This window comes from Suncus etruscus, chromosome 2 (assembly GCF_024139225.1).
Source record: "Suncus etruscus isolate mSunEtr1 chromosome 2, mSunEtr1.pri.cur, whole genome shotgun sequence".
In the NCBI taxonomy this organism is placed as follows: Eukaryota; Metazoa; Chordata; class Mammalia; order Eulipotyphla; family Soricidae; genus Suncus; species Suncus etruscus.
In genome coordinates, this window is record NC_064849.1 from 31,678,635 (window position 1) to 31,957,203 (window position 278,569).

Sequence of the window (278,569 nt, forward strand, 5' to 3'; positions counted from 1 at the left end):
TGGCACAAGCGGTAAGGCGTCTGCTTAGCCCATGCTAGCCTAGGACGGGCCGTGGTTCAATCCCCCAGCATCCCATATGGTCCCCCAAGCCAGGAGCGATTCCTAATCACATAGCCAGGAGTAACCCCTGAGTGTCACCGGGTATGGCCCCAAAAAACAAAAACAAAAACCCAAAACATTGTATTCACTTCCCCCAGTCCAGTCCAGCTCTCCCTTTTCTCCCCTCATCCCACACCCCAGAGCACAGTCTGTACCCAACCACCACAGGAGGGAAAGAAACGCAGCAGAGCATGCCTTGCCATACCCACCTTATCAGACATGAGGGTGGCGATGGAGCGGCCCAGCTCATGGTAGTCGGTGCTGGTGTGGCTAGGCCCGAGCATGACAAAGAGGAAGCGCACGGGCACCGGGACCTCGAGCACGGACTCCAGGAGCACTGCCTCGCTTAGGCGCACGAAGGCAGCTGCAGGCTGCTCCAGGAAAGGCACGCAGCCTGTGGGTAGAGGAGCACAGGTGCTGGGCTGCCAGCAGCAAGAGGGCAGGACAGGTACATTTGAGCAGATTGTGCACCGCAATCAAGGAGCCCCCGCTAGGGCAAGAGAAAATGCTCGGAAGGGCTATGCGCAGGCTCTGCATGCAAGAAGCAGGGTTTGAGCACTGCCAGGGACGACTCCCAAGCACAGAGCTAAAGTTACCAAGTACTGCCTATGAGGGGAGAGAAGGAAGAGAGAAGAGTAAGAGAGGGCAGGGGCAGGGAGGAAAGGCAGGGGAAGAGAGGGACGGGCAGGGGAAGGGCAGGGAGAAGAGAGGATAGGAGAGACAATCCCCAATCTAAAGGAGCACTATTTGGAGCAGAGAGATAGTACAGTGGGCAGGGCATGCTGACCTGGGTTCAATTCCTAGCTCCTATGAGCAGTGCCAAGAGTGATCCCTGAGTGCAGAGCCAGGAGTAACCCCTGAGCATTGATGGGTGTAGGAAAAATAAAATTAGGGTGGGGCCACACCTGGCAGTGCTCAGGGAGCTGGTCTGTTCTCAGGAATCACTCCTGGTATGCTTGGGATTCAAACCCATGTCAGCTGTATGCAAGGCAAGCACTTTACCTGCTGTACTATCTCTCTTGCCCTCAAACAAAACCTTTTTTTTTTTAAAGGAACACTCTGCTTCTTTTTTCCTGTTTGTAACAATCTTCCATGAAGGTCTGATGGAAAGTGTGTTTTTTTCCTAATTCTACAGTCCAAGACAGCAGAAAGCTGGGGGTGCGCAGGCTGAGTAATAGGGGAAAAGAGCTGGAGGCAAAACAGGTTATGAGCACAAGCAGGGATAGAGCCCCGAGCACTAAAGTGGACCCTAGCCCCCATGTACACCCCACCCCCGTACCCACAAGCACGACGGTCGCTTCAGCATCTTCCGGGATCTTCTCCAACAGCTTCAGGCTTTTCCCCCGGTGAGCGTCTCCCCCGGGCATGTGCAGGGGCCTCTGAGGACGCAGAACTGGAATAGGGCTGGGACCCAGGCCAGAGGACAGGGCAAGCCGCCTACCCCACCCAGCCCTGGACTCTGTGTTCTGCCCCAGGGGAAGGACCTGACCAAAAGGCCCCCTCCTAACCACCAGAGTCTTTCTTGTTAAGCGGCTCGCAGAGGACTATTTCTCCAGACCATAGGCCAGTGGTAGCAAACATGTGGCTCTCAAGCCACATGTAGCTCCCGGCCAAAATGAATGCGGCTTTTTGCCTCTTATGTGTTTAATATATTATTGTTAAAATTATATGTTTTTGTGTGAGTGTTTGTCTGTTTTGGCAGGTCACTGTGTGGTGTGGCTCTCTGACCCTCACAGTTTAAAATTTTGGTTCTTTGTGTCGAACTTGTTCGCCACCCCTGCCATAGACCCTTTGAAATGTCTCCTAAAAACCCACAGGCAGCAATAGGGAGAGAGCTCTAAGACTGGAATACCTTCTGGCATGTATATGACCCCAAGTTTGATACCCAAGGCCAGGGATCTGCTCAAACTGTGGCGATCTGAGGACATTTATCCAGTTCTCCAGGTGTTTTTGCCATTTCTGCCTGTCCTGCTTATTAGTTTACTCATCCTAGGGGTCCATGGTGCATACATGCTAATGTGCGCCAACTATCCAACTCCCCTTTTTCTCTCTGTCTCTCGATTCCTCCTCTTAGTCTCGGGCAGGGGTCCACAAACTAGACCCACCAAAAATAGGCCCATAGTTCCCATTGAAATACTGGTAAGTTTGTTGATTTAACTTTCCTTGTTCTTAATTTTAAATATTGTATGTGTTCCCATTTTGTTTTTTATTATTTCATAATAAGACATGTACATGTACATGAACATAGGAATTTGTTCATTTTTTTCACTATAATCTGGCCCTCCAATGGTCTGAGGGACAGTGAATTGGCCACCTGTTGAAAAAGTTTGAGACCCCTATCCCAAAACAATGAGCACTCCTCCACAGCACTGCTACAGTGGTCCTGGGGGCCCCTAGCACCTCAGCAATAGTAAGACCAAGCACTGAACTATTAGCCCTGCTCACTGACTGGATGACTAAGAATGACCACCCCAGGTGCCCTAAGCACTGCTGGAGAACCCCCAAAATAAACAGTTAAAAACAGTGAAAAGAGAAACAAAGCAACAGTAACAGTGTGTGAGGTGTTTGCCTTGCATGCGGCAAACCCCAGTTCAATCCCCAGTACCCTGAGTCTTGCCAGAAGTGATTCCTGAGAACAGAGCCTGGAGTAACCCCAGAGCATCATGGGTGTGGCCCCAAAAAATCAAGAAAGAGGGGCCAGTGATAGCACAACGGTAGCCAACCCGGGACAGACCCGAATTCTATTCCTGGCATCCCATATGGTCCCTCGAGCCTGCCAGGAGCGATTTCTGAGTGCTTTGCCAGGAGTAACTCCTGAGCACCATTAGGTATGGCCCAAAAAACGAAGAAGAAGAAGAAGAAGAAGAAGAAGAAGAAGAAGAAGAAGAAGAAGAAGAAGAAGAAGAAGAAGAAGAAGAGGAGGAGGAGGAGGATGAGGAAGAGGGGGGGAGGAGGAGGATGAGGAAGAGGGGGGAGGAGGAGGAAGGGGGGAGGAGGAGGAGGAGGAGGAGGAGAAGGAGAAGAAGAAGTAGAAGAAGAAGAAGAAGACGAAGAAGAAGAAGACGAAGAAGAAGACGAAGAAGACGAAGAAGAAGAAGAAAAAGGAAGAAAAAGAAGAAGAAGAAGAAGAAGAAGAAAAAGGAAGAAGAAGAAGAAGAAGAATAAGAAGAAGAAGAAGAAGAAAAAGGAAGAAGAAGAAGAAGAAGAAGAAGAAGAAGAAGAAGAAGAAGAAGAAGAAGAAGAAGAAGAAGAAGAAGAAGAAGAAGAAGAAGAAATAAACAAATAAAAATAGTGACAAAACCCCACAGGCCAATATGGTACTAGGTCCCCACCTTCCTCAGCCTCTCTAGGACACTTTCTGGCACCTCCCCTGAAACCAGAGGCCATCTGAGACCCCTCAACCCTAGCCCAACCCTGGTCATGGGGGGTGGTCACTGACCTCCTTGGAGTCAGGGTCATGTGGCCAGAGCGGGGCAGGCTCCCCCACATCGTCAACCATGGTGGGCACCACACCATCAGGACCATGGCTGGGGGTTGGGTGATGGTTCCCCAGGACCGAGTTTACACTGGAGCTGGACGGGTTGCGGGGAAAGAAGCCGATGTCCTTGTCATCATTGGGGTGACTGCAGGAAACAGGGAGAGACACCCTCGTGAGAAAGATAGGCATGGAGTGGTGAGTTCCGGGAGGAATGAGAAGGGAGGGTCTACATCATGTGGGGCAATGAAGTGGAGGCAGATGTTTTCGGTCTGGAGCTGCCCCCAGAAACCTCCTGGCACCCCAGTCTGACCTGTGTTTGAGCAGCAGCGTTCGCAGGACACTGGCTCTGTCCTCAGGCCGGATCTGATCAGACACAATCATGGTCTCCACCACGAGATGTGCAATGCCAGGCAACGTAGTCTGCTCCAGGTCTAGGAGGGCAGCTCCTGCGGGTGCAGCCAAAGGAGAGGACACAAGCCCGTCAGGTGGATTAAAATTATCCCTTCCAAGTCACCTAGTGCCAGGTCAGAGATGATACAGTAGTTAGGGTGCTTGCCTAGTACATGACTGAGCCAGGTTCAATCCCCAGCATCCTATATGGTCCCCAAACCTGCCAGGAGTAATTCCTGACAGCAGAGCCATGATTAACCCCTGAGCACTGCAGAGTGTGGCCCCAAACCAACAAACCATCACCTGATTCCCCCAGGGCAGGCACAGAACTGGCCAGCTTGTGTTCAACACACACAGGCAGACAGTGTACCCAATACCCAGCCCATAGGGGCTCCCCAAACCCAGAAGACAAAGTTGTTGGCCAATGGACTCCTCTGGCCTGAGTACAGAGCCAAGCCCCAGTGGCACTGACTGGGCACAGAATTATGACTGATGTGACAATGGGACAGCAGGACACTGCTGGGGCTCAGGACTCCTGCAGGAGCCCCATGGGTGTGAACAGGCCAGTGAAGATGGGAGCCCCAGGTCCACCCGCTGGCCCTACCGTGGGCGATGGTCCTGCGGAGCTCCAGCAGGCTACGGAAAGACAGCGAGGCCACATGCGGCTTCCCCCAGCGCTCCGTCTCCTCCTCCACGTCCTCCTCGAACTTGATCCAGCGCGCCGTCTCCCGCCAGTGCGGCTCCTGGCTGCGGTCCAGCATCAGCTCGTTCAGCTCCACGAAACACCTGGGTGGGTGCCCTGGTGAAGCAGGGGAGCCGCCGGGCCGAAGATCTCCCTCCCAGGGAATCTGAGTGGCCGGACATCAGGGCATGGGCACAAGGAAGGAAGGGTACAAGGGCCAAGGAAGCCACAGGCTCAGTGCCTGCCAGTGCGGTACCTCATGAGGCCTCCGGTCCCAACTTCTTCTTCTTCTTCTTCCTGCGCAGGATGGGGGCTAGGCCGGGGCTGCCTCTACCCGCCCTGTGTCCTTGATGGTTTCTTCACGAGGATGCCGGCGCCACACCAGGGTTGTCTTCTAGCGGTGGACCTGCCAAGAAGGTGGGCTTGGTGGTCAGAGAAGACAGATTGGGGAGGGGAGGGGAGGGCAGGGGGAGCTGGTCAGTCCCTCCTGTCCTCCCCGCTCTGCCCAGATGTGTTACTAGTAAGAGGAGAGGATAGCACCGACTCTAACCAGCCCAACTCATAGGTGAAAAGGCTGAGTCCAGGTTGGAGAGATCGTATGGGGTTAAGGCCTGGCATGCAGTCAACCCTGGTTCAATCCCTGACACCACACAGAGTCCCCCAATCCCCACCAGGAGTGATCCATGAGCATGGCTGTGTCCCACACTCTGCAAATCAATGACTGAGATCTACCGAGTAGCAGAGTCATTGCCAAAGTCACAGCTGTGAGGCCGACCTCTCACACTCGGTCACAGCTCTTGCCATGGCCACTGGCCTTCACTCAGTGTGAATGACTCTGACACTGAAGGGCTAGGCCTCAAGGCTCCAGAGCTTTCCCTGTGTCCCCTCCAGCCCCAGACACATCCAGCACAGCCCCTCCCCAGCCGCCCCTTCCAAGCCAGTATCTGGCTCACTCACCAACTGGTTCCCCCACCATGGAGCTCAGTTGAGCCCTGTTGGTCTCCCACAGATCACAGTCCTCCGGGCCTAGCACCAACATGCCCAAGTCCTCTGAGACCAGAGAACCACTGGAGCTAGAGGCGGGGGTGCCCTCTGAGCCTGGCAACTTGGGGGCCTGGGGCTCCATTGGTACTCATATATTCCCCCTATAGCCAGGACACCCCTTCACGCCCCAGACAGACCCCAAGTGACAGAAGTAGTCTTGGTCCACACAGAGCTGGCAATGGGCTCCCACTAGGCTTGCTCCCTGCTGCTATTCCCCCCCCCATCTCACCCCCATCGGTAAACACACCCTCCCTCTGTTCCTACCCCCATGCCCCATCCTGCTGCCATCGGATTGTTCTTGTCCCTGTCCCTCAGGCCCTGGCCACTTTCCATGACGTCCTGAGCACCAAGCCCGCCCACACACTGGTTCCAAAGGGAGGAGGGCGGGGTCCGTGATGCCCCTGGCCTGGGCATAGAGCCCCTGTGGGTGATGACAGGTGGCACAGAGACCAGGGCACTGATAAGCCGGAAAGAATGTGCCCGGATCACAGCCGGGTGCGTTGGGTGTAGGAGGGAAGGAGACTGGCCCAGCGCCTCACACCGGGCAGCCGTGAGGACAAGGGAAGAGGACCAGTCTCTGACACCCAGTTGGAGCTGCTCTGTTCCGGGGGTGACTCAGGGTGGAATCAGGGCAGAGGTGTCACAAGGGATATTTCAGGGTTTGCACTGCAAGGGTCAGATGTGAGTCCCAGCGGCCACAGAGGGTCCCAGCTCAGGGAGTACTTGCTGGAGGGTCCCACTCACTCTTCATGTCGTCCAAGTCTGCTGACCCCAACATCTGAGCTTCCGCCTCATCTGTTGGCACCTGCTGCTCGGGGCCTCCGAGGCTGCCCAGGGCACTCCCCGGGCACAGCCGCTCCCGCAAGTCATAGCTGGCAGATGGGCTCCAGGCCCGGCTCCTGTCTCCAGTCAGCCGGGAGGTCCGGGCCCGGGGGCTGGGGGAGCTGCAGAGACAACGGGTGGGGAGGCCTTTGCCCTGACTTGGGACCCCAGCGGAGATGGACCAGGTCTGCAGGTGGGTCCTTGCTCCTGCATGGCCCCAGCATCTTCCCTCTCCTGTTCCTCAGCATCCCAACTGTCCCCTCCCCCATGTCTCCCAGACTCACAGTCCATCCTCCCCTTGAAGGTCTCCACTTGTCTCTCACAGCCCACCCCCATCTTCCCTCTGCTGCACCAAGGGCAATACCTGGCTGGGAGTTGGGGGCTGCCATTGGCCCGGGGAACCCTAGGGACTGGGGGCCGAGGAGGGGCGGCCATCCCGGAGACCCCGGGACTGTCATCCTCATCACTGCCAATGGAGAACTGTGGGCAGAAGAGAACAGACATGGGACCCTGCCCACACTATGCCCACCACCCCTCCACTACCCTTTTCTCAGCCCAGAGCAGACCCCCACCTTGGCTTTGGGTGGTGAGCCTGGGGCGGGGGGCTCTGTGGGCTCAGCTTCCTCAGATTCCCCTTCCTCTTCCTCCTCCTCTTCCTCTTCCTCCCCTCCTGCTCCCCCCTCTTCCTGGATGGGGGGTGTCCCTTCAGAAGGGGGCGCAGATGTTTTTCTCCTTCTTCCTCTTCTCTCTTGATTTGTCGGGCGGAGGTGGGGGGCAGCCGCCGAAACTTGTGCGGTGGAGGCAGGCGCGCAGAGAGTGGGTGGTGGGTGTGGTGAGATGTGTGCCGGTGAACTGGGGGTGCAGGAGATGTGGTTGGGGGGGTCCCCCAGGCCCCGTCCCACTAGGGGCACACACCTATTCTAGCTCAAGCTCAAAGAGGGCACTGGTCTTTCCTCTAGGGCAAGGAGCCCCCACCCCCATACCAGGCTCCCCTATTCCTGACATCCTGGAAGGGCAGGAGATGGGGACACCTGGAGGGCAGAGGCTGGGGTGCCAGAGCAGGAATAGAGAGAGAGGGGGGCGGCCCAGGCCTGCAGAGTCCTGAAGGGGGGTAAATTGGGGACCTTCTCCCTACATCTCTTCACATGTGGGGCCCAGTTTCCACCCCCCATTCCACTCCCACCACCCGGCAGGAGCACAGACAGGCGATGGGGGGGGGGGGTGAGTGAGGCAAGATGACTTAACACAGCACGGTGGCCCCGCACAGCAGCGTCCCCACACACACACACAGAGTCCCGCACAAGATGACACTGTGACCGAGGCCGAGGCGGTGGCGAGCACGGAGATGATGTGGCAATGAAGGTGAGGGTGGTGGGGCCGCCACGCCGGGTCCCGGGACTACCCACACTCAAAGTCCCGCTCGCTGTAGCTGCGGCTGGGCTTCTCGGGGTCCCAGGCCGGGGGCTTGCTGATGAGGTCCCCGAACCTGCTCACAGCCAAGGTCTTGCCCAAGTCGTCGTCGTCGTCGTCCGCGTCGGGACTCAGGGGGGGCTCCTCCAAGGGCACCCGGACCTGCGGGCGCGCATGACGCGCGCTCAGGGTCGACCCCGAGCGCACCCCGCAACACCCCAACTGCAAGCCCTCATAAGGGTGGGGTGCTGCTGAGTAAGGGACCCGCAGACTTCAGCTGGCATAGTCTTTTCCACCGCCTCGGCTAGGGGTGGGAGAGCACCCCACACTCGGGGGTGGAAAGAAGAGATGGGGATGCCGCTGAACCCCCAAAACAGCAACGACCCTCTCCTCCTACACACACGCGCGCGCGCGCGCGCGCGCACACACACACGCACACACACACACACACACACACACACACACAGCTCCATCGGGAGGCTCCCAGGGTGGGCCAGAGCCAGCCCCTCTCCTCCTAAGGGGACCCTCCATGTCCTGTCCCCGCACCCCCACGCGCGCAATCACCTGGGGTAGGGGGGAGGCGCCCCCGGGCGGCGGGATCACGCCGTTGGCCATGGCTGGAGAGGCGGCGGGGGGCGGCTCTCAGCGCGTCCCGGAGGAGGAAAACGGGGCGCCTTGTCGGGGGCCGTCCTGGGGGAGGCGCGCGGGGCTCAGGACCTGGCCCGTGGCTCCTTTCCCTTCCCCTGCGGAGCACCCCCCCCCCCGCGAGACCCCGATTCCCCGCAGCACCGCGCCCCGCCCCACCCTGCGGTACCTCGGGGCTCGGGAGCCTGCAGGGCCCCATGTCCGGCCCGCGCGCTCGGCTCCCGGGGCCTGCGGCCACGCAGAGCGCTCGGCCGGTGGGGACGCAGGCGCCGCTGGATCCTGCAGCCCGCGCGGCTCCTCCTCCCCGCGCTCCTCCGCCGCCACCGCCGCGCGGCCCGCACAAAGGCAGCGAGCGGGTGTGACTCACCCCGCCCCGGCCCCCCACGCGCCGGCCGGCCCCCGCACGACCCCAGCGGCCCGCCTGCCCGCCACCCTGGTGCTCCGCGCATTGCGGGGGGGGTGGGGGGGTGCGCGGCCCTACCTTCGCACAATCGCCCCCACTCGAACCCCCACCTTGCCTTCAGCTTCCAGAGCCCTCATTGAGACCTTTCCAGAGCCACAAAGCTGCCCTTCCAATCTGGGGAAGTGAACTCACAGATCTTTGGGGAACCCGTCCCCCCCACCCACTGCAGCGTCCATAGAGCACCAGATGCCTGCCCACCCCTGGCCCGCTGAGCGTTTTGACCTGGCACATCACCTCCTTCCTCCACCCCCACCCCACCCTCTTTCCTCTGCTGTAGCCTTAGGCACCCTCTGCAGTGTTCAGCCACAGTTTGGGGCCTGCGGTGTGACTCTGTTTCCACCTGTGCTCTCCCTCTCCCCATCCTTGGTCACAGATGCTTTTCTAAGAATACGGATCTTGGAAAGGAAGGGCAGCCCTCCCCCCCCCAATGTCTGGCTGAAATGGGGCACCTAGCAGAGGGGTTGTCCAGGCAGCATCCCAATAAAAAAATCCCTCAATTGGAGCCTGTGACCCTGATTTCTTGAAAGAGGGGGTGAGGCAGGGAGGGAATCTGGGTGGAGAGATGGGAGGAACAGGGGGTTGGGGGAGTTGAAAGATGCTCAGTGGGAAAAGGACAACATCTGTGACCTTGGGGGCATCACTCAATCCTCACTCTGGTCCCAGCTCAACCCAAAGGCTGGGGGGATTGACAGGATTGTCTAATTGGCATGATTGACCCAGAAACCCAGGGCTTGTTGAAGCCCTGTGCTGGCCTCCAGGAAATAGGCTTACTGAGGTATACTCTGGGCAGAGAGAAGCAGCCTGAAGCCCCAGCCTTCTGCTGCAGCCTCCCCTACACACATATACTTACAGACATGTGCTCATAAGATGCATGCATTTATACCTATGTGCATACAGAGACATAAGTGTGCATATACACCAAACATGTGTGTGCAGACATATACTCATGCACAGATAAGTGCACAGAGACATGCCTGTATGTGTAAGCACGCATGCAGCCTGAGAGGGCCCAGTGAATTCCAGCTATGTCAGTGGACTCGGTGAACTCTGTCTGCCATCCAGTTTTGGAAGTGAGGGTCATCTGGTACAGTAGATGATTTGTGTGCTTCACGCACCCCAACCTCCCTCCAAAATGCACAGGTCAGAGTCCTTGACCCCCTCCTCCCAGCCCTCAACTGTGGCCGTATTTGGACACAGAAGAGCTACAGACACGCAGATGCACTAACTCAGATGCACTAACTCAGCCAAACTGCCTCTCCTGAACAACTAAATCCTTTCTGCCAAGGCACACAGATGTGCCCTTGTGAGGAGACCAGAGCACATCGGTCTCATGCCAAGAACCAACCGGAAGCTGAGGCCTGGAGTAGAACCTTCTGGAGTCTGGGAAAAAAAAAACTCCCGGGTGCAACCTGGCTCCCAAACTCGCCGTGTCTGCATCCACAAGGCAGGTTGGGTAGGAAAAGCCTTGTGCCCATGGTCCTGTAAGACACACTTATGTCCCTCACTCCTGTACCTAAGAGTGCTCCTGTACTCCTGATCTTTAGTATTTCTGAGTGTAAGACCTCATCTGCCTTTCACTTCTGCAGACCCCTTAGGAGTCTTACTTCCTCTCCAAAGGGAACTACCATAGAAAGATGTTGGGCCTCCCCTCCCCATCTAGACACCCCCTAACCTCGAGAGTAAAGCCAACAACTACAAATTGTCTTTACTTTTTGGACTACATCAAGTAGTGCTCAGGGCTTCCTCCTGACTGCTCAGGAGACCATATGGGATACCAAGAATGGAACCTGGGTTGATCACTTGCAAGGCAAGTACCTCACCTGCTTTCTGTCTCTCCAGCCCCCTTGTTTTAGTTTTTGCCTGTTCATCTGCTTTAGTAATTCATCTTTCACAAACAAGTGAAACCATCCACTGAACATATTTCCTGTCCTGACTTAATGTATTTAGTATCGTCCCTTCACCTTCTGTACCTAAAGGCCCCATTTCATTATTTTTTATGGCCACATGGCACTCCATGGAGCTATAGAATAGTCTGCTGTCAGTGGCCTTTACGTGAACCCTGTATCCTGGTCCCTGTGAAAGGTGCTGCCTGGTACAGAGGTGTGCATGCAGCCTTTTGAATTAGTGTCTGCACATTCTTCAAGGAGCCTGAGTCTTCCACATTCTTTCCATACAAATGTTGATGGTGCCATTCATCCTGACCCTGAGCACATACATATATGTTCTTTGATGAGCCGGGTCCCCAGCTCACAGGAAGGTACCCCTTGGAGAGTTTCTGGGGGCCTTGTTCCTGTGTGTATTTATGTATATAGGGAATATGTGTGTGCCTGTAGGAGAATGTATGTGTTCTTGCACAAAAAATGCATGTGTGCATGTGTATGGAAATGTGTGTGTGTGTGTGTGTGTGTGTGTGTGTGTGTGTGTGTGTGTGTAAGAGTATGTATGTGCTATTTGCTGCCAGCTCAATGGCTGTTTGTACTCTGAGGCTGCAGAAAAGATGCTCCTCTACAGCAAGCCCATGTGCTGAGGTCCTTAAGAATCTGGCACAGTTGAGGGGCCGGGTAGGTGGCGCTGGAGGTAAGGTGTCTGCCTTGCAAGCGCTAGCCAAGGAAGGACCTCGGTTCGATCCCCCGGCGTCCCATATGGTCCACCCAAGCCAGGGGCGATTTCTGAGCACATAGCCAGGAGTAACCCCTGAGCGTCAAACGGGTGTGGCCCAAAAAAACCAAAAAAAAAAAAAAAAAAGAATCTGGCACAGTTGAGGGGCAATTTCTGAGTGCTTAACCAGGAGTAACCCCTGAGCATCAAATGGGCGTGGCCCGAAAAAACCAAAAAAAAATTAAAGAAAAGAAAAGTCTTTTCAAAGTAATTGTACATGGGCTCTGTTTTATTTTTCTTAATGTTCTTTGGCTGCAAGTTCAAAGTTAAGATGTCAGCAATGGGACTACTGAGAATTCTGTTTATGGGTGATTGTCCTTCCACTGTAACTTTACCTTGTCCTCTTTCTTTGCATCTTTGTTCTCATAATTAAAAATAAAAATTAATTAAAAAAAAGAATCTGGCACAGTTGATCATTGAAACGGAGGCTCTGGGCTCATGTCAAGTGTTCATACCCAGACTCTGGTGGCTTTCAGCACACTCCCAGGCTGGTTAGCAAGAGCAAAACACCAGGAGATTCCCTGGCCTGCTTGCACACTGATCTGGAGTAAACAGATCCAAATGCTCTCAGCCCAGAGACCAGTCTTAGTCCAAAAAGGGTTGTCTGGAAGGGGAGGAAGTGAGCTCAACTGGTCACTGGATTCTCCTTTGCCAATGGAATTGGCTCTGCATAGTGTTGTGTTAAATAAATAACGATGGGGCTGGATGGTGGATGATGCCATCCAGCCCACATGGCTCTGCAACCTCCATGCAGCCGGCGAGTTCCAGGCCCAGGTGAAATCACTCACACGCAGGCTTCAGGAAGAATCATCTTTATTTATGCCCTAACCACCACAGGTGTGTGGCCTATGTCAACCTTTTAAGCATTCAGCTATATTATGCTAGCCCTGCATCTTATCTCCTGTTAGCCATCTTCCCTTTGGGCTCCATGCGGCCCAAAGATCCAAAAACCAGGAAGCCAAGCCGGGCCAAGAGAGAAACGGCAAAAGACAAAAGGGGCCGAATCCCTTTCGTCCCAGGCTTATCTAACTTTTTCCCGACCCCTCCCAGGAATGGGAGGTCTTGCAGGTAGGGTCACACCTATTATCCGGTTAAGACCCCTCCCAGAAATGGGTGGGTCTTAGGGTACACCACAGCATAGCACCTTGTTGGGAGCTCTTTGCTCTTGGCAAGCCTGCAACTGGGTCTGACCTGACTTGGGTATACATAGGCCACAGCCCTAGCAGAGACAAGTTGCATCCTAGTCTCTATAACCTCCAATCAGAGCCCATCCCCAAAGAGAGTCTCAGTAGCTGTCCAGCTTTACAAGCGCACCTGCTAGAAGTTTGTGCCAACACAATCTTGGTCACCTGGATTGGCTGAGAAGCACGTCCAACCTCAAGCCTAGTGACCACCCCTAGAGGCATCCCTACCTGTGAAGTACCCCCCATTCACTGTCAAAGGCCCTAATATGCCAGTGACTAAGATGGCACTGGGACCCTAAATCACTCCTGTACCCCAAGATTGAGTGGAGGTTGATGAGTCCTATGGGTTCTCTAGAAGGAGGCTAAAAAAACAAGCTTGTTAGGTTTCTTTCCTGGTTGGTTTTGGAGCCACACCCAGTTGTGCTCAAGGTTGACCCCTGGCTCTGCACTCAGGAATCACTCCTGGTGAAACTTGGGGGACCCAAGAATGAACCTGGGTCTATCACAGGCAACATAAGCACCCTACCAGCTGTACTATCTCTCCGGCCCCTTTTCATTTGATTGGTTTTTAGTTTGGTTCTTTTTTTTTTTTTTTTTTTTTTTGGTTTTTGGGCCACACCCATTTGACGTTCAGGGGTTACTCCTGGCTATGCACTCAGAAATCGCCCCTGGCTTGGGGGGACCATATGGGACACCGGGGGATCGAACCGCCGTCCGTCCTATGCTAGCGCTTGCAAGGCAGACACCTTACCTCTAGCGCCACCTTCCCGGCCCCTTTAGTTTGGTTCTTAAGACCAGCTTGTTTGGAAAATATTTCAGTTTTTTTGTTTGGGATTTTTGGGCCACACCTGGTGACTATCAGAAATCACTCCTGGCATGGAGGACCATATGGGACGCCAGATTATCAAACCATGGTCTGTCCTAACTGTGGTTTTTCCTAGGTTAGCACATGCAAGGCAGACATCCTACTGCTTGTGCCACCACTCCCCTGTTTGAAAAAGATTTTAAAGGTTTATTTCAGGCAAATCCAAGTAAGACACATACACATTCTCCACTCTGCCAGAGGTAGCCAGAGCGCTGTCCCTACCCTTGGGAACAGCAACCCAGACCCTCAATTTGCCAGCATGAGCTTGGCCCAGCTAGCATTCAGGTGGCCTTGCAAAGGGGGGACCCCACTGGCTCTGCTCCCTGTCAGGAGGAGATGATAAAGCACAGAGCTGAGGGAGACAATAGAATCAGTCATGCAGCAAAGCATGGCTGGGGCGTAGGGGAGGAGAGAGCTCAGAAAAGCCTGAAGCAGGAAGGAAGGCAAATCTAATGATATTCAGGTGATGCGGATGGAGATAGTATCTTTTCTTCCCTTTTAGGGGGCTTCCCAAGTAGTACTCAGAAGATCTGGGGACTCCACCAGTGATTCTTAGCCAATCCAAAGGGTGGTTAAATACAAGAACCTAGGTAAACAGTACTTCTTGGGTCCACAGAGGTGTTTGGGGGCCTCCAAGACTGCACCAGTGATGCTCAGGGGGACCAAGGGAATTGAGCCTGGGTCAGGCATATGCAAAGCACATACCCTAGCCGTTGTATTAGCTTCCAACCCCAAGGTGGTATTATTCTAGAAGGATCTGGTATGTCTGAAAGCTGCTGTCCAAGAGAACAGATATATAAGATATAGTATTGGCCAGAGAAATTGAACAATAGATAGGGTACTTGCCTTGCATACAGCCAACCCCACATGGTCCCCAAGCCCACCAGGAGTGGTTCCTAAACACAGAGCCAGGAGAAAGCCCCTAGTGTGGGCCCAGAAATAAAAATAAATAAGTTGTTTAGAGCAGAGGTTCTCAAACTCATTTGGCTTGCCACCTCCTCCTTTTACCACCCCAGGAAAAAAGAATCATTCACCACCCACACCAAAATCTATCAACTTAAAGCAAACAAAGTTCCCCCAATTTCACCTACCACTAGCTCCTGCACAGGAAACACTGGTCTAAGGGGCAAACCCCAGGGACCAAAGTAATAGCACAGTGGGTAGAGTGCTTGACTTGCACACCACCAACTCAGATCGTGGGTTTGGCATCCCATATGGTTCTCTGAGCCCACCAGGAGTGATTTCTGAGCCCAGAACTAGGGGTAACTCCTGAGCATTTCAGGATATGAGAAAAGGAAGGAAGGAAGGAAGGAAGGAAGGAAGGAAGGAAGGAAGGAAGGAAGGAAGGAAGGAAGGAAGGAAGGAAGGAAGGAAGGAAGGAAGGAAGGAAGGGGGGAGGGGGAGGGAGGGGGAGGGAGGGGGAGGGAGAGAAAGAAAGAAAGAAAGAAAGAAAGAAAGAAAGAAAGAAAGAAAGAAAGAAAGAAAGAAAGAAAGAAAGAAAGAAAGAAAGAAAGAAAGAGAGAGAGAGAGAGAAAGAAAGAAAGAAAGAAAGAAAGAAAGAAAGAAAGAAAGAAAGAAAGAAAGAAAAGAAAGAAAGAAAGAAAGAAAGAAAGAAAGAAAGAAAGAAAGAAAAAGAAAGAAAGAAAGAAAGAAAGAAAGAAAGAAAGAAAGAAAGAAAGAAAGAAAGAAAGAAAGAAAGAAAGAAAGAAAGAAAGAAAGAAAGAAAGAAAGAAAGAAAGAAAGAAAGAAAGAAAGAAAGAAAGAAAGAAAGAAAGGAGAAGAAATAGCAAGTCCTAGGGGAAAAGATAGAGCAGTCTGAAGTCTAGCAGCCCCTTGGGGAGAAACACCTGCTAACCTGAGCTCAGCTTCCTCACCTCAGCTCACACTTTCCCTTCTGAGTTGTCCCAAGATGGTATCGATGAAATGCTCACTGCAGAGAGCAGCCCAGAGCAGGTGTTCCCAAAGGGCCCTTTGAGGGTGCATGCCCATCTGGCCTGCCTGCTCTGCAGGAGCTAAACCCCCACCCTACCCCCCACAAATTCCACCCATGCCAGGGCCCAGGGCCTCCTCCTCCCTCTTTCCAGCAGCCTGGAAAGCAGGGGCGGGTCTGAGTACCCCTTCTTCCATTTCCATCCTCACATTTACACTCAGAGGCTGGCACATGCTCAGTGTCCATTAGGCATCTATGAACAAGTAATTAGAATAACTAGTAAGCCAAAGAAAGTTTGTGCGAAGGCAAAGGTTTGTGTGGCCCAGGATGCTGAGGGCCGAGCACAGAAAAGCCAAGATAACACAAGTCATGACTTGCTATCTGCATGCCAGGCATTCCCTCGTTCCTCTGAGGCACACTGGACAAAAGGCCTCCCTGAACACAGAAGGAGGGGAGAAGGGCTGTTTTCCAGATTGCTTACAGAGGGCATGCCTGGGCAACATGGCAGGTTGTAGAAAGGAAGAGCAGTTATGGGGGAGGGGGGGGCACATGACACAGTGCTCAGGGATCTCCAGGTGGTGCTTAGGGGACTGATTGTGGTGCTGGGGATCAAACCAAGGCAAATACCTAACCACTGTACTATCTCTCCGACCCAAATCTCTGTTCTTGAATGCTTCTGCATTTGTATGTGTGAGTACACTAAACAGCATATGAGGGGCCAGAGCAATAGCATAGTGGGTAGGGTGCTTGCCCTGCATGAGGCCAATACAAATTCTATCCCCAACACCCCATCTGATCCTCAGAGCCCCACCAGACATAACCCCTGAGCACAGCAGGATGTGGCCCCAAAACAAAAACAAAACAAATAAGTATTGTGTGACCTCAGTGCCTGGTAAATAATCAGTTAGCCTCATGCCCTTGCTGTGGATGAAGGCAGTACATGTGGATATGATGTAGTCCTGGTTAGTTAGTTGGCAAATTTCACACATAGTCCCACACTGCTGTCCTCAACCCACAGCAACCATCCCTCTGTGGCAGCCAGCAGGCATCGACTCTGGTGCACATGGGTTACAAACTACTTCCCAAATCCACACACAGCTAGAGCTGCTTGTTCAGACACAGTTGCATAGCTCAGAAGTGACCTTAGCAAAGGAGGACGCAGGATGGAACCTCTTACCATCTATATATTGACTCATCAGCAAACACGGACTTTCTCCCTTTGAGAAGGGAAAATGAGTCCATGGAACTGACCATCTCCTCATCTTCCAACATCTTAGAAATCAGTCAAGGAGGTGGTTCAAAGGGTGGTGATGCATTTTTCTGCAGGCAGAAGCCCAGGCATGGCAGAGTGCCCCAGCACCACTGAGAGTGGTTTCCAAGCTGGGAACAGTGACCGTCCCACCAAGCACTGCCAGGTATGGATCTCCCCAAAAGTCTTAGGGATCAGTGTTTATATCACTCAGATTGGCCACTGACCTCCTTAGGTCATCCTCCAGGACTTTACATGTGACTTAACATATTTAGTATTTTTTTAAATTGTAATACATTCAAAAGAGTTAAAATCACTTCAGCCCAGAGAAACAGCTCAAGAGGCAGAGCACATGACCAAAAAACCCTCACTTTCTAGACCTGAGCACTGAACCCCAAGTTCAGTCAAGTGTATGTCCAACTGAGCCCCCACCCAGCACAGTGTTGCCTCTATTAAAAAGCTCTTTTAGGGGGCTAGAGCGACAGCACATCAATAGGGCATTTGTCTTACATGTGGCTGACCTGGGAATGACTTGGGTTCAATCCCCAGCATCCTATAAGGTCTCCTGAGACTGCCAGGAGCGATTTCTGAGCGCAGTCAGGAGTAACCCCTGAGCGCCAAGAAAGAGATAGTACAGCATCTAAGGTGCTTGCCCTACATTACACACAGCTGACCTCAGGTTATTTCTAGGGCACCCCATATGGTCCCCGAAGACCACTAGGAGTGATTTGAGTGCAGAACCAGAAGAAAGCCCTGAACACCACAGAATATAGTAAAACAAACAAACAAAAATAAACAAAAAAAATCTTCTAAAGGGGTTGGGATGTACCTCAGAGGAAGAATTATGTGAGTTCAATATTTCCCTTACATATGTATATGTCTGTATATGTATGTGTTCTCAGATTTAAAAAAAAAAACTCAATAATGCTATTCCCTTCTGCTCAGTTCCTATCTTTGTCCCTTACCACCAATTTCTGATTAGTCATATGAACCCTGACTCTCCTCCCTCCTGCCTACTCTCTACACAGAAAGGGTATCTTTGAAGTGCTGTTCTGTGGTTCAAGACAGCAAATCTTTTCTCTGTACCTACACGGGTCTCCTGAGAAAACAAAAAAATTTTTATTTTTTTTTTTGGTTTTTGGGCCACACCGGACGGTGCTCAGGGGTTACTCTTGGCTGTCTGCTCAGAAATAGCTCCTGGCAGGCACGGGGGACCATATGGGACACCGGGATTTGAACCAACCACCTTTGGTCCTGGATCGGCTGCTTGCAAGGCAAACGCTGCTGTGCTATCCATCCGGGCCCTGAGAAAACAAATCTGAGGCCAGACAGATGCAGGTGATCAATTGATCACACCTGATTGTCGGGGAAAGGCCAGCCAGAAGAAACTGATTAGTGCCTGAGGACAGCTGAGGGTTAGAGTGAAGTTGAGAACTGTGCACATGTGCAGATGCCAAGGAATCCTGCCTGCTCTGAGCAATGCACAGGGTCAGGGAGGAGTAAAGCTGAAAGGCACCTTTGTCTGCTGTTTGTTGTTTACCAAAATAAAAGTAACCACAGAACACAGGGCGTGGAGGATCTTGGGGATCTTCAGATATTTTCCTGGAGCATTTCAGTTTCAAGAAACGGCCCAGAGGGGCTGGAACAATAGCACAGTGGGTAGGGTATTTGCTTTTAACATGGCTGACCCAAGTACAACCCCAGGCATTCCATATGGTCCCCTGAGCCTGCATGGAGTAATTTACTGGGCGCAGAGCCAGGAGTAACTCCTGATCGCCACCAGGTGTGACCCAAAAAGAAAAATAAAAAGAAATGGCCCGGAGGGGAGAGATAATACAACAGGTGTGTGCTTGCCTTGTTCGTGGCTGACCCACGTTTGATTCCTGGCACCCCATATGGTCCCTCAAGTCTGCCAGAAGTGATCAGAGTACAGAACCAGGAGTAAACTATGAGCACCACCAGTGTGGCACCAAAAAAATAAATGGCCTGTGTGTGAGGAAAGACAAGAGATAAGGTGCTTAATTTGTATACAGCCGACCTGGGTTTGATCCCAGTATTCCATAGGGTCTCTCTAGCCCTGGCAGGAGTGATCTCTGACCACTGAGGCTGCAGCAGCCCCTAAGCAAAGCAACAATAACCAAAACTGTGGAACGGCACAGCCCATTTCCCCTGCCTGGGCTCACAGGATTTTATAAATCACTGAAACTGAAGTGTCCCCAACCCCTCTGGACCCTCAATGGCTGATTTCTAGGGTAACCAGACCCCCCCCCCCTACGTGACTGGCAAACCCCAAGCCAGACTGCCTCATTTGTGCAGTTGTTTCAAAGTGCTGATGGGGGTGGATGGTGCACACAGTCAGAAAGTGGACTAATATTTTGGGGACATTTTAATTTGCTTTCAATTAAAAATTCAGGCCAGCTCAGAGAAAAACAGAAGTAGGTGAACTTATTTTTCCGATCCCCTGCACAGTCCTTTCTGGGTCCCTGCACCCCTTCTAACAGCCTGTGAGCAAGGACCCCACCCCAGCAAGCATACCCAGATGTAAGACTTAGCTCGCCCCTCCCTCTTCCCCCACTGGTCCGCAGCTCATGGGGAGAGAGATAGAAGAAACTCCATCTTTGCACTGCTGTGAGAACCCCAGAAGGTCTCTGTACCCCCCCCCCCATGGGCACACAATCTTTACTTTCCTAACTGTGTCCTAGGTAAATCCTGGAGCCAAGACTGGCGCCTTGGTTGCCACCTGCAGTCCACTGCCTAGGGGCAGTGGTAGCTCTTGTGGGGAGGTTTATGAGCTGTTAGGGAACCACTTCTTTCTCCAACACAAGACTCTAATGGGCTCTGTGGTTGTACTTAAGACCCATTCATCCCCTGTTCACGTCAAGAGAAGGAATCAATGAATAGGTAATGAGCACATTTTAGGTCTGGAGCCAAGCTCAGAGCTGGAAAGCTTTATCCCATATCCAAGTGTTTCCTCTTCCTTCCTATCTCTCTCCTCTCTCCCAGCAAAATCTCTCTCCCCTCTCTTCCTAACCTCTCTCCCTCTTTTCAATCTCTCCCATTATCTCTCCCTCCCTCCCCCTGCATTTCTCTCTTCTCTCTCCTTTCAAACATCTCTCCTCTGTCCCCAGCATCTCTCTCTCCCTCTGCATCTCTGCTCTTATCTTTCCCTGCATCTCTCCCTCACCTGCATATTTCCTCTCTCCAGCAAATACCTCCTCCCTCCACTCTCACTCTCACTCTTTTTCTGTCTTCCAGCAGCAGAAGGCTGCAAACAGGTCAACTGGCCCTAGTGAACTTGTACCTTCTCCAGTTCTGCTTCCCTCCCTACCCTAGACCTGCTCCCACACTGGCCCCATGTTTTACTGTGAGCCCTGTCCAAGTTTCTCGAACACACACCTCCCCCAGGAGCCCCCAGTAGAAGGCATCCTAGTTGAGAGAAGGAATGGAACCCCTTTTCCCCGCCAAAAAGAACCCAGCCTCACTCTCTAGAACTGTCCCTTCTTTGTGGGCCTCTTCAATGGCAACAGATGGGAAACACAGAAACCTGACAGCCCCCAAGATTCAGAAAGGTAATGCCCTTCTTTACCCCTTTCTCCTCATCATGACCCCTATTTCTAAGCAATGGGATTGTGAATCTGGTAACTGTTGAGTAAACTCAGCCCAGAGCATGATTTAAGTAAACCCAGACAATTTCAGCTGGATGCCTTCAAAGGGGTACAGGCCTCTTCCCTATGGCTGGTCCCCTCACAGAGACTCATACCCACTCCCGTACAACTACAAGTGCAGAAGGGGGTCATCTCTTTTCCTGATTTTGTCATCAGCCACCTGGGTGACTGCCACTGGCCCACCTTGCCAGTTTCTGTCAAACAGCTGTCCCTAGGGTCCTGCTGGCATGGGCACAGATGATCAGTTACAAGAAGAGGCTCAGGTGAGGCTCAGGCTTACTCACTCCCAAAGCACCAAAGCAAGGACATTCACACACACGCGCGCACACACACACACACACACACACACACACACACACACACACACAAAGTTTCTGATGCTCTTTAACAACCTCTACCCTCTACCCACCACTCAGTGGCTATGCATGGCAGTGCTCAGGGATCACGTAGTGGCAAAATCAAACCAGAGTTGACTGCATTGCAAGACCAGAACCTTCACCTGCTCTCCTACCTTCCAGTCTCCTCTTGCAATTCAGACCTTTAGCTGAAAACTTCAAGACCCAGTAGCTCTGTGTTCTGCAGTTCCTGCTGCTAGGGGGCAAGTATCTTCCATGATAGCAACAAGTGCAGTAGGGACCCGTCCCACAAAATAAAATCCCAAACCTGGCAGAGGCCTGTCCACCACAGGGACCCCGGAGCTGGCGTTGGGCCTGGCTTCAAAAACTAACACGTGGACCCAGAGAGATAGCACAGCGGCGTTTGCCTTGCAAGCAGCCGATCCAGGACCAAAGGTGTCCCATATGGTCCCCGGTGCCTGCCAGGAGCTATTTCTGAGCAGACAGCCAGGAGTAAGCCCTCAGCACTGCCGGGTGTGGCCAAAAAAACCAAAAACAAAAAAAAATAAATAAAAATAAAAATAAAATAAAAAATAAAATAAAATAAATAAAACAAAAAAAACTAACACACCTGGACTACCAGGAGGAAACCCTGAGTGCAGAGCCAGAAGCAAATTCTGAGTACTGCCAGATGTGAGCCCCAAACCAAAATAAAATAAACAGAAAAAAAGGGTAATTTACTAGCACATTAACTGATTCAAGTTAGCCTAACTGCAGCCCTAGAAGAGACCTTGAAAGGGATCTCTTTCAACCCACATTATCTCACATCCCTTCAGGAGCACCTGCTTCCAGCCCAGCTGGAATCCAGGATCCCATGAGCACCCCACCACCTGGGCCTGAAGAGTCAGAAAGTCACTTCCATTGAGCCAGAAGAGTCAGGAAAGTTCCCCCAGAGGCCAGGGGTTTTAAGTATATTCTCAGCAATCCTAGTGGGGAAACTGGCCTCCTTTTGTTTTTGGGCCACATTGGCAGAGCTCAGGTTCTATAGTTCGCCTAGTACTGCACCCGAAAATCACCCCTGACAGTGCTTGGAGGACTATTTGGGTTGCCAAGAATCGGACCCAGATTGGCCACATGGAAGGCAAGCACCCTACCCACTGTACTTTGCTCCAGCCCTGGAACTATCTTTTTTTTTCAGGTGACTGAGAAAAAACCCAAACAGGGCACTGGTGAGGCTGTAGCAGGCTTGAGAGTACCCAATCATCACTCTGCAGCCCTGCTTCAGTCTCCATTACCAAGAAAAACCTAAGCCCCCTTGTGAACCCCACCCACCACCTGACGTCTCCACCATGTGATTTCTAGAACTGACACTTCTATCTACTAGTACCAGAGCTCCTGTGCCTTACAGGACGTTGTTGCTCACCTATCCAGGGAACTGCACCCCCGCACATTTTCACCAAACATAACAGTCCCTTAAATATTCCTTCTAGAACTGTGGCTGTGACCAAAGTTTTCACTTTGCCGAGTTAACTCCCGGGGCCCAAGAGATAGCATGGAGGTAGGGTGTTTGCCTTGCATGCAAAAGTACTGTGGTTCGAATGTCAGCATCCCATGTGGTCCCCTGTGCCTGCCAAGAGTGATTTCTGAGCACAGAGCCAGGAGTAACCCCTGAGCGCTGCCAGGTGTGACCCCAAAACCAAAAAAAAAAAAGTTAACTCCCAGCCAGGAGCCAGTTGGCTGCTTCCTGAAAGAAATTCTCTACCTAAAAAGGGGGCTCCAGGGGCTGGAGAGATAGCATGGAGGTAAGGCATTTGCCTTGCATGCAGAAGGACGGTGGTTCAAATCCCGGCATCCCATATGGTCCCCCAAGCCTGCCAGGGGCAATTTCTGAGTGTAGAGCCAGGAGTAACCCCTGAGCGCTGCCAGGTGTGACCCAAAAACCAAAAAATAAATAAAAATAAAAATAAAAAGGGGACTCCAGGTTCCTTCAGCTTCAGGGAGTCACTGGTGTATCTGGGGACCACCCAGCTTCCTCCCAGTTTTGTTCCTCCAACAAAGGATATGAGGCCAGTCTTGGACAACCACAGCTGAGGTTCCCTCCTCTCAGCAACAGTGGCTCTTGGTGTCCACATTCTCAGGTGCCTGACTTCAATCGGACGGTGGTCTGGGCAGGCAGCTGCCCAGGACCCCATCACCAGCATTCAGTCCTGCCCTAGTACTGAGAACTCAGGCAGAGAGAAAGCAAGAAGAAGCCCTGTATATGGCTGTGTGGCCTTGTTTACCATGGGTCTGACATTCACTGCCTGGAGGTCACCGACACACACACACACACACACACACACACACACACACACACACCTCCCCAGTTTCCTGACCACCCACCCGCTACACACCCTGCTGCCCTCTGGGAATGGGACCCTCCCTGCCAGATGAAGACTCCAGGCTCCACCCTACGTTCAAGGGTCTAGAGGTCAGAACACAGTTGCAAATGGGTCTCAACAAAGCTGCCTGTGCTGCCCATTGGGGAATAAGGGGTGGGAGGGACCTCAGGGAAGTGGCTCAATCCTACAGCACATATCTTGCATGTATGTCAACCCAGATTCCACATGGCCTTAATATTATACCCCATCTCCTACACTGGGGATATGATCCCTGAAAAAAAAAAAAAAAAAAAAACAATAAGGAGGTATGACAGTTCCCATGTGATCCATGAAACACCAGGACACCAGAATGAAAAGAGCTTTATTGATCCCTGAGAAAACCATGCAGAAAAAGTGTCCCCAGTGCCCATCTGTCCAGCCATATAGCCCCATGGCCAGTAGGACTGGACCATTTCTCCTGCCCTCCCTGAGCCATGGGTCACTTGGAGCCTCACTAGCCAGTGCCCAGAGTCCGGAATCATGATCCTGAGGCAGTGTGTGCATCTCACCGATCAAGGTCTAGCGCCTCCTGGGTGGCCGTGCGGAGACCAATGGAAAACAGCTCCTCCCAGGGCTCTCGGACCCAGGCTAGAAGAGCAGTCAGCTGCTCTGGGCACACCACACGCAGGGCCCAGAAACTCTCCCGCCGAGATACCTGGGGAATGAGCAAAGACTCAGGGGAGGGGTGGCGTGCACCTCCTGGATACCCCCAGATTCAAGGGAATGCTTCTCCTGGGCCCTGGGTCTTCCCCTTCCACACAAGATCAGAGTTGGGGGTCTCACAGGTTCACCCCAGTCAGCACCTACTGCAGATGCCCAAAACGTATCCCTATTTACTAGTATTTTTGATCCCCTATTCCCAGGAAGGCCCCTCTGAAACAGGCTCTAAGACGGGCTCAAGGCTCAACTCCTGGATCTCTACCTAGAACCAGTGAAGACTGGCAAAGGCTCCCAGGCCTCAGTTTCCTCTGTTTCAGAACAAGTAGGAGGACCCACTCAAAGGGAGCTGTCCCATGCTGATGCCTGGTCCCAGCCTGGGACTCACCAAGTAATATGTTTTACTAGAGCTCATTGTCTACCTCCACCTTCCCAGAGCTACCCACTGCCTACAGCTGCCACTCTCTGTCTGCTGCCGTCTGACACTGGGAGTCTCCCAGCTTCAGACCCCGAGTCTCTGACCCTCCCACAGATGGCCCAATATATACACCCATTACACACAGGTGAACAACTCCATGTACATGCACACTCAGATGCACATCAGACACCCATACATGAACACACTCACATTACTGATATAGCCACATACTCATAACCCCCACAAGTACAGTCACAAACATTCATATACACTCGCACACACACTCTGATACACACATGTACTCATTCAAAAGTACATTCATATATGTACACACATATGCATACCTGCACAGTCACATGGATGCACACAGTATATATCCTCATGCACTCACAGATGCAATCACATACTGTGACACTTTCACACACACACACACACACACACACACTGTCTCACACCTCCTCATAAAAGATGAGCCGCAGGTCCTGGGGTGCCGTGCGGTACAGCAGCACGGAGCTCAGGCTGCTAAGAGGCTGCTGCTCAAGGATCTGCACGGATGACTCAGGGACCACAGGCGAGGCCTTTTCGCAGGCTTCAGCTGGGAGAGGGGGCCCCGCCTCAGTCCCTGTGAGGTCTTCTTCTAGCAGGTACAGGATGGACAGTGTGAGCAGCAGGGACACAGGTCGAGTGGTAGGGCCTGGGAGGAGAGAGAGGCAGTGTGAGGCTCAGGACAGGATTTGGTGGACGAGCCAGACTAGGGATAGCAGTCTGCCCTCCTGCTCAGGTCTCGGAGACACAGAGCAACTTGGGACCCTGCAGCCAACAACACAAGACTCTGAGAGAGGAGGCCTATCCATCAGCCATCCTACTCCAAAACTCTCTATCAGCCTTCTCCCTTGGGACATGCAGGGCAGGTTCAGGATTGAGAAACAAGAGCAAAGCCTTACAGCCTTACAGCACAAAGACCCAGAGCACTGCCCTGCCCAACCAGCAACCAGCTGATAGCCTGTGCCCTTGACAACCTGAGAATCCCCTATAAGACTACAAGAGGTTCAGGACAAGATGGGGTTCACAGGCCTCACCTTCCACTAGGAAGACCCGAAGGTAGAAGAATGGGGGTGGCTCTGAAGAAGAGTCTCTCTCTAGCAGAGGCCTGTGGGGAAGGCATAGCCCCCAGTGGGGGGTGGGGGGAGTCAGAGAAGTCAGGGAAAGGTGAAGATCTCAAGAGGTAGTGGTAGGGAGCAGTCTGCATTGACAGGTGGGCATGAGGACAGGGATTGGCCCTCAGTGCTCAGGGCCTGGCCAGTTTTTGTTTTTGTTTTTGTTTTTGTTTTTGGAGGGGGTTGGTCTTCAAAGTGGTGCTTAGTGATACCAGGGGACCAGGGGCTGATGGTTGGATGCAAGGACCTGAAGAAGAGTTATTCTCAGACCCCACAATGCTGCAGAATCACTTGGTGCTGCAGGGGATGTGGATGAAACTGGGGTGAGCCACACTCAGGTGACCCTCTGCCCCTCGGTGCCCATCTCCAGGCGTGGCCTGCACTCCAACAGCAACAGCTCTCAGCTCCTGGCACTCACCACAGCCGATGTTCAGGAGTCACCTCTTCCTCCGAGGCACTGATACCACTTCTCCGTGGTGGGGGTAGAGCCTGCAGGACATCTGCAGGGACAGAGACCCCAAGACCATCCTTCTCTGGCCCAGCCTCTCCCCTCACATGCCACATTTCTAAACTTGAGACACTCAGAGGAGGCCCCACCCAAGCAGGCCCCGCCTCACCCCCTCACCCATGAGCACCCCCAGGAAGGCTCGGCAGCTTTTGGCATCCCGAGGCAGCAGCATGCAGCTGCCCGTGCCCGCCATCCACACCAGCCGCAGGCTCTGTCCTGCCAGGCCCAGTTCAATGGCACTCAGGTCCTGTAGGGGGATGGCCAGGGTGGGTTGCAGCCAGCTTGCTGGGGGCCCACTGTGGGGAGGAAAAGAGTGAGACAGACTAGAGGGTGACAGAGTGGGTGCCCCTACCCTGGCCCCATCCCCCACACCCACAACTTACCAGATCTCTCCAGTCACCTTCAACACATACAGACTGTGATCAGACACAGCCACAACACACAGACACTCCCCGGGCTGTCCAGCCAGCACCACAGGCACCTGAGGGGAAGAAGGGAGAGTAGATGTTTGACCCAGCACAGCACCCCAAAGAGATTCCCTACACTGTGGCTCAGCTGCTCTTAGCACCCCTCACATTCCAACTAACAAGGTCCCCTCTTTTCGTGGCCTGTCGGCCTCCCTAACCACTGCCCTCCCTTACTCACAGACTACCATATTCCACTACCCCAATCCTCAGCAAACACCCATGCAAACACCCACATGATACTGGTCCCAAACCCACTCTGCCGGCTGCCTTACACTCATCCTAGATATTTCTATTCCCCAATATACCCAACATTCCAGCTACCCAATTAGGCTTAGTGCTCCCCACAAAACCCTCACCTCACACATGTACTAAGGGTTCCATGACTTAGCCTCAGTATAGAAGAGTACTCCCTGGCCTCTGATGCCTGCCTGAGAGTGATCGGCCTGACCGTGCAGTTCCTCAGCAGGAAGCAGATGCCTGTCTCAGCCTGAGAGTGAGTGACACATCCCACTCCCCACCTCCTGAGTATTCCAATGAGGGGATATGGGCACTGAGTGCATTAGGATACCAGATTATGGTTCAGGGATGCTGGTGGCCAGAGACCGCAAGCCATGTTCTCTGTTACCAGCAAGGCAGCAGGAGCATATTTGGGGGGCTGTGGGGTGCTGCAAACCTTGATGCAGCACTGGAACTCCTCCTGGGCGCCAGTGAACACCTCCACATCCAGGAAGAGCCGGAGACGGTGGTCCACAGAGCAGAGACCAGAGCGCTCGGGAGCTGGGGGCCCACAAGGCATGGTCAGAGGAGGCCTCAACGGCCCCTGATCTCACCACCAAGCCCCCACACACACACTCACTCTCCTGGCCCCAACACCACTTTTTTTTTCGTTTTTCAGGCCACATCCGTTTAATGCTCAGGGGTTACTCCTGGCTAAGGGCTCAGAAATTGCCCCTGGCTTGGGGGGACCATATGGGATGGTGGGGGGTCGAACCACGGTCCTTCCTTGGCTAGCGCTTGCAAGGCAGACATATTACCTCTAGCACCACCTCGCCAGCCCCCCCAACACCACTTCTATCCCAGTTCAGATGCACTCACGGGGGCTGAGACTCCAACTGTGGGGTTCCTGGGGGACCAGCGCTGGAGACGGGGCACTGCTGGCCGTGTGGGTGAGGTCACCGTGGTCAGGTGCATCCTGGATGGAGCTTGGGGACTGTGAGGGAGCAGCCAGTTCTGGGAAGTCTCCGAGAGGAGGGCCCGCAGGCCTTGTCAGGAGTACCACATGGTCACTGCCACAGTTGGGACACACTACAGGGAGGTCTGAGGGGAAGATGAACCCCGTGAATGCTGCACCTCATAGCACAAGCCTGTGTTCTCAGGAGGCTTCCCCCATCTCTCAAATTCATCCCAGCCCAGCCTCTTATCCACCCTCACCATCCTCACCATCACCCTCCCAAGATACTCCAAGGGACCAACTTCCCCACAGCTCAGAGGGGAGAGACGGGAGCCAGGCCACAGTCTCCTGTCCCCTGCCCCCAAACCCATCTATGTTCAGGTGCTCTGAGGGGAACCCCTCCCTCAGTCAAAGACTGGGTACTTGCTCCACCCAACTGTTGCCCCAAGCCACAAATTAGAAATAGGGAAGAGGCCAGGGCTAGAGGCTCCCCTTTCTAGCTGTCCTCTAGGGCAGGGACCTGAGTCACCTCTTGCTGTGCCTGATTCCCTGGGTGAACTGAGGGTGATGAGACTATCCCCTTGTGGCCTGACCAGGGGCCAGAGGCAGGTAAGGAGCTGATCAAGGGTGCCTCTCCCTGTACATAGGGACATCAAGGATCATCACTGAAAGCCCAATGCCACCCAGGGGACCCTTACACAAGCCCCTCTACCTGCCTGGGGCCGGGTTCTGGGCTCTGGACTTGAGGTTCTATGTTCTGGGCTCTGGGTTCTGAGCTCTATGTTCTATGCTTTAGCATTATGCTCTCTGCTCTGGGCAGTATGATCTGGCCTGAGCTCTAGGATTTGTGTTCTGTGCTCTAAATTCAGTGTTCTGTGCTTTCAGATTTGTTCTGAGTTCTGGGCTCAATGCTCTGGATTCTGGGCTCTAAGTTCTGTGTTCTCTGCTCTAAGATCTGGGCGCTGGGCTCTGGATTCTATGTTCTGTGCTCCAAGTTCTGAACTCTGACTCTGGGTTTTCCAGACACTGAATTCTCCTAATTTCAACAGGCAGATGACCCATTTCCTATTCAAATACAAAAACCAAGGACCAAATGAAAAGAGAACATAAAGCACCATAGGAATGGTCAACACCTGAGCGGCTGGATGGACCAAAAGGAAGGAGGTAGCAGAACTCAATTTCTACCTCTGCCCTGGGTTCTGCCACAGAGGAAAAGGACCCCATAAACACACATTTTTCCAAAAGTGGCTCAGTCTCACATTCTCCAGTTTTCTGGCTGACCCACAAGAACATCCCCATCTCACCAGCACAATTGCTGGCAGGAGCAATGGGGTGAGCTGCCCAGAAGAAGAACCGCAAGACAATCAGACTCAAAGGCAATCAGACAATAAGACTGATTGGATGGAGATCCCCAGCCAGACTGTCCTTTGGCACACTGAGATTGGGTCACTTCTAAAACAGGAGTCCCAGTGATGAAGGTAGTCCAGAGGTTAAAGTGTTTGCTTTGCACACAGAAGACCCTCAGTGTAATCCCCGTCACTGCCAAGGCCTCAGTAATACCTCCAGGAGTGATCCCTGAGCAAGAGCCAGGTATAGTCTCAGTACTGCTAAGGGGGGGAGCCAAAAAAATTCCTCAAAAAACATTTTAGGAGCCAGAGAAATAGTAAAACAGGTAGGGTGTTTGCCTTGTTCAAACCTGACCTGGGTTCAATCTTGGGTTCAATCTGACCTGGGTTCAATTCCTAGCATGTGACATGATCCCCCGAGTCCAAGAGTACCTTCCTAAGCACAAGGACAGAAGGAAGCCCTGAGCACTGCTGGGTGTGGCCCCCATACTAAAAACATAAACAGGGACCGGAACAATAACACAGCAGTAAGGTGTTTGCCTTGCAAGTGGCCAACACAGGATGAACCCCAGTTCGAATCCCAGCATACTATATGATCCCCTGAGCCTGCCAGAAGCGACTTCTGAGCAGAGCCAGAAGTAACTCTTGAGCGCCACCAGATATAATCCAAAACCCAAAATAAAAATAATAAACAAATTTTAATGTCATGAATATGATTTATTTATTTTTGGGTTTTGAGATTGAAGCCATACCCAGCAGTGCTCAAGGGTTACTCCTAGTTCTGTGCTTAGAAATAACTCCTGGCAGGCTCATGGGATAATATGGTATACCGCAGATTGAACCCAGGTTCATCCTGGGTCAGCCATATGCAAGACAAATGCCCTACCACTGTGCTATTGCTCTGACCTCAGAGGTTCTATTTCATGGTTTTTTTATTTCCTGGCTTTCTGAGGGAGAAAAATATATCTGATTTCTTCTTAGTTTCTTGGTCAGCATGTCAAGAAAATGGCTTTAGGTTTCCTCCAGGCAGAAAAATGGCATCCCCAGTGCTCTCCAACCTGGGCTCTTAGCCCCCATACGTTCCTTCCCTCCCAACTACATCCCTGAAGGGGAGAGGAAGGACAAGAGCAAGGCTGGAATTTACCTGCCTTCTGGAACGAGCCCGGCTCCTCAGCTTTGAAATCGTGACCACACCGCAGACACTGTAGATGGCCCCGGGGGGACCCATTTTTCTCTCCTAGGTGACACCTTGTTGAAGTGACCACTGGGGTCAGCACGGCGAGCAGCTCCTAAAGTAGAAGGACACTGTAAGCAGGACATCAAGCCTGGGTCTCAGCATCTCCACTGCACTCCGCACCTGGTACCTCACCTGGATGGCTGCATGGGCATCGGGCTCCAGAATCACATAGCGTCGGAAGTGCCGGGCGGGGCAGATGTAGGAAAAGCGCAGAGTGAGAATGGGGGGTCTTGGGGGCTGCTCAGAGGCCTAATGGCAAAGAGGGGACAGGGTCAGGAGGAGGTTTGGACTGAGGGACGAGGGGAAAACAGCCAGCACAAAAGGTACCCCAGTCTAGCCTTTCTGTCCAGCCTCCTGGTCCTCAGTGCCATATGCCAGGCCCAGCACTCACAGCAGAGCTTGATGTTGGCCCAAGATCCTGCTACCACCCACCTGGGCCACAGGTTCTGGTTCCAGTTCTGCTTCCATCCCAGCCTCCTCCAGGCTCCCCAACTCCAGCCGCTCCAAGACCCGAGCTGCCTGAAGCTCCACCTCCAGCAGGTAGCCCGAGGTGAGCCGAAGGAAACACTCTCGGCCCCGCACACCCTGGGGCCCCTCCAGGGGGCACACTAAGATAGGACGACACAGCTCTGCTGAGGAGAGACAAAGGGAGGGTGTAAGCAAGGACAGGCAGGCAACCCAGACTCTGCCCATACACCCCAGCACCCACCTCCCACACCTCTATGCTCACCTTCCCCTTCACTCAACTCTAGCTCCTCTTCCTCTTCCTTCTCTTCCTCCACGTGCTCTTCCAGCTTCTCTTCCTCCTGGGGTTCTAGCTGAACCCCAGGTTCTTCATCCATGTCCTGCAGGGCCTCCTTAGGAAGCACAGAGCCTGGAGGTGCCTCAGGGTCCAGGCCATCCATGGACAGTGGGCCGGGGGCGGGGGGTAGAGAGTCCACCAGGACAGGGGTGCCTGGGGTCCCCAGATGACTCCGGTACTGCAGCCAATCCTGGCCAAACCGTTCACGGAAGCTGTTCATGAGTTCTAGCTCCCGGTGCTGCTGGGCAAACCAGCCTGGACAGAAGATGTGGGGGGGGGGGGGCTCATGCTCAGTTTAGTCTCCAACCTGATGCCCCCACAACATGGTCGCCCCAGAAAACACCCCCCAACAATTTCATCTCCTGTCCTTTCCCAAAGGGCAAAAGGGCAACAATGAGGCCCCTGCATGCTCCCAACCTGTAAATCTAAGCTCTCCATCCAACCGAGCTTCCCAAGAGGACACGAGAAAAGGGTGCACTCACTAGCCGGGGAGGGATCTAGAGTACGAGGTTCGGGGTCTGTATCGCTGAGCTCTGAGATACTGGCCCTCCTCACACGCACACGGTTCTGGGGTGAGAGGAGGGCCAGGGAGGGGAGGCAAGTCAGGGGCTCCCAGTCTGCCTGCTGTCTGGACAGACCCTGGCTGTTGGGCAACCCAGAGCCCCCAGGGTCACCTTGGCCTTGCGGAGTGGGGGTGCAGCCCCTGATGAGGGACTGTCACTCAGGTCGGCACCGGCAGAGGTCTCAGTGGCGCTCCCCACCAGCCAGGACCCAACGGGGGTGGCAGGACCCAGCTCAGAGGAGGTAGAGGCCTGGAAAGGTGAGCAGCCAGAAGCACTCCGCCCAATGTCTCAGCTAAGAAGACCCCACCATTTCCCCCCACATTAGGCCCAGTAGTTGGCCCTCTCCCAACACCCACACTCACCTGGAGGTCACTGAGGGATAAGCATTCGCCATCTAGAAGAAACTGCCAGGACAACAGGGAGGACCCGTGTTGGGGGGTGGTGCCCAGGGGCTACAGAGACTGGGGGAACCCTTGGGTAAAGAGAGGCCAGCGAGAAGATAACTCACCCCAGATGCCTTGTCTCTGGCTCGGGGAGACAAGTAGCTGGCGGTGGCTGCCCGGTGCAAAGGGTGAAACCACAGGGGGTTGCCCTCGAGGTAGAGCTGGGGGATGGCAGGAAGAGGAGATTAGAGAGGTGTTCCTAGGGATTCTCAGGGAACAGCAGTGGTGGGGCGCACCTTGCGTAGCTCAGTCAGCAGGTGCAGTGGGCCCAGCTCCACATGGGCCTCCAGCAGGTTGTAGGCCAGGTCCAGATGCCGCAGCTGCTGCAACTGCTCCAGGCCTAGAGGGAGAGAAGGGACATGTGGGTGATGAGGGAGGGGGAATGTAGGCAAGGGGGGATGAGCCAGGACAAGGATAGATCCATATGGCACATGCAGTCCTGCCCCATCTGAGTTACTGGGCCCACCCACCATGTCCCCTCACCATGGAGGCTCTGGAGCTCATTGCCCCGCAGGATCAGTGTCCCCAGTGCAGCCCTGGAAGGGCCCATTCTCGGCACGAAAAGCAGGTGGTTATAGGAAATATCCAGGTGGCAGAGTTCTGACAGGTCCTAAAGGCGCAAGGGCAGGGGATTTATTTATTTATTTATTTATTTATTTTGGTTTTTGGGTCACAACCAGCAGCACTCAGGGGTTACTCCTGGTTCTACACTCAGAAATCGCTCTTGGCAGGCTCAGGGGACCATATGGGATGCCGGGATTCGAACCACCGTCCTTCTGCATGCAAGGCAAATGCCTTACTTCCAGGCTATCTCTCTGGCCCCGGGCAAGGGATTTTTATGACCAAAATCCAGAAGAATCCTCAGAACCCTTTCTTGACTGCCTCACCCCCACCCCAGCCAAAGAAGCCTGTAAACTCTCTACCACCATAGTCCGCACCTGCCCTGTTCAGAACAGAACAAGACAGCAGCAACATTCCTGGGAGCTCAAGGCTACTTACAATGTAATCCAGTCATAGGCTCTTCTACTCAGCAACAAGGCCCCAAGCTGCCAGGATCCACCCGCATCCCTTCCCCTGAGCCATCCCCTCCCACCCATAGGACAATCCACATCAGCCTCCCACTGAGGGTAAGAGCTGGCTCTGGGCATGCTCAGTGACCAAACTCAGCAGATTTCCCAGGCACCCATGTCCCCTTTCTGTTCTTTGTACATCTTTGCTTCTACCACCCTATTGTACTCTAGATCAGACCATCAATCCACTCTTCCTGTCATCCCCTGGAAAGCCCACAGGCCACTGGACATGGAGAGCTAACGGAGTTCAGTATTCAGTGAAGCTCAGGGCACTATTTGTCAAATACTACAACTACAACAGCTTATTGCAGTGGTTCATGGACTTACTACCTCAGTGCTGAGCTGTGTGGATGGTTGGGTAATGGGGAGACCCAGGAGAAGGGTCCCTCATTCTCATCACAAAAGCTGTCCTTTCCTGAGCCAGGACCTGAGGAACATCAGACACTCCTCACTCCTCAGACACACCTGAGGAACAGCTGAGGAACATCAGACACTCCTCACAATTGCTCAGGGTCAGAGTCTTAGCACAGCAGGGAGCTTGCCCTGAACATGGCCCACCCAGATTCAATTCATGCCATAGGGTCCCATGAGCCCCACCAGGAATGATCCCTGAGCAGAGCCAGGAGTCAATTTTGAGCACTACTGGGTGTGGCCCCTAAAATAAAAATTTAAACAAAACAGTCCCTTTCATCAGTTAGAGAAGGTGCCCCCTTTCCAAGAGATTGATAGATATCCTGTGAACTCTGTAATATATCAGAGCCTGACCTCATCTTCCCCCCCAAAGTCCTGCTACCCAGCAAGTGAATCCTGGGGGGGGGGGGGGGGCCACAAAAGCTAGTGGGAATTAACCCAGGTCCTCAAGCATGGCCCAGTCAGACTACGTACCCTCAAGAAGTCCTCACAGTCCTGGACTCGGTTGTGGCTCAGGTTCAAGAAGCGCACGGCTGACAGGAGACTCTATAGGAAGGGTTGGGGAGAGGAGGTAGAGCCACAAACAACCCAGCCCTACCCGGGAAACCTCCAACCTTGACTTCAAGGTCCTCACCAGAGAGCTGTCTAAGGCTGTGAGTGTGTTGTAGCTGAAGTCTGCAGACTGCAGAGCCAGCCAGGGCAGGGCTGAGCAGAAGTCACCTCCACAAGAGGAGAGGAGGTCCTGGGGGACAGAAGGGTGTTCTGGGACCAATTCTCCTCCACTCCACAGCAAGGCCATGCCACTTAGAACTGCCCAGACAGACACGGGTTCAGGGAGTTTCAATCTGGCCACCACCAATACCAAGGAAGCCCAGGTAGTTCTGGAGTGTGAGCACCAGAATAATAAGCAGGCCCAGTGGACATGAGCCTAAGTATATGGCCAGAAGTGTAGCCAGGAGGGTCCAAAAAAAATCAGTCAGCACCAAGAGCAAATAACCTCCTCCCAGTTGCATGGAGGACATGACCCTCTCTGGATAGTTCCAGCGCCCCCCAGCAGGGGGCGGACAGTTGAGGAGGGCTCTCAGCCACCTAGACCCAGGCCTCCAGGCTCCCTCGCTTGCTCACCTCTAGGGCCTGGAGGCTCTTGTGGCAGATCAGAGTCTCCAGCTGGGAATAGATGCTGCGGAGGCCATGGAGGCGGCTGAGAGGGATGCCTCGGAGCTGGGGAGCAGAAAAAGGAAGGAGGAGGAGAGAGCTACATCCGGCTCCCAATATAGTCCTCTGCATCTCCTGAGGTGGGAGACCCACCACTGTCCCTGAGTCTGTCTCTTTCTCTGTCTCTCTTTCTGTCTCTCTCTCCCTCTTCCCCCAAGCCCCACCACTGTCCTCCTGAATATCTCTCTCTCTCTCTCTCTCTCTCCCTCTTCCCCCAAGCCCCACCACTGTCCTCCTGAATATCTCTCTCTCTCTCTCTCTCTCTCTCTCTTTCTCTCTTTCTCCTTCCCTCCCTCTCTCCTCTTTCTCTCTAATTCCCTTCCTCTCTCCCTCCTCCTAAACAAGTGGCAGCTGCAAACTGGGGCCAGTGCACCCCACAAGGCCCCATACCTCCAGTGTGCGCAGGGACTTGAAAGGGAAAATCTTGATGGGTGCAGGGAGGCCAGGCCCAGGGACATGAACCAACTATAAGACAAATATCCACATCACTGGGGTCCTACCATCCCCATACAGCTCCCTCTCCTCTGTACCTCTAAACTTCCCCAGCTAGCCTCTGGATCTATCCTACCCATGTTTCCCCATCCTCATACCCCTCCCCTTGGGCTCCATCTATATCCTGCCCCAGTCCCTAGTTATCCCCCAGGACCTTGAGGGAAAGAGTTTTCTGCAGCACATCGAAGAGGAACTGCAGCTGGAGGATGATGGGGGAGTCAGCAGGGTGGGAAGGCAGAGCCACGAAGCCCTTCTGGCCAGGGCCCCATGGCCCCAGGTACAGCTCAAATACATGGTTCAGCTGCTGTAGGGTGCGAGTCAGCAGGCTCAAGGTGCTGCAGCCCGCCAGGACCACGTCCCCTGCAGAGAGAGGGGTGGGTGAGGAAGGAGGCTCACTCTGCTTCCCGGTCTGCTTGGCCAGCACACATCATGGTTCAACTCAGATATATTGGACCATTCACATAATAAGAGTGGGTTTGTGTTTCATTTTTTGGTTTCTTTATTTGGGGGGTGAATTAAGGTCACATCCAGCCATGCTCAGGAGTTACTCCTGGCTCTGTACTCGGGCATCACTCCTGGAAGCATCATGGAACCATATGGGATGCCAAAGATCGAATCTAGGTAGCTACATGTAAACACTCTACCCTTTGTAGTATCACTCCAGTCCCTCCCAGAGAAACGCTGGTTTAGGGTTTTCTTTTGTGAGGTTGGTTTTTTGTTTGTTTGTTTGTTTGTTTGTTTTTTGGTTTCGGGACCACACCCGGGCAATCATCAGGGGTGACTCCTGGCTCTGTAATCAGAAAGCACTCCTGGAAAGCTCGGGGGACCATATGGAATGCCGGGGATTGAACCTGGTCCATCCCAGGTTGGCAGCATGCAAGTCTGTGCTATCACTCTGGCCAGAGAAACATTTAAACAAAAATAGTGAAGTGATGGGGTAAAGGGGTCCACAGCTTCTCTCTTTTTTTTTGGGGGGGGGGCCACACCCGGCAGTGCTCAGGGGTTACTCCTGGCTATCTGCTCAGAAATAGCTCCTGGCAGGCATGGGGGACCATATGGGACACCAGGATTTGAACCAACCACCTTTGGTCCTGGATCGGCTGCTTGCAAGGCAAACGCCGCTGTGCTATCTCTCTGGGCCCAGCTTCTCTTAACTCTGTGCTAAGGAATCACTCCTGGCAGTTCTTGGGGGACCATGTGTGGTGCTAGAGAGCAACTGCCATCCTTGAGGGAAGTTCCTTGAGGGAAGTTTTTGGTCATTTGATTATTCATCATTGCATCTAAAATAGTGTGGGAATGAGAGGCATGAGAAAATATTCTAAGAGTTGTTTGTTTTTTAAATAAAAATTGCAGGCCAAAAAGATAGTAAGCCAAGTATGGCACTTGCCACGTTCTTTCCTGGCTCCACATATTAGTCCTCAGCACTACCAGAAGTGATCCTGGAGGGGCCGGAGAGATAGCATGGAGGTTAGGCGTTTGCCTTTCATGCAGGAGGTCATCGGTTCGAATCCCGGCATCCCATAGGTCCCCCATGCCTGCCAAGAGCAATTTCTGAGCATGGAGCCAGGAATAACCCCTGAGCACTGCCGGGTGTGACCCCCCCCCAAAAAAAAAAAAAACTACAAAAAAAAAAAAAGAAAAAAAAAGAAGTGATCCTGGAGCATGGATAGAAGAGATAACTAGGTTATGTAGGACCTTCATCCAGTTTCCCCTAGCACCTACATTTGGTAAAAACATAGACAGCAGCACATCAGGACTAACACTAGTATATGCTTGTTAAGGTTATATCACAGTTGTCCTATACGTAGATTCTTATAAGCACCACCGCAATCAAAACGCACGTTTCTTCCATTTTACAGTCATACCACACCACAGCATCATCTCTAATCGCAACGCCAAATTGTACTTTTTGGAAGGGTGCTGGGGATCAAACTCAGAACCTCACACATAAAAGCTATGAGCCTGACCTACAACCCCATCCCTAGTTATCATGTTTTGCCAAATAAATGAATAACCTAGCACTCTCACATGTAGTTGGCATTAGAGAGAGAAACTGGCAATATTCAAGGACTCTTCCCTTCCCACCCTTAAAAGCAGGGGTCTTCAAACTACGACCTGCTACATATGGCCTGTCGAGTGTTTTTGTCACTGCTGCCCATCCTACTTAGCAGCCAATCCAGGACATATGTATGGGATGTGCAACACACTCGACTCCCCTCCTTCTCTCTGTCTCTCGACTCCTCCTCTCAGTCTCAAACTGGGGTCCTCAAAATATGGCCTGCCAAAAGCAGGCCCATAGTTCCCATTGAAATACAGGTAAGTTTGTTGATTTAACTTTACTTGCTCTTCATTTTAAATATTGTATTTATTCCCATGTTGTTTCTTTCTTCAAAATAAGATGTGTGCAGTATACATAGGAATCTGTTCATAGTTTTGTTTTGTTTTTAAACTATAGCCCGGCCCTCCTACGGTCTGAGGGACAGTGAACTGGTCTCTGTTTAAAATGTTTGAGAACCCCTACTTTAAAGGGCCTTCCGGGATAGAGGAGGTGATAAAACAAACACATAGTTCTAACACAAGCCAGAAAGGCAAAGTGCTATAATGAGCAATTCCACAGATACCATCCCTGGGAGTGCAGAGTGTTGTAAGACAGTTAACATTAATTGGGTGATATGTGCCAGGCAAGCGTTATCTCATATCAGCCTTATCTGTATCAACTCATAAAAAAGCACTATTAACTAAAGATATGGAAATGGGGAATCAAGGAAAAACCTTGATTGAGAGCATAGAGGGGGAAGAAGTTGTTACTTCCTATGTGATCACAAAGCCACGGAGGCTTGTTCTAAGCACAATTAATAACAACTACAAATAGAACAACAATCAGGGCTCTGATATGGCCAGGTACTGGAGGGAATTATAGTAACAGCTACTAACCTGAGGACTTACTTTGTAGGTAAACACTGCACTAAATGCTTTTTTTTTTGGTTTTTCGGCCACACCTGGTGACGCTTTATGGTTACTACTCCTGGCTATGCTCTCAGAAATCGCTCCTGGCTTGGGGGACCATATGGGACGCTGGGGGATCGAACACCAGCCCAGTCCGTCCTAGGCTAGCGCACAGATGCCTTACCACTTGCGTCACCGTTCCATCCCCTGCACTAAATGCTTTATATGACTTAAAATTAGTCTCTACAACACATTCAGCGTTAAGTTTGGTCCTTGTGCAATTGTTCTACTGATAAGGAAAACAAAGTCTCAGAAAACTTAAACAACTTGGTCAGATTTGGAAAGAAATCCTAAGATTTCAAACCAGGTGTGTCAGACTCCAAACTAACTTAGTGGGGGTGGGGGATTGGTGTTTGTTGTTGCTATTGTGTGTGGGTTTTGTGTATGTGTGTGTGTGCCACAGTAGGGCTTACTCTTGGCTATGTGCTCAGGGATCACTTGCAGTGTCAGGGATCAAACCCCCATTGGCCACATGCAAGGTAGACATGGGCATTACCCATATCAGGCCCACCAAGTCTCATGTTTTGTTTTGTTTGTACTAAGTGCCATACCACACAAGGATCATAAACAGTTCCTGGTTTCCAGAGCCTTAATCACATTCCTCTGAAAGTAGCAGAGAAAAAAATGTTGGATGAGGTGTTGACTTTTGGCCTCCAAAGATAGCTAAGGTTTTGATTAACAAAGAAGGAACACAGGTCGGAGAGCAGCTGAGAGCTTGTTTAGAATTCGGGAGACCCAAGTTTCATCCCACACTCTCACACACATCACAGATTCCCAGGCACTGCAGGGAGCAAAGCCCAGGAGACATCCAAAAGTGTAGCCCCCCAAAAAAACTTTGAGAATATAATCCCACACAACTAACCAAACATGCACTCAAAAAAGAAAGGGCTAAAAAAAGGGCGCCGCAGATCCTTGCAAACAAAACCCTAGACATCCAGCAATGCCATCTTTGACACCTAAACCCTCTCTCCAGGGGGCGTGTCTCGGGAAGACACGCCCACTCCACCCTAGCCGGAAGTTCCACTCACCCGACTCCCGCAGCAGCCCCGCGAGCTTCCACACTAGGGAGTCCCGCGAGCCGGTCGTCATGGCTACGGAGACGCCGCGGGGGGCGGGACCTGGAGGAAAAGCGGAAGCGGAAGAGCCTCAGGTAGGAGGTAAAGCCCAAAGCGCAAGACTTCCGCACACAACGACGCTTCGCGAGAAAGGGGTAAAGAGAGAAACGAAGGAGAGCGTTCTCCGATGCTCTTCCGAGGGAGTAGAGATCATTGAGACTGGCCTTCCGTGCGTCCTCCTACCAGCTCTGCCGCAAAACGCCTGTCATGAACGCACCGGAAGTCCCGCCCCGGAAGGAAGTGGACGCGGAAGAACGACCGGAAATGCGCCTGCGCGGCGAAGGCCACGCCCCCTGGTGGTGCTAATGTGTCGGACCAAGGCGGTCCTCGCGATTAGGATCATCCCGGGCTAAAGCTGCGCGCCCCGAGCTAGGCCCCATCACCGCTGCTACCCAGCTTTGGGCCCTTCGTTTGTCCACCAATGAGGGAAGCCTGGCGCGTTGTTTGCCTTTTGGGGCGAAGAAGCAAAGCTTCTTTTGGGCAAAAGTAATTTTTTATCCGAGAAAGATTCTTTTTCCAGTGGAAAAAAATAAGACCCCGCCTTAGGAAGAAAGTTTTGAAAATGTATTAAAGGGCTGGGAGATTGGAAGTCAGGTTTCTTCTGATGCCTCTTTATTTATTTATTTTGGTTTTTATTGGGGGAAGGGATTTTGGGAATTACACCCAGCAATACTCAAGGGTTACTCCTGGCTCTACACTCAGGAATTAACTCCTAGCGGTGCTTTGGGAATCATATGGGATGACGGAATCGAACCCTAGTTGGCTGCATGCAAAGCAAGCGCTCTTTCCAAATGCTTTTATTCTTCATCTCCATGAAGACTCGCTCTTTTTCCTGTCAGCAAGTGTTGGTCTCACTTTCTCATGTGCCCTTCAACATTCGTCTCACCACAGATTCTAAGTTATTATCCCAGGACTGGAAAAGAAAACATTTTCTGAAGCTGGTGACTTGGAAGGCTGTTCAATGAGTAACCTAGGGTGCCTCCCTTATGTTAGGGAAAGTTTAAGGAATCAAGATTGCAACTCAGGGTGGGTAGATGAGAAAGGAGTTTTGCATGCACACAAGTTCAGGCAGTCCTGTCAATTCCGCTAAAACAAAGGGATCACTATGTTTTTATGTCTTCAAACGCAGAAGACCAGCAAGCAAGCAGGCTTACACAGTTAAATTGGAGTTAAAGTTGATAAGGCTGGGGCTGGCGTGATAGCACAGCAGTATGAAGTCTTGCACAAGGATGGACCTTGGTTAAATCCCTGTTTAAATCCCCGTTGTTACATATAGTCCCCCAAGCCAGGAGTGATTTCTGAGCGCATAGCCAGGAGTAACACCCCTGAGTGTCACCAGGTGTGACACAAAAACAAAAAACAAAACAAAGTTGATATGGCTTTGAAAAAACAGGATTTTGCACAGAACTGTTTTTGCTTCAGCTGCTCGCTCTGGCCATTCTGGCTCTACCTCCTTTATGCCTTTAAATCTCTGCCAGTTCCCTATATTCCCAATTTCCACCACTTTACTTCATAGTTCCAAGTTGCCTCCTCAGAGAACCATCCACAATCCACCTCCATTAGTGATCCTGCTCCAATGTGCTTTTCTGAAAGTGGGTTTGGTTTGGGGTTTTTTGTTTTGTTTTTATCAAGTAGCCCATTTATAAATGTGTTCTAGTGGTGGGAGAGAATACAGCAGGTTGGATGCTGCTTTGCATGTGACTAACATGGGTTCCATTCCCCAAACTCACCAGGAGTGGTCCCTAAGAACAAAGCCCTGAGCAAAAGATGTGACCCCAAAACAAAAATTAAAACATGTATCCTAAGCCATTTGAATGGAATGATGTCATCCATATTCCAAACTTGCAAAATTTGTAAGGCTCATTTCTAAGCACAAAATATTTGAAATGGGCCCTTGATGCACCTAAACCACAGAAATGTAGGTTTGCAGCAGAAGCAAGTGAGATTTGAGTTTAATATGTAAAGGCTGTTAAATCTTTGGAAGCAGGTGCAGAAGAGGGAAGGAAGCATTTGACATAGGAGTACAGTTCCAGGGGACTTGGGGGGACTAAAGGATCCAGGATTAGTCCCCTAACTGCAGTGGTATTCAGTCCCCCTTTAATGTCCTATAATGAGGCTCACAGGGATATTACTTCCCTCACAGAATTATTACTTCCTTCATGTAACTACCAGCTGCAAGCCTTGGTTGGGCAAGAAAACATGGTCTTGTAAAGTCTGTCATTGCAGCACTTTAAATTCTAACTTCAAGGTGCCTCTCCAACCCACAGAGTTTTTCTGGGAATATTTCTATTCATGCTGGTAGCACTAGTCACCTGGGTTCTACATGGCTTTGTGTGTCAGAAGTGGGAAAATGGCACAAAGCAGCAAAGAGCTGAACTACTGAGAGAGAAAGAAAAAAGATTTGAGAAGCACAGCTGGAAAGCCAGGTTCCTTTTGACTCTCCTTACAGATCCACTCCCCTCTTTGTCCTTGGTCTGCAGGAGGCCTTGGTCACCTGCCAAAAATTCTATACTCCCTGCCCCCACACATATACTTTTTTCCCTTGTCTATGTTGGACTGTATTTTTTGTTAAATTGCTATAAGAAGCTCAAGTGAGACCAAACCTTTCTACAAAGTCTATAAAGAAAAATAAAAGTACACCATTCACCAGAATAGAAAAAAATATACACCTAGAACATTTTGAAAAATGTGCTCCATCTGTGTGAAGAAAACCAAAGAACTTGAAAGGAAATAAAAAAGATCCAAGTAAATGAAGAAAGTATGCTCCTGATGAGAAGTCAGTGTTATAAACAATGTCAATTTAATGCTATTTCCTTCAAAACCCCAATGAGAAAATTTTGCAGCTTGAAAACTTGCTTCTAAAATTCCTCTGGAAGACTAAACACATGAAAAGAGACAAAACTACTAAGGATAATCATCAAAAGGGACCTTTGGCCTTGTAAAGAACAAAATGTCCTATAAGCCCACAGAATCCAAAGCAAATGATACAAATAAAGACACTTTTGTTTTGTTTTTGAGCCATATATGGAGATGTTCAGGGGTTACTCCTGGCTCTATGCTCAGGAACCACTCCTGGCAGTCCTTGGGGGACCTATGTGGTACTGGGGATCATGCCACATGCAAGGCAAGCATCCTACCTACCATACTTTCTCTTGGGCCCCAAGAAACATCTTTATGAATTAATGAAACTACACAGAAGTAGCCATGAACTTATGGATTTGTTTAACTCTATAAAAAAAATGACTTTAAATGGTATAAATAAAGGTTACTTAATGATTTAGGGAAGTTCACCTAGAAAAAACTCCTTAATTCACACTATATACTTTACATTCTAGAAATATTAAAGAGATACATTTTTTTTTTTTTTTGGTTTTTGGGTCACACCCAGCAGCACTCAGGGGTTACTCCTGGCTCTATGCTTAGAAATTGCTCCTGGCAGGCTCAGGGGACCATATGGGATGCCGGGATTCGAATCACCGTCCTTCTACATGCAAGGCAAACACTCTGCCTCCAAGCTATCTCTCCGGCCCCTGAGATACATATTTTTAAAGATAAAATAATATTTTTTAGGCCAAAGTAAAAAATTCACTTCTTAGGAGTTTTTTTTACTTTTTTGTCCGTTTGCTTTTTACTTTTGGGACCACACTCAGCAGTACTTAGAGGTTACTCCCAGCCCTGTGCTGGAGGGTCACTCATGGCAGTATTTTGGTGACCATGCAGTGCCAGGGATCAAGCCCTGACCCTCAGTCCAGTGAACTCTGGCTCTGTTAATTTTCAAAAAGCATGTAATGCCATTCCAGAGATAACTAATAATTATCTTTAGAAAACAATAGAAGATATATGACCTACTGTTACATAATTTTTTGAAGGTTGGGCTTTTGTTTTTAAGGGATATTATTTTGGTTTAGAGGCCACACTCAGCTATGCTCAGGATTACTTTGGCTCTGTTCTCAGGCCCATCACTCCTGACAGAGCTTCAAGGACCATATGGGATTCAGAGGATCAAACCTGAGTTAGCCATTTGCAAGGCAAGCTCCTATCTACCATCTCTAATCCCTCTAGATTCTTTCTTGCAGAAAATTAAATTGTGTGTCTTGAAAATGTTCTGACATCACGCTCTGATCTTATGAGCATGTCTCTGAATTTTAGTTCCCAAGAGTAACATTCCATCCACAATCAGAAATTTGCCACTGGAGCTTTTAAGTCCAGAATTGAAGTGGCCCAGCAGAGCAAACCATGGTACCTGCTTCAGACAAGAGCCCAGATTTCATCTGCCTCAGGCTCCACTCTCTTGACAATTGTTTGAAGAAAGAAATAGCTTGCCATTTCCCTGCTTCCCCTTCATTCTCCAGAGTAATGAAGATTCCATTTTCATGGAGAAATCCTGGATCAGTGTGTTCCAGCTTAGAAATGCCTCACACTCCCCTCCCACAGTCACTCATGCCCAGACCTAAGCTTACTCTCTCTTCTCCCGTCTACACCCTACCTGTGATTACTTACTTTCAACCAATTCACCAGATTCCCAAGGTTACCATCTATCTCATCACCCCTTCCAAAGCTTGGGAGGTGCCTAAGAGATAAATGGCTCCTGAAGGGTCAAAGAAATGGTACAATGAGTAAGATGCTTGTCTTGTCAACCCTGATTTGATCCTTGACACCACATATGTACTTTACCATCGAGAAGTGATCCCTGAACATAGAGCCAGAAGTAAGCTCTAAGCTGTGCTAGGTGTGACACATACCCCCAAATAAAAGGCTTATCATACCTATACTAGTTAGATCCTTCTCTGAGACTCCATTGTGTCCTTCTGACCAGTGTACTGTCTAATAAACTATGGCTTTGCTCTTATCTCAACAACTATTTTGTACATTCTTTAACCAGCCCCCACATTCTTATGCCTCAGGATGCTGAGTCTGAGAATTTGAGTCTTCAGTGACTCGCTAAGAAGCTGACATGAAAAGAAGAAAAAAGAGTTTAAGTATGGGAAAAGCAAGGCAACAGAGACACGGGCATCAGAGTCCTAGCCAAAAGCCTACTTGTTTGTATCTGGTATCTCGTTCAGAGCAAGCAAGCCACTTCCGTCCCCTATTGCCCATGGAGGAAAACTGTGACAATGTATTACGGGACAAGAGTCATTGTCCAGGATCAAGACCTTAAGGCTCTGGGGTAAAGCCTCTTGCAGAAAGATAAACTGGACCTTCAAAATGAAAGTAAACCCGTGAAATTGGGTTTGGGGAGGAATAATGACCTACTTGTTTATTGACTCATGTCTGCATGGAGGAAAATGAGTGATCAGTGGATGAATCTGTAAAGATATGATTATAACCTCCGAAAATAGGATTTGGTTATTCAGAGATACAACATGCATATACAATCTCAGGGCCTCAGTGAATGTGTGCAACCTCAGAGCCAGCACATGTGTCACACAGTTCATCTCAGCAACAACCTCCCACTACAAAAGGAGTTACTAAAGCAAAGGTACTTTTATGTTATAATGTCTTGTAACAAGCACTTTAAACTATTTGTGCCTGCTAAATGGGGCAAGCTTGGGGGGTAGAGGTGGAAAACTGAAAACACTGGTAACGGAAAGGTCACATGGGTGATGGTTTGGTGTTGGAATATTGAATACTCGAAATTATTATACTGGAAACAACTTTGTAAATCACAGTGTTTAAATAAAGTTTTTTAAATCTTGGTTAAATAAAAAGAGTATATAACCCAAAGAAGGAATGAATCTGGCACTCCATGGTCCCAGGATTAAGTGAGCTGAGGCAATTCTTGTGACTTAAATAACCATATGCTGTGTCTCTTGGTTCTGTTGCCAGACCCAGACACAAGAGACTGGCCCAGGCATTGACTCAGTATCCAGAACCAAACACATGGGACAAATCAGCAGTGTCTAGAGATGGTCTAATATGAGAACGTTATATTAGACCCTGAATGCACAATCCCTTTGGAGCCTGGTTCCAAGACAGACTGAACACCAGTCATAGGGAAGGAGATGCGCAAAAGCCCAGCTGGGTATGATGTGAAATCAGAGAACAAGGCCAGTGCAGAACTAGCACACTGTGGCTCCACAGCAGTTGGCCCTGTCTGATCACACTACATAGCTCTGCACAGAATAAGCTGAGGGATTTCCTAAGCTCTTACAGAAAATCTAAACTCACCTGACAGTGCCTTTATTTCTTTTCACTGCCTACACAAAACACAGGGCATCTATGAAGAGGCTTAAGCGGGATCTTTAGAGGGCTGGAGCAAGTAGGCTTTTACTTTGCATGCAGCAGACCTGGGTTTGATTCTCAGCATCCCATGTGGTCCCCTGAGCACTGCTAGGAGGAGTGATTGTGAGTAACCCCTGAACATTACTGGGTGTGGTCTATATTTTAGGGAAGCCAGAGTACAATGGATAGGAAATTTCTTTGCATGCTTATCCTGATAATGCCAGTTTGATCCCCAGCGCCCTATATGGTCTCATGAGCCCCAGGAATGATCACTGAGCACAGAGTCAGGGATTAAGTCCTGAGCACTGTTGGATGTGGCCCCAAAACTAAAAAAAGGCTAGAGCATATACCTTGTATTTCACGGGGCACTGACTTTGAACAGAGCATCCCTAGCACCACTCAGAATTGATGTGGTGGCCCCCAAAAGTCTCGCAGGACTTCCTGGATATAGTCTGCAACCCACAAGCATCACTTCAGGTGCTTGCATGGAGAAAAAAAAGTGCTGTAAGAAAACTGGGGCCGGGCGGTGGCGCTAAAGGTAAGGTGCCTGCCTTGCCTGCGCTAGCCTAGGACGGACCGCGGTTCCATCCCCTGGCGTCCCATATGGTCCCCCAAGCCAGGAGCGACTTCTGAGCGCATAGCCAGGAGTAACCCCTGAGCGTCACCGGGTGTGGCCCAAAAACCAAAAACAAAAAAAAAAAAAAAAAAAAAAAAAGAAAAATAAGGGATTGAGACTTGGTTCAGAAGGCAGAAAAAAAAAAAAATGGTCCTCTTTGCTCAAGAGTATGAGAAAAGAGCCTGCACTGATGGGGAATTAGAGGAGCTACAGGGCAGAGAAAAACTAAGATCCTTGTGGGAAGGAAGAAGCCAGTTTGGGACAGGGAGAGCTCTCAAAGGATTGCTGTGCATTATTGTATGCAAGGGACCCATGTTTGATTCCAAGCACTATCAGAACCCCTGAGCACCAAACCAATAGCAGCTCCTGTATACTGCTGGTTGTGGAGAAAGACAGAGAGAGTGAGAGAGAGAGACAGAGACAGAGACAGAGACAGAGAGACAGAGAGAGACAGAGAGACAGAGACAGAGAGAGACAGAGAGAGAGACAGAGACAGACAGAGACAGACAGAGACAGAGAGACAGAGAGACAGAGACAGAGATACAGAGACAGAGACAGAGAGACAGAGACAGACAGAGAGACAGACAGAGACAGAGACAAAGAGACAGAGATAGAGAGAGACACAGACAGAGAGAGACAGAGACACAGATGCAGAGACAAAGAGAGAAAAAAAGATCTTTTTTAGTCTAACTTGCAGGAGGTCATGGACAAAGTCAGATCCTATGTACTGGGGGTTAGGGGGGCTGCAGAGTGAGATCCTAAGCACAAAGAAACTAGATGGAGATGGGGGAGTGAAGGGCCACAGTCAGGGAAAAAGGAGAAGTCTGGATAGTGGAGAAGCCAGAGAAAGGGGAGATTTACAGGCTCTGGGTCTCCTGGGCTGAGGGCATGTTGGAGGGGGTGAGTGTGTCAAGGTGGAGGGCTAGAAATCAAAATCAAAGCATTCTTTACAGGCTGGAGAGATAGCACAGCAGTAGGGTGTTTGCCTTGCATGCAGCTGATCCAGATGAATTCCCGGCACCCATGTGGTCCCCTAGCCTGCCAGGGGCGATTTCTAAGTGCAGAACCAGGAGTGACCCCTGAGAATCACTGGGTGTGACCCAACAACCAATCAATCAATAAATAAAGATGTTGTTTGTTTGTGTTTTTTAAAAAACACTCTTTCCTTCTTTCATCCTTCAGGAAATAAATATTTGCTGAGCCCTGAATCAGCAATCCTGTGCTAGATTCCTGTAAAAGAAAAGAGACCACAGAATGACTCTTCTCACCAAGCTGCCAGGACAGACCCCAGCAATAACATTTCATCCATTCAGTTGCTTCCCATCGCCACTTTCAGCAATGGAGCCCAGCTCTGTCGCTTAAAAGGACACAATACAATGATTATCCTGTAAGTTCTGAAGGGATCTCAGGGGGTGACTGTTAATGAGTCAGGGAGGTCGTGTTCTGTCTGGTGGCTCCCTGCGAAAATGTATCCACTTGGCTTTTCACCTTGGAGAGGCTGCTCCATCGGAAAGAAGTTTCCCTCCCTTTTGCCTTGTCAGTTGTCAGGAGAACATCCATCCTAAGCCCCCTCAAATACTCCATCACTCTTTTGACTTCAAATCCAATGCACTCTGCAAATTACTGCTCAGATGCTGATAATGCTTACAGTTCTTCTCAGGTCAAGGCAGGGAAAGAGTCAGCAATCTTTCTCAGCCAGACAACATAAACAATCATTGAGGAAAAAAGAAAGTCTTTAGTGTTGCTGAACCTCTAACAGCAGAGTCTCCAGTTTCTTTTTTCTTATCTTCTTTTAAATAAATTATTTAATTGAAGAGCCAGAATGAAATCACAGCAGGTAGCGCATTTGTGCATTTGCCCAGCATACAGCTGACCCCTTGCATGCCTCATTCCATCCCCGCAGGCATCTCAAATGGTCCCTGGAGCCTGTCAGGCATAATTACTGACCACAGAGCCAGGAGTAACCCTTGAACTCCACCAGGTGTGGCCCATAAACAAACAAACAAAATTTTTTAATTGAATCACCATAAAATACACAGATACGAAATTGTTCATGATTGAGTTTCATTGATACAGGGCACATTTCCTGCCCCCAATGTATCCACCCATCCCACTGCCTGCCTCTGTGGCAGACATTTTTATTCTCTCCCTCTGTCTCTCTCTGTCTCCTTCTCTTTCTATACCTGTCTCTCTGTCTCTCTCTTTGTCTCTCTCTTCTTCACTGCCTTTAATTCTTTTAGACACTGTAATTTGCCATATTGTTTCTGAAGAACACGCAGTGCTGACAGGATTCTAGGAGGAAGGGACCCTCATTCACTGCTTGTAGGAATGTTGACTGGGCCAATCTTTATGGAAAACATTATGGATATTCCTCAAAAAACTAGAAATTGAGCTTCCATTTCATCCAACAAAACCACTCCAGGGAATATGCCTCCAGGGCCCCAGAAATACAGTGCAGAAAAGCCCTCTGCACTCCTTTGTTCATTGCAGCACTATTCACAATAGCCAGAATCTAGAAACAATCCAAGTGCCTGAGAATAAGTTAGTGGATAAAGAAATTGTGGTATATCGACACTACACAGCTGTTAGGAAATAATGATATTTGTTTAGACATGATTAGATATGGATAAATGAGTCAGAGGGAGAGGGACATTGAGCAAAATGAGTCAGAGGGAGAGGGATAAACACAGAATGACCACACTCATTTGTGGGATTAAAAATAAAAACAAAAAAACGATAGGACTGGAGCGATAGCACAGCAGTAGGATGTTTGCCTTGCACATGGCTGACCTGGAACAAATCTGGGTTCAATCCCCGGCATTTCATATGGTACCCTGAGCCTGCCAGGAGTAATTTCTGAGCTCAGAGCCAGAGTAAACCCTGAGTGTTGCCGGGTATGACCCCAAAACAAACAAACAAACAAAAAATAACAATAAAAAGATAGTATGGTAATAATATCCTAGTTTCTAAAGGGGTTAAGTCACATAAAATATTCCCAGAGCCGATTTAGAGGTCAGTGTACTTTTCAAATCTTTGCTAGCAATGACCCAAACTTAGCAGTCATATAAGAAGAAAACTGAGAACATCATGAGTCATAGATAAAGAAGTCATCCAAGATAAGATACAATAGACCCTATAGAATCTATGGAAACTCTCAACAACAGACATTCTACTTCTGACACCCAGATGAAATCCAATCTCACCTGTCCTTGTTCTGTTTTGTCTTTGCTTAGGAGCCACACACTCAGGAATTATTCCTGGAGGTCCTCAGAAGACCATATGGGATACGAGGGATCAAACCCTATCTAGTTAGCCACATGCAAGGCAAGAACCCTACCTGCTATACTATCTTTCTGGTCCTCACCCCAGCCTTATCTGCAACCCTTCCTGGACTTGCTGCCCACTTTCAGTCTCCAGCCAGCAGTGACCCATGAAGATCTAATCCCTTCCTACCATCTCTTTTTCTCTCACTTACATTTGTAAGGACACTGTGATTTCCTTAGGCCTACCTCAAAACCCCAAGAAATCCCCATATTTTCAAGTCAGCTGAGGAGTCATCTTCCCTCTCTACTGAAATAGATACCAACCATAGCAGGGTGAAGAGAGCACTATTGGAAATGACTCCAGGATAGACTGGACATGAAATCCAGATTGCACTCTCACTCTCTGCCTCATGTACAAAATGGTTACAAATAACAGAAAATAACTAAAAATAAAGGTTCAAAGCAATAGGTTGAACAGCAAGTGATGATCAGAGAGAAAAAAAAATGGCATAACAATGACTGCCATGATGTGTCAAGCAGCCCCAAAGCATTCTACACCCAAAGAAGGCAGATGTGGCAAAGTCACGGGAGCCTAGTAACCATCACTCTATATACAGCCCTCTCTTTTTTTTTCTTGGTGAACCCCCTCCAAAAAAAAAAAGATGAGACCAGAGAGACAGTACAGAGCTATAGGGCACTAAACTTGTATGCAACTAACTCTTTTTTGTTGGTTTATTTGTTTGTTTTGGTTTTTGGGTCACACCCGGCAGCACTCAGGGGTTACTCCTGGTTCTACGATCAGAAATTGATCCTGGCAGACTCGGGGGATCATATGGGATGCCAGGATTCAAATCACAGTCCTTCTGCATGCAAGGCAAATGCCTTACCTCCATGCTATCTCTCCAGCCCCTATGCAACTAACTCTTTTTTTTTTTTTTTTTTTTTTTTTTGGTTTTTGGGCCACACCCTGTGACGCTCAGGGGTTACTCCTGGCTATGCGCTCAGAAGTTGCTCCTGGCTTCTTGGGGGACCATATGGGACGCCGGGGGATCGAACCGCGGTCCGTCCTAGGCTAGCGCAGGCAAGGCAGGCACCTTACCTCCAGCGCCACCGCCCGGCCCCTGCAACTAACTCTTGATTCAATTCCTAACACCACATCTGGGTTCCCTGAGCACTGCCAGGGGATTGTGGCAGTTCCAGAACTCTGTGACACTGCCATAGTGTGGCACTGCCAGCACTCCTGTGCACAGAACCAGGAATAGCTCTTGAGCCACTAAAGTACCTCTGGGTGTGGCTCAAAACCAACCCCTCCACTGCCCCAAAATAACTTGATACATAAAATATGGTGAAGTAGAAAACAAAAGACTCGGGCCGGGAGAGATAGCACAGCGGTGTTTGCCTTGCAAGCAGCCGATCCAGGACCAAAAGTGGTTGGTTCGAATCCCGGTGTCCCATATGGTCCCCCGTGCCTGCCAGGAGCTATTTCTGAGCGGACATCCAGGAGTAGCCCCTGAGCACCGCCGGGTGTGACCCAAAAACCAAAAAAAAAAAAAAAAAAAAAGAAAACAAAAGACTCAGAGGAAGTTGTATTCAAATAAATACAAGTGCTCATTTGGGCAATATGTAAACCAAAACTGGAACAATGCCCAGATTAGCCTGACCCCTGAGGCAACCATATTTTAACATAAACAAGTGAAAACAATGTCAGAAATTGGAGAAAACCTGGAATGTTTCAGCTGAAAGGGCCGGCAGGAAGCCAATGAGAGTTTCTTTTGACAGCTGTGTCATGTGGTAATTTTGAAGCAGCAGGGAGAGAGAATTCCAAAAGCATTCGAAGTAGAGCAAAAAAGTAGATGAATTCTCAGGTGTAAGAATCCTGTGCTAATCCTAATCACAGACCAAAGCCATTAATTGTGTGTAACAACCCCAAACTGTTTCAAAAGACATAAAAAGGACACGTATTTCTTTAGAATATTTTGTGTTTTTTTCTCTGACAGCTAAAAGTCTTACTAAATATTCTCTTATACAGTGACGATTCTAACCACTTTTTATCTTCTCTTTATGAGCTGTTCAAAAGGAATTTTGGTGAAAGAGTCCCCCAGGTTAATGCTTATGATTGAACCATGTCATGGGGATTGTTGGACTTATTCTGACAGCCCCTATATGCGCCAATAACGCCACGTGGCATTGCTCCTTTTTTGCATAGGCACATTAAAATGGGTTAATACTATACATACAAATAAGATCCTATCTAATAGAGATTGAAATACACAAATCTTGTAGTGCAAAGGGACCTTACACCCTGAACATTGACATAGCGACCTGGCACAGACCTCAGAAGAAAGGGCATTTTCCATTCACCCCTGAACCAGGGAAGCCATCCACAAAACATCCAGGTTTGTCTATAACATCACCTGGAAGCAATCCTCTACCACGGAAGACCCTACCACTGCTCAGACATCAACCTGCTCAAAAGAGACTTCCCTTAACATTGAGAAGACTTAACAACAACAATGACCTGCTTACAGGACAGGGCACCCTGCATTGCCCTTTAATGGTGAGGTGAAACGAGAGGATGCTCCACATCCTGACTTCAATGTAGGATATGCAGATTCCAGGATCTTTAATACAGAAACATGATACCAACAACAGAGACTGTGTGAAAAGTTTGTTGGCACTACAGACAATGTCTTCGATTGGACAAACTAGTTTGCCTGGAGCCTAGAGTTGGTCTTATGCCAGGAAACTTCAGGGGTCGGGTCTCTTTGTATTTAGGCAAGGCTATTTCTTTCCATGCCCCTCATATTTTGGTGAGCCTATGCAAACAACAATTGCCACTCTAACACCGTTTTACTGTGCTCCTTTGACTCTAATCCTTAAAAAAAAAAAAAAAACCACTTAAAATTTGAGGTTAACTTAAGCTAATATGCATATACATGGAAATGTAAAAATTACTATGCCTCTAATGTTTAAGGAGTAACGTAAGTTTCATGGCTTTAGATTGCCTTGTGTGCTGTTAAGAAATATTATAATGTGTTACAATCTGGGGACTTGAGGGACAAAGTAATTGTACATGGATTTTGTTTTATTTATCTTAATGTTCTTTGGCTGAAAGTTCAAAGTTAAGATATCAGCACGGGGACTTCTGAGAATTATGTTATGGGTGATTGTCCTTCCACTGTAACTTTACCTTGTCCTCTTTCTTTGCATCTTTGTTCTCATAATTAAAAAAAAAAAAAAAAAAGAATCCTGTGCTGGGCCCGGAGAGATAGCACAGCGGTGTTTGCCTTGCAAGCAGTCGATCCAGGACCAAAGGTGGTTGGTTCGAATCCCGGTGTCCCATATGGTCCCCCGTGCCTGCCAGGAGCTATTTCTGAGCAGACAGCCAGGAAGTAACCCTTGAGCACCAAAAACCAAACAAAAAAAAAAAAAAGGAAAGAGAGAAAAGAAAGAAAGAAAGAAAGAAAGAAAGAAAGAAAGAAAGGAAGGAAGGAAGGAAGGAAGGAAGGAAGGAAGGAAGGAAGGAAGGAAGGAAGGAAGGAAGGAAGGAAGGAAGGAAGGAAGGAAGGAAGGAAGGAAGGAAGGAAGGAAGGAAGGAAGGAAGGAAGGAAGGAAGGAAAGAAAGAGAAGAGGAAAGGAAAGAAGAAGACTAGAGTGGGGAAAAGCAAACAAAGATACATATTCAAGGGAGAACATAGGACTAAAAAGCAAGCTCAGAATGATTTTGGGGGTGGGGATTATACAATTCCAATGTAAAAATAAAAGGTCTTTTTTCATTGTAGAGGAAGGGGAGCACAGAAAGCTGGTCATCTTCAGACTTTCTCTAAAACAAATAAAAACACTTTAGAACAATACTGAAAGCAATAAATGCATGGGGAAGAAGGGAAAGGTCAAAAGCTATAATGTGGGGCCAACACAATAGTACGGTGTAAGGCACTTGTTTTTCATGTGGCCAATTTAGGTTCAATCCCTAGCACTGCATACAATCCCCTGAGCTGAGCCCCATCAGGAGTGTTGGCTGAGCACCACCAGGCGTGGTCCAGAAACAATATAAAAAGAAAACAAGATGTTGCCAAAAAGAAACCAGAGCAAAAGAAAAATAAAAAGCAACCTTTGGGAAATGTGAGACTAGTAATTATTTTGGTAAAGTTTTTTTAAACATTTATTTATTTATTTATTTATTTATTTATTTATTTAGGTTTTTGGGCCACACCGGTGGTGCGCAGGGATTACTCCTGGCTCTGTGCTCAAAAATCGCTCGGCTGATTTGTGGGACCATGTGGGATACTGGAAATCGAACTGGAGTCCATCCAGGGTTATTGCTCTGGCCCGTATTTTAGTAAAAAAAATTTTTTTCAATACTGTTAGTGATAGGATTTTTTATGCATACAATCTTCCAACACCACAACCCCTACCAGAGCGTTCCATCTCTACTCTGCCTCCCGCTTCACCTCATCCCTGTTTAAGGAAGGAGAAAAGGAAGAAGAAAGAAGAAGAAGAAGAAGAAGAAGAAGAAGAAGAAGAAGAAGAAGAAGAAGAAGAAGAAGAAGAAGAAGAAGAAGAAGAAGAAGAAGATGAAGATGAAGAAGAATAAGAAAGAGGAGGAAGAAGTGAAAGGAGGAAGAGAAGGAAAGAAGGAAAAAAGGAGGAGAAGAAGAAGAAGAAGAAGGAGAAGAAGAAGAAGAAGAAGAAGAAGAAGAAGAAGAAGAAGAAGAAGAAGAAGAAGAAGAAGAAGAAGAAGAAAAAGAAGAAGAAGAAAAAGAAGAAGAAAAGACAAAACTAGCAGACAAAAAGCAGGGGAGAAGGAAAAGAATCATGAAGAGTATAGCAACTGAGCACTGGGAAAAAGATAAATGGTGGCATCACAATGGCAGAAGATAAAAGATTGTCTATATTCATGAGGTCACAAGAACTCTGGGAGATAAGTTAGTTACAGTGAAAGTTACAGATTAGATGCTTCTGTAAGCAGTCAAAACCCATCAATGAGGAAAATCTTTTGCAAAAATGTTGAGGTTTTCTTAAACAGGGGCAAGAGGGGCTTGGTAGCAAAGTGCCAGCCTTGCCAAAGGTGAGGTTGAGGGGGTGGCAATGCTGTGTGGCACCAGGTTGTCACAGGCTCCAGCACACAACAGAAAATACAGTATGGTATACATATTGAAGAGTATGGTACTGAAATTTTTTAAATATGCAAGTGTTAATGCAAATGTGGATTTTCCTGAACTGGTCGGTTATTGAGTATTGTATAAAAGATTTGTCAATAAAATTCGGAAGATTAAAAGTTTGACTTTATTATAGAGTGATAGCACATTGAATAGGGTGTCTGCCTTGCACACAGCTGACCCAGGTTTGATTCCAAACATCCTATATGGTCTAAGCCTGCCAAGAATAATTCCTGAGTGCAGAGCCAGGAGTAACCCCTAAACACTGCTGTGTGTAGCCCCCCAAAAAAGTAAATAAATGAATGAATAACAAAAGTTTAGCTTTAGGGCTGGAGCAGTAGCACAGCAGTAGGGTGTTTGCCTTGCACATGGCTAGCCCAGGACAGACCTGGGTTCGATCCTCAGTATCCCATATGGTCCTCGAAGCCTGAAGTAATTTCTGAGCACATAGCCAGAAGTAGCCAGGAGTAGCCTCTGAGCGTCACCGGATGTGGCCCCAAAACAAAACTAAACAAAACAAAAAAAAAAAAGTTATGCTTTATTGTAGAGTTTAAGTGGATGGTTCTGAGTCCCTCTGCAAACTCTAGGCCTCACCTTTCACCTGTATACAAAGCCACTTGTCCTGTCCCACGATGCTCAGTCTGGCATATGCTGTCTTAACCCCTGTCCATCAACATCTGCTCACTTCCAACATACAAGTGGTCATATACCATTCTCTATCTAATGAAAAGTCTTATGTCATTCTCTATCCAGATTTTCTGCTCTGAAATCTCATGCTGAGTTTCTGTCAGACTGTTTCCCACTGTTCTTCGATGTCTCTTTTTTTTCTTTAGTTTCCAGCCACAGCACATGGATGAGACTTCTATGCTCAGTACCTTATCACTTTCTGAACTAAGATCCCTGTTTGATTTTTCCTCTTATTTAGGCATTCCGGTGGGCAGTATGAAGACCAGAGGTGTGCTGGTAAATGACAGGCTTCCTTTCCTGGGACTCAGCAGAGTGCAAGATCATTTACCTGAGCTGAGAATGACTGCTCTCTCTCTCTCTCTCTCTCTCTCTCTCTCTCTCTCTCTCTCTCTCTCTCTCTCTCTCTCTCTCTCTCTCTCCCCCTCTCTCTCCCCCCCTCTCTCTGTTTCTCTGTCTCTCTCTCTCTCTCTCTCTCCCTCTCTCTCCCCCCCCCCTCTCTCTGTTTCTCTGTCTCTATGTCTCTCTCTCTCTGTTTCTCTCTCCCCACAATGCAAAAAAGTTTATTGGTGTGGGTCACTGAATTTTTAAATACAGTTCCATATAAATAATGGCAATTAATCCAAGCAAGCCTACCCAAGACTAACTTAACATTGCTAAAAATTATCAAATATATAAACAAAGCTGTATTAATGTGTAAAATGACTTTGTTTTGTTTTGCTTTGTTTTGGGGCTACACTCAGAGGCACTCAGGGGTTACTCCTGGCTCTGTGCTCACTCCAGGCAAGCTGACAGAGGAGTGGGTAGAGGGAGACCATTTGGGACACCTGGAATCCTCTCTGGCTGGTCCGCATGCAAGACAGGCAAACGCCCTACCTGCTGTGCTATAGCTTTGGTCTCTTGAACTGACTTTTCTCAGTCTTCCTTAATTCCATCTATTTCAGTATGATCTGTTATTGAAACTGACAGAACAAAAGAAGAGCTAATCAGGCTGCCACTGAGAAACATTTTCTCTTTCATCAAATGCAGAAGGTGCCGAAATTCACCCCCAAAAGAGAAACAATTGTTTTCTTCTAGAAAACAATCTGTGCTTTTCTGAAGGGTTTAGAAAAGGCAGTTCGGAAAGACTCCCCACTCTAAACTCCATTTTTACAAGAGAAGAACCTTTCTCCTATAATTTTTTTTGTTTGTTTTGGTTTTTGGGTCACACCCGGCAGCGCTCAGGAGTTACTCCTGGCTCTATGCTCAGAAATCGCTCCTGGCAGGCTCAGGGGACCATGTGGGAAGCCAGGATTCAAACCACCAACCTTCTGCATGCAAGGCAAACGCCTTACCTCCATGCTATCTCTCCTGGCCCTCTCCTATAATTTTTATTGAAAGAAAAGGCTAGGAGCCAGAGCGATAGCACAGGTAGGTAGGGTGTTTGCCTTGCATGTAGCCGAGCCAGGACAGACCCAGGTTCTATCCCTGTCATCCATATGGTCCCCCAAGGCTGCCAGGAGTGATTTCTGAGAGCAGACCCAGGAGTAACCCATGAGCACCACCAGGTATGGCCAATCCTTCCCTCACCCCCCCAAAAAAAGCAAAGAATAGGGGCCAGAGAGATAGCACAGCAGTAGGGCATTTGCTTTGCACTCAGCCAACCCAGGATAGATGGTAGTTTGAATCCCAGCATCCCATATGGTCCCCATGCCTACCAAGAGTGATTTCTGAGTACAGAGCCAGGAGTAATGCCTGAGCACTGCAAGGTGTGACCCAAAAACTAAAAAAAAAAAAAAAAAAAAAAAAAAAAAAAGAAAAAGAATAATTCAAAAAATTATTTGAAGTGAATTATTTGAAGTGGTCATTTTTTCTGTTTGATATTAGCAAAGATAAACAAAAGTGACTAAATCCTATAGAATGATTCATCAAAGGAAAGCAGGTCTTTTCTGAATTAGCAAACCTAAAGTCTGTGATGCTGGAAGGAATACCCCAGACCAATGACTCTTAGACTTTGGGAAAGATTTGGGGAATCTCACATATTTCGAGGGAGAGGGGCCGGAGAGATAGCATGGAGGTAGGGCATTTGCCTTGCATGCAAAAGGATGGTGGATCGAATCCCGGCATCCCATATGGTCCCTCAAACCTGCCAGGAGAGATTTCTGAGTGTAGAGCCAGGAGTAACCTCTGAGCGCTGCCGGGTATGACCCAAAAACAAAAAACAAAAAACATTTTGGGGAAAAAAATTCAGGAATAAACATAGGTTCTAAGGTATAAGTGACAAACCTCTATTTTATTTTTTATTTATTTATTTATTTATTTATTTTTTTGGTTTTTGGTCCACACCCAGCGGTGCTCAGGGGTTACTCCTGGCTGTCTGCTCAGAAATAGCTCCTGGCAGGCACGGGGGACCATATGGGACACCGGGATTCGAACCAACCACCTTTGGTCCTGGATCGACTGCTTGCAAGGCAAACACCGCTGTGCTATCTCTCCAAGCCCTATTTTTTATTTCTTTTGGTTTAGTTTTGGGGTCATACCCAGAGGTGCTCAGAGCTCACTCCTAGTTCTGCACTGAGGGATCAACTCCTGGTGGGCTTGGGAGACCATATGGGATGCAGGGGATCAAACCATATCAGCCATGTACAAGGCAAACTCCCAACCTGCTATACTACCCCCCTGGTCCCTAAGTCAATCCTTCAAAATGACCACACATATACAGATAGAAAGAACTATTGGATTAGGGGTTGGAGCTATAGCACAGCAGGTAGAGCATGTGCCTTCCATGTGGCCAACATATGTTCAATCCTTCGCATCCTGTCTGGCTTACTGTGCACCAACAGGAATAATTCCTGAGTGCAGAGCCAGGACTTAATCCCTGATTATTGCTGGATTAGCCACACACACATACACACACACACACACACACACACACACACACACACACACACACAAAAGCAAAAGAAAATAAAAGAAACATCTATAGAATTAAAGGCAGTTTGAGACCAGAGAGATAGTACAGAGACAAAAAGTAAAGAAAGATATATAGAATTAAAGGCAGTTTGGGACCAGAGAGATAGTACAGAAACTTTTATTGACTTGGTTGACTGACCTGGTTTTGATTTCTAGAGCCCCATATGGTCCCTTGAGCCCTGGGTGGAATGATCCTTGACTTAGAGCCAAATACTGAGCACAGCAGACTGTGGGGGGAAATGGAGAACTGAACCAATAATTCAGTAGGTAGGGTGCTTGCATTGCAAGGGACCAACCTAGGTTTGATATCAGCATCCCATATAGTTCCTAAGTCCTGTCAGGAGTGATTTCTGAGTACAGAACTAGGAATAAACCCTGAGCATTGTAGGTGTGGCCCAAAAATCCAAAAATAAGAAATAAAAAAATTTTAATTAAAAAAAATTTTAAACATGGGGCCAGAGAGATAGCATAGAGGTAAGGTGTTTGTCTCACATGCAGAAGGTTGATTGTTCGAATCCCGGCATCCCATATGGTCTCCCGAGCCTGCCAGGAGCAATTGCTGAGTGTAGAGCCAGGAGAAACCCCTGAGCTCTGCTGGGTGTGACCCAAAAAGAAAAAAAAATTTAAACAAAAATATTTAGCTAAAAATAAAGATTCTTTCTCCCTCCTTTACTTCATCCATCTACTTATCTCCTTTCTTTTTCCTTCATTCTTTTCTTCCTTCCTTCCCTCCCTATTTTTTTCCTTCAGGATCACAGCTAGAATCCATGGCCTCACAAGTTGTAAGACAAATACTCTACCATTGAGCCACACCACCAACTCTAGGATGACTCTTTAGGATGGAATGTTTTAGCTCTGTAAGATTCAACACATTGAGGCTGGAGAAATAATACACTAGCTAAGCACTTGCCTTGTGCACTGACAATCAGAATTTGATCCACAGCACCACACACATGGTCCCTTGAACAATGCCAAGAGTACAGAGCCAAAAGTAAATCTAGTCACCACTAACTATGTCCCAAAAGTCAAAATCAAATAAAGAAAAAAACTCACCAGGTTGTACTTTTCCCCCTTTGGCTCCCTGTTAGGGAGCCTTGCTATCCCCATCTGCTAAATGGTAGAGTGGGAAGACCCTGTGTTCCCTTAAGATGTGGACCCTGCTCAGACCTCAGAACTAGAATAGGAAAAAGCTGCCCATCATGGGGTCGGTCCTCACAGCCCCAGCAGAAGGGGAATCAATGCTCTAAGCAGGGAGATTGGAGCTTGCCAGGAAAGGCTTCACTCAATGAGGAGCAGAGTCTGGCCATGAAGCCAGAAGAAAAGTGTGGAGTTTAGACAGGCCTGAGGAAAGCTCCCCATTCCCAGCACTGGCCCAGACCAGTAGGGCTCCCAGAATGAACTACTGGGGTTCCCCAGAAGGAACCTCAGTTTTTTTTTTTTAAACGCCCAGTGGGCTGAACTCATTCTATGCATGTGGAAGACTGGGGTTTATTTTTATTTTTATTTTTTTTGTAGCTTTTGGGTCACACCCGGCATGCTCGGGGGTTACTCCTGGCTCCATGCTCAGAAATTGCTCCTGGCAGGCACAGGGGACCATATGGGACACCGGGATTTGAACTGATGACCTTCTGCATGAAAGGCAAACGCCTTACCTCCATGCTATCTCTCCGGCCCCGGAACCTCAGTTTTAAGCATGCAGGAATGACAATGCTGCCTTTAGATAAAGGTGTTGTGCAAAATTGGGGACAGAGATGGACAAGATCTCCTTGGAGCTCAAGCAGGAATATAGTTTGGGGGTGCTTTCCAGGGTTCACAAGCAAGAAAAGGCATTGACCCCCTCCATCTCCAAATCCCTTCCTGCTCCACTGGGAGGAGGAAGAAGTCTGAAACTAGTTGCTGTGTGAGTATCAACACACTTCTGCACTGTCTTTCTGAACACGGCCCCTGCATCCCACTTCAAGGGAGTTAGGACAGTGAGCTAAGACAGAAGAGTGGGAGACAAGAGGAAGGGGCAGACCCCAGTCAGGAAGCACTGCATTTCTGGATCAAAACTCTGTGCCCAAAAATCTCAGAGGACAGCATGCCCCGTACCCAGAGACAGGGTGTGCTCTGTACCCTGACAGAGCAGGGGCGCAGTGTGACAGAGGGGAGGAAGAGGCTTCCAGAATCCCACTCCAGGTCAGGCTGCAGTTCTCAGAGGCCTCAAGATCTGGAGGGCTGTCACTCTCCGTTCCACCTTTCTGCCCTTATCCTGTACAGTTGCTATGTGGTTTTTTTTGGGTTGTTTGTGGGGGACGGGGAACACCTGATGGTGCTCAGGGGTTACTCCTGGCTCTGAACTCAGAAATTGCTCCTAGTGGAGCTGGGTTCAATTCACAATGTCCCATATGGTCCTTCAAGCCAGGAGCAATTTCTGAGCACAGTCAGGAGTAACCCCTGAGCATCACCAGGTGTGGCCCAAAAACAAACAAAACAAAACAAAACAAAACAAAAACAAACAAAAAGAAATCATTCCTGGCAGGCTCAGGGGACCATATGGGATGCCAGGGATCAAATCCAGGTCTGTCCCAGGTTGTCTGCATGCAAGGCAAATACCCTACCACTTTGCTATTACTCTGCTGTGTATTTTTGTATGTATAAATTTTTAATCAAATCACATGAGATACACAGTTACAAAGTTGCGGAGTTTCAGTCATACAATGTTCCAACATCCATTTCTTCACCAGTGCACATTTCCCACCCACCACCAGTGTCCTGGTCTCTCCCACCCCCATTCCCCTGGACTACCTCCATGGCAGACATTTTCTTCTCTGTCTCTTTTTCTTTTTCCTTTGTAAGCACTGTAGTTTGCAATTCTGTTACTGAAGGGCTGTGATGTATATTACTTTATCTCCTAATACCCAGTTCTGTTCCAGAGTGATCATTTCAACTTTCATTGTCATAGTGATCCCTTTTTACCCTAACCACACTCCCCCACTCTTTGTGACAAGCTTCCTACTGTAGACCAGTCCTCCTAGTCCTCATCTCTACTGTCTTAGGGTATTATTACCAGATTGTCTTTTTATTTAATATTCCACAAATGAATTACAATCATTCTTTTTTTTTTTTTTTTGGTTTTTGGGTCACACCTGACAGCACTCAGGGGTTACTCCTTGCTCTGCACCCAGAAACAGCTTCTGGCAGGCTTGGGAGACCATATGAGATGCCAGGATTCAAACCACCATTCCTCCTGGAAGGGCCGTGTGCAAAGCAAACACCCCACCGCTGTGCCATCTCTCTGGCCCCAAGAATTACAAATATCTATGTCCATCCCTCACCCTCTGACTCATTTCAGTTCAGCTGTTGCATCTTTTTTTTTTTTTTTTTGCCCCACACCCACAGACTTGAAAGATCCAAACTTGACTGACCAGAAGGCATAGTTTCTGGCTGGTCTCTGAATCACCCCAACAGTGAGCCAGGTAGCCCTCTGCTCAGACAGAGCAGGTAGGGAGCCTAGAAACTGAGGGGAAACTGAGGGGGCAGATTCTGGCTTTTTACATGCAACCAGGCAGGCAAGCCCACTGCCAGGTCAGCCTGCCCTGCTCAAGGACCCATCCTGCCTCCCAAAATATTGTCAAGAGCTTGGAGCACTTTATAGCAGCCCCAAACATGGCAATTCCTTCAGTACCCATCCTGTTTCTGCTGCCCTCAAACCCCAAAGCTCCAAGGACAAGTAGCTATTATCTCATAATCTGCTTAGAAGCCCACAGCCCCTATCCCCATCAAGTCAGAAACCTGAGAGGCACCAAGTCAAAAGAACTTATCTATTGTCACACATTACAGGGATGGGGGGAGACCTGTTTATTGTCATGTTAGAAGGGTGGAAGAGGGGAGCCTTGTTATTGTCACATATAACAGGGTTGGGCTAGCAGTGCCCTCTTTCCCACCACCCCACCTTTCCTCTGGGCATTGCGGCCAGTAGTGGGTCGCTCAGATGCATGCACAGTGCTGTGTGAGGAGGTTGGGCACCGTCTCGTACTTGAACGAGTAACCTCCATCTGAGGTGGTGCGTACACGGAGGGGCCTCATGGTGCCCGGGAGAGCAGCACAACAGACCTGAGTCCGGGGCACCAAGGAGAGAGGCTGAGTGGGGGGTGTTGGGGGAGCCCCGGGGCCCAGCTGGGACTGGTCGGCAGCGGTGGGCAGCCCACAACCTCCGTGGCAGTAATGGAAGATGAAGCTTGGGGGGTGCACGATCCAGCGCTCCCAGCCCAGCTCCTGGAAGGAGATGTTGAGAGCCGCTCGGTGGCAGTTGGCATGTGCTGCCAGCTCCTCGGTTGGTCTCTGCAGCAGGCGCAGGGCTGACGGCGACCAAGGCCAGGACAGTGGTGGCGTGGAGCGGCGGACACGCTCACCCCCACTGGGTGGCCGGGCCTGGGTGCGGGCCACCAGGAAAGGTGTGGCTTCGGGTCTGGCAGAGCAGGGGCAGAGAGGGCAGCGCACCAGCAGCACCAGAACTGGCTGTACGAGCAATGGCAAAGCAGAGGCAGCAAGGTTCAGCACGGCCCAGCGAGAGGGGGCCAGGCCCAGGGACATGGGCACAGCCTGAGGACCCCCAGATGCTAATACCAACAGTTCGAGCACAGGGGCAGAGCTATTGGTGGCAGCGGCTGTGGCCTGCCTGTCCAGGCCTGTGTGGAACCACAGCTGGGCCGAGGTCACCCGGCGGCTTCGAATGTGCTGGGATGGCCGGAACACGTAGGTGAAGAGGCCCTCCTCGGAGTCCTGGGTCAGCGGCCCAGCCACTGGCTCATCCTCGCAGCCCAAACCTACAGGAGACAGAGAAAGAAGGTTGTTGGCACCCCCAGAGAACCTCCCCCTCAGCAGGAGGGGAAATCTCTAAACAGGCAGCCAGGCCTGGGGATTGTCTCTAATCTGTGACAAAAGTACCCACAGTCACTTCCTCATTAAAGGATTGCAAAAACTTAAACCATTGTCATATCTCTATTGTGATTTTTGCCACTTCATATACCCCCTGGCTGAATGACCCAGCCCATGCCTTCACCAGTCCGCAGACAATCTATCTAGCCCTAGGAAGTAGTGCCTTAAAGGAGGGGGTAAACATAAGTATTTGGGCATTAGCAATATTACTCCCTGTAGCTTTATACACAGCGACAACATTGCATGATTCATTTTTTACAGTAACTCTGATTTTGTTTTGGGAGCACACCCAGCAATGTTCAAGTGCTCTTTCTAGAAAGATCTGTCTGTTCTGTATTTTGAGCTAACGGCCCTCAACATCTCCTTCCAAGAGCTGGGCAGAGAGCGCTGGATCGTGCACCCCTCATGGAGGCTGTGAGCTGCCCACCGCTGCTGACCTGTCCCTGCTGGGCCCTGGGGCTCCTGGCTTTTCAGTAAGGAATTACTCCTGGAAGGCACAGGAGTAATTGGGATACTAGGGATTGAACCTGGGTGGCCTTGTTTAAGACAAACACCATGTCCCCTAAACTAATGCTCCAGCCCCATAAGCCTGATGTTAAAAGGCAAGTTAACACCAACAAGAAAGAGAAGGGAAGATTGAAGGAGACAGCTCAAAATACAGGACAGACAGATCTTTCTAGAAAGAGCACTTGGCTTGTTCTCCTCAGCCAGAACCTATTGAAGGACTGGTTGTTGGGGTTCCAAGGTAACAAATTCTCAAAAAAAAATTGATGAGCCTCACACTAATTGTGCCAATAAAAAAATTGTGTCAGGGCTAGTGCAATAATAGTACAGCAGATAGGGCATTTGCCTTTCATATGGTTGACAGGGTTTCATCCCCCACAACCCTATATAGTCCCCTGAGTCCTTCAAGAGTGATCCCTGAGCACCAAGAGTTAGCCCTGAGCACCACTGGGTGTGACCCCAAAACACAACCAAAATATTTATCAGAAAAGTAAAAAAATTCTGGGCAAGAACTGGGTGTTGAAAAGTTATGTTATATGCATGATACTCTTTCGGAAATGTTTAAAGGAATAAAAGGAAGGGAGAGAGAGAGAGGGAGAGATAGAAAGAGAGAGAGAAGGGCCTGGAGAGATAGCACAGCGGCATTTGCCTTGCAAGCAGCCGATCCAGGACCAAAGGTGGTTGGTTCAAATCCCGGTGTCCCATATGGTCCCCCGTGCCTGCCAGGAGCTATTTCTGAGCAGACAGCCAGGAGTAACCCCTGAGCACCGCCGGGTGTGGCCCCCCCCCAAAAAAAAAAAGAGAGAGAGAGAGAGAAAATAGCTGCCATAGAGGTTTGAGGAGGGGGTGGCAGAAAGGAAATTGGGGACAGTGATGGCAGAAAATGTGCACTGCAAAAGGGATGGCTATTAGAACGTTGTGTGACAAACTCAATCAGGAACAACTTTGTAACTATCTTAATATGATTCCATTAAAAAATATTTAAGTGAGGCGATTTTTAACAACGGGGTTAACCCAAAAACCACACTTAGAGTCACTGTGCCCTATGGGGACTAAAGCACAGAGAAGTAGGATTCTCTAAGAGAGGTTCCAGGACCAGAGAGTCTACCCAAAGGAGACAATCAAGGAGCAAGAGAGAAAGGGGGAACACTGAGAAGAGAAGTGGAAGGAAGAAGAAAACCTCCCAACCACTGTGCCACCTACAGTCCTCACAACTTCACAGATCTCAGATACTTGGGGCCACTCACAAGCATGGTGTGGTGCAGGGAGAAGCAAGGAGGTGGCATCCAGGGGGCTGGCTAAAAGCCATATTTAGTTGTGTTTCTGCAAACTCGCAATCCTCTGTCTACAGTTCCCCAATGCCTCCAGCATGCCACGCACCTAGCCCCCACATCTTCCTCATTCCTAAGAGGGGTCCATGCTGGGGTGAGGAACTGGACCACATGTTCTAACCGGTCTGGAATTCAAATCCAACTCTGCCTGGCTCCCTAGCCCAGGCAATGTGTACCTGGATGGCGCCATTTCTCCAAGTGCCCACCTGCGCCTCCTCCAGCCCCATCTTACCTGTGGCAGGGAACAGAATGGCCTGAGAGACATCTTCCTCCTCAGGTTCAAGGACCCTACGCCCCATTGCGTGTCTTCGGGGCAGACGCCGAATTCCAGGATCCCCACCTTCCCGGGGCACTGCTGGGGATCCCAAGGCATCCAGGAATAGGACCCTGACCTTGGCCAGGACGAGCTCCCTGTCCAATTCTGGCTCCTGGCAGCCGTGGGGACCAGGTGGTGCCAGCAACAAAAGCAGCAAGAGTAGCAGTGGTGGCAGCTGGGAGTTCATGGTTCACCTGGGCCAGCCACAGTGAACCCACACTCTGCCTGTGCCCCCTCTTTCAGGGTTTTCTGGGGACCTCCCCACTCTCCCCTCCCCATCCCAAACCCTGCCCTCTCGTCTTCTCCCCCACCCCCTGGCCTTCCCACGCCCCATGGGCACAGTGGCCCCTGCCCGTGGCATTGAGGTCTCCTATCTCTGACGCACAAGTCTGTGGTCCTCGGTCTTATCTCCCACTCCCGCCAGGAATGTGGGGAGGGGTTGGGGAGGGACTCACCCCAATTGACCTGCCCCCGCACAACAACCCCTTCCCCCATGAGACCAGCAGATGGGTTACACTCCCCCCATACACACACACACACACACACACACACACACACACACACACACACACACACACTGTTGAGGGAATTACATCTCAGCCCCCAGTAGCGCTAACATTGGGGGGTAGGAAGATTGGGGAGCTGGGGGGTTGTGAGTTATTCAAAGTGCTATTTGTCAGAGACTCAGGACTCAGGTCTTCTGGGGCCCCATTCCAAGAGGCAGTTGCTAGGGCCAGTCAAAGGAAAGGGGTGTGGGGGTTGGGACTAGAAAGGGGGTGTCCAGTGAGGGGTAGGGGGGCATCCTGGCTTGCTCTATACTTAGCCTGTAGGAGCCACAGTCTGGGCTCTCTCCTCCAGCTGTGTCATCAGAGAATATTTTTGGGATTGACAGTGACAGGCGCCCCTGCCACTCAGGCCCCAGCCTGGCAGAGCTGTTGGGGACCTGGCGTCAGGAGAAGGAAAGGAGGAGGGGAGAGAGGCCCCCTACTGTGTGGAAGGGGGCTGGGATCAGGCCCTCCTGAGCAGGAAGCTGGGCTGCCCTGGCCCCTGGCTGCACAGGCAGACAGGAAGGACTGCCCCCAGAGTCCTGGGCTCCAGGCCGGGAATTTCTGCTGCCCAGAGAGAGCTCAGCTCCAGGCCCAGGGTAAGGAGGCTAGTGGAAAGTGCGCGCAGCACAGAGGTTCCCCCCCCCGGCCCCCGCCCCCTGTGCCCAGGCACGCCCACCCCAGGGGCTTGGGGTGGGGGGGGCGGAACACCTTTTCCCCAGCTATCCACTTCGAACTCAGCTGCAGGCCGCTCGCCCACCCCGCGCCCTGTCTGCAGCAGCCCCCAAGATGAAGGCGAGCTGCGGGAATCAGGGAAGCGCTCCCCCGTGCTTTCTGCGCTTTCCGCGGCCCGTGCGGGTGGTAAGTGGCGCCGAGGCCGAGCTCAAGTGCGTGGTGCTGGGGGAGCCGCCTCCCACGGTGGTGTGGGAGAAGGGCGGGCAAGCCCTGGAGGCTTCGGAGCGTCTGAGCTTCCCGGAGGACGGAGCGGAGCACGGTTTGCTGCTGCGCCGCGCGCGGCCCACCGATGCGGGGGTCTATGTGTGCCGCGCGCGCAACGAGGCCGGGGAGGCCTACGCGGCGGCCGCGATCACGGTGCTGGAGCCCCCGGAGCCCGAATCCGAGCCTGAGCCCGAGCCCCCTGCCTCCGAGAGCCCACGGCCGCCGCCGGGCACTGGAGAGGGGGCCCCGGTGGTCCTGAGTGGGCCCCAGTCCCAGTGGGTGCTGCGGGGAGCGGAGGTGGTGCTCGAGTGCCAAGTGCGGGGCGTGCCGGCGCCTACCCTGCACTGGGAGAAAGACGGGATGGCGCTAGACGAAGTGTGGGACCGCACCCACTTCGCGCTGGAGCCGGGCAGTGCCCAGGGCAGCGGGGCCTCGAGCCTGGTGCTGCGCATCCTGGCAGCGAGGCTCCCCGACTCCGGTGTCTACGTGTGCCACGCCCGCAACGCGCACGGCCGCGTGCAAGCCGGGGCGCTGATCCAGGTGCAGCAGCCCCCCGAGAGTCCTCCCCCAGACCCCGAGGAGCAGTCCCCCAGGCCCGCGGTGGAGCCAAGCAAGTGCGCGCCCAAGACCTTCTGGGTCAACGAGGGCAAGCACGCCAAGTTCCGCTGCTACGTGATGGGCAAGCCCGAGCCCGAGATCGAATGGCACTGGGAGGGCCGGCCCCTTCTCCCCGACCGCCGGCGCCTCATGTACCGGGACCGCGACGGTGGCTTCGTGCTCAAGGTGCTGTACTGCCAGGCCAAGGACCGCGGGCTCTATGTGTGTGCCGCGCGCAACTCTGCGGGACAGACTCTCAGTGCCGTGCATCTGCACGTGAAAGGTACCACGAGACCCTCGGAAGGCCAGAGAAGGGCTTTCCGGGCCCCTCCAACTCGGGCTCCCCTGTTCACTTCAAATGATGACCTAAGAAAAAAAAGAATAGGGGGCCGGAGCAGTGGCACAAGCGGTAGGATGTTTGCCTTGCACGCGCTGACCTAGGACAGACCGTGGTTCAATCCTCCCGGGGTCCCATTTGGTCCCTCCAAATCAGGAGCGATTTCTGAGCACATAGCCAGGAGTAATCCCTGAGCGTCACCAGGTGTGGCCCTAAAACAAAAACAAAAACAAAAGAAAGAAAAAGAATACACACACACACACACATATTTGCTGAGCCAGTAGTACAACCCATGCCTCCTATATGTGAGGTTTTGAGTTGGATCCCCAATACCAAAGAACAACAATAACAGAATTCCAAAGTTGGAATTCTCAAGGGGCTTCCTCAGCCAGGTCTCCCCTCTAGGACTAACAAAACAGACCTGGGAATGAACCTTGCCTTCCCTTAAAATGTGTTTTTCGGGGGCCGGGCGGTGGCGCTACAGGTAAGGTGCCTGCCTTGCCTGCGCTAGCCTAGGAAGGACCGCGGTTCGATCCCCCGGCGTCCCATATGGTCCCCAAAGCCAGGAGCGACTTCTGAGCGCATAGCCAGGAGTAACCCCTGAGCGTCAAATGGGTGTGGCCCAAAAATAAAAAAAAATGTGTTTTTCGGAGCCAGAGAGATAGTACAGTGGGTAGGGAGCTTGCCTTGCACATGCCGACCAGGGTTTGGATCCCATAGGGTTCCTGAGCCTGCCAAAACTTATTACAAGAATGATTCCTGAGCTCAGTTAGGTGTGAACTAAACACAAAAACAAAAACATTCAAATCCATTGGCTATTAACCTCCAATCTCCCAGGGACTGGGTTTTAGTAGGGGTCTCCTAAAATTTATTTTCTTTTTTCCCCACCACTTGGAATTTCTTAAACTCCCCCAAGTAATTTAGAACTGCATAGTGATAAACTATTTTTTGACAAACAGCATTGAGAAACTCTTAATATGCACAGGCCTAAGGTTGTTATTTTACACCCCTCTTTCAGTGGAGAGAGCTAAGAGGAACATTTGAAGGTTGTCTTAATCCAGATTTCTTTTTTTTTTTTTTTTTTGGTTTTGGATCACACCCAGCAGTGCTCAGGGGTTACTCCTGGCTCTATGCTCAGAAATCCCTCCTGGCAGGCTCGGGGGACCATATGGGATGCCGGGTTTCAAACCACCGTCCTTCTGCATGATAGGCAAACACCTTACCTCCATGCTATCTCTCCGGCCCCCTAAATCCAGATTTCTAATATGCAGTCAATACTGATTCAGAGATCAATGAAAAGGGATTGTTTAATTCAATACACAATTTTAGCTCTTTTGGTTTTTGGATTGGGGAATACACCCAACTGTAATTAGGGCTTATTCCCAGCTCTCTGCTTAGAGATCACTTCTGGTGGTACTTAAGGAACCCTAAGTGTTACCAGAAGTGGAACCAGGGTCAGGCTTACAAAAGCCAAGCACTTTAACCCCTGTATTATCTCTCTGCCCCTGAATACACATTTTAGTGAAGGCAAGATTCACTCTCAGGCCTGTTCTGTTAGTCCCAGAGGAGAGGCCTGGCTGCAAAAGCCTTTTCAGACATTTTGATAGAGGAGAGAAGAAAATAAAAAGTAACTGGCAAGTTTCCGCTCTTTTCCCACTGAATTACTATGCTGCTATGTAAGAAGAGGAAAGGCAAAGGAGAGGGCTTTATTTATTTCTTTATTTTGGTTTTGGGGGCCAAACATCGCTTTGAGTAGATTTTTCTCTGATTCCACATTTATGACCCTGGAGAAGAACAGAGGGCAGGAGCTCCTATGGGGTTGGGCTAGGCTGGGTCCTGATGTGATCCTCAAAGGTACCTCTGGCATCTCCCTTCTCCACAGAACCCCGTCTCCGCTTCTCCCGGCCACTACAGGATGTGGAGGGCCGGGAGCAAGGGATCGTGGTGCTGGAGTGTAAGGTCCCCAACTCCCGCATTCCCACTGCCTGGTTCCGTGAGGACCAGCGGCTGTTGCCCTGCCGAAAGTACGAGCAGATCGAAGAAGGCCCTGTCCGCCGCCTCATCATTCACAGGCTGAAGGCAGACGATGACGGTGTCTACCTGTGCGAGATGCGGGGCCGTGTTCGCACGGTGGCCAACGTGACTGTCAAAGGTGGGGAGCCCGTGGGAACTGACTGGACCACGGGTACACGGGGCCCAGAGCCCGCTCTGACAACCGATCCATCCGCCTCCCAGGGCCCATCCTGAAGCGCCTGCCCCGGAAGCTCGATGTGCTGGAGGGAGAGAATGCGGTGCTGCTGGTGGAGACGCAGGAGTCGGGGGTTCAGGGCCACTGGAGCCGAAATGGGGAGGACCTACCTGCCACCTGCCAGAGCAGCTGCGGCCACATGCATGCCCTGGTCCTTCCGGGGGTCACCCGTGAAGATGCAGGCGAGGTCACCTTCCGCCTGGGCAACTCTCGCACCTCTACTCTGCTCCGAGTTAAACGTGAGGCCCCCACAGTAGATTCCTAAAAGGCAATAGAGAGGGCAGGGACAGGAGAGTGATCAGGCTGGGTTGGCAGAGTGAGCTTAAGGTGGGGCACAGGGCTGGAAAGATAGCACAGCACTAGGGCATTTGCCTTGCACGTGGCCGACCCTGATGGACCCAGGTTCGATTCCTGACATCCCACATGGTCTCCTGAGCCTGCCAGGAGCAATTTCTGAGCACAGAGCCAGGAGTAACCCCTGAGCACCAGGTGTGGCCCAAAAACCTAAATAAATAAATGTTTAAAAAAATAAAAGGTGGGGCACAGAGTGGGGGGGGGGGAATGGGAGGATAGTTAGGGTTGCAGAGGTGCGCTGCTAACCTTGCTTTTGGCAGGAATCAAGCACAACCCTCCGGGGCCCCCAGTGTTGGTAGAAATGTTTAAGGGCCACAAGAACACAGTTCTGTTGACCTGGAAGGCCCCCGAGCCTGCTCCCGAGACCCCCTTCATCTACCGCCTGGAGCGACAGGAGGTGGGCTCGGAAGACTGGGTCCAGTGCTTCAGCATTGAGAAGGCAGGTGCCGTGGAGGTGCCCGGAGACTCTGTGCCTGCTGAGGGCGACTACCGCTTTCGCATCTGCACAGTCAGCGAGCACGGCCGCAGCCCACATGTGCAGTTCCAGGGCTCGGCTCACCTGGGTGAGTGGCCCTGCCCTCTCCTGTGCCTGCAGCCCATCGGCCCCCATGCTGGGGCTCATGTCTCCCCTCTGACCCTCTTCCCCCCATTCTCAGTTCCCACAGTGCGCCTCGTGACGGGGCTGGAGGATGTGCAGGTGTATGACGGGGAAGATGCGGTCTTCTCGCTGCATCTCTCCACCATCATCCAGGGAACCTGGTTCCTCAACGGGGCAGAACTCCGGAGCTGCGAACCTGAGGGCCAGGTGGAGCCTGGCACCCTGAATTACCGTGTGGAGCAAAATGGACCACAGCACCGGCTCATCCTTCAGAAAGTCAAGCACCGTGACAGCGGCGCCCTGGTGGGCTTCAGCTGCCCAGGAGTGCAGGACTCGGCCGCTCTCACCATCCAAGGTTGGTATGCTGAGGACTGGGGTGGGCTGGGACAGATGCAGCAGCTACCAATAGGGTTGTGGGGGCCAGAGCGTTAGAATAGCAGTAGGACATTTGCCTTGCACGCGGCTGACCTAGCACGAACCTAGTTCGATCTTTGTCGTCCCATACGGTTGTCCAAGCCAGGAGTGATTTCTGAGCACAGAGTAACCCCTGAGCATCACCGGTGTGGCCCAAAAACAAACAAACAAAAAATAGGGTTGAGATGGCAGGGTCTGAGGTCCACAGATTCCATCCTGCAAGCCATGAGCAGAACCCTCCTGACTCTACCACAGCATCACAGCCCAGTTCTTTGGGCTTTCTGAATTCTGCCACCCCAGGTCAGCCAAGAGGCACAGGTCCTAGACCCCTTGTCACTGTTTGGATCCCAGCTTTCTCTGAAAATCACTAATGTTCTCAGAGCAACTTATTGTGAGCTGGGCACAGTAAGTATATTATATCTCATATATATATATATATATATATATATATATATATATATATATATATATACACATATCATGTATATATCTCATGTATATTCATTGAACCTGATCCTCAGCACTCAGCAGCCTTGGGCAAGAGAGAGACAGATGGTCCAGTGGGTAGGGCACTTCTCTTGCAAATGGCCCAACTGGGTTCAATCCTCAGCTCTCTGAGTACAGTCAGGAGTGATTCCTGAGTGTATCCAGATGTGGCCACAAAAACAATCCTCAATAGCCTGGTATATTGTCCTATTTGACAGGTGCAGCATAAAGTGACTAAAGAGGGGGCTGTAGTAATGGTTCAGCAGGTACATGCAGCTCACCCAGGTTTGATTCCCAGCATCCAAAAGTAACCCTTGAGTATTCCTGGGTGTGGTGAAAGAAAAGGGAGGGAAGAAGGGAAGAAGTGAGGGCAAAATTATCCTTGGTGTTTGACCGCCTGGAGGCCCAATTCACAATGCACATTCCCTGGCCCTTGGGTAGGGACCATGGTGAGCTAAGTCTCGACATTTGTAACAGACTTTCTAGAATTCTTTCATTTTAATTAATTTATTAAGTAACATTTTGTTTGTTTGGGAACCACACCTGGACCACACTGTATGCAAGTGTAGTGCTCAATGCTTACTCTGGGCTTTGAGTTCAGAGATCACTCCTGACATGGGTTTGAGGGACCCCATATAGTGTTTGGGAACAATCCCAGGTCAGATGCATGGAAAGCAAGAACCCTAACCACTGTACTGTCTCTTTGGCCCTTTATTTTAAATTAGGTTTTCCCTTTCCTTCCTGTTATTGTCTGGAAGGCTGCGGTACTCACACATCTGCTGTGAGTCTAGAACATATTCCCCTTTGTGGTGCAAAAGGCCCCAAATGGCCAAATTAGTGCAACCTTGTTTGGCCCATGTAAGCAACACTGGGGACAGAACTCACAGCCTCATGCTTGCCACCAAGCTGTCCCAGGGGCCCCTGTCTCCTAGGAAATCTTATCACACCCAAACCACTGCTCTCAAAAGCTGGTGTGTCAGCCCCCAAGCTATTTATAAAACCTCCAACAAATCAGCAGACAGCAGTTGGGGGCCCCAGCTAGGCTGTGCATGCACCCGACAGAGCGGGGTGCCCCCTAGGGTCACTGTGTGTGACTGCACTCCTCCCCACAGAGAGCCTGGTGCACATCCTCAGCCCTCAGGACAAAGTGTCCCTGACCTTCACCACCTCGGAACGGGTGGTGTTGACCTGCGAGCTCTCACGGCTGGACTTCCCAGCAAAGTGGTACAAGGACGGGCAGCTGGTGGAGGAGAGTGAGGCACTTTTGGTGAAGGTAGAAGGACGCAAACATCGGCTGGTGCTCCCAGAGGCCCGAGTTCAGGACAGTGGCGAGTTTGAGTGCAGAAGCGAAGGGCTCTCGGCCTTCTTCAGTGTCACCATCACAGGTCAGGAACCACATAACCTTACATGGCATCGTGTGTGTGTGTGTGTGTGTGTGTGTGTGTGTGTGTGTGTGTGTGTGTGTGTGTGTGTGTGTGTGCAAGCTTGGTGGTTTCTCCCTCTGCACCTGCTACTTAACCACACCACATTCTTCTCCCAAAGACTAGGCAGTGGTCCTCAAACTTTTTAAGCAGGGAGCCAGTTCACTGTCCCTCAGACCAGGTTGCTGGACTATAGTAAAAACAAAAACTATGAACAAATTCCTATGCACACTGCATATATCTTATTTTGAAGTGAAGAAACAAAATGGGAACAAATAGAATATGTGGTCCCATGGGCCGTAGTTTGAGGACCACTGGACTAGGGTGAGGATCCACACTTCAGGGAAGGAAAAGAGGGATCTGGCTCTTCTCTGATGCTCCCCTAGTCGAACACTTTGACACTTTCAATACAATTTTTTTGCTTCATCTCCACAACACTTTCAGTACAATTTTTTCACTTCATCTCCACAATATAGCCAACAGTCATGTCACAGTGGAAGAAACAAGGTCCAGAGAGGTTCTGAGACTCTTGAGTCATAGTCCTACCTCAGACTCTTGAGCTGGTCCTCCACTCCACCCCAATCCCCTGCACTGCCTGGCCCATCCTGAAAGCCTCAAAGCCCTTTGGTTACTTATACAGGACCAGAGAGATAATCTAGGGATGAGGCACTAGTGTAGCACACACCAACCCAAATTTGATTCCCAGAAATTTATACAGTCCTCAAGCACTGCCAGATGTGAGCCCTGAGTACAGAGCCAGGAGTAAGCCCTGAACACCATTGAGTGTGCACACAAACACACACCCCAGGAAAAAAAATTTATAAATGCACTTTTCAGATTACCCTCCCAAAATTGTTTTTTGGGTTTTGGGCCACACCTGATGACGCTCAGGGGTTACTCCTGGCTATGTGCTCAGAAATCACTCCTGGCTTGGGGGAACCATATGAGGTGTCAGTGGATGGAACCACAGTCCATCCTAGGTCAGTTTATGCAAAGCAAACTTTCTACCACTTGTGCCACCGCTCCGGCCCCAGACCCCCAGAATTTAAATACTTGGGATCAATCTTGAGATCCACACTAGAAGAATAGTTGGAGAGTCCCCCAGTTAGGGGGACTTATTGTTTGTTTTTGTTTTGGGGCCATACCCAGTAACACTCAGGGGTTACTTCTGGCTCTGCACTCAGGAGTTATTCCTGGTGGTGCTTAGGGGACCAAGTAGAATGCCAGGGATTGAGCCCGGATCAGCTGCATGCAAGGCAAGCACCTTATCCACTGTATTATCACTCCAACCCCTTTTTGTTTTGTTTTTGGGTCACAGCTGACAGTGCTCAGGGCACCGTGCAGTGCCAGGGATTCTGTCTACCAAGCATGCACTCAGCCCCTGTCTCTCCTTGCAAACCCCCCTCCAGGACTTTCTATGAAAGCCACGCAGGCATGAGCCCAGGCAGTCTGTGCAGGTGACAACCCTGCCTTGGTGAAGGCTTTCCACTCCCAGGACCTCCTGCCCTCTACAGCTGACCCAATGCCTCTGAGCCTGAGGGGACACTTCACCCCTACCCCATTGGGCTCTGCATCTGTCTTGTGCCTCCTGCACAGTCTGACATACCCCTCCCAGAGTCCTCCCAGGACTTGAGGCCCAGTGCAGAGCCAGACCACTATCATGGCCTCCCATCTCCCATGTGTGCCCCCCAGATCCCCCGGTGCATATCGTGGAGCCCCAGGAGCACGTGTTTGTGCATGCCATCACCTCTGAGTGCGTCCTACTGACATGCAAAGTCGACCGTGAGGAAGCGCTGGTGTGCTGGTACAAGGATGGGCAGGAGGTGGTGGAGAGCGAGTTCGTGGTGCTGGAGCACGAGGGGCTCCAGCACCGCCTTATGCTGCCCGCTGCCCAGCCCTCCGATGGCGGCGAGTTCCAGTGTGTGGCCGGTGATGAACGTGCCTACTTCACTGTCACCATTACAGGTGGGAGACCCCAATGAGGACAGTCCAAGGTGCCTCCCAACCCACCCAGGACCCCTCTTCCAGCCCCGCTTCCCGCCCTGCAATGGATCAAATTTACCACCAAGATCCTCTGTCCCAGGGTTGTATCCTGGGGTCTATTTCATGAGTCATGATTGCTTCAGAGAACCCCACCTCCAGCTCTTAAAGGCCCTGCCCAGGAGCCTAGAGATAGTTGCAAGAGACAGGAGAGACCCCAACCTCATGCACCCCCATGTCCTGCAGGAGAGAGGCCTCCTCTTCCGCAGCAGGCTGGCTCCAGCTCTGATGAGCTCTTGGGTCTGCAGCTGTGTCTCCTGCTGCTGTAAGAGACTATTTGAGCTACCAGGGCTCCACCCACCCACTGCCCAGTCCCACCTACCCCACCTCACTTCCACAGACGTGTCCTCATGGATCGTGTACCCCAGTGGCAAAGTGCATGTGGCTGCTGTGCGCCTGGAGCGTGTGGTGCTGACATGCGAGTTGTGCCGGCCCTGGGCCGAAGTGCGCTGGACCAAGGACGGGAAGGAGATAGTGGACAGTCCGGGACGGCTGGTGCAGAAGGAAGACACAGTGCGCCGCCTAGTGCTGCCCGAGGTCCAGCTCGAGGACTCTGGCGAATACTTGTGTGAGATTGACAATGAGGCTGCCTCCTTCACTATCACAGTCACAGGTGCGGCTTGGCTCCCCCTTGGTCCTACAGGGGTAGCTGGGGTGTGTGTGCATGGGACAGCAAGGAGCAGGGCCCCTATCTGGAAAAACCCAGGTCTCACAGCTCCATAGGCCAGGGAGAACTGGGCTGCACACATTCATTTGTGGGTGCAAGAGACACTGCCGCCAGTCCATTTCCAGAAATCTGCCTGAGGAGCCAGGGGAAGGCACTGTTCAGCAGAGGTCACAAACAGGCACCAGGCAGCCCCCCAGATGTGTTCTGTTTGACCCCTGCAGAATCTTACCAAAGTCAGGACAGTGCCAATAGCAACCCGGAGTTATGCGTCCTCTTGAAAAAGCCGAAGATCTGGCGCCTCTGGTCCCGCTTCCCCCGCTGGCGACGGACGGCGGGAGCCGAGTAGCAAGTGCCCCACATACTGGGGGCCCCTACATTCCATTTGTCCCTGCCTTTTTTTTTTTTTTTTTTTTGTGTGCAACCCACATCCAGACCGCTCCAGACTTGTCTTTCCCGGCAGCTGTGCACATCTCAGTTTGCAAATCCCCTTCTCACTGTGTGAAATCAATAAACACGAGATTCACATGTGGCGATACCTCGTGATAAGAACTGGGCAGGATGAGGTCAATGGGATAGGGAGAGCAGAGCAAGAGAGATGAGGGGCATCTTTGAGAAAACCTCCTCACCCCCAGAGCTGGTCTAGGCTGGGCCCTCTAGTCCTGGCCAGAATGTGGACAGCCAACCAGGGAACCTGGACAACCAGTCTGTGGTTGGAAGTTGGAGCATAGGTGGTACAGGGACACTATGGGGTGCAGTATATGCTCCAGACTTGTAGAGGTGCCCAGTAGGCACGCAGAAAGTACCTTCACCCCCTCTCTCAAAACCAGAACTTGAATGAGTTCATTCAAGGAATTTAGGCTGAAGTTGGGGTGGAGGATGGATGTTCAAATCTGATCAAAAGAGCCAACTATGATGGCGTGTGACAGTGTCCATCCCAAGGGGGTAGCATCAGGGTCCTCAGTTGTTGGGGGTCTTAGATCTGGAGAGTGGAGTAGTACAGGAGAATTTAGTGTCTATACCAAGCCACCTTCCTGCCACTGGCACGGACTTGCCACCCATTCCTACTGTCCCTCAATTCCCTGTGCCCAAGGTTATGCAGGCAAACACACATGAACCCCAAGAACTTAAGAGACCTCTGTCCATGTCTGCCTTCTACTGTGTTGGATTGGCCTCCCAGCCCTGATCAGACATGCTGGCCAAGCTGCGCATGCCTCAGCTTATGCTCCACCTCCCCAACCCCAAACTTCAAGCCTCCAGGGCTTTTTCACCCCCACACCACTGCTGCAACTATAGGCCAGGAAGGGGCAAGGTGCCAAGCTCTGGTCTGGCTGTGAGAACAGCCCTCCCCCACCCCTATTCTCACTCCATTTGCTTCCAGCACCTCTCCAGTCCCTCCAGAGAGCCACAATGCAATGTGCCTGCCTTGTGGGTTCCCCAGAACCAGCCTACATCCTCTGGACTCTTGGAAGCAGCCCACACAGGGCAGTGCAAGGCCAGACCCACTGCTGCAAAAACCCAGACCCGGAAACACATAGTTCTCTGGCCTTCCACACAGGAGCCCATTGTTTGTGGAGCAGCAGAGTATCTGGAGTTCTGGGGCTTGTCAGACTGTTTCAGGGGTTTAGTGGGAGTATGGGGGACCCACCCTGGGCACAGCGGCCGCCTCCTTTCTTCCGCTTCAAGCAGCTGCAAGAAAATTGGCACAATCAGCAGAGTGTCCCTGGGGAGCACTCAAGCCTTGGCTGACTGCTCAAGGCAGAGGTGCCAAGCTCACCAGAGCATTCCTGCCAACCTTGCCCCAGACTCCTCAAACAGGTGCTAGTTCTCCCTCTAGCCCAGAGCAGAAATGGTCGATGAGGACTTTCCATCACTCTGTGCCTCGGTTTTCTCATCTGATAAATGGAGCAGAGCATTCCCCCATCTCTCCAGATCGCTGTGAGAATTTAGTTATAATGGAAATACCTAGCTTCAGGAAAGGTATATGGAAATATTTACTACCTCAGACCCTTCACTTACCATTTCAGAACCCCAGAAAAGCCAAAGGCTTTCTGTGACTTGTCCACATTTAGTTCTCTAAAATTAGCTAATTGCTGTGGCACTTTTCTCTCTCTTTCTCCCTCTTTCCTTTGCTCTCTTTCTCTCAAAATAGTTTGTTTTTGAGCCACATCCAGTGATGCTTAGAGGTTACTCCTGGCTCTGCAGTCAAGAATCATTCCTGCTGATGCACAGAGTACATATGGGATACCAGGGATCAAACCTAAGTAGCCATGTACAAACAAATGCCCTATTCACTGTATTGTCACTCTGGCCCCATAGTTTTATTGACTTATAAATATGTGAGGGGAGAAAAAAAGAGAAAATCTGTATTTAAGAGAGAAAATTAGTGGAAGGTTAGATCAATAATACAGCAGGTAGGGCTTTGCAAGCTTCCGACCTGGTTTTGATCCTCAGCCCCTTCAACACCCACCAAAAATTATTCATGAGTGCAAGCTTCATTAGGTATGGCAGAGAAAGAGGGAGGGAGGAAGGGGAGAGAGAAAGAGAGAGGGCAGGAGAGGGGGAGGGAAAGAGAGAAGGGGAAAGAGAGAAAGAGAGAGAGAGAGAGAGAGAACTCTATGCCCCTCCAGGAGTGATCCTTGCCTGATTACAGAGCAAATAGCAAGCCTTGAGCAATACTGAGAATGGCCCAATATTCAAAAATAAATAAATAAACCCCCTTAGGGAGAATACAAGGTACACTGCAGAAATGTAATGTGATTTAGTAAAAGAATGCTCTTAAACAAAGTGGGTAGGTGATCTTAGATTGGAATATTGAGCATTCTGCATTCAGTAATACCTCTGGCCACAGAGATCCCAGAGACTAAATTGTAGATCCTCTAATACTTTGTGGCTGTTGACCTTGTATTACTCCTACTCCTGTGGGAAAGTCTTCTTTGTGCTCCTGAATGGCCCCAGGGACCTCCGAGACCACTAGTGATTATTTTTTATTTATTTGTTTTGGGGCCACACCCGGTGATGTTTAGGGGTTACTCCTGGCTATACACTCAGAAATTGCACCTGGTTCATGGGACCATATGGGATGCCAGGGATAGAACCCAAGTCTGTCCTGGGCCAGCCACATGCAAGGCAAACAAAGGCCCTACTGTTGTGCTATCGCTCTAGCCCTACTAGTGACTATTAATCTCATGATTATTCCCAGCATCACTCCTTTTTACTGTGGGGGACAGGGCTTGATGACACCCCGTGGCTCCAGCAAGGACAGGGAGTATGGTAACAAGCTGGGAGGCTTCCATTCTGCAGAGCCCCCAGTCCGCATCATCTACCCGAGGGACGAGGTGAGCCTGGCCGCCGTGAGCCTGGAGTGTGTGTCACTGCTGTGTGAGTTGTCCCGGGAGGACACATCTGTGCGCTGGTACAAGGACGGTCTGGAGGTGGAGGAGAGTGACACTCTGGTGCTGGAGACGGATGGACCCCGCCGCCGCCTTGTGCTGCCCGCTGCCCAGCCCGAGGACAGTGGCGAGTTCGTATGTGATGCAGGAGACGACTCAGCCTTCTTCATCGTCACTGTCACAGGTGTGCACTCCGGGGACCCTCTGGAAGCCAAACAACAGACACCTAGGCTCCCACTTTCCTCATCTCAGGGTCCCTCCCATGTACAACACGAGCCTTCCACAGCTCCAGCCTCCACATTTTCAGCTGTCTCAGAGCTCTGGCTGGCTCCTGTCAGTTGTGGATGTTCCCCTGCCATGAGTGAGAGCTCAGTTAGCAGACACATACATTCATCCAGACATCCATTGATCAGCAAATGTTCATGAAGCAATGGCTAGTAGGTCGGTGCTGTTCTATATGCTGAAGAAAGCAGTGAAGAATGAGGAACATTGGAGACTTGAGACAGGTTGATACGGATCTGAGTAGGGGGCCCGGGGCTATTCTTTTCTGTTTCTTGACCCTCAAGCAAGTCAATTACTTCTAAAGTAGTATCAGGGCATCCAGAAATGGATTTTAGTTGTGTTTTTTTTTGTTTTTGTGTTTGTTTGTTTGTTTGTGGGCCACATCTAGCTATCCCTGTCAAGGATCACTCCTGACAGAACTCAGAGAACCCTATATGGTGGCAAGGATCAAGCCCAAGGTGCCTTGCAAGGCCAGTTTCCAAGATAGTTTAAAAGTCAGAAAGCTAATACAGAGAGAAGGTACATAGCTTGCAATGCAGCCAACCTGGGTTTGATCCTGGCACCCTGTAGGATTCTTGGCCCTACACGGGATCACTCCTGACAGAACTCAGGAAACCCTATATGGTGGCAAGGATCAAACCAGGGTACCTTGCAAGGCCAATTTCCAAAATGATTTTAAAAAGTCAGAAAGATAGTACAGGACCCGGGAGAGATAGCACAACGGCGTTTGCCTTGCAAGCAGCCAATCCAGAACCAAAGGTGGTTGGTTCGAATCCCGGTGTCCCATATGGTCCCCCGTGCCTGCCAGGAGCTATTTCTGAGCAGACAGCCAGGAGTAACCCCTGAGCACCGCCGGGTGTGACCCAAAAACCAAAAAAAAAAAAAAAAAAAGGAAAAGAAAGAAAGATAGTACAGCGGGGAAGGTGCATGGCTTGCAACACAACCAACCTGGGTTTGATCCTGGCACCCTGTAAGATTCTTGAGCCCTATAGAAGTAATCCCTGAGCACTGCCAGATGTGATTACTAACTTAGAGGGGGAAAATGGTTAAAAAATTTTGAATGTGCATGCTTTGCATATGGAGTGCCGGGTTCAATGTTTTGCAATGCATGGTCCTATGAGCATTTGAGGGAATGCTCTCCTGCAAAAAACAAAAACAGAGGCCTCAAGTCTTTGTCTACCAAGTGCAATGATCAGAGCCCCATCTCTGGGCAGTACAGGGGGGATGGGGGAAATCAGCCCAAGGCTCAGCACCTGATGTGCTGTGAGTGCCCCTAATCTGTTTGCTGCTGGTCCAAGCAAATGTGCTGCACAGGGAGGAAAAGAGCACCAAGCCTGGGAGGCGAGGGATGCCTGCCTGAGTACCCTCATCCCTGTCCACTCCCCAGCACCCCCCGAGAGGATTGTACACCCAGTAGCCCGCTCCTTGGACCTACAGTTTCGGGTCTCGGAGCACGCAGAGCTGCGCTGTGAAGTGTCCCCCGCCGGGTCGCGGGTTCGCTGGTTCAAAGATGGTCTAGAGGTGGAGGTGTCGAATGGCCTGAGGTTGGGGGCCAAGGGACCTGTGCGCACCCTGACCCTGCCCCACATCCAGCACCAGGACACGGGGGAGTACATGTGTGAGACCCGGGATGAGGCTGTCACCTTCAATGTCAGTGTGGCGGGTGAGTGTGGGGGCCCACGGGACCAGGTCAGGGTGGCAGCAGGGCCCAAGCTAATGTCTCCTGTCTTTGTCCAGAACCGCCCGTGCACTTCCTCGCCCCTGAGGCAGCCCCTGGCCCTCTCTGTGTGATTCCCGGAGAATCTGTGGTGCTGAGCTGTGAGCTGTCCCGGACTGACGCCCTGGTCTCTTGGAGCCACAACGGGGTTCCTTTGCAGCTTGGGCAGGGCCTGGAGCTTCATGCTGAAGGGCCCCGCCACATGCTCAGCATCCGGGATGTAGCTGCCTCCCACGCAGGCCTCTACACCTGCCAGTGTGGGGCAGGCCCTGAGGCTCCCAGCCGCACCTTCACCTTGCGTGTGGAGGGTGAGTAGAACCCAGAGAATCTGAGTGCAGTGCCCCAAGACCCCTGAGTGTCCCCGCTTCTCTCATGCCCCTCACCGGTCTCATTTGACATCTCCCCTATTTCACTTCCCCCCTGCCCCACCTCCATGTCCTCGAGTCTCTCCAAACAGTGACCTCCAGTTCTGACCCTGCAGAGCCTCTTGCACGGGTGGTGACCCCCGAGGCCGCCCAGACGACGGTCCGTAGCACTCCAGGCAAAGACCTGGAACTGGAGGTGCAGCTCTCCGGGCCAGGAGGCCCCGTACGCTGGTACAAGGATGGGGAGCGACTAGACAGCCAGGGCCGGGTGCAGCTGGAACAGGCGGGGACCAAGCAGATATTGCGAGTTCAAGGGGCCCAGATCGGGGACAGTGGGGAGTACCTGTGCGACGTGCCCCAGGACAGCCGCATCTTCCTTGTCAGTGTGGAAGGTAACAGCACTCTCCTTCCATCTTTTTGGCCCTGGCACTCCCAACAAACATACACCACTTTACTGTTCTGGGCCCCCCTCACCTCCCAAATTGCTCCACCCCTCTGGCTCCAACCCCTATTACCGGAAGGAGGGCTCAGGGAATCCTTTTCTAAGGACTCTCAAATAAGAGAAAGTGAGTCCAGTTACTTAAACATGGATTCTAGAGCTGGGCATGATGATACAGTAAATATAGTGTTTGCCTTGCACACTGCCAACCCAGTTCAATCCTGACACCCCATCTGATCTCTCATGCTCACCAAAAGTGATCCCGGAAATAAATGTAGAGCCTAGCAAAAGCCCCAAGCACAGCCAGTGTGGTTAAAAAAAAAAAAAAGTTTCGGGGCTGGAGCGATAGCGCAGCAGTAGGACATTTGCCTTGCACGCAGCTGACCCAGGCTGGAACTCGGTTTTATCCCCGGGGTCCCATATGGTCCCCAGAGCCAGGAGTAATTTCTGAACATAGCCAGGAGTAATCCCTGAGCATCACAGGATGTGGCCCAAAAAATAAAATAGTTTCTAGCTTAACACCCTTGGGTTCCAACCTGGACTCTGCTTCTGAGTCCTGTGCTACTGGTGAATTGCTCCATCTCTCTGAACCCCAGCTCTGAAGTGGGGGGTTGATGTTTTTCTGTCCTGGCTAAACAAGATTCCTAGTGGCCTGTCATTGTTAGGGACTCAGAAAGTGGGGCACCAAGCCAGGACTGAGAGGCAGGGTTGACACCTCCTAAACTGCCATTTTGTAGGTCCTCAGGAAATAATAAAGTAGGGGTGCAGACCCTGAGGGATAATGAGGTCGAGGAAGTCCTCCCACCTTCACTGCCTGACCCCATCCCCTAGAACCTCTGCCAGTGAAGCTGGTCTCAGAGCTGACACCCCTGACGGTTCACGAGGGCGACGATGCTGTGTTCAGGTGTGAAGTGTGCCCCCCAGATGCCGAAGTCACCTGGCTGCGCAATGGGGCCATGGTCACTCCAGGGCCCAGGCTAGAAGTGGCCCAGAACGGCTCCAGCCACACACTGACCGTGCGGGACTGCCAGCTGGATGATGCCGGGATAATGACCGCCCAGGCAGGGTCTGCCACCACCAGCGCCCGCCTCCACGTCCGAGGTTTGGTCCTGATATGTACAAAGTAGCCCTCCCAGCCCCAGCCCTTGACCCCCTGGCCCTGAAAGGGATCAGAAGAATGAATGGGAGGGGGGCAAAGTTGGACCCCCATGAACTCCCCCCAGGCTGATAGAGCCCCTCTTGGGTACCTCTCCAGAAATGGAACTGCTATTTCTGCGACGGCTTCAGGACGTTAGGGCCGAGGAAGGCCAGGACGTATGCCTGGAGGTGGAGACAGGCCGCATAGACAAGGCTGGGGCCGTGCGCTGGGTGCGCGGTGGGGAGCCCTTGCAAGCTGATTCCCGCCTGTCCATGGTCCAGGAAGGCCACATCCACCGCCTCGTCATCCTCAGCGTGATGCTGAACGACCAGGGCATCTATGGCTGTGAGAGCCACCATGATCGCACCCTGGCCCGACTCAGCGTGAGGCGTGAGTACCCCGTCCCCTCCTGGTGTACTTGCCGTCGCATACACAGCACTGCCAGGGGTGCCTGGACCCCTCAGATCCTCCTCCCCTGCCACCATAGTGTCCCCCACCCCAGAGGCAGTTCTGCCTTGGCTGGCTTATAGAAGCATGTGTGACCTGTTGCATCTTTTTTTTTTTTTTTTTTTTTTTTTTGGTTTTTGGATCACACCGGGCTGCGCTCAGGGGTTACTCCCAGCCCTGCACTCAGAAATTGCTCCTGGCTGGCATGGGGGACTATATAGAATGCTGGGACTCGAACCATAGTCCACCCTGAGTAGGCTGCATGCAAGGCAAATGCCCTACCGCTGTGCTATTTCTCTGGCCCCCCTCTATTTTTTTTTAACCAGTCTTGAAAGTCCAGGTGCTTTTCTATTCCACTTCATATGTCCAAGTTGGTGTTGCTATAAACATGTCACCTGCAGAAAGATGCACCATATACTCCTGTTAGAGTTAGAGAAGACAAAGGTGGCAGAGATACAGGAGAAAAAGTAGAAGCAGTCCGCCAAATCCAGACTGCTCCAATGAAAACAGATTAGGAGGTACAGAGAGCCAGAGAAGAAGGTGAGGCAGGAAAGTGGGTTGCCCATCGCCCCAAAACCCAGAAAGACAGAGACTGCCAATTGGTAGTGCCATGACAAACGGGATTTTTTTTATTATTTGGGTGGCCAGGGATGCAACAGTCTCCTGATGACATAGACTGGGCTTCACACCCTGAACTGAGGAAGCACAAGGTTTATAAAAGGTTCCACAGGATTAGCAACACAAGTATCTCATTGGTGCACACAGATGCATTAGTTCAAAAGTAACAAAGGTATGCAACCTTGTGACAATCAAGGTTTGTTGTCACAATTCATTCCTCCTATGTCCCGGGTCTTATCTAGATATCCTTTTATGGCTAAGAGATGTTCTGAGAGGAGACCTTTGAAAGGGCCTCTATCTTACATTCCTCAGTGGGGGTACATTCTTATATTCCCATTTAAGCATTCCAAAGATACAATTCCCGAAGGAGGATGCTTATCTAGCAGCAGAGTCTCTCAAGTTCTACCTGTCATGGCATGTGTTGTGTTAGGATGCAACTCTGGGATACACTGATCTCTAACAATCCCAACACAGAGACCTGGAGAGAAGCTGGGATGGCTGACCAACAGCCTCCCCCATGTCCAAGATGGAGCCCCCTTTCACTGTATGACTGAATGCAAATTATTCACCAATTAAGCTACACATTTTTAAGAGGCTGAGTGGTGGCGCTAGAGGTAAGGCGTCTGCCTTGCAAGCACTGGCCTAGGACTGACCTCGGTTCAATCCCCCAGCATCCCCATATGGTCCCACCAAGCCAGGAGTGATTTCTGAACACATAGCCAGGAGTAACCCCTGAGAGTCACCAGGTGTGGCCCAAAAGAAGAAAACGTGGGGTTGAGGTCTGCAACTATAGTACAGTGGATAGGACACTTGTCTTCCATGTGGTTGACCCTGGTTCAATCCCCAGCATCCCATATGATCTCCCAAGCCTGCCAGGAGTGATCCTGAATGAAAAGTCAGGAGTAAGCCATAGGATTGATTTTGGGATCAAGTGGTAATACAGAGGATAGGGTTTTTACTTTGCATGCAACCAACCAAGGTTCAATCCCAAGCATCCCATGTGGTTCCCCAAACACCACCAGTGTAAAATAAAAATATATCCACGATTGGTGAGTCTGCCCCACATGTTGTATTTTTTTTTTTTTTTTGGTTTTTGGGTCACACCTGGCAGTGCTCAGGATACTACTTCTGGCTCTACACTCAGAAATTACCCCCGGCAGGCAGGCTTGGGGGACCATATGGGGTTCCTGGATTTGAACCACCATCCTTCAGCATGCAAGGTAAACACCTTAACCTCCATGCTAGCTCTCCGGTGCCATATGTTGTATTTCTAACCCTTTAGGTGGGCTGGTATGATGAAGCACAGTTGTGGTGGAGAAATAATACCAAGTCAGTATAAAGATGAATTGGAGTTAGTCTGCTTTTTCCTCATGGTCTCTCTATGCCATGTGCTTTTTCTCCTGAGTTCAAAGCCAGGCTCCTTTCTTTATTCAAAAATCCCAGGTGGGGGGAGGTCAAGTCAGATACAAAAGCAACTATCCAGTGTGTTTTTACATACCAAAAAAAAGAGGTTAGGAAAAAGGAAGTTGAGGGAACACTTTAGTTTGGGGTTAACAGCTGGGTATTTATTACCTTACACACCAGGACTAATTAGTCCTGAACACAGGACTAAATAGTTCTGAGCACAGTGGCCCCAAAAGAAAAACAAATGAGATTGATTTCTATGTCAGGGGTCTTTAGGTTCATTCACTAAGATAACATGGAAAGTGTATGGCTATAGAAATAGTTCACTGGGCTCTGTGCAGGAAGCCTACTAGGTTCAACCCCCAGCACTGCATGGTTCTCCAAACACTTAAGAACAAACCCCTTGGGCCGGAGAGATAGCATGGAGGTAAGAGGCTTGCTTTGCATGCAGAAGGACAGCGGTTCGAATCCCAGCATCCCATACGGTCTCCCAAGCCTGCGAAGAGCAATTTCTGAGCATAGAGCCAGGAGTAAACCCTGAGTGCTGCAGGGTGTGACCCCAAAACAAAATAAAGAGCAATCCCCAAACACAGAGAGAAGAAGCCCCCAAGAACTACCAGGTATGACCCCTTTAAAAAATATAAAGATAAGTTTACACATGGGACTTGGCACTTGGTTAGGGTAGGTGATGCACACAGGTTTCTTTTTTCATTCATCCCATACAATAAGCCCTTGTCTCAATGCTATTAACCTGGTACCATGGGAACAGATAAGGCAGATAGGAGAGTAATTGCCCAAAGTCACACAACATACAACCCTGGCAGAGCTGGTTGTATCCCAGGTATCTGACTCCAAATTCTGTGTTCCTTCTAGTGTCAGAGCCCTGACTCAAACGCCTCACTTTTTCCAACTTTTCCACTTTTTCTAACTCCAGTATGCCCCCTGCCTTCCCTCAGTATGGCTAATCATGCTTTCTCCCTCTGCCCCACTGACTGTTTTTACATTGTTCCTACTGACTTGGAGACTTAGTTGGTGTCAAGGGCCGGAGCAAGATTTGAGGGAATCCCCTGAAGCTCCAGCACTCTGCTGTCATGCTCAGCAAACCCCTCTTCATCTCCCCAACCCAGCCCGGCAGCTGAAGGTGCTGCAGCCTCTAGAAGATGTGAGTATCACCGAGGGTGGCAGTGCCACCTTCCAACTGGAACTGTCCCAGGAGGCTGTGGCCGGAGAGTGGGCCCGAGGTGGAGTCCGGCTGCAGCCAGGGCCACGGTGCCACATTCACACCGAGGGCCGTACTCATCGCCTGGTGCTCAGGGACCTGGGCCTGGCCGACTCGGGCTGCGTGTCCTTCACCGTAGATACACTTCGCTCTGCTGCCAGACTCACCGTAAGAGGTGTGGCCAGCCTGCCTGCCTGCCTGCTGGCTACCCATAGGGTGGCCTGTGTGACCCTACTTACAAGGCTTGCCTGCCCCTGTGTGCCTCCCCAGTGACTCCCTCCACTCTGGTCCCAAGTGGTTCTGCCCCATGAGTGGTGTCCTGGGAGGTTGCCTGCAATATGAGGACTTTATTGCCTGCCCGAGTCTCACAGGCCATGTGGGGTGTGATCTCTCTGGCCAGCTGCTGTCTGACTTCTCAGGGCCCCACAACCCACTAACTGTTGCTCCCCCTTGGTGTGTTCCCACTGACTACACATGCGAGGTCCCCCATTGCTCTCTAACCCCACTGGATCTCCCACTGCCCAGTGTGCCCTGGCTGTTTTCTTCAACCCCACTGGGTTCCTCACTGATTGCTTTAAAGTGTTGTTATTCCCCAGCTCACTACAACTTTCCTCTGTCTCCATGGTGTCCCTCACTGACCAGAATACCCCATGGACATTTGACCCACATGGCACCACTCACTAATGGCCTCCACCTTGACTAAACCAGTGGAAAGCCATTGGTTCCTTGTCCCCCAGTGTGTCCTTGCTTCTGTCCCTGCCCTTGCTCACTGAGCATTGTCCTCCCATGCCACTCCCAGAGGCCCCAGTGACCATTGTGCGGGGGCCACAGGACCTGGAGGTGACTGAGGGTGACACAGCGACGTTCGAGTGCGAGCTTTCCCAGGCCTTGGCTGATGTCACTTGGGAGAAGGTCAGAGCCCAGCCCCCTGCTGGGGGACCATCTTGGCCTAACTAATGTCCCCCAAAATGGGGAAAACTAGCACTGAGTCGCATGAGTGTACTGTGCTACTTAACACTTAACCCTTTAACACTCTTCACCCACCCTGCCGATCTCAATAGGGGTGGGGATGGGGGTTACTTACAGCCACACCTCATTCAGGTTTACTCACTGAAATCTGGTACCACCCACCCTCTCCTTGGGCTAAGTCCCCCACAGGTCTGGCTTGGTGGCACCTTTCTCAGCCCTTGCTCTCCCAGCTTCCCCTTAGGGCTCGTGTTGCTGGATGGATGGGGAAGAGTCACTGGCAAGTGGAAAGGGCCTTAGGCCCGCCAGGCATCAGCAGAGCCCTGTAACTTAAAAAATAAAACAAAAAAACAAAAAGCTATTTATTTGGGCTGGAGAAATAGCATGGAGGTGGGGTGTTTGGCTTGCATGCAGGACAAGGACGGTGGTTCAAATCCCACATGGTCCCCTGAGCCTGCCAGGAACGATTTCTGATTACAGAGCCAGGAGTAACCCCTGAGCGGTGCTGGGTATGGCCCCAAAGCAAATAGAAAAAACTAATTATTTATTTATTTATTTATTTACTGGTTTTTGGGCCACACCCAATGATGCTCAGAAGTCACTTCTGGCTCTGTGCTCAGAAATCGGGACAAGCTCGGGGACCATATGGGATGCCAGAAACCGAACCGGGTCAGTCCCACGTCGCATGCAAGGCAAATGCCTTACCATTGGGCTATCTTTCTGGCCCCAGTTCTGCAACTTTTTTGGGGGGGGGCCACACCCGGCATTGCTCAGGGGTTACTCCTGGCTGTCTGCTCAGAAATAGCTCCTGGCAGGCACGGAAGACCATATGGGACACCGGGATTCGAACCAACCACCTTTGGTCCTGGATTGGCTGCTTGGTGTGCTATCTCTCCGGGCCCAGTTCTGCAACTTTTAAGTTCACCTGCCAACTCTCCCTCTTAGGACGGCCACCCGCTGAGTCCCAGCCCTCGGCTCCGGCTCCAGGCCCTGGGCGAGCGCCGCCTTCTCCAGATCCGGGGATGCGGCCCCTCGGACGCCGGGACCTACAGCTGCACGGTGGGGCTGGTCCGCGCTGGGCCGGTGCGCCTGGTCGTGAGCGGTGGGTACGGGGGGTGGGACTGGGACGGGGCACGGACGTGGGCGCGGGGACCCTAGAGCATGGCGATTCTCTCCGGGATGAAGTCGGGGTGCATCTCCCAGGGGCAGGGCGCGGGCGGGGTTGATGGGGCCCAGCCACGCCCCGCTTCACGCATCCGGGGGGGGGGGGCTCCTCCGCAGAGCGCAAAGTGTCAGTGCTGTCGGAGCTGGAGTCAGTGCGCGCCCGTGAAGGCGACAGCGCCACGTTCGAGTGCACCGTGTCGGAAGCCGACACCGCCCGGAGCTGGGCGCTCGGAGGACGCCCCTTGAGACCGGGAGGCCGGGTCCGCTTCCGTCAGGAAGGTCTGCGAGGCTTGACTCCGCCCCTGCTCTATAGGCCCCGCCCCTGCCTGATAGAACCCGCCTACACTAGTAGGTTCCCCACCCAATAGGCCCGCTTACCCAGTAAGCCCGCCCCCTAATAAGCCCCGCCTCCTGCTTAGTGATCCCTGTCCAATAGAGTCCGCCTATCCTCGTAGACTCCTCCCACCCAATAAGCCCACTCATCCAATAAACCCGCCTCCTATAATAAGCCCCGCCTTCTTTTCAATAGACCACGCCCCTTTCTAATAGAGCCCGCCTATCCTAGTCGACCCTTTCCACCCAATAGGCCCGCTCATCCAGTAAACCCGCCCCCTAGAATAAGTCCCGCCTCCTGGTCAATTGACCCCGCCCCCTGTCCAATAAAGCCCGCCTATTGTAGTAGACTCCTCCCATCCAATAGGCCTGCTGATCCAGTAAACCGCCCTCTAATAAGCCCCGCCTCCTGCTTAGACCCCGCCCACCCAATAGTCCTGTTCATCCAGTAAACCCGCCTCCTAGAATAAGCCCCGCATCCTGTTCAATGGTCCCGCCTCTGCTCACTAGACCATACCCCTGTCCAATAGAGCCCGCCTAGCTGGTTCAGTAAACCCGCCCACTAGAATAAGCCACACCTCTGCTCAATAGACCCCGCCCCTGTCCAGTAGAGCCCGCCTATCCTAGTAGACCTTTCTCACCCAATAGGCCCGCTCACCCAGTAAGCCCGCCCCCTAGAATAAGCCACGCCTCCTGCTCAATGGCCCCGTCCCCGAGGTCCTAGGAACCTAGTCCCCGTCTTACCCAGCCCCCGGAGCTGAACCCTCCTCGGTTCTGGGTGGCTCCTCCCTCTACCCCCAGTCGAACCCCGATTCTGTTCATCCCAGAGCACGTTGAGCACGTCCGAGGAGACCCGGGGTGGACCCCACCTCCCACTCCTAGCCCTCTTGGGGAGCAGTTCGGACCTCACCAGCGCCCCCCTTCTCCACCAGGGAAGAAGCATCTTCTGGTGCTGAGCGACCTGCGCCCGGAGGACTCCGGAGAGGTCCGATTCCAAGCGGGACCCGCCCAGTCCGTGGCTCGGCTGGAGGTGGAGGGTAAGCGAGCCCGGGGAGCAGCGGCCAGGGCCTGGGTGGGTGGGTGGGCATCAGCGTGTTCTTGGGGCCCTCGAGCGCCTTCTCCCGCTCCCCTCCTCGAGGGGCTCCCCAGGAACGGGTCACAGAGGGCGGTGCGTTTCCTTAGGAAGGAAGGGACTTCGAAGTGGGGTTCAGAGGAATTTGGGGGGTGCTTATAAGTGAGGAGTCGCAGGACGAATAGAGATCGTGCCCTCCCCAGGGCTGCGGGGGTTGCCCTGCGTGCCCCGGTTAACTTAAGCCTCCGCCCCCCAGCTCTGCCTCTCCAGATGTGCCGCCGCCCCCCTCGGGAGAAGACCGTCCTGGCAGGCCGCCGGGCAGTGCTGGAGGTGACCGTGTCCCGCTCTGGGGGTCATGTGTGCTGGCTGCGGGAGGGGCTGGAGCTGTGCCCCGGAGACAAGTACGACCTGCGCAGCCACGGCCCCACCCACAGCCTGGTCATCCGTGACGTGCGACCTGAGGACCAGGGCACCTACTGCTGCCAGGCCGGCCAGGACAGCGCCCAAACGCGCCTGCTGGTAGAAGGTGAGTAAAGGGGGACCACTGGGTTGGGGGGGGGTCCCATGCTGGCCAGGTAGGAGGGGTCCCCTGGATGCTAGAGACCCACCTGCTATATGTTTTCCAGGGTTTGGGACCACAAGTTGGTTCCAGGACGCTTTGGGGGTGGGGAAAGGAAAGGAGGGACCTCTCCTAGGTCAGGTCAAAAGGCCACACCCCTTCCTGTCTCAATTGCAAGTCTCTCTCTTCCCAGCACCATATCAGCCTCCTAGCTTAGTCCTACTACCTGCCCCCGCTCCCCTCCACCCCTGCTTTCTGCCCTACTGAACCAGGGGGTCTCACAGGGTCCAGGGCATTCTGGGTACAGGGTGCCCCTAAGTGAGTGCTCTTCTCTTCCACCTGGGAGATGCCCCCATCCCTGAATGGGTGTTGCTCCAGCTGTCATTCATTCCCTTAGCTGGTGCCCTCTGCCTGCCCTCCCAGACAGCCCCTCCAGAGGTACAAAGGGGGCTGGCAGCTCTGGGTGGAGGCTCAGCTCTGGCAGGGAGAGAAAGGTGGTGCCCACCTCTGCCCAACCCCACACAGAGTCATTGCTCTGCAGGCTAGGAGAAGCGAGTTGGGCCAGGCGGAGCCCTCGGACACCTTGGAAGACACTTATCCTCACCCCAGTCTCAGGGAGGGGGACCGCAGGGGCCAGGTGACCTGGGGAGACTGGGAGACAATAAAAGTGGTGCCACCTCTCCCTTGGTTCTCTGTGTGACTGATGAGGCAGGTGCACCCCTGCCCAGACCTCCACCCTTGCCAGCTAGTAAGGGACCCAAGGGATCAAGGTCATCAGAACACCCATATGGCCCATGAAAGTGCCAGTCCCCAAAGACCACCACTCTGGGTCACAGTTTGGCACATTTATAAAAGATGTAAAACAGAGTTGGGAGGTGAGGAGGGAGGAAGACAGAAGCATGAGGTGTCCAGGCTGGCCGGACTGACACCAGACATGCAACGTGCACTTGAGCCCCCTCCCTCCCGCCAGGCCCATCCCCTCCCACACCAACCCAGCCCAGAAATGTAGTCCCCTCCCTCAGCCCCTACCACTACCCACATGTGGGTGGCTTTGCAGAGATCAGGGGATCAGGGTGAGGGCTGCTGCCACTGGCCTGGGAACACAATGAGTGTGGTGGAGAGACCCATTGGTGGAGGAGGAAGGCAGAGCCTTTCCATGCAGGAAAGGGGCCCTAGTGAGGGAGCAGGAGGGAGCAGTGTGACAGTATGGAAGCCAGCCTTGGAGAAGACCTACCCACCAGCAGCCTAAGACCCCTCCAAGACCCCCTCCTCACACACACACACACACAGGTGGCACATTCATAACCCTGAGCACACCTGAAACAGAGCTCGCCCTCCAGTATATCCCCCAGGAGTCCCGCAGACACTGGGGAAGGGGCTTGCCCCAAGGTCAAGCCATGCCAGAGGCACGTCTTCCCTGCTGGTGTCCTGGCTGCCCCTACCAGAGCAAAGAAAGGGATAGCCAGAGGCTGCAGAACCCAGCAGTCTTCCCTAGCTGACAGCGCTGGTGACCAGAATTTGGGTCGGCAGGAACAGCAGGCTGCTATACCCTCACAGGTGGCCCTGAGCAGGCGGTCAGCGGCCCCTGGGACCCGTACTCATAGTCTGCCTCTGTGGGCGAGGACATGAAGGAGCTCAGGGAGCTGCCCGTCTGCCGATCCCGAAAGCTCTGGATGTAGCTCTGTGGGAGAGAAATAGGTGAGAGAGAGAGTCACTTCAAGGCCACACCTGCTGAGACTCACTCCACTCTACTGCAGCTCAGCCCCTCACCATTCTCCCCATACCTGGGGTCCACAACTCTGAGCACTGTCCCCCACACACTTAGAAATCCTACTGCTGGTCTGCAAATATAGCACAGCAGGGAGGGCACCTGCCTTGCATGTAACTCACATGGGTTTAATCTCCAGCATCCTTTATGATCCCCTGAGCCCTGCCAGGAATAACTCCTGAGTGCAGAACCAGAAGTAAGTCCCAAGTACTGCTAGGTGTGGTAAAAACAAATAAACAAAATTCTGCTCAGGGGGCTCGACAGACAGTATAGTGGATAGGGCACTTGCCTTTACACACCCAACCTAGATTTGATCCCCAGCACCCCATATTGTTCCCCAAGTCACACAAAGAATGATCCCTAAATGCAGAGCCAAGAGTAAACCTTGACCATGGCTGGGTGTGGCCCAGAAACAAAAGAAAAATAATCTGCTTGGGTACCAGGGGAGAGCACAGCAGTAGAGGCACAGTTCTCACATCCTGGCACCACAAAAGTCCCCTGGGCATCCCCAATGTAGCAACCTTTAGGAGTCGCCTCTAAGAGTCACAGAAGTGGTTTGTAAGGTTTGAGCACTGATGGGGTGAGCCTGTTGGGCCCTCGCATTCAATCCACTGAACTAAGCTGCCCAAGAATTACCATGAGTGGCACCAGCACCCCAAAAGATTGGGAGGCCCCAAAAGATTCTACTTGGAACCCTTCCTTGTACCCAATCCCAGTTCAAGGGCTGCCAGGTGAGGGGGTACAGTAGGCCAACGAGAAGGGTGCATGCTGTTGGATCATTCTGGCACTCTCTGTCCACCATTTGTGCTGCAGGACTTGGGATGCTCACCGGGGAGAGGACATCTCCATTGAAACGTTTGATGGGCACTGGCCTACGCCGATATGCAGGGTCAGGGGGCCTGGGCCTTGGAGGAGCCCTATTTCCCCTGGAGGGGGCTCTGGGGGGTCTCTTTCTCCGCCGCTTTTCCTTGCGTTCCTCCTGCTGTCGAATCCGCATCAGCTGCACCCGTCGCCGCTGCCGGCTGATGACCACTGAGAAGGGAGGGCCAGAGCAGCGCCTCAGCGGATCTCAGGCCTCCCCAAGCTCCCTCCCTGGGCTCCAGACCCTCCTGTCTGTAGCTTCCCCACATACACCCTGCCTGCTCTCTAGCCTCTCAGAATTGCCCCACACATCTTCAGAAGATGCCCACATATCTGGCCCTGCTGTCCAGTGCCAGGCTCTCTCCCCATTCTGGGCTCTGCCAGGTGAGCCAACAAGAGCAGCAACAAAGTCAGGAATGCAAGCTTGACCCAAAATTGGTCCAGCTCTCATGCCAGGTGCATGGTTCCTCTAGCAACACCAGGACTGCCTTCAAACACTGAACCAGAAGTAACCTCTGAACATCAGCAGGCATGTCCCTCTCTCCCAATAACCACTACCCATCTCTAACCCATCTCTAACATTGGGACTCCCCAGCGTTTTCGTCCTTCTGCCCTTCCTCCTCAATCTCAGCTCTCTGCTTGACTGACTCTCCCTCTGGTCTTCACTGGCAACGTTCATTCCCTTGATCCTTCACCTCTGCCCATATGTCATCTCTTCCCTTTGACTGCCCTGTGATTCACCTGGCCCTGTGCACCTCTTGCACCAAGCTCTGTGCTGTGAAAACCATCTCATCTGTTTGCATGCCTAGCACCTGCCCCACTCCAACTCTCCCCCACCAAAATGAGAGGCCCTTTCTGCCTGTCCCTGCCATATTCCCAGAGCTGGGGTGGACTGATTGGTGGTCCTGAGTCCCTGTCTCCCCCCAGTTCCCCACACCAGTCATCTAACTCTCCAGCTTCTACCTACCCTTCATATGCCCCCACCCATTTCACCCCTGCAAGCCAGTGGGGCCTATGCTCTCACCTTCTGTGTGGGAATCCCTCTCGGCAGTCACCCGCCACTGCACCAGCACGCCCATCAGGCTGAGCAGAGGCCAGAGGGCCAGCACGGCCCAGCTACGCCAGCAGAGCTGGGGTACGGGGGCTGCCCGTAGCCGCTCCACAGCATAGCGCCCCAGCAGCAGCAGCTCGGCAAAGTAGTCAGCAGCGGTGGCAATGAGCGCTGCCCCCGTGACAGCGGTGGCCAAAGTAGTCAGCGGGCGGGGCCAGCGCAGTGTGAGCAGGGCACACAGCAGGCCGCCCCCCAGGAGCAGCCCCAGGGGGCCCCACACAGAACCTGGCTGGTAGTAGGGTGACGAGCCCAGCAAGGCCGCGGAGGCCAGCAGCAGCCCCAGGAGCAGGCCCACCAGGAAGAGGCCCACGCTACGCACCAGCATGGCTACCAGCCCACATAGCAGCCCGATGCCCAGGGCGATGCCTGCGCTCGCCTTGGCGCTCAGCTGCGTCTCCAGCACCCGCTCTCGGTAGCACAGCAGGAAGATGATCACGGAGCCGAAGAGCAGGCCCGTGAGGAAGAGCACCGCCTTGAAGCAGCGGTAACCTGGAGCGGAAGGTCCAAAAAGAGAACAACTCAGGCCAGAGATTAAAGTACAGGGGTTCAGGCACTGCACACAGCCAACCCGGACTCAATTCCCACTACCAAATAGGTGACCCTTGGGCCCGAGCGATAGTATAGTAGGTGGGACATTTGTCTTGCATGAGGCCAACCCAGGTTCGATCCCCGGCATCCCATATAGTCCCCTAGCCTGCCAGGAGTGACTTCTGAACACAGAACCAGGAGTAACTCTAAATGCCACTGGGTGTGGTCAAAAAACCAAACAAACAAAAGCTAAATAGATGATCCTTGAAACACAGAGCCAGGAGCAAGGCCTGAAAGCAGCTGGATATGGCCTACAAACTAAAATTCGGGGAGCACAGCTGTAGGGTATTTGCCTTTCATATGGCCGACCTAGGTTCAATCTCTGCGACCATATGGGTCTTTGAACACAGCCACAAGTGATTTTTGAGGTTAGATCCAAGAGTAAACAATGAGCAATGTCACTGTGGCCCCAAAGTAAAAACAAAAGGTGGTGACTATAAGAGGCTACAGTTTCAGAGGTCAGGGACAGACTGGTAGAGGTGGGCATAACTGTATTAGAGCACTGGAAAGTCACCAGGATCCCAAGTCCTCAGTGATGGGGCCATTGGGGGAACAATTGTGGAGGGGAGCATTGGTGTTTGAAGGCCAGGGGAATTGGGGATTTGTGGAGTCAAGAGAGATCACTGATTGGGTTATTGGTCTTTGAGGTCATAGAAGCCAAAGAGGTAGTGTGATACTACTAGGGTGATAAAGACATTGGCCTAGAGTCTCTGGGGTCTGAGGAGGGATTGTTCAGAAATAGGAGGTGTTTGACTATCAGAAAAAAACATGAGGAGCCAGAGCAATAGCACAGCAGGTAGGGTGCTTGCCTTGCTCATAGCCAACCGGAATTCAGTCCTTGGCATCGCATATGGTCTCCCAAGCAGGAGTGATGAATCACATCACCAGGAGTGATTCCTGAATGCAGAGCCAGGAGTAACCCCTGAGCCTCCAGGTGAGGCCCAAAAACGAAAACATAAAAAAAATTTAAGAGATGAGTTACACACAGATTCAGAAAGCTGAGATATTTGAAGGGACCAGGGCTTCCAAGACAGCATAGTAGAAGCCAGAGTGATAGTACATAGGATAGGGCATTTGCCTTACATGTGGCCAGCCCAAGTTTCATCCCCAGCACTCATTATGGTCCCCTGAACTCTGCCATGAGTGATCCGTGAGCACAGAGCGAGGAATCAACCTTGAGCACCACAGGGTATGGCCAAAAAAGACAGGGCCATATTATAAGGGTGCCAACAGACAGAAGAGGGATGTCAGGCAGTGTTGCAGGGTAAGGTCAAAGACATTGAAAGAAGCAGAATTGCTGAGAGTCAGTGTTATAGTGCTTCTGAGAAAGGGTAGCATTGAGGTCATAAAAACAGGACCACTGAAATCAGGGGTTGGGGGGAGACCAATGGGACAATGAGGGCATAAGAACTGGAGTTAGACCAAAAAGGGATCAAAGATAGAAGTAATGGGGCCAGAGAGATAGCATGGAGGTAGGGCATTTGCCTTGCATGCAGAAGGATGGTGGTTCGAATCCCAGAATCCCATATGGTCTTTTAAGTCTGCCAGGAGCAATTTCTGAGCATAGAGCCAAGAATAACCCCTGAGCATTGCTGGGTGTGACCCAAAAAACAAAACAAAACAAAAATAGGAGTAATGGGGCCAGGAAGATAGGACTGTCTTACAGGTGGTCGACCCCAGTTCAGTCTCTGAACTTAACTTCTGCCAGCACAGCCAGGAATAACTCCTGAGCACAGATCCAGGAGCAAACCCTAAGCATCTGCTAAATATGGATCAAACACTGACCCCAACCCTCAAATAAAAAAGAGATGCAACTCCAGGAATGAGTGGAAAACTGATGTCTTAAAGCTTCTGGGGTTAGAAAGAGGAGTAGGGTCTGCCCAAGAAGTTGGTGTCTGAGAGCCTGGGAATAGGGTGGTCACAAAAGAGAATACTGGGCTGCATGGCACAACTGGGAGCAGGTGGCTATGGAGCCCAGAGAAGTGGGGGGGACACATGCTTCTTAGAGTGTGTGCTGAACTCTCCCAGGGGCACCTCCGCCTGACTGCCCACTCTTCTGTTATTCAGTCCAGAGTTTGAGGGTGGGTGGGGAGGCGCTATCTGGCTTCCATCCCAGCCACCAAGGGGGAGGAGTGGAGACTTCAGAGTTCCAAGGCTCCTGCCAGCTTCTGGCCAGCCTAGCCAGCCTCCTTCAACTCTTCTTAGGGATCTTCTTAGGGGATCCTCGCTCCCTTCTCTGACATTCTGCAGTTCTTGCTGACACTGAGCATTTCCTTCACTAATCCATCAGGCACTTCTGTGGATCAGGGACTGGATTTCAACACACACACCCCATTCCTTGCCTATTCAGATGTGCGTTCTAGCCACCCCTTCCAGCCACTCACAGCAGTCCTCAACGGAGACTGCCTTGGAAGCAATCTCTATGTGTAGGACTCCATTCTAGCCCACTAATATGTCTCACATGCCCCATATGCAGAAGTCACTCCTACTTGAGACAATATGTCCTATGGAATGGAGGACACGATGAGGCTTATTCCACCCCCCTAGATGTTTTCAGCTCCACCCTAGCACTGTGACTCAAATGCGTCTTCCCCACAATGTGTGACATGGTTGGAAAGTCCCTGAATTCTCACCAACAACCTACGTGAGACAGATATCATTGTCCCCGCTGTTCAGATGAGAAAATCAAGGCTCAGACCAGTAGTGTCCCCGGGGGTGTCACCACTAGTAAGGAGCTGAGCCAGGTTCAAAGTTGAGCCAACCTTAGAGGAACACCTGTGTTTCCTCCATTCTAGAGTTTGGGTCATCTCTGAACACGTGTGAGATGACAAAAGAGAGAAAACAAAGTTAGCCAAAGCAATGGCAGTGATGGTCCTGGAGAGCTTCAAGATATCTCTAAGAAATAATCTGGGGGAAAGAGCGGGGTTCCCAGATGAGGGAAGGAAGAATTCTCACCGAAGAAGCAGTAGACGACTCCGAACAGACAGCACATGATGCAGATGAAGGCGGGCAGTGCCTGGTACCTACGCTCCAGGGGCTGTTCACAGGGTGCACCCCAGAAGGCATCATCTGGCTCGGGGGGCAGCAGCTGGAACCGCAGTGTTGCCAAAGTGCCGGACATAGCGCTGGGGACAGAAGAGGATCACCCTGCCGAGTCTGTCTGATAGAGACGAAGTCGAAGTCAAAGTCAAGGAAAAAAAGAAGTCTCAGTCTCTTTCGAGAGAGGAGGAGAGAGGGGATGTGGGGAGAATGGACACTGTGGACAAAGGAGTGGATCTACATGCAGCTCGGCAAGCATCCTTGAAGTGGGGGTGGAAAGCAGGCAGGAGACAAAGGGAAACAACAGTCCCTAGCCAGAACCAGAACTGGGCCGGGGGAGGTGGGGTGAAGAAGTTAAAGAGGGGGCAACAGGGTTGGGAAGAGGTGCAAGCCAGTCAGCTAGCTGCCAGGGGTGGTGGGGAGGAGGCAAGCTAGGAGATCAAGCCGGGGTTGTCCAACATTCTACCTGGGCTGGAGGCGACCTGAGCTCCGGAGCGAAGAGGCCGGAGAAGCCCGGGGGTGGCTGGGTGCCAGAGGTCCCAGCTGACCGAGTTCTGGTCCGGGCCAAAGTCCCCTGGTGCAGGGGAAAGGGGGCTGCTGGACCGCCGGAGGGATCCGTCTCCGCTCGGCCACGGGCGCCGCTCCGCTTGGAACAACACTGCCTGGCGCTCCAGTCCCGCGGCGTCCGGGAACTCGGGTAGAGAGAGCCTGGAGAAGGGAGAGGAGCAGGAGCAGGAGCAGGGGCTCAGGCCGCCCCAGAGCCGCGGCCCCATGCCCTGAGCCCGCCCGCGCGGCCTTTGGTGCTGATGGACAGCTCCGGGCCTAGGCTCGTGACGTCACTCCGCGCGCACCGTCCCCGGCAGGGGCGGGGCGTCTCTGACAGACGTCACCCGAGATGAACCAATCACGTCGCGGGAAGGCCGGGGGCCCCGCCCAACTCGGGGAAGGGGCACTTCCGGGGGCGCTTCCCTTGCCCCGAGCTGGGAGCCGAGACTCCGCCCACCGGGGGCGTGGCCCGGCAGTGACACGTCGGACCGCTGCGGCCCCCACCGAGGCTTCCAGTTGCGCCCAGTTGCACGAACCCGGAGCCTGGCGCCGGCTCCTCCGGGCGAGCGGCTCGGCCCTGCTCGGCGGGGAGGGGGAGCCGGCCCGCCCGCTTGCCTGCTCGCCTGCCTGCCTGTCTGCCTGCCTTCCTTCCTGCCGGCCCCAGGCCCTGCGGATCCGCCCCCTGGCCGGCCCGGCCCCCTTGGAGACCACTCCTCGTGGGGCGCTGGGGCCGGCCGATCGCGGGCTCCGGGCCGGGCCCCGCGGTCCCGGCGCCATGCGGGCGTCGCTGCTGCTGTCGGTGCTGCGGCCCGCCGGGCCCGTGGCTGTGGGCATCTCCCTGGGCTTCACCCTGAGCCTGCTCAGCGTCACCTGGGTGGAGGAGCCCTGCGGCCCCGGGCCACCCCAGTCCGGGGATCCCGAGCTGCCCCCTCGCAGCAACAGCAATGCGGCGCGTCGGCCCAATTCGGTGCAACCCGGAGCAGAGCGCGAAAGGCCCGAGGCCGGCACCGGGGAGAATTGGGAGCCGCGGGTCTTGCCCTACCACCCCGCACAGCCCGGCCAGACCGCCAAGAAGGCCATCAGGTAGGAATCCGTGCCCCACCCCCTTGGGCACCCAGCCCGGGATGGGTGCGGGGAGGAGGCCGCTGGGGGGCTCGGACAGGCTCCGGAAGGAAACGGGCCAGGAAGTCTTCTGGCCACGATAACTTCCGATGGCCTTGCTACCCGCAGGGCACGGGGTACATCCCTGGCCCTCTCTTCTGGGCACGGTCCAGGCCTGGGCTGAATTTGCTCCGCTGCAGTTCTAAATCGGCTCCCCCCCTCTGTCCAGACACACACCCCACGGTTTCTCCCCATCCTCTTTGACCCTCCAAATCCTCTTAGCTTTCCCGGCTCATAAAAATGACTAAGGTCTGCACAGAGTGGGTGGGTGGAGAGAGGAAAATTAAAAAAAAATAAAGGCCGCTGGGATTTAACTTGATCTCTTGTTCCTGGGAGGGGCACTTGGGGATGAGAGTGGGGTGTGGTGTGGTGATGTACCCGGTTCTTTGATGCCTCTGCCAAGGAGTTAAAATAATTTCACCCCAGGTAACACCGACTTCAAAACCCAGTTCAGCAGGTTCACTGCTGCCCAATAGAAGGCGAGCACTGGAATCCTCAAGCAAGCAAGTAAATGCACTCCAGGTCTCCCTAGGCGATATTTTCCTTTACCCTGACTTAATGTCATATTAAATCCCTTGCCATAATATTTGCATGAAAGTAAATACAGGTTGTATGTGGAGAACCCGTGTGGCTGAGTGTTTTCAATAGAGAGCCTCCCTTCTCTACCCACCCCCCCCCCGCCGTGTTTAATGTGGTTCAGAGGCTCAAGCTAAGGACCCATCTCGACATGCCAACATGCCCTGGGACATACTAATGAGCGAAACAGGAAATAAATGCAGTTGATCTACCTTATGGCATGGAAATAACCATGGCCCCAGAGCATTGTGTTGTAAGACCAGTCAGTGCTCATGTGAAGGCCCCAGCGGGACATGACCTGTCTTGTTGGGTGATCTATGTCCTCTCCTTCCCTCCCCAGGGCATAGTGTCTTTTGCTAACCTTGTGCCAAATTCTTCCCCAGAACCCGCTACATCAGCACGGAGCTGGGCATCAGGCAGAAGTTGCTGGTGGCCGTGCTGACCTCCCAGGCCACGTTATCCACGCTAGGCGTGGCCGTGAACCGCACATTGGGACACCGGCTAGAACGTGTGGTCTTCCTGACGGATTCCAGAGGCCGCCGGGCACCTCCAGGCATGACCGTGGTGACCCTGGGTGAGGAGAGGCCTGTTGGACACTTGCACCTGGCATTGCGCCACCTGCTGGAGCAGCACGGAGATGATTTTGACTGGTTCTTCCTGGTCCCCGATGCCACCTACACGGAGGCACATGGACTGGCACGCCTAGTGGGCCACCTCAGCCTGGCTACTGCGGCCCATCTCTATCTGGGCCGCCCTCAGGACTTTATCAGCGGGGAGCCCTCCCCTGGCCGCTACTGTCACGGGGGCTTCGGGGTGCTGCTGTCCCGTGCTCTGCTGCAGCAGCTGCGCCCCCACCTGGAAAGCTGCCGCAATGAAATCATCAGTGCCCGCCCTGACGAGTGGCTAGGCCGCTGTATCCTGGACGCCACCGGCGTGGGTTGTACCGGACATCACGAGGTAGGAAGAGAAGGCATCCTGCTAGTGAGTTGTCTGAGCATGCCTACTTCCTCCAACAAGTTGGTGGTTGGAGATAAAGGTCAAGGCCTTCTGGGCCAGTGCTGTCATATTCTCTCCTCATGACTGCCAGTAAAAAACTGAATCTTGGGGCCGGAGCGGTAGGGTATTTGCTTTGCAAGTGGCCAGCCCCAGGACAGATGGTGATTCGAATCCCAACATCCCATACAGTTCCCTGAGCCTGCCAGGAGCGATTTCTGAGCACAGAGCCAGGAATAACTCCTTAGCGCCTCCGGGTGTGACCTAAAAACAACAACAACAACAACAAAAACGGAATATCCCCAGCTTCACCACAGCCATGGAGCTAACTGAAAGGACTTGAAAAAAATGGGTGTCCAGAGAGACAGCATGGAGGTAGGGTGTTTGCCTTGCATGCAGGACGGTGGTTCGAATTCCAGCATCCCATATGGTCCCTTGAGCCTGCCAGGAGCGATTTCTGAGCATAGAGCCAGGAGTAACCCCTGAGTGCTGCCGGGTGTGACCAAAAACCAAAACCAAAAAAAAACAAAAAACAAAAAACAAAAAAGAAAGAAAGAAAGAAAATGAGGGCATACCTTGCACACTTCTTTTTTTTTTTTTTTTTTTTGGTTTTTGGGCCACACCCAGCAATGCGCAGGGGTTACTCCTGACTGTCTGCTCAGAAATAGCTCCTGGCAGGCACGAGGGACCATATGGGACACCGGGATTCGAACCAACCACCTTTGGTCCTGGATCGGCTGCTTGCAAGGCAAACGCCACAGTGCTATCTCTCCGGGCCCACCTTGCACACTCTTTAAGTGTTTGGTGTTGGCTGTTTTATTCAGATGTAAGCCCATTTCACAGAAGGGCTCACAGAGGTTTGCCCAAAGCCACATGTTCCCACTTGGTCAAGTGAAAATTAAACCCACAGGATTAGAAGTGGGAGATGAGACATGCTGGGGGTTGGTGGGAGAGGTACTGTACCTCAGCCTTCACGCCACCAGATTCCCTTCCCTTCTTTCCTCAGGGGGTGCAATACAGCTATCTGGAGCTGGGCCCTGGGGAGTCTGTGCAGGAGCGAGACCCTCGTTTCCGAAGTGCCCTGACTGCCTACCCTGTGCGGGATCCTGTGCACATGTACCAGCTGCACAAGGCTTTTGCTCGGGCAGAACTAGAACGCACGTACCAGGAGATCCAGGAGCTGCAGGTATGATATAAGCTCAGGGAGGGAGGGACAGGTTGAGGGAGGTCTCAGAGACCTCAGGAGGGGCTGGAGAGAGAGCAGAATAGGGCACTGGACTTGCACACAGCAAACCTGAATTCACTCCCAGTTTTCTGTATGGTCCCCCAAGTCCTGACAGGAGTGATCCCTAAGTACAGAATCAGGAGTCAGCCCTGTGCCAGAGAGAAAAAGACTGATGAGGCACTTACTTGCCTTGCATGAGGCTAACCTGAATTGGATCCCCAGGCATCCGTATGGTCCCCTGAGCATGTCAAAAGTGATTCCTGAGCGCAAAACCAGGAGTAACCCCTGAGCACTGCCAGTTGTGCCACTACCCCACCCCACCTCCTGCCAAAAAATAAGAGGTTCCAGGAAAGAAAGCATGAATGCCAGAATCACAAAACAAAGCTGCTTGCCATCCGCATCTGTTTCCACCTTTTCTGGAGAGCCCCTTTCTTTAATTTTCAAGCTCTTGCCTTCTGAGAAAGTAAAGGTGGAAACCCTGGGTGGGCAGGGGAGTGCGGGGACCCTGCTCCTGTGATCTGTCTTTGCCTTGCTATTGACTGTTTCCTCCAATGCAGTGGGAGATCCAGAACACTAGCCGCCTGGCTGCTGATGGAGAACGGGCAGCCGCCTGGCCCGTGGGTATCCCGGCTCCCTCGCGCCCGGCTTCCCGCTTTGAGGTGCTGCGCTGGGACTATTTCACAGAGCAGCACACCTTCTCCTGCGCCGATGGCTCGCCTCGCTGCCCACTTCGAGGGGCAGACCGCGCCGATGTGGCCGAAGTTCTGGGGACCGCCCTGGAAGAACTCAACCGCCGCTACCACCCAGCCCTGCGGCTCCGTAAACAGCAGCTGGTGAATGGCTACCGCCGCTTTGACCCGGCTCGGGGCATGGAATATACGTTGGACTTACAGCTGGAGGCGCTGACCCCTCAAGGTGGTCGGCGGGCCCTGACCCGTCGTGTGCAGCTGCTGCGGCCACTAAGCCGCGTGGAAATCCTGCCCGTGCCCTATGTCACCGAAGCATCCCGTCTCACCGTGTTGCTGCCTCTGGCAGCCGACGAGCGTGACCTGGCACCCGGCTTCCTGGAGGCCTTCGCCTCGGCTGTGTTGAAGCCAGGGGACCCCGCAGCCGCGCTCACCCTCATGTTGCTTTATGAGCCCCGGCAGGCCCAGCGTGCTGCCGCACACGCTGACATCTTTGCCCCCGTCAAGGCCCACGTGGCAGAGCTGGAACGACGATTCCCTGGCACCCGGGTGCCCTGGCTCAGTGTTCAGACCTCTGCGCCCTCCCCGTTGCGCCTCATGGATCTGCTTTCCAAGAAGCACCCATTGGACACACTCTTTCTGCTGGCCGGGCCAGACACGGTCCTCACCCCTGACTTCCTCAACCGCTGCCGCATGCATGCCATCGCAGGCTGGCAGGCCTTTTTCCCCATGCACTTCCAAATCTTCCACCCAGCCGTGGCCCCACCGCAGGGCCCGGGGCCCCCGGAGCTGGGCCGAGACACGGGTCGCTTTGACCGCCAGGCTTCCAGCGAGGCCTGTTTCTACAACTCCGACTACGTGGCAGCCCGTGGGCGGCTGGCCGCCGCTTTGGAGCAGGAGGAGGACCTGCTGGAGGGCCTAGATGTCTATGAACTGTTCGTGCGCTTCTCCTCGGGCCTGCATGTCCTGCGCGCTGTGGAGCCCACGTTGCTGCAGCGCTATCGGGCACCCGCGTGCAGCGCCCGGCTCAGCGAGGACTTGTTCCACCGCTGCCGTCAGAGCGCACTCGAAGGCCTGGGCACTCGCACCCAGCTCGCCATGCAGCTCTTTGAGCAGGAACCGGGCAACAGCACCTGACCCTGCCGCAACACCTAGGCCCCCACCTGCTAGACTTCGGCTTGCCACCGGGTTTCCCTCTCCCTGGCTTCTGTGGGCCCTCAGGACAAGTCCCCACCAAGCACCAAGGATGGTACCCGCCGAGCCAGCACCTCAATCCGGCTCCCTTAACCTCCCCCCCTTCCACCTCCCTGACACTGCTGATTCAGGCTGTGGCCCAGTATTTATGCAGTTTGGCTGCCTGACGCCAGCCGCCTCCCAGGGTCAGACCCTGGGGTCGGACTGTAGATGAGTTGCTGAGGCTGGGGGTGCTGAGAGAGGAGGGGGTGCCTCCCAAGAGCTCCCTCCTCAGCCTTCTGACGAAGCGCCCCCTCCCTCCCCAGTAAATAAACCATCTCAGTGTGGACTAGTGATCCGAATGGTGTCCTGCAGGCTTTTGCTGCTGCTGCTGCTGCTGGGGGACCAAAAGGGGGGCTGGGCTCCATTTCCCCCCAGGGCCAAGTCAGGCCTGGGACTGCCCCACCTCCCTGCACAAGCTCACTGCACTCACACAGAGAATTCTTTATGCCTCTTTATTCCCCACTCTGGCAGAACTTTATAAAACCCTATGAGAGGGAGGGAGGGAGGCCCCGAGGCTGAGGCCACCACCAGCTCCTCTGCCCCCAGGTTCAACTGAGGACTGTGTCCTGGGAGGGGGCGTGGGGGAGGGGGTAGGACTACCATGGGCTTTGGGAGCTGAGCCAGGCCTGCCCCCCTATTTCCCCTGTCCAGAGGGGAACTGGGCTGGAGAGGGCAGGAAGTAGTACCCACTCAGTATGTAGTAGTACACCCCTCCCATGCCCTTGGTTGGGGTCACGGCTTCCCCTGAACCCCCATAGTCCCATCCACCTTTTAGGTCTGTACCCCCACCCCCACCCCGTGCTTCTGAATATATACAGATGTACAGATGCCCCACCTGGTTGGGCAGGCCTCCCCTCCCTCTTCACCCACCCCTGGGGTTCGGGAACTGTGGGCAGAGACCCATGCAGAGGCCCCTGAGAGCAGGAACAGGGTCTTGCCCACGCAGAGAGCACCACCTCTTCTCCCTCAGCCTTGGGATCTCTGTCCTGGGAACCCGGGAGAGGCAGGGATACAGGGAGGCCTCAGATGTAGCACCATCCTAGCAGGCGAAGTCTTCAAAGAGACCCCCCGGGGGGCCGTGCGGGTGGTGGTGGTTGGGAAGCAGGCTGTTGGCACCCCCACCTTCAGCTCGGCTCCGGCTGGGGCAGGGACTCTGTGAGAAAGGAGAGAACATTTAAGTAGCTCCCACCACTCTGCCCCATGGGTGCCCCTCAGCCCTTCCTGCCCCCAGCATGGATCTCTGGGGAAACCAGGAATCCTAACCAGGGACCAGTATAGAAAAGAAGAGGGCTGAAGGGACACTGTGCCTAAGGCATTTGCTTTACATGCAACTAACCTGGCTTTGATCCCCCAGCATTTCATATAATACCTCCCCAACATCACCAGGAATGATCCCTGAGCACAAAGCCAGGAGTAACCCCTGAACACTACTGGATGTGACCCCCTCCAAAACAAAGAAGTCTAGGCCATACCTGATCCTTTAGCTCCTGCAGCCCCAGAGTGGAGATACCCCCAGTGGATGTCCTCAAGGGAGTCTTGGGGCGCCGCCATACCCGCTTCAGTCGATCCCAGGACACCTTAAGATCGGGAAATATGGATGAGAAGAGTGGGCCTGACTGAGCACCCTTTTCCATCCCCTCCCTGTGCTCCTCAGGCCTTGCGTATTTTCGAGTTCTCCCACAGCCTCCCCTCCAGTTCGCCCCTTGCCTCATAGATATAATCCAGGATCTCCAGCAGGGTGAGGAGGCTGGCCCCGATGAACAGGCCCATCTGACCCCCGAGGTCTCCTGGGGAGCATAGGAGCAGGTCAGAGGGAGGACTGGGTCAGCACTTGCACACCAGGGCTGGGCCAGGCCCAGGTCTCACCCAGTAAGGCCGAGAGGCCATAGGCTGCTCGCTGCTCCGTGGACTCTGAGGTCAGAGCTTCAAAAAAGATGTCCAGGACCAGGAAGTTCTCCCTGCAGAGACAGGAAATTGTACAAGCTGTATAGGGCTGCCTGTCTGAGGAGAAGAGGCTGGTAGGGGGACATCCCAGACCCCATTCATCCTGCATTGGGGTACAGGCAATCTTGCTCACACTCCCACAGGCTTCCCATCTGAGGATGAGCGAAGACTCAGTAGCTAAGTGCCCAGTCAACAGGTTTCCTTCCTCCTCCATAGCAGCCATAATGCTTGCAATGCCCTGCCCCAGACCTTTCCAGAACCTTCTGGGACTGTCTATTCCCCATAGCCCACACCCAGTTCCTCTTACAGACTTGAGAATCTGCCCAGGAACCTCTGCATGCATCCTTTCTCAGGGACTGTGCTTGTCATTGCTGCCCCTCTCCACTGCTCTCATCTCACCACTCCAACAAAGTCCTCTGAGGCCCAGTACGTACCTCACCCTTTCCCCCATTTCCCATTACAGTTCTTCCTGGGACTGAAGAGTTTGCAGGCTTGTGCACACTTTGGGATGTGGGGTTCACATCCTCTCAGGACACCAAGCTGGGTCTGGTATTGACCGTCCAATAGGAGGCCAGGACCCAGCCGCCAAGCTTTATGCTGCCCCTCTGCCCACGCTGCAGTTCTCCTTCCACTCATCCTTTGCTTTCCTTTGCACCAGCCTGGCCAGAGGTGGCAGGCAGATGGCAGAGTTAAAAGTAAACAGCTTCAACAACCACAACTGTTCCTGACTGAAGAATCGTCTGAACCTCGATGAAGAGCATGTGCCCAGTTTCCACCAGGCTGTCATCTTATGTCTCACACACCACAGACGCCATCACCAATTGTCAAATACCATTCACACACCCCACATAACTACACACGACATAGGCTTTATATACACCACATATATGTACTACATACACCATATCTTACCTATACACACATATAAGTGGTACATATATATGTACCACAACATGCATACATGTGCGATGTGAGTAATGTATACTACATATATGTACCACCTATATCACACTCTACATATACCAGTGAATATTATACTACATGTAACATTATATGCACATATACATGTGTGTGCTAAATATACTACCACACACCATAAATTGCAGTAGATATACAGACCACATGTAACAATATGTATCTAACCATGTATACCACACACCATCTTTATCACACATTGCCTATACCACATCACATATGTCACACATATCACGCAAACTATCTATACCACATACATCACAGGTGCTGCATACATGTAGCCTACATCACATGTGTCACCTCACACACATACCTTATGTAGGTCTCGTTGCGGTTGTATTTCCTCGCCAGGTAGCGTGCAGAGCCCCTGTTAGGGATCCTGACCATGGAGATTTCTTTCCCGTAGCGGGTCAGGTTGCAAGGGGTGGGGCAGAAACACGGGCCCTGGGAGCCTCCGCCCAAGGAGTCTGCAACCCAGAGGTTCAGTTGCTGTGGGGACACACTCAGAGCTCCCCACTGCGGGAGGATATACGGGGTCCTCCTGAGGCAGCTCCTCGTACCCGGGGCCTTCCCTGACTGCCTGGAGCTGTCTGCAGGACACCAACTGGCGCCCCCTACAGGCTTATCACTCTCATTCCCAACCCCTGAGGCAGGTGATTCTCCTGGTTAAGGTGCAGACTCCACACTAGAATTAACAGACTTCACTAGGCCTCGGCCATATATGGGGATTTGGAAAGGCTGGCAAAAATAGGCGAGTCATGGGTGGATGGATGGACTGATGGACAACCAGAGAGCAAATGGACAGATAGGATTCTCTACTCTCTCTCTCTCTCTCTCTCTCTCTCTCTCTCTCTCTCTCTCTCTCTCTCTCTCTCTCTCTCTCTCTCTCACACACACACACACACACACACACACACACATACATACATGTACACACAAACACATGCATGCACCTTGCCCTCTGGCTTTGGCCTTTGACTCTGATCAGTAGGTAGAGTCACAGATGCCTCTCTGGGCTCTAGCTACCCTCTTCTTTCTCCTCTCCAGGACCCAGGGAAGAAAATACTTCAGTGCTCCTATGTAGGGGTCTCCCCACCCATGTGGCTCATCAAATCCTACACATACACCTGTTACTTTACCATTTGCTCCTTTTTGGAGAGTGGGTTTGGGTCACACTCAGTGGTGCTCAGGGCTTACTCCTAGACCTCTGCTTAGGGGACTCTGCAGTGCTGGGAATGGAACTAGGGTTGATGGTATGCAAGGCAAGAGCTTTACCCACCCTGTTTCTTCTCTAAATACCCTCCCCTCACCCCTTCAGCACCCCTGGGATTGAACTGAGATGCTCTGCCCTACAGCCCCAGAAGTTAGTGCTCTCCCTACCTCCATGCCCATGCCCATTGCCCAGCATGCAGATCAGAAGATACTCCTGACCTTGCTTCTTGCCTTACCTGCTACCACCCCCATACCCCAACTCATCACTCCCCCTTCAGGCCTGGATGCAGCTGTTCCTGGCTTTGCAGGGACACTGCTCTCTCCAGCCACCTGCCCTGTAGCATGGATACAAACACTTCCTCTGGCCATATGGGAGAACATGACTTCTCTGCCCTTCTCTCCTGGAGTCTGTACCTCCTTCGAGTCTCAGATAGAATGGTACTTCATTTCCAAACCTGCTGCACTTTCTCAGGTGGGGCTGCAGCCTTGCTATGCCTTAACCATGTCGAGATGTGCCTTCCACAGCATTGCCTAGCATCTCCTTTACAGGGATGGGGGATCCCACTGTCCACCAGCAACAACACACAGAATGTAACACCCACAGAGTGAATGAATGGATTAGCAATTGAGAAAATGACTGTGTGAGTGAATGAGTGAACTACTGAATGAATTAATGCATGAATTCATGAATGAATGAGTAGAAGAATGAGGCAATGCAGATGGGGCAAGACCCATGGGGCTTGGGGTTTGCTTTGCTCCACTGACAGCCAGAATTGTCGATTCCCTTTTCTCTGAGGAAATCCCCTGGTTCCTCAGAAGATAAGGCACCTGCTAAACCAAGAAGCCCCATGCTTCCCTTCTTCATTCTCAGTTCTCTACAACACTCTCTTACTGCCTCCACTTACCCAAGTGTCCCCACCTATAGAGGTCCTCAGATCCTTCCTCAGAGATAGGGGATAAGGGGGGTAAGGCTTAATAGTCCCTGGAATACCCCAGGAAGAGACAGATGAAAGGGGGCCCCTGGGGAACAGAGGGATGAAGAGGCAGGTGGGCAATGCGAGGTGGGGAAGAACAGTGGCACCGACCCAGTGCGTGGTCCGCACACTCGATGTAAATGTTGGGTGGGCAGATGGTCTCATTGCCTGAAAGCAGAGAAAATTTATTCAGCACTTCATGGCTCCCTCCTCCACCTTCTCAAAGTCCATGCCCACCTGCCTATAGACATGAAGGAAAGCATGCATATATGTAGACACACAGAGATACACACAGCCACGTGCCCGTGTCTGAGCCCTTGTACGGAGCTCCCACACATGCACCAATGAGCATGAATGCACTTGGGCAGAGATTGAACTGCACACACCAGCGCTCAGGGGCAAAGAGATATGACATATGGTTAGCAGGGATGTATCTACCTAAACCAAGGAGCAGCACTCTGGCCCAGCACCTCCCGCACCCTGGCAGGTGACCCCAAGGGCTGGGGGGTGCCCACCTGGCATGTGCACCATCCGGCAGTGGCAGCGCCGCAGCACGGCCTCCTTCTCGCAGCGCAGCCGGCAGGCAGACACACTGTAAGCCGAGTAGCCCTGAAGCTCAGGCTCCTGGAGCCCATTCTCTGCCCGGCAGTTGCCCCAGGGTTGGGGCAGGTAGGTCAGCTGCAGAGGTGATGGACGATATCATGCCCAGGAACCCTCCCCTCACCCCTCACTTGTCCCCTGTGCCCAACCCTGGGATCTGACCCGCTGCTCCTGGCAGGACACAAAGGTCTGGAAGCCTGGGGACACGCCGAAGCCCAACTGGTGGATGTAGGGGGGCTCGTCCTGGCTATGGATCTGCACCCGGATACCAGCCTCAAACGATGTTTCATCTGCAAAGCGGAGATGTGATCCGTGGATACCTGTATCAGGTCCTCCAGGGGCCCTGTCCCCACCCCCCCCCCTGCGTACTTGTTTCTCTCCAGATGGGTAGGTACTCCTCCTGCTGGATGTCCAGCATGATCTCCAGGCCGCTGCCCATGCCCCCCGCACGGCTGGGCAGTGAGTTTTGTGGGTCCGCATTGAAGGTATAACACTTCCCATAGCGAGTGTAGACCTGGCAGGGAAAGGGAGGGTGGAAGGAGGGGCTAAGACAACTCCCTGGACTTTTGTTCCCTGTCTCTCCCCTGACAAGAGCCACCAGACCTACCTGGACATTCACAACCCCCTGTTTTATTCCGAAATGCCAGCTTTTCTACTGATTAAAAAGTACCGGGAGCGACAGCACAGCAGTTAAGGCATTTGCCTTGCACACAGAGAACCGGGGTTCAATTCCCAGCACCAAATATGGTCCCCCAACCACCACCAGGAGTGAGTGACCCTTGAGCAGAGTCAGGAGTAAAGTCTGAACATACCCAGATATGACTCCAATCCCTTCCCCAACACACACACAAACGCACACACCAGGCATTTCCAGGAACAGAAATTTGTCTCAAAGGATTGAGTGCAGGCTTTGCATCCTGATTTCATTCCCTGCACTACATTTGCACTGCCATGAGAGACCCCCTGAGCAGTGAGCGTGAAGTAGCCCTTAAGCATTGCCAAGTATAGCCTCCAAACAAAACAAAACAAAACAAACAAACAAACAAACAAAAAAGTTCCCTTCAGTTTACCATAGCAATTACCAAACTCTTGAAGCCTTCCCACCTCAGTCCCCTTTGACTAAAAAAAAACCCCAAACCCCAGGCCCGGAGAGATAGCACAGCGGTGTTTGCCTTGCAAGCAGCCGATCCAGGACCAAAGGTGGTTGGTTCGAAATCCGGTGTCCCATATGGTCCCCCGTGCCTGCCAGGAGCTATTTCTGAGCAGACAGCCAGGAGTAACCCCTGAGCACCACCGGGTGTGGCCCAAAAACAAAAACAAAAACCCCAACTTCTCCCATCTAAATTCCCAAATTTTCCTTCTGCCTCACGCATCCATTCAATCCAGCCAGTAGCTGTTCCAGATATTTCTATTACATTCCTGAATGTATTTCTTTTCTTTTCCTTTTTTAGTTTTTTGTTTTTTTGTTTTTGGATCACACCCAGTGACACTCCGGGGTTACTCCTGGCTACGTGCTCAGAAATTGCTCATGGCTCAGGGAACCATATGGGACACTGTGGATCAAACCAAGGTTTGTCCTGTGTCAGTCACATTCAAGGCAAACACCCTACCACTGTGCTATTGCTCTGGCCCCTCTTTTCCTTTTCTTTTAAAAAAATGTTGTTGATTTTCTTTTTTTTTGTTTTGTTTTGTTTTGTTTTTGGATCACACCTGGCAGCGCTCAGGGTTTACTCCTGGCTCCATGCTCACAAATCACTCCTGGCAGGCTCGGGGGATCATATGAAATGCCAGGATTCGAACCACCGTCTTTCTGCATGCAAGGCAAATGCCCTACCTCCATGCTCTCTCTCCTGCCCCATGTTGTTGATTTTCAAGCCACACCTGAACATTTCTGGCAGGGTTTAGGAGGGAGGATCCATATGGTAAACCAGAGATTGAACCTGAATCAGCTGTGTACAGGGCAAACACCCAGCCTGCTATTCTAGCACACTTGTCCTCTAAATTTATATAGAATGCACTTCCACCCTCCCTTGAATCTGAGGCCTTCCTCTTCCACCTGGCAAGTTCACTTGGCCTTGGCAGTCAGTTACTTGCTGGTCTTGCCTCTTTTCCCACTTCTCCCTCCTGGCCATGCCCACAGCTCCAGTGTGTGGATTAAGCAAGTTTCTCACCAGTTTATTTCCCAGAAACTCAAGCCAAATGCCCCCACACACAGTCTGAAGGCTCCTCACTTCCCTCTATCACTGTTCCATCTCCCCATTCCTTTTTGTCCATTTACTGGGGTGTGAGATGGACCATGTCTGGCAATATGCAGGGGTTACTCCTGGCTCTGCACTTAAGAATCAATCCATATGGAATACTGAGCATTATACCTGGGTGGGCAATAGGCAAACTCTGAACCCCCCGGTTTCTATGGACAAATACAAACTTAGGGACCAGCCTTCCTACCAAGTTTTGTTCATGAGGTTCCTTCCCTTGGAACGCACTCCTACCCCGATTAACTTTTTTTTTTTTTTTTTTTTTTTTGTGCAGGGTCAGAGGCACAGAGTGTTGGCCATACCGGGCTGTGCTCAGATTCTTTTATTTTGGGGGTGCGGGGGGGTCACACCCGGCAGCGCTCAGGGGTTCCTTTTGGCTCTACACTCAAAAATTGCTCTGGCAGGCTCGGGAAACCATATGAGAGGCCAGAATTCGAACCACCCTCCTTCTGAGGGCAAATGCACTACCTCCATGCTATCTCTCTGGCCCCTGTGCTCAGATTCTGGCTGTGCTCAGGAGTGGCCCCTGGTGGTGCTTGGTAGAACAACCAGGGTTTCCCCAAGCAAGGGTTTCCTCCAGCGCAGTCCAATCTCTTTGGCAGCTAAAAACATTTTACACATCTCAGCTTCCGTGCTCCTCCTTCCAGTGTAACTCATCAAAACATACATCCACACTATTCCCTCTTGGGGGGCGGGAATTGCCTAGCGTTGGCTGCAAAACTCTCCATAGCAAGCTCTGAGATGTTCTTAATCATCTCTCTCCTTGATAGACGTCCATCGCTCCCACCCCATCTCGCCTGTGCGCTGCATAGAAGCAATGCGCTTATTTCTTGTTCCCAGCCTCTGGTCAGGAAGGAGACCAGCACCTGCAAACCGTGCACCAGCCCGTTCCATTTTTCTCTGAGGCGAGTTCTCCAGGATGGACAGCAGATGGCGCTGGAGCCCGAGAAATAAGGCGGGCTCCCGCAGGCTGTAGCAAGTTGGGGGGCGAAGGATGGAAAAGCGGACGCAAGTTCACTCCACAGAGACCAGCCCCTGGGTCAAATCCATCACAGGCAGCACCTTCCCTAGGGGTAGGGGGTCGCGCACTCAATCACTCTCCCTAGCTCCCCCCGCCCCTCTCTCTGAGAACATTTCCACACTGGTTACTGCCGCCAGGAAAGACTGGAAGGAGGCATATTAGAGGAAAAAGGGACCATATAAGTAAGCCCAGCTTCTGAGGGAATGAGCGGAAGGGAGAGGGACAGTGGGAGCTCAGAGTTGTAGAAATTGGGGACAGTGTTGTGGGCACGTTCTATCCCCCAGAAGGTCATGGACCTTTGTATTCCCCAACACTAGATTCTTCCACCACCTGCCTTGGACTCCAAAAACACATACATAACAAGTATCATTTTGGGTGTTGAGAGTCAGAGAGATGCACAGTGGGTAGGGTGCTTGCTTGGCATGCAGTCGACCCGAGTTCAATCTTTGACATTCCAATATGGTGCCTCGGGGCCATAGTGATAGCATTTGCCTTGCATGTTGCTGACCCAAGCAGACCTGGGTTCGATCCCCAGCATTCCATATGGTCTCCTGAGCCTGCTAGGAGCAATTTCTGAGCGCAGAGCCAGGAGTAACCCCTGAGCACTGCAGTGTATGGCCTTCCCCCCTCCCCCAAAAAATATGGTGCCCTGAGCCTGTCAGGACTAATTTCTGAGTACAAAGCCAGGAGTAATCAATTCCTGAGCACCATCAGATGTGGCTCAAAAACAAACAAAAAACAAGCACCTTGAAGGATCAGAGCAATAGCACAGTGGGTAGGGTATTTGCCTTGCATGCAGATGTCACCATCAAACTACCTGGGTTTGTGATTTCTTAATCCCCCAAGGTCCCTACCCTGCTCCTCTGGACTCTCTTCAGCTAGGAGAGGTTCTAGCTGCTATGAGCCAGTCCACACTCAGTCAGATGTGTTCAGGGCTTATTCTGTCTCCACACTCAGAAATCACGGGGTCTAGGATCAGGGACCATATGGAACCCAGGGACCAAATCCAGGTTGTCTGTGTGCAAGGCAAATGCCCTACCTGCTTGCTGTACTGTTTCTCTAACCCTGGGGCCCAGCCCTGAATCTTGTCCCTCACATACTTGCCTCCCTCAGTGGGCAGGGATGGGCCCTTTTGGCCCCTTTAGACCCTTCATTTGGCCACCCACGCGCAGTGCCAAGCACTTTGCCTACTCTTGGCAACACCTTCCACACCCACAACCCTTCTGTAGATGAGGTGAGAGGCACAGGGAGGTGGACAATTGCCCAGGAACCCCATGATGGTGGCTCTCAGACTTGACTGCACATGAAGCACATAAAATTTGTTCATCCATAGACTGAGGTTCAGAAGATACTACATGTCTAATAACCTCCTGGGCCTTTGCTCAGATGATGTGTTCTTGGAAAGGGAACCTAAATAGACATGACTCCAGGATACCCAGTTGGGATGGGGAAGGAAGTTGAGGGGAATATATATGTCTTCCCCCCAAATCTCAAAGCATCCACCCTCTTCCTATTTTAAGCTGAGAAGATGCTGGAATCAGTTTTTGCTGATGCAGTCTGTTGTGCTTACGCTCCAGTTGAGAGACTAAACAAGGCCTTGGCTGCAAGAAGGACTGGGGATGGGTGGGGAGGGGTGAACTGCTCATTCATGACACCCCTCGCGCCCCTCATTGAGATACAGCACTTCATTATTGGCCTGATCTCAGGCAATGTCAGTTCCCCATAGCTCAGCCTCACCCATGGATGGACCTATGACTCCTAGGAGCTGGGAGTCCCTTTCCATGGTCTTGGCACCTCAGAACCCACAGAATGGGAAAGGGTGAGTAGAGAAGGAAGATGAAATGAAAGCGGTCTATCAGGCCCCAGAGCAATATTGCAGTGGGTAGGATGTTTGTCTTGCATACAGCCAACCCGGGTTCAATCTACCTCATATTGTATGGTTCCCCAGAGCCTGCCAGGAGTAACCCCTAAGCACTGAAAAGTATGGCCTAACACACACACACATACACACACACACACACACACACACACACACACACACACAGACACGGCCAGAGAGATATCACATCAGATAGGGTATTTGTCTTGCATGCATGTGGCTGACCCAGGTTCAATCCCCAGCATCTCATGTGGTCCCCAGAGTCATCCAGGAGTGATTCCTAAACCAGGAATAAAGCCTGAGCGCTGTTGGGTGTGACCTAAACCATCCCCAGGTCCCCCAAAACACACACAACAATTATCCCTGTTGTAGGTTCTTCTGGGCTCGTGATTTAACTGTCTTCTCTCCTTTACATCTGTATATGGAAAGTATCATTGCCCAATATATGACTGAAGCTTGGAAGCTTGGAGAGGAAAAGTGACTTGGGTGAGGACAAACAGCAAACCAAGTATAGCCTCATGCCCAAGCAAAGACTTAGAAAGCACAGTCTGGGAGTATAATCAAGTCTCCAGCTCTGCCCTCCCCGAGGCCCAGAGACAGCCACCCAGCAAGACCCCAAGCCCAGCCTTGAGTAGGGCAGAACCAGCCAGGCAGGCTGGGCCTCGCTCGAAGGGCTCTGGCAGTGGAGGCCCCCTGGGTGGAAGGTCTGGAATGATGAATCTGCTCTGCAGGGAATGGACAGGTTGGCCTGCAGGGCTGAGTCGCCTGCACAGTTGGGTCAGGCCCCACGACTGGGCAATGCTGAGCGTTGCCCCGGAGACGGTCCCCGGGCCAGGCAGGCAGTGATGGGTAGAGCCGCCAGTTCCTAAGTGGCAGAACTCTGGTGGCAGCACAGCCTGCTGCATCTTCCATGGCGACGGCACGACCGGGAGCCATCAGGTCCCCTAGCTGTCCACTGTGCCCTCCCTGAGGACTGGCCCAGAATAGGCCGGATGCACAAGAGTAGAGGAGCCACGGCCAAACCAGGGCCAGGGCAGGCCAGGCCTGGCCACCGGAAAGTTTCCACATCACCCACCTCCCAGCCCACAGATTCCACTTCAGCCTCCTGCCACTCCCTGCTTAGCCTAATTGCACCATGTCTCTCTGTCACCACTTTCCTGGCCCTGGGCTCATCACAAGAACTTTCTTTGGTGGGGGTAGAGGTGCTCAGGGGTTACTCCTGGCTCTTCACTCAGTAATCAATCCTGGTGGTGCTCAGGACATCCATATGGAATGCCTGGAATTGAACCTAGGTGGGCCATTTGCAAGGCATGTGCCCTACCTGCTGTGATATCTCTCCGGCCCCTAAGCATTTGAGCAAGGTACACCCCACCTTCTCTCTGCAGGCCACACTCCCTTTCAGACCCTGCCAGCCCATACTGTGGCCTGGATCCTGCCTGTGACTTTCTCCCTAGCCTGTCCCCCAGACCCTCAACCTCAGTCAATTTTCTGGTCCCTGTCTAGTTTCTGGACTGTCCTCAGAATGTCTGTCTCTTTCTACCCCACACCCCTGCCCCAGTTCCTAAGGCCTCTATCCTTTGCCTATAGGTCTCTTCCCTCACTCCCTTAGCCTCCATCTCTGGTCTCCCTCTAGATTTTTTTCCTGAGCCTGGGGACTTCCCATCCCTTCCCCAAGATTCCTCCTCTTTGGTCTCTCTGTTCCTCCCCCAGATCTGAGCTCAGACAGTGATGGAAGCTGTGGTCTTGCTTCTCTGAGGGGGGCTGCGGGGCTTCCCCCATTCCCCAGTTCCATCTGTCCAGAGCTTCCAGCTCCAGGCAAGCTTCCATTCTCTCCCCACCTCCAATCCTCCCTGCAGAGGGGGAGCCCTCAGGGTTAACAGGCAATTAGCAAGGCCTGGAAGAGCGGCCTGGTGGGGAGGAGGGCCCAGGGCCAGCAGGAGATAAGAAGCACCAAGAGCAGCAGAGGCCAGGCTAATCCCACCGCTAATCTGAGCCTGCTCTTTATCTCCTCTGCCTTCTGGGAGCCCTGGCTCTGCCAAAGCCTTTGCATCACCTCCTTTCTGTGGCAGCCTCATCCCCATAAATTCCATCAGCCCCCCTCCCACTTCACTTTTCTAGCCTTTCACTAAGGCCCTTAGAATGAACCCTGGGCCCCACAGAGTGGGGAGTCCAGAGTGGACCAGAAGAAAGAGGTTCTTCTTCAGTACCCCAGACTGTGCCTAGCCCCCCAGAGATGAACAGCTTCAGCCTCAGCTTTGCTCAGTGTGTGCCCAAGTGTCTATTCTCAAAGATTCATTCTCTCCTGGGGCTGGAGAGATAGTACAGTGGGTAGGGCACTTGCCTTGCACAATCTCTGATATTCCATATGCAAATGTCACCCTCCCACCCCTGCACAATGCACTGTCCAGAGTGATTCGTGATTCAGGAATGCAGAGCCAAGAGTAACCCCTGAGTACCTACTACTAAGTGTAGCCCAAGAAAAAGGAAAAAATAAAAGCTTCCTTCTCTCTCCTCCCCTGGACATAGGAAAGAAGCACTGTGGACCCTAGCTGCACCTCTCCACTCCCCCTCCACCCCTCACTCCACTACCTACCCAGAGACTGGAGGTTTCACAAAGCCTAAAAGTAGTTCGGGGCACAGTGGAAAAAGGCAAAGTCAACAAAACCAGGGCCAGAGTGACAGTACAAAAGGTAGGGCACTTGCCTTGTACAAAGCTGACCTGGGTTCAGTTCCTGGCCACCTATATGGTCCCCTGAGCACTATCAAGAGTGATCCCTGGGGCCGGGTGGTGGCGCTGGAGGTAAGGTGCCTGCCTTGCCTGCGCTAGCCTAGGACGGACCTCGGTTCGATCCCCCAGCGTCCCATATGGTCCCCCAAGAAGCCAGGAGCAATTTCTGAGCGCATAGCCAGGAGTAACCCCTGAGCGTCACAGGGTGTGGCCCAAAAACCAAAAAAAAAAAGAGTGATCCCTGAATGCAGAACTAGGAGTCAGCCCTGAGCACCATAAGGTATGGTGACAAAAAAAAATGTGGCAAAATCAAAACAAGAACAAAGCTCCCTTCCGCTATCAATCTTGGTGGCCACCTACACACACACACACACACACACACACACACACACACACACACACACACACACCTACTTTTGCCACTGGAGACATGAAGACATGAGACCCCGGCCCCAGCACCCCCTCTGACAGCTGGGCAATCGCGATTAGTGGTGATTTATTGGCTTCTCCGGCCCTGTCTCCACATCTGTCAGAGGGCAGAGTCCCGCCTGGCTTATGCTGCAGGTGGCTGTCAGTCTCAGGGGACACGGGCCACCAGCTTGGTAAGTGGGTAGAGACTCCTTGTTGGGGGGGGGGCATCAGGACAAGTTGGGCTACAAGAGGCTGCGGAATGTGAAGCAAGAAATGAAATATCTGTGCTTTGTCACATAAAGGGGCACAAATTATTTTGTTTTGTTTTAAATCCACACCTGATAATTCTCAAGCGTCAATCCCCAAGGAGTGCTCTGGGAATCATGCAATGCTGGGGATCAATCCCTCCTGCACACAAAGCCTGCACCCAAAACAGTGAGGATCTCTCCAGCCCTAGATGCATATATTTTACTTATTATTTATGGAGTAGTGCAGGGTGGTCACACCTGGCAGAATTTACCCGAGTCTAGCTACGTGAAAGGCAAGCATCAAAAAAAAAAAAAAAAAAAAAAAAGGCAAGCATCTTTTTTGGTTTGTTTTGGGCCATTCCTGGCAGTGTGCTTACTTCTGACTCTGCATTCTGGGATCACTCCTGGCAGAGTACAATGAGCTAACAGAACACAGAGGACAGAACTTGGATCGGCTGCATTCAAAGCAAGCTTCTTAACCACAGTACGATTGTTCCAGTTCCAGGGGCACATATTTTAAGCCCAGGAGGACAGAGCTCAAATCCTGTGTCTGGAGCTAGAACGATATTACAGCTTGTGGATTGCTTACCTTGCACACAGATGACCCAGGTTTGATCCCGGAATCCCATACAGTTCCCAGAGCCCCCACCAGGAAAGATCCCTGAATGCAGAACCATGAATAAAGCCCTGAGCACAGTTGGGTGCAACACTCTAAAAGATCCTGCATCTGTGACCCCAATCACCTTGGATAGATGCATTAACCCCCTGAACTTTGGGGTGTTTCTGCATAGAGGCTGACTGAGTTTCTCTTCTTGAGGATTAGCGAGAAAATTCACAGTAAATGCGTGGCTGACCCTCCGGAAGGAAGTGGGGGCGAGGGATGTGTCTAGAAATAGAGATTTCTGACAAAATGTGCTGCAGAAAGGCTGGGTCACCACTGAGCCCCGTGCTCCCCCAGCCTTAAGCTCACAGAGCAGCCTGCCCCTCCCTCCTCTGCAGTTTGGAAGAGATGCTATATCTCTAAGGGCTGAGCTCTGTGGCTGCGAAACCCCAGCCTCAGAGACGTGGCCCCCCACCAGACATAGCCAGGCCCACACTGGGTGTGGGATTCAGACAAAGTCATTTAACCTCTCTGACCCTCCATTTTCAACTATTAAATGGGAATAATAGCAGGCACCCCTTGGAGGTGTTATGAGGAAAAGATCATGTACATTGTCCTGCCATGGTGAACATTTATTTAGTGTTTACTCTTGCCAAGCGGCGTGCTAAGCACTTGATATAAATTAACTCCTTTGTCCTGGAGGCCTCTTATCATCACTGTTTCCAGACAGGATCCTGGAGGCCCAGAGTGGGTGAGGAGACTTCAGGATCACAGTGTGGGTTGGGCACGAGGGGAGGGGGTTGTCAAAACACCTACTCCAATTGGTGCTCAGGCAACACTGGCCTGGATCCTCACACCACCCCCAGCCTGCCTGAAAGAACAAGTTCTAGTGCTTGGTGCTGGAATGAGCAGACCAGCTGGAGGGGGTTGGTCTTGCTGCTGAGGCATTCATTCATTCATTCATTCATTCACCCAGAAAGTGTTCATTGCACACTGGGTAATGCAACGGCCTTGCACATGGCTGACCCAGGTTTGAATCTTGGCACCACATAGGGTCCCCAAACATCTCCAGGAGTGATGCCTGTACACCAAGGCAGGAGTAAGCCTGAACACTGCTGGGTGTGTCCCCAAAACAATCGCCAAAAAAGGTGCTCATTGTGGGCAGCACAGATGGCTCAAAGGGCTGAAGCAAAGACTCTGTCCTCCAAGTAAGGGGCAATGCTGAGTATGAGCCCTGAGAACTGAGCAAAAAGCCACTCTGGTACATTGCTGACTGCTGTGCCTGACGTCAAAACAATCAAGCCAAATGTGCTCATTGAGGGGCCAGAGGAGGATAGTACAGAGGGTTGGGCTCTTGCCTTGTAGGAGGCTGACCAAGGCTAACCAGCATCCCATGTAGTCTCCTGAGCATCACCAGGAGTAATTTCTGAGCTCCTTAAATAAGCAGGTGGGGTGAGATGAGGAACAGCACACCAAACTCAATTCCATAGGCACAGCACTAGGGTGCTTGCCTTGCTCATGGTCACACCTGTACAATACATCTCCAGAATTCCTGTGAGACTTGGTGGAAATGATCCCTGAGTGCTGCTGGGTATGGCAAAAAACAAAACAAACAAAAAACCAAAACAGGGGCCGGAGAGATAGCATGGGGGTAAGGTGTTTGCCTTGCATGCAGAAGGACGGTGGTTCGAATCCCAGCATCCCATATGGTCCCCCGAGCCTGCCAGGAGCGATTTCTGAGTGTAGAGCCAGGAGTAACCCCTGAGCGCTGCCAGGTGTGACCCAAAAAACAAACAAAAACAAAACAAAACAAACAAAAAAACCCAGCCAAACAAACCATAAACTCATAAAAATCCCAAGGGCAAGCAGCTGGTGACTAAGATGTGATCCTTAGTGCCAGTGTGTGGAACTATGCAAAGTCTTCTGGCAATTGTGTTAGAGGGCCTGCCAGGCACACTGACTACATGGTGAGTTCACTCAGCCATGGTGTGAGATCCTAGAGGGCCAAATATGGGGTGTACTCATTGAACAGGTCCACTCCCACTCCCCAGCCCCAAACCCAGAGCCGCCCTAGTTCTTTTTCCCAAGATCTTCCCAAGAAGTGCTGAGGGCCACTAAGAGGTGCTGACAGTCCAGCAGGATATGGACATGGAGGAAAGTTTGATCTAAAAATGTGGAGGTGTGGGGGCCAGAGAGATAGCAGTGATAGGGTATTTGCCTTGCAAGCACTGACCCAGGACCAATGGTGATTCGAATCCCAGCATCCCATATGGTCCCCAGTGCTTGCCAGGAGTGATTTCTGAATAGAGAGGGAGGAGTAAACCCTGGGCACCCCCGGGTGTGGCCCAAACCCAAAAAAAAAAAAAAAAAAAATATAAATATATATATATATATATATATATTCCCTACCTGGAACAGACCCAGATTTGATCTCCAGCATCCCATTTGGTCCCCACAGACTTCCAGGAGAGATTTCTGAGCGCAGAGCCAGGAGTAACACCTGAGCACTACCAGGTGTGGCCCAAAAATAAAAATAATTAATTAAAATGTGGAGTCATAGGGTAGTGAAATACCCCAAGCAGGGAGCTGCAAGGAGCTGCTTCCCGAGAGAGGGGACTTCAGGTAAATTTAAAAAGAAAGAAAAAAAGAAAAAGAAAAAACTTGTAAGATTAGGGGACCACTTCGCTTCTACCTTAAAGCCTGGGAAATTCCTTTTACTGTTCGGAATGCTGTTCTCTCTCCCCAGTATATGTTTGGGCTACAGCACTGGTGCTCCGGGCTCACTCCGGGCTCTGTGGTCACTCCTGGAGGGACTCAGTGTGCCAGCATCGAACCCGTGAGGACTGGCAGCTGGTAAAGGCAAGCACCTTGCCCTCTGTCCCATCATTCCTGCCCCAGGCGGGCACTTCTGAATTGGGCCCTGACATTTGCGGTCCCACTGGAGGCAAAGCGGCGCGCCCTGAGTTGTAAGGACTCGCCAAGAGTCTTGTGTGTGCTTGGGCAGGTGGCGGGGTGCGGTTGTGCAAATGCACCCCCGAGGACCGCGCCCAACCAGCTCCCTGCGCCACGCCACGCGCCTGCTCACCCCCCTCGGGGCAAGCATCCATCACCGCGCGCGGGCCCCGCTCCCCGCCGTCTCCCCGGGCTCCGCATCTCTGCTCCCTGGGTTTGCCTCATTTGCATTCCCTGGGCTCTCGGCTCCTCGGCAAAGTGACCTCCGCACACAGTGGCGCCAGAGGCTTCCTCGGTGGAGGAGGACCCCGCCGTATGCATCGCCGGGGCCGTTTGCGCCCTAGTGCGAGAACCCCGACGGCGCGGCGGGGGCGCTTGGAGAAGGCCGCTGGTGCCACCGGCCTGGTCGGGGGCATTCGGGGTGGTCCAAGGCCAGCCCCAGGAGCCGCAAGAACTTGGGGTGGGATTCGAACCCTTGACCTCAGAGCCTCGGAGTGGGAGGGGAGGAAATGGGGTGTGCAAGTGGGGTGTGCAGAGGCTCACATCAGGCGGGCCAAGGTACTTCCAAGACAGAACCGGATTTTTTGGAACCTGAGGCTATCCAAACCTGCTGGAGGGGGGGTCCCTCCTAGAGGGCAGTAGCCCCAGGGGCCCTCAGACTTTTCCGGGGGTCCCTCATGGCCCAGCGCCCCAGCCCGCCGAGCTGCAGCCCCTCCTCCCGTTTGGTATTTACACCTTTCACACATTTGTAAGCTATTATCCTGTCCACGCTTAGTCACCGCCGAGCCAAGCGCCACGGATTTAGCTCCTTTAATCTTTCCACCTAAATCAATCCTCCATTTCCCCTTAATCATCCCGTGGCTCCGCTCTGAACTCTCGCTGCGGCAGCCCGGCCCGGCCCTACTCTGGCACCGAGCCCCCTCCGGCCCCACGGACTGTCCCAAGGGCATGGGGAACCTTTGGGGGAGATCAGAAAGGGGCTCAGGGGACAAATGCAGACAGCCCCCCCACTTTGCTGGGAAATGCACCCCACTCGGGACGGCTTGTCTCTCCTTCATCTGGCTCCGTCTTTCCCACTCCCCTCCATCTGGGAGGGTGCCAAGCCTTGAGCCCCGCACCAAGCTGAGCCCAAAACTGGCGCGGAACCCCAGGCTTCCAGACCGTCTTTCTCTGCTGCTCCTCCAAGGAGGAGGGAGAGCTTGGAAGAGCTGGGGGAATCCCGATAAATCACAGTCCTGAGCATCCCATCCATTCTGGGGGGGTGCCTGCCGATCTTTCCCGGACCTCTACCTCCACCCCGGTGTCACTCACCCGCCTTTTACCCTCTGCCACTTGAGTAGCTCTGAGCTTCTCATGCTCCCACCCACCCCACCCCACCCCACGCTCCCTGCCCCTCCATTTCCTGAGTCCCTTCCGTGCCCCCCCCCCCAATCCAGAATCTACTACCAGCAGAGGGCGCGTACTTCTCCCTGGAGCAGAGGGCAGTGGTGGGGGGTCCAGGAAAGAGCACACTGCAGGGCAGAAGGGGGCGGACTGGAGGGGGCGTGGGGCCATTTCTTCCCATGCTAATCAGCATCTTCCGGCAGTGCCCTGAGAAGCTGAGTGATAATGAGCCCAGCTCGGGGCTGATTCCTGATTAATGAAGAGGCCGCAGGGCTGCTGAGCGGGCTGCCCCTCCCAGCCGCCCTCCTCACTGCCCTGCCCTTGGCTGCCCGGCCACCACGACACCACTTAGATCCCCTCCCCCAGTCCACACGAGGCAGCGAGCAGCAGGCCTTTGGGGTGGGGGCATTTGGGAGAGACCCGTGCTTTTGTTAAATCAGGAAATTTTTTCATTAAAAGAACCCCCAGGCCCAGCCCTGCCCTGGGCAGCCTGTGGTAGAGGACATTTAGGGCTGAGAAGCAGCAGCTGAGGCCCAGAGAGTTTAGTATAATGGGCAGGGCACTTGCCTTGGCTTTGGTTCAATCCTAGCACCCCATAGAATCCCCTGAGCCTGTCAGGAATGCTCCTTGAGTGCAGACCCTGAAGCACTGCCGGGTAGGGCCCCAAAACAAATAAAAGAAGCACCTGCTTCCATAAAAGAGGGCAGAACCCATCCTGTCCCCATAGATCTCAACCCTCCCCAGGAGTGTCCTTACCCAGAAGACTGTGGACCAACGGTGAAGAGAAGGCTCCTACCTCCTTGAGAGTAGATTGGCCCAGGGCAGAGCCCACAGATGCTCTGTGTACCCTGAGAGATAAGTCTCCAGGGTCACCCTCAGTGGGGACCCCACCCTTCTACATTCAAAGAGTGGCCTGTACGTTCCTGAGTAAGAGAGGTTTGGAGTTGTGGAGTCTCTAGCAAGATCCACGGAGGAGCAGGTGGGGGCTGGGGGGCAGGAGCCCTGAGTGGTGGGGGCCAGGGAGCCAGGCAGGGCAGAGGGGCCTGTTCTGTTTCCTTCAGCTTGGAGCTGTCCTGGCAGGCGGCTGGGGCGAGGCTGGGCAAGGAGGGAGGAGGACAGAGTGGGGGACTGCCCAGCTGGAAGAGGCCTCGTCTAATTGTGCCTGATTAGTAGAGAGGAAGAGAACAGGGCGAGTGATTAATAGGCGCGGCAGTCACCAGCGGCGGGGCAGCCGCTCGCGGAGGGGGCCGCAAGGGAAGGGGGTGAAAATGCTACTGTGCCCAAAGGTCCCTGACCACCTGTCCCTGCAGCGGCTTCTCGGACCCCGAGGACCCCACCATGAGAGGCTGTGTTCTGCTTCCTCAGGGGTCCCCCTCCTCCCCCTGCCCCTGCCACCATTTTCCAGTTCAGGGGACAATGGAAGAGGAAGGACCAAGCTTTTTTGAAAAACCAGGCAGGGTCCTGCCTGCAGAGTAGCAGAGGTGTGTCTGCTCAGGAGCTGTCCTGGTCACCCCAGGTCCCCTCCCTCATCTGGGATCTGTCCTCAAGTCAACTTAGGCCCCTCAGGCTGGAACTAGATAGAAGCTGAATCCTAGCCCATAGCTGCCCAGTGGATCCTTGAGTCGGGTTAGCTGCATTTTTTTTTTTTTTTTTTGCTTTGCCCTGTTCTGCCCAAATCATCCCAACCTGTCCCCAGGGCCACCTAGAGCCATGCTGTCCAGCATGGCAGCCAGCACACACCACTGTTCCTGGAAATCTCTTCCTCTGGTCACAGTCTTAACGTCCAGGTGCTCCAAAGTAAGATACAATAATGATGAGCATGGGGGTTCCATGGATCCAGATTTGGAGGGATTGAAGAAATGGTTGTGGCGTCTTTTGGTGCATAGGCTAGTATTTGGGCATTGGTAAGCAAAGCGGTAGTACTGGGACTGGAAGTCCCAGACATGGGCCTGGGAGTGAAGAGCAGGAAGGCATGGGGGGCAGGAAGGAGCAGGTGTGGATGGAGACTAGATGCCTTACTGAGAACCAGTTGGAGGTGACCATGATGTGGCAGTGCTCAGGGCTGGAGAGAGTGTACAGCAGGTAGGGCACTTGCTTGGCACACTCCAGATCCGAGTTCTATCCTTGTGGATAGACCACCCCATGTGGTCCTCCCCAAGCACTGCCAGGAGAGCACAGAGCCAGAGTAAGTGCCCAGGTGTTGCCCCCAAACAAACAAGACAGAGATGCCAGGGGCACCACTCCATGCCAGGCAGTCACACGCTAAGCTCCAGATTCATCCCTTCCCGTTCTTATAACTCCAGAATTCTCTAGGTCATGAAATTCCACGCAGCAGAAAAACTAAAAGCAGGAATTCATACCCAGAACCCACACCTTTCCTATTCCCTGCTCAAAGGCTGCCCTGAGGAGTGGGGGGAAGAAGACTCCAGGCTCTTACAGAAAAGGTCTGGGAGCACTGGCATGTAGAGTAGATGGTTTAGGGAACTAGGGAGGAAAGGAAGGAGAGAGGTGGAGGGAAGCTTCCTTACTTTCTGCCCAGCTCTCCCTCTCCTGTCTCCTTTCTTCCCTCTTCTCTGCAAATCTTGCCTAGCTGGCCTCATCCCGTAAACCCTCACAGCCCTCTCGAGTCCGAAGTGCCTCTCTCCTGAACTCCCAGGTCCTTACCATGCAGGCAATAATCCTGCCACTTCTCCACTGCTTGGCTGGGCTGCTTAACTCTTGAACCTTGGGTTGAGCACATCTCTAGCCCTGCACTTCACTGCGTTGAACTTGGGCATGTCCCCAGCCTCTCATCTCCAGATACTGAAATGCTGCATAAGGATAGGGACACTGGGGGTGCCAAGGGTCTGCCTCCCCTGCTTACCCCCTCAGCACTGGGCATCCCAGGATGCGGATGGAGGGATCTGGAGAGTGTGTGGGGGGGAAATCTTTGGGAGCGTGGGGGGTGAGAGTGATGGTGTTGGTAAGAAAAGTGAGAGCAGGGACTGGGGGAGGGTGCATTACCCAGAGTAAAAATAGGCTGGAAAATGTGACATTTATTAACTCGGATTCCGGAGGAAAGGTCACAGCAGAATGGGGAGTGGGGAGGAGGAGACTGGGAAAGCCATGGAAAACACCAAGAACCCCAGAACTGGCGCCACCACTGACCCCCTCCCCAGGGTCCCTGGCCACTGCTTCTACTGCCCATTCCCACCCCCATGTTGCCAGAGTGTTGCCTAGCTTGTGCCCTCATCTGAGATCCCCCCCTCCTGCAGTGTCCTCTGTCTCCCCATTTCCCTCTTGCTCGTGCACCCCCAGACTCCCCACCACCCAGGATCTTGGATCCTCATTGTGATAACCATAACTGCACTGCGCGTCCAGCATGGCAGTCCCAGAGTCCCAGCCAGGATCCAAGACAGTGAGGCAGAAGGGAGGGGGTCTAGGGTGGTCAAGGTTGCAGGGAGCAGGACACTTAGAGGAATCCCTGAGCCTTGATGTGAAGCCTGGATGCTTGATTTGCTTTTCAACACCCCCCCCCCACCCCGGTTCTGCTCAGGTACAGCACCTGAGCTGAGACCCAGGAACTTCTGTCCTCTCTCTACAGCTCCAGGAAAGAAAGGGACAGTGGGAAATTCTGCCCTTACCCCTGCCCCGCCAGGCCCAGAGGGACTGGCTAGCCTTGATCTAGGGCTCCCTGCTCCATCACTTTGGGCAGCTCTTCTCACAAAGTGTAGATAGGGAACCCTGCATCCCTCCCCTCTTTCTCTTCCTTCTCCACCTCTTCATCCCAGGGAGCTTTCCTCATGCTTCCACTTTCAAAGGGCCAGAGGCAGGGGTGCAGTGGGGGCCTTGGCACAGCCCTTCAAGCTATTTGGCTCTGTATCTTGGCTCAGCTGCATACAGAGCTACCCTTTGACTTCCATCCCAATGATCCCACTGGGTCTCCGAGGATCAGAAAGACCACATTCACCCTCAACAGCCCATCTCCTCCCTGAAAGATACTGGCTTAGAAAGCGGTGATTTTATTTTATTTTATTCTATTTTTGTTTGGGGGCCACACCAGGCTATGTAAGAGCTTACTCCAGACTCATGCTTAGGGATCTAAGGTGGAGCTCTGAGGACCATAAGGGATGCCAGAGACAGAACCTAGGTTGACCGCATACAAGGCAAACACCCTACCTGTTGTGCTATCACTGCAGCCCTAAGAGAGCAGTGATTTTTCCTACAAGAGTAGGTGTGTCTGGATGGAAGGCCGGTGCCCCTCTCTGAGCATACATCTCTTCCTCATGCCTCTTTCTGCATTTGCACCCACTCCGTGTCAGGAGGCATGTGTAAGTGTGTCTGGGAGCACTAGCTGGAGCATGCTCTTCTGGTGAGACCAAGGCAGTAAGTGAATGAAAATGAGAAGAAACTGGAATACTAGTGTGAAAGCCCCGTATCTCTGTGGTGGGCGCTTGAAGGTAGGGCCGAGTTGTCCAAGTTGATGCCTTGTGTTTACACCCACAGGGCAGTGGTGAGGAGATGGAGAATGCACGCATGCGTGCATAGCACCAGTGTCCACTGTCAGAAAAGGGCCCAGAGAGCTAGAAAAGAGCTTCCTTGAGATTGGGGGACCAATAAAATACTGACTGAGTATACTAGACATCCTCTGATTCACACCTGTGGGGAAAATGTGCCCATGAAGGTTGCTTTAGCTGACACTGTTCTCCTGGGGATGTACCTAGGAGGCATGGGGACCCAGGAGTGAACACAATTGCTGGGTCTCCACAGGGGTGCAAGCAAGCCCAGCGTGACCCCTGCTCTGGGCAGCTTCAAGCCAGGATGTGGGTTCAGTACTGAGGGACTGGGGCGTGCACATGAGTGTTCTGGTAGGAGTGGGGTACAGGAGCAGCCTGCGGGTATGGGCATGTGCATGTGTGTATGTGTTTGTGTGTGTACCTGTGTGCGCTGACTGCAAGGAAGGGCAGACAGGCACAAGGAAAGGCATGAGGGATTCTCAGTGGAAGAGCCAGAGCCGGCCTGAGGGGAGAGGGAGGGGTCTCATGAAAGGGAGATGTGTGAGGGGCTCTGAAAGGGTGTGTGTGTGTGAGAGAGACACAGTGGCACTCAGTGTCCACTGAGACCGGCTCTAGCCAGCCAGCCGTTTGGGCCAGCTCACCAAGGAGGCAGCTTGGAGCCCACCCCCCACTCTGGGCCCCACTCTCTTCACCCTTGCTCCAGAGGGAAAAGACTTCAGTAGCCAGAGAAGAAAAAGGGAGCAAGAGAAAAAGTAGGGGCTCAATTGGTCCAGCCTGGGCCTGATGCAAGCGTTCCCAGCAAGCTGAGCCAGCCTCTGGAGCCCCAGGATCACAGCAGGACCCCAGCCCCAGACCTGGCCACTGCAGCAGAGACAAGAGGGACTTGTCACCTCCACAGCGCCAGGGTAAGAGCCTGCCTGTGAGCATCCCCTCCCTGCTCAGTGGCTAGGAAACCAGTGGGAAACACGGGGCTCCGGGGAGACCTGAGGCCTGCCTCTGGTGGTGGAAAGAGGGGAAACCCTGCTGAGGGTGCCCCGTATACCCTTCCTGCCCCCACCCACCCCTGCCAGCCTCCGGCCACCACTGGCCAGGGCGGGCCAGCTGGCAGGACTCACCACGGAGAAGTTGCTGGCAGAGCAGCGGTGGCCACTGAAGTTGCAGCTCTTGAGCATGTCAGCAAGCTGGTGGCCAGTGCGGTTGAGGATGTCCACCATGTCGGGCTCCGGGTAGCGCAGGCCGGCAGCTCGGTGCCCGTCCCGGTCCTTGGGGGGCAGCCCTGTGAGATTGGCCAGGTGGAAGATATCAGCATCGCTGAGGGCTGAGTGGCGGAAGCGGTTGATATTGCAGAGGGTGACCGCCGGGAAGCCGGCCACAGGGGCTGGGACAGCGGGGTCCACGGCTACCAGGTGAGGCCGGGTCAGGTAGCCCCGGGCCAGGCCAGCTGCCTGGTACAGGAAAGCAGCCAGGGAGGTGAGGAGGGCCAGTGCCCATAGGGTCCGGCGCAGTCCACGGGGTCCTGGGCCACAAGCCCGGCCCAACCCGTGCAGGGTGCTGGTGCCGGCGAAGGTGGCCAGGTCTCGGGGGGCTGCTGCCCCCCGTGCTGCCCCCAGCAGGCTCTGCTCATCCCCTGCTTCCTTCTCCTTGGGTTTCACATCCTCCTCTGCAAATTTGATTTTGCACACGATCTCGATCGGCATCTGTCCCCCCGGCTGCTGGGACTGGCCGAAGCCGCCCTGTCCTGTCCCCTCCCTGGCCAACAGCCCCCGCCCCCCCACACCGGTGCCCTCCGGAGCAGTGGTGGTGGCGGCAGCGGCAGCTGCTCGCTCTTCTAAACTCGGGGCAAAGCGAGAGGAGGACAGGGCTGGGGTGGGGGCCCGGGTGGGGGGCGTCACTCCCACTCGCAGCCGCTCCCGCCGCCGCTGCCGCCCGCTGCTGCCGCCGCCGCTTGTCTCTCTCCTCGATCGTCTCCTTGTGGCTTCCCTTATCAGCACCAGCACAGCTGTCAGCCCCTGCGTGTGTCCCTGCGAGCGAGCGAGTGAGCGAGGGAGAGAGTGCCGCTCCGCCACGCCGCTCAGCATGTGCTCCCGGAGCCCACCCCGCGCTTAATAATTCAAGACGTGTCAACAGCGGTTCACCCGGTGGGGCCAGGCAGAGCGGGCACCGGACCCACCCAGGAGGGGCACCCCACCCCACCCCTGCCCAAGACCTTGCTCGGGGGTTGCCCCCTAAAACTCTTTGATGCCCTGGACACTTCTGGGGTTCTCCTCACCTGGCCCCACTCCCAGGCCACTCAGGGAGGACTGTGACCCCCCTAAAGTCCTCGACTCTGACACTCTTGGGGGCCACCACGTCTCAGAAGGGGGTGTCAACTCAACTCAACCCCCAATTTCTGGTCTCCCCGAGTCCCTCCAGCACCCAGCCAGCCACTGACCCCACCACCCTGCTCAGCCCAGCAGCTGCTGTGAACTCTTTCTTCCTCCTTCTCCTCTTCTAGCCACTTGTTTGAATGAGGTGAGGGCAGAGGGTAGACAGCGCCCCAGCGACCCCCTTACCCACCCGCCCCCACCGTGGGTTTCTCCAGTTTGGCTCCTGACCTCGCACGCCCCACCTCTGCCATAAGGGGGGGCTGCCCTTGCCCCCCATTTTTCCTCCACCCCGGAGCTCAATCACTAGTGCCTGGGACAGAGGAAAGGCTGGCTGCCTCCCCAAGATGTCCACATCCATGAATTCTGCGAGCTGGGGTTAGGGGTGAGGGCCTGTGAGCCGTCCAGGGAAATGGGAGGTGTAAAATGGGGGGTCTTATACAGGGTGGGAGGGCGTGTGGGGTGGGCATGAGGAATAGACCAGAGCAAGTGTCGGGAGGGAACATGCAGGGCTTGACTGAACATGGGGTGGAAACACAAGCACACGCACGCACACACACGGGTCCTGACTGGGTCCTTGCTAGAAGCTGGCCTGGAGGTGGAGATGGCCGGGGCCCCTGTGGGCAGACCAGGGACTGCCTCGGTGCCCCCCGGGGTCAGGGGATAGTGGCCCTGGGGGCTGTCTGAGAGCGAGCATGTGCCCTGACAGGGAAGAAAGCATGTGTCCCCCAGAGAAAAGGGGGGGGGCTGATTAATCGGGGCGCTAATGAGCAGCAGGGAGAGGAAGCTCAGAGGGGCGGGGGAGGCGGCTCCATCGATCCGAGCCACGGAACCAGCAGCTGAAAAAAAAGTGAGAAGGGGAATCGATCCGAGGGAAACGGCAGCTGCTGGGGATTAGAGCCCGGGCCGCCCGCGCCCAGCGGCCCCCACGCCCACCCCCAGGGGCTCCCTGGGCCCACCGACCCACCCCACACCCGAGGGAGTCACATTTGCAGCCCGCCGGGTAGGGCCAGCAGTCATCGGCCATCCGGGCTAGGATGGCACCCCCTCCTGGCCACACTCCGTCCCGCTTGGGTTGTCCCCAGCGGCTCATCCCAGTGGCTTCCTCTGGCAGGGTATCCCCAGCAAGCCCCTGCCCTTAGCCTCGGGGTCAGATAAGACCCTTGGGGTCAGCGGCCGCATCTGTACCCCCTGGAAGGGGAAGTTGGGGGTGGCTCAGGCAGCCACTGCCGAGTTAGCCCTAGGAGCGTCGCACAGTCCCTTCTGTCCTTTGCCTTGAGCCTCCTCTCCTGTGCTCGCACCCCCAGGCACCCCACATCTACAGAGCCCATTCCCCAGCCTCCCTCTCTTCCCCTTTTCTCCTAGTATTGATTTTTCTTTACTGGTTTTTTTTAAGGTGATTTAATTGCTTTTTTAAGGTTACTTCAGTCTGGGACTCTGCCAAGACACGGGTAACTGCACCCAGCTCTCTCTAGTATCCACCACTGCCCTGGACTTTTGTGTCTGTTCCTAAATTCTCCGTGGCCCCTGAGATCCCCCAGGCTGTTTTGCCTGCTGGCCGCCCACCGTGAGCCAGGTCATTTCCTGTGTACTGGGGACCGCTGCCCAGGAACCAAGGGACAGGCTGGCGGTGGGCAGTGAGGCGAACTCCAGGCTGCTGGAAAGGGGAACAGTGGTGAGGGGAACGAAGTGGCTGTTTGCCCCACAGCCAGCTGTCTAACTGTCCCCATGTCCCTCTCAGCCTGTCTCCAAGACCCCCAGGGATTTGCTTCTTTTTGATTATGGGAGTCGCCCCCTCCCCACCATCCTTTCTGATGGCCCTTCATCCTCCCCTGCTGCTGGGCCCCAACTTCTCCAATCTCTGCTGCCCCGACCCCCCCTTCCCCTCTGGCCCCCTGCTCTTTCTCCCCCCTCTCCCCGCTTCCCTGCCTGCCTCCCTCTCTGCCCGGCTGCAGTTGGGTGATAATCTCCCTCATTTAGCCTCCCGGCTGCTTCCCCGGCTCATTGCCCAGCTGGTCCCTGGGGCCCGGCCCAGCTTTTTCCCCACCCCCAGCCTGGTGCCCAAGCTCCCCTAGCCCCTCCTCGTGCCCCCACCCCCACCCTAGGGACCAGCTGCCCCCTGCCAGGAGCCTCTGGGCCAAATGGGGCCACCGGCTGCGGGACCTCAATAGAGGGTTCAGGGGGCACGGAGGGGGGTCCCTGGGAGGCTCCGGCCAGGCCTCTTCTGCCCTCCAGTTGTCCCCACTTTCCACATTTGTCCCCAGTCGCCTTCTCTGCCAGCCCCTCCCCACCCCCAGGGGGCTGGACTGGGCTTGGTGACAGCAGGAAGAGGCGGAGATGATGGCACTGTAGCCGCAGAATGCGGCAGGGCCAGGGCATGGGGACAGGGCAGAGGGCTGGAGCCACCAGGCCCACCTCACTAGGGCCAAAGACCCCAAAGACTGCTCTCTCAGGACCCAGCTTGGCTGGCTCTGAGGCCCCTCCTGCTCCTAGGGGCTCCGGAGTTTGGCTTCTACTCCTACCCCAGGGTCCCCTGAGCTGAGCACAAGTCCAATTCATAACACCACTTTGCACCCAGAAGGGCCCAGGCAATGCCCTCCTGAAACCCCTTGCCCCAGCACCCACCCATTTCCCTGAGGACACACCAGGACCCACTCCCCAGCCCAATAACCCCTCCCCATCCGGGTCTAGCTTCTGTGTGGATCAAGCGATGGGTCAATGTGGGCCAGCATGTTTCGTGGCGGGAAGGGCTGAGATGGGGGTTGGGGGCCGGGGCTGGGCCAGGCCTGGCTGGCGAGCAAGCCACGGTGACAAACGGGCTGTGCGGGGGCCGAGGGGCGGGGGGCGGACGGCTGCTGATTTATCTGGGTTATTTATGCCGCGGACGAGGCAGGAGAAGCGGTTAATGAGAGTCCCAGGGAAGGGGGGTGATGGTGGGGAGGCCCAGACGTGATCAGAGGCTGCTGAAGAGGGTTAGTGTCCCACCGCTAGCCCTGCCTGCCCCCCCACAGCCCTCCAGCCAAGGGGAACCCTCCCATCACACCCCTGCTGGAGCATAAGCTGGCTTGGCTTTGAGTTCTCCTTTGCAGGGCTTGTCTGTCCAGTTGCTTCAACCCCCGTCATGCCCTTTGGGACATCCTAGAATGAAAGAGACCAGAGCCAAGATCTTAGGGGCAGATAGTAGTAGTGGCCACAGGGCCAGGGAGACATGCAAGCTGGGCTATGGGTGTCTACCCAGTCTGATGGGAGAGGCCATTGGGAGTAGAGGGGTGGCTGATAAAAAAAAAGAAAAAGAAAAAGAAAAAAAAAAAAAAGAATGGTGAGGCTGGAGAGAGCGCAGAGGGCGCTCAGGGGTGCAGGTCTTGTGTCAGGGCCCAGCTGTCTTGGGGGACCAGGGGTGGACCTGGAGGTGCCGGACAGAGAAGAGCTAACCGGGGGGAAGGAGGGGGAGAGGATCTGGGAAAGGAGGGGGAGAGGGTTTTGCAGCAGTGAAAGCTGCTGGGAGCAGATAAGGAGCAAGGCAGCGGGAGGGATTAAAGCTCCGAGGGGCCCGGGCGATGTGGGACTGGAAGGGGGGTGTGCTGGGGGAGGGGGACGGAGGGCAAGACACTGGCCAAGGAGAGAAAGGAAGAAAGCAAGGATTCCAGGTGTGGGGAGGCTGGGTTTAATCAGGGGCCAAGCATGGCCATCGTCGCCTGGCTAAAATGCTCTTTCTGGGGAAGGGGACATTTCTCCTGTGGAAGCAAGTCAGGGGTAGCAGAGCAAAGGAGGGGGTGCAGTGCCCGGTGCGAACCTGGCATTGGGTGTGAGTATGGTGGATGAGTAGGGGGGATAGCGGCAGGGGCCAGCCCTGGGAGGTCAGGAGCTTCAGGCTGCAAATTGAGACAGGCAGTGCCTCTTGGAGGCAGCTGATGGGATAACGTCCTGGAGAGCAAGTCTGTGGGGGCAGCCTGCCAGCAGGGTGGAGACCCCTACTTTGGGCCCAGTGCAGTGAGGCTCACATCTCAAAGGAAGGGCCTTTGTGGGGTGCACGCAGCTCTCCCTCCCCAGGCTCAAGGCCTCTACCCTGCTGCCAGCTCCAGCCCATGGGAGCTCAGGGGTGGCCCTGGGCGGCGGAGGGGGAGCCTTCGGGCCGGGGGCGGGAGGCGGAGTGATTGCCTGTTTGTCAGTTCTCCAGTCTGCACACAGGAGCGCCTTAAGTGTGCGGGTGGGTGTAGCTGAGCCTCGCCTCAAGAGTTTGTGTCTGTTGGCAGAGGTGTCGGGGAGTCTGTCTGGGGAGGGCTGGAGGGGGTCCTGAACCCACTTTGGCCCCCAGCTCCCCACCTCGTGTTTTGGGGAGCTGGGCTCTGGGCACACCCAGCTGTGCTCCGTGCTGATGCGGCAGATGTGGCAGGGCCCCAGCTGTGCCTGCATCCCCGGAGGAGGAGGGGCTGCAATCTGCTCCCCGGTAATGGCAGCCGCGTGCCAGGGGAGGGGTTGTGGCGGGGAGGGGATGTGGGGGCCCCTGCTGCCCCCCCCGCCCCCCCCCCAGCCGCGTTCTTGGCTGGGCCACTTCCCCCTCGCTGGCTCCTGAAGCCCATCCAACTCCTCTCTCCACACTCAGTCCCTGTCCCTAGCTCTCTTCTCCCTTGTCTCCCATCCAGCTTGGTGCCAGAGACCCGCCCCCCCCAACTTACCCGGCCCCCAGCTCGCTCCCCCTCGCTGATTTTACAGAAAAATCTTTTTATGGAAACTGAAGGGGAAAAAAAAATACCGCTAATGGTAGAAGCGCACCCCTCCCCCGCATCCCTCCCCCCCCAACATCATCCCCCACTTCCCAGCCCAGTTCCCTGGCTTCTCCCTTCTCTACCCCAGAGGTCTTGGAGGTGGTTGGGGGCTACCCCAGTCTGATCTCCCTCCAAAAGCAGGCACTCGTACCCACATCCAGGACTGTCAAAGTGGGGAGGACATTGCCACAGGACCCCCCCCCCCCCAGCACACACACAACAGAGGCAGAGGTCCCAAGAGCCTGGGACGCTGCTTCTTCCAAAGCTTTGGCCTCCCCAGCCCCCTCCTGGCCTCAGACACTGACCCTTTCCCCTCCCGGCACCTCCCCAACATGTCCCCACCCCCACTGAGCCCCAAGGGGGGTCCCGGGGGCCAGGGCCTGACACAGACTTATTGGATTTCACGGTGTTTTGCTGAGAAAATAATTAAATTATCATATTTATGATGGAGCTGCCATGCCCCTGCCAACCACTCGGAACAGACAGGTCAGGGCTGCAGGAGGCAAGGGGAGCATCCAGGGGGCCTGGCCCCTCCCATGGGCTGTGACTCCAAGCCCAGAGGAGGCACTGATGTCCCCAAGCAGCCCTGTGGAGGTGACCTGTTCTCCGAGGGGCAGGAAGGTGGGTGATGGGTCAGGAGAGCTAACATGATCCCTTTGCCCCTGACTGGGCTGGGGCTGAGTCCAGGCCTCCAGGTAGGTGACCTGAGGCTCAAGCCCTGCATCCTTCACTCTCCAGAAAGCAGAGATCGCACCTTCCCCGAGACTCCAGGCCTGCTGCTGCAGCCGCTCTCAAGGCAGCTCCTAGCCAAGCCCTGGGCTCTGTCCCAGCCTCTGGTGCTGATCAAACGGCCCACAGCCCCCACAGCCTGCCACCCCTGCCTGCTGCCAGGACCCCCTCCTCCCTCCCACCCACACCCAGGGCCCCCCCATTCTCTTCGGGTAATTAGATTCCTCTCAATTAGCAGATTACGATCATTACCAGCTCATCTGGCAACTAAGCTCCGCACCCACAGCTGGGGAAGGGGGGGTATCAGGAGGGGCATGGGAGGGTCATGGGCAGGCAAGAGAGGTGGTGAGGGTCTGGGGGGGGCAGAAAGTGAAGGAGGAAGAACCCTCCTTCCCTGAGAGCCTTGCCAGGGTGCTGAGAAGTGCCACCCCTGCCCCCTACTGTTGGCATAGAGCACACCAGAGTCTTTTTAGAGAGGCAGGCACTGGTTCAGGGCCACCCCCCAACCCCACCAGGGGAGTAGCAGTCACCAGAGAGATCCCCCCCCATCCCCGAGCCACCCAGAGCCAGGCAGCAGCAGATGGAGCTGGCAAAGCAGAAAACATGCCGGGCTGGGACTCAGCAGGCGACATGGAGCAGGGCTGTGTGTGTGGGGTGAGCCAGGCTTGCCCCTGGCTTCTAGGGCCCAGGCCTGTTGCCTGCACCCCACAGTCCAGCAGAAGTCCTCCATCCTTCCCTCTGGAATCATAACACTGAGGGGACTGAGCAGGCTCAATGAAGAGGAACAGGGAGAGGGGTAAGCTGGGGTGCAGGCAGAGGCCTGGGGGTGGGGGGCAGGAGACTGCAGGGCCTTTCCTTCCTCAGAACTGGGGAGAGGCTGAGGCCTGAAGGGGGGGTTACTAGGCCTCCAGATTCATTATTCATGAGCCCGCAGCAACGACTCCAATTTAAATGCTAATGTGGGGGGGCCTGACTCAGCGGCCCCCCTCCCGCCTCCACCCCCAGCCCAGGCACAAGCGGAGTCCGTGCTGGCTCCAAGTTCATTGGGGTTTATTGGGGAGCGGAGAGGGAAGGCTGGTGACCCCTGGCCACCCACATTGCTCCCAGCGGGTAAAGATCCTGCCTGGCTACCCACAGGCCTTTCTGGACCGAGGCCGCAGGCAGGCAGAGCCTCACAGAGAGGAGTTGGGGGGGGGCCCTGAGGCAGGCAGCCCCCTTTAGAGGATGATCTGGTTGGTGAAGCTGCGGCTCAGCTCCTTGTGTGGCAGAACAATGGAGTTCAGGATGAGCACCTCGGCAGGGATCCGGACGCGGCAGCCTGCAGTGTGGACGAGGGTAGCAGGAGGAGGCCATGGATGGGGAAGGTAGGCTGGGCGGGCACAGAGGTGGGGCCATTGCCCTCTGAGGAATCCGCAGCCTGCCCATCTGTGTCCTGGCTGCAGGCCCCTGTGATTCACACGGGCTGGCACCCAGCAGGAACTGGGCAAATGTTTGCTGAAGGAACGCACGTGCATGAGTACACACACACATGCAAACTCGAGCACACGGCCTTGTGAGCACACACACAAGCACACACAGTGTGTTTACAAACACACACAAGTGTACACATGTACACACAAACACAATCATGCACACGCACACTGGCATGGGTGTGCACACGCAGGCCCTCGCAAGATACAGGACATGGCCGTCCCCTGCTCCAGTCCTGAGTGGTCCTACCCAGAATGGTGATGGCTGGTAGAAGTTTCCCATCCTTGAAGAGGCTCTCACTGTCCATGTGGGCTCGAGGGTCATTGGGGTTGGGATCGTTGGGGGTACCTTCCACGCGGGCCCAGCGCCCCACTGTGCTCCCCCAGCCCACAATGCTGTGCAGGACACATGTGTGCTCCTGACAAACAAGGTGGTGTGAGGTGAGGGGGCCACGGCCAACGCAGCACCCCATACAGACATCCTTCCCCCCCTCCACCTTTTCTTACCTGCAACATGGCCCCATGGAGGACGATGGTCTCTCGGAGCCGCACCCCCTCACCCACAACCACGCCTTCCCCAATGGAGACATTGGGGCCCAGCTGTGGAGAGAATGGCAGTTCATAAGTCCTGGAGATGCACAGCACACCCCAAATTCAACCCCCTTGGGGAAAGAGGTGGCTGTCAAGCCTTGAATTCAGGAGGTAGCCACAACTGCCACATCTCCCAATCCCAGTGCTATCCCTCCTCTGGCTGGCTCTGACCCCACTTACCACAGCTGAAGGATCCACCTTAGCCGTTGGGTGGATATAAACATTCCCTAGAAAGCAGAGGAGAGGTCATAGGGGCAACACACTCACAGCAGACCCCTTCTCAGGGGGCGGAGAGCAGCGAGCAGAGGAAGGTGAAGTTTAAGGACTAGGATGAGTGGGTACCTCGAATCCATGGGCCCTCCGGGCTGTGCTTGGCAAGGCGTTCTGGATGGGTCAACTGGTACTGGCTCAGATAGAGGCGGGAGGCATAAAGGGCTGAGCTGGGGGGGTGTCACAAAGTGGAATTTGGGGTTCATAAAGTGAAGTGACAGCTGGAGGAACACTAAGGACCTGGTCCCCTGGTCCCCCAACCCCTTCCTACCCAGCAGACTTGATCTGGCTCCAGACCCCATCTGTGAGGTGCACATAGATCTGGCCCTGTCCAGCCAGTGCTGAGAACACGTCCTGCTCCAGGCGGATGGTGCCTGCTCCCGGCCACAGGCCTGATGTTCCCTCCCTGGCAAGAGACAGAGTAAGAAAGGAAAGGGGAGAGAAGCCCCCTACTCCCAACCACTGTGGCTGGATCCTCTCCCAAGGGTGTCCCATCCCCAGGAGCTTTCCCACAGGCCCCAAGCATATCAGCCTTCACAACCCCAGCTGGGGTACCTGGGGAACTAGAATCCCACATATCAACCAACAGACCCTCCCTCTTGCTAGACAGGCAGAAGTAGACATAGACTCACCCCGGAGAAAGGCAGCTGGTGAGGGCAGAAAGAGAGGAAGAGAGAGATGGTAGAAGTGCTGGCTCATGAAGGACAGAAAGAGCGGGAGAAAGGAGGGGCAGAGACAGGGGTGCAGGGGAGGGGCCCAGGGTCCAGGACTATAGCTGTTAGACAGCAAGACTCAGTGTGCTATGCTCCCAGGGCCACCAGAGCGTGTGTGTGAGTGCTGCCCTCTGTTCTGAAAAAAATCTCAGGGACACAGGGACATTGGGGAGCTGGAAAGAAGACACTGGAGGGGGCGTGGCAAGCAGCGGGGACAGAGAAGCCAGTGGGATGGATAAGGAAGAGGGACAGAATGAGGTTAGAAGAGGCGGGCCAGGACGCTGGGCTGAGAAGGAGAAGGAAGGTGAGGCACGCATGAGCTCAGGGAGGGAATCTGCAGAGACCAGGGTGGGAGTTATGACTGGGACCAGGGGTGCTGCCTCACAGGTGCCCATCTTGCTGATTACGCTGGAAGACTTCCCGGAGGGGTTTCAGAGCTTCGGGGGAGAACAGGTAGATGCCGCAGTTGATGATGTCACTCACGAAAGTGCTAGGCTTCTCCACATAGTGCAGGACCTGAAGGTGTGGTGCTAAGGATGCTGCTGGGGTCCTGCCTGCACCCCACCCCTCACACCAGGGAGCTGGCCCACAAAGCAGAAGCAAAGCATTATGCCACTGAGCACAGGGTAGTGCACCAGCTTGGCCCTCCCTGACAGGCAGCTCCTCAGCTAGTACCTGGCACTGTGTCTCCCCCTGGAGGTCTTCACACAGATCACATGGTCCCTCCCTCTCCCTGAAAGGCCTTCAGATCAGGCATCTCCTCCTCCAGGAAGCCCTCCTGTGCCCCTACAGCTCCCTTATATGCCCCTAACCTGCTCTACAGTGGCACACTCTGGGTTGGAGGTGCACTGAGCCCCTGGCTCTGGCCTGATCTCTGGGAGAAACCAGGGTGATGGATGGTACACACAGGCTCCCACAACCCCTAGTGTGATCCCAGTCTTTAGAAAACAGGATAGGCAGGGATGACGAAGAGGCCTGATGCCCAAAGCAGACACTCCAGCCAGCCCCCTCTTTCCTTACCTCATGTGTCTGGGGGTTCTCCACTATGCAGCCATAGTTGAGGGACTGCATCCTATTTGCCTGGGAGACAGACGGCCGAGACAGTGACCTGCCTGCCCTGGGTGGCCGCTTTGCCCGCTTCCCCTGCTGGGCCTGGCCCACAGCACCTAGCACGCAGCTTGTTGACAGGCCTGTCACCCCAGCCGGGTGACAGCTGACAGCTGCCCTCCCTCTCTGCCTCCCAGTAGCTAAGGGGCCTCCCCCCTTCCCAGATCCCACACTCACCGTGGTGCCCAGCAGCAGGAAAGGGTGAGGCTGGCGTCTGTGGGCGGCCAGCATGGCATTCAGGGGGAAGTCGGAGCACACATCTGCATTGAGCACGAAGAAGGCCTCGGGGCTGCCGGCCAGGATCTGGTCCCGGAAGTGGTAGAGCCCCCCACCAGTGCCCAGGGGGGCAAATTCCTGCAGGTACCTGTCCCCAAGGGATCCCAGAGCCAGCTCAATAAGAGGAGAGACCCTGATCAGGACCTCTCCTGTTTCTAAAGCCCGCTACCCTGCAAGCCCATAGAGAAAAGAATGTTGTTCTGCAGTGGCAGGATACTCCAGAACCAGTGGGGTGCCTTGCTTCCCCCATCCTGACATGGCACATGCATGTAGATACCTGATGGGAAGGTTGAATTCCTGCTGAGCACCTTCCAGAAAGCGAGTGAGGGCCTCATCGGGTTGGTAGAAGCCAATGAGCAGTATCTCCTGCATCCCAGGGACCTGCAGACAGGAACAAGGTGGAGACTACAATCTGACAGGAGGGAAATTCATGAGACCCAGAATCCAAGAGTGTAGAGTGAGAAGTGAATATTGGCCTTTGTGGCAGGGTTCTCTACTTTCCCTTGCTGGCCTACACAGCCTCAACTTTCCATCTTCAGGCCAGAGAGCTATTACAGCAGGTAGGTGATTGTCTTGCACACATCAAAGTTAGAAATCCCTGGCACCCCTATGTTCCTGGAATCCCACCGAAGTGATCCCTGAAAACACAGCCAGGTAAATCCTAAGAACTGCTGGGTGTGACTCAAAAAAAAAAACCACAACAACAAAATAACATTAAAAATATTTATGGGCCCGGAGAGATAGCACAGCGGCGTTTGCCTTGCAAGCAGTCGATCCAGGACCAAAGGTTGTTGGTTCGAATCCCAGTGTCCCATATGGTCCCCCGTGCCTGCCAGGAGCTATTTCTGAGAAGACAGCCAGGAGTAACCCCTGAGCACCGCCGGGTGTGGCCCAAAAACCAATATATATATATATATATATATATATATATATATATATATAATTTAATTTTTTCCCTTTTTTCTCTACCCGCACCCCCAGTCAACCTTTGACAACCTTTGTTGGTTTCCCCCATATTTGACCAATAATCTTGAGGTCAGCACAAGGCAAGGAGATTATTTTATTATCCAAAGTCCTGAACCATGCACTTTAAGAATAAATTTTGTCATCTCAGAGTGCAGGTTGACCCCCACTACCCCATTTTTTACAACCCAGGAAATTAAGGCTCAAACAGGCTGAGAAATTTGTTCAAGTTCCTATATCAGAAAGAGGCTAGAGTGAAATAATGTCTTGCTGTGCTGGAGCAATAGTATAGTAGGTATAGCACTTGTCTTGCACACAGACACACAAATGGATTCTGAATAAAGAGATGGGGATGGGGGCCAGAGAGTTAATAAAGAGGGAAATGCTTGTTTAGCATGCGGTGGACCTGAGTTTGATTCCTGGCACTCACCAGGAGTAATCCCTGAGCACAGAATCAGGAGTAAGCCCTGAACACCGCTGGGTGTGATTGTTCCCCTCTTCCCCAAAACAGGGACAGGATGTGACTGGACTGGCAGGCAAAGTGGGGGTAGGGGTGGCGGTAGAGGTGAGTTGCTAGATTGCACAAAGAATGCTCTAGGGGGCGTCATTCTCAGGATAATTTCCAATGAGACTTTCCTGGTGGAAAGAGGTCGTGGTTGGAGAGAAAGACAGCATAAAAGGGATGAGCTGGAAGTTACCTGCGTACAGGCTTCAATGTGGTGCTGGATCATAGGGACCCCTGCCACTGGAAACAGGGGTTTGGGCACTTCAAAAGACAAAGGCCTGAAACGAGTCCCTGGGGAAAGTCAGAATAGCACAGTTCAGTTTTCTTTGTCCCCAACTTCCTTCATCCGGCCAACAATTCTAGTTCAACCTCCTCCACCCACTCCCCAGGGCTCCTCACCCTTTTGGGGACCTCCAATCAGGATCACAGCTTTGAGCATGGCAGCACTTGCTACCTAAACCTTAAATTCCAACAGAGAAATTAGTTTAGACCTTGCACCCTCAACTCAGGAATGGCCCAACCAAACTCTACAAAGCAACTCTTAAAGACCTCTGCCAGAATATCAGTCCAAATATTGAAGCAAAAATATAGTTTCTTTTGGACACACCTCCCCAAACCCTACACTTCAGAAATCCCAACCCAGATTTCACTGGGCTTTCAAGAAAGTCTCACCATGATTCCTCCTCCTCAATCCTGAAATCCACCTGACGAGTGTGACCCCAAAAGAAGCCCACTGGACACTAAGTCAGTAGTAACTCTAGACCAAAAAATTAAAAATAAAGGGGAAATCCTAAACCCGTTTATCTCGCTCTAGATGTTAATCTCTTAATCCAACAGTGAGCCCTGAATATATTTAACTCCTGATGCTGCGAGTGTGTCCCAGACATTTAACTTTTAAAATCCTGAGTGAATCCCAAGTATTGAACTAAATGCAGACCTGGTCCCTGATGAATCCCAGATCCTAGCAAAACCCCGATCTGAGCTGAATTCTGCACCCTAAAACGAACCTCCAGGTGATGATTCCCTGAATTAAGGGACAGATTCCCTGGGCATCCAAACACCGAATCCGCAAGCCTCAGGGTCGCAATATTGATAATCAACGCTCAATCTCTGACTGCTGGCCCTCAACTAACCTGTCTAATAAACCCCCAACTCGAGAAGTCAGGGTTCAAGGCAGCAACACGGGGTGGGTGGGGGGCGGACAGCCAGCTGGGCCCACTGTGAGCGTACCCTGTCTAGGGGCTTGACCTTTCCTGCAACCCTTTTCGCCACCACTTGATCGGCTCCTTTCACCATCAGCTCCTTCCCTTTATTCCAGCTGTCCATCGCTCCTTCCGCGCACGTGTCTTCTCGCATCTCGCGAGAACTCGTTCGCAGAGCTTGCCGGGAAATGTAGTTCTTATGCGCTACTCAGCCCTCGAAGTGGAATTTAAGAGCGGGCAAGGGGGCGTGGTCAAGGGATGGAGAGAGCTGATCCAAGCGAGGATAGGATCTAAGAGACCAGCGATCCCCAAAGTAGCAGCCAAAGTAGATAGAAAACTACTTCTGGGGCCGGAGAGATAGCATGAAGGTAGAGAGTTTGCATTGCATGCAAAAGGACGGTGGTTCGAATCCTGGCATCCCATATGATCCCCCGAGCCTGCCAGGAGTGATTTCTGAGTGTAGAGCCAGGAGGAATCCCTAACTGAGCGTTGCCGTGTGTGACCCAAAAACAAACAAAACAAACAAACAAACAAAAAAGAAAGAAAGAAAACTATTTCTACAAAATAGAAGGGGCCGGAGCAATAGCACAGCGGCTAGGGCATTGTCTTGCACGCAACTGACCCAGTACCCCAGAGAGTCCCCCAAACCCAACCATCAGAAGTGAGCCCTGAGCACCGCATCGGGCATATCTCCAAAAGAAAAAGAAATTAGAAGTAATAGGGAGAAAGCAGGAGTAGAGACAAGAGGGTGAGAGGCCATACTTAAAAAGGACAGGGCCTGGGGCCGGTGTGGTGGCACAAACGGTAGGTAGGGTGTTTGTCTTGCACGCGCTGACCTAGGACTGACCAGGTTTGATCCCCTGGTGTCGTATATGGTCCCTCAAGCCGGGAGCGATTTCTAGCGCATAGCCAGGAGTAACCCCTGAGCGTCACTGGGTGTGGCCCAAAAACCAAATCAAGGGGCTAGAGAAATAGCATGGAAGTAGGACGTTTGCCTTGCATGCAGAAGGACTATGGTTCGAATTCCGGCAACCCATATGGTCCCCCGAGCCTGCCAGGAGCGATTTCTGAGCGTAGAGCCATGAGTAACCCCTGAGAACTGCCGGGTGTGGCTCAAAAACCAAAACAAATAAACCCTAACTCAAACTAACCGCCGCCACCACCACCCGCAAAAAAGAAGTAGAAGAAAGAAAAGGACAGGGCCTGGAAGAAAGACCCTCACCTCCGGGAAGCAGAGCCAACGGCTGATGCTCCTCCCTCTGAGAATTAAAGGATGTGAGAAGAAATCGGAGATCTGCTCTACTATCTGTAAAATTAAGCACTGTACTACTAAGTTTGGGTGCAGGAGAGAAACTTTACTAAGCAAGTAAGAGAGGGTTGTTGGGCTCACCCCTCCCAGCCCCACATCCAGGACTCTGGAGAAAGGTCTGAAGATCCCTTTAGGCCACATCCATGGAGCTTTTTTCCCCTCCACGTACACAGGCTGTTCCCCAGAACAGATCTTACTTGCTGATCAGCTAATACCGACGATCTCTAAGTACACCCTGGGGAAGGGGATTCGGGAGTACAATTACACACACTCTGGCTAGGCTAATTTAACAGCTCTGTTCAGCCTTTCAGATCCTTGGGAGGTGTAGGTATGCACCGACTCAGGTCCCCGCCCAGCCTGTTGGTCATCCACTTTATCCAACCACAGCTGGTGCCTTTGCTCCACTTCATTTTATCTAGCCCCTTAGAATCCTGGAAGCAGGGAAAAGGAAAGGACCAGAAGGAGCAGCGAGCTGGCAGGGGTGGTCCCACGATTCCTAGAACCTGGTTTTGCTTTCAAACTCTCCATGTGTTATTAGGATGTGACTTCATTTTCTTTTTTGTTCTTTCTTTCTTTCCTTTTTTTTTTTTTTTTTTTTGCAGGGGAGAGTGCGCACACAGTCCCCCATTACCATAAATTACGCAGTTTCCCACATTTGGGGAAATTGCAGGGGTCAGCACACCCGGAGTGCAATGGGCGAGCCTCACCCTGGGGAAACCACCTTCCTGATCATGGAATCGCCCATGCCAGATAAGTATGTGACTTCATTTTCTTGCACTTATATATGGGATTCATCTCGATCCAAAGGGGTCCAAAGAAAAACTGGGGAGAGGCCCTGGGTGATAATACAGCAGGTATGTTTTTGTTTGTTTGGTTTTGGTTTTTGGGTCACACCCGGCAGCGCTCTGGGGTTACTCCTGGCTCTATGCTCAGAAATTGCTTCTGGAAGGTTCAGGGGACCATATGGGATGCCAGGATTCGAACCACTGATCTTCTGATTGCAAGGCAAATGCCTTACCTCCATACTATCTCTCCGGCCCCAGGGTTTGTTTGTTTGTATGTTTTTGCCTCGTAGACTTTGATCCTGGGCACCCAATCGCCACCAGAAGTGAGTAAAGACCTAGGAGTAAACCCTAAGCATCTCTGGATATAACACACACACACCCCACTCACACCAAACAGAAATACCAAAAAGAAACTAGGAGGAATGTGGATATATCTATCTCCTAGCGCCTTAGCTAGCAGCCAGAAAGCTAAGCACAGATCCCTAAACCGGGGTCTGCATAAGGTAAGGTTTGCTGTGACCTTGAGGTCCCATTTCCACATCTCAACTTGGGTAGGAGGGGATTCCTGGTCACAACCAGGGGCTGAGCCACAGACCTGGTGGTAAAATGCTTGCGACTGCACCCAGAGGGTGCCATCCTGGGGTGTGCTGTTCTGTGTCCTGGCACTACCCGGGCGCTCCGGCCTTCCATGAGGTCGAAGCACTGGCCGAAGGGGCTGGTTATGTTGATGCTGTACTAGCCCAGGTCAGTGCGCTGGCCACGGTGCAGTGACAGTCAGGAACCTCGTTGTCTGTCACTTGGCTGTCCTTGCTCCACTTGCTCCAGCAGATGAAATGGTCCAGGAAAGCCGAGAGTCAGCAGGTCAGCTTGACCCCACTGCCTTCCAACAGTACCCAGCGCAACCCGTTATTGCACAGCTCCTTCTGGGACTCAGCTTCAGACTGAGTAAAGGGCCCATGGCGTAGGACAAAGCTCCAGTAGTGCCAGTAGTACTGGCTACAGGCATGCTGCCCCCTGCTGGCACCTTTGATTCCTAAAGCCTTATTTGGGTGTTTATTTCTTTGTTTATTTTGAGGGGGGTTGGGCCCACACCTGATGGCTCTCAGGAGGAATCATTCCTGGCAGGCAGGGAATCGAACCCGGGTCTGTCACGTGCAAAGCAAATGGCTACAGTCAGTGCTATTGCTCCAGCCCCCTATTGGTAAGAGCACAAAAGAATGACGGCCTGCTGCTACTTACATGGCAGATCTACTTGTGTTGGCCACGCTCTTATCCCTGTAACCTCTGTCCCCTTAGACCAGAGACCCTAGTGTTCCCTGACCCTATGCTCTGGCATTCCACTTCCTCAGAGCACTAAGAGCTTTCCCTCACCTGTAGCCCAGGTAAGAGATCTAGAAGTGAATAACTGCACACTCCACCTGGGTGGTTATTGATGTCCAGGGTACATCCTGGCGGTGGCCAATAGCCATAGTTTGTTTGTTATTTTATTTATTTATGTTTGCAGCAGTTTCTGTGGAACTCTGGGAAGCAGAAAACAACCAAGGAAATCTGCATTGACAGAGACTGAGATCTTTGGCCTTCCCTCTTCTCCATTCAGAATATGACAGGGTAAGGCTGTCTAGGATCTGTTTAGGGTTGCAGACTCACATTTGGGAAATAAACTTCAGGACCTCTATCAGATTTCATGGAGTTTATCCGGATGGCACTGTGTGGGTACATGCAGGTGCTCAGCCCTAAACCCTGTTTTTTGTTTATTTGTTTGTTTGTTTGTTTTTGGGTCATACTCAGCAGTGCTCAGGGGTTACACCTGGCTCTACACTCAGAAATTGCCCCTGGCAGGCTGCGGGAACCATATGGGATGCCAGGATTCAAACCACCGTCCTTTTGCACGCAAGGTAAATGCCTTACCTCCATGCTATCTCTCTGGCCCCATGAACCCTGTATTTGTTGTTGTTGTTATTATTTTTTTTTCGGCCTCACCCAGAGGCACTCAGGGGTTAATCCTGGCTCTATGCTCAGAAATCGCTCCTGGCAGGCTCTGGGGACCATATGGGATGCCGGGATTTGAACCACTGACCTTCTGCATGCAAGGCAAATGCCTTACCTCCATGCTATCTCTCCAGCCCCATGAACACTGTTTTTTAAAACATTATTATTATGTTGGAATAACCAGGTCCCTCTCTATTCTTCACCCCGAGGTGTGATCTGGCGCTTTCTAATAAAGATCCTGGGTCTCAGAACGCGCTTTTGCGTTTTCTGGTTTTTCTCCATCGAACCATCTGCTTTTTCCTAGTGGAAGGCTTGCGTGTTGTGATTCCTGAACCTCTTTTACCCTCTTCACTGTTTGTGAATTATTTTCTGAGTCAGCATTTGCTTCGAAACCCGCGTCTCTCCAATGTTCTGGTCTTGGAGCATGAAGCTTCCTCCACATTATTATTATTATTATTATTATTATTATTATTATTATTATTATTATTATTTGTTTGGGGGACTGTACCCAGCAGTGCTCAGTACTTACTCCTGACTCTGTGCTCAGAAATCACTTTTTTGTTTTTAGAATTTTGGGGGGGGTTTGGGTCACACCTGGCAGTGCTCAGGGATTACTCCTGGTGCTACACTCAGAAATCGCTCCTGGCAGATTCGGGGGATCATATGGGATGCCGGGATTCGAACCACCTTCCTTCTGTATGCAAGGCAAACACCTTAGCTCCATTTTATCTCTCCGCCCCAAAAATCACTCTTGATGATGGGGGGTGGGGGGCATATAGGATGTTGGGAATTGAACCAAGGTTGACCTCCTGCAAGGAGTACCCCCACTTACAATTGCTTTGGCCTTGAACTTTTTTTTGGGAGGGGGGTGTTGGGCTACACCCAGTGGTGCTCAGGTATAACTCCAGGCTTTACGCTCAGAAATCGCTCTTGACAGGCTCAGAGGACCATATGGGGTGCCAGGGATTGATCTCAGGTTCTTCCCGGGCAGGCCGCTTGCAAGGCAAACGCCCTACCCACTGTGCTATCGCTCCGGTCCCTGAACCCTGTTTTTTATGCAGAACTTCTTCCTCATCTGGCTTTACATGGTTGCCTTCCCAGTTTCCTCACTCCCACCACTTCAGCCTTTGCCCCCTGACCCAAGTAGGCTCCTTATTTAGATGGAGTAAGCCTGGAATGTTGGCTCAGCAGTTGGGTCATGTATGTGTGTGTGTGTGTAGAAACCAAGAAATGTTGGGGTACACCACACATTGGTGCAAGAATAGCTGGTGAGTCAGATAACAGGTCCACCAAACACTCACAGAAGGGGTCTGAGCATTTGCAGGAAGGTTACCAGAATGTAGCCAGAGTAGCAGCAGGCCCACTAATCAGGAGGGAGCTAAATGGGCTCTCAGGATCAATAAGGAAACAGCTACTCCTTTGTCCCTACCCCTCCACCATTGCCCCCCGAATAGTCTAAAGCTGTTATTTTAATACACTGCCCCCTGGCGGTCAACTGAAAGAAACCTAGAGGGGATGGAAATGGGTTTTTGTTTTTGTTTTTGTTTTTTTTGTTGTTTTTTTTTTTGTGGTTTTTGGGTCACACCCAGCAGTGCTCAGGGGTTATTCCTGGCTCCAGGCTCAGAAATCGCTCCTGGCAGGCACAGGGGACCATATGGGACGCCGGGATTCGAACCGATGACCTCCTGCATGAAAGGCAAACACCTCACCTCCATGCTATCTCTCCAGCCCGGAAATGGGTTTTTATTTGTTTTTATTTTCAGACAACACCGGGCTATTCTCAGGGGTTACTCCTGGCTCTACGTCCTGGAATCACTCTGAGCGAGCTGTAGAAATCGTATGGGATACCATGGATAGAGCTCTGCATAAAAAGCAAGAGCCCTACCCATTGGACTATTTCTCCATTCTGGAGCCAGAATGATATCACAGTGTGGCTGACCGGGGTTCTATCCTATAGGGGCATCCTATATGGTCCCTTGAGCCTTCCAGGATTGATTTCTGAGCACAGAACCGGGAGTAACCCCTGAGCGCTGCCAGGTATGGCAAACTATCTCTCAGTCCCTCAAAAAATTTTTGACGCTGATCGACCTTCAGCTCCTCCAGTTCTACTTCTCTGGTGAACACGAGAGTCTAACTGGGCTGCTTTCTTCCCAAAGATCATCAGGAATAACTACTCCCCAGTTCTAGGTCTGGCTTGTGTCCTTTTGGGGGTATAAACTGAAGTTTAGGGGCAGCTGATCTCCTGCCATGAAGTTTCTGTTCACCCCTCTGAGACTTGCCAGGACTCCATTCGCTGGAGAGGCCAAGGGACCAGCTGGAGCACTGCTCTGTCACTGCTGTTCAGGGGTGGAGTGCTGCCTCCTCAGAGCAGAGTAATTTTGACACGGCTCTGCTGACATAAATTACCTCTGCTCCTCCGGGTTTGGAACAGGCAGTTCACATGCCATTTCCAATGGAGATGGGAAGGGAGCTCAAGATCAGGGCAGGAGGTGGGGTGCAGAGAAATTTTTGCCACTTTTCAAGATATGTGTTCAGGCACCTCATTTTTATATGAAAACACTTGCAGTGTGGAGGGGATTAGAGACCTTCCCAGGCAAACAGTAGATCTTCATCGCTGTAATGACAGGTGGGCAAAGCAGCTCTCGGGTCCCTTCCAGCTGGCTTTAACATTCTGTTATTTTATGATGATGGGGTTTGCCTCTTCCCTGGGGGGGCCTGGGAAGCCAGAGAGGCTGGGTAGGGCTGGGCAAAGGCTTGTTTGGACTTAAGCCAAGGTGCCCTCAACCTCAATCTCAATCTGCACACTCGAGCCAGCTCTCTGATCATGGGCGGTGGTGGGGAGGGAGGCAGTTTTATTTCCTTGCCAAGAACCATTTTCTACATGGGGAAGAGAAGAAGCAGTCTAGTTCATTTGAATGTTGGGAGAACTGTCCTCTCACTCCTTCCCCCCACCTCAGGACAGGGCAGCCCTGCCTTGGCGTATGACACAGGGTCTACTTCGAGTTTGATATGTCCCAGAACCTTAAGAAAATTCCTGTTGGTGTCCCCCATTACATGTCACTTTGTGCTACTGGTTCCCTAATGATCATGCCCTGACACCCAGCTGGGGTTGAATAGTTTCTTTGCAGCTCATCACACTAGCTACTCTCACCAAATATGATGAACATCTTCTTGTTCCAGGGGTTACTAGGAGCTAGCCTGACCCCCACTAAGAACAAAGGTAGTCATCAGCCTAGGAGCAGAGTGTGGGCTGGTGCATTTCAGAATCCAGCATTGTCAATTGGGGCTATGGGACATGGGGGGGGTATATTGAGAGCGCTGGAAGGGGTCTAGTGGCTTTTCTAGGATTTCAGAAACTTCCGGGGGAGAAGTCTAGAGCAAAGTGTTTCCATCCTCTAGGAGTAGAGTAGACACCAGAGCTGGGCAGGGAGGATCCAATGGTACTTTCTGGCACAGAGAAGCTCAGCACCCCATGTCTCCCCCATATACCACACACAGGTCCTGCTACTAGCCATTTTTATTTCCCTTATAACAGACAGACAGACAGACAGCTGCATGGACAGCTGGGTGGTGGGGTGGTGGGTGTCAGGACAACATGGGCAATAGGAACTAGGTGAAAGGAAAACTTCACAAAAGTCAATAAATAAATAAATACGAATGGGGAGAAGGAGGAAGGCCACAGAGGGATGGTGGGAACACCCTTGGGCCAGCACTGAGTGCCCCAGAGGGCAGGTGTGGTGCCTGGTCCTCCCCTTCCTCCTCTTGCCTCTAGTCACCCCCTTTCCTGCATCTCCTCTGAATCCTCTTCCCTCTCTGCTCACCACTCTCAGTCCCATCTCTGGCTTCCTGCCACTGTCCCACATCCTGTCCCTGTCTCTTAGTCCCTCTCAATCCTTCTGGCCAGCCCATGGCCCTGAGCTCCTTCCTTCTTTGCCCCTTCAGCCCCAGGCACCTTCTTAGTGGGTGCCCCCCAGATACAGTCTCCCCTTACCCACAGGACCTCATTAGAGTCCCCCTCCCTAACCCTCAGCTTCTTGCTTCCCCCGCCCTTCTCGCCCTTCCTCCTGCTCCACCACAGTCCAGCCTGTCCGACGGGGCCCTGGTCTGGCTCTGGCCCGATGGACTGGGCCGGAGCCTGGGGCCTCTGTGCCCACAGGTCCATGAGGTAAGAGCCCCTGCCGGATGTTGCTGCTGGTGGTGTCTGAAGGCCCTGGGGCCTCCTGGCTCAGCATGGGCCCTGGAATGGAGCCCCGAGTTGAAGCCCGAGGCTGGCTGGGGTCCGAGCCACTAGGGGTTGCCTGGGTAAGAGCGTAGCAGGACCTTGTGGCGGGTGGCAGCCTCCGTACGACGGCGGCGCTGCTCACTCAGGAACTCTTTGAGCCGGTTGGTGGTGAAGGTGAGTGTCTGGCGGCGCAGCTTCATCAGGTAGGCGTCCTGCAGCCACGGGTGGGCCAGACAGTCCTGCAGCGAGGGCCGGCTCCTGCCAGGGGCCAGGGACAGTGAGGCATAGCCAGCACCCACCTATCCCACCCACAATCTGATTCTCCCAGGCAAACTGGAGGCTCAGTTTCCCAATCTCCAGTGAGAACAGTGATCCTGCCTGTTTCCTAAGGCTGTCCCAGGCTTCAAGCATGGGCAGTACAACGAGGAAGGCAGAGGAATAGTAGGGGCAATAGTAAGGATGGATAGTCACAGTAGTAACAGTAAGAGTACTAGCAATACTAGTAGTACTACTAGTATAGTATAGTATAGTATATATACTATATAGTATAGTATACTAGTACTACTAGTAGTAGAGTAATAGAGAAATCCAAATATCTCAAGCATGGGCTTGTAAAGCCATTAACAAAGAGAATAATTGAAACAATAGTAAAAAAAATGTAAAGTAATAGTAATGATAGCACAAGAGAATTCATAGCAATAATAGTAGAAACAGCATCCAAGAGAGCATAGAGAAATAATAGCAATTACAAAAGTAAAGAAACCCTCATTGTTTCAAGTTTCAAAATGGGAAGTACAACCATAAAGTGATAGGAATAGAAGAAGCTACAGTAAGAACATGTAGTAATAATAGTAGTGAGGATATGGAATAGTAACAGTAGTAGCAATAGCATGAACATTAGTAACAGCAATAGTAATTTTAGTAGCATAGTAAGGGAATTGAGTAATAACAATAATGATATTAAGACTAGTAGTGATAAGAGGAGAAGGAATAAAAGAATAGTAATGGCCAAAGAATGAGAAGGAACACAATAGCAGTAACAGTAAAAGCAGTGAAAGAATTAGAAATGTCTTGGCTCCAGAATATAGCAAGAGGGAAAGAAATTGAGTGGAGGAGGAGAAACACAAATATGAAAGGATGAGGAACAAGGGCCAAGAGGTCTCGGGTGCATTGGTAGTGTTAAGAAAGGGCAGAGCTAAATATCGAAGCCAGAACCAACAACAATGACATTATGAGACAAACTTTAACAATTCAAACTTAAAATGGGCCTATTATGTTAGTAGGCTGGGGCTCAGGAGATGGTGGCATGGAATGCACTCTGAGAACATTGGTGGAGGGAGGTCTAGCTGGTGATGGGATAGGCCCTGAAACATAGTATGGTCTGAAACCCAACTATGAAGAACTTTGTAAATCACAATGGTTTCAACAAAATGTTAAATAAAAGGGAGGGAGGAGCGATAGCACAACAGGTAGGGCATTGCCTTGCACGTGGCTAACTTGGGACCAACATGGGTTCAATCCCTGGCATCCCATATGGTCCCCCGAGCCTGTCAGGAATGATTTCTGAGTGCAAAACTAGGGGTAACCCTTGAGAGCTGCCGGGTATGCCCCTCCCACCCCCGCCAAGAATAGAAGTGGTAGTAAAGGAACTACCCGAGGTACAAGATAGAGAGTAGTAGCAGTACAAACACTAGTGGGGTTGCTGCTGCCAAGCGCCACCTGCAGGCCAGGAGAAATAGAGCAACCGAGGGGAAGGACATCAGGTCTGGTTGGGGCTGGGAATGGTGTATCTGTGCCTTCAGGGGCATTTGTGCGTTTCGGGTGTACTCACCAGGGATGTACTGAGAGGGCCTTTCTCAAGAACAGGGTGGCGCTTTGGGAGGTATTGGGGTAGAGCTGGAAGGCATCAAAACGGCCCCCCACGATCCGAGCCTCTGTTTCCTGGGGATCTGGCTCATAGAAGGGGGAACGTCCACTCAACCTGGGCAGGGGAGACAGTTCCAGTTCATTGGTACCTGAAGAATTAGGGGCATTGATGTGGGGGCGAGATTTGGGAGCAGAAGTGGGCTGGGGGGCACTCACATGATGTAAGTGAGCACGCCCACACCCCAAATGTCTGTGGCAGAGCCGATTGGGTCTCCCTTCACCATCTCAGGAGCTGCAGGAGACAAGAGGACAAGCTGAAGGGTTTCTCTGTGGCAGGGTTGGATCAGAGAGAGAAAGAGTGCACCTCGCACTTGGATCAGGGTCCTGTCCAGGTTACCAGACTGAATGTCAGGGAGGCAGGTCAGAGTGAGAGAAGTAGGGCCTAGGCTGGAGGACTCATAACTGCAGAGAAGCTGCAAACCAAATTCACTAGTTTGCTCAGATCAGCTCTCAGGTGGCAGGCCTAGGGCAAAGAGTGGGGATGAAAACCAGAGCTCTGAGTCAGTCTATCTCTAAGTGCAGGTCTGCCCCTTCAGGCAATGGAGATGGGACAATCTATTGGCCAGTGGGTAATGCGGTTTGTAGAGTAAATGGGGGTGGGGGTAGGGCAGAATGCACAGGAAGTATTTAGTAGGTCTCTGATGGTGCCTGGCTTTCCTTCAAGAAGTTAATGATTGATTTTCCTGTCTTCCCTGTGTTATCACATCCAGCCCTACCATTTATAACTGTCTGAAATTAGACACATACTTAACCTCAAAATGCCTCTGTTTTCTCATCTGTAAAAGGGGGGGTGACATGATGCTTGAGAATATCTTCAGAAAGAATTTAGCTTATTCATATCAACAATCAGCAGTTGCTTTATAGCAGCTTGGTGAAAGAGACCAGAAAGATGGCTCAAAGGGCTAGAACTCAGGTTTTGTAGGGGGAAGGTGAGTTTGATCCTTGTTACCTTGTGGTCCTCCCCCCACAAATGGCAGCTTTGGAGCTGGAGTGATAGTACAGTCAATTAAGCATTGGCCTTGCATATGGCCAACTGGATTCAAATTTCTGGTCACCCTGTCTGCTCCCCCAAGCACTGCCAGGAGTGATTTCTGAGTGTAGAGCCATGAGTAGCATTGCTGAGTGTGGTCCAAAAAAGCAAGAAAAAAAAAAAAGGGGGGGTGTCTTTGAGTCAGAGTGAGAGCACAGTAGATAAGGCATTTGTCTCACACATGGTCAACCCAGGTTGGATCCCCAGTATCTCAGATGGTTCCTTGTGCTGGGCCAGGAGGGATCCCTGAGCTCACAGCCAGGAGTAAGCCCTAAGCATCCTCAGGTATGGCACAAAATAAGTGAGAAAAGGCAGTTTTGTGGGTGAAGCAGGTTGAGCCCTGGCTGCCACCTCTCTGGGAAGGTTTCCCGGCCCCCTGCCTGCCCGGTTCTCACCCATGAATCTCCAGTGTGCCGGTGCGGTGGCCAAGGGGGCTGCAGGGCTTGGGGTTGTAGGGCTGAGCACTTCCAAAGTCCACAATCTCAGGGCATTTTCAGGAGCCAGTAGCAGGTTGTCAGGCTTGATGTCCAGGGTGCAGCACATGGTGGCCATGTAGATAGTCCAGGCCTTGCAACAGCTTGTACCACGTATGTGGCCACATCATCCTCAGAATATCGAAACCTAGGGGGGACAGAGGCGTTTGCCAGTGACCATCTGGGAGTCACCAGCTGGCCCCAGCCCAGGGTGTTTCTGCTCCTTTCGTCCTGTAGCCCACCTCTCTCCAATACCTGTCACTGAGCCCACATAAGAGCTCCCGGTTGCCACAGCTCTCAGCGATGAGCACAAGGTAGCGGGGGGTGATGTAGGCCTCATGCAGGGACATGAGCCGCTCGTGGTGCAGTGCTCGCAGCACCTCATACTCTTGTAGGACCCGCCGCTTGCCCTCAGCTGCATATGCACAATCTTGGCCACAAAAGTCCGCCCTGTGGCGTTTTCCCCGGCATGTCCGCACCACACCAAAGCGGCCCCTGTGTGATAAAGAGAAACCACCACCCCCCAGGTTTAGAGAGGCAAGGACCAGTCCTCATGGTGGAAACAGGGGGGTCCAGAAGTCTTTGGCAGGTAAGAATGCTGTGATTCCCAATGTGGGGCTCAATCATGGAACCTCAGCTCTACAACTGCCTGAATCAAACCTCTTTTGTTTTGGAGCATATATAGCAAGCAGTGCTCAGGACTTACTCCTGGCTCATGCTTAGGGGTCATTCCTGGTAGGGCTCAGGGTACCCCATGTGGTGCTGGGGTTGGAAACCAGGTCATTTGTATGCAAGGTTGGCACCTCACCTGATGAACTTTCTTGCCTCCGGGGTGAATCTTGGAAGCTCCTTAATCTCATTGGGGAAATGGGGGTGCTAAAATAGCTCCCTTTCAGTTTTTGGGCCATACCTGGCAATACTCAGGGTTTACTCTTGGCCCTAAGCTCAGGAGTCATCTTGGTGGGGCTTGGGAGATCATCTGGGATGATGGCAATTGAACCCAGGTCTACTGTGTGCTAGGCAAATGCCCTTCCTGCTGTGCTATCGCTCTGGCCTCAGTTCCCCTTTCTCGTGGTGGTTGTGAAATGAGTTCCCAGAGCTTGTCATATTCAGAATCTGGGATGCAGTTTCCTGGTGCCCCTCCACCCCAGTCCCCCACTGACCCCAATCCTGCTCACCGGGCTTTCTCCTCCAGGAAGGTGTAGGGCTTCTGGGGGGGACCCTGCCGAAGAGTGGTGCCCTCGGGCCCCGGAGAACTACGGGGTGAGCCCCCCCGGGGTTCCCCTGCCTCTGTGGCTGGGCTGAGGCTCCGAGTGGCGATCTTGGTAGGTGGGGGCTCAGGGGCTGGGGGTTCAGAAACAAATGATGTCACCAGACACAAGGGCTTGGATGGGGGCGTTGGGTTCACTCCTTGAGGACTAGAGGCTGGGATGGGGGTCCCCACATCAGGGAGGGAAGACCCCAGCTCACTTGGTGTGACTTGGGCACTGGGGCTGGTGGGCTCTACAGGCCGGGCCGCCTGCAGGCCCCTGTGCTTTCGTGGGGGCGTAGCAGGGGGAGGACCCGCAGCCTTGAATGAGGACAAGGCCTGGGGAGAGGGGCTAGGAGCCCCTGTTGGAGCTGGGCTGGGGGCAAGGGGCGGAGCCAGTGAGGTAGAGGTAGGTGAGGCAGGAGGCGGGGCCCTGGCCGGCCCTGAGGTAACAGGGACATCTCGAGGGGCAGAGGGCGGAGCCGAGGAATCTGGGGGGAGACAGAGAAAGTCAGTGAAGGGAGCTCTGGGAACCCCACCAGGGTATTCTGAGGGGGAGAAGGACAATGATGGCCCCCTTCACCGCTGACCACTGACCTGGCAATGCCCTGATGAGGACCTTCTCAGAAGGATTGCTAAAGGGCCCCTGCCCGGCGCGGTTGGCACAGGCCACGCGGAACCTCACAGGCACCCCGATGGGCAGGTGGGTGACATTGTAGTAGCAATCCAGGATGCCTGAGCTCACAGGATGCCAGGCAGATTCACCTTCAGGGGGTAGAGAGCAGGGCTGAGGCCACAGAAGGGTGTGTCCAGCTTTCAAGGGTTCGGGGAGCATTTAGGAGAGCACCCCGGGGCCTCTCCCAACCTCTAGGACTGCCCAGGGCCTCACCCTCCACCCGCCGTTCCAGAGTGTAGGTGCAGGGGGCCCGGCCGTCCCCCGGCTTCCACAGCACCAGTGCCGTGTCCTGGTAGGTCTGGGGCACCTCTGGAGGAGTTAGCTTTCCGGGGATACCTGGTGAGAGACGGGGAGCCCCAGTGAGACCACTTAGCTTTGCTTGCTGGCTCCCTTTTCCCATACCAGGTACCACCCCATGCTCACGGGCCACAGCCACGGTGCAGGAGCTGGTGATGCTGCCCAGCACATTGCTGGCCGAACACTCGTACAGTCCCGCATGCCGCTTGTTGGCCCGGGGGATGCTGAGAAGTTGCCGGCCATCCTTGCAGGCCACGATGACCACTGAGGGCTCGGAGCGAAGGCTCTGCTTGTCTGGGGTCAGGGGAGATGAGAAGGGCTGCTGAGAAAGGCAGTCCTGGGCACCTGAGCTGCCCTCTCCGCCCCTCTGGGACCATCTTACCTTTAGTCCAGGAGATGTGGGGTGCGGGGCAGGCTGCTGGCAGGCAGAGCAGGGTGGCGGCCTCTCCCTCCAGCAGCACCTGGTCCTTGAGTTTGATGTGGAACACTGGGGGGAAGTCTGGAGGGACACGGAAGAGGGTCATGCGTCATGAGGACCCCAGCCTGACAATGTGGGTGGCAGGCACTTGTAGATCTTTCATTGCTTTTGTGATTATCGTCTCATCAATATGCCCAACAGATAAATCAAGCCCAGATCTGCCCCATCCTCTGCCCTGTGCCCACAAAGCATGGTTTTAGTCAAAGTGACTAAATCAGACTAATCAGAGCCCAAGTAAGTCTGGAGACCTGAAATCGTGCCATAGAGAAAGGGGATGTAGTCAGTTTTCTGGCGGCTCCACACTGCCTATTCTGTGCCCTGCTCTAGAGGGACTGAGAAGTGTCCTAACTGGACAGACCATTGATGTCAGGCATTTCACAATACCCTTGGGTGACTGGGGAAGAGGATGGTACAACAAGCTCTTTGCTCCAGCATGGTGGGTCTAGGGCTCCAGTCAGCCCTACCCCTGCACTGTGATCTTAGGAAAGTCCATGTAGGAGTGTGTGTCTGTATGTACATCTTTGTCCCCGGCTAGTGAGAGTGGAGAGAGATGGGGCCCTGGAGCCCCAACTGCTGCTTGATAAAGAACCTAGATGGGGTAGGGGGTGAGCAAGGCAGCAGGAGGGGATGATATAACAGTATGCCTCCCAACTGGGGTTCATTGGGTCCTCAAATGGGGGTCCAACAGAAAGTTGATAATTTCATCAATGGTCTCTTTTTTTGTTGTTTTGTATTGGGGTCACACCTGGCAATGTTCAGGGCTGACTTCTGGCACTATGTTTAGGGATCATTACTGGTGGGGCTTAGGGGAGCCTATGTAGGGGGCCAGGCATTGAACCCAGGTCAGCAGTATGCAAGTGTTTTATTCACTGTACCATCTCTCTGACTCCAAAGGTTACTTAAGAGACCCAGATTCCCCCCAGCAGAGAGCTGAGAGACCCAAGGTCCCCACCACGACCAGGGAGGGCAGAGACCCAGGGATTCATGTGAGTCAGAGCCCAAGTAAGTCTGGAGACCTGAAATCGTGCCATAGAGAAAGGGGATGTAGTCAGTTTTCTGGTGGCTCCCCACTGCCTATTCTGTGCCCTGCTCTAGAGGGACTGAGAAGTGTCCTAACTGGACAGGCCATTGATGTCAGGTGTTTCACAGTACCCTTGGGTGACTGGCTAATGACCACAGCTGTGAGTACTGGTTCTCTCCTAACTCTGGGCCCCTTCCTACACTGTAAGGGTATGGAGGTCCGGCACACTTGTCCCTCCAGTCAGACTTCTCACCCAGTGAGCCTCTTACCTGACTCACTGCGCACATATGGGTGACCCAGATCCTCCTGGGTGCTGGCAGACAGGTTGGGTTGTGATGACCCTTTATCCTTCCTCAGTCTCGAGAGGCCCCAGCGGAGGCGGCTTCGGCTTTCCCCAGGAGCTGCCAAGGACCAGTTCTATAAGCACTTCTCAGAGAGAAGATGAACACGTCCACCTGTCCCCAGCCCTCAGTGGGGCATACCCTCCAGTCCTGACAATTTCCACCCCTCAGGAGCCTTTCAATTTGGTGAACATTTTCCTGGCGGGTGTCCCTGGCCTTTGCTGCTTTCCCGCACACACCGTTCTCTTTCTGGCTCTTCACCTGAAGCCTCATGCACTATTATTTTTTTTAAATTTTTTTCTTATGGGTTTCACCTGACAGTGCTTAAAGGTTACTCCTGGCTCTATGCACAGGGATTCCCCCTGGCACGGAGTCAGGGGACAAATTGGGATGCCAGGGATTGAACCTGGGTTGGCTGCATGCAAGCAAGTACCCTACGGTTGCATTATCATTTCAGCCCTGCCCCATACAGTGGGAGGAGGCAGAGCCTGCAAGACTGTGAGGCTACTCCTGGTGCAACTCAAGAAACCATGGGATGGGCCGGGCGGTGGCGCTAGAGGTAAGGTGTCTGCCTTGCCAGCGCTAGCCTAGGACTGACTGTGGTTCGATCCCCCGGTGTCCCATATGGTTCCCCAAGCCAGGAGCAACGTCTGAGTGCATAACCAGGAGTACCCTGAGCGTCACCGGGTGTGGCCCAAAACACCAAAAAAAGGAAAAGAAAACAAGAAACCATGGGGCCGGAGAGATAACATGGAGGTAAGGCGTTTGCCTTGCATGCAGAAGGGTGGTGTTTCGAATCCTGGCATCCCACATGATCCCTTGAGCCTGCCAGGAGTGATTTCAGAGCGTAGAGCCAGGAGTAACCCCTGAGCGCTGCCGGGTGTGACCCAAAAACCAAAAGCAAAAAAAAAACAAAAACAAACAAACAAAAAACCCAGGTAGTGCTGGTTTAGAATTTGGGATTCCCATCCAGGAAAAAACATGTGCACTCCAGCTTTTTGTGGGGCCTCCTCCTCCTATGAAGTCTTTTTCTTTTAATCGTGGAGTGGTGGGGGGATGGGGGAGCACACCAGCGGTGCTCAGGCTCTGTGTTCAAGAATTACTCCTGGCGGGGGACCAAACATAAGGGATGCTAAAGTTTGAACCCAGGTTGAAAGCGTGCAAAGCAAGCTCCCTACCCCCTGTACTATGACTCTGCCACCGACCCCACCCAAGCACTTGTTCCCCACTTGGACAACTACAGGCCCCTTCTATCCTGCCTCTCCTCACCCGACGAGCCCGAGCTGGCCTCAGAGCCCAGGGATTCAGCAGAAGGCGTGGTGGCAGACCCCTGGACGGCCAGCTGGTTGTGAGGAAGGCCCAGGCGCCGCAGACTTTCGCCTTCCGACGTGGCCCGTCGCAGCCGACCGAACAGCGGCGTGCTGCGGCCCGACGCGCCCCCGGAGTCCTCGCTGCTGCCGCTGCGTTGCAACCGGCTGGACAGTCGCTCCAGCGTGGAGCTGAGCCGCCGGCGCACAGCGAGCACCGGGGAGCCCCGCGCCGAGCTGCCGCCCTCCGAGCCTTCTCCATCGACGCCGCCTCGAGCCTCCCAGGCCGGGCGGCGCTGGCCCGGCGGGGTCCGCCGCAGCCGCTGGGACAGTGACAGCGATAGGCGGCGGACTAGGCTCTGCTCGCCGGCCGCCCGGAGGTCCTGCACGGAGCGGGAGCGCTCGGGCCGGCGCACCAGCTCCAGCGGCGTGCCAGCCGGGCTGGGCCGGTACATGCCATCCTCCTCCTGGGTCCCCCGGAACGGGCCGCGCTCCTCGGAGCGCGAGCGGCTCAGGAGGCGAAGCCCCTTGGCCAGCGGCGACTCCCGGCTGCGCTTGAACTTGGCCTCGAACACGGCCTCCGACTCCAGGTTCTCGATGCTGCTGCTCAGACTGCTGCCCGGTCTGCGGGGCACCGTGGGCACCCCAACTTTCTGGCTTGGCCCCGGGGGCGCAGCCGCTGCTGCAGGCGCGCGCTTTTCGGGCTCCTTGAGAGGCGGCGGGGCCACCCTGGCGAAGACGGCCGGGTGGGGCTTGGCTTCGGCGGCAGGAGGGGCAGGGGTCTGGCCTGCCAGCTGCAGGGACTGTATGATCTGGGCGTAGGGCGTGGAGGGTGGCGCTGGGCTCTGCACCGCCTTAGCGGGCTGTGCCGGCTTGGGGGTTGGGACTGGTTCGGGGGTGGGCTGTGGGGCTTTCTCCTGGGCTTGCTGGGGTGCTGGGGATGGAGGGACATCACTAGATGTCGTGGCAGGAGGCTCTGGGGCCTTGGGGGAGCCGAGGGGCTTGAGTGAGCTGGCTTTGGGGCCACCACTGGGCCTCACGGGGCTGGGCGGCTGCGTCTCGCTAAGGGCGGACAGGGAGGGCGACTCCTGCAGCTTGCGCGCCCCAAGGCGGGCCACGGGTATCTCGAGGGGGGCCCCGGCGCGGCGGTGGCGGCCACGGGGCTCGGCCTCGCCCTGCGAGAAGCTGCTGCTCTTTTGCAGGCCTCGGTTCTCTGGTGGGGGCTGATGGCGCGGAGCTGCCTCGCTGGAGGCGGCTCGGGCCAATCGGGGGTCCCGAGGACGGCCCCCTAGGCTCTCGAGCAGGGGACCCCTGAGGCCGCTGACCTTGCCATCCTCTGGGGTCCCCCGCAGCAGCCGCTGGCGCAGGGCCTGCAGCCTCTGGGCGTACTCACCCTCGCCCAGGCCACCCCGGGTCAGGCGGGTGGCCCCCGGGCTGGGACTCCGGCGCTGCGGCAGCTCCACGGAAGCTGCTTTGTGCAGGGCCCGGCCCGGTTCCCGCGGCCCGGCCCGGGGCAGGGCGCTCTCGGCAGAGCTGCCCCTTCGGAGTGCTCCCCGCTGAGGGCTGGGCCCAGCTAGGGGCTCCTGGCCTGGGGAGGGGAGGACCTGAGGGCTGGGGGGTTCCTGGTCTCCAGGGGCCTCCCTGCCCTGCTCCTGCCAGTCCATGGGGGTCGCCAGGGCCTCGTCCTCCGTGGGAATGTCGGTGAGGGACACCCGGGAGCCCGAGAACTCGGGGAGCAGCGGGCGGGGCACAGATGGCAGCTCCTCCAGGTCTTCCTCTTCTGAGTCAGAGGACGACGAGAGGCCCCCGCTGGGCAGGGCTCTCCTGGGCACCGCCACCCACACCCGTTCTGGTGGTGCCCGCAGCAGCTCCGGGATGGGGCAAAGCACCAAGTGGCATTTGTAGCTGATCTGGGAGCGCTAGAGACAAAGGGACCGGAGTCAGCAGGGTGGGAGACCGTCTGGGCCATACCCCCACTCACTCAGGCACCGAACTCCAAGACTGAGGGATGGGAGAAGGGCAGGGGAGCATCAAGAAGAGAGACAATGGGCCCGAAGAGATAGCACAGCGGCATTTGCCTAGCAAACAGCCGATCCAGGACCAAAGGTGGTTGGTTCGAATCCCGGTGTCCCATATGGTCCCCCGTGCCTGCCAGCAGCTATTTCTGAGCAGATAGACAGGAGTAACCCCTGAGCACCGCCAGGTGTGGCCCAAACACCAAATAAATAAATAAATAAATAAATAAATAAATAAATAAATAAATAAATAAAAAGAAGAGAGACAATGTCAGACTAGCCGACAGCAACACTTACCTGCCACCTCCTCCGAGATAGAAAAAGTTTTAGGTGGTCCGTGCTCACCTCCGCGCCCTTTGCCTGTGTCTGCAAACCAGGGGACAGGGCCTCAACAAAGCCCTCCTGTCACCTGCACCCCCAAAGCTTGTGCAGGGAAAGGCCGTCACAGGGGATGGTAACTGGAGCAACAAGGAATATGGGCTCCTGGGGACACACCAGGGCCTCAGTCTGTGCCCCATGCATGGAGACTGTCAGCAGTGTCCCAGCTTCGGAGCTGATAGCAGGGCTCAAGGCCCATACTGGCCTGTTGGTTGCCTGGAGCTGAGGCTTTGAGCTCATCATCCATCTAAGGAGAGGAAGCACCCAGATATCTGCAGTCTGGATAGGGGGTGTTGGGGCCAGGACAGCAGAGAGCAGGTCCCCTCTGGGTTCCCTTCCTAGGACATTCCTTTGGAGATGAGATCTGGGGGGGTGATCTCACTCCACAGACACATGCCTGAGGGACCTCAGCCTTTAGGGTCCCTCCCCCACAATTCCTGAACAGCTTATTCAGTTATACTATTTCTGGGTCCTTTGCTGACTTCACTCCTCCCAAGCCTGGCACTATGCCCTCTGCTCCTAGGGGCTGAGGTTAAATGAGTACTAGCCCTGCTCAAGTGACCAGCTGAGCTGAGAGGTGGAGTTCACAAGGACATCCTAATCCCCACTGTCAGGATGGAAGGGATCTCCAGAACCTGGTTCCAGGGTGCTGAGGATGAGTGAGGGAATCAGAAGAGATTCCAAACCACAAGCTTGGGGCTGGAGCGATACAGCAGGTAGGGTGTTTGTCTTGCACAGGGTAGACCCAAGTATGATCCAAGGTATTCCATATGGTCCCCCAGAACACTATCTGGAGTAATTCCTGAGTATAAAGCCAGGAGTAAGCCCTGAGTACTGCTAAGTGTGGTCCAAAAAGCAAACCAAAAATAAGTAAATAAATAAAACACCAAATGCTGGACCATGGAGAAAGCTCTAAGGGCTTGGCAGGCAGAGACCCTGAGTTCAAGCCTCCTACAGCACGGTCCTCTGAGCAATGTTTAGGAGGTGGGGCCTCTCCTGGAGAAAGAGTAAAAAAGCAGGGCCAGAGCAATAGCACAGAGAGTAGGACATTTGCCTTGCATACAGCCAACCTGGGTTCAATCACCATCATCCCATATGGTCCCCCAAGCCTGTCAGGAGTGATTTTTTGAGCACCATTGGGTATGGCCCAAAAACCAAACCAAACAAACAAACAAACAAAAAAAAAGAAAATTATTAAGAACTTATAAGGAAAACCTTAGGCCTGAGGACAAGTACAGGAAGTAAGACAAATGTCATGCAAGCAGTTGCTGCCAAAGACTATAGTTTCATTCCCAGCACCACAGATGGTCCCCCTGAGCACAAGGTCAGAATGAGATCCTGAGCACCACTGAGTATGGCCTTCCCTTTCACCCCCAAAGCTATGTGTCTAAGTTATGTGGTGCAGGCCAGACAATACAGTGGAGACAGCTCTTGCCTTGCACATGGCCAATCTGGGTTAAATCTCTGGCATCCCATATGATACTCTATACCCCCTACCAGGAGTGTTTCTTGAGCTCAGACCCAGGAGTAACCCCAGGTGTGCTCTCCCAAATGACTATCGTACTCCCTCCATATAGCAAGTGCTCAAGCAGAATTGTGTGATCCCCTTCTGGCCCTCCCTCCTCCCACCCCATCCCCACAGCTCCAGACTCACTTTGAACCATGGATGTTCCAGGGTTTCCTCTGCGGAAGGCCTCCTGTAAGGAAAGGAGTTGTGTCATTCATTCACTCCCTCATTTATTCTGCCAAAACAGTGGTGATGATGGTCGTGGGGATTGAGGCCTCTGGACGAAGGGGCCTGGCCAACAGGGGGCGTACTCACAGCTGGTCTTGCACTAGCACTTTGATGAGGAAGCCCCGGGCCTCTCGACTGAGGCTCAGGAATGTGGTCTCCTCAAAGGCCACGTTGTAGTTGCGGATGTTCATCAGTGTAGTTCGATCGTTCTCCCCAACGAATGGGGAGATTCCCGTGAGACTGCAGGGGGAATTAGAGGGGGACCAGATGGCTGTCGTCAGGGCAGGGGTGAAGGGGATCTGGTGGGGGCAGGCTTGGGGACAACAGGAAGGGTGAAGTTGGTGGACCTTGTGGCCTTGCCCCCATATCACCCCCAGTTGACAGGGTGGGAACAAGCCTGGTTCCCTGCTCTGAAGTTGTGTTTTTGGGGAGCTGCTCTATTCCTCCTCCTTTCAGGGCCTGGCCTCGAAGTGAGGAGTCTGTGGGGTGCTCTATCACCAAGATGGACATGGCCTTCTAGCCATGTTCTGAACACTAGGGACAGGGCACTTCCTTCCTAAGGGGCTTTGATCCTGTCCTAGCCTCTCTATTCAGTCCTCAAAGCATCCCTTCCAGAGCAGAGATGTGGACAAGGCCTGAACGTGTCACCTTGCATCTTTGTTTCTATACACAGGGGTATGACGGACTCCCAACTGCCCTCTTGCTCCCTGCCTGTGAATGTTAGAGGTGGGCCTATAGGAGACTGTTAAATGATGAGGGTCCCAAGTATTGGGTCCTTACCAGAGGAAGGCAACGACGCCCACGGGCCTGTGGGAAAAAAGGAAAGGGGTAAGAGGTCAGGGCCTCCTAGGTCCTGTCACCTCCTCACAGACCACAATGGGAGTTGGAGAGGGAACTGAGAAGCAGAGATCCTAGACCCAGAGCTGCAGACATTCATGAAGGGATCAGGGACCAGAGTAGGGTGGGCACAGATGTGGGGACCAGAGATAGTGCTGCCTCCCTATGGTGGCATGGCAGCTGGAGAGAGGGCACATAATGGCAGGAGAACTAAGTAGTCAAGGCCTTTCTTTAGCAAGGTGGGCCCTGATTGGTGGGCGGGGTCAGTGCTACTCAGTGGGTGGAGACATCCCTTGTGGTGGGCGTGGTCTCACAATCAGTGGGTGGGTCAATGCTGCTTAGTGGGCCGGATCAGCACTGCTCAGTGGGTCTCCAGAGGCTGGCCCTAACCCACTTGTGCAGCCCCATCAGCCCACATTACCAGATGTCTGTGACTCCGGACACAGGTGTCTGGTTGACGATTTCAGGGGCCACAAATTCAGGGGTGCCATACTGGCTGTACTGGGGCTCTCCCGGCGTCAACTCCTGGGCGTTTCCAAAGTCACAGATGCGCACCAGCTCTTCACCCTCGGCGCCATCTCCCACCAGCAAGTTCTCAGGCTGCAGAATGTGAGGTCCCGTGGGTGTAGCAGGACTTAAGGGGCACCCTGCCACCTGCCACACACACACCCCTCTTAAAGTGCTGCCTGTCCCCCATCAGCACCTCACCTTCACATCCAGGTGCAGCACATGGCATTGGTGGAGGTAGCCTAGCCCTGCTAACACCTGCCGCATGTAGACACGGATCTGGGAAACAGAAGTACAAAGTCTGTGGGGGCTGGGTGGATTAATTTGTTCATCACTGACTTGGGGCTGGGGCCTCAAGCTTGACAGGCCTGGCTGAAAGAGGCCTTTAGGTGACAGGTGTGGTGAAGGGGGCTAAAGCAGGCTCACAGGGAATCAGGGCCTCCATACTCAGTCCCCTTTCTCCTGGACAACTCCAGAGGGTGGTGGTACACTATCCCAGAATTGTTTGGGTACAATTTGTTTAGCTCTGTACAGCAGGACAAGTGAGCATGGGCAGTGGGGAGCTTCCTCCTGGGAGGAAGGTTGGGAGACTTTACAAGAAGATTGAGGTCATAGCAGAGCCTGGGGGCAGGTACAGTGGGGGGCAGGGGTGAGGAGTCTCCTACATTTCACAAAAGATAGTGCATATTCCAAAAAGATGAAACTGGAGCTGTGGGGCTCAAAGGGCAGTAATGCCCAGTGCAATATGGTCTCCTGAGCACCACACTGAGAGTGGCCCTTGAATGCCACTGCATGTGCTTTCTTCCCAAATAAGAATCTTAAAAGACATCAGTGAAAACCTGATGGGAGGGGGCCAGAGCGATAGCACAGCGGTAAGCAATTTGCCTTGCACGCAGCCAACACAGGATGAATGGTGGTTCGAATCCCAGCATCCCATATGGTCCCCCGCGCCTGCCAGGAGCGACTTCTGAGCGGAGAGCCAGGAGTAACTCCTGAACTCCGCCAGGTGTGACCCCCAAAACCAACCAACCAACCAAACAAACAAACAAAAAAAACGATGGGAAACTGGACTGACTGGGGTGGGGATGGTGCTCTACTGACATGTGTATGGACTCCTTCCCTTGGGGTACAGACCAGAGGGGTTGCATATGAGCCCGCCCAGCCCTCACCTCAGACTCACACACGGTGGGTTTCCTGGCCATGCGTTCTAGCAGCTCCTCGGTGCAGCTAATGCTGGGTCAAGGAGAAAAATAACAGTGCTGGCTAAAGGGGAGCCCCTATACCGCACCATTAGCAGAGGGATGTCTTTTACCCCTTTATTGGGAGGATCACACCTGGTGGCACTCGGGTTACTCCTGGCTCTGTCCTAAGAAATCACTTCTGGCAGGCTCAGGGATGCTGGGAATTCAACCACCATCCATCCTAGGTTGGCTGTGTGCAAGGCAAACACCCTACCACTGTGCTATCTCTGAGGTCCAAGTCATTTATTTCCCCCTTAAAGCATATTTAACACCCGCCCCTTTCTGCTCATCATCCTGGTACAGAGGTGAGACCACTAGGCCAGAAATCACTCTTGCTGTGGACCTGGGCAAGTCTCCAAACCTCTCTGTGCCCCACATTGCAGCAAAGTGGGGCAACAGTTCTCTTGCTCACCCTGTGTGGGACTTACATAGGTCAAGGGAGAACAGAATTCCGAGGAGTGCGAATGGAGCTTCCTTTGTGGGATGTAAGGCTTGGGGGGACGAAGTATTACATCCAGCTGTTCTTGAGGTTCATGGTCCTGTTCTATGCTTAGGGGATGCTCATGGCAATACTAGAGAACCAAGGTGCAAAATGACAGTACAGTGGGTAAGAAGCTAGACTTGCGTGTGGCTGACCCAGGTTTGATCCCTAGCTAGCATCCCATATGGTCCCCAGAACCTATCAGAATTGATTTCTTAGTTTAGAGACAGGAGTAAGCCCTGAGCACCACCAGTTGTAGCCTAAAAAAACAAAAACAAAAACATTTTAATGGGGTACCATGGGTGCAGGGCCTGGACACCCTAAGAGTGGAGGTACTCCCCATTTCTCCCCATATGGCGTTTCATGGTAAAATCACACACCTTGGGCACTCATGTGTTAGGGGGAGTTACCTCCATACGGGTATTCGAAGACAATAAAGTCCCTAAGCAGCACTAACAGTCTACTCGCTGGGTTTTTTGGTATCCTGACAGGCACGCTATATAGTTATTTAAGATCAAAGCTAACAGGCCAGGAATGGAGGGCTGGGGTGCATACCTAGGACACAGGAAGTTTGGGTTTAATTTTTAGAACCCACCTAGCACCACTAGGAATGATCTACAGCACCACTGGTATTTCCAAAAACCAAGAGAGAATAAATTTGTTGGGGGCCAGAGTGATCACACAATGGGTAGTGCACTTGTGTTATATACAATCAACCCAGGTTTGATTCCTGGCATTCCATATGGTCCCCAAGCCTGCCAGGAGTGATGCCTGAGCAGAGTCAGGAGTAATCTCTAAGCACTGCCAGGTGTGGCCCCCAAACAAACAAACAAAAACAAACAATTTTATTTGTTTTTGTTTGGGGGCCATACCCAGCAGTGCTCAAGGCTTATTCCTGGCTCTGCACCCAGGAATTATTCCTGGCAGGGCTCAGGAGACCATAGGGAGTGCAGGCAATAGAATTTGGGTCAGTTGTATAAAGATAAATGTTTCACCCACTATACTAGTACTCAAAGCTGCAAGAAAATAATTTTTAGGGCCTAAGCAATAGTATAGCAGGTAGGGCATTTGCCTTGCACACAGCTGACCAGGAACTGACCCGAGTTTGGTCCCCAGTATCCCATATGGTCCCGCAAGCCTGACAGGAATGATTTTTTTTTTGTTTTTTGTTTTTTGGGCCACACCCGGCGGTGCTCAGGGGTTCCTCCTGGCTGTCTGCTCAGAAATAGCTCCTGGCAGGCACGGGGGACCATATGGGACACTGGGATTCGAACCAACCACCTGGCATGGGGGACCATATGGGACACCGGGATTTGAACCAACCACCTTTGGTCCTGGATTGGCTGCTTGCAAGGCAAACGCCACTGTGCTATCTCTCCGGGCCCAGGAATGATTTCTGAGTGAAGACCCAGGAGTAACCCCTGAGTACCACCAGGTGTAACCCAAACACCCCCACCAAAAAAATTAATAAGTAGGGTTAAAAATGTTAGTTTTTGCAGAAGTATTCATAATGCATCCTAAAAAGTATTTGTTTCATTTTGGTTTGTACTCAGTGGTGCTCAGGTATTATTTAGAGGCAATGCTTGGGGACCCTATGCAGTGCTGGGGATCAAACCAGGGTTGCTATCTGCATGCACAGCCAACACCTCACCTGCTGTACTCTCCCTCCAGCCCCACTCTACTCCAATCTCAATAGCTGCACCCCACACACCATGGTAGGATACAGCTCGGTGACAATAACTAGCCCTCGACGCCTCTCAAAGGCCTCATGGAAGTAGAGGATGGAGTCGTGCTGAAGTCGGGCCAGCAGCCGAGCCTCACGCCATGCTGAAGCCTTGGGCTTGGCCTGGTTGGGGATGAACTTGGCGGCGAACTCCAGGCCAGAGCTCCTCTCCACCACACGCCGTAAGTAGGAAAAGGCACCCCTGGGGGACAGAGGAAGAAGACAGGGCTGCTGCCCTGGATCCCCATTCACCCCTGAATTCCAACTTCCACCAGCTCTGGGCTTCCAGATAGTACCCCTCCGAACCCCACACCTGCCAATCTCCTGATGGATGTCGTAAAAATCGCCCAGTCTTCGTCCTCGCTGTTCCTCATCTTGCCCTAGGCCCTCCACTTCCATAGCTGTCTGAACTGGGGATGAGATCCTGGTGTTAGGAGGGAAGGACAAGGCAGGAAGGTGGGCAGAGATGGGACCAATGGGCAATGCAATGAGGAACAAGAATGTTGGGGGCGGGAGCCATAGTACATCAGGTAAGGTATTACCCTTACATGTGTCAGACCCAGGTTAGATTCCCAGCATTCCATATGGTCCCCTAAGCCAGCCAGGAGTGATCCCTGAGAGCAGAGTCAAGAGTAAGCCCAGGGCACTTCTGGGTGTGGCTCCAAAACAAATAAAAAATATTTGGGGGTTCTTGGGACATCAAAGGTAGGGCATGCTTCATATGTTGGGGCCTTAGATTCCATTTCTGGCACTGATACTTCTAGCCACCACCAACTATGCCCCCCAAATAAATAAAAATGCATGGGGTAGGGGTCCTGGGGTTGGAAGAAACAGTGGTTCGAGGAGTGAAGGTCTGGCTGAGGGACACCAGGAGATGGAGATTCACATCAAGTTCCAGGGAGCGGGGTAGAGAGGAGACACTCTGCTGTGCTCCCTTGGAAACACAGCCCACCTGTGAGCACAGCCAGCTCTGCTTTGCAGGAGACTTCGCCTGCCAGGTTCCGGGCCGTACAGGTATACACGCCGCCATCCTGTTGCCCCGCACTGAGCACCACTAGCGAGCACTCGTTCTCTTCATACACAAAACCCACATGGTTGCTCTCGGTCAGCAGTGCCTCATCCTGCAGAATCAGCTGTCACCTCCTCATTCCAGCCAGACCCATCAGCATCCCCACACTCCTGATCCCTCAGTTCCCAACAATGTCTTCTGTACTGGGATCTGTTTCCCTCTCCACCCTGCCTCTGACTATACTCTCTCTTTTCTTTTCTTGGGAGGCATATCCGGTGGTGCTCAGGGCTTCCTCCTAGCCCTGCACTCAGGAATCATCCTGGCAGTACTCAGAGGACCATATGAGATGTTAAGGATTGAACTCGGGTTGGCAGTGTGCAAGACAAGCACCTTACCCGCTGTGCTATTGCTCTGGCTCCTACTTTTGTTGTTGTTGTTGTTTGTTTGAGGCCACACCCAGTGGCATTCAGGGGTTACTCCTGGCTCTGTGCTCAGAAATTGCTCCTGGCAGGCTCAGGAGACTATATGGGATGCTGGGAATCGAACCCAGGTCTGTCCAGCAAACACCCTACCACTATGCTATCTCTCTGGCTCCCGCTCCTATTCTTCTCTAATTAAAGGCACAGACCCCATCCTGCCTCCCCCCCAGGACCCATCACCTTCTAACCTTATACCACATGATGTCAGGCAGGGGTCGCCCCTCAACCACCACTGCAAAGCGTGCCGTCTCCCCGGCCCCCACCTCCACGTCCTCCATGATGGACTCAAATCGAGGGGCCTCTGGAACACACAGAACACAGGAGGGTGGGACCGGGCAGGAGAGTCCACTCCTCTGTCCCTTTCCTGACGTCCCACAGCAACTGTTCTTGGATTTCCCTCTCAAGAACCCCCAACTTCCCAGCAGCCTGACCACCGTAGCTCCCCAACTCAGCCCTCGCCCTGTAACCCAAAACATGCAACTCTGAAGATAGGAGTGTGGGCCTGGAGTGATAGTACAGCAGGTAGGGTATTTGCCTTGCACGTGGCAGACCTGGGTTTGGTCCTCCACATCCCATCTGGTCCCCGGAACCCTGCCAGGAGTGATTCCTAAGCACTGCTGGTCGTAGCTCAGAAACAACCACAAAAAAATGGAAGTCAGAGCTTGCAAGCAGACGTTACTGCATCCTCAGCGTTTTGTGCTGAAAAACCGTGGATGGTCACACATGAAAAATCTGCCTTTCTGGAAAAAATCAGGCAGCGCGTCTTGCCATGCATGAAAGAGTCAGCTTGGAGCTGCTTTTCATGGCCCCGTGTACAGGGGGGCCCCCCCTTCCCTGGCCTCTTTCCCTCTATTCAGTCCCGGGCCTCGAGTCATGTTCATAGACAGCCAGATCTCTCTCCAGATTTTCTCCTGGAATCGTATTTCTATGGTTCAGAGGGTTCCCACCACCTGTGAGGTGGCCGGTCCAACCAATGGGTTGTCCTTAGCTAATGGGTCTGTCCTTAGCTGCTTTTCCCACATGTGGTCTGGGCAGACTTGCATCAGAATAAAATGCATATCCCAATGGACTGTGACGACCTCCCCCTGGGTTTCAGGGGTAAGCAAAGGGATGCAGGGGACCCTCCCTTGCTGAGAGAGGGAAAGGGGAAAGTGGGCAGAGACCACCTCCAGGCACAGGTTTCAGTGAGATTTTGAATAAGGATGGGGGCGGGATACAGAAAGATCAGGGCAGAAAAAGGCATCAGGTTTGCAGTAAGGAGGCTGGGGATGGGCACTGCAGGAAGGGGTGTAACTCCAAGAACCTCCAACGGGTTGTAGCTTCAGGGTGCTGGGGCACAGATCCCCAGCCAGGCTGCCCCCACTCCCACCCCCCAAGTACTCCTCCTGGATTCCAGAAGAGATGGCATCCAGCAGATGATACTATCCGGGAGCCAAGGGAGGTGGCTGAGCAGGTGTGTGTGTGTGGGGTTGTGGGTGGGCTGGGCAAGGGAACACACAGGAAAGAGGTGATGGGTGTCCCACTCTATAAGGTGAGAACTCTTCCTCATTCCTCTGCTACTTCTCACCACACTAAAGATGGCTCCCCTGCCCCCTATCTGTGAATCTGCTGTGGGGAAATATCTACAAAGGTCATTGGACCAGAGAGTTCTAGGGATCTTGAATCTTGAATCTTAGTTTGTTTTTGTTTTTGAGCCACACCTGGTGTCTCATGTACTAACTATTGCTTCGGACCTTGTTAAATTTTGTTTGTTTGTTTTTAGTTTTGGACCACACCCAGGGATGCTCAGGGATTACTCATGGCTCTATGCTCAGGAATTACTCTTGGTGGCACTCAGGGGACCATATGGGATAACAAGGATAGAATCTGGTTTGGCTGTGTGCAAGGCAAGTGCCCTTCCCACTGTACTATTTCTCCATCCAGCTCTGCTCCAATTATTTTTGAGAAGTACCAGAACACGAACATTTCCTCACATTGCCTGTGCTAAGGCCACTCCCTCTCACTGGGTTGAATTGGAAACCACTCAGCAGGTAACAAAATTTAGCGCAGGCTGATCCAAGTGGCAGTTACATATGTCTGCAGTTAATTAACAAACCGGAAAACAAGACAATTACCACTTAATGCAGGCAGTGGTTTGAGAAACTACAGCGTTAAAGGAGCCATTATAAATGGGGTCGGCACTGCAAAGGGCAGAAGTCTCTGTCATACAGGCTGGTGCACAGGGGAACCAGGAGCCCAGAGTCGGGACTTCCAGGACAAGATGAGCTCCCCAAGCTTATTCTAGCTGATGCATTCATTTCTCTGTACTTCACATCAGTTAAGAGAGCTCCCTTGTTGCACAGAGTTCAGGCTTATGTCAGAGCTCCTAGACTTCTTAACTTCTTAGCTCTCTGAGCCTCAGTTTTTCCATCTGTAAAGTGGGAATAATAATTGGCCTCCACCTCTCAGGGATGAAATATTAAGAGGGGTGGTGGTGGAGAGATAGTACAGCAGATAGGGAGCTTGCCTTGCATGTAATGGATCTGAGTTTGATTTTTAGTACTCCATATGTTCCCTTAGGCCACCAGGAGTAATTCTTGAGTGTAGAGCTATAGGAGTAACTCCTACACACTGTGGCCCCAGACAAACAAACAAAAAATAAAGGAGTCCAGAGCAATAGTACAATGGGTGGAATGCTTGCTTTGCACATGGCAAACCTAGGTTTGTTCCCGGCATACTGTATGGGGCCCCAAGGACTACCAGGAGTGATCCCTGAATGCAGAGTCAGGAGTAAGCTCTGAGCACTGCCAAGTGTGACTCAAAACCAAATTAAAATAATCACATCCTGGGGCCAGAGTGATAGTACAACAGAAAGGCCTTTGCCTTGCATGTAGCCAACCTGGGACCCAGGTTCAATCCCTGGCATCCCATATGGTTCCCTGAGACTGCCAGGAGTGACTTCTGAGTGCAGAGCCCGAGTGCTACCAGTGTGGCCCCAAAAAAACAAAACAAAACAAACAAAAAAAAAGAATCGCATTTTGCCATAAAAGCTTAGGCGAGGAGGATCTTCCACTCACAAACATCTCTAATATTTTTAGAGTGCTTATGGGGGAAGGTGAGACAGGGCCCCAGAGGAGAGGAGACCACTATGCTGGTAATAAGAGGAGATGTCCCTGGGGGGGGGGCACAGGAAGGCCACTCTACTAGGCTGATGGAGGGAATCCTGGGAAAAGATGGTGAGAATGGGCACTAGAGGAGAGGAAGAGGGCTGGAGGCTTTGTGACTCACCTGCCAGCTCCAGAGTGACAGAGCAGGCCTGGGTGCCATGGCGGTTGCGGGCCGTGCAGGTGAGGGGCCCGATGTCTCGGCGGCTCACATGGCAAATTCTAAGGCGGTACTGGTCATCGTCAGGCTGGCTGAGCTCGTACACGCCTGCCCGTGCCTCCAGGAGGGCCCCTCGGCAGCTAAGTGACAGGATGGGGAGGTCACCCAGGACAGGGGCCAGCCAGCTGCAGCCAGGTTTTCATGAGGTGGGGGGGGGTGTCCAGGGTATGCCAAGGGGGCTCTACCTCCTCCAGATGATTTGGGCCTCCACATGGTTGAAGGTGACAGTGATGCTGGCCGGCTGTCCCTCTACCACATACACAACATCTGGCTTGTCCAGCACCGCCGGGGCCTCCTCTAGGGGTGGACCTGGGGTGGGAGGGCAGAAAGCCTGGGCTCTAGGCTGGTCTCTGCATTCTAGTAAGAACATCCCCTGATCCTTCAGGCCTTCCCATTACCCACTGGGGCTCTGTTTTGATAGATGCAGAAGCTGAGGATCAAAGCAGTCTAAGTTTGTTTAGGCAGCAGAGCAGAAGGGTCTGACTCTAGGCCTCAGCCTCACCCGCTGTGCACTGCTTTCAGGAGCAACAGGGTGGGGGTCCTACCCTGCTCAGCTGCCCACCCCCATGCAGTCTTGATGTGCAGCCTAGCCCTGTGCCCCCCCCCCCACCAGTGGCCCCTACCCACAGGCTCACCATGTTCTAGCAGCTGCACTGGCTCAGATGGGGGAGAGGGCTTGCTGCTGCTCTTGAGGGTGGTACTGAGGACCCGGAAGATGTGCTTCACCCCCTTCCGCAGCCCCATGGCTGCCCAGCTGGGCTCCTGCAGGCCGGTGGCCAGGACAGTCCACTGGTCCGAGCCCAGCACCTGATGCTGTACTGTGTAGGTCAGGGTATCTGGGTCTGGAGAGGAGGATCAACTGCTAGAGGTAGACAAGGCTGGGGGAGCACCAGAGCTCCCCATTCCAGCTGGCTCTGGGCCCCTGCCTTAGTTTCCCCATCTTCCACCAGCTTCTCGGCAGCTCTGGCCTAGTGCTCACAGTGCCAGGATGGGGTCCGATTATTATTGGCATTGTTATTGCCCATTCCGTGTGCCATGGCTTCCGTGCTGTTACCCAAGGTAAGGGAAAAGAGGCACAGACAGGAAGAGAGAGTGCACTAAAGGAGTATCCACTAGCAGGCTCACTGCCCATGTACTTAATTTCCCACTGCAAAGGAGAGGGACTGAAATTGTCCCAACTGCCCTCAGGACCTGAGTTCAGGCTTTACCAGTGGTGCAGTTGGGTAGCAGACCTTCTTGCCAGGGCATTCCCTTTTCCCTCCTGCACCCCTGGATGTCCCCTGCTCATGCCCATAGTCCTGTGTGCCCCCTCCACTTACCGATAGCCATGTCCATGCTCCTGGGCGGGTTCCAGGTGAGTGAGATCATTCTCCCTGTCACTGTCACCACCTGCGGGGCACCATCTGGGGGGCCTGGAACCACATCTGAAAGCCACAGGTTGAGGCCTTTGGGGTCTAGGTGGCTCTTCAGAACCCCACCAAGACCCACTCCAATGCAGAAAGCTGAGCTTGAAGTGGGGGCCCAGGGCTCCCAGAGGGGCTACAGTCCTCACCTGTGACATAGAGGTGAGCATAGCAGGCAGCCTTGCCCAGTTTGTTGGCGATGACACTCTTGTAGACACCGGCATGCTGTGGCCCCACTGCTGGGAACACCAGGCGGTGGACATCCCTGTCTGGGGGTGTGGAGGGAGAGGGGATACAGTGACGCCAGTGGAACCCTCATCCACTGCAGAGGGGAGGCAGGGTGCAAGGTAGCTTACCCACCACAAGGTACACCTGATCCCAGCCTGTCCAAATTTTTTGTTTGCTTTTGTTTGGTTGGCCTGGTGATGTTCAGGGCTTACTCCTGGTTCTGCACTCAGGGCTCACTCTTGGTGGGCTCGGGATCATATGGGGTGTGAGGGATTAAACCTGGGTCATCTGTGTGCAAGGCAAGAACCCTGTCTGCTACCTCTCTAGCCCTCTGTATAAAAAAAAAATTTTTTTTTTTGTTTTTGGGTCACACCTGGCAGCACTTAGGTGTTGGATTACTCCTAGCTCTATGCTCAGAAATCACTCATGGCAGGTTCGGGGACCATATGGGATGCCGGGATTCCAACCACTGTCCTTCTGCAGGCTATTTCTCCGGCCCATGTCCAAAAATTCTTGAAAAAAATATTTGGCAGGGCTTTTGGGGGCTACATTTAGCTTAGAGCTTAGTCCTGGAAGAATTTGGGGACCCCACGTGGTGTGTGGAATCGAACCTGGGTTAGTCACATGCAAGACAAGTGCCCTCCTCCCTGCTATAATATCATTATGGATCCTTCTTTTTGAAAAATTTAAAATATTTTTGGTTTTGGAGTGGATGGGTTTTGGGCCATACCCAGCAGTACTCAGGACTTACTTCTGGTTTTGTGCTTAGGGATTACTCCTGACAGGACTCAAGGAACTATACAGGGTGTTAGGAATCAAGCCCGCGATAGTCATATGAAGGCAAGCACCCTCTCTGTTGTAATTATCTCCCTGGTCCCCAAAAATGTTAAACATTTAAGTTTTGGTACCACATTTGGTGGTGATCAGGGGATGTTGGTTGCCTGGGTCTATGTTCAAGGGCCACGCCTGGCAGTGCATGGGGGACCACATGCGGTGCCAGAATTTGAACCAGATTGGCAGCTGCTGTTGCCTAGGAGGCAAGTTTGAACTTCTGCACTCTCTATGACCCCCATATCCAAATTCAGATCATGCTCACCTGAATCCCTTATCTCACCCTTCAATGTCACTGCCAGCCCCAGTCTTGCCCAGAACCTATGAAAACCCTACTATTCAGGGATGCTGCCTGTCAGTGCTGGGTTGGCAAGTTCAGGTCCCCTACCACAGGCTGAGTTTTCTCCAAAGCTCAACTCCCTCCTGGCCACATCTGCTGACCATCTATCTGCTGACCCCAATGTCAGACCCTCACAGGTCAAGTGTGAGCTGTGCGCATGTGCTGCTTCCTTAAATATGTGGTTGGGTTGGAGCAGTAGCATAGTGGGTAGGGCATTTGCCTTGAATGTGGCCAACCTGAGTTTGATCCTTGGTATCCCATATGGTCCCCTGAGTCTACCAGAAGTGATTCCTGAGTGTAGAGGCAAGAGCAACTTTTGAGCACCATTGGGTGTGGCCCCAAAACAAGACAGGCTTCCTGCTCTGGTCAGCTCCAAAGCCAAGTCCTGCACTTCTAACTGCCAAATCCTGGCTATTGTAAATGTCTGTAAGGGTTCTACTCTATACAGCCCCACAATCTTTTTAGCAACCCTGCCAGATTAGCCTCCCTTAACCAATGAGGTCACAGATGTGCTCAAGGTCACAGGGCTGAGAAATGAAGGAGCAGCAGTCTGGGTTGGGGGACCCTCTGTACCTACCCACTGTCCTGGGATGGCAAGTGGCCATGTCTGGTGGGGACATAAAGGTGAAGTGATCTGCTTTGTCCTTCTTCCCGTCAGCACTAGCCCTTCCTCTCATAGTTATCTGCCCTGGCCAGTCACCCCCCCCCTTTTTTTTATCTCTGTTGATGATATTTATAAATTAAGAGGGGCCAAAGCTGACTGCATCCAGAAGCAGATGGATAGAAGCAGAGCCCAACATAAATACTGCCTGGGACTCCAGACACAGGGATACAGGAAAAGCTGTTTGTTTGTCAAGAGAGTAAAGAAAGGCTGAAATGAAGGCTCAGAACCTGGGGCGTGTCTTGGGAGAAATGTGGGGACAGGAGGCAACCTGGTTAAGGGATGGTACCAGATCAGATGGTTCGGGCAGACCTTTGAACAAGCCTCAATTCCTCACTAAGCCTCTGTTTCCCCCTCTAAATATAGGGGAATTATATGAGATGCCAGGGATTGAACCTGGATTGACTATATGCTAGGCAAGAGCACTGCCTACTAATACTATTGCTTTGACTGGGAGAAATAATGTCTGCCTTTCCAGTGCAGTCTGGAAGGGGAGGTCAGCCTCAATAGGTCTTTAGTGAAGAAGGCCAGACAATAGGGAAGTTTTTGTTGTTGTTTTGTATTGTTTTGTATGTGTGTATTTTGTTTATTTGCTTTTTTGTGTCATATCCTGTGATGCTCAGGGCTTACTCCTGGCTCTACTTCAGGGATCACTCCTGATGAGGGTCGGAGGACTCTATCTGGTGCTTAGGACTGAACCTTAGGTCAGGTGTGTAGAAGCTCATGGTGGGGCAGAGCTTCTGGATTTTTTATTTTGGAACTATTCCCAATAGTGTCTAGGGGCAAATCCTAGTGCTTAGTGCTCAGAGAATACATGGTGCCAGGGATTGAACCTAGCCACCCACCCCTGCGCTCTAGTAAACCCTGTCTGAGGAGGATGTAGACCTTCTATCAGGAGATTCCTGCTTATAGGGAACTGAGAAAAACCTGATCTGGGAAGGCATGGCCCCAAATACTTCCCTCTGTACTTCCACCCTTCACCTCCAACTCCTTATTTTGGGGAAGAGCCACTTAGCTGCTCTCAAGGGACCATGTAGAATAGGGAAATAATCCAAGGGTTCCTCGTGGTCTCCCTGGCCTTCCTGGCCCTTGCTCCTAATTCTACTTTGGGAGAATGGGTTTGGCCATGCCTGGCTATTTTCAGGGCTCACTCCAATTGGTGCTCAGGGAACCTATGCAAGTGCCAGGGATCAAACCCAGGTCAGCAGGGTGCAAGGCAAATGCCCTACCTACTTTACTACTACTACTACTACTACTACTACTACTACTACTACTACTACTACTACTACTACTACTACTACTAATGTAATAATAACCTTATGGCCACCAGCTCCTGCTTTTGTATTTGTAACCTAACAACCTTGAACCAAGCACCTTTCCAGGGCACATGGCCTTCCCACTTGTGCCTTCTTCCTGGACTCCTTTCATTATGGGGTGTGTGAGGGAGATGGAAGAGCTGGATGGTCCAGTGTGCAGGCCTTGTATGGGGTCCACCCTGCCCCCTGCAGGCCAGGCTGTGCAGGAGAGCAAAAACATTCCCTAGGAGGGGGCACCACGTGAAACAATAGGGGCTGGAGTGATAGCACAGCAGGTACGTGGCTAACCAGGTTTGATCCCCGCATCCCATATGGTCCCCTGTGCCTGCCAGGAGTAACTTAATTGCAGAATGCAGAGACAGGAGTAACCTCTGGGCATCACTGGGTGTGACCCCCTCCAAAAAAACAACAGTGGTAACAAACAACCATTGACAACAACAAACATTGACAGAGAGATGATTGGCCACAGCCATCTCCAGCCACCAGTTGCAGGGAACAAGAAAGATAGATAGTACAGCGTATTGCGTGCTTGCTTTGCACATGGCCGACCCCGATTCAACCCCTGGCATCCTGTATGATCCACCAGGAGTAATTCCTGAGTCTAGAGGCAGGAGTGAACACTGAGCATCACTGAGTATGGTCTAACACTAAACCAAAAACAAACATAAAACTAGATGTCACACACAGCCTGGAGCATGCCAGAGTAGGAAGGGACACTGTACTCATGATTAGTCTCCTACAGACAGGAACACTGAGACACGGAGAGGCCCTGCCATGTGCTCATGTGCAGTAGCATCGGATCCACATCTACTACCCACCCCCCTGCACACACACACACACACACCCAGCCAGCAGGAGTGAGCTGTAGGGGCAGCAGGAAGGAGATCATGGCCCAGTAGAGTGGGGCTCTGGCCTACTCACGTACACTGAGTCATGCGCCGATCATCACTGCTCTGGATGCGATGGCCATTATGGAACCAGCTGATGGTGGGGTAGGGCAGGCCCGTCACTTGGCACTCCAGCATGGCCTCCCTGGCTAGGCCCACCTCCAGGTCCTGCAGGGGCCGCAGGAAGTCAGGCATAGACAGCCTCTCCAGATCGCCCTGCTCTGGCTCTTCAGGGATGGATGGCATCTTCTCCAGCTTGGAGCTGTATGAAGCACACAGTTGCTCAGAGTCTGAAGAGGACTGAGATCCTAGAGGCATCAGTGCAGCTCCTTGGGCCTCCCAGACCTCCCACACCCATCGAGGTACCTGGGGCCAGTGGCGGCTGTCCGTGGCTCCTCCACATACAGCTGGGCCGAGCAGTGTGCCTGGCCATGGGTGTTGGTGGCACTGACCGCGTAGAGCCCTTCATCGTCACTGCCCACATGGGTGATGTGCAGAGCATGTAGCCCGCCATCTTGCTGCAGGCGAATGTTCTCGCTCTCCTGCACAGGCCGGCCTACAGGGAAGCAGAGCAGAGCAGGAAAGCACAATGGACCCCCGCACAGATCATGCCCCCTGGGCCCACCCGCAGCTCCTTCATTTCTCTCCTCCACCCTACCGAAATGAGTCCAGGTTACAGAGGGGGGTGGGGTGCCGCTGATCTTGCAGTCCAGGCGGGCAGCACGGCCCTCCAGCACCTCCACGTCCTCTAGCTGTCTGGTGAACAGGGGCGCCAGCGAGGGGCGCACAGTCAGCCGGGCACTGCAAGTCAGTTCATCTGCGTGGGATGGGGAGGGGATCAATACTGGGGCACACTGTAGAGCCCGGTGCACCTCATCTGCAAGGCCTGCCCAGTTCTCAGTAAGAAAGCAGGGGACAGGCCAGATGTTGAATGAAGCCTGGTAAAGCCTAGGACAAATCAGGAAGAGGACAAGCACTGGAGACCATGAGGGGCTGGAAAGCAGAAGGGGGGGGGCAGGGTGCTTGTCTTGCATGAAGGTGACCCCAGTTGTATCCTCAGTACTATATAGGGTTCCCTCAGCACAGAGCTAGGAATAATCCCTGAGCACCAGTGGGTGTGACTCCCTGGAAAAAACTCACAATGAGGACTGGAATGATAAGTGTATCATATAAGGCACTTGTCTTGCATGCAGATAACCCGTTTGATGCCTGGCAAACTATGTATCACTGAACCCTTCCAGAAGTAGTTTCTAAGCGCAGATCTAGGAGTAAGCCCTGAGCATGGCCAGGTGTGGCCCCAAACCAAACAAACAAAAGAAACCAAAGAGTCAGAGAATAGCAAGTAATACAGGTAGTATAGCAGGGCACTTGTCTTGCGTGGCAGACCTGGATTCAATTCCTTGCATCCCATATATATAGTCCCAAGTCTACCAGGAGCGATTCCTGTATGCAGAATCAGAAGTAACTTCTGGGCCGGGAGAGATAGCACAGTGGCGTTTGCCTTGCAAGCAGCCGATCCAGGACCAAAGGTGGTTGGTTCGAATCCCGGTGTCCCATATGGTCCCCCGTGCCTGCCAGGAGTTATTTCTGAGCAGACAGCCAGGAGTAACCCCTGAGCACCGCCGGGTGTGGCCCAAAAAAGCCAAAAAAAAAAAAAAAAAAAAGAGAGAGAGAGAAGTAACTTCTGAGAACTGCCGAGTGTGACCCCACACCAAAAGCAAACAGCCCTCCTGCCTTCTACACTAGCAAGCGCTGTCAGCTCTAAGAGAAGGGCCTGTGGGGCCAGAGCTATTGCACAGTGGTAGGGTGTTTGCTTTGCCAGCAACCAACCTCAAGTGGACCCCAGTTCAATTCCCGGCATCCTATATGGCCCTCCAAGCCTGCCAGGAGCGATTTCTGAGCGCAGAGCCAGGAGTAAGCCCCGAATGCCACCGGGTGTGACCCAAAATAAAAAATAATAAAAAAAAGAAGGGCCCTGAAGGCAGATCTCCTCCCACCCCTTCATATCTCACCCACACATTTCCTCTGGGTTCCCAGGACTGCCTATGCTCTCATCCCTGAGGCCCAGACACAGATCAGGCACCCTTCACCTAACTGCACTGCCTCCTGGTATAGTGAGCAGAGGCATCTCCCTGCTTACAATGGCACCTCCCAGACTATATTGGGGCCCAGCATCTCATTGTGGTGAGACATTAACTCCCTTTCTCCCAGGCAGACAGGGACAGAACAGGTCAGAGATGTCATTAATAAAAACAATGGTGACATTTATTAGGCACTGGGTACTGGGCTTTGTTCTTTCCAGCCATTATTCCACTAATCCTGCCTCGTCAGGAGCCCCTTCTTACAGATGGATAGTCTCTGGCTCTGAGACATTCTGAGGTGACTTCTCCAGAGTCACATGATTGACAGGTGGCATGATCAGAGCTGGAGACAGAGTGGAGTCTGCCTGCCTCTCTACAAGGAACGGCAAGATCAGGGCACCTTCAAACTCACAGCATTGAGCCCCCTTCCCGTGCTGATTTGATGAAGTCACTCCCAACCCCCAGCCCTACTATTCTCTAGGACAGTAGTCGGCAACCTGCAGCTCGAGAGCCACATGTGGTTCTTTACACTTTTTATTTGTTTGTTTTTCGGGCCACACCCATTTGATGCTCAGGGTACTCCTGGCTAAGTGCTTAGAAATCGCCCCTGGCTTGGGGGTACCATATGGGACGCCGGGATCGAACCACGGTTCTTCTTTGGCTAGCGCTTGCAAGGCAGACACCTTACCTCTAGCTCCACCTCGCCGGCCCCATCTCTTTACACTTTTAATTTGGCTTTTTTATGTGCTGGGCGGCCACTCCAGGAGTCAGGACTCTGCTCCTAGCCTCTATCAGTGCGCACCCTGTGTGGCTCTCAAAATAAATTTCAATGGTGGTTTTGGCGAGATTTGGCTCAGTTGAAAAAAAAAGGTTGCCGACTGGTTCTAGGGGAAAGGAAACCACTTTTCCTGGACATGGCCTCTTCAGCCCCCCCCCAGCTCTCAGGCGCCCCCTGCAGCCCGAGGGCGGCATTACCTTTGGCCGTGCTGAGCTTGCAGGTGTAAACGCCGCTGTCGTCCTCATGCACGGAGGTGAGCAGCAGCTTGCACTTGCGGCCGTCGAAGTGCATCTTGCATTTGAGCAGCGCCGGCTGCAGCAGGCGGCCCCGGCACAGCCAATCGACTTCCACGTCAGCAGGACCCGCCACCAGGCACTCAAACAGCGCCATCTCCCCGGCCCCCACGTCCACATCCTGCAGGGGTGCCAGCACGGCCAGGGACCGGCTTTCAGGGTGTGCTGGGGTGGGAGAGGTGGAGGAGCGGCCACAGGGAGTTGGGATGGGGAGGGGGCACACACAGAACAGAGAACATACGGGCAGGGAGACACACACACGCACACGGAGAGACAGACAGACACAGAGAAAGAGATGTGTTTGGTTTCTCTGCAGGCAGTGGGGAGCCCGCCCACCCGGCTGGCCAGCATGACAGGGGGGCCTCCCAGGCCGGGACCAGAGTGTGTGTGGGGTCTCTTAAAAACTAGGGGGCATCAAGGGCAGCGAATTGGTGGAGCAGACATGGCGGCGGCAAAGAAAACAACAGCACAGCAGCTGGGTACAAATGGGCCTTTATTTGCACTAAGAAACAGGATTTTCGACTCTTTCCACCCCTTTCTCCAGAGTGCCTCCCCCACTCCTGCACCCTGTAGATCATGCCCTCATTCCCAAATGGGGCACCCCTGCCTGATAGTGAATAAAGGGGTCCTGGAGTGCCCCATTCTGCCCAGAGCCGGCTGGGCAGGGCAGGTCTCCATACCTGCAGAGGCCCTGGCCTCTGGCTTTTGGTCTTTTGTAAAATATAAAGTGTTGTGCCACTTAGAACCATTTCTGGGGTGGTCGGACCTGTCCCTGGGCTCATTAGAGCCCCTCAACAGCCCACAGCCCCTCTGCGCCCTGCACTTGGTGGATGCCAGGCCCTGTCCTTAGGCATCTCTGCCTCATTCCTGGAACTCCTTCCGACTGTCACAGACACACAGACAGACAAACGGTGAGACAGGGCCTGCAGCTGCAGTAGCACATGCAGTGGCTGGGTGCCTCCCTGCAGGAAGAGATTATGGGGGGGCATCTGCATACTCCTCCCTGGTCACCCCTTCCTGGCACTGTCTACATGGGGGCTCCTGGCTTGCCCTGCATATGACCACATGGGGAGAGGGGGTCCACAGGGGTGCATAGGCTAGCCAGGTATGGGGTGGGGCTGGGACAGGGTCCGGGCCGGCGAGCCGGCAGGGTCTGTGGGCAGGAGGCAGTGAAACACAGCGAGGTCCGAGGTGCCTGAGACAGGGGCGCGGCTCGGAGGGCAGCGGGGGGGAGCGCAGGCGGCCCCCTGAGCTCACTCGCCTGTGTACAGACAAAAACCTCAGTCAGCAAGCGGCAGGTTAGCGCAGCGAACTCGCGCACACAACTCACAAACACAGGCCTGTGCGCGCACACACTCACGCATAGGCAGGCACTTGCACACAGACACGGGCACACGCGTGCAAATACGCAAGCACACGCACTCAAGCACGCAGCCCTGGCTAGGGTCCCCCTGTGGGAATGCTGCTCTAATCTGAGGGGCACCACTAGTAAGACAGCTCCCTCAAAGTCCTCTCTGAGGGGTCGGGGGACAGATGGTAGGCAACCAGAGTCTGGGTCTCCAAGATTCCTGGATAGAGACATTCACAGATCATGGGAGCACCCCCAAATCTGGGGGGTGGTGGCAGATTTTCCAAAGAGGGAGAAGCACGGAGGCATGGGTTAGTGCAGAGAAGCGAGGCTGATCCCCTTTGGAGAGGCAGGGCTGGGGCTCCTCAGACACTGAGTAGGTGGGACCATGAGGAGGGTGGGACCCAGAGGCGGGGTTCACGTGCTAGTGGGGGTTCTAGGACGCTTTTATCGCTGAGCAGACTAAGCTTGGGGTAGGAGTGGTGGAGAATAGGGCTGCAGCAGGGGTGGAGGGGTTGTCTGTGCCCTTCCGGTGGAAGGGGAGAGACAGAAGGTGATGCAGATGGCAAATTTTTTGGGGGGGATGGAAACCTTCAATCCCCAAACTCCAGTGCAGTCTGGTCAGCTGCTGCCAGCCCTGCCATGCTCCATGCCCACGTTACACCAGGGCCCCTCCGAACGGGTCCAGCTCTCAAATCTGTCCACCACCCCCACCCCACTAGCTTCGGCACGACAATGGGGGGTAGAAAGGGTGGGCGCAGAGCAAGGGATGGGGGAGTCAGAGGAGGAGAGACCAAGGCCAGAAGTAGAACTCAGCTGGCCTTGGTGGGTGGTGAGTGTAGCTGAGCGCAAGGAGGAACAGTATTCGAGGCAGGAACAATTCACCAGTGTGTTCTCTGGGCCTAGGTGTACCCCACAATACCGGCATCTAAATAGATGCCAAGGGTCCCCATAGTGGAGTGGTGGCAACCTATCACAGAAATGGACGAGGCCGGAGCCAGGGTCAGGAGGGCGGTTGGTAGGGAGTGGGGGGGTCTCACCTCGGACCTCCAGGCGGGCCTCACACTGCCGTGCACCGTACTCGTTCACTGCCTTGCAGGTGTAGAATCCGGCATCTCCCCGCTCGGCCGCCAGGATGCGCAGCCGGCAAAGGCCGCCCTCTGCCTCCTCTGCAAAACGCCTCTGGTCTGGGCGCACAGGCTGGCGGTTTCTCAGCCTGCCAGAGGGACAAGAGCTCAGCATTAGTTGCAGGGTCCAGGCCTGTCTCTCATCTCCTCCTAGAAGAGTTCCTTGACTTCAAGGTGACACCACCAGACAATGCTGCAGAAGATCCGTTCCCCTCACAGTTTCTACTATCCCACCAAAGGCCATGCTGCTCATTGGTTATTTGGGAAAGGTCATACCCAGTGATCAATTGTCAGGGGGTACTCCTGGGTAGGTATCTGGGGAACCTAGTGGCACTGGGGATCAAACCCAGGCAACCCACATGCAAAGCACACTCTCCAGGTCACTAGGATCTCTTTCCAGCCCTGCTGAGCTCTTGATGCTTCTGTGACAAACTGGTGTCCTTTTATAGATGTACAAATGCCAAATATCTTCTCTACTTTTCTAAAAAGGTATATAATAACTTACTATGTTTACAAAAAGACATCACAAAGAGCAGTCAATAATCAATTACAAATGAAAAATGAGGGCCACGGTCCAATAGGTAGAGTGCTTGCCTTGCATGCAGCCAACCCAGGTTTGATTCCCAGCATCCCATATGATCCCCCGAGTACTGCCAGAAGTATCCCTGAGTGTAGAGCCAGCGCAATTTCTTGAGCATTGCCTGTGTGGCCCCAACCCCCCAATTAGCTCTCTGTGAGTTAATTCCCCAGCCCTTGCAGAGGGTCCTCTGAGCATGAGCACAGCCAGGAACGATCCTTGAGCTCTGCTGGATGTAGCCCAACCATTTCCACTCAAAAACAAAACAAAACAAAACAAAACAAAACAAAACAAAAAAACCTGGACCCAGGAATAGAGAGATAGTTCTAGGGATGAAGCACATGCTCTGTATGCAGAAAGCCTGGTGGTTCCTTCAGTTCTGCAGGGTCCCCTGAGCATCACTGTGTTTGTGGCCCCAAAACAAAGCAAAACAAAAAATCACTAACACAGGGCTGGAGCAACAGTACAACAGAAAGGCACTCGCCTTGCATTCGGCCAACCCAGGTTCAATCTCCGGCATCCCATATAGTTCCTCAAGCTCACCAGAGCTCATCCTTGAGCACAGAGCCAGGAATAACCCTGCATACTGCTGGGTGTGGCCCAAGCAAACCCTCAAAAAAAAAAAAAAAAACCAGCAAGACTCAAGCCCATAAAAATCTCTGTGAGCCCAAGGACTCCCAGAGGCTGCAGTCACAGGAAGTCTGGGTTCAGAATCAAAGTGGGGTAGCCCAGGAATGGGTACTGGACAAGCTCCTGTGTCTGCTTGCTGTGAATCCCCACCCCAGGCATGGGGCAGCTGTCCATCTGAATGGACATAGGAAAGGAAAGATCTTGTGGGGATATAGGAACCCCTAACTCTGTCCCTAGGCAGTTTCACAGGGCAAGGTTGGTAGCAACTCACCAGGACACTACTGGCTTGGGCTCCCCCTGGACACGGATGCTCATGGTGACGTCCTGGCCTTCTCTCACTGATTGGTCCATCAGTGAGACCTGAAAGGGGGGAAGAGGTGAAGCACATTGAGGGGAAATGGTAAGGCACTGACTGGTTTGGGCAGCTGGGGGGAACCTGGAGGATTGGGAGAGAGGATCTTCCAGAACATTCCAAGGTTGGCTCCAGGTAGAAAGGATTGAGAAGGGCTGAATAATAGCTCTGACAGGAATCTGGGGGTAACCCCACAATGGGAAATCTTGAGGTGCCAGCAGGAGGCTGGGGGCTGCACTCAGGAGCCTGACCTTAAAAGTGGGTGGTGCCTTGGAGCTGGCATCCGAGGGACTGCGGTTCTGGCGGGGGCTGGGCTTCATGGCTGGAGACTGGGGCCAGGCCTCTCCAGGCTCAGGGAACTCCTCTGGGGGGCTCAGATATTCTTCGTCAGAGGTGATAGGGCTGCTGAAGGGGGATGTGGAACCACCTGAGAAGAGATCCACACAGGAGATTTGACACAGAGAGAAGTATCAGGGGTGTGGGGAGGGCAGCAGAGACAGAACTGAGGGACCTAATGAGGTCTTGTAGCAAGGCTATACAGGTTGACCTAGTCCTGATATCCTCTTCCCTAATCCCATCTGTGACCTTTCCTCTGGAGCTCCTGAAACCCCAAGTGCCTTATTCTAGCAGCTTTATAGATGCTGTCACCCTGACCCTGGTAATCCTCCCCAGGAGGGGCACCCCAAAGAAGGGCCTGGGCAGCAGAGCAGATATCCTGGGGCCTTGTGGGGATCATGGATTCCCTGGGATCGCAGCAACCACACTTCCGGCACGAAGGCAGCTCCTAAGGTAGATGGCTCATGAGCAGACCCGGAAGGGGCAGGGGACACACTGCCAGGACAATCATATCTCAGGGCCTGTACAAAGGGCTTAACCTCTCCATAGGCCTCACTCCGACTTCAGCACAGACCCTCCAGCCTTACATTTCTAGGCTTCCAGGGACCCCCAACGTCACCTGCTGACCCCAATACTAAAGCCTGGACTCCCCCCACCCAACTTCTCAGGGAAAGTAAGTTTAAGTCATCCTGAAGAGGGCTGTTCAGGCTCGGGACACCATCGCTGCTTCCAGGGAGGGGTGTCCCCAAGGTCCGGGCGCCCTCCCCTGCAGCTGGCCATTGGCCCAGCCTCACTGAGCTGGCCGCAGTTCTGAATGCCAAATACAGGCATGAATCTGCCACAGCCCCGCCCTCCTCCCACTCTCCCCCACCTCAGGCCCCCAAGGCCCAGTCACTGCCACCACCCCTCAGGATAGCGCCCCAACTCACCCCAAGGCTTGGTACACCGACCCCAGCCTGTGTCTGGCCCTGTCCACCCCCGCAGCTCCCCAGGGAACAGGAGCCCAGGTTCTTGCTGGCTCCCACAGCTGACCCCCAGACGCTCTGCTCTGGGCCTGGGGGAAGGGACGGGGTGCAGAGGGGGAGGGGGACGGGCTGGTGGGGCGGGGACATGGGCTGGGTGGCAGGCGGGCAGCTGGCGCCAAGGTGCTTGCTGCGACCATGACCCGGAGAGAGGCGGGTCCACCGCATTTAGTCCTGCTCATCCCAGACCAGCTCTGCCTTTGCTCTGCTCACAGCTTTGGGACCTGACAAGAGCATGACATGTGGGGTGCCTTGGCCCCGCCCCTGGGCAAGGGGTTTGTCCTGGCTCACTCTCCTGCCTGATTCTCCTGAGAAGGGCATATGGTCATAGTGCCCTCCATACCCCCAAGGGGCTGGAAATGCAGTCACAAAATTCCACTTTTTGCTTTCTCTTACGCTGAGACCTACCAGGCCTTTCAGTCTCATTCCAGAGACACCCCCCCCTCCCCATGATGGGATTCAGAGTTCCCCCTTGACCTCCATTCCTGCTTCCCCCCAGCACAGGGCCTGCCCAAGGTCCTAGCTGCAAGTGCTCCCCGACTTAAGAGACAGCATGGGGGAAGGGAAGGAGTGGGGAGCGGCCAGTTGCAGGCCCAGCTTCTGCTTCCTCAGTTACTCCTGCCCAGAGCCACATTCCCAAGCTCTGACCTGTTTCCCCTGAACTGCCAGTGACGAGGGGGTTGGGGGTTGGCAGGGAAGGGGACCATCACTCATGCCAGCCCAAGGGGTAGGAATGACACCACAGAAACAGCATCTGCTGTACCTGAGCCAAGGTCACCAACAGGGACCTGAGATCAGGTACCCCCTCCATGGAACCTGGGAACTTTTAGGGTCACGCCCTGGATATGTTCTTGACTTTGAGAAAGCGTGTGGATGTGGGGGGGGGGGGGAGGGAGGGAAGGGAGATTGCTGATCAGATTTGCAGGGAGCCATGGGACCTCTAGTGGTGTCCAGGGAAACTACACATTGGTGGTAGTCAGTAACCAAGCCAGCCAGGTACCTTTGAATTTCTCAGAGATTGTTGGCTGTCAGACCAACTCAGCAAGAGTGCAAGTGGTGGCCCCCACTCCCTCTGTAACCGAGAAGCTATGTGACTAGTATAATGAATGAGGTAGGGGCCCTGAGAACCAGGCTCTGGGGCCACCTCACTTTACACTGGCCCTGTCACCAAAGCCATGGGCAGCCAGTTCTTCCATGCCATTCCCGCCTTCCCTGCCAGCCTGGATCTTACTGTGGGAAAGAGTAGTCAGCAATTGAGGTACAGATGCCCCCTAAACCAGAAGATTCTTCCACTGGCTCTGTGCATACTAACTAATCTCTCCACACTGCCCTCAGGTTATATGACCCCCAATACATGGAAAAGCAACCCACACATCAAGGGAACACCCCCACTGTGTAGTTCTTGAGGAAGATGCCACTACCTACAGGAAAGGCGTAAACCCAACCCTCTTTCTTAGGGCTTCTCTGCCACTTCAGGAACCACCCCCATCAGGACTGGGGGTGAAGAGAAGGGGAGAGCTCAAAATAGAAAGTCTTGGGGCCAGGTGGTGGCGCTAGAGGTAAGGTGCCTGCCTTGCCTGCGCTAGCCTAGGACAGACCGCGGTTCGATCCCCCAGCGTCCCATATGGTCCCCCAAGCCAGGAGCAACTTCTGAGCGCATAGCCAGGAGTAACCCCTGAGCGTCACCGGGTGTGGCCCAAAAACCAAAAAAAAAAAAAATAGTAAGTCTTATACCCTGTTCAAGGCAGATTTCTCCTCAAAACAAAGGGGCTGAAGAGATAGTACAGAGAGTAAGGTGCATGTAGCTGACCTGGATTCAATCCCTGACACTGCATAGGCTCTTCACAGCCCTCTAGAAGTGAGCCCTGAGTGCAGAGTCAGGAATAAGCTCTGGGTCGAGTCAGGTATGGTCCCAAACACAAAATATTAAACAAGCAAAACAAGAGCAGGAGAGATAGTCAAGCATGTAAAAGTGCTTGCCTTGCATATGGCTCCCTGAGTTTGACCCCAACACACCCTATATGTCTTCCCAAGCCTACTAGGAGTGATTCCTAAGTACAGAGTCAGAAGCAAGCCCTGAGCATTGCTGGGAGTGGCAAAACAAAACAAAAATAAATAATAAAATAAAAATAAACCCTTACAAAAAGGAAAGAAAAAAACAAGGGAGAAAGAGGCCAGAATGATAGTACAAATCTACTTGTCTTGTATGCAATTGATTTGGGTTCAATCCCTAGTACCCATATGGTCCCCCGAGCCCACTGTGAGTGATCCCTAAGTGAAGAGCCAGGAGAAGCCCAGAGTACAACTGGGTGGAAGGAAGGAAGGAAGGAAGGAAGGAAGGAAGGAAGGAAGGAAGGAAGGAAGGAAGGAAGGAAGGAAGGAAGGAAGGAAGGAAGGAAGGAAGGAAGGAAGGAAGGAAGAAGGAAGGAAGAAGGAAGGAAGGAAGGAAGGAAGGAAGAAAGGAAGAAGGAAGAAAGGAAGGCAGGAAGGAAGGTAAGAAGGAAGGAACGAAGGAAGGAACAAAGGAAGGAAGAAAGGAAGGAGGATGGGAAGAAGGGTGGGAGGGAGGGAGGAAGGAAGGAAGGAAGGTAAGAAGGAAGAAGGAAGGAAGGAGGGTGGGAAGAAGGGTGGGAGGGAGGGAGGAAGGAAGGAAGGAAGGTAGGAAGGAAGGAAGGAAGGAAGGAGGGTGGAAAGAAGGGTGGGAGGGAAGAAGGAAGGAAGGAAGGAAGGAAGGAAGGAAGGAAGGAAGGAAGGAAGGAAGGAAGGAAGGAAGGAAGGAAGGAAGGAAGGAAGACATGAGGTGAGTGGGTGAGATTAGAGAGGTAGGAGCTGTACTGAGCACTGCCAAGGCATCCTTGAGATGGGTGAGAGCCTCTGGAAAGGGTGCAAGAGTATCTGGCACAGATGTATTGGGAGGAGGAGTTTGGGCAGAAGGGTGGGTAGGAGAGAGGTGGGAGAAGAGGTGGTTGTGGCTCAAGATATAGCTGGAAGTATCATAGGGTAGCAGCCTGGGTTGGATCACCAGCCAACCCAGGATAGACAGTGGTTCGGATCCCGGCATCCCATACAGTCCCCAAGCCTGCCAGGAGCAAAATCAGAGCAAAGAGCCAGGAGTAACCCCTGAACATGTCTGGGTGTGACCCAAAAACAAACAAACAAACAAACAAAAAGAATTAAGGGAGATTATGCTCTTGAGCTCCTGGGCCTCATGCTCCAGACCTTAGCGACATCTTCTGGCCCCTGCTTCATCTCGTGACCCCACCCCACTCTCACCAAGCCCCTGTTGCTCTCCCTGCAGGTGTGAGTGGGCACATTGGCGTTTATGCTCACTGTGGGGTCTGACCAGGGATGGGGACAAGGGACACTCAGTCCTGGCACTTCCAGTCATCCCTCAAGCACAGGTCCCCCATATTTGAGCCTAGCATTTTAGAAAATTTCAGCTATGCACTGGTTTTACCTTTCTTTTTTGGGGTGGTGGTTGAAGGGGGCCACATAAACTGTATTCAGTATTTACTCCTAGCAGGGCTCAGAGACCATATGGGGTTCTAGTTGTTTTTTTATCTAGAAATCGAGGTTCCTAGTGTCTGCTAGGCTGCTGATCCTGACTTTGTTTTCAGTCTACATTCAGCAGTGCTCAGTGGACCATATAGGGTACAGACACTTGAACTCAGATCAACTACATGCGAGGCAAGTGCCCTACCTCTGTAGTATTGCCCTGACCCAGGAAGAGTTGTGGCCTTCTGTTGGGACCATGATTCAGTTAGGGATATCCAGGCCAGGGGCAGTGGCTGATTAGAGCTATGGAACAAAACAGCATGACTGTGGGAGTCAGAAATACAAGATAAGGAAGCCTGGGAGATAGGAATAAGGGGCACCCTTTCCATATCTAATGCTTCTCCTGGGCTGCCCCAGGCACCGGCTTGTGGAGGTAGTGACTGTAGGAGGCACTCTCAGAATTCTCCCTGGCCAAATTATTCATCTACAGAGGAGTTCAGAGAATACAGATAAAGCTCAGTGCCACTGTGCTGCTTTCCCTCCACTACCATAGGCAGGTTGACCTTCCACATGATCCTTACACCCCCAGCTGCATCTATAGAATGAGGGTTATGACAGCAGGTCAGGAACCTGAGGACTGAATCTTCAGCAGGTCAGGAATCTTTGGGTAATTCTATGTGGGAACAAGCCCCCTGCTGAGGGCCCCCATTGCAGGGGTTCTTTAGGCTTCTATTTTCAGCCTTGTCAGAAATGGTTTTAGCATAAACCTTGCCCTTTCCAGGCTAGCTGCTTATGACAGGGTAACCAGGAGTAGCCTTCATGATGAGGTCCTGGGCTGCCTTCATATGGCCCCTGGACACTGCATGGAATGGCCTCACCAGTGGAAGGAAGGGGAGAAGGTGAAGAGGAAGGAGAAAATAGAGGGGAGGGGAAGGGAGGAGAAGGGAGGATGAAGAAAAAAGGAAGGAAAAGAAGAGAGGAGACGAGGGAAGGGAAGAAAAAGAAAGAAGGGAAAGGAAGGGAGGGGAGCAGGCAGGCAAAAAGAAAAGGCAGGAAAGTGAGGAGGGAGAAAAGGGAGAAAGGGAGGGAAAAGAGGAAGAAAAGGAGAGAGGGAGGATGGCAGGGGATGAAGGGATGGCACATTGGGGAACAGTCAGAAATAGTGCCTATGACCAGCGTATTGTTCCCCTGCCTGGATAACTGGCTAAGAACTCTAGCTCACCTGCCTGTTTCATTGGTTAAGGGCTCATTAGCACCATCTTTCTCAGACACCCCAGCTTCCTTCCTCTGCCATCTTTCTGAGCACAGACTGCAGCACCCCCTGCTCTACCCCCCATGTCTCTCTGTCTTCTTGAAGAACTAGGGGCCTCTCCCAACTCTGTTCTTGGGAACATGTGGTGTGGGACATCAAACCAGAGTCTACTGCATTCGAGATAAATGCATTAACCCCTGTATTATCTTTCTATCCTCAACTAGAATTTGCTTTTGTTTTTGGACCACATCTGGTGTTTTTCAGGGCTTATTCCTGGTTCTGCACTTAGCAATCATTCCTGGTGGAGTTCAGGGGACCATATAGAATTCTGGGATCAAACTCAGGTTGGCCACATGCAAGGCAAATGTCCTACCTGCTATACTATTGTTCTGGCCCTAAACTTTTTCATTTTTGGTCTTAATTTTTTTTTTTTTGAATCACACCTAGCAGTGCTCAAGGCTGACTCCTGGCTCTGCACTCAAGGATCACTCCTAGTGGTGCTTAGGAGACATCAGGTGCATGTAGGGCTGGGTTGGCCACATGCAAGGTAAGCACCCTACTTGCTATCCTTTAGCTCTAGCCTTGCTCAGCCAAGCCTTTAATTCCATAAAGGTTTTCCCTCTGTGCTCCTACACCTTTTTCTAAGATAAATGTCCTCCCTTTGCTCTCCCATGGCCCTGGGAGACTGTGGTCTCCTCTCTGGCCACTATTGTCCCTCTTGCTGTTATATGTATCTGATTTGTCACCTCTGTAGTCCAAGGCCTGAGGATGCAATCATGCTCCAGCCCTCAGCAGCCATCCTGGAGATGGAGTGGTCCCCAGGGGGTTTCAATGGAGGGAGCCACAGAGTCATGTGGCTGGCACATGGAGGTCGGTGGGACCCGCACTTGCAGAGGTGGATGGGTGCTGCAGTACAGGAAAGTAGACAGGAAAGTGGTGGAAATGAAGGCACAAGCTGTCCTCACTATTTGCCCTACCAGGGAGCATCCTACAACCGTGTCTGATACACAGCAATTGGCCGGCTCCTGGGTGAGTCCCAGGGATCTGTGTTTTAAAACACCTCCAGGTGATTGTGATGCATGCAGACATTTGAAACCCACTGCTGGAGTTAGGAATCTGAATACGACACAGGTCCACACAGAGCATCTGGGAGAGTCCCTGAGTGCTGATCAGGTGTGGCCCAAACCATGAGAGAGTGAGGAGAGAGAGAGAGAGAGAGAGAGAGAGAGAGAGAGAGAGAGAGAGAGAGAGAGGGAGAGAGAGAGAGGAAGAGGAGGAAGAGGAGGAAGAGGAGGAGGAAGAGGAGAATTTCCCTGGGGCTGGAGAGATAGCACAGTGGTAGGACATTTGCCTTGCATAAAGCCAACCCAGGACGGACCTGGTTTTGATTCCCGGCATCCCATATGGTTCCCTGAGCCTGCCAGGAGTGATTTCTGAGGGCAGAGCCAGGAGTAACCTCTGAGCACCACAGGATGTGACCCCAGGAACCAAAGAGAGAGAGAGAGAGAGAGAACAAACCAAAGAGAGAGAATGCGAGAGAGAGCTCCCCATGGCTAACCTACACTGGGGACTCCATCAACTCTCATCAGGAGCTCAAGAGCATAATCTCCCTTAATTCTCAACCTCTCCAAAGAGGCAGGAGAGGGATAATAGTGAGAACGTAGGCCATGGGGCTCAAGGTACAGCACAAGGGGCAAGACACCTACCTCTACAACTGACCCATAAACATGGAGCCAAGAGAAAGCTCTGAGCACTGTATATGTGGCCAAAGGACAAAGGAGAGAGAGAAAGAGAGAGAAAAGGACATAGAGAGAGAGAAGGACAAAGGAGAGAGAAGAACAAAGGGGAGAAAGAGAGAAAAGGAGAGGGAGAGAATTTAGGCCTAAGAGATGCAGGAATGGGCCGGAGAGATAGCATGGAGGTAAGACGTTTGCCTTGCATGCAGAAGGTCGATGTTTCGAATCCCAGCATCCCATATGGTCCCCCAAGCCTACCAGGAATGATTTCTGAGCAAAGAGCTAGGAGTAACCCCTGAGTGCTGCTGGGTATGACCCAAACACCAAAAGAGAGAGAGAGAGAGAGAGAGAGAGAGAGAGAGAGAGAGAGAGAGAGAGAGAGAGAGAGAGAGAGAGATATGCAGGGATGAGGCTTAAAATCATGATCAAACCTCCTACTAGGTTCTGCTTTGAGTGCTAAGCACCCCAAAGGGAACCCACAGGTACTCCCAGACACTTCAAATTCACATGAACAATAGTAAGATAAGATAGAAGGGGGTTGGGGCTGGAGAGATAGCATGGAGGTAAGGCATTTGCCTTTCATGCAGAACTGTGGTTCGAATCCTGGCATTGCATATGGTCCCCTGTGCCTGCCAGGGACAGGAGATTTCTGAGCCTAGAGCCAGGAGTGACCCCTGAGCACTGCTGGGTGTGACCCCCCCCAAAAAAAGATAGAAAGGGGCTGGAGTGATAGCACAGCAGTAGGGCGCTTGCCTTGCATGTGCCAACCCCAGAGATCCATGGTTCGATTCTCAGCATCCCATATGGTCTCCCAAGCCTGCCAAGAGTAATTTCTGAGCACAGAGCCAGGAGAAACCCCTGAGTGCCACTGGGTATGTCCCCAAAACAAAAACAAACAAACAAAAAGATGAGATAGAAGGGGGACTAATAATAGTACAGCGGGCAGGGTGTTTTTGCCTTGCAGGTAGCTGACCCGAGTTCGATCCCAGATATCCCATATTGTCACTTGAGCACCACCAAGAGTAATTCCTGAGCACAGAGCCAAGTTTCAGCAACCACAGAACAAGTTCTCCATTGCCGCATATGGTCCATAGCTACCATCATATGGAGAGAACATGGCTCTTGTGTGCCAGTGGGCCAGTCTCAGGATGTGTGTTGTGTGTGTGGGAGACTTAGTCTTCTTAGTGGTAGCACAGGCATGAGACTGGGTCCAAGCATCTTGGGCTGGTAGAAGCTGAGCCCCCACATGCCCAGGCTTGAATGGCCCATAACCCACAAATGCATCATTCCTGGTGGGCTGCTTCAACACCCCAAGTCCCCCCCATCTTGCCAGCCTTCCAAGAGGAAGCAGGCCCACTAGTGTACCTGCATAGGCTGTTGGCTTTACATTTATTCTAGAGAATGAAAACATCATCCTGTCCTACCCTTTGTACTAGCAACAGGTGCCCAGCTGGTTTGGAGGCAATGCTTGTATAACAGGTGTGTGCAGATGCTGAGCGGTGGATGCCCCCTCCCTCAGTCTCTCCCCATTACACATCCCATATACCCCTGGAAAGATCAACTGTAGGCTCTGCTGAGTTAGGCAGTGGTGCAGAGGGAAGGTGCAGGAGTCAGACAGATCAGATCCCACCTCTAATTCTCAGGCCCCCAACCCTGAGGGACAACGACATTCTCCCCTCCTTTTCTTGGCCCCTGCCTTCCAATTAGACACTGAGATCTGTGGACCGGGATGCACAAAGTTGGAACAGACACATCAAAGGGCACTGAGTAGCCAACCTTCTGAACAGAGTACTGGGTGGGAGTCATAGCACAGGTGACCCAGCTTCAATGCCAGGCACTACATATGGTCTCTAAGTCCTGCCAGAAGTAACCTGAGTGCAGAGCCAGCAGGATGACCTCAGCATTGCCAGGTGTGGTCCAAAACCAAAATACACACACACACACACACACACACACACACACACACACAAACAGAAAAAAAAAAAAAGGAAAAAGAAAGAAAGAGGGGCTGGAGTAACAGTACAGTGAGTAGAGTGCTTGCCTTGCACTCAGACAAGTCAAATTTAATCTCCAGCATCTCATATGATCCCCAGAGCCCACCAGGAGTGATCCCTCAGTGCAGACCCAGGAGTAACCCCTGAGCACTGAAGGTTATGGCCCAAAAACAAAAACAAAGAATTGGGGCCAGAGAGTCAATATGCAGAAAGTGCTTGCATGGCATGTGGCCAACCTTGGTTCCATCCCCAGCACCATGTAGGATCCCCCTAAGCACTGCCAAGGGCATTCCTGAGGAGCAGAAGATGGCCTCTGAGCACCATAGGGTGTGACCGGGGGAAAAAAAGAAAGGTGGATCCCCGAGTTGTGTCCCTGCAGTCATAATCCCCTCCTTCCCACACCCCCTTCCCTAGGATCCACCCTGCATTCAATCCCAACCATCTTCTGGAGGCTCCTGGTCCCGCACCCTGTCAAAAACATCTGAGCCACCCTCTAGATCCGCCCATTCCTGCAGCTTCCTGGGCCCACTGGCCCCATCCAGCTGCTCTGGCCTGAACAGCGCCTTGTAGGGTAAGAAAGTTGGTATCCTCCCCACCCTCGTGTCTGCTGGCCAGCAGGCCCTGGGCCTCCCTCAAGGGGGCTGGTCCCTTGGGACAACTGACTAATGTTGACTAATGAACTGACAGATGGAGGCCAGGGGGTTGGATGATAGGAGGAGATGCGGTGGCAGAGAGGGGTCATCCAAAATATAGATAAGCAGTCTGCACAAAATCTGCAGAAAGGTCTTCCCAGGCCTGAGCACCTCCCCATACTCTTCTAGTCCGTCTCCCCATACAGTTAATTCACACGTTAGCGGCTAGTCCATGAGAGTGGCGCCACCAGCACAGAAATCTCAGTGGAGTGCTGACAGCTGCCTGCCCCCAAGCCTCCTGCCCAACCTTAAAAGGCCCTGTGACACTGTTGGGGCACCCCCTGCTCTAGATTATGCATGATGGGGGTGTGGGGCCCCTTCGAAAGGGAGCTGCTAGGAGCTGAGTCAGAATCCCTCAGCCCAGAGGTGAGGGAAGGACGGAAGCAGGAGGGGGCAATGATTCAGCGTGAGGGCTGGGGCCAGCCTGGAATGGAGAAAGGGACGAAAGAGCTGCAAGCCTTTTAGAGCGCCCCAAAGGGACAGGCAGGCAGGAGTCGGGTGTGACGAAGGACTCCCTAAACAAGAAGTGCGCGGGTCTTGGGCCCACAGAGACAGGCGCTGCTATCTCATCCAACAGAACAGTGTGTGCTGTTCTTCTTGCTGGCACGGCTGGCACCATCCAAACCCTGGCTTCCTGTGTAGCCTGTCAATCGAGTGTGCCACGGCAGATGCCCGCTTCTAACACACAGGCCACTGGTTTGTCTGCCCTGAGCCGTCCCCAGAGACAGTGGTGGAAGCTTGAGAACATAATGGACGCCTTCTCCTCCAGTCCCTGCTGCCATGGTCAGCATATGGTCAGGCTGGGCTACCAACCAGCACACACACTGGACTCCAGTCCTGCCCCGTCCCCAACCTCAGAGAAACCAGGTTGTAACCCAGAGGTGTGATGGAGGTGATGGCAGTGGCTCAGAAGGCTGAGCATGGGTTTTTACCTGCCCAGCACACATCACATGGTTGCCATCAGGGACCTTGGGACACTGAGTCAGGAAGTACTGAATACCACAAGGTGTGACTTCAAAATCAAAACAAGAAAAAAAAGATGCCTATAAGGATGTTCAGTGGGTACCCTCCTTAGCAGCACCCCTTTGGGACTTTGGATTCAACAGAAGGTATGAGGGAGGCAGGCGGGACAGAAGGATGGGTTTGCTTAAGGATGGCACTTAGAGCATCCTGTTCCTTACTGGCCAGACATAGGAAATGATGTCAGATGGCTCTGATGGCTTTTAATTAAACCTTGAAGTGTTTAGCTCAGGGTGGGGCCAGCAGGACAACTAGCCTTCCCTGTGCAGCATCTTCAGAAAAGCATTTAGGAGATATGGAAGTACGGAACTCAGTGAAGGGGCCAGACCATCCATTTGTGCCCTGAGAAAGCAGGTCCCCATTCTGAGCTTCCCACAAAGTGCATACTGCAGGCACACATCCAGAGTTCATGGTCCTCTGAGAGTCCAAGCCCTGGGCTGGACATGGAAGGATACCTGCATGCCCCTCACTGTAACCTTGCCCCTAACTTCCTGTTTCCCTAACCTCTTCTTTTGAGATGTTAATCCCACCTGGATGGTAAGACCCACTCACACCTGGGATGGGGTGGGCTATTTTAAATAAAGAATTAGAGAGTCTAGCTGGGGGGTGGTGTCAAGGGAGGAGAGCAAAAAGGCAGAGAGCAGAAGCAGCAAGAAGCTGATCAGCAAAAAAAGCAGATAGCAGAAAGTTTAGTAGAGAAGTAGATGTGAGGAAATGCACATGGTAGACAGAGCCATGAAATAAAAGCAAGTTGACTCTGATGAAACTTTAACTGAGGGGCTAGAGAGAGGGCATTTGCCTTGCAAGCAGAAGGACGGTGGTTCGAATCCCGGCATCCCATATGGTTCCCCGCCAGGGACTATATGAAATCGCCAGGAGCGATTTCTGAGCGCAGAGCCAGGAGTAACCCCTGAGCACTGCCAGGTGTGACCCCAAAAAACAAACAAAAAATAAAATAAAATAAAATAAAATAAAGAAACTTTAACTGCTTGTGAGTTATTTCTCTGCCACTACTACCATTCATCAGACCCATCTGTCTGAGGGGTTAGAAACACGGTGCCTGCAGTGACCTCACCCAACACGTAGACTTTATATCTTATATTTTGGTTTTTTTTTTGGGGGGGGTTGTTTTTTGGGTCACACCCGGCGGTGCTCAGGGGTTACTCCTGGCTGTCTGCTCAGAAATAGCTCCTGACAGGCACGGGGGACCATGTGGGACACCAGGATTCGAACCAATCTCCTTAGGTCCTGGATCAGCTATTTGCAAGGCAAACGCCGCTGTGCTATCTCTCCGGGCCCATATTTTGTATTTTAAATCAACACCTCATTCCCCCCAAAAGTCATATCTACACACACACAAACACATGTGCACACATGCATGTGATACTCCCTACCTGGTCTCACGGCCAGTGCAGCACTGCAGCTGGCCTGGCCCAGCTCATTGGTGGCGGTGGCGGTGTAGCTGCCGGCATCAGCTGCCCGGGCCTCCCTGAGCAGCAGTGTGTGTCTCTCGCCCTCAGTCCGCAGGAGGATACGGCCATCACTGCGCACAGCAGACCCATCCTTTTGCCAGGACACTGAAGGGAAGCAGCGGGTTAACAGGGATGAGCACTGAGCACAAACATCTCTCTTCATTCAGGGAAGCCTAGACTGGCCCTACCCTTTCCTGGAGAACACTGGGAGTCTTCAGCAGGGTTCAGGGACTCCCCCTGCACCCTTCCTTTCCCTCTGAGGGTCCAGGTATGCTGATGTGTGTGTGTGACCCTGTCTCAGCCAGGATTCAAATTTTTTTGTTTTTGTTTTTGTTTTTGGGCCACACCCGGTGATGCTCAAGGGTTACTCCTGGCTATACATTCAGAAATCACTCCTGGCTTGGAGGACCATATGGGATGCTGGGGATTGATCAAGGTCTGTCCTGGATCAGCCATGTGCAAGGCAAATGCACACGCTGCGCTATTGCTCTGGCCCCAGGACTCAACTTTTAAGGGGCCATACTCAACAATGCTCAGGAGTTTCTCCTGGTTTAGCACTCAAGGATTATTCCTGGTAGGCTGAGGGGAACAGATGGGGTACCCTACCTGGTATACTGTGGTTCTGACCCAGGACTTACCTTGAGGTGTGGGGTTAGCAGTGATGATGCATTTGAGCAGCACGTCAGCCCCAGGGGCCACCACCGTGTCCTGCAGCGGGATCTCAAAGAGGGGGGCCTCCAGGGGTTCTTCTCCCGCAGACACATAGGAGTCATCCGAGGACTCTGTCAGAGACAAGTGACATGGTGAGGTGATACGGTCTCTAGAGGGTGATTTCAGAGGTTCAGATACTACAGTACTGGAACCAGAAAGAGGGGGGGCTGAGAGGAGGAGGCAAAAGGTCTCTCCCCTGAAGGTGTCAGGCAGGAAGACATCACCTCATGATACTGTCCACAATTCCAAGCACCGTGTGGCCCTGAACAATACTGGGGTAACCCACAAGGCCCCCAGAACTTTAGTGTCTGAGCAGCACTGCATATTCAGGCCTGACATTGAACCATTGGTCCAGAATAGCTGGACGTATACCCATCCCAAACCTCCTGAATACCCTTTAGGAGATTTCAGTCCCCCTCAAAAAAAGAAGTCAGGGGGAGGCTTTTCAAACAGGACTGGCTTTCAGGGCTCTGCATTTATCAAGTTCAGACCCCTGTGCTGCCTTTCATTTTGTTTGGGGGGCTCCATCCAGGTGTGCTCAGGGGCTATTCTGCTGTTTGGCCCCTGTTGGTACTCGGGGAACTATTTGTGGCACTGGGAACCATATATACAGTCTGGGGTCATCAATTGCAGCTGCTCCCAAGACAAGTGGCTTCCCTCCTGTACTATCTCTCCAGCTTTGGAGGAAGGTAGGGAATATGCTGAGAGTATCTTTAGTCCCATCAGCCAGCCAGGGGGGTACATAAAGCCCCATGCAAGACTCTCTGAGGACCACTGGAGGGTCAGCTCATTAGAATGCAAATGTAAAGCAACAGCAGGACAGGACAGCACATGGGGAACACCAGATTCTAAAAGTTTGAGAGAGGCACCAGAGCCCAGTCAATTAGCTTTGATTCCATTCCTTCATCCACCAGAAATGCTGCACTCCCTGCAGGATACTGGGATTCCTGCAGGGTTCCCTCAGGAAAGAAGACACAGTCCCAGCATGCAGGAAGCTTGCACATACAGAGATCGAGAACACCCATGTCTCTAAGTCTCTCCCAACTCTGACAACTACATGCAAGAAAAGGGGAGCCCTGGGGTGGAAGGAACCCCAGTTGTGCTCTGTATAAGCTATGTGCCCCTAGGCAGTGTTGGCAGCCACCTGTGTGTGCAGGATGAAGCTGATATGGAACATCCAGCATCTTGTTTTGTTTTGCTGTCATACCCAGCTGTGCTCATGGCTGACTCCTGGCTCTGCTCTCAGGATTGACTCCTGGCAATGCTCACAGGACCATATCAGGTGCTGGGTATCAGACTCAGATTGACCGTGTGCAAAGCAAGCACCCTACCAACTTCACTACCTCTTTAGCCTCAATGCCCGTTATCTTGCAGCACCACATACAGCAGACTAAATGCCCTGTGTGCCCACAGTTATATGTCATAGGTATATGTTAATGCCTGTGACATATAGCTGTGGGGACATAGGGACATGGCTAGCCAGAAGGTGGAGGATGCAATTACTGTTAGGTGTAATGGAGTATAGTGATGTGGCTAGCAGGATGATGGACAAAGGCATGGTCATCCTGAGTTTGAAGCAACATTTTGTTTTCCTTTCTGGGGGAGGGCCAAAGGAGCTACCTAATCATGCTCTGGAGGCCTGAGGGCCCCACTGACAATTCTTTTTTTTTTTTTTTTGGTTTTTGGGCCACACCCGGCGGTGCTCAGGGGTTACTCCTGGCTGTTTGCTCAGAAATAGCTCCTGGCAGGCACGGGGGACCATATGGGATGCCGGGATTCGAACCGCTGTCCTTTTGCATGCAAAGCAAACACCTTACCTCCATGCTATCTCTCCAGCCCCAAATGTGTATTCTTTTTTTTTTTTTTTTTTTTTTTTTTTTGGTTTTTGGGCCACACCCGGCGGTGCTCAGGGGTTACTCCTGCTGTCTGCTCAGAAATAGCTCCTGGCAGGCACGGGGGACCATATGGGACACCGGGATTCGAACCAACCACCTTTGGTCCTGGATCGGCTGATTGCAAGGCAAGCACCGCTGTGCTATCTCTCCGGGCCCCCCACTGACAATTCTTGGCCCATCAGGTCAGCGCTTGAATGCAAATGCTCAAGGATGCAGTGCTGCTAGGAGTCTCCAGAGGAACTCCCAGGTTGCAGCTGGCAGTGCTCTGGGAACTTGTAATGCCAGGAATCGAACCCAAGATCATATGCTAGACATACACCCGTACTGCTGCACACTGCTGGCTTAAAAGCACTATGTTGATGAGAAAAATGAGGTGGTAAGTCCAATGGAAGAGACACTAGCTGCAGGTGGGGATGAAGTCAAGAATGGCTCCTGTTGGCACCAGAGTGATAGTACAGCGGGTAGGGCCTACTTTGCATACAGCCAACCTGGATTGGATCCCCGCCATCCATATGGTACCCTGAGCACTGCAAGGAGAGATTCCTCAGTGCAGAGCCCTGAGTATCCCTGAGCACCACCAGATGTGTCTCCCCAAAATAAAAAATAAAAGGCTCCTACTTTAGTCCAGAGCGATTGTAGGTATACTGGCCTTGTACATAGCCAAGCACCATCACATGTGGTCCAAAGAGCAAAGAAAAAGAAAAAAAGAATAGCTCCCATTGCCTGGACCTAAGTAGATATCCCACCTGGGCAAATGGAGACCAGAGTTAACAGTACAGCAGGAGAGAGTGTTCATTTTGCATGTGACAGACCCAGGTTTCACCCTGGTGCCACGTATGGTCCTCCTTAGCCCCACCAGGAGTGATCCCTGAGCACAGAGCCAAGACTATGCTCTGAGTACTGCTGGATGTGGCTCAAAAAGCAACAACAAGGCCTGAGTGATGGCATAGCAGTAAGGTGTTTGCCGTGCACGCAAGCGACCCAGTATGATGGTGGTTTGAATCCCAGCATCCCATATAGTCCCCTGAGAATGCTAGGAGCGACTTTTGAGTGCAGAGCCAGGAGTAACCCCTGAGCACCGCCGGGTGTAATCGCCCCCTAAAAAAACAATAACAACAACAATTTTTTTTAGGTGGGAGACCAAACATGAACTGACAGGAGACCCAAGGATAGATGTGAAGGAGGGAGGCTGGCTCTAATAGGGAGCCCTAACCTAGTGAGTACCTTCCTCTCTTTTATTTCCTCCCCACTCCAGGAGTGGGTTGCGCTGAGACCCCCTCAAGTCTCCATCTGCCCAGGTTAGGTCCTTGACCCAAAAGAAGGCTGATCACTGGGCCCAAGAGTGTCAGGCACCTGGTCTCAGTTTCCCTCTCTCCAAACACAAATCGCAGAACCCTCAGGGATCTTTCTGCTCCAACCTTGCTAACAACCTCTTTTCATGCACCCTCTTTTCTCTCCCCAGCCCTCACCGAGTTCTGGTGAGGTGGGCCTAGCCCGACGTCCTCGGGTATGGCTGCGGCCCCCGCGGCGGTCCCAGGCTCCCCAGGGCCCATCTTCCTCAGGCCCTGCCCTGTTCTTCTCCGAAGTGGGAAGCGAAGTAGCAGTAGCGGTGCCCTCTTGGCCTGGCGTGGCCCAGGGCAGGAAACGCACGGCCTGTGCCTGCGGCTCCCCCCGTTTGCGACCCGGGGGGGCTTTCGTCCTGATGTCGGGGGCATCGGAGGAGGCGGCGGGGGGTGGCACGGGGCTGCGACACTCCTGGATGGCTCTACTCCGGGTCAGCGGGTACTGGTCGCGCCGCCTGACCTCCTGCTGCGGGCCTTCTCCGGGGGGCTCCGTCCTGCCCGCAGACCCACGGCTGCGAGGAGGCCTCGCCGGCTCATCGCCTGGCTTAGCCGGGGAGCTGGGAAGAGGCAGAGGTGACGGGGTTGCGGGGCTCCCGGCTCGGGGGGTCTTGGGGGTGGAAGGCCTGGAGAAGAGCGGGGGCTCTCCGGGCTCTCGGGGGGACGGGGCGCGCTGGAGCGTGGTGCGCAACGACTCGTGGGAGCGCACCAGCTCCTCCCGCGACGTGGAGCGACGGATCCGGCCCAGTTCTTGGGCGAAGCGCAGCTCGAGGTCGGAGGCCGGGCTGCGCTGCCGGGTGCGCTCGTCCAGCGAGGCGGCCTTCTGCTGGAACAGGCGGCGCCGCTCGGCCACGCTGCTGCCCGTGGGTGCGCGCAGCTCCTCCTGCGAGCCCCAGGATGCGCCGGCCGCGTCCGACTTGGGCTGCTCCAGCGAGCGCGCCTTGCGCAAAGGTACCCAGGGGCGCAGGGGCGCCGGGGGCGAGTCGCTGCGCTCCAGGCTGCGGCGCCGCTCCTCGAAGAATTGCAGCTTGTCCAGGATGCGGGAGCCCGCACGCACCAGCCGGGGCGAGCGGCCCAAGGCCGACAGGCGCCCCGAAGCCTCGCTCAGGGGTGTCTGGGGCCGGGACTCCGCCGTGCCCGGGAGCGAGGGCCCCGACGATTTGGACTTCTTGCTCCGCTTCTCTTCGGCGGTGCCAACGGCGTCCTCGGGTGGCCCCGGCTCCTGCGGGCGCCGGTGGGGCGAGGTGGGCCTTGCTGATGATGACGGCTGGGGGCTGAGTCCCGGTGGAGGCCGCTTCCCCACCCGTGGGGACGGCGGGGGCAGGAGAGCGGATTTGGAGGCAGAAGGCTGCTGCGCAACGGCACGACGCGGGGCTTCACTGGCGGGCAGAGGCTGCGGGTCCGGCTCTTCCCTGCACAGTCCGCTCGGTGGGATGCTGCTGCGGAGACCGAGAAGGAGAAGGGTGCAAGATTCAGGGGATCCCCTCCTCCCAGGCTTAGCTCGTGACAGGAACTGGGTGGTTGGTGGAGCATGCTAGGAAGGCTGGTTGGTGGTGGTGGTGGTGGTGGTGAGGGGGGGACCCAGGCCAGACCCTCTGCCGCCCCACTCCAGGCTAAGGAGGAAGGCACAGCCCAGAGCAGGAACAGGAGAAAGGGGGCCGCCCTAGGGGGTATCAGTAGATTAGGCTGATGGCAGGGTCCAGGTAGGGACTCAGCCCCCAGAGGATCTGGCCGGTCCCCTCGCCCCCAGCCCCTGCCAGCCCCCCCCCCCACTCCCAAGCTGGAACAGGTGAGCAAGTGAGCGGTGGGAAGAGAAATGGATGAGGCGCAGATCTAGAGGATGAATGAAGGGTGGGGGAAGGAAGGGGTTGGTGGGGAGGGCCCCCCTCAAAAAATACAGCGTCTAGGGGCTGGGGAGAGAGAGAGAGAGAGAGAGAGAGAGAGAGAGAGAGAGAGAGAGAGAGAGAGTACAATAGGGAGGGTGGCTGCCTTGCATGGGCTGACTGGATTCGATCTCCAGCATCCCATATGGTCCCCTCCCAGCACCACAAGTAATTCTTGAGTATTGCCAGGTGTGGCCCCAAAATCAAAATATTTATTTTAGAAATGCAACCTCCTACCTTTTCTATCCCCAGTTGGCCCCTCTGCCTAGCCCATCAAGCAGCAAGTTATACCTCTCTGCAGAGAGGCATCTAGAATAGACATAGGCCTGCAGGCAGCATCCCTAATCTCCAGGGTTACCTGATACTTAGCCCAACACGAGCCCATCCCCATGCCATAGGGACACAAATATCTACTGGGGCCTCAAAGTATGAGGGACTAAGCTACAGGCCTGGGGACCCCTGTGCACCCCCCATTCTGGCACAGGACTCTGAGGCTGTCCCAACCTTGAGAGAGTTACCTTGAGTCCTTGGAAACCCCCCAAGCAGCACAGAAGCTCCCCCAAAGGGGTATGCTCAGAAATAACTCAGCTCAGAAATAACTGCCGCGTGGGCCTGAATAGAAGGTGTGGGGGGTAGGGGGAGAAAGGGAAGGAGCTGGTCAGCCCCAAGTCCTCTCTCACCCACAGAGCTCTTCGGGCCCAGGAGCTGGCTCTGCTTCCCCCAGGAGTTCCCTGAGGAGGGGTGCAGGGGGTGGGGGTGTGGTGTGGTAAAGATTATCAGCAAGGAGCAAGCCTGCTGCATCCACCCCACACATCAGAGCAGGCTCCCACAGCACTAGGGCTGTGTTGGCCTTGTGTGAAAAAGCTGAAAATACACCAAGGCGCCTCATCCTCTGATCGGGACTGTTATTAATAAAGGTCCGTTAGGAACAGAGAAACGGGGGCTTACAGAAGTCCAGGGGAAACCCACCCATGGGGCAGGGGAGATGGATGGGGACAGCCCAGAAATGCAGACACCCAGGTGCTAACCTGAACTAGTCCTGAACTCTTGTTCCCTCCAAAATACCAAGGGGATCTAGGGACATGGAGGTCGGGGAAAGAGCAGAGGACGGGCCCAAGCATGAGACCTAAGGATGCCCAAGTGCCAGTGTTCATTGGCTAGGTTAGGCACCCATGCTACAGACCTCACCTCTTATGGGGGGGGGGAACCCTAAAGTCCACAGGGCCTTAGGGGGCACAAACCTTAGTCTGTTGCATGCCCCCCAACACACACAGGCAGAGCCTACTAGGGTGAAGGATGCCAGTGCCCCAGAAATGGCCTTTGGGAACCAAGTGAGGCCCAGGAGAAATCGGGGACAGCAGAGGCCTCTTGCCGGGCCAGCCACTATAGCACAGACATCATCACGAAGGAAATGGGTTCCTCTGAAGTTGCCATAGCAACTCCAGGCTCTGGCTGCGGCCTGGCAAAGGCAGACTGGAAAGGAAAAGGCAAGTCTGGGGCACAAAAGCGCCCAGATAATGCCAACCTGATACAGCTTGGGCCACCCACCCTGCGGCTGCCCTGGTCTGCTCTTCAGCCCACCCCTCACCACATCACCCCCCCAAAAAAACAACTGCCCCCCTTCTGCCTTCCCTTGCTCCTCCATGCTACCTTCCACCCCCACCCATTATCAGACCCCTCTCAGCTTCCCCAAAGTCACCCCCCCCATACCTCAATGGCCAGCCACTCCCTCTTCCACTGTGGTACTTCCTCCTGGATCTGCCAGCCCCCAAATCTCCAAAAATGGCTCCTCTGCTCACTGCACACCTCCGCGGCTCATCGCCCACTCCTAGGCCAACCTTCAGCCCTGCCTCAGACCTCAGCCCAGGGAATGTCACAGGCCAGGAAGCCCCATCTCCATCGAGTCCCGGTCTTCTTTCTTCTAGCACTGTACCTCAAGCCCCTACCTCCCCACGCCTCCATCCTCCTGCTTTGGAGAGGAGGGTGGATTTAGCTCCATCTCTTTCCCCCACCTCGACCACCTCGCTCTCTGCCGTCTCCTGACTGCTCTTCTGCTCTCCTGGGAGCTGCCCTTAGGAAAGGTTCCTTTGCCCAGAAAAAGGCACTCAGGGGAGCAGGAATGTGCAGAGCCCAAAAGGCGGCAGCTGCGGAGACAGCAGGCAGAGGGGGTTGGGGGAGTCCTGAGGACAAGAGCAGCCTGAATGAGTGAGCAGAAGAGGGCCCCCTGGGGAAAGTGAAGATCTGGGAAAAGGGGGGGGGGGAGACAGGGAAGGGACAGAGGGGTGCATGAAATCATGGAGAGGGCACTGTGAGCCAACACGGGGGGGGGGGGGGTGTGATGGAGGCAGGGAGGTGGCAAGCCGGCCGCATGGTGATGGAGGAGGTGGCAGAGACCAGGAGTAGAAGCACGGATGGTGCAGTGGGGTGGCAGATGGAGCTGTGAGGGACAAGCAGACAGCATGGTGAGATGGGACAGGACAGGGCAGGCCGGCACGAGGCCGTTACTTACACGTGGATTGAGAGCGCCCGTCCTCGGTATAGACTGAATGCGCTGCCGTACGCGTCACTGGCCACTGCAAGGCTATCCTCTGACCCCCAGCTTGCGCCCACCAGATTAGCTCGAGAAGCCCGCACCAGCGGCTCCACCCCCAGGTGCCGTGGCCCGGCCCCGGTTGCCTGTGCTTGCCTTGGGCTGCCCAGGAGGCGGCGGGGGCCACCTCTGCTGCCCGCTTCTTGTTCCAGCACCGTCTGCCCGCTGCCCCACCAGCTCACTTGCTCCTCGGATGTGCCTGTCACGGAGGTCGGAGGGGTGTCCAGAGAAGTGCCCACCAAGGTGTCGGAGCCCCCTGGAGAAAGGAGTGCAGTGAAGCCTGGGTGCCTCCCCCGGGAAGACTTTCTGCCAGCTCCCACAGCAGCCCAGAGCAAGACCTCACCCGTAGGGGTGCTGAAGGCCCTGTCATCCCGTAGCTCCAGGCGCTGGGTCCCCGGCACATCGCTGATGTCATCCTCACCCGTCTCTGAGTCTGGAGAAAAAGGGGTCTGTGTGGGCCGGGCCTCCACCCGCTGCCTCCAACTCTGCCTCTGCCACCTCCTGGCTCCCCCTTGGCAGGGCTCTGGCACCCGCTTCCGCCCCCTTGTGTTCCCTACATCCTGGGCTTTTACAGGGAATGCCTCTCATGCCAGTCCCCTGGTTATGCACACCTTCCTCTCCACTTACTATGGCACCTTGGTAGGTGTCCCCAAAGCTACTCTATTTTTTAATTTGGGGGGCCACACCCAGTGGTGGTGCTCAGGAGTGACTCCCGGCTCTTCGCTCAGGAATCACTCCTGCTGAGTTCAGGGGACCATATGGGATGCCAGGGATTGAACCTGAGTCATCTGTATGCAAGGCAAATGCTCTACCTGTTGTGCTATCACTCCACCTCCCCAAAGCTACCCTTTGTGTCCCCCTCTCCCAGCCACTTAGAAAAGATTATCAGGACCTCACCCCCACCCCCTTGCCCATCAGTACAGCTTTATTCCCCAGTAGTACCCTGACCCCCCAACAAGGTCTTAGGGGCCAAAGCTTGAAATATGGGGTCCAGTTACAAAGAGGAAGTGTCACCTCAGAGCAAAATAATCAGGGCACAGGGCCACCATGACCTCTATCCCAAACCAGCTGAAACCCATCAGGGCACATCTAAGAAGGGGTAAGGAGGTGCCGGTCAGGCAGGGAAGGGGGCAAGGCTTGTGCTGGAGCCAGTTTCCTACCGTAACTTTGCTTTCTGCAGGAGCGGAAAACTTCGCTTCCATAGGAGCAGCAGGAGAAAGACATGGACAGACCGTTATCAGAGTGTTGGAGGGGGGGTAGATGGACAGGCAGGACAGAGGGGAATGGGGGTGCCTAGAGATTCCCTAGGAATGTGATACATGGGGGGATGGGCAGCCCCTCTTCTCTAAAGTTCCTCACCAGCATTGGGGTCTCCTGCCCTCCTGCAATTCTGCACACACTTGGCCTCTTTCCTGGCATGCCCTATGTCCACATACACACAGACACACAAGCACAAACCTGGAACCCCCTTTTAGGGGCCAGTCCCTATTTAGCTATGTGCTTTGATTCTTTTTTTTATTTATTTTTGTTTTTTTTTTTTTGGCCACACCCGTTTGATGTTCAGGAGTTACTCCTGGCTAAGCGCTCAGAAATTGCCCCTGGCTTGGGGGGACCATATGGGATGCCGGGGGATGGAACCGTGGTCCTTTCTTGGCTAGCGCTTGCAAGGCAGACACCTTACCTCTAGCGCCACCTCACCAGCCCCGTGCTTTGATTCTTTATGATAAGATGCACCCCTTGCTAAGAGGTCTGGCAACTGGTCTAAGAGCAGTTTCTTAGGCTTATATTTTTGAGGGGGCCCACATCCGGCAATGCTCGAGGAGACTCCTTTGCTCTAGGCTCAGCAATCACTTTCTAGACGGCCTCCAGGGACCCTACGGGATGCCAGGGATGGAACCTGGATTGGACATGCGCAAAGCAAGCACCTTGGATGCTGTAAGATCTTTCTAGTTTCTCTCAAGCCTATTTTTTCGCTTTCCCAGATTCTAGCATATTCTGTGCCTCAGTTTCTGAATGCCATGACCAGAGGCTTGGGCTCTGAACACAACTCTACCTCCTTCCCCGCAACTTAGTCCCAAAAGAAAACAAAGGAGCCCAGGGCTATGGGGGGGGGGTCTGCTAGTGGTCCCCTAGCCCCCATAGCTGGGTAGCCTACAGCTGCAGAACACATGGGCATTTGGGGGGGGGAGCAGGAGAGGGTTCCCACATCTCCTGGTCTGTCTTCAGGGCTGGGAAAGTCGTGAAGGGACAGGGACAGAGCAGAAGAGTGAGTGAGCCAGAGCCAGGAGCTCACTGTCCACGCACCATGGGTGAATCGGCCAAAGGCCCGGCGGGAATGGCCACTTTTCTGAAAGAGAAAAGCCAGAATGAGAGGTTGAGGGCAAAGTTTATCTCCTGGTATTTGAGACCTTCTGCCCAAAACTCTCTAGGGATCAGAAACTCATTCCAGGGATCAGGGTGTGACCGTGCTTGTGGGGTGGGGGAGGAATGGGGAGGTGACGGGGTGAAAGAGGGACGGGGATGTACTGGATAGGATGGGGGTGCCAACCTGCCCTGGCAAGAATGCCCCCGCTTTCACTTGCCTGCCAAGCTCTCAGCCAAGTCCAGCTTGGCCTAAACAAGACCGGGGAGGCAGGAGCAGAGAGGGCAAAGCTGTGGGCGAAGTGCTGGCGTTGGTGACAGACAGAGAGGCTCCCAGGCCTGAGACCCGGAAAGTCACCCCTGGGGGTGGCTGCAGAGGATGTGGGAATAGGCAGCAGAATGAGGTGCAGGAAGAAGGGGGGGAGATGCTTGGGATGACAGGGTTATGGAGGAACAAGGACACAGATTCCTCCAGAGGGAAGAAGGCCTGATTCTTGCCACCTGCTATAGGTGTGGAGCAGGAGGGGAGGTCATGATAATGAGGCGGGGGGGGGGGGGGAACAGAGGGCCAAGTCCCCCCCCCCCCACAAGGGCTGAGCCGGCTAGATCTCTAGAGGGGCTGCCGATTCCCAGAAGACAGGGAGGGGAGAGAGAAGAGGAGGATGGAATTCCTTACTCTCAGGGCCCATCCCTAAGCTTTGCTTTGCTTCTGGCTTCTTGGGGAGCTGGGGAAGATGGAAGGCTCCAGATGTGGGGGTGATGGGGGGGGGGGGAGAAAGCCGGGCGGGGCCGGGGCTGGACAGTAGCCAGAGGTGGCCAAAGGATCAAGAGTGAAAAACAAGCCAAAAAAAAAAGTGAGGCGGGTGATGGCAGGGTACTGCGGGGATGGGGTGGAGGGTCTGTCCTTGAAGCACCCCAACTCTGCAGTGGGGGCCATCTCCCCCACCCAGCCCTGCTCCAGCAGCCAGGGTGGGGCCAGCGCCGCTGCAGCCAGCAACCCCCTCCTCGGGCCAGGCCGCCCTGCCCAAGCCCCCTCTCTCTTCCAGGCCCCCTCGCAGCGCCGCCCGCCCCCGGAGCCCTCACCTGGAAACGCTTCTTCACCCACAGCTTCTTCATGGCGGGGGAGGGGGCCGGGCCGGCGGCCGGGCGAGGAGGGGACGGGCGGGGGCGGAGCCAAGGCCGGGGGCGGGGATAAGTGGGGCGGGGCCTAATTGACAGGTGGGGCGGGGCCTGGGCGGGGGCGGGGTCTAGCGGCCGGCGGCGGCTGCGGATAAATGACAGGCCGTGCGGGAGACAGGGTGGTGGTGGTGGTGGCGGCGGTGGAGGCTGCACCCTCCAGCCTGCTCCCCCACCCTCACCCCCGCCTGGCACCCCTGCTCGAGCCGCTCGCTTTCTCTGCGGACATCTCTGCGGCGGTCTCCGCACCCACCAGCACTTAGGGAAACTGAGGCACAGAAAAGGAGGCTGGTCCTAGAAGGGAGCCAACCCGCTCCGATCGCCCTTGACGCACGCTTTGGGGGCGGCTCCAGGAGGTCAGCCGCATGCCCACAAACGCTCACGCACAGCACGCACGCCGTGGTGGCTGCCAGCCTGCCCCCAACTTTGCAGGGCAGAGCAAAGAAAGCGCTGTGAGGTCCCGGACGGTGCTTGCAACTTGCAACTGGGCATTGGCATGGACGTGCACCCAGGCTATGAAAATCTCTAGGAGTATCAGGAAAGCAGAGTGGGGGCTTTGGGAGGGTTTTGATAGTGGGTATTCCAATCCACATACAAATATCACACACAGAGTAAGTATTCCAAATCCACTCCCTAACCACCCCCCCCCCCACACACACACATACACGTTAAGGCGCACAGAGGCTCCCGTTATTCACAAATTCGACCCACCTTCTCACTATGCTTCACTATCCTCCCATCAGCAACGTGTACTTGGCTTACATAAAATTCCAACTTGAGAAAGCGATTCCTTAGACAGACAGCATAAACATATGGTCCCTCATTTACCACAATCTAATGAGCTTGAACCCCTTCAGCAACCTTAGTTGGCTCTGTGGAACTTGTTGGGGATGGGGTGGAAGTTGAACATCAAAGATCAGTGAAGCCACACGGGTTCAATTATCATATGTTTCCCCACACACACCCCAGATCTAAATGTCCACCTGGGCTCCTCCCTATATACAAAGCGTATAAAATGGGTTCTGAGAAGTTTCTTCCAAGTGTCATTAACATTTCTGGCTTCCTAAGTACTTCACATGAATTAACTCAGTTAATCCTCGAAACAAAAGGGAAAACTAGCACAGAGAGGTGATGTGCCGCCCAAGAATTCGAACCCATCATGCATTGTTATTGAACTGCTTAAATGTCATTGAGTTACTACTTAAAAGACATTGAGTTACACTGAATATTGCTCCTTAAAATGTCACACGGTGGGGCCGGTGAGGTGGCGCTAGAGGTAAAGTGTCTGCCTTGCAAGCGCTAGCCAAGGAAGGACCGCTGTTCGATCCCCCAGCGTCCCATATGGTCCTCCCAAGCCAGGGGCAATTTCTGAGCACTTAGCCAGGAGTAACCCCATAGCATCAAACAGGTGTGGTCCGAAAAAAAAAAAGTCACATGGTGATTGAAGGAAAGATCCACAAACTTTACATATTTGTAGAAACCAGGGGTCAAGCCTAGGACCTCACACACAAACCAGGTAGGCCAACACAGAGCTATAGCCCCAGCCAGACTTCACTTCTTTTCTCATTTATTTTAGTTTTGGGGCCCTGTGCATAGGGCTTACTCCTGGCTCTGTGCTTAGGGATCACTCCTAGTAATCTGGGGAGATCTAGCTGAGTGGGGGGATATGTAATGCTGGGGTCTGAACTCTGGTCAGCACTGTACTATCTCTCCATGCCAAGACTTTACTCCTTGAAAGCACAGAGCCAACTTATTAAGTTGGTCCAGCCTGCACAAGCATATGCTGAAGTGACTCCAGTTGCCAACAGACCTTGCTCGTTTTCACTTTATCTGGCTCCCAAAGATCCTCCAGCTTATGATCATTTCAGCTTTGGGGGAGGCAGAGACTGATCACACCCAACTGCACAGTGATTTTTTTTTTTTCTGGCTCTGTACTTAGGATGATTCCTGGTGATCCTCAGGGTACCCTATAAGATGCTGGGGACTGAACCCAAGCCACCTGGTGTACTGTTTCTCTGGCCCATCTGATCCTTTTATCTTATTTTGTTTTGGGGTCACACCTTGCTGCGCTCAGGGGTTAGTTACTCCTGGCTCTGCACTCAGAAATCATCCCTGGCAGGCTCTAGGGACCATATGGGTTGCCAGGAATTGAACCGAGGTCTGTCGGGTTGGCTGTGTGCAAGGCAAACGCCCTACTGCTGTGCTATGGCTCTGGCACCTTTTATCTTTTTCTGTTTATTTTGTGTTGCTTTGTTTTGGGGTGCATGCAGGCGATGCTCAGGGGTTACACCTAGCTCTACTCTCAGTAATTACTCCTGGTGGGCTCAGGGAGCATATGCGATGCCAGAGATTGAACCCTGGTCAGCTGTGTGCAAGACAAACACCTTCCCCACTCTGCTATCACTCTGGCCACTGACCCTTTTATCATGAAGCTGAAGATCATGTTTATCTGGGGTGTTGTTATCCCAAGGCTATAGTGTTGTGTGCAGATTGGCATATGCCTAGCCTTGAGGAGGGGAAGCCTCACAGTCCCTGTTGGTTCCAGCCAGAAGACCCCGACACCCACAGCTGCTTGCCTTGTCCACTCTCAACACATCTACTCACAGATGGGGAGCTGTGTGAGAAGAGGGGAGTAACCTGAGCCCCTGTTCCCCAGGAGAATCCGAGGGGCTGGCACATTCCGTAGCAAAAATAACCAATGGGTAGCAGACATGAGTGACGGGACAGCTGGATGAGGCGAGGCCTGTAGGATTCTGTGTTCCAGCTGAGGCCCCATGCTGCCCACCCCCTCTAGGCCTGGCCTGGGGCATGGACTAAGTCGCCTGCAGCTGGTCCCATTTTTCTTCCATGGTTGGGGGCTGTGTCCTCTACCACTCCCCTGTCCTTAGACTTTCCAGCTTGGCACAGTCAGCTCCTCTCCTTATACAGCAATACCCCCAGCCACCAAATCCTTCCCATTGTTGCCACAGACCCTCCTCTCAGCCAGGCCCACCTGCTACCCTCTTGCCTTTTTCCTTTCTTCCTGATTCACTGTATATCCTACAGCCTTCACTTATTTCACTTTGATTTTGTGTGTTTATGTTTGCTTTGGGGCCACAACCAGGGGAGATCAGGGATTATTCCTGGCTCTATGCTCAGGGATCACTTGGGAGGCTGGGGATTGAACCCGGGTAGGCTGCATACAAGACAAGTAACTATTCCACTGTACTATAGCTCCAGTCCCACCCCACTCTTTATGACACACTCCATATGTAATTTGGGGGAGAGAAGTATTTGGGCCATACCTGGCTGTGCTCAGGGCTTACTCTGGCTCTGTGCTCAGGGATCACTCCTGGTAGGCTCAGGGGTTTATATAGGAATGCTGGGTACCAAACTCTTGATATGCTGAGTGCAAAATAAGCACCCAGTCCTAATATTACTTCTCCAATCCTACACTCTGTAATGCTGACATAAGTTTTCTACTTGTCATTTAGGTCCCCTTCCTGAAAAATATTCTTTAGGAAGACAAGCAATTTGGTCTGCCTCAGTCCCCATTACCCCCTTCTCTATGTTTACATGCATGTGTATGTGTGTGTGCATGCACACACATCAAAGCAAACAGTAGTTGGCACATGAGTGCTGGATAAATAGAGGAAGGTGTCCAAGTGGGGTTGCAGAGGATGCTAGTTGCCATGGATGGGGATAGCACATCTTCCTGGATCAGCTTCCTGGATCAGCCTTCCACTCCTCCCTAGCTGCACCCAGAGCCTTTTCCAAGAAAAAGCAGGAGAGGAGACCCTCTTGTATGTTGCTCTAGATCTTCTAGGAAGTGTCAGGAGTCTCTCCTGTTCAGGCTCTGGCTATGTCTCCATTCTTTCCACCCCTCCACCCATCAGGTCTTGGCCCAAGATGTGGTCACTAATTAGACTCATTCCCAGCTCCAGGTTTCCTCTTGACCCTTCCTCCAACATGCACATTCCAGGTTCAGAAAAAGGGAAAAGCTAATGACAAGGGCCAGGAAGATAGCTCAAAGCACTGAGAATATGCTTTGTATGTGACAGGTCGAAGATTGGATCACCAAACCACATCATCTCTTGAGAACAACTAGGAATGATGCCCAGTCAGAGTAGCACCTGATCACCACTGGATATAACCCCAAAACAACAATGATGGTGAGAGGTATTGGAAGAACACACTCCACACAGTTGATGTTTGTCCTTTCCCTTCCCCTGTGGTTGTTGGTCCTCATCCCCTCTTATGCTCTCTATGCCTTCAGGTTCCCAGCATGAACTACCATCTGTTATCCTTTAGCTCTTTTGTTTGGCACCGGAACCTTCCAGACCCTGCTTCTGAATCTTCCAACTAATACACACATCAGTGAGCATCAGTAACTTGACCCTTCTGGCCACAATCTTTCTCCTCCGACCCCTGCCCTAATTCTTGAGCAGAGAGTCCCTCCTCCAGCCTTCCATGTCCCAAGCTTCAAGGCGGCCCTCTCTCTGATCACTTGCTCATCACTCACTTTGCAAGTCCTCCTCCTCAAGAGAAGAATGTCTTTTGTCTCAGAGGCTGGGTCAGGAGGTTGGGGGAGATATGGTCAATGAGATGGATACCTGGGTTTCTTTTTGTTGAGTTCTCAATGTGAACTCATAAGCCTGGCCCTGGATCTCCCTAGTCATGTGGCCTCAGGAAAATGTGGGCTGGCCATTTCTTCTTTGGAGCTCATTTTTATGTTTAAGTTATAAAAATACTTGGGGATTAGAATTGGAACTAAAGATACAAGACAACTTTTTGTTGTTGTTGTTTTGTTTTGTTTTGTTTTGGGGCCACATTCAGTGATGCTCAGGGGTTACTCCTGACTATGCACTCAGAAACCGCTCCTGGCTTGGATGACCAGATGGGACACCAGAAATAGAATCCAGTTCCATCCTGGATCAGCCCTATTCAAGGCAGACACCCTACCACTGTGCTATTGCTCTGGCCCCAAGACAGCATGTTTAATGCATATTAAAGACTACTAGTGGGGGCTGGAGCGATAGCATAGCAGTAGGCAATTTGCCTTGCATGCAACCAACTCCAGATGGACTCTGGTTTGATTTCCAGTATCCCATATGGTCCCCTGAACCTGCCAGGAGTGACTTCTGAGTACAGAGCCAGGAGTAACCCCTGAACACAAACAAACGAACAAAAACAAAGACTACAGGGCCCGGAGAGATAGCACAGTGGTGTTTACCTTGCAAACAGCCAATCCAGGACCAAAGGTTGTTGGTTCGAATCCCGGTGTCCCATATGGTCCCCCGTGCCTGCCAGGAGCTATTTCTGAGCAGACAGCCAAGAGTAACCCCTGAGCAGCACCGGGTGTGGCCCAAAAACCAAAAAACAAACAAACAAACAAAAAAAACAAAGACTACCAATGGCCATGAGACATAGTACAGAGGATTAGGATGATTGCCTTGCCTGCAGCCAATCTGGCATCCTATAAAGTCCTCGAGCCCTATCAGGAATGATCCCTGAGCACAAAGTCAGGAGTAAACTCTGAGGACCACCAGGTATAACCCCCAAATAAATAATGAAGACTTTACCCAGTAACCTACATTCCTGCCACTTTCCTCTTTGTTTCTCACCCCATGCCCTAGTTCCATGCCCTGCTATCCTTGCTCCCAACTCTCCAACCAGCCGTCCTTTCATCTTTTTCTTTTCCAGCCCAGCCTCCCTAAGCCAGGCCATGCTCCCTCCATCCTTGCACTGCATCCCAGGCTTTATGTGTGCCAGGAACCTTCTCATCAGCCCCATCTTTTGAGCCAGATGGCAATTCCATCCAGGAAACTGCCTTCTCCTCTGCAGCCAGGTTTTGGTTGGGCTTCCTCGAGAACCCTGAAGTCCTCCTGCAGTGGATCTCAACCTCAACAGTCTTCCATGAGGAAGTCTAAGCTCTGAGAGTAGCTCAGGAACTGACTGTCACTGGGCAGGTCCAGGAGGGGTTGGGGGGACGGGCAGTAGTAGGAACAGAAGCCAGATGCAACCAATCAGTGTCCCAGTATCACAGAAGCAAACCTCCTCCCTCCTCCAACATCCTGTCAGAGGGATAGAGGAGTTAAGCTCCAGGTTCTTTGCCCTGGGTCAGACCCAGGCTTTGCCACCTTCTAACTGTCCAACAGGACATGCTGTTTGATCCTTTTGAGCCCCTGCTATCCCAGGGTTGCTTGGGACTTAAATGGCACATCATGTATATGTGAGATCGTGATTTATATTTTCCCCGCATATTCCCTGTGCACAATGGCCGGGATAGCTGTAATAGTAGCTATTCATACTATCGCAAATGACTACAATTATAATCAATTAATAATAATTGTAAGGCTGCTCTCGGGGTAAAGATTTTGCCAGTGTGAACAAGCTCTGAAACGTGACTGGCTGCAGTCGGAACTTCCTCCTGTTCTAATGCACTCCCACTCCAGCCCTGATGCAGACCCATAGCTGCCAGGGACCCACGATAAGCACAGCCTCTCCAACATGCTAGTCCACCTGCCTCTCCTCTCTCTAGGTCAGCCCTGTCAGGGTCCAAGTTATAGAGGGATGCTTCTGGGAAGGGGGCTCTAGGGCCCTGTTGCTAGTCCTCATTTGGGAAATAGGACAGTCTAGGGAGGCCTCCTTCCATACCTTGCTCATCCTCCTATCTTGGGAACTTTTTTGGGTGGGAGAACAGTAAATGGAGCTCAGGGTTTACTCTTGGCTCTGTGCTCGGGATTGAGGGATCACTCTTGAGACTCAGAAGCCTCTATGAGGGCCAGGGCATAGAAGCCAGGTTGGCCATATACAAGGCAAGCACACTACCCACTCTACTATTGCTCTGGAACTTCTTGAGAAATAAATTAAAAAAAAATGTGAAGTAGAAACCTAGAGGACTTGTCTTGAATTTTAGGGTGGCCCTTTTCTTTCAGCATTCCTGCTTAGGACCTCAGTTCCTCACACAGGAAGGCTGGACTCTCTGTGGACCTTCCAAATGGACACAAACATGGCGGCCACCTGCAGATTTTTTCTTCCTCTCAGATTTCCAGATTGATACTCTTCCAGCCTTGCCCTTTGACCTTGGGTGTGTTCAGTCCTCTGACCCTAAGGAGTTTAAATCTTCTGCTCAGCTCTCTAACAGATCACCCCCAAACACACACATACACGCACATTCACATTCTATATATACACACACATACATTCACACAACTCATACAATTATATGCAAAATCCCATTCACACACACTCACTCACACCCAATCACACATACACTCATATATGCTCACATATATGCATTCACACAATTACCTACACACAAACACTAACTCACATTCATACACTCACAGACTCCACACACATGCTCACTCAAACACACATGACAGCCAGCCTGGGAGAGCCTGTGCCTGACAAAGCCTGAGGCTTTAGAGGGAATCATCCTCACTGATGTCTCTCAGGAAGAAGGCAGGAGAAGGGACAGGCAGGGCTGCACAAAAATGGGGTTCTCTTTTGCCCCATATCCTGACACTGCTGTTACCTAGAAATTTCCCTCCAGGGCTAGACTTCTTCAGCACCCATGTTCATACCCCACATAATATCACCTTCTTCCAAGACAAAGTAACACTCCCCTAATTTTGTTTTTTGTCTTTGTTTTGGGGCCACATCCAGCGGCTGTCCTGGCTCTGCACTTAGGGGTCATTCCTGGCAGTGCTTGGGAACCATATAGGATGCTGGAGATGTAACCTGGGTCAGCGATGTGCAAGGCAAACCTCCTCCCCACTGTGTTATTGCTCTGGCCCCCACCCCTCTAGTCTTTACCCTGCTCTCCACCAACCTCAGCCAGCTTACTCAGAGCTCAGTTCTCTGGGTCCAGCCGACTAAGCTTTTGGCAAGAACTGGTTGACACAGGGCTTGAGGAAGTCAAAAAGGAATGCTGAGGAGGATCAGCCTTGGTCTGGCACCCACACTAGCCTTAGCAGGACCCTACACTGACTAAACCCCCACCCCCACCTCAGGGATCCACACCAGCCAATATCTGCCTTCTGTGGCCTCCAGCTGTAGGTAGATCCAACCCATAGGCTTTGCAGATCAGCTTTACTCACCCTGACTCAGCTATTACACACATAGGCCTGTCACAGATTATATACACACATATGCATGAACTTGCATACATGCAGACATACCTGTGCTCACATGCACACACCCATGCATGCCCAACCCTGGCTCCACCTTCTAATGATTTGCTCCCAATTCCCTCTTGTCCCCACTCTGCCTCATCCCTTCCACATGGTCCCAACCACACCAACCAGCCCCAAGAATTGTAGGGAACTCTGGGTCCATCCCCTCTTCTCTGCACCCCTACTTGGCATCTAGTCCCCTCCTTCAGGTGAGCCCTATAAGAGACAGAACAGGGGTGTCGGGTCAGAATAACTGGAGTGGATGAAGAAGAATCCCCCTTTCTCCATGAAGAAAGAGAATGCTCCTTTCAGAGAGCCCCAGTGGAGCTTAGATTTGGTTGACCCAGTGATGACTCTGGACACCCTTTTTCTCTTGAACCACTTGTGTTGAGAAGCCCCAAGAAGAAACTGAATGGGGCAGGGCCTTGCACGTGGTTTTATCCCAGGGGCACCCCATATGGTCCCCTGAGCTCAGGAGTGTGATCCCGAAGTGCAGAGCCAGGAGAAAGCCCTGAACACGGCCAGGTGTAGTCTAAACTCGGTAGTAATAATAATAATAAATAATTTCTTAAAATAAAAAGCTGGATGAACCTGGGTCTCCAACACGTGGACCGGCCAGCCCTTCTGGGCCTGGATTTCAGCCCACCCCGCCAGGGCCCCCATTACCTCCAACCTCCAGCACAGTGAGAACGGCCTGGCATGAGGCCTGGCCCCGTTCGTTGTGCGCGCTGCAGCTGTACACGCCCGCATCGCTCACCGCGCAGTCCCGCAGCCACAGGCAGCTGGGCTCAGGGGCCGGCGTGGACAGGGGGTGCCCGTCCCGAAACCAGCTGAGGCTGGGCGGGGGCGTCCCGCTCACCGCCACCCGCAGCCGCACGTCGCGGCCCACGAACACCGCCGCGTCCTTCAGCGGCCGCAGGAAGACGGGCGCCCCGGCCACTGCCGCCGCCCCGCCGCCGGCCCCCACCTTGGCCCTCTTCGGGGGCACCCCGGGGCTGGAGGGCGCCCTGGGGCCCGCGTCCTCGCCTCGCGTGCCCCGGGCTTTCTGCATGGTCTCTGGATGCGCTGGGCTGGATGGCCAAGGGGAAGCACGCGCTGAACCCAGACCCGGCCAGGGGCACCAGGTGGAAGGTGCCGGGGAGATGAGTTCTGGGGGGCCAGGCGCCCTGCCTTCCTGCCACCCGCCGGCCCGCCCGCCTTCGGCCTCCGCTACCCAGAAGGTCACCAGGGCGGCAGGCGGTTGCGCCTCGGGGGCTATTTTTAGGCCCCCCGGCTCGGATTTCGAGGGAGCCGTGGAAGGAGGGGGCAGCAGAGGAGGGGACTTGGAGGCCACTCCACTACTTGTCTCCCTCCAGGGGCCCCGTAGCTGCAGGAGCTGCTTCATGGGGTCTCAAGCCCCCTCCCCTAGCGGGGCCTGCAGACACTGGCTGTGGAGTCGGGTTACCCTAGGCCTAGGCAATCTCATCTCCCCGCCTCCCTTCACTCTGGGGGGGAACAGGACACTTCCTGGGAGGCAGATGGAAAGGCCCAGGAAGAGGGACCCAGGCCTTCCCGACCAGATCTTCAGACACTTCCCAGTGAAGCAAGTCTCAGAGCTGGATTGTGAACTGGAAACCGCTCAATGCCTCTTATAGCAGTTAGGGGTTTGGGCATTCTGGGGAAACAGCCACTTAAAACCGTTGACTCACCCCAAATGAAACTCCGATCATCTCCTCATCTCTGTGTCTGAGGGGGCTCAGATTGCAGGGCTTCTGGGGCCCAGCCAAGAGCCCACACGTCCCCCTGGCCATGTGCACTCTGCGCAGAATAGATGAAACAAGGGAAGGAAGTGCGCAAGCGTGGTTCCTACCCCCCTTTGTTCAAGGGTCCACTTGAAGGGGCTTGCAGCAGGCAGAGAAGAGCCAGAAGGACACAGCAGATCTCAGGGTTTGAGGAAAGTAGGGGTGTGTTTCTGAGGGTCTGCAGGCACTGAACTATAGTGTGTGGGAGCAGAGGGGAGATGGTAGGGCATGATGCTGGCAGCTTGGCTTATGCTATGCCAGTCAGCACAGGGCCGATGCAGGTGTAGATGGATCTCTGGCAGCCTAGAGTGCAGAATAGGTTTGAGGTAGGGAGTAGATCATTTGAGCTAAGGTATGAGGCCTGTTCAAGTACAAGGTGATATGTAGTCTGTTCAAAATATAGTTCAGAGATAATCTGGCAGGTAAAAGTGTGTAGGATTGTCCAACTCCATCAGGACTAATCTTTATATGCAGAAACAGGAGTAAACCCTGAGCACATTCAGGTATGGCCCAAACCCCTGACTCTCCTCCCCCAGATATGTTGGGTTAGGGTGATAGAAAGTATTGAAACCTGCACCTCTCACAGGCTGCCTATAGCACTTTGATGCATGATAGTGGTGCACTTGGAGAACCATCAAGGCAGGGTATGACCACCAGGAAGTGTCCCAGAAAGATGTGTGTACAGTAAAAGGTCTGCCCATGATGGTGGTGGTCTCACAAAATCTCCTCCATAGGGATCACAGAGATTATAAAGGAAATGCTTGAAATTGCTGTATACACTTGTCTACTCACACAGAAACAAGTGTGTACAGATCTGGTACAGTCCAAAGAAAGTGGGTGATGTGCTCAATGAAAATTCCTACCTGGGAGTCTCTGCTACAGCTAGGTGTGTTCCTACTATCAAGAGCAACCAGGTATAGACTGGAGTAATGGTACAATGGGGAGGACACTTTGCCTGACACGTGACAGACCCACATTCTATCCCAGGCACCTCATATGTTTGCTCAAACCCTCCAGAAGTGATCCCTGAACACAGAGCCAAGAATAAACACCAAGTATAGTGGGTGTGTGAGAACCAAAGCCCCTTGGGCCTAGGACCAAGTGGTCCTTACCCCCCAGTAAAGCCACTGTAAAATATTTTTCCACTCTATAATTTCCCCATAGGCAGAGGGTGTTAGCCTGAAGATGAAACTGCAATATGTACCCTGTAATTATCAGAACCCTTCCTATTCAGCTGAAATAGAAGTACTAGATGGGTTCAAATGTTCCACCCAATAAGGACCCCCTGACACAAAGTTGAGTCAGCAATAAGCTGGGACATCCACCCTATGCATGATTTGATTGATGGGAAGGGGGGGGTTGGATCACACCCAGCAGCGCTCAGAGGGCACTCCTGGTTCTACGCTCAGAAATCACTCCTGGCAGACTCAGGGGACCATATGGGATGCTGGGATTCAGACCACTGACCTGCATGCAAGGCAAACACATTACCTCCATGCTATCTCTGGCCCTTTCTTTTGGTTTTTGGGTTTCACCCGGCAGCACTCAAGGGGTACTCCTGGCTCTATGCTCAGAAATCACTCCTGGCAGGCTCAGGGGACCATATGGATGCTGGGATTCGAACCACCATCCTGCATGCAAGGCAAATGCCTTACCTTCATGCCATCTCTCTGGTCTCATGATTTGATTTTTAATGTGATTTCTATTCAAGTGGAGAAATGCTTGCATTATTGTATCAATCAATGAAATGCTTGAGTTGTTGAAGCCTGTAAAGCTCTATATATACTGTTTAAAGACTTAACTTGGAGTCCTTTTCAAGACTCCCTTGGTTGGATGAGACTTGGACCTTGACTAGTCGAATAAACTTCCTTTTGCATCTTGCATTATTGGAAGTGGTCTGACTATCAGAGCTGACTCAGGTGGTTAACTTGGACCCTAACAGGTGTGGCATGAGAGACAGACAGACAGACTGAGAAGAGACAGAAGAGAGAGACACACATACAGAGACAGAGACAGAGACGAAGATAAGGTGAAAGGCTACAGAATCTCTTATACTTTCTTTAAATATTTTTTATTTTATTAATTTATTTATTATTGTTTTGGGGCCACACCAAGCAATATTCAGGGGTTACTTCTGGCTTTATACTCAGGACTCACTCCTAGTAGTGCATGGATAACCATATGGGATGCTGAAGACGGAACCCAGATTGGTCACGTGCAAGACAAGCATCTTAGCCTCTGTACCATATATCCAAACCCTCATATACTTTCTTTTCTTTGTGGATTGCCCATACCTTAGCCATGCTCGGGTCTCTGACCCATCATTTTTATAAGTAATTAATTAATGTTGGGACCATACCTGGCAGTGCTCAGGGTTTATTCCTGGCTTTCAGTTCAAGGATCACTCCTGACATGGGTCAGAGGACTAAGTGCGGTGCTGGCAATTGAATTCAGAATGGCCATTTGTAAGGCCAGTGCCCGATAATGCCTTGTACTCTTGCTCCAATTCCTTATGTCATTTTTTTGATAGCTGCACATGAATTTTCAATTAGCTCAAAATAAAAGGGTTTTATCATTGTTATTTTGGGCTGTGGTTTTGGTTAGGGATGCTGCAGATGTAACCCAGAACATTTTACATGCAAAGCATGTACTATACTACTGACTTACCTCAAATTCCAAATAAAAAGTTTGAATTTTGTTGTTGTGGGCCTTTTTTGTTTTGTTTTGCTTATTTTTGTTTTTGGGTCATCACACCTGGCTCTGGCTCAACAGTTGTTCCTGGCAGGCTTGGGGGACCATATGGGATGCCAGGATTAGAACCAGGGTTTCTCCTGTGTTGGCTGTGTGCAAGGCAAACACCTTATCACTGTGCTATTGCTCTGGCCCCTGTTGTTGTTTTTAATGTTAGAAGAAAAGAGTCATGGATGCTGGTAGTTCAATGGCAGCACATTTGCCTTACATGTGCGAGATCCTAGTTTGATTCCAGGCACTGCCTGAACAAAATCCAGAAAAGAGATCCAGACCTGCCCTTGAGCCCAGAGGGCGAGGACTAAGGGTCTTCAGTGAGCCTTGTGTCTTCACTGCTCTAGTGTTTTAGAGATGGAGAAAGAAATTCAGACTGTAAATACCTCCTGAGCACTGGTATTCATGGTAGACTTTGAATGAGGACCATGAGGAGTGAAAGTTGGAGGAATGAAGGTCTTTGCTTACAAACACCAAGAGCTTACACTTTGGGTTGTGCAGTCCTCCGAGCTCTGACAAATGCAAAACATTGTGTGTCTGAAGACCATTGTGTGTCTGCAACACTAGGACCAAATAGAGCAGCCCATCACCAAAAATATTCCCCAGCATCTGCTTTGCAGTCAACCATGCCCCTCCACCAACCCTAGGCTACTACCTAGGCTGAATTGAATTCTTAGGTGTCACTTGAATTCTAAAAGGTAACAAGGGGGCCAGAGCAATAGATAGCACAGAGGTAGGGCATTTGCCTTGCACACGCTAACCCCAGACGGATCCCGGTTCAATTCCCGGCATCCCATATGGTCCCCCAAACCTGCCAGAAGCTATTTCTGAGTGCAGAGCCAAGAGTAACTCCTGAGTGCCGCCAGGAGTGACCCACCAAAAAATAAATAAATAAAAAGTAATAAGGAGGGGGAGGCATTATAAGCAAAAGGCCTAAGACTCTGAAAATCAAGATTCCAGAGACACCAAGCATAAATTCTCTGCAATAAATGCACAGAGTGTCAGAGTCACAGGGTGTTGTGGCCTGTTGGAGAGCTGGTGACATGGTGAAGTATGAATAAGTCCTTTAATACCTCTGGGCCTGATGCTGGAGTGATAACATAGCGAGTTTGCCTTGCATGCAGTCAATCTGGGTTTGATCCCCACATCCCATATGGTCCCCAGAGCCTGCTAGGAGTAATTTCTGAGTGCAGAGCCACTGGGTGTGGCCAAAAATAAAAACAACCCTCTGAGCCTCAGTTTCCTAATCTCTACAGTGAGGGTGATCCAACACAGGATGAAGTAATTCCATCAGCATTTTTTTTTTATTATTGTTTCTGGACCACACCAGTTGTGCTCAGGGCTTACTCCTATCTCTGCTCAGATATCACTACTGGCTGTGCTCAAGGGACCATAGACAGTGTGGGGCATTAAGTCAGGTTGAACTGCATGTAAAGAAAGTGCCTTGAACCCCTGTCCTATTTCTCTGGTTTACCAAACAATTAAAAAATGAACTGAGATAACCTCAGGAGCTGAGTGCATGCAAAACTAGATGCCCCAGTTTGGTTCCCAAAACAGTGTGGTTTCCAAGCATTCTGGAGGGAGCCAGGAGGAAGGGAGGAAGGGAGGAAGGGAGGAAGGAAGGAAGGAAGGAAGGAAGGAAGGAAGGAAGGAAGGAAGGAAGGAAGGAAGGAGGAAGGAAGGAAGGAAGGAAGGAAGGAATGAAGGAAGGAAGGAAGAAGGAAGGAAGTAAGGAAGCGGAAGGAAGAAGGAAGGAAGTAACGGAGAAGAAGGAAGGAAGGAAGGAAGGAAGGAAGGATGGATACAAACATGAGGTGAGGGCTGTACTGAGCACTGCCAAGGCATCCTTGGGATGGGTGAGAGACTGTGAAAGGGGTGCAAGAGTATCTGATACAGATGGATGGGGAGGAGGAGGAGTTTGGGCAGGTAGGAGAGGTGGGAGGAGAGGCGGTTGGGGCCCAAGAGATAGCTGGAAGTATCATAGGATAGCGACCTGGGTTGGATCACCAGCACACTATATAGTCCTCTGAGTCTGCCAGTAGTGATTGCTGAGCCCAGAGCTACCGGTGTGGCTCCCTCCAATAAATAAATGAATAATAAAAGGAAAGAAAACAAGGCTACAGGGCTAGAGGGAGTTGGGGAATTAGGGGCTGACAGCCACAGGATCAGGTGGTAGCAGGGCCTGAGGGCCCACTATCTTGCAGGGACTGATGCTTTAAATCTCAGCAAAACTGGAAAGCAGGTCAGGATTCTGAGCCAAGGAATTACGGGGTCTGACCTGGGCTGTTGTGACGGCATTAAATTATTATATTAAATATTAAAACGAATATTAACTATTTAAGAGGGCCTGGCACAGAGCCTAGAGACGGATTGGTGCATCGCCTGTCCCATCGTCCATAATGGGGGGCATCCGTCGTTGTGCTTGTCTCAGGGCTTGTGCGCCCCTAGGTGGAGAGGGCGGCCGGCCGTGCGCTCCGCGGGCGCCCTCTCCTGGACCATCTCCTCCGATGGCGACTGCAGGAGTTGCCAGACCCAGGCGGGGCCGGTCACACAGGGCTGCTGGCTGCCTGCAAGGCGTCCATCTGTCCCTCAGAAGGAGCCCCGAGGACTGACGCCAGGCTGGGCGTGTGCTGCCAGTCTGCTCTGCCTGGCAGTCACAAGCCTATGGGGTCATGGAAAGAGATCTGGGCTCCAGAGTCCCAGGAGGCAGGACCTTGGGCTTCCTCAGCCATTGACACCGCTGTGTGACCTGATCCATTCACTTCCCCTCTCTGGGCCAAGGGCCATTCCTCCTTAGTCACCATGATGCAGTCAATGTTGCATTGAGGAACGAAGTGGGGGCCATCTGCCTGCCTGGTAAATATTTAATTCTGACAAAAATAAATGAATGCCTGGTGGGTTTGCAGCTCAACAAGTACTTCAATATTTAATGAGCACCTTCTAGGCACCGAGGAGGAGAAAGCCATGAATCAAAGGATGAATAATCCCGTCTTTGGTAACGATGGGTTAAGTGCCAAATCAAAGGGCAGCAAGATGGGTAGCAAGGAATGTGCCTATGTTCCTGCAAAGGGACACTGTTTCTACTCGGGCAGAACTGAGGCCATCATTTCTCCATTCTCAGATACGTGAAGATACGCTCTCTGTCCCAGAAAGCAGAGCCCCCAGCAAGGAGGTGGTGAGGTGGGTGGTGGCACGACATAGGTCTCATTATCTGTTCCTAGGGCAGCCCCGTATCCATCTCTCCTGCCCTGGATTCCTTGTCACCATCCAGCATCCCAGGGACAAGCTAATCAGAGCTCTCAGTATGTGTCCACACTGGGGGAGGTCACACAAGTAAAGTGTGCGTCCTTCTTCTCTGAGAGCAGGTGGGTAGAGGTCCTAGGAACCAGTATGTGAAAGAGGAAAGGCTTCCCCTCTCAATGGGCAGGTAGTGAGTTCCCCAACACCAGAGGCATTCAAGCTTGAGGAATGCTTCTAGTACGGGACCAGGAGTACTGTGTCCAGGAAGCCTGGAGGTCTGGAGTGGAGCATGGGGATGCCAGCCTACATCCACCTGGTGACTGGTGTGTGCACCTCTGCTCTTGGGGCAATAAGTTCTCCCTGATCTGCATATCTCTGCCCTTTTGGTCTAGAAGGCACAGGACTTGGGGGACAAGAGAGCAAAGAGGCTTCAGGAATTACTCACAAGCTCCCCCACCACTCAGGTGCCCCTGGGCCAGGCACACTTGGTGTCTCTTGGAGACCGACTCCATAGACCCCAGAGACTCCAAGGCCTTAAGCCTCCTCCCCACCCTCCTCCTTCATACAAATTTGATGCTGGAAATGCTGCCTCCTATTTCATTGGGGTGCAGGACTCTTGGGGTAGCAAACAAACAAGTTCACTACCACTGGTACTCTGGGGAAAAGGCATGGCTATAGTGTGTGTGTGTGTGTGTGTGTGTGTGTGTGTGTGTGTGTGTGTGTGTGTGTGTGTGTGTGTGTGTGTGTGTAACAACCAAGGAGGGAGTTCGCCCCAGGAGGGGGTGAGTGTGAAATATAACCGGAAGAGAGACTTTCTCAGCAGGAGGGGTTCTGGCACAGAGGAGTTGCTTTGAGTTACTTGGAGTCTCTAAGTCAGAGACACCAGAAAGACATTTGAAAGTTTGTGTAAGTCAAGATGTGGGATCTAATATATTTCAGTTTTGTTTGGCTGGATTTGTTGTTGTTGTTGTTGTTTTTTAAGTACTTTTTTTATTTGCTTGTTTTGAGTTTGGGGCCACACCTGGCATCACTCCTGGCTCTGTGCTCAGAAATCACTCCTGGCCTGGCTGGCTCTGGGGGAACATATGAGATGCCTGGGAATCGAACCTGGGTCTTTCCCAGGTTGGCTGCATGCAAGGCAAACTCTACCATAGTGCTATCACTCTGGCCCCTGCTGTTGTTGTTATTGTTGTTTTTGTTGTTGTTGTTAATTTTAGTTTTTGGGTCACACCCAGCAATAGTTAGGGGTCATTCCTGGCTTTGCAGTCAGGAATTTTCTCCTGGCCTGAGTTGGGAGAGGGCATATGGGGATACTGGGAATTGAACCTGAATAGGGTGCATGCAAGGCAAGTATCCTACCTGCTCTACTATTGTTCCAGCTTATTTAACTATTTTTATTTTTGGTTTTGGGCCAAACCCTGTGGTGCTCAGGGTTTGCTCCTGGGATCAGTCCTTGTGAGGCTCAGGGCACCATCTGTGGTGCTAAGCATCAAACCCAAGTTGGGAACATATAAGGCAAGCAGCCTACCCACTGTACTATCTCTTTAACTCTTGTTTTGTTTTAGGGGCCACACACAGTATCTGGGAGATAACTGTTTCCGTGCTTGTGAGCAGTCTTTGTGTTGTTTAGGGGACCATGTGGTGCCGGGTATCAAACCTGGGTCTTTTGCATGCAATGTCTGTATTCCAGACTGCTGTACTCTTTCTAGCTCAGGGACCATAAGGCTAAAAAAAGTCCATAGCATTTATTTCACTGCACATCAAATGGATCTTTCTGATGATCTCTGCCTTATCCCTGTCTCTAAAGGAAACTTCCAGACTGGGGAGAAGGCGCAGGGTGCAGGGATGTCTGTTCTAACTATGCACAAGGTCCACATTCGGTGCCCAGCACCACATCCCCGCCTCACCTCTACGCCATCAGCCCTGCCAGATCCATGCAGCACTGCACTGCAGGCCGAGAGCACTGAACTATTCATGTCCAGTTGGTCCCTGCCTGGACCCCCTGAACACTGGGATACAAACCCCACCAACCAATGAAGAAGGGAAATTCCTCAAGTCTGTGAGGTGTCATTGAAGACTGAATTTCCCAAACTTTTGATCCACCTGAAATTACTTTGGGGGGACATACACAAATGGGGGTGCTCAGGGTTCACTCCTGACTCTGTGCTCAGGGATCATTACTGGTAAGGCTTTGAGAGTATATCGGATGCCAGGGATCAAAAAACCAGATTGGCTGCATGAAAGGTAAACATCCTTCTGCTGTACTATTTCTCTGGTCCCAAAGTTAATTTTTTGGAAGGAAAAACGAAGGCATTTTCATTTCCATCCCCTCAAAACTCAGCTATAAATTATCCCTAAGGCTGCTACTGAATAATAAGGGTTTTCCCCTCAGAAAACGTTAACAGCTGCATTAATGTCTTATCCAAACAGTTTCTAATTGTTTTATCTGTCCTACATTCCCCTTTCATCTCCCCAGATTCCTCCCAACCTTTTTTAAGGGGGGCCATGCCTGGTGGTTCTCAGGGCTTACCCCTGGCTCTGTGCTTCAGGTATCAATTCCTGGCAGACTCAGGGGATCTAATTTGGGGTGTCTAGAATTAAACCCAGGGTTGGCCATGTGCAAGACTGACTTGCTATATTATTACATATTATATATGTATAAATTGCTATATTATTGCTCCAATCCCCTATTTTATGTTTCTTTCTTATTTGGGGGGAGTATACTTGGCAGTGTTCAGGTTTTACTCCTGGCTCTGCACTCAGGATCATTCCTGGCAGAGCTCAGGGGACCTTATGGTGTGCCAGGGGTTGAATCTGGTTTGCAAGAGCCTTAGTAGATATATTATTGTTCTGCCCCCCCCCTTTCTTGTTATTTTTTGTTTTAGGCCATTCCCAGTGGTGCTCAGGGGTCACTCCTGGAAGGGTTTAGAGGACAATGCGGTACCAGGGCTTCAGTCTGCAAAGCCAGTAGTCAGCCTTAATGGGCACCTCTCCAGCTCCTTCCTTTGGTACTTGCCTTACAATCACCCTGCATCTATCCAGCCACTGACACCTTTCAAGAATAGCAGACTTGAGTTTGAGAACCAAGTGGAACTTTCTAGGTCACCTGACATTCTCTGCCCCTGCCTCAGCTTTTTGTATGGAGGCAGCCCCGTGTATGTCTGTGGAGAAAAGACTGGGGAGTCTTCGGCAGAGCCAGTGTTGGGGGCCTGAAGAAAACTCACACTGATCCTGATGAACTGGAGGCAGAGTTTGGGGGGGGCAGTCCCAAATTGGAGCCCTAACAGCAGGTAGTGGTGGCACTCCAACAGAAGCTCCCACCCAGCTCTCTCCCCTAAGCCCTGCACAGACAGCAAGGCTGCGGCACCTCAAGAACAAAGGGGAACCGTGTAAGAAGACAGGACAGCAGACAGACTTGTCCCCAGGGTGACACAACAATCAGACAGTGGGGTTCGTGCATATGTCTTTATTGTTTCTGTCCTGGGCCCCTGCGGTGGATAAGGGGGGTGGGACGTGGAAGCCACCCTGCCCCCCTGAGACCACTCTCTGCCTCTTTCTCTGCTCCTCTCCGGCACACGTCCTCTCCTGACTCCTGCTCCCACACCTGGCACCTTCGGGGGTTCCCTCTTGTAGTTCCTGTTTTCTAAGCTCACCCCAGGAAATGAGGAACCTTGGGGTCAGTTTCAAGCACCAGCATCTTCCCTAATGGGGGTGCGTGGGCCCTGGTTACCTGGCCTTTTTCTCTCTTGTCCTGGTGGGGTGAGGGATGGGGGGATAGTAGGAAGGTCCCCAGGGCTCCCTTCTGACCCTGAGTGGCCCTAAACCCTCTTCTGGGGTCCTTAAACCAGAAACAGTCCACAGAGGCGGGAGGGCCAGGTCAGGCTCCCACATTCCCGACTTGGAGGGCTCCAGCAGGCAGCAGGGCACACTTTAGCTAGCTTCTGGGGACCATAAGGGAGTGTGAACAGGAGTCAGGGGTTGTGCAAGGACCTGTGTCTGAGTGCAGTGCCCTGGGATGGAAGGGAACAGTGAGGACAGTGGTGTGGATGGTCTCTGGCAGCAGGGCGCGTCCCTGGTTTTACAGCACCTCGTGTTGCTGCTGTGTGGCTTCGCTGACAACCTGAGGAAGAGAAGCCCAGTGCTAGGGATGCTGAAGTCTCTGCTGGGGGGGGCCACCCCCAGCTGTGCTTGGCATCAACCCCCAACCCCCATTCTCAGGCAGGATCTTTTTTTTTTTAGGGTTCAATCACACCCAACAGTGCTCAGGGTTACTTCTGGCTCTGCATTCAGGAATCACTCTTGATAGGCTCAGGGGACCATATGGGACGCAGGGAATGGAACCCTGGTTGGCTACATGCAAGGCAAACACCCTACCAGCTGTAATATCACTCCAGCCTGTCAGGATCTAGAACCAGCTGTGTGCCGGCCTATATTTCCACCCCTACATACCCTATGGACCACTCACCTCTCCATCCCGTGTTTCGATGGTCTTGATCATCACCGTCTTCTTGGTATGGACCTCAGAACTCCTTTGCTCGGGGCTTGTTTCTATGACAGACCCAAACACAGCACAGCCTGAACACATCTATTTGGGGTGTCTGGGGTTCTCATCCTGCCTGACACAGGCCTGTTCAGAAGCTAAGATTTGTGCTCTGGAATAAGCTGGTTCAGGTATATGTGTAGGCTCCTCTGAGGCTCCAGCCACAGCATTGTCCTTCCCACATCTCCTGGCTCTAACTGCACCCTGACTCCAGGTGGATTATACCTGGAACCCTCAAAGCCTAGTCATGAAATGTTCCTTGGGGGAACCACATGGTTCCAAGTCCCATTTGAGAGCAATATGAACAGCTTGATTCTTTCTTTCTTTTTCTTTCTTTTTCTTTCTTTCTTTCTTTCTTTCTTTCTTTCTTTCTTTCTATCTTTCTCTTTCTTTCTTTTTCTTTCTTTCTTTTTCGCTCTCTTTCTTTCTTTCTTTCTTTTCTTTCTTTCTTTTTTCTTTCTTTCTTTCTCTCTCTCTCTCTTTTCTTTCTTTCTTTCTTCTTTCTTTCTTTCTCTTTCTTTCTCTCTCTTCTCTTCTTCCCTCCCTCCCTCCTTCCTTCCTTCCTTCCTTCCTTCCTTCCTTCCTTCCTTCCTTCCTTCCTTCTTCCTTCCTTCCTTCCTTCCTTCCCTCCCTCCCTCCCTCCTCCCCTCCTCCTTCCTTCCTTCCTTCCTTCCTTCCTTCCTTCCTTCCTTCCTTCCTTCCTTCCTTCCTTCCTTCCTTCCTTCCTCCCTTCCTTCCTTCCCACTCAGTGGGAAGTACTCAGGCTTATTCCTGGCTCTGTGCTCAGGGCTTGGGGGCCCATATGGGTGATAGGGATCAAAAAGGTCAGCCACTTGCAAAGCAAAATCCCTACTCATTGTTCTTTCACTCTGGACCAATATGATGCCCTTTGTGGTGGTGGTGGTGCTAATGGGGCAAATTGTGCTAATGGGTGCCTGTGGGACACTCCTGGAGGTATTAGAGATGCTGGAGGTGGAACCCAAGGTCTTATATGTGCAAGGCATGTGTTGTCTTAGTGAAAGCCAGACAGGACTCTTCCTTCTTCCTCCCTATGCCACAGTTTTCTCCATGAAAAAGTGTATCAATGAGATTTTCCTTCTTGTGACCATAGAATTCTCCATTTGGAACAGCATTAAAATTTGTGTTTTGTTTTTCTTTAGGGCCTCACTGGATGGGGCTCAGTGGTTACACCTGGCTCTGCTCGATTCAGCCCCACATTAAATGGTTTTATACAAGAGCCAAGTGTATGTCTGTCCAAGTTCCTAGATGAAAAGAGAGGGTGTGAGTTGGGCTGGGAAGGTGGGAGGGGGGTCCTGGGATTCTTTCTGAGTCTGGTATGCACGAATCCTTAGCAAGCCAGCAGCCACAATAAATGGTGGCATGTGGGGGAAGCGCAGTGTGTATCTTTTTTTCTGATGGAAATGAACATCGAAGATATAAAAGGTTTGATCTAGGAAAGGGGATGCTGCCAAGAACTCCGACTAGCTTTTCTGAAGTATCGTTTCCAACCCAGTTTTTTTCCTGCTCTTGGGGGTTGGAAGCCACACGATCTGCATATTACTAATGTCACATGGCAAAATGCCCTGGAGAGCGCTCTTTTTATTGTTTGGCTCTGCTAAGGTTTGGCTTCAATTTTTTTGCTCAAAAAAAATGAAACAAGGGCCGGAGCTGTGGTGCAGGCAGTAGGGCATTTGCTTTGCATGTGCTGACCTAAGACAGATCTTGGTTCGATTCCCCTGCATTCCATATAGTCCCCCAAGCCAGAAGCAACTTCTGTGGGCATAGCCAGGAGTAACCCCTGAGCATCACTGGATATGGCCCAAAAATCAAAAAACAAAAAACAAAACAAAACAAAAAAAACCCCAAAAAACAAAAAAAGAAACCTCAAAACAAAACAAAAACTTGCACACTGCATCTTGCTCCAAAAAAACAGAAGGTATCCAACCAGCAGTCATGAAGTGAGAAGATTGGTTGGGGGGTATTTATCTGGCACTTTGCCAAACTGAGTAACCCAGGGCAGAAAGTTCATGATGGTTTAATATGTTTCTGCTACAAGGCCCTTAAGAACACCCCAGAGAGTTTGCAGATATTAAGAAATAGAAGCTGTTTTCCCCATCCACCACCTGCTTTGTCTTCCCCAGCCTTTACCTCCCTGTTTTGGTAACTCCTGGTTTGGGCAGTGCCCATGCTGGACCCCCGCAAACACTCACCTCGGAAGTTGAGAGAAGAGTAGGTCTGAATTGGCATGCTGATCCTAAAAGGGGAGAGACCAAGCCCCCCCAAGAGTCAGGACCTTTTATCTCTCCCAGTGACCAGCCTTAAAGCTCACCTGACTCTCCTGTAAATACCACTCTTGGCTGTTCCCATGGCAGCTACTGCATCTGCCAGGGCATGTGTGGCAGCTATGCCAGAAACTGTCCTTTCTGGAAGGATTACTCATGCCATCTTTGGGCACTTGGGACTGCCTCTCTCCTCACCCGAAAACTCTGGGGTCACCAGGTTTGCCTTCCTGGTCCTGGCACAGCAGGACTAGAAGGGCTAGACATTTTTGCCCACCATGAGAGGGCAAGTTCCAGGAGTTCTGTCTCAGTATGCCCAGGGTTGGGAAGACACAGCACACAGTCAGCTATAGATTTCATGCCCTTGGAGCTGCTGTTCATTGTAATGTGAACTCTATCATGTAAATTTACATATCAGTGTGACTTTTGATTCCATTTGTGAGATTTGATCAGGAAGGGGTGACTTCCATGGGGGGGTGGGGAGGACATGCAGTGCCAGGGGTCAAACCTGGGCTTCTTGTATTCAGAGCCTGTACTCAGCCTGATGACTATCTTTACAGCCCTGTTCACACTGAAGGCTGGCTTCTAATCAATGCTGAGGAGACCTGGGGGCCCCACTGGCAATTCTCAGTTGACATATGTGGTGCTGTCCATGTCCTAAAGTGTCAGGGATACCCAGGCTATCTCAAGAGTGATAGGGGCCTCCAGGTCTGCACCCAGTGATTCTCTGGGGATCAAGTGGTTGTTGGAAATCGAACCCAGGTCAGGTGCATACAAGGCCTAGGCCCTAACCATTGTACAATCTGGCCCCCAATGTCTTGTCTTTTTATTCTATTTTTTGAAGGGGCCACAGCCAATAGTATTCAGGGCTTACTCCTGGCTCTTCATTTGGAGATCACTTCTGGTGGCACCACAGACCAAAACCAGGTCAGAGGCATGCAAGGCAAACCCCCTACCTGTGGTCCCATTGCTTTGACCACCAAGATCATTTTTATGTGCATCAGTAAGAATGATTTCTGAGTAACTGAACTGCCTTTGCCTGTGCTCTGCTATTGAGCTACATCCCTTGCCCTGACCCATTTAAGCTACAGCTAAGTTCACACAAGTTAAGCTGCAGTAAGTTTATGCACAGTGGAATGCACCAGAACTTCTGTGTGCAAGTCAGTGAACTTTGATTCAGGAGACTTTCACTGTGTATGGAGCTGGAGAACATTTTCCTTACCCAGAAATGCCCCTCAAGTTCCCCCTTCCAGTTGTCCATTGTTTTTCGTGTCTAGAGTTGTGTTGCTCTGAGCATGGGATTTGTGTCTTGTCCTATGAACCCTTGTCTGTATACACGTGTGCTAATGTGTGAGTGTGTGGTCTGTGTATATGCATGTGTGTACATGAGGGTGTACATACATGTTCCTTCCTAACCCATCTTGTCCAAAACTTCTCCTCTCCCCCCTTCATCCTTTCCTACTCTGCTCTCATTCCTCCCTTGATACATGATAATATTTTATTACTGGTTACTAAATATGGTTTTATGTGGCTGGTGCTTAATTCTGAAGGTAGATGAGGGAATACTTCTAGTTCTCTTTTTATAAAAGTGATTAATTAAGTCAATTTTTTTTTACCCAGGTGGTTACGGCTCACACTCAGTCATTAGCGCAGACACCAGATCTTGTGGCCATGCCAGAGCCCCTTCCCACACCAGCCAGGAATGGGGCCTTTCAGCAGCCTCACAAACCTCCATTCCCAATCTTAGCCTCAGGTCTCACCGGCTCTCCTCGCCCTCTAGTAGCTTTCGGTAGGTGGCGATCTCCACATCCAGTGCCATCTTGACATTGAGCAAGTCTTGGTACTCGCGCAGGTGACGGGCCATCTCATCCTTGAGGTGCCGGATCTCCTCCTCCAGGCGCATGATGCTATCCTGATAGCCACTAGCCTCATTGGCAAAACGGTCCTCCATCTCCCGCATCTGTCTCATTAGGGAGTCATTCTATAGGGGACAATGGGGAACAGATTGAGTTAGGCCCCGGGGGAGTAGTGCAAGAGGCCCAAGATGAGGACAGATCCAGTCTGAGCTAGGTGGGTCACACCAGAGGGTCTCATCCGAGAGTTTTCCAGCTTCTTCCAGCCAGGAACCCCTAAACACAGGAACTCTTAGAGCCCAAGATTCCCCCAAGAGAACAGGAAGATTCATTCCACTGTCCCTTGGGATCTCCATAATTCTTCAAGTCCACCCAAATGTTTTATTTGTATTTTTGTTTTGTTTTGTTTTGATTTTTGTTTGTTTTGGAGCCACATCTGGTGGTATTTAGGGTTACTCCTGGCTCAGGTATCACTCCTACTGATCACTTCTAGTGAGCCCTGTGTTCGAGGGGCCAAGTGGATGCCAGGAATCTAACTCGAAGTGGATGCATGCAAAGTAAGCTCCCTGCCCATTGCAGTGTCTCTTCAGCCCTTCACCCATGTTTTCACTCCTGGGGTTGGTGGGAAGAGAGGGAGGCCCAGAGAGAGGAGGTAAAGTGAATGAGCATTGCAGGGGAAAGGGTGTCCTGGAGAAGGCAGGGAGACTCACAGTTCCCTTGAGGGCGTCAATCTCACAGGTATAGGACTGGATCTGGTGCCGGTACTCCATCATTTCTTGCTTGGCTTGACGCAGGGCATCGTTGTTCTTATTGGCTGCCTGGGTCAGGTCGGACACCTATGGGCAGACAGAGGGGCCAGGGACCCAGAGAGAGTGACAAGGGAGTAGGAGGACCCATCTCCCCATGGTGCAGTCACAGAATAGTGGGAATGGGGAACAGGGTGCACAGGCTACCCACCTTGGACTTGTACCACTCCTCGGCTTCCGAAATGTTCTTAGCTGCTATGGTCTCATACTGAGCCCGGATGTCTCTCAGGGCAGCAGTGAGATCTGGCTTGGACATGTCCATCTCTACTTGTACTTGTTGTTCCTGAAGCTGGGCCTGCAGCTCTCGGATCTCCTGCGGGGGGTGGGGGTGGTGTTTGGGTCTCAGTCCCTTCCTGGGGCTTCCCAGGACCTTATTCCCTAGTCCCAGAACCCAGCACCACCTCCACTTTCACTAGGAGGATAAAGAGAAGGAGGAACAGGAAAAGGGAGAAGAGGATCAAGGGGAGCAAGAGAGGGAGGAAGAAAAAGAAAATGAGGAGGAGAAGGGAGAGGAGGATCAAGGGGAGGAAGAGGATGATCAAAGGGAAGAAGAGGAGGGAGTGGAATAGCAGGGGGAGGAGGGATGGAGAAGGAAGGGGAGGAGCCACGCTAGGACCTACCTCCTCGTGTACTTTCTTAAGGAACGCGATTTCCTCGTTGAGAGATTCAATTCTGCGCTCCAGGTCAATTCGAGCCAGTGTGGCTGCATCCACATCCTGTGAGAGGTCAAAGGCAGAGGCCGGGGGTCACCGAGCACCAAGACAGAGCTGAGGGAAAGCCAAAGCCACACAGGAAGGGAACGGGAATGGGATGGGGGACAGTAGGGAAGAGGACTCACCGCCCGAAAGGCTGCCAAATTGTTTTCAGCTTCTTCTTTCAGTTGAATTTCCTCTTGCAGCCTGGTGGACAATAACAGAGAGGACAAACGGTTGGTGGGGATACAACTGTTTTAGTGGAGAGGCTGGAGGGTAAGAACAGCAGCAAGGGTGAATGCCTTTCACACAGTCTACCAGGGTTCAATTCCTGACACCCGATATGGTTCCCCGAGCCCCGCTAGAAGTGACCAGAGTGCACAGTCAGGAGTAAGTTCTGAGCATCACTGTGTTGCTCAAAAGCAACAACAACCATAATAACAACAACGACAAACTATTTTAGTGGAGGAGCCAGAGAGAGTTGGTTTTTTATGAGCTGACCATAGGTGTTGCACATGGAAGGCTTGGGATTGATCTCGGGCACCTCATGGTTCCCAGAGCACCTCTGGGAGTGACTCTCAAGCACAGAGCCAGAAATAAGCCCTGAGCATTGCTAGGTATGGCCCCCAAAGCAAACAAAACACACAAACAAAAAAAAAGCTGGCACTGCAGATGATTTACTGGGGCCTGTCCAGAAGCGGGCAGTGGAGGGAGCCAAGGCCTGGCACTCGGCAGGGACAGAGGCCCTGAGGTGGGGTGGGGGTAGGGATGGACAGATAGGAAATAGCCCCATCTCTGCCTTGCAGCCACACCCTAGAAGTCAGTGTCCCCTCTAGACAGTGACCTCCCAGGATTAGTCTATTTTATCTGCCTCTGATGTTCCTGCTTCCAGCTCCAGCTGCCACCTAATGTTCAGTGCATGTCTGGAAGCTGAGATGACTGGGGCTATTAGAGGCAGAGACCTTGAGCCCATGTTCCTGCTACTTTTTTACAGCCCATGCTTCAGCCTGTCTGCTTCTCTTTCTTTTTTTTTTTTTTTTTTGTTTTTGTTTTTGGGTCACACCCGGCAGCACTCAGGGGTTACTCTTGGCTCTACGCTCAGAAATAGCTCCTGGCAGGCCCGAGGGACCATATGGGATGCTGGATTTGAACTACCGACCTTCTGCATGCAAGGCAAATGCCTTACCTCCATGCTATCTCTCTGGCCCCCTGTCTGCTTCTCTTACCCCTTGTCTGAAATGGTGCAGCCTTGGCTCAGGTCTTCATTTTTCCTTCCTTTTTATTTATTTATTTTTTACAGAGCCATACAAGGTCGGGTCCTGCTCTATGCTCAGGAGCGACCACTGGTGGTGCTTAGGGGCCAGTACATGGTATGTGGGATTTGAACAGGGGTGGCCGAGGTACCTCTACAGGTAACCTCTTCAGCCTGGCCTAGGTCTCTGTGACTACTCACCTTTTCCCCTCTTCTGGAGAGCGGGCCCAAAGAGAGGCAAGGTTCTCAAGCCTCCATCTATCTGCCTACCTGAGCCCCACTATCAGCATCACTCCAATATCATAAATGCATTTTAAAAAGAGGTCATCCAGGGACCAGAAAGATAAATACAGTGGGTAGGGCGCTTTGCAATGCACATAGCCAACCAGGATTTGATACCCGGCATCCCATAGGGTCCCTGGAGCTCTGTCAGGCGTCAGAGTCAGGAGTCAGGAGTCAGCCTGAAGCACCTCTGAGTCCACGTGGCCCCAAAGCAAAGCAAAGGCACAAAGGGGCCTTCCCAGCTGTCTCCCTCTTCCCAAGGAAACTTATTGGAAGCAGAGGCCTACGAAAGGGGCAGAGCAGGAGAAGGAGAGCTTGCCAGAGTGCGGGGGGGGGGGGGGCAGAGAGCAGGGAAGGTGCAGAGTGGGTGGGTCACCCCAGCCCAGCCTAGCCCAGCCCAGTGCAGCAAAACCCGGGGTGGGCGGCTCACTTGGCCTTGAGTCGCTGCAGGTCATCGATGAGATTGTCCCGCTCGAGGTCGACGCGGGCGCGCTGGTTGGTGAGCACATCCACCTGGCGCCGCAGCTCCCGCAGCTCCTCCTCGTAGATCTCGGCCACGCGCGTGGGTTCGCGGCCCTTGAGCCGGTTGACCTCGGCGTTGAGCACGGCGTTCTGCTGCTCCAAGTAGCGCACCTTCTCGATGTAGTTGGCGAAGCGGTCGTTGAGCTCCTGCAGCTCCACCTTCTCGTTCGTGCGCGTGGTCAGGAACTCCTGGTTGACCGCGTCGGCCAGCGAGAAGTCCAGCAGCTCGCCCGCGCCGTAGCCCGCAGACGGCCGGCTCGCCCCAAGCCGGCCGGAGCGCAGCGAGCCCAGCCCGCCCGCGCCACCCGACGTGCGTGACACCTGGTACACACGAGACGTCATGGAGCTGGAGGAGCCCTTGGAGCCGAAGCCGGCGCGCGGGAACACGGGCGAGCCGAGGGGGGAGCCCAGCGAGAAGCTCGGGGCCCCGCCGAACGTGCGGCGGTAGGAGGACACGCGCTGGCTGGACGAATAGGCCTGGCTCATAGCGGCGGGCTGGCTGGCTGGCTGGCTGGGCGGGTGTTGTCGGGTCGGGCAGTGCCGAGGGGAGTCGGGGGCCCCCCAGCCCCAGCACTATTTGTATCCCTCCTGACATCACCGCCCCGCCCCAGACAGCTGCAGGATCCCTCTGTCCTGCCAGGAAAGGGCCTGGACTGCCCGTGGGGGGCGGGGAGCCAGGCTGTCCCATGGAGGCCTGTCAGAAGAGGTTGCTGGGGAGAATGAGGGGGAGAGCAGATAGGAGGGGAGCTGAGCCAACTGCGGAGCACGGAGGGGGACCCATCCCCACCCCCTAGCTGCTTTGCTTTGAGGGCTATGGGTGTGGGGAGAAGCAGGGAGTTCCTAAGACCTATCTAGGAGGGTCTTTGTTTTGATCCCCATAGTTGGGGGGACTATATCTTTCCTGAAGGGTCAAGAAAGGCCCCCAAATTGGGGCTGGAGCTATAGTACAACGAACAGGGCCTTTGCCTTGCATAAGGTCTATCCTGGGTATCTCATAGAGTTTCCTGATGCTACCAGTAGTAATTTCTGAGTCAAGAATAAGCCCCAAGCACAGGTGTCCCCCAAACAAAAGAAAGGCCCCTATGCCTACCCTTTTATTTTGTTTGTTTATCTTGAAGGTTCTCTGGACTTGGAAAAGTTTTGACAAGGCTCAGACCTTGGAGCAAGGAGGGTCTCTAAGAGGCAGGAAGGGGCGGCAAGGAAGGGGGTATCTCTGCCCTCCTGGTGTCCTCTGTCATTTGGGTCCTTAGACTCAGTTTCTCTCTAAGCTAGCATAGGTCCCTTTAGGTCTCCCTCATAGGTCAGCTCAGGTCCAAAAGTTAACAGACAACTGATTTCCAAGAAAGAGTCCAATCTGCTTTTGGTTTCTTATTCTACTTACACATACCACCCTTCCTTACCCCCTCCTCCTGATTGAGGGGGGCTGTGCCCTCTACATCACCCCACACACACTCACCCGCACACGCCCCCACACCCTAGGGGTTTGCGTTTTGTCAGGAACCGCATGTCAACCAGCCATCTCTCTGGCAGCAACAGCTGCCAACCCCAAATGCCAGAGCTGGTATTTATAGAGGAGAATGCAATGGGCCCAGGAAGCAGGCATAGGACAGGGGCCCTGGGGTTAGGGGCCAGTGAGGAGGCACAGAGGGTCTGGAATACTCTGGTGATGAGCCCCAGGTATTTTCCACTCCATACTGCCTGAGCCCCAACTTCCATGCAGCAAGAATGGAGTTCCCCCCAAATTCTTAACCCTCCTGGCCCAGACTCCTCAGTCCAAGGTGCTGAGGATATTCCTGCAGTTCCATAGACGCTGGCTGCCCACCTGGACTTTTGTATTGTGCTATGTTTGGGTGCTGACTCTTGGCTCTGTCCTCAGGGCTCACTCCTGGGGCCATATGAGATGCCAGGGACTAAACCGGGGTTGGCCATGTTCAAGGCCAATGCCCAATCTGGTGGACTATCGCAACAACTTCATCCTTTTTTTTTTTTTTTTTTTTTAGCAAGGGAGATTGAAGAGCAAATGGCCTAATTCAGTAAATTCGGTTGGGGGGTTGTTTTGGGGTCAGATTCCATAAGGCTCAGGGGTTACTCCTGTCTCTGTACTCAAGTATTACTTTTAGCTGCCTTGGGGGGCGGGCATATGGGATGCCGATGATTGAACTCTGGTTGGCGATGTGCAAGGCAAATGCCCTCTCTACTGTACTATCACTTTGGACCCATGAATTAGTAAAGACTTTATTTAGAGAGACAGAAAGACTCTTGTTATTTTTGTTTTAGGGCCACACCCAGTCGTTGTTAGGAGCTATCTATGGCTTAGTGCTCAGGATCACTCCTGATGGTGCTCGGGAAACCATATGTGGGGCCGGGGATGGAACCTGGGTTGATAGTGTACCAGGCAGTGTACCCTAACACCTATGCTGTCTCTCCCTCTCTGACCCCTGAAGATTTGAAACCTCAAGTTAAGGTCTCCCTGTTACTCAGTCTTCAGCTTTCAGGCAAGTCCTTCTCCTTTAAGTGGAAGTGCTCTGCTGGGGCTACCCTAGGACTCTGCAGAGGATCAGGTGACAAATAATTCTAACAGTTGAGGGACAAGATTCAAATTGCTGGAGCACAAACACTGCACCCAGGAACCCCTAATACTGCAAGGTCCTCTGCACACTGTGCTGGGAGCAGCACCTCAACTTCCAAGTGTGGCCCTCAAAATAAGAATAACAAGATGAATAAAAGGGGGCCCAGAGTGATAGCACAGCAGGTAGGGAATTTGCCTTGCATGAAGCTGACCCAGGAAGCTGACCCGGATTCGATCCCCAGCACCCCATAGTCTCCAAGTCTACCGGGAGCAATTTCTGAGCACAGAGCTTAGTAACCCCTAAGCACTGCTGGGTGTGGCCCAAAAAACACCTCTCAAAAAATAAAAAAACAATAACAAGATAGGGGCAAGAGAGACAGTACAGTGGGCAGCACTCTTTCTCGCCTTGTATGCAACTCACCCTGGCTCAATCCCCTGAGCACAGCCAATCCCCTCAGCACATTATTAGCATAGCCAGGGCTAATCATAATAATAATACTTAAGGATGATGATAATCAGGAAGATAGAATAGGTTAGAATGCATACATAGTATGTGCCCAACCTGGGTTTGACACCCTGTGGTCCCTTGAGTACTAGATGTGGCTTTGGAAGTCCCCAGCAATGGCATGGTGGCCCAAGTGTCCCCAGCACTGCAGCATTACACCCTCAAGTCTTGGTGCTGAACTGATGCCCTGTTGGCCAAGAACCATAAATGGGATTTATAGATCTTCTAAGCACCTTTGGAAAGCCCTCCCCTGCAAACTAATAAATAACTCCTTACCATGCACCCCGATTCCCCCACAACCCAGTGGGGTGGGAACTAGTCTCATTTCCATCTGCAGCTCGGGACTCTGAAACAGTTTGATGAAAGTACCCACATTTGGTCCCCAGGGTTGGTGGGGGTGTTCCCAGTGGACTGTTGGGTCTTTCTCTGTCCTCCCAAAGCCCTGACACATCAAGTGTCAGATTCACCCAGAGACAGGTTTCTGAGGTGGGCGGGGGAGTTCCAGATATTCTTAACCAGGCTTCGAGTTCACACAAGCTGTTGTGTTCTGGTTATTTTTGTGTCTTGTCTCCCAAACTAGATAATTCACTCCTGAGGGATTTTGGGAGACCACGCAGATCCTTAGCACACCCCAGGCTGTGCTGTCCTTGTCATTCAAAGGGCAGGAGCCCTGAATTTGATCCCCACCACATCAAGGTCCCCACTAAAATAATCCTTGTGGGAGTGGTACTGCTAGATGAAAGAAAGAAAGAAAGAAAGAAAGAAAGAAAGAAAGAAAGAAAGAAAGAAAGAAAGAAAAAGAAAAAGAAAGAAAGAAAGAAAGAAAGAAAGAAAGAAAAGGAAAAGAAAAAGAAAAAGAAAGATAAGAAAGAGAAGAAAGAAAGAAAGAAAGAAGAAAGAAAGAAGAAAGAAAAAGAAAGGAAAAGAAAGAGGGAGGGAAGGATGGAGGAAGGAAGGAAAGGAAGGAAGGAAGGAAGAAAGATAGGAAGAAAGAAAAAAACAAAGAGAGAGAGAAAGAAGGAAAGAGAAAGAAAAAGAGAGAAAGAAAGAAAGAGGAAAGAAGAAAAGGAAGGAAAAAGGAAGAAAAGGAAGGAAGGAAGGAAGGAAGAAAGAAAGAAAGAAAGAAAGAAAGAAAGAAAGAAAGAAAGAAAGAAAGAAAGAAAGAAAGAAAGAAAGAAAGAAAGAAAGAAGAAAGAAAAAGAGAAAAGGAAAGGGAGGGAGGAAAGAGGGAAGGAAGGAAGGAAGGAGAGAGGGAGGGAGGGAAGAGGAAGGAGGGAAGAGAGAGGAGGGAAGAGGGAAGGAGGGAGAAAGAACAGGACAGGAAAGGAAAGGACCCAGCATGGATGGTGTTCATGCAAGTTCTCTCTCTCTCTCTCTCTCTCTCTCTCTCTCTCTCTCTCTCTCTCTCTCTCTCTCTCTCTCTCTATCTATCTATCTATCTATCTTTCTCTCTCCCCCCCCCCAAAATCGGGCCAGGCTCTCTTAGAACAGCATTTCTTTGACTACAGTGATTGGCTCAAGGTCTAGGCCTACATCTAAGCAGCACCATTCAGAGACCTTCTCTGGAATGTATAGTTGGACCCCTTCCCCCTGTGTGCTGGGGAAATCTTTCTGGAGTCTGATGAAAGAGAGGTTACTATGCAAGAAGCAGAGATGTCTGGAAGGGGTGGATGTGGGACGAATGTCCTTGAAACCATGGGCTCTGGTTCTTCCCTGGTTTCATGATCTCCCCCAGTATTCTTCTACCTACTAGTGGACACTGGGCACATATTCTCTGAATGCTTGGGAGGATGGGACATTGTGGGGACTCCTCTCTGAGGATAGGCTCTAGACCACTTCAGAAACTCAGCCTCAGGCCTCTTCCATTCCTTGGTGAAATGATACAGAAAATATAAATTATGCCATCTATATCCTCTAGTCAAAAGCAGCATTAACCCAGCCTGGTCCAGATCCCTTTGGGTCTGTTTCCAAATTTTAGTCCCACCCCTGAGGATTTGCTGCCATGGAGGGGAACAAAACAACACAGCCAGCCACTTGGAAGGCAGGTGAAGGAGGACAGTCCTGAAGTCTGCCTGGAGCTGGCAGCACCTCGGAATTCAGAGTTTAGACTCCCTGGCAGGTGGGGAGCGGGGGTAGGGAACTGCCTAGGGCTGGACACAGGAAAACAGGACATAAATCACCTGGATGGGCACGGAACTCAGCATCAAATCCAAGAGAGGCAAAAATGTACAAAGTCAGAGACAGTAGCGACAGAACAAAGGTAAGGCATTTGCCTTGCATGTGGGCTAGCCTGGGTTCGATCCCCGGTAACCTATATGGTCCCTATGCCCTCAGGAATGATTCTTGAACACAGAGTTAGGAGTAAGCGCCCCTCTCACCAAATATAGAAAGTATAGCCTAAATCATTATGCTATTCTTGACAGCCACCCACCCCCACCAGTGCTCCTTGTCAGACAGGAACTTGGAGATGCTGGTGGTGTTTGTTTGTTTGTTTGTTTTTGTTTTTGTTTTTGTTTTTGAGTCACATTCGGCAGTGCTCAGGGGTTACTTCCTGCCTCTATGCTCATAGATCACTCCTGGCAGGCCAGGATTCGAACCACCGTCCTTCTGCATGTGAGGCAAACGCATTACCTTCATGCTATCTCTCCGTTGGTGGTGCTTTTGGTCCCCATGTCGATATGCTGTGTGCATCTTTGTACTTAGGAAATCCATCCCCAGGCAAACCCTTCATCCTCTTTGCCAACACCTAGAATCCAGTCTTGTCTTCATTTCTTCTAGGAACTTGACTCCAGGTGCCAATTGGGCCATGGGAGGTTGGGTCTGGTTCCTTCCATTTAGCATTATGTCTTTATGTTTATTCATTGTAGCAAATATCCATCTTCTCTTTTTCAGACAGATTCCCATCTCTTGTTAACTCATTTATCCACTGATGGACATTTAAATTGTTTCCACCTTTCGGGTTTCATGAATACAGTGGCTATGAAGGTCGGTAACAAATACTGTTCTTGTCTGTCTTCAAATATGAAAAATTCTCAAGGCACCCACTAGCAAGGTCCATGTGCAAGTTTTTTTGAGGAACCTCTGATTTCCATAATGACAATGCATTTTGCTTCTCTTCAGCTATGCACAAATATTCACTCTCTTCGCATCCTTGTCAGTACTTGCTATTTCCTTTGCCTTCCCTGCCTTACTTCCACCTCTTCTGCTTCTTCTGCACTTCTCCCTTCTTCCTTTTGTCATTTCTCTTCTTCTCCTTCTCCTTCTCCCCACTGTAAGGAGTTTGAAATGGTATCTCATTGATATTTTTATTTTCTTTCCCCTAATGCTTACTGTTGTGATCTTGAATATCTTTTTATATGCTTATTAGTATCTGCATATCTTCTTTGGATAAATAAATATCTCTTCAGATAATTTGTCTACTTTTGATTGTTTTTGTTTTGGGGCCTGGTGGTGGTCAGGGCTTACACCTCTCTTTCAGCTCAGAGATCACTCCTGGTGAGTCTCAGAAGACCACATGGGATGCTGAGAATTGAACCTGGGTCATCTGTGTATAATAAAAGTGTCTTACCCCCTGTACTATTTCTCTAGATCCTGATATTTTTTAAATTGTTAACTTATAGGAATACTTATAAATTCTGCATATTAACTTCATAGCAAATAAACAATGCTCACAATATTTGTTCCCATTCTGTGGGTTACATTTTCAGCCTATTGTGAGCATTCTTTGATTTACCAGTTTTAAATTTTGATGAAGGCCAATTTATTTTTTCTTTGTTTTGTTTTTGTTTTTGGTGCGACATCCAGTGGCACTCAGAGATTACTCCTAACTCTGCATTCAGAAATTACTCTGGGGACTGGAGCGGTTGAGCTAGAGGTAAGGCGTCTGCCTTGCAAGCGCTAGCCTAGGACAGACTGCGGTTTGATCCCCTGGTGTCCCATATTGTCTCCCCAAGCCAGGAGCAATTTCTGAGTGCATAGCCAGGAGTAACCCCTGAGTGTCAACAGGTATGACCCCCAAAACAAAACAAAACAAAACAAAACAAAAATTACTCTGGCAGGCTCAGAGGGCCATGTAGGATGCTGGGGATAAAATCTAGGTTGCCTGCATGCAAGACAAATGTCCTACCCACTGAGCTATTGCTCAATTCATCTTTTTTGTTTTGCTTTATTTTGCTTTTGTTTTTGGGCCACACCCAGCAGCACTCAGGGGTTACTCCTGGCTCTGAGCTCAGAAATCGCTCCTGGCAGGTATGGGGGACCATATGGGACACCGGAATTCAAACTACCATAGGTCCTGGGTTGGCCTTTAGCAAATGCCCTATCACTGTGCTATCTCTCTGGTACCCTCAACTTATCTTTTTTATAAATGCATTTATTGTGGGAGCCAGAGTGATAGTCCAGCATGGAGGGCGTTTACCTTGCATGTGGCTGACCCAGGTTTGATCCCCGGCATCCCATCTGGTCCCCCAAGCCTGCCAGGAGTGATTTCTTAGCGCAGATCCAGAAATAACCCCTGAGCACCACCAGTATGGCCCAAAAAACAAAAAATCATTATTTTTAATTTATTGTTTTTGTTTTTTGATTCAAATCCAAGAAATAATTGCCAAATTCAATATAATGAAATCTCCCCTCAAAATTACGTTTCATTTGGGGATTACATCCAGCAATGTTCAGAGCATACTCCTGGTTCTTCATTCTACTCAGGGAATCACTCTTGTTGTTGTTCAAGGGACCATATGTAGTGCTGGGGATTGAACCATATTCAACCCTGGGCAAGGCACAAGCACCTCACCCTTTTCTAAGTCTGACCTTCCCATAATAATTTATTCTCAGAGTTTTATAGTGTTGAATTCGTATGAGGTAAGGATTCATTTTTGCTCTTTGCACATGAATATCCAGTTTTTCCATCACTATTTGTTGAAAAGACCATCCATTCCTTGTTCAATGGTCTTGGCACCCTTTTTGAGAATTATCTTTTTAGTTTTGTGGGGCATGATTTGTGCCACACCAGTGATACTCAGGGCTTACTACAGGTTCTATTTCAGGGATCACCCTGACAGTGATAAGGTAACGTTATGCAGTACCAGGGTTTAAACCTGGATCAGCTGCATGCTAAGCAAGTGCTTTATCTTTTATTGAAATTCCCTTATTGAAAGCCATTTTTTAAGTATATACATGAAGATTTTTTGTTTGTTTGTTTTTGGGTCACACCTGGCAGTGCTCAGGGGTTACTCCTGGCTCTATGCTCAGAAGTTGCTCCTTGCAGGCTTGGGGGACCATATGGGATGCTGGGATTCAAACCACCGTCCTTCTGCATGCAAGGCAAGTGCCCTGCCTCCAGGCTATCTCTCCGGTCCCATATACATGAAGATTTATGTCTGGTTTCTCTATCCTATTCTATTAACATATATCTGTTCTCTGTTTTATCAGCATTTTGATTACTATGATTTTAACTTTTATTTATTTATTTATTTACTTGTGGTGTTAGGGATCGAGTATAGGACCTCTTACACGTAAAGCATATTTGATCACTGTAGTTGCAAGTAAGTTTTTAAATCAGTAATGAGTATTTAAATGAGTATTTCAACTTTTTTTTTGAAGGGAGGGGCCACACCTGGCAATACTCAGGGGTTACTTCTTGTTCTGCATTCAGCAATCACTCCTGGCAGTGACTTGGAGAACTATATGGGATGCCAAGATCAAACTCAGATCAACAATGTGCAAGGCAAGTACTCTATCGCTCTACTATTACTCCAGTCCCTCAACTTTGTTCTTTTTCAAAATGTTTTGGCTGTCAGAATCCCTTGGGATTGTAATGAATTCTATTTTATTTAGTTAGTTTTGGTTTGAAGGCCTTATTCAGCTGTGCTTATGACTCACTTACACTCAGGGATCACTTATGACTAAGTTCAGAGAACCATCTGCAGAGTTGGGGATCAAATTGGGGCCAACTGCAAGCAAGACAAGATTTCTTACCCATTGTCTAATCTCTCTGATTCTGCAATGGATTTTAGAGTGGCTTTATCTCAGTCAAAGGGCTAGATCACATGATTTGCATGTTGAATCCGCGGGTTTGATTCCTAGTACCACATGGTCCACCAAGTACCACTAGGAACAAGTCTTCAGAAGAATAGAATGGGGCCAGAGTGATACCAGAGCTGGTAAGGCATTTATTTGCCTTGAGTGTGGCCGACTCAGGTTTGATGCCATATGGCCCCCTGAGGCTGCCACGAATAATTTCTGAGCATAGCGCCAGGAGTAAGCCCTGAGCACTGCTGGGTGTGGCCACCCAAAATAAAACCAAAAACAAAACAACAAAACCAGGATTTTTTCCCTATTACTTAAAAAGAGTGTGGGGCGGGGAAGCTGGAGAGATAGTACAGCAGGTAAGATAGTCGTTTTGCCTGTGGCTGACTTGGTTTTGATCCCCAACACCACACAGAGTCCCCCCAAGCTCCACTAGGAATGATCCCTGAGCTCAGAGCCAGGAGTAAACCCACATCAGGCTTTGCCGAAAACCAAAAATAAAATAGAAAGTTGGTGAGGCTCAAGGATACAGTGCAATGCTAGGGTACATGCACCTCAAACTGGAGAGCCCAAATTTGATCCCTGAAGTTCAAAAACATCAACTTTTTATTCTTTACTGCAACTAACCGCTGGTAAATTTGTTCCCTTCACCCCACAAACAGGAGGGATATGAAACAGATTGCAGTGAACTTTCCCATTATATTGGGCTAGAGTTGAAATTATGGGGCCAGAGAGATAAGATAGTGGGTAAGGAATTTGCATTGCAAATGGCTGACCATGGTTCAACCCGTAATATCCCATATAGTCCCAAGAATGATTCCTGAGTGTAGAACCAGTAGTAAACCTTGTGCACCACAGGGTGTGAACCAAAACCAAACCAAAAATAAAACAAACTATAGAATTGGCATTTAGAGAGAAGGGCCCCCTCAGCACTGCTCAGAGGTTACTCTGGCTTTGTGCTCAGTAGTGACTCCAGGTGGCACTCAGTGCTGGAAATAGAACCAGAGTGAATTCCATGTAAGTAAATGTCTTCCTTTCTATTCCCTCTCTTTCAGGATGCTTAATTCTCTTACTATGCTGCTGAGTTTGTTCTGCTAGTACTTTGTTGATAATTTTACATCAATATTCATAAGGGTTATTGATCTGTAATTTCCTTTTCTTTTTTAAAATTTTATTTTATTAGAGCACTGTAATTTACCATGTTATTCATAATTGGATTTTATACAGTGTTCTAGCCCTGATCTCTATACCAGTGTCAACTCCCTTCATCAGTGTTCCCAGGCTCCTTCTCCTTCTCCCAGTCCCAGCCTCCCACCTTCATAGGCATCTTTTATGTTGGCTGTTAGAATTTGGGACTCATCATTTAGTATTGACTCTATGGTTTGGATATTTAGCTTTATCATTCCTTAACATCACCCACATACCTGAATACCTTGCCCCTTGTCCCCTGTTGTTCTCATCTGTCTCTTCTCCGCAGCCCCCACTACAACTCCATTTCTTTCCTTCTCCTCCCTATATGCTGAGGCCAAGGATGATCTAGGCACCTCCCACTTTAAACCTCCTTGTCTGGCTTTGGAAGATGAATGTTGGCCTCCTAGAATGAGTTGAGAACCTGTCCCTCCTCTTTGAATTGTTGCAAGGACTGGAGAAAGATTTGTGTCAATCTTTTAAATGCTTGAAGTTGCTCACCGGGGAAGCCATCGGGCCTGTTCCTTTGTTGTTGAGAACTTTTGAGTAATTATTGGGAAAATCTCTGTATTTCATTCTGTCAGTTCCACAATTTATCAAATTGTCTTTTGGTCAATTTTTTAAAATTGATGAGTGTTAATACTATTTCCAGTCATGTGTTTGTTTTTGTTTCCAGTCTTTCTATTCTTCTAAACAATGTGAAGATAAATATTCTAGGTCACACTTTATTTGGAGGGGGCATACCTGGCAATGCTCAGGGTTACTACTGGCTCTGCATTCAGGAATCACTCCTGGTATTGCTTGGGGAACATATACAGTGCCAGGGATGAATCTGGGTTGGCTGTAAGGCAAGAGCCCTACTTATTCTACTATTTCTCCAGCCCAGGGCATACCTGTCAATATATCTATTTGAGGGAACTTAAACACACACACACACACACACACACACACACACACACCAATCAAGGCCGGAGAATCCTTCAATGATAGAATTCTTGCCTTGAGGGCATAAGATGCCAGGTTTGGTTTGGTTTGGTTTTTGGGCCATACTCAGGGGCGCTCAGGGTTTATTCATGGCTGGCTCTGCACTAGAAATCAGAAATTGCTCCTGGAAGGCTAGGGGGGATATATGGGATGCCAGGAATCAAACTTGGGTTCATCGCAGGTTGTCTGCGTGCAAGGCAAATGCCTGACCACTGTGTTATCACTCTGTTATCGCTCAAGGTGCAAGGTTTGACTCCTGTTTGGGATCTTCAACACCAAACTGTGAACTCCAGTGCACCACAACCAAATGTATATGAGAACTTCGAATCCGGGTGGGCAAACCCTGGGCATCACACTGACAAAAGAAAAGGGAAAGGGGGCCGGAGAGATAGCATGGAGGTAAGGCATTTGCCTTTCATGCAGAAGGTCATCGGTTTGAATCCTGGCGTCCCATATGGTCCCCCGTGCCTGCCAGGAGCAATTTCTGAGCATGGAACCAGGAATAACCCCTGAGCACTGCCGGGTGTGACCCAAAAACCACAAAAAAAAAAAAAAAAAGAGGGAAAGGGAAGAAAAAGTGGTAGCACTAGTCCCATTATTTTATGTCACACCTCTCATTTTAGCTAATGATGGAAATTGAAAAATCCATCCTTAAGATGGATGGGTGGATGGATGGATTTTTCATCATGATCTGGAAACAGGGGTGATGGTCTATATACAAATAGACTACTCTTCGGCCATAATAAAAGACAAAATGGCACAATTTTTCACTACATGGAGAATATCTGTTGAGTGATGTTAGTCAGAAAGAGAGAGGCAGATACAGCATGATCTCATCTGTGGGATATAAAGAAATAGAGTGGAATTAAAGCAAATGGCCAAAGGCAACATAACCTGGATGTGATCCACTGAGGCATTCAGGAATGAGGGGTAGAAGGAAGGGGACATGGGACGGTGGTGGAGGGAAGCTGACAATCTTATGGAATGGCTCATCTTTAGGGCATCCCCCACCCCAGTTCGCCCCATGCTCCCACCCTATTGATAGATTAGGTATTGCAGATCCTGGTGATGAAAATAATAGAATATATATCCATGCATTAGAGCTAGACCTTCCTGGGGCTGGGTGGGGGTGGGACATTTTATAAGCATTAAAAAAAGAGGAAAAGAGCCAAAGTGATAGCAAAGCAGTAGGGTGTTTGTCTTGCATGTGGCCAACCTAGGACAGACCCGGGTTCGATCCTTGGCATCCCATATGGTCCCCTGAACCTGTCATGAGTAGTTTCTGAGTGCAGAGCCAGGAGTAACTCCTGAGTGCCAATGGGTGTGCCCAGCCCCCCAAAAAAAGAAGAAAAGAGAAAGAGGACAATGGGTCCATTTGTGTGTGGTCAATGCTTGCCCAGAGTTTGCCACTAACACGCTCTGATACTGCTGAATGAATGAGTGAGCTCAATTGCTTTTTGCTAGAAACCTTTCCACACAACCTTTGGAGATACTCAGACACCAATTTCATCATGGTCTGAAAACACGGATGATGGTCTATGTACACAATAGAATACTCCTCACTATAATAAAAGACAAAATGCAGCAATTTTTGCAGCAACTTTCTAAATCCAGGGGTTGACCAGACAGTGTCCCCGTGGCACAGCCTCTGCTTTCATTGTATCTCCTGCAATTATCTCTCCACCGTGTACTGATCCAGCTCAAACCCTGCCACTGCACAAGATGGGGTATCTCCAGCCTTGCTGTCTCAGTTCATCAAAGCCCTTTGGATACACCCTAAGTCATGAGGCCATCCCCAATCTCAAGGCTCCTAGTCTCTGAACTCCTGGAGTCCGCTTTCAGCCCCCCCCCTCTCCAACCCCCTAGATGCTTTCATCTTAGCCCTGTGCAGTTGGACATCTGCAGACTCTGACTGTAAAAGGGAAGGAATGTCCAGGAGTTGTTTCCTCCTGATAGCACAGGAGCAGTGCGGGGGTGGGGGTGGCAGAGGAAGTTGGGGGGCCCAGCAAGACCAGGATGGCATTAGGATTCTCCCTGAAATCCTCTCCTGCCTCACTGACACCACCACCCCCCCCCACCCCACACCCCCCCCCCCCCCCCCCCCGCTTCATCCCCATTCATTTGGTTTAAGAGTCTTCTTAGACTACACAGCCACCCTCCTGGGCTCTCTCTAGCAGACCCCAGACCTGGCTCATCTTTCTAGGGCATCCCCCACCCTGGTTCGCCCCATGTACCACCCCCACCTAGCTCCTGCCCCAGGACTCCTTTTAGGGATATGAGCCCTTGGGGGTTTCTGCCATAGTAGGAGAAGCTGAAGCTCCTTTTACCTCCCCTGCTCTGGGACTTCTACCAAACAACGTCTAGCTGGGGAGGAGGAGAGAGCGGTAGTGGGAGGATCTTGGGGAGACCCTGCTGAGCTTAAGGAGAGGACCATGGGGGTGGGGGGTGGGGGACACAGACCATGTGGGTACCAGCCACATCCTGGAAAGACACATCCCTCCTTTGGTGTCATTTACAAGGGGTGGGAATAAGGTGGGAGTTCCCAGGAGATGGGGGGGCACCTCTGGCGCCCCTTAGCTAAGAAAGGAGGGCCCTTGTTTGCCACAATGGACCCAGGCCTTCAGCACCCCTAGACCTGGTCCCTTATTCATGCATTGATGAACTGTAGCTCCACCTGCAGACAGTCTTCACTGCTTCCTCAGCTCCCCAAACTGAAAACCCCAGCCTACTGCAGCTCTCCCCTCCACACAGACTCCTGTCTTTCCCACAGATGATCTCCTGAAATCCCCAAGTGTAGGGGAGACCCCAGAAAATCTCCATACCCCAGCTGCAACCTACAAGGAGGTGCTTTGTGGGGTCTGGGGTGGGATGGGCCTGGGGAGGGAAATGTTGTCTGAGACCTGAGTGGGCTGGGGCTAGGGCAAGTGGGAAGCAGCTGAGCCTTTTTGTGCAGGAGAATGGATGGGGAGGGTGGATTGGAAGGTCCTAAGCCCTCATCTTTTCTCTGCAGCTCCCCCAGATGGAGAACAGCGGACTCCCAGAATTCTCCGCACCTTTTTAGTGCATCTCTCCCTGATTTATTCCCATTCCTTTCATCTTCCCTCATGGGCTTTTTTGGTTCGGCCCCTCCAGTTTGGTCAGAGTCCTGCTGTCCTGGACCCTGTCCAGGTTCCCCACAGCTCTCTGAGGCTTCACTTTAAACAGGGCTCTATGCAGCCGGCAGTGACCTCACAGGACCACTATGCACTGCGGCTATCTATAGCCTTTTAGGCTCATCCTCTTCCTCCAACCAGCTGAGTCACCCTAAGCTTGGGGTCTACTCAGACCCCAGAGTCTGCCCTGCTCCCCACACTTCCCTGAGACATTCCTATTGCTGGTGCTAAAGCTTTATTCACGCCAAGATGCAATGTTAAGGAGCTGAGAGTTCTGGAAGATAACCCTCTATTTTTTGGCGGGGGCACACCTGGTGATACTCCTGGGCCTACTCCAGGCTCTGTGCTCAGGGGACCATATGGGATGCCAGGGATGGAACCTAGGTCTGCCTCATGCAAGACAAATGCCCACCCCACTGTTCTATGCTGCGGCCTCTGGAAGAAAATCCGCCTGTTGATCTAGCCCTTGTTTCTATCGTTCTACCCACTAAGGCCTAGATAACCAGGACTCCATAGTGTGAGCAAAAGGAAGAACATGGTGGTCAGCTGCCTGCCCACAACCTGCACTTAAAGCCACTCCCACTCTCCACCTGTCCAAGTTTCAGTTTTCTCATCTTTGAAATGGCAAAAGCACAGGGTTTGGGGAAAGAGGAATTGACAAGTTGTCTGTAAAACCATTAGCACAAAGAGCTGGGCCAGCCCTGACCAAGATCTTGTGCTTTGGGACTATCCAGATAAAGAAACTGGTCCCAGAGGACCAGTACTTGCTTGAGACCTTGCAAGGTGCAGGGCCAAGATTGACTGACAGTCACACCTGCGGGCTCCTAAGGCTCAGATCCTCCTTCAGGGATAAGCCCTGAGCATTGCTGTTGTGGCCCCAGAACAGAAGCAAAAAAAGATCCCCTTCTCTCTATACAGAACCTCTGCTGCTTCTGGAGTAAAGCCTCAGCATTTTATGAGCCTCTGCTATGCAGGAGGTGTTCTGGACGCAGCACAATCTGAAGTCATTGCAGCCCTACAATGCTGGGAGATAATTCTCCTTTTGTAGTTGTAGAAATTAGACTCAGAGAGGTTAGGTCAGTCCTGTAAGGCTGAACAGCAAAGGTCTATATGTGGTGGTATGGGTGGGGCTCTATGAAACCAAACTCTGTCCTGGAACCTGGCTTGATGTCCCTTACAGTCCAGAGACTTCTTCATGGGGAGGAGTGTCCATAGATAGACCAGGAGACTCAGCCCAGAGTCTTTTTTTTTTTTTCCTCCCTTCCTGGGCCTCATCCAGGAATTTCCATGGAAAGCCCCTTAGTTAATAGGTTGAGTCTTTCCAACTTACTGGCCAGCTCTTTCCTGCCCCTAGCCCCAGAGATTAGAGGTTGGAGAGCCCCTAACCCCTAACCAGGGGCATCTGCTCACCTCACAGGAGCTGGGTAGGGGTGGGGGGCAAAGGTCTTCCTATCTGGGGGGGGGGGGTCAAGGGGACCTGGGGGTCACTGGGCCACGGGCAAGCCAGCCCAGTGCCAGCTGCCCACAGGCTGCAATGCCGCGGGCTGCCCCCACACGCTGCCCAGGGACTGGCCAGGGCAGCTGCGGCACCTCCAAACTCCCCACATCCGTGATCCTGAGGCCCCAGTAAGAAAGGGTTTTAGAGTTCTTGGTCAACTGCTGGAAAGCCTCAGAGCCCACCAGGGGCCCCCATATACACCCTCTTCCCAACGTAGAGATCCTGAGTACTGCAGATGGTGTGTAGACCAAGACAAGAGCATCCTGTGACGCCCCCCAATCCCCATGTGACCCTAGGTAAATGGTGTCTTCCCCCCCCCCACCTCTAGCCTCAGAGGGCTGGGCTGACCCCCTTCCTCTGTCTTCCCCATCTCCATTCCCCATCCGAGTGGAGGGTTGACAGCAGGTGCTGTCACTCAGGGCTAGGGTGGGGCAGAGAAAAATGGGTGGGGAGGAGAGAGGAGCTGTGGAGGGTTTGCCGGGGAGAAGAGGGGCAGGGAAAGGATGTGGAGAGTCTGGGGATGGGAAAGCTGGACGGGGAGAGTGTGAGTTGGAGAGAGAGACCGAAAAGGGAGTGGAGAGGGCCGGGGAGAAGAAGAGAGAGAGAAGCAGGGGAGAGGGGTGGGAGAGAGGGGCAAGACTGAACCTGGGGTGGTGGGGCCCTGGGAGGGAGGGTGCTGCCGGCCAGGCCCCTCTGCAAGCTACCCCACATCTGACAGCCAGTGGACACAGAGCAAGCCCCCCACTACCCTACCCATCCAGGACGGGCCAGGGAGGTCTGGGCACCCGCTCCGAGGAGTCTCTTTGGATCCGGCCCGGGTTTCTAGCATCTCCCGGCTGCGGGTCACAACCCACTGCCCTCTCCCAGCCCAGAGGAAGCCCCAGCTCCGAGAAGCCACATTCTTCTCGGCTTGGGGTCTAGAGGGCTTCCTGCCCGGGGCACCCCTCCTTCCAGCGGGGATAGGCCTTTCTCCTTCCTCCCTTCCCCCTCCTCTCCTCCCTCTTCCAGGCTCCGACACGACACCTCCCCCAGCCCCAGGCCCGATTTAGCAACTGGAATCCTCCCTGCAACCCGACCCGCGGGCTAGATCCAGGCGCACCCCGCCGGGCCCGGCCTGGCCCAAACTGCAGGGCCTGGCCTAGTTGGGCCCGACTGAGATTCCGGCCACAGGGCATCTGGGGGTCCTCCTGCTGCCCTGCATTTCTCTCCCCGGACTCTGGGGTCTCACTGCCTGAGCGCCCCCCACCCCGTCCTTCTGCCTGTCCCCCCCACGGCTGCTCGAGTGTTTCTTCCCTGGGAATTCGGTTCCCTTCCCCAGTCCCTGCCCGCAGCCTCTGGAGCAACGCACCCCGGGCCCCGCATCCCAGCCCTGCTTCTTGCTTAGGACCCTTGTGACTTTGGGCAGTCTGTGCCTCCTTTCCCCCACCCGAAAATGGGGAGCGACTGGCTCTCTGTGCTTCCGAGGGTGCAGCCTGGACGGGCAGGTGATTTCTTATTCGCAGTTCAGCTAGTAGAACCGCTGGTAGGGCATTTGTGTTGCACGTGGCTGGCCCAGGTTCGAACCTCAGCATCTCAATTAGTCCTCTGAACACAGCCAGGAGTGCAGATTTCTAAACGTTCAGAGCCACCTAAGAGTAATGCCTAAGCATCCTGAGTATGACCTCAAAGAAACAAAAATAAGTCAGACGAAAGGCCCTTTTCCAGCTTCACGTGCATTCAGAAACAGTGACTGTTTCTGGTCGATGACCAAGAACTTAGAATCTGGTTGTGACTCTTGACTCTTTTTTTTTTTTTTTTTTTTTTTTTTTTTGGTTTTTGGGCCACACCCGGCGTTGCTCAGCGGATACTCCTGGCTGTCTGCTCAGAAATAGCTCCTGGCAGGCATGGGGGACCATATGGGACACCGGGATTCGAACCAACCACCTTTGGTCCTGGATCAGCTGCTTGCAAGGCAAACGCCGCTGTGCTATCTCTCCGGCCCGACTCTTGACTCTTGACTTTTCATTCATTTAACTTTAGTTTTAGTGGCAATTTTGTTTGTTTGGTTGATTTTTCTGTTTTTACTTTAGCCTCACTGCCACTGCAGAGCCAAGATAAAACACAACTTTATTTTATTTGGTTTCTCAGTCACACCCGTGGGGTGTTCAGGTGTTATTATGGTTCTGCACTCAGGAATTACTCTTGATGGTGCTGGTGGGACCACATGGGATGCTGAGGGTAGAACCCAGGTTGTCTGCCTGGAAGGCAAACGCCTGCCCTACCCGCTGTGCTATCACTCCAGCCCAACTCACAACAATTTTAATAAATATTCAGTGAGAAAATTAGGTGTTTAGTGCCAGACTGACTATTCAACCTGGGAGATCTAACATTATAGGAATATTTATAAACGTTCATGCATTAAATCCGGGATGGCGGAGAACTGGTCTTTCGTGGTCGAAGTGCCCTCCAGTGGTCATGTGGGGAAACTGCAGCTTCCTTATAGGAAGTAGTAACTGGAAGGAATTTGAGGTCACCCTTTCGAAATTTCCTGGGGTTATTCACATTATTTCCCACTTGCTGAGGCCATATGGAACTGTTAGAAAGCAGTTAATAGGGATGTGGGAGAGAGCAGGGCACTTGCTTTCCTTGCGATCCAGCCATGGATTCAATCCCTGGCACTCCATATGGTTTCCTGAGCACTACCAGAAATGATCCCTTATTCAGAGCCAGGTGTAAGCTGGGAGACTGGCCGGATGTGGCCCCCAAACAAACAAAAGAAAAAAAGAAAGTTGTAGTGCCTAGGATATAGGGACAGAATCTTAGCTTGGAAGAGCTATGGATTGACTGCTGGAGCATGTGCCAGAATCTCATAGCCGGGCCTGGAGAGATAGCACAGCGGTGTTTGCCTTGCAAGCAGCCAATCCAGGACCAAAGGTGGTTGGTTCAAATCCCGGTGTCCCATATGGTCCCCCGTGCCTGCCAGGAGCTATTTCTGAGCAGACAGCCAGGAGTAACCCCTGAGCCGGGTGTGACCCAAAAACAAAAACAAAAACAAAAACAGAATCTCATAGCCATTGCTGAACTCCTATAGGAGTGTGGGCTGCTAGGTAGTGCTGCGACCATGGCAGGGCCCTGCAAGGTCTGGCCTCCTGGGGACTGCTGTGCTGCTCAGGGCCCAGAATTTAGCATAGAACAGGCAGAGTCCATTCAAGTATTAAAGGGCTTATAGATTAATCTTGACAACCTTCCTTTCTCCCTTTCTTTCTTTCCTTCCTTTCTTCTTCCTCTTTCTTTCCTTCTCCCTCCTTTTCCCCATTCCTTCCTTCTTCCTTCCCTCCCTTCCCTTTCATTCTCCCTTTCTTCCATCCTCCCTTTCTTCCTTGTTTTCTTCCTCTTCCCTTTCATCCTTTCATTCTTTTCTCCCTCCCTCCTTTCTTTTCTCCCTGTCTTCCCTTCTCCCTCCCTCCTTTCCTTCCTTCCTTCTTCCTCCCTTTCTACCTTCTTTCTTCCCTCCTGCTCTCCCTCCCTTATACACTCCCTTCCTTCCCTCTTTTTCATCCTCCCTCCCTCCTTCCTTTCCTTCCTCCTCCTTCCTTCCTTCCTTCCTTCCTTTCTTCTCTCCTTCCTTCCCTCTTTCCTTCCTCCCTCCCTTCCTACATCAGTACATATTTAAACACAGACTCTGTAAACAGCTTGAATACTTAGTGTCTAGGTTACAAGGATCTATTTAACAGACACAAATAAACCCTCCTGTGTTCCCATTATCCTGGGCCACACCAGCAGAGTTCATCCTTGCATTTGAGTGTTAACCAGCTTTCTGAGGCTGAGTGGGAGGTCAGAGGAGAGAACCTAAGCTCAGCCCTGCTGAATATCTGACTGAAATGCATCTGGCTGATTTGGGGCTGTACCTCCTCCTGAATCATGGGGCTCCCCTGAAATGTTTTCCCCTCTCTCCAACCCATATTTCTTCCTGCATGAGGAACCCGAACTCTCCTGCCCTCTTCACATTGCTCTTAGTACAGTGCTTTTAACCTATCCTGGCCTGGGACTTTACTTTCCTAATGATGGTCTGAGACTTTCCTGACCCAATATTCTGACCCAGTCTGGCTGCTGCCTATTTGCCCACCGCATGGAAGGAGAGCAAAATAGGGAAGGCAGTTCCAGAAAGTGGCCCTGCCTTGGGATTGCCATTCCTAGCCTCCCTCCCTCCCTCAGAAACATGCTTCCCCATTGTCCCAGTCCCTTGATCCTCCTAATTGTCCCTTTTCTTCAAATGAGTCCAAATGTGTCTCCCAGACCATGTGGCCCCATTGTAGACAGGACTGGCTTGCAGAAATCTCGTTGGCCACACTGTCATTTGAAATGTTTGAGGACCCCCGATGACAGAGGTCGGGGCCTCCCCATCAGTGCTCCATTGCCAGCCTGATGGTTTGGTGCCATGCTCAGGGGTCACCAGGGTCCCCACTGGGGGATTACAAGGTACTAGGGATGGAATTCAGGGTCTTCACGTGCAAGGCACACACTCCTGCGCCTTTGAGCTGTCTCCTTAGCCCCAAGTAGCTATATTTTATTTACACACACACACACACACACACACATTTGTTTTGTGTGTGTTTTGACTACAACCCAGTGCTCAGGATTTATTCCTGCTCTATGCCTGGGAATCACTTCTGACGGTTTTTGGAAAATCACATGGGAGGCTGAGGATTGAATCTAGGTTGGTAGTGAATAAACAAGCATTGTATTTGCTGTACTATCTTTCCAGCACAATATTTTATATATCTCTAGGATTTGTTTACTAATTTGGGTCATTATTTCTTTATTTTGGGCCACACCCGGCATTGATCAGGTGTCACTATGGGCCATATTGTTCAGAGGGCCATATGGGATGCTCAGGATTGAATTGAAGTCAGCTGTGTGCAAGGCAAATGCCTTAACATCTGTACTATCACTCTGATCTCTCCTACCTCAAGTAGCTGCTTTTGATTTTTATTTATTTTTTGTTTGTTTTGGGGCCAAACCTGGTGGTGCTCAGGGGTTCCCCTGGCTCTGTTCTCAGAAATAACTCCAGGCAGGCTCAGAAAACCATATGGAATTCTAGCGATTGAACTCAGGTCTGTCCCAGGTCAGCAGCATGCAAGGCAAATGTCCTACTTCAGCCCAAGTGGCTGCTTTTGAAAGAACCAAAGGGAACAGGTGAGGTTCACAGTAATAGCACCATGTCCAAAACAGTAGCATTTCACCATTGCAGCCCAGCTTTAAAAATGGAGAGTTAGGGGGCTGGAAAGGTGACACAGCAGTAAGGAGTTTGCCTTGCATGCAACTAACCGGGGATGGGTTCGGTTCCCGGCATCCATGTGGTCCTCTCAGCCTGCCAGGAGCCATTTCTGAGCACAGAGCCAGGAGTGGCCCCTGAGCGCCACTGGGTGTGGACCCCCCCAAAAAAATTGAAAAACAATGAATCAGAGCAATACAGCAGGTATGGTGATTACCTTGCATGTGCCCACCACCCCTTATGATCTCCTGAGCATCGCCAGGAGAGATCTTGAGCACAGAATCAGGAGAAAATCCTGAGCACTGTTGGGTGTGGCCTCAAATTTCCCAAATAAAAAATAATTAAAAATATTTTTTAAAGGACAGTTAACTATTTCTGTAGTTTGCAGGACACTGACCTTTCCACATGTGGCCCCTCTGACTTCAACTAGGCCCTCACATGCTGGACCCCTGCTTGTGCCCTCACATTGGCAGCACACTGGAAGCTTCTTTCTTTCCCTTGCACACTCAGGACTCACATCTCAGCCCGAGGGACCTATCCTCTAGCAGCAAATTCTCATTTCCCCAACATTGTTCATGGCCCTGGATAACTCCAAGCCTGTCAGTGGGCAGCAGCGAGTGGCAGGATGATTTCTGTGGCTTCATTATGGCTGAGCTCCATTAAACTCTGGGGCTTCAGAGATAGTACTTTCATAGCTGTGACCTGCTGCAGAACAGGTAGGAACAAGGTGCCTTACTGTGAGCAAAGCCTCTGGGATAGCCTCCCTGAGGTTTATGTGTTTGTGGTGAGGACCTTGCAAGATCCCAAACCTGTCATAGATGCTGCTACCTACCAGTCATCCCATCTCTATGATACCTCAGCTCTGACCTAACAAACAGAGCATGTGATCAAGCACCCCAACACAAGGTGAACTCTTCCAGGACATGCCCCAAAAGAACAGGAACCACAACAGACACTCAAGGCATGATAGTAGAGCTGGGAGGGCATTTGCCTTGCATGCAGCCACCTAGTTTTGATCCCTGATATCCCTTATGGTCCCTGGAGCCTACAAGAAGTGATTCCTGAGTGCAGAGGCAAGAGTAAGCCCTGAGCACCACATGGTTTCACCCCAAACCCAAATCAAATCCAATAAAAAATCAAAATGTTTGCCCCAGGATGATATGGGGACATGAGAAGAAGCTGTAGAAGTCTTCCATTTATATATTTGTACACCCCCTAAATATTTGGGGAGTTGGGCCACACCCAGTAGTTCTCAGGGCTCAGAAATTACTCCTGGTATACTCAGGAAACCATATGAGATGAAACTCGTTGGCTGCTGGTAAGGCAAACTCTCTTCCTGCTATACTATCTGAGTAAACCCCAAATCATTTTTGGTTGCTTTATTATCTGCACACTATACATGGCAGCACTCAGGAAACCATATATGGCACACTGGATGGAACCAAGGTTGGCCCAGTGCAAAGCAAGTACCTTAACCCCTGTACTATATCTCTGACCCCCATTCCAAAATCTTTATTCAGCACCAGTTAGGCATCTAGCATGGTGAGGAGCATAGCTAAGCTAGGAGTGAAGAAGGGAATGAATTGCCCCACCCCCACCCCATGGGGGAAGGAGACAGTGAGCAAAGAAACACAGGACTTGGGCTGGATTGTTGGCACAGCAGTCAGTCGGGCATTTGCCTTGCACCTGGCCGATCCAGGATGGACCCAGGTTCAATCTGCAGCATCCCATATGGTCCCCCGAGCCTGCCAGGAATGATTTCTGAGCGTAGAGCCAAGAGTAGCCCTGATTGCCATCGAGTGTGCCTTTCCCCACCCCACCCCCCAAAAAAACCACACACACAGACTTTGAGTAGACAGAGGAGGAAACAGGGGAATGAGCCAGAGAAAAGGATCTTAGGTTAGACAGAAAGGCTAGATGTGGTTTTGTGAGATAGTGCCCACCTGGCCGACTCAAGACCTTGAGTTGGTTCCCCAGCATCATCCCACTACCCCTGTGATGATCAGTTGCCACTACAAGAGAGACCCCTGGAGCATCAAACCAAGTTTATGTTTGCCCAGAGACATCCAACCATCACCAATACAAGTGGTAGGGGACAACAACCAGATGCTCAGTCTGAATACACTGGGCTCAGGATTCACTGAGCATTCTCCTGAGGCTGCCTATGAGGAGTGACTGTTTCAAACTTCATTGATGATGTCACAAAGGGCTGGGGGGCTTGGCTTGAGGCCCTGCACAGAGGAGCAAAGGGCCCCCAGGCGGTGGGGGAAAGCTGACTCCAAACAGGAGGCACAGGCGTGTCCACGCAGCCCACACAGCATCAGGGGACCATGACGCTCAGCCTGTCAGCCACGTCCGTTCCCAGCAACTGGCTGTCGGGCTATCCTGAGGTAGGTGCCCTGGGAGCCAAACTGGGAGACAAGCCCTGTCTTAATTATTGGAGGGTCCTACTGAAAAGATGGGGTTTGGGTACTAACCACCGAGGCCTTGAGGGGTGTTGGTGAGAAACCACAGTGCCATGCTGTGCCCCTGGATGCTGTATGCTTGGACTTCTTCCAAAGAGTCTGTCCTGGCATCCCACTTTTCCGAGGCCTGCACTCCAGAGCACTGGCCTCAAGACAGCTCATGGACTGGCTCTAAGTTTGGGGAGGGGTTAGATCTGTGCTTCTGCGTCTTGACCCAAAAGGCACCAGCCTGGCTTTCAGCCTGTACCTTTCAAAGCAGAATGATTGTTTTGTTTGTTTGTTTTTGTTTTGGGGCCACAACTGGCTGCGCTCAGGAGTTACTCCTGACACTGCTCAGAAATCACTCTTGGCAGGCTCGGGGGACCATATGGGATGCTGCAGATCAAACCCAGGTTCGTCCTGGGTGGCCAGCATGCAAAACAAATGCCCCTACCTCTGTGCTATCACTCCCCCCATTTTTTTTTCTTCTCAAAGCAGAATCTGAAGTAGGTTCTAGTTTTCATTTGTTTTTAGGTGGTGCTCAGGGATGATTCCTGAATCAGTGGTCAGGGCTCATGCCTGATGGGGCTCAGGGACCCTAGGAGATGCTGAGGATCATCCCCAGGACAGGTGCCTGCTTTTCCATACCCACTCTACTATTGTTCCGCTCCCAGAATCTGAAGTTAGGATGGGGGAAGCTTGTGGAGAGGCCTTAATTTATTTTGGAGCCCCTTCAGAGGTACTCAGGCCATTCCCAGCTCTATGCTCACACAATGGAGGGGAGGCAGGCACTACGTGGTTTTGGGAATTTATCACAGGCCTCTTACACACAAAGCATGTGCTTAGTGCTTGGGGACATCTGCCTGACCTTCCAAATCATTCTTCTGTTTATTTTTCTTTTGAGAGCACTCTCAGCGGTGCTCAGGGGTTGCTTCTAGCTCTACATCAGAAATGACTCCTGGCAGGCTTGGGAGATCTTATGGAATGCTGGGGATTAAAGCTGAGTGCCGCCTGCAAGGCAAATGCCCTACTGCTGTGCTATTGCTCTGGCACCCTTCCAAGTCATTCTTACCAGCACTGTCCTATCCTTGAGTCATGCAGGACCATTCCCAGGTAGCCCTTCCCCTCCCCCTCCAAAAAAGCTGAGGCTTCTTTTCCCAGGTTCCACGTCCCACTGAACAGGGTGGCTTGAAGGCCGAGATGGGTGTGAGTGCTGACATGTTTATGACCGGTGAAAGGTCGTGATTCACAGGCCGCAGGGCCAGCTGTCAGTCTGGAAGAATCGGAGGCCACTGAGCTCTTCTCAACTCATCTATAAAATGCTTACCTGAGCAGACACTGTTTAAAGGCCATTAAAATACCAGACACAGAATAAGCTGGTCCCTGGAACTTTATAGACTTATTTACCCAGACACAAGTACTTGCAAAGAGTAAATAAAAGGGAAGCGAAATGAGCGAGCCCCCCTGGAAATACGAACTGAAAGTCAACAGCTCAGATCTCTAAAATAAGCAGGACAAAATCCAGTGAGATTAAATGACCTCCAGTCAGACAGGCTCGGAGCCAGAAAGGCCACATCTGCGGCTCCATGAAAAAGGGGGGTGAGGACTGTGGGATTACTGCTTTGGGGGGAAGGGGCACTCAGGGCTAAGCGTGCTCCCCTTGAAGGAGGGGGTGATATATCTGCTCCCAAGGTCTCCCTGACAGCCTGTCCAGAATAAAGGGCACAGATGTTACCAGCTGCTAGCAAGTGCCTCCCTGCATGAGCACCACTGTCTCCCCAACTTCACAAATAGAAATGCAGAGGCTTCCTTTACCACCCAGCTCTCAGAGGGGTTTCCATTCGCAGGCCAATATCACAGAACATGGCAGGGCAGGAATGTGAGCGGACTCCTGGGGCTATGGCACCAGGCTAAGAAGTGGGGGGAGCAGGTTTAGGAAGTGCATTCTGTATGACCCCGTTCTGCTCTTTTTGAAGGGGCTGCATTGCACTGTGCTGAAAGCTTCCAGGTGAATAACAGCCTTCCCCAGAACTGGCTTGTTTTGTTTTGGGACAAACAAAGGTTTGAGCTAGGCAGAATGGAGAACTGGGTGAAGGACCAGGGAACTTCTCGGAACTATTCGACAACAATATGAATGCAGAACTATTTCACAATAAAGGCTTTTTTAGAAAAGGGGGAGATTACTACAGATACTGCAGAGATTCAAAGGGTATTCAGAGAATACTTTGAGAAACTCTACACCACTAAATATGAGAACCTGAATGAAATGGATACATTTTTGAACTCATATAACCTTCCACGTTTGAATAAAGAAGATGTAGCATATCTAAACACCCCCATCACTATTGAGGAAATTAAAACCGTAATCAAAAATTTGCCCAAAAATAAAAGCCCAGGCCCTGATGGATTCACGAATGAATTCTTTCAAACCTTTCAAGAGGAACTACTACCAATCCTGGCCAGGCTCTTTTATGAAATCGAAAAAACAGGAACACTTCCAAATAGCTTTTATGAAGCCAATATCACCTTAATACCAAAACCAGATAGAGATGCTGCCAAAAAAGAAAATTACAGACCAATATCCCTGATGAACATAGATGCAAAGATCCTCAACAAAATCCTGGGGAACAGGATCCAGTGCCTCATCAAGAAGATCATTCACTTTGATCAAGTAGGTTTCATCCCAGGAATGCAAGTCTGGTTTAACATCCATAAATCTATCAACCTAATACACAACATAAACAACAAGAAAAATAAAAATCACATGGTCATATCAATAGACACAGAAAAAGCATTTGATAAGGTTCAACACCCATTCTTGATGAAATCTCTCAGCAAGATAGGAATAAAAGGAACCTTTCTCAATATAGTTAAAGCCATCTACCACAAGCCAGTGGCAAATACTATCCTCAATGGAGATAAACTAAAAGCCTTCCCTCTAAATTCTGGTACAAGACAAGGCTGTCCCCTCTCACCACTCTTATTCAACATAGTAGGAAGTACTTGCTATAGCGATTAGGCAAGAAAAAGATATCAAGGGAATCCAGATAGAAAAGGAAGAAGTCAAGCTCTCACTGTTTGCAGATGACATGATACTCTACTTAGAAAATCCTAAAGACTCTACCAAAAAGCTTCTAGAAATAATAGATTCATATAGCAAAGTGGCAGGCTACAAAATTAACACACAAAAATCAATGGCCTTTTTATACACTAATAATGATAGGGAAGAAATGGACAGTAAGAGAACAATCCCATTCACATTAGTGCCACACAAACTCAAATATCTTGGATTCAACCTGACTAAAGATGTGAAGGATCTATACAAAGAAAACTATAAAACACTGCTCCAAGAAATAAGAGAGGGCACACGAAAATGGAAACACATACCCTGCTCATGGATTGGCAGGATCAACATCATTAAAATGGCAATACTTCCAAAAGCATTGTACAGATTTAACGCGATTCCTCTAAAGATACCCATGACATTCTTCAAAGAAGTGGATCAAACATTTCTGAAATTCATTTGGAACAATAAACAACCTCGAATAGCTAAAGCACTCCTTGGGAAAAGGAATATGTGAGGCATTACTTTCCCCAATTTTTTTTTTTTTTGGTTTTTGGGCCACACCCAGCGGTGCTCAGGGGTTACTCCTGGCTATCTGCTCAGAAATAGCTCCTGGCAGGCATGGGGGACCATAAGGGACACCGGGATTCGAACCAACCACCTTTGGTCCTGGATCGGCTGCTTGCAAGGCAAACGCCGCTGTGCTATCTCTCGGGGCCCACTTTCCCCAATTTTAAGCTGTATTACAAAGCAATAGTTATAAAAACAGCATGGTATTGGAATAAAGACAGACCCTCAGATCAGTGGAATAGGCTTGAGTACTCAGAGAAGGTTCCTCAGACATATAACCACCTAGTTTTTGATAAAAGAGCAAGAAATCCTAAATGGAGCAAGGAAAGCCTATTCAACAAGTGGTGTTGGCACAACTGGTTAACCACTTGCAAAAAAGCGAACTCAGACCCCCAGCTAACACCATGTACAAAGGTAAAATCCAAATGGATTAAAGACCTTGATATCAGAACTGAAACTATAAGGTATATAGAACAACATGTAGGTGAAACACTCCAGGACATTGAGACTAAAGGCATCTTTAAGGAGGAGACAGCACTTTCCAAACAAGTGGAAGCAGAGATAAACAGATGGGACTATATTAAGCTGAGAAGCTTCTGCATCTCAAAGGAGATAGTGCCCAGAATACAAAGGCCACCCACTGAGTGGGAGAAATTATTCACCCAATACTCATCAGATAAAGGACTAATATCCAAAACTTACAAGGTACTGTAAAAGAAAAAAACAACTAACCCCATCAAAAAATGGGGACAAGAAATGAACAGCCACTTTGAAAAAGAAGAAAGGCAAATGGCCAAAAGGCACATGAAAAGATGCTCAACATCACTAATCGTCAGAAAGATGCAAATCAAAACTACTATGAGGTACCACCTCACGCCACTGAGATTGGCACACATCACAAAAACGAAAAACAAGCAGTGTTGGTGGGGATGTGGAGAGAAAGGAACTCTTTTTCACTGCTGGTGGGAATGCTGTCTATTACAACCTTTATGGAAAGCGATATGGAGATTCCTTCACAAACTGAAAATTGAGCTTCTGTATGATCCAGTTATACCACTCCTAGGAATATACCCGAGGAACACAAAAATACAATACAAAAATCCCTTCCTTACACCTATATTCATTGCAGCGCTATTTACAATAGCCAGACTCTGGAAACAATCAAGATGCCCTTCAACAGATGAGTGGCTAAAGAAACTGTGGTACGGGCCCAGAGAGATAGCACAGCGGCGTTTGCCTTGCAAGCAGCCGATCCAGAACCAAAGGTGGTTGGTTCGAATCCCGGTGTCCCATATGGTCCCCCGTGCCTGCCAGGAGCTATTTCTGAGCAGACAGCCAGGAGTAACCCCTGAGCAACGCTGAGTGTGGCCCAAAACCAAAAAAAAAAAAAAAAAAAAAAGAACCGGTGGTACATATACACAATGGAATACTATGCAGCTGTCAGGAGAGATGAAGTCATGAAATTTTCCTATACATGGATGTACATGGAATCTATTATGCTGAGTGAAGTAAGTCAGAGGGAGAGAGAAAGACGCAGATGGTTTCGCTCATCTATGGGTTTTAAGAAAAATGAAAGACATTTTTAACAGTATCTCAGAGACAAGAGAGATGAGGGCTGGTAGGTGCAGCTCATGACATGAAGCTCATCACATAGAGTGATGAGTGCAGTTGGAGAGATGACTACACTGAAAACTATCATAACAATGTGAATGAATGAGGGAAGTAGAAAGCCTGTCTCGAGTACAGGTGTGGGGGGGAGTGGGGAGGAGGGAGATCTGGGAAATTGGTGGTGGGAGTGTTGCACTGGTGAAGGGAGGTGTTCTTTACATGACTGTAATCATACAACTATAATCATATTTGTAATCACGGTGTTTAAATAAAGATAATTATAAAAAAAACAAAGGCTTTTTTAGGGACTGGAGCGATAGCACAGAGGTACGGCTTTTGCCTTGCATACGTCCAATGCCAGACAGACCCCAGTTTGATTCCCAGCATCCCATATGGTCCCCGGAGACTGTCAGGAGTGATTTCTGAGCACAGAGCCAGGAGTAACCCCTGAGCGCCACCACCAGGTGTGACCCAAACCTGCACCCCAAAATAAGGGTTTTTTTTTTAATGGCCCTCAAAGCCAAGCTTCTTGTGAAGATCAAGCCAGGGGACAGAGTGATAATATAGCAGGTAGGTTTCTATCCAGGTTCGATACCAGCACCCCATATGGTCCCCTCAACTTACCAGAAGTGATCCCTGAATGCAGAGCCAGGAGTAAGCCTTGAGCACCATCAAGGTTCGACCCAAAAACCAACCAACTAAATAACCAAAAAATAGTTCTTGTATATCAACTATGTTAGCTACTCTGAGTGACAAACACTGTCTACCTGTGGATCCCAAGAGAGAGACAATGGTGGTCCAGGGGAGTGTTGAGACAACCTAGGAAAGGGTTTATAAAAGAGCTAGTGAGTGGATGTGCCATGGTGGGACACAGGGGAAGAGAATAGGGGTCATGGTGTATCAAGGGTAACTTGAATCTGAATTGCACAGGACAGAGCTATTTTTCCTGAGGTATTGGGGAGAGGGAGAGGGAGGAGGAGGAGGAAAATGGACTTTCCTGTCTCACCACCACCACCACCACCCGGGCTGTGGGCTCTCTCTGCCTTTGGAGAAGTCTGTGCTCTCTCTTGAGCGTGCTACTTGCTACTCTCTTTCTTATCATCTTCCTCCTCTTCCTCAATAACTCCAAATGAAGTCCCTCCCCCCAAAAGAAGAGGGTGAAACAGGGAGAAGAAAACTGCCATAGAGGCTGACTGGGGTGGGCGTCGGTTGGGTGGGAAACTGGGGACTCTGGTGGAGAGAAATGTGTCCTGGTGAAGGGATGGGTGTTGGATACTGTATGACTGAAATTCAGTCAAATTTAGTATCTCATAATGATTTAATTTAAAAAATAAACAAAACTGTCCTGTAACAGGGAACTTCCCCCTGTAAGGCAGTGGGGATAGCAGGTTTGTGGGAAGATGGACTACCACTGGGAAACATTAAATATCTAAGTTTCCATGTGGAGACAAGGAATCAGCCATTGGATACATGTGATAGTAGTTCAGAGGTGATGTCTGGGTGAAAATTAGGAAGAAAAGTTTGAGCTTAAGCTGTTTTTATTCATTTATTTAGCCACTATTCTTCCCAGGCAGAATTTCCAGCACAGGGTAACAGCAGTTGTGCTTGGGAGCCAGTAGGGAGTTAGTGCAGAGTTGGGGGGACAGGAGAGCTGAAAATAGACCATAGACACTCTTGTCAAGCAGGGAATCGGGGTACCACAGTTCCTGAGCAGTAGCACATAATCAGGCCCTTGCATTAAAGCCCCCAAATTGCAAGAGAGGGGACCCCAGGCTTCTCAAGTACCAATCTTCCAGCCCCCAAAAGAAAATTACTTAGGGGAGAGCACAAGGAAGAGGGTGGCATTGGCAGCACTAGGGGTTAGAGCATGTCCTTTGCCTCCTCAGCAGGATTTACCACATCTGGAGCTGTGTAGACATATCTGGGGGTGGAGCACTGAGTGGGATCCTGGAGGAGCCACAGCTGGATCTGGGGCCAGGGGTGGAGGCAGAAAGTAACAGTTCAAGGAGAGTCCATGATAAGGAGATAAGTCGTATTTAGAAAGCTGCTCTTTCCAGTGAAAGAATAGGTGAAGGTGAGGAATAGGATAGGGAGCTTGTGTGTGAGGGGGTTAAAGTGGGGAGACCAGATAGAGTCATTCCCTTTAAAGTTTGGGGGACCCAGAGTTGCAGGAGGGCCCAGGGCAGTGGAAGAACTCCTGCATGAACGTGGGTCTATTTATTTGGTCTTGGGACCACACCCAAAGATGCTGTGCTTAGGGATCTTTCCTGGCAGTGATTGGGGGACTCCATGCGGTGCTTTGAATGAAACTGGGATAGTTGCAAGTAAGACAATAAATGCCTTAACTGCTATACTATCTCTTCAGCTCCTATATGAACAAGGCTTTAGATGAAGTCCAGCCTGAGAGGTTGTGGTGAGGGGGTGTTCTGAGCCATAAAGGAGTAGATGCTAGGTGAAATGAGGGCAGGACCCTGATTGGAGGGCAGCCAAGGACCTGCAGGACTCTGCCAAGGGGTGATAAGGACACTGACTGTTGGAATAATTTATATTGAGTGTGAGGAAGAGGGAAAAGAGGTGCAATTTTTTTTTTTTTTGGTTTTTTTGGGCCACACCCGGTAACGCTCAGGGGTTACTCCTGGCTATGCGCTCAGAAGTCGCTCCTGGCTTGGGGGACCATATGGGACGCCGGGGGATCGAACCGCGGTCCGTCTCCTAGGCTAGCGCAGGTAAGGCAGGCACCTTACCTCCAGCGCCACCGCCCGGCCCCAAAGAGGTGCAATTTTTTAAACTATAACTTGAATTAACTTGAAGGGTGTTATAGTTATAGTAAACCAAGAGGTTCTAAGGGGCTACTCCTGGCTCTGTGCTGAGGAGTGAGCTGACCCTAGCAGTGACCCCAGAGAGGACTGTACATGGTGCCAAGGATTTGAACTAGGACCACAGTTGCTGCAGCCACCTACAAGGCAGGTGCCTGACCCTTCAGTATTGTTTCTCCAGCCCTATGGGAGCAAGCCTTGTGGTTTATTATTTTCTTGTTGGTCTTTGGGACCACAAGGAGTAACTCAGAAGCTACTGCTGGCACAAAGCTCAGGGGATCATTCCAGTGGTTCTCAGGAAACCAGCTGGTACTAGGGATTGAACCCAGAACTCCTGATTGCAAGGCATGCAGTCAGCTTGTTCACTAGCTCACTAAGATATTATGTGTCCAAGATGTGTCTTCAAGATGTCTCTCTTTTTTTCTCTTTGACTTGTACCTGGCTAAGCTCAGAGTTTATTTCTGGCTCTGCACTCAGGAATTACTTTTGGCTGTGCTTGGAGACCCATATGGATGGAACCAAGATCAGTCACAGGGATAGACAAATGTCCTACCCAATGCACCACTTCTCCAGCCCCTCTTCAAGGTATCTTTGAGTACCCAAGAAAGCATCACTTCTACTCCAAAGCCTCAGCCACCACTTTTCTCCCAAAAGAAAAATTTTCTGTAACTCCTCCTGATTTTTTTTAAGTTTAAATTTTTTTTATATATTTAAAGTTTCAAGGCTATGTGTGACATGCTTAGGAATTATTCCTTGTTCTAGGCGAAGACTTCATTGCTGATGGTGATTAGGGGACCACCATATGGTACTAGGACTCAAACCTGGGTCAGCCACTTGCAGAGCAAGCTTTTCTCTGTACTATGGCTCCAACCCCCATATATAATATTTTAAAACCTCCCTACTAGGGTTGCAGAGATAGCACAGTGGTAAGGCAGTAAGGCGTTTGCCTTGTACACGGCAGACCTGCACATCCAGGAGGGACCCGGGTTGGATTCCTGGCTTCCCATATGGTCCCCCTGAGCACTGCTGAGTGTTCTCCCCTTTCCCCCAAAAAATTACCCTCCCTCCTAGAAGATACTTAGTAGAAATTATAATCATGTTAGAGCCAGTCACCCCAAGGCATCCTGGGATTTGTAGTTCATAATCAGGTGGTTCTACTGGGAAATCACGTTGGATTCTAATCCTCCAAGTAAGAGGATCTTGTACCAGGTGATGTAAGTTCCTATCATTAGACCAAGGAGCAAGTGATGAATTTGTTAAAAGAACCAGGACACTTCCCAGCAATGAGACACCCAAGGCTGACTTGGCACCAGAGACTTGAGATCATCTGATTCAGTTCTCATTGCTCCAGTTTATTTGTTTGTTTTGGAGCCACACCCGGTAGTGCTCTGTGGTTGCTCTGAGTCACTCCAGCTGGTGCTCAGGATAGAAACCAGGGCTGTTATATACAAAGGGTGTGCTCAAACCCTCTGGGCCATTTCCCCGGGCCCCATTATTGAACTGCTTGAAGCAGACAAGGATGAACATAAGCATGAATATGTAGATGTGCAGGTGCACACACGCACACACACACACACACACACACACACACACACAAGGTCTGGTCTTTCTCACAGCACTGCTTTGTTCTTGTTTTTCAAACCACCCTTAACCTCTCATAAACGGATGGATGAGAAAGGACAAGAGTATTAAATCCTTTCACATAAAAGAGAGTGTTACCGATGACTAACTTAGCTCGTGGGAATTGCACCTTAATAGCTGTTAAATCAAAAAGATAAATGAGTGATAATAGCATTGTAAATACCAGCTAAGGACAGGAAAGAGGGCAAGAATTTTCTTGGGAGTACAAGCCACAATGATTCTCAGAACGGCCTTTTATGGATAACTAAAGCTTCGTAGCCCTCCTCCTTGATGTCCAAAGCCTTTTCTTTTTCTAGAACTGACCATTCTCTTCCCAAATCTGGTTCCTGGCAGTTTACATATTTAAAGATTTGGTTAATTGTGTTAGTATTATCTTAATGCTTTTTCCCTGAATATATTATTATGGAAAAATATTTTCTACCACTGAATGTACTTGGAACTTTTTTCTAGGACAGCTCACGTTTTTATTTCTACTATGTGGTACTCTAAAATACCACACTCCAAACTTTTAATGTGTTAAACTCACTTAGGAGTCTTGTTAAAACTCTTAACTCGGCTCTGCTTAGGGCTTACTCCTGCTTCTGTTCTCGGGGGTCATTTCTGGCTGTACTCAGGAGACAATATGCAATGTAGGTCGGCCACATGTAACAAGTGCCTTAATCCTTGTACTATTCCTCTGGCCCTGACACACAGATCTTGGGTGGGCCTTGAGATTCTGTATCTCTATGGTTTAAACTACAAAGCAACAGATCATTCTGTGAGGAACAAAAATGTACTGGGAATTTGGGGCCTTTTATAGTAGAACAATCAGGATCTGTTTGTAAAAGCTGCAATCAAATAATCCAGGAGTTTTGTCATTCCAGGGATAATGACATTTTTATGATTTGATTTAAAATTAAGTTATAGGCCTTGGGTCTTAACTCAGCTGTAGAGCATTTCCTTTGCATGTGTTAAGTCATGGGTTCAAGCTTCAGTTCCTCAAAAATAACACAAGAGACACCCACAAATTATACAATTATTATTGCTAGTGGAGATTCCTGGGGAGGAAAGATTTGGCAGCCTTAAGTAGAAAAATTGGCATTTTCTCTCTTCATCTCTGCCAGCCTGGGAACCTGGGAGACCTAGGACTGTGATAGTCTGTGACGAGCCCCAGATCTCACATCCCACCAGCCCCATGAAGCAGCTGTCAAGTTGCTCCTGAATCCACTTATTCTGCTTGACATGGAAGATGGTCCCTATCACATCTGATTTCTTAGGGAGCCGTGAACTCAGGCTGAAGCAAGGAATTGCTCTTTGCATGAAAGGAAAGTTAGTGTTAGATTTACCCAGGCTTTTCAGGTTTGTGGTCTGGCCCTCACAGAAAGAATGTTGAGAGAAGGGGCCAGAGCAATAGCACAGTGGTAGGGCATTTGCCTTGCATGTGGCTGACCCAGGACAGAACCAGGTTTGATCCCAGGCAACCCATATGGTCCCCCAAGCCTGTCAGGAGTGGTTTCTGAGCACAAAGCCAGGAATAACCCATGAGTGCCACCAATGCCCCCCACCCCCCACTAAAAAAAAATGCTGGGAGAAGACAAGCAGTGAAGTAAAATAGCTTTTATTTAGAGATTGTGAGGAGGGGATGGAGGAAGGGGGTGTGTGTGTGAGAGGAAGTGGCTTCTCCAGCAGTAGAGAGAGCCAAGAGTCCATCTGTTTGCCTTTGCAAGTTGGTTTTATAGGTTTCTCCCAAGCTGACCCCATGTGGGGCATTCTACTTAGCTTGCTATGACATTGATTGTCAAGGAGAAAAGTTTGACATTTCTGATGGTCTGTCATCATGTTCTTATCACAACTATTCCTGCTGGAGTTTCTCTCAGAGGCGGGTCCAGTCTGGGCCTGTGCTGGCGCCACAGTAGAAATCTTATCACACCTTCATTCTTGTGCCCACAAAATAGGTCCAGCAGTAATGCTTTTAGCTGCTTTCAGGTTAGTGACAGTAACTGCTTCAAAGTTCATCTTGTTTTTTTATTACGTCCCAAGAACTCATTGCCTGCCCACTCCCCCAGTACCTGCCTGCTTCAATGATAATAGAATTAATTATATTGCAGTCAATAATCATTATATTCCCATGTCATTTTAAGTTAAGACTTTAAGAATACTGTATGGTAGGACTTTCCCCACCTTAAGCAGAAGAGACAGTGCAGCAGGTAGGGGACTTCCCTAGATGTGACTGACCCAGGTTTGATCTCTGGTACCATCTCTGGTACTCTGAGCACACCAGGAGTGATCTTGAGCACAGAACCATGAGTAAGCCCTGAGCACTACTGGATGTAGTCCCAAAAATGAAAAAGAAATCTGTACAATTTTTAATTTGGGAATGGGGCATACCCAACTCTGTTCAGGGACTGCTTCTGGTTTTGTGTTTGGGGGTAGCTCCTGGTGAATCTTGGAGGGACTAACTGGTGCTGGGTTGGTTGTCTCTGGGTTTGGATTTTTTTTCTCTTTCTTTGGCTACACCCGTCGGTGCTCATGAATTACTTTTTTTTTCTTTCTGTTTTTAGTTTTTGGGTCACACCAGGTGGCATTCAGGAACCACTACTAGCTCTGCACTCTGAAATCGCTACTGGCAGGCTCAGGGGACCAATGGGATGCCAGGATTCAAACCACCATCCTTCCTGGATTGGCTGAATGCAAGGCACATGCCCTACAGCTGTGCCTATCTCTCTGGCCCCAATGGGTTACTTCTGACTGCACTCAGGAATCACTCCTGGCAGTGCTTGGGGGACCATATGGGATGCTGGGGATTAAAACCAGATTGGCAAGTGAAACCTGTAAAACCTGTGCAAGGCAAGTGCCCTACCCACTGTACTATCGCTTTGGCCTCATTTTTGGATCAAATAATTTTGTGCTCAGGGTCCACACAACCCTCCTGGTGATTCCCTGCCAATGTCACTGGAGGCCTAATGCAAGACCTGAGCATGAAGGGCTGTGCCAGAGACAACCTGGGTTACCCTGCAGTAACTAGGGGATCAAACCTGGTCTGTCACATGCAAGGCATTGCCTTACTAACTATAAGATCTTTTCTTTTCTGACTAAAGTGTCTAGATTTCTACCATACAGAATACCAGACATACTGAAAATGTATCTTATTGTGTGAGCCTACCTCAGTCCTATAGCATTTCTCTCTGTTCTTGTCTCACTTTAAGTACAAAGAGTTAGCTGGCTTGCGTTTCCTACTAGTGAACAGATTGCTTCACCCTCTCCTGAGAGTTTTGTTTCAGTTTGTATCCTGGATACTGAGGGCCAGAGAGAGAGAGAGAGAGTACAGGATAAGACATCTGCCTTGCATCATTCCTATTCTGGTTTGAATCCCCAGCACCACGTGTGCTTCTCTGAGCATTGCCAGGGGTTCAGTCGTGAGCACAGAGCCAGGAATAGCACCTGAGGATTGCTAGGTGTATCCCCAAACAAAACAAAAAAAAAATCCCAGATATTAATATTACAAATTCACTTTCAAAGTTAAACATTTTGGGGGATATTTAACTTATTCACCTTTTACAGGTAAACCTGTGAGTGTGTTTGTGAGTATATACACACGATCCGGATCAGATAATAAGTTCAGAGCCATACAGGTGCATTATCTGTCTCTCCCACTCAGCCAATCCCTGACAATACTCTTCCTCTGTTTCCTTCCCTAATTTTGCCATCCTATTCTGTTTCCCTGTGTCCTGGGATGGATGCATCTTCCCTAGTAGCCAGTCTCTAGCTCTTCAATAGTCAAGAGCAGTTCTGAAGTTCTGCCCATGATGGCATTTTAGCAAATGGTCAGGGGATGCTCTGACTTCTGCTTCCTCTGCTATATATACTTTTGAGCATCTGCCTGCAATACCCACTCTTGAAGTGAAGGATCCAGATTCTATAACTGTTCCCACACTCCCAGCCCAGAAAATAAATAGTGATTGCATTGCCTCCTGTAATTCTTGTAGTACTGACCACACCCTGATATCTGGACTCTGTTAACAAGCCTAGGGCCCACCCTAGAGTCCAGCTCAGATCCCTCTGGCTAGTCAGGTGCCTGGATGATTTTATTCACCACCCCTAATATAGCAATACTACAATCGCCTCCAAGAACATAAAAATCTTGTTTCCTGAGTTACTGTAAACTGTGGAAAGCGTACCGATATCAGAGTCAAATCCCAGAGCTTCTGAACAGTTGTGTGAGCCCTTGGGACCTCTAGCAACACTTAATTTACCAAAGTGCATAGTAAAAGACCCAGAAAAGATCCGAGCTGCACCTTGCAGTTATTCAATGTGAAGCACCAGGTGTCAAATTGAGGGCAAACCCCTACTACTACTTATACGTTGGACAGGTTCCCTGATTTCTTTGTTCCTGCATAACATGTTGTCAGACAGTGAAAGTACAAAAGCTGACAGAGCAAATGTGAAGATTAGCTATCATAAAACTAAAGTTCATTCTAAGCGCTCAGTAACCATGAGTCTCGTTGTTTTATTTTCACTAGGCTACCTGTGGAGAGAGAGAACACTCTGCACAGCACCAGTTGGACCAGGTGAGCAGGCCAGAGCAAGATTTTTTGGTTGTTGTTGTGTTTTTTTTTTTTTTGGATTTTGGGCCACACCCGGAAGCGCTTAGGAGTTACTCCTGTCTCTGCACTCAGAAATCGTCCCTGGAAGGCTTGGGGGACCATATGGGATGGCGGGGATCGAACCCGGGTCCATCCCGGGTTCAGCTGCCTGCAAGGCAAATGCCTTACCACTATGCTGTATCACTCACCGCGGAGGAAGCGGCATTGAGAGCTGGGTGCTGGCAGTTCGAGGCTGTCTTAGCACCTCCGAGG

General features: G+C 52.1%; 10 protein-coding genes and 1 non-coding gene across 16 annotated transcripts in view; 2 read left to right on the plus strand and 9 right to left on the minus strand.

The window, feature by feature from the left end:
- The window catches only part of SLC4A3 (solute carrier family 4 member 3), a 15,179-nt gene extending 6,326 nt beyond the window's left edge, over nt 1-8,853 (minus strand). The window contains 14 exon segments of the mRNA XM_049768298.1: nt 309-493; nt 1,379-1,478; nt 3,539-3,722; nt 3,888-4,023; nt 4,572-4,753; nt 4,901-4,923; nt 4,925-5,055; nt 6,438-6,637; nt 6,880-6,995; nt 7,088-7,252; nt 7,255-7,367; nt 7,922-8,087; nt 8,490-8,615; nt 8,740-8,853. Of these exon segments, the coding sequence (XP_049624255.1) occupies nt 309-493; nt 1,379-1,478; nt 3,539-3,722; nt 3,888-4,023; nt 4,572-4,753; nt 4,901-4,923; nt 4,925-5,055; nt 6,438-6,637; nt 6,880-6,995; nt 7,088-7,252; nt 7,255-7,367; nt 7,922-8,087; nt 8,490-8,540 (1,752 nt within the window). The 5' untranslated portion in view covers nt 8,541-8,615; nt 8,740-8,853.
- Nucleotides 8,854-23,642: 14,789 nt separating this feature from the next.
- STK11IP (serine/threonine kinase 11 interacting protein) lies at nt 23,643-39,630 on the minus strand. The gene is made up of 24 exons (XM_049768299.1): nt 39,331-39,630; nt 35,451-35,656; nt 35,195-35,269; nt 34,715-34,810; nt 34,224-34,331; nt 34,064-34,135; nt 32,592-32,718; nt 32,345-32,448; nt 32,174-32,269; nt 32,028-32,069; nt 31,777-31,914; nt 31,585-31,669; nt 31,031-31,357; nt 30,733-30,932; nt 30,433-30,549; nt 30,208-30,352; nt 27,642-27,863; nt 27,220-27,323; nt 26,463-26,560; nt 26,197-26,375; nt 25,990-26,071; nt 25,494-25,564; nt 24,870-25,108; nt 23,643-23,994 (listed from the first exon to the last, which is right to left on the minus strand). The coding sequence occupies exons 1-24, from the start codon at nt 39,389-39,391 to the stop codon at nt 23,845-23,847; spliced, it is 3,144 nt and encodes a 1,047-aa protein (XP_049624256.1). The 5' UTR covers nt 39,392-39,630; the 3' UTR covers nt 23,643-23,844.
- A 22,652-nt stretch (nt 39,631-62,282) lies between these two features.
- On the minus strand, nt 62,283-65,571 carry INHA (inhibin subunit alpha). The gene is made up of 2 exons (XM_049768928.1): nt 65,301-65,571; nt 62,283-63,121 (listed from the first exon to the last, which is right to left on the minus strand). Exons 1-2 carry the CDS (start codon nt 65,569-65,571, stop codon nt 62,283-62,285), a joined length of 1,110 nt encoding a protein of 369 aa, XP_049624885.1.
- Nucleotides 65,572-66,687: 1,116 nt separating this feature from the next.
- OBSL1 (obscurin like cytoskeletal adaptor 1) lies at nt 66,688-91,117 on the plus strand. 2 transcript variants are annotated; one of them, XM_049768290.1, is made up of 20 exons: nt 66,688-67,748; nt 69,685-69,954; nt 70,038-70,289; nt 70,665-70,967; nt 71,061-71,357; nt 73,015-73,287; nt 75,016-75,288; nt 75,704-75,976; nt 79,331-79,603; nt 81,089-81,364; nt 81,439-81,726; nt 81,900-82,175; nt 83,054-83,323; nt 83,478-83,750; nt 86,957-87,223; nt 87,848-87,960; nt 88,960-89,116; nt 89,296-89,457; nt 90,444-90,548; nt 90,840-91,117. In XM_049768290.1, the coding sequence occupies exons 1-20, from the start codon at nt 66,719-66,721 to the stop codon at nt 91,115-91,117; spliced, it is 5,709 nt and encodes a 1,902-aa protein (XP_049624247.1). In that variant the 5' UTR covers nt 66,688-66,718. The 2 variants fall into 2 exon arrangements, with proteins under 2 accessions (XP_049624247.1, XP_049624246.1); XM_049768289.1 differs by lacking the exons at nt 79,331-79,603; nt 81,089-81,364; nt 81,439-81,726; ... (7 more) ...; nt 90,444-90,548; nt 90,840-91,117 and adding an exon at nt 76,252-76,546.
- A 1,292-nt stretch (nt 91,118-92,409) lies between these two features.
- On the minus strand, nt 92,410-99,343 carry TMEM198 (transmembrane protein 198). Of its 2 annotated transcripts, none has more exons than XM_049768297.1 (5): nt 98,976-99,343; nt 98,426-98,595; nt 94,796-95,371; nt 93,740-93,942; nt 92,410-92,823 (listed from the first exon to the last, which is right to left on the minus strand). In XM_049768297.1, the coding sequence occupies exons 2-5, from the start codon at nt 98,589-98,591 to the stop codon at nt 92,686-92,688; spliced, it is 1,083 nt and encodes a 360-aa protein (XP_049624254.1). In that variant the 5' UTR covers nt 98,592-98,595; nt 98,976-99,343; the 3' UTR covers nt 92,410-92,685. The 2 variants fall into 2 exon arrangements, with proteins under 2 accessions (XP_049624254.1, XP_049624253.1); XM_049768296.1 differs by having other exon boundaries at nt 98,426-98,630.
- A 417-nt stretch (nt 99,344-99,760) lies between these two features.
- CHPF (chondroitin polymerizing factor) lies at nt 99,761-104,998 on the plus strand. Its single transcript, XM_049768291.1, has 4 exons — nt 99,761-100,138; nt 101,176-101,749; nt 102,792-102,971; nt 103,568-104,998. Exons 1-4 carry the CDS (start codon nt 99,831-99,833, stop codon nt 104,831-104,833), a joined length of 2,328 nt encoding a protein of 775 aa, XP_049624248.1. The 5' UTR covers nt 99,761-99,830; the 3' UTR covers nt 104,834-104,998.
- A 933-nt stretch (nt 104,999-105,931) lies between these two features.
- Nucleotides 105,932-130,521, minus strand: ASIC4 (acid sensing ion channel subunit family member 4). Its single transcript, XM_049768292.1, has 10 exons — nt 129,730-130,521; nt 111,007-111,151; nt 110,800-110,927; nt 110,553-110,715; nt 110,149-110,205; nt 108,165-108,318; nt 106,799-106,890; nt 106,640-106,719; nt 106,405-106,509; nt 105,932-106,085 (listed from the first exon to the last, which is right to left on the minus strand). The coding sequence occupies exons 1-10, from the start codon at nt 130,309-130,311 to the stop codon at nt 105,972-105,974; spliced, it is 1,620 nt and encodes a 539-aa protein (XP_049624249.1). The 5' UTR covers nt 130,312-130,521; the 3' UTR covers nt 105,932-105,971.
- A 6,984-nt stretch (nt 130,522-137,505) lies between these two features.
- On the minus strand, nt 137,506-143,716 carry GMPPA (GDP-mannose pyrophosphorylase A). Of its 2 annotated transcripts, none has more exons than XM_049768294.1 (14): nt 143,597-143,716; nt 142,766-142,826; nt 142,560-142,657; nt 141,176-141,279; nt 140,800-140,986; nt 140,536-140,595; nt 139,901-140,031; nt 139,435-139,449; nt 139,074-139,208; nt 138,875-138,972; nt 138,713-138,759; nt 138,449-138,541; nt 138,192-138,360; nt 137,506-137,790 (listed from the first exon to the last, which is right to left on the minus strand). In XM_049768294.1, the coding sequence occupies exons 2-14, from the start codon at nt 142,803-142,805 to the stop codon at nt 137,690-137,692; spliced, it is 1,278 nt and encodes a 425-aa protein (XP_049624251.1). In that variant the 5' UTR covers nt 142,806-142,826; nt 143,597-143,716; the 3' UTR covers nt 137,506-137,689. The 2 variants fall into 2 exon arrangements, with proteins under 2 accessions (XP_049624251.1, XP_049624250.1); XM_049768293.1 differs by having other exon boundaries at nt 143,374-143,681.
- A 1,760-nt stretch (nt 143,717-145,476) lies between these two features.
- LOC126002828 (U1 spliceosomal RNA) lies at nt 145,477-145,635 on the minus strand. Its single transcript, XR_007493453.1, has one exon. It is a non-coding gene; the product is annotated as a U1 spliceosomal RNA (small nuclear RNA).
- Nucleotides 145,636-151,150: 5,515 nt separating this feature from the next.
- SPEG (striated muscle enriched protein kinase) lies at nt 151,151-212,256 on the minus strand. The gene is given in 48 exon segments (XM_049768418.1): nt 151,151-152,131; nt 153,705-153,854; nt 153,956-154,033; nt 155,228-155,312; nt 155,315-155,360; nt 155,362-155,406; nt 155,408-155,450; nt 155,558-155,726; nt 155,729-155,797; nt 156,481-156,520; nt 156,522-157,042; nt 157,149-157,316; nt 157,441-157,563; nt 157,651-157,818; nt 157,907-158,023; nt 159,293-159,424; nt 160,634-162,590; nt 162,984-163,052; nt 164,719-164,761; nt 164,887-165,039; nt 165,580-165,606; nt 166,058-166,236; nt 166,345-166,422; nt 167,313-167,370; nt 169,590-169,790; nt 169,902-169,998; nt 170,541-170,709; nt 171,265-171,377; nt 174,344-174,519; nt 174,625-174,748; nt 175,075-175,281; nt 175,759-175,863; nt 175,992-176,111; nt 180,144-180,367; nt 180,472-180,661; nt 180,764-180,922; nt 183,162-183,422; nt 185,646-185,821; nt 187,211-187,299; nt 187,543-187,718; nt 200,233-200,415; nt 200,949-201,092; nt 204,386-205,695; nt 208,649-208,985; nt 209,073-209,162; nt 209,890-209,919; nt 211,034-211,076; nt 212,174-212,256. Coding segments are annotated over 48 exon segments (9,468 nt in total). The 5' UTR covers nt 212,207-212,256; the 3' UTR covers nt 151,151-151,938.
- A 19,685-nt stretch (nt 212,257-231,941) lies between these two features.
- Nucleotides 231,942-240,926, minus strand: DES (desmin). Of its 3 annotated transcripts, XM_049768234.1 has the most exons (9): nt 240,323-240,926; nt 238,505-238,565; nt 238,287-238,382; nt 237,818-237,979; nt 237,571-237,696; nt 236,768-236,988; nt 234,939-234,982; nt 232,654-232,736; nt 231,942-232,308 (listed from the first exon to the last, which is right to left on the minus strand). In XM_049768234.1, the coding sequence occupies exons 1-9, from the start codon at nt 240,898-240,900 to the stop codon at nt 232,267-232,269; spliced, it is 1,413 nt and encodes a 470-aa protein (XP_049624191.1). In that variant the 5' UTR covers nt 240,901-240,926; the 3' UTR covers nt 231,942-232,266. The 3 variants fall into 3 exon arrangements, with proteins under 3 accessions (XP_049624191.1, XP_049624189.1, XP_049624190.1); XM_049768232.1 differs by lacking the exons at nt 238,287-238,382; nt 238,505-238,565 and having other exon boundaries at nt 237,818-237,949; nt 240,406-240,926; XM_049768233.1 differs by lacking the exons at nt 237,571-237,696; nt 237,818-237,979 and having other exon boundaries at nt 236,768-236,843; nt 238,283-238,382.
- Nucleotides 240,927-278,569: the final 37,643 nt, after the last annotated feature.

Coding starts and splice junctions, on each gene's coding strand:
- GMPPA (XM_049768294.1), bottom strand. CDS start 142,805: ATGCTCAAAGCTGTGATCCTGATTGGAGGTCCCCAAAAGG. Junction 138,973..139,073: donor AGCCAGATCAAGTCTGCTGG/GTAGGAAGGGGT, acceptor ACACCCCCCCAG/CTCAGCCCTTTATGCCTCCC. Junction 138,760..138,874: donor GGAGGGCCCATGGATTCGAG/GTACCCACTCAT, acceptor TCTGCTTTCTAG/GGAATGTTTATATCCACCCA.
- DES (XM_049768234.1), bottom strand. CDS start 240,900: ATGAGCCAGGCCTATTCGTCCAGCCAGCGCGTGTCCTCCTACCGCCGC. Junction 238,383..238,504: donor ATTTGGCAGCCTTTCGGGCG/GTGAGTCCTCTT, acceptor GACCTCTCACAG/GATGTGGATGCAGCCACACT. Junction 236,989..237,570: donor TTGACGCCCTCAAGGGAACT/GTGAGTCTCCCT, acceptor TGTCCCCTATAG/AATGACTCCCTAATGAGACA.
- ASIC4 (XM_049768292.1), bottom strand. CDS start 130,311: ATGCCGATCGAGATCGTGTGCAAAATCAAATTTGCAGAGGAGGATGTG. Junction 111,152..129,729: donor CTGCCAGCAACTTCTCCGTG/GTGAGTCCTGCC, acceptor TTTCCCTGCCAG/GTCTACACTCGCTATGGGAA. Junction 106,720..106,798: donor TGGCCTCTCGGCCTTACTGG/GTGAGACCTGGG, acceptor TATGCTCCCCAG/GAGACCTCGGGGGTCAGATG.
- TMEM198 (XM_049768297.1), bottom strand. CDS start 98,591: ATGTCCGGCACTTTGGCAACACTGCGGTTCCAGCTGCTGCCCCCCGAG. Junction 95,372..98,425: donor AGTCGTCTACTGCTTCTTCG/GTGAGAATTCTT, acceptor CTTCCGCTCCAG/GTTACCGCTGCTTCAAGGCG. Junction 92,824..93,739: donor ATGGAGATGTCCTCTCCCCG/GTGAGCATCCCA, acceptor TCTCTCCCACAG/AGCTACATCCAGAGCTTTCG.
- OBSL1 (XM_049768290.1), top strand. CDS start 66,719: ATGAAGGCGAGCTGCGGGAATCAGGGAAGCGCTCCCCCGTGCTTTCTG. Junction 70,290..70,664: donor TACTCTGCTCCGAGTTAAAC/GTGAGGCCCCCA, acceptor TGCTTTTGGCAG/GAATCAAGCACAACCCTCCG. Junction 83,751..86,956: donor GGCCCGACTCAGCGTGAGGC/GTGAGTACCCCG, acceptor TCCCCAACCCAG/CCCGGCAGCTGAAGGTGCTG.
- CHPF (XM_049768291.1), top strand. CDS start 99,831: ATGCGGGCGTCGCTGCTGCTGTCGGTGCTGCGGCCCGCCGGGCCCGTG. Junction 101,750..102,791: donor GTTGTACCGGACATCACGAG/GTAGGAAGAGAA, acceptor TTCTTTCCTCAG/GGGGTGCAATACAGCTATCT. Junction 102,972..103,567: donor AGGAGATCCAGGAGCTGCAG/GTATGATATAAG, acceptor CCTCCAATGCAG/TGGGAGATCCAGAACACTAG.
- STK11IP (XM_049768299.1), bottom strand. CDS start 39,391: ATGACGACCGGCTCGCGGGACTCCCTAGTGTGGAAGCTCGCGGGGCTG. Junction 31,915..32,027: donor TATCCCTCAGTGACCTCCAG/GTGAGTGTGGGT, acceptor TCACCTTTCCAG/GCCTCTACCTCCTCTGAGCT. Junction 30,353..30,432: donor ATGCCCATGCAGCCATCCAG/GTGAGGTACCAG, acceptor CTTCTACTTTAG/GAGCTGCTCGCCGTGCTGAC.
- INHA (XM_049768928.1), bottom strand. CDS start 65,571: ATGAACTCCCAGCTGCCACCACTGCTACTCTTGCTGCTTTTGTTGCTG. Junction 63,122..65,300: donor CATTCTGTTCCCTGCCACAG/GTAAGATGGGGC, acceptor TGTCTCCTGTAG/GTTTGGGCTGCGAGGATGAG.